At 46.7% G+C, this 288,015-nt stretch overlaps 1 protein-coding gene and 1 long non-coding RNA gene across 10 annotated transcripts; one reads left to right on the top strand and one right to left on the bottom strand.

Moving 5' to 3' along the window:
- Positions 1-50,418: 50,418 nt before the first annotated feature.
- Positions 50,419-271,285, bottom strand: Samd4a (sterile alpha motif domain containing 4A). Of its 8 annotated transcripts, none has more exons than XM_076544845.1 (13): positions 270,759-271,285; positions 268,807-269,420; positions 132,740-133,258; positions 99,324-99,587; positions 88,913-89,022; positions 86,700-86,786; positions 78,112-78,436; positions 74,761-74,846; positions 68,987-69,105; positions 64,568-64,769; positions 63,116-63,242; positions 55,730-55,813; positions 50,419-50,630 (listed from the first exon to the last, which is right to left on the bottom strand). In XM_076544845.1, the coding sequence occupies exons 2-13, from the start codon at positions 269,000-269,002 to the stop codon at positions 50,602-50,604; spliced, it is 2,148 nt and encodes a 715-aa protein (XP_076400960.1). In that variant the 5' UTR covers positions 269,003-269,420; positions 270,759-271,285; the 3' UTR covers positions 50,419-50,601. The 8 variants fall into 8 exon arrangements, with proteins under 8 accessions (XP_076400960.1, XP_076400958.1, XP_076400961.1 ...); XM_076544843.1 differs by having other exon boundaries at positions 268,807-269,423; positions 270,759-270,960; XM_076544846.1 differs by lacking the exon at positions 99,324-99,587 and having other exon boundaries at positions 268,807-269,423; positions 270,759-270,960.
- On the top strand, positions 193,922-204,231 carry LOC143267357 (uncharacterized). Of its 2 annotated transcripts, none has more exons than XR_013042355.1 (3): positions 193,922-194,068; positions 195,927-196,581; positions 196,890-204,231. It is a non-coding gene; the product is annotated as an uncharacterized LOC143267357 (long non-coding RNA). The 2 variants fall into 2 exon arrangements; XR_013042356.1 differs by having other exon boundaries at positions 195,927-197,036; positions 197,591-204,231.
- Positions 271,286-288,015: the final 16,730 nt, after the last annotated feature.

Below are 288,015 nucleotides of genomic sequence, written 5' to 3'. Positions count from 1 at the left end.
ATATGTGGATCGGGGGCCATTGTTGTAGAATATTATTTTAAGATGTGTTGCATTTGTTTATGCTGTGGAACATTTGTTTAATCATGCAAAGATGTGCTTCATTCTTTTATGTTGCATTTGTTTAACTCTGTAAAGCTGTGTTACTTTGCCTGTCTTAAAACACCTGATGGTCTAATAAAGAGCTGAATGACCGATAGCAAGGCAGGAGAAAAGATAGGCAGGGCTGGCAGGCAAAGAGGATGAATAGGAGGAGAAATCTGGGAGGAAAGAAGAGCAAGAGGGATCAAGGAGGACATCAAGGGCCAGCCACCCAGGAGAAGGACATCAGGGGCCAGCCACCCAGCTACACAGCAAGCCATATCATCAGTGAAAGTAAGATATACAGAAATAGAGAAAGGTAAAAGCCCAGAGGCAAAAGATAGATGAGATAATTTAAAGTTAAGGAAAGCTGGCTAGAAACAAGCCAAGCTAAGGTTGGGCATTTATAATTAAGAATAAGCATCTGTGTCATGATTTGGGAGCTGGGTGGTAGGCCCCCCAAAGAGCCAAAGAGTAAAAAACAGCCAACAACAGAGCATGGCCTTCTTGCTTTCCTGTTACTTTCAGAAACTGGAGCAGGGAGGTCAGGGGGTTCTGGACAAGGTGTTCTCCAAACAGATGATAAAGTGGTTTTGGCTGTTCATTTTCAGAAGGACATCTGGGCTGTATAATTTGCTTTGTAGATATGCAATTGCTTTAGTAATCTGCAGGGCACTATGATCAGGGAAGATAGTAGCTGGATATCTAGAACTTCTCACAGTTTTGTCTCATGGAGTTCCCCTACTAAAGCTTTCAAATGTGCAGCAAGGAACAACAGGAGGAGACAGGGAATTCTCTAGGGCTCCACCTACATACATAGTCACAGTGTGAACACCAGTTGCTGAGTTCACTGAAAACGGAGATATCCTTGATCTCGGGAGGAAGGATGGTGTGAGTTCCATTCTTGTCTGTCACAACACCATTTGGGTAGCATCTAAACTGATCAGCCTGGAAGAGCAACCCAAGGGTAATTTTTGTAACTAGTAGACGGGATAGCCAGAAAGTCTCATAGGTACCTTCCTTTTTCAGTAAGGGGATGGGGCCACGTGAGACAAAAGACCCCTTCAGTGAGACACTTTTTCTCTGTCACTATTTGACGATCAAAAGTTGGGTATCTATACTCCTAGCACTCAGGAGGCAAGAGGATTGAGTTTAAGGCTAGCCTGGGCTATATTATGAGTTTGAGGCCAGCTTAGGGGACATGGGGACCACTACCTCAAAAACATCACATGGGACTGGAGAGATGCCTCAGTAGTCAAAGAAGACATATTTCAGAGGACCTGAACCCACTTCAGGTGGCTCACAACCACCTGTAACTCCAGTTCCAGGGGACCCAATGCCTCATCTGGTCTCCAAGGGCACCTGAATTCATGTGTGCATACATGCTGCCCCCATATAAACCTGTGACTTGAAAAAAAAACTACAACAACAACAACAACAACAACGAATCAGGTATGTTTACTTTGCTGAAAATGAAACTCTTATCTGGCTTGAATTTTTGCATGTTCATTACTCTGTAACTCACAGGCTTTGAGTAGTCTAGGTCACAGACTAGCAACCTTTTCCTGGAAAGTGCCTGGGAGTAAACATTTTTGACTTTGTAGGCAGCATGTTTTTGGCCTACTCTGTCACCACAGTGTGAAATTCTCTATAGAAAATGTCTTGCTCACTGTTCTATTGCTGTGAAGAGACACCATGATCATAGCAACCCTTTTAAGACAAAATATTTAATTGGGGCTGGCTTACAGTTCCAGAGAGTTAGCTCATTATCATCACAGTGGGGAGCATGGCGGAGTTCTGGCTGGCACTGGAGCAGTCGCAGTGAACAGTGCATCCTGATCTGCAGGCAGAAAGAGAGACTGGGCCTGGCATGGGCTTTGGAAACCTCCAGTAGTACCACTTTCTCCCACAAGGCCACGATCCTTGTAATCCTTTCAAACATTCACTGGTGACCAAGCATTCACATACATGAGGCTATAGGGGGTCATTCTTATTCAAACCACCACAGAAAATATATAAGTGGATCAGTATGGTTTTTTTTTTTGAAGTAATTTTATTTATGATCACTGACATTTGGATTTCACATAATCATTTTTAAGATTTACTTCTTATATGTGTATTTGTGCATGTCTTTGTGTGTACCATGTATTTGCAGGTGCCCAAGGAGGCTGGTAGAGATCATAGTTCCCATGGTGCTGGAGTTAGAGGCGGTTGTGAGCCACCTGACATGGATGTTGGAGACTGAATTTGGGTCCTCTGGAAGAGCAGCAAGTGATATTAACCACTGAGCCATTTCTCCAGCCCCTTAGATAATTTTTATGTGTCATGGAATATTGTTTTTTCAATTATTAAAACATGGAAAAAAATTTCTTAACTCACGGCACATACACAGACAGATGGAGGATAGGAGTTGGCCGGCAGCCTGTCATTGGCAGACTCTTGCTCTGGATCCAACACGTTGGTGTGGCTCCCTCACAGGCAGAGCAAAGAGCTCCAGCCATCTGGGCTGCTGTGGGAGCTTTTGTGGAGCAGGCAAGCAATCACAGCAATGGGGTTTGTCTTAGAGGGCTTTGAGGCCCTATTGGACCCTAGAGAATAACCTTGTTTCTCCTCTCTCTTGACCTTGTTCTCAGTTGTGTGTGTGTGTGTGTGTGTGTGTGTGTGTGTGTGTGTGTGTGTGTGTGTGTTATTCATTTTTGTGTGTGTGCAGGTGTGTGTACATGTATGCTCACATCAGGCCAGATGTTGGGTGTCTTCCTCTTTTAATCTCAATCTTAGTTTTTGAGACAGGGTCTCTCACCGAACCTTGAACTCACTGATTCAGTGAGACTGACTGACCTGTGTCCATCCCAGCACTGGGGTCAGAGATGCATGCTTTCATCTCCGGCTTTTACACTGGTGCCAGGGATCCGAACTCAGATCCTGATGCTTGCATGCAAACACTTTATACACTGAGCCATCTCCCTCATCCTGCTAATGTATCTTTAACTGTCTAAGTTTAGAGACATCCCTGCAAATGAAGCCATAGTCTAGTGACTACTTAGTTTCGTTGGCGTAGGCAATGATATGCTCTGTCTTAGCTTGCTTCTCTGTTGCTGTGATAGACACTAGGACCAAGACAGCTTGGGGAGGAAAGGGTTTAGTTTGTCACAGTCCATCACTGAGGGAAGTCAGGGAAGGAGCTAAAGGGAGGAACCTGGAGGCAGGAACTGAAGGAGAAACCATAAAGAAATACTGCTTACTGGCTCACTTTCCATAGCTTGCTTCAGATTGCTTTTTTTATAGAACCCAGGACCACCTGCCCAGGGATGGCTCTGCTCATAATGGGCTGACTCCTCCCACATCAATCATTGATGGAGAAAATATCCCACAATCACACCTGTATCTTACAGAAGCAATTCCACATAGATAGAGAGTCCCTCTTCCCAGATATGTCTGAGCGTGTGTCAAGTTGACAAAAACTAGAGGTTGGAATTTGGGCTCTCTGGTGCAAGACGGTTGGATTGGGCACCTTGGCCCCAGAAACCTTTGATGGTATGGACTTAAAAGAGGCTTCTTGGGTGTCAGGCCCTCTTTCTTCCCACAGGTAGAAAAGCTAGATAAATACTGGAATTGAGGTCCTACCTGCCCAGAGAAATAACACCGAAGGCTCTCCTTCCTGTCGCCGCTGTTGTGAGGACACGGCTCTTTCCAGAAATGGCTGTGTAGACTTTGCTCTCTTAGGTTTAACTGTGCTGTATGTAGAAACACAAAGGTGAGGAAGACAGTCCTGCCTTTTCAGACTCAGGTGAGATGTGAGCAATGGGGACACATGTTTGGAACCCATTCAGGAGCTCTAGTGTGCATGGGTCCCACAGCAGGGGGGGGAGGTTCTAGAGATAGAGGGTTGGAGAGATACTCAGAGGGCCAGATCACAGAAGACCTCACAGGCCTTTCTCAAGAATGGATCCAGAAGCAGTGGGAAGCCGTGAAAAGCTAGTAGGAGGCTTTCAAGCAAGAAGATTTGGGGCTGTGATCTGAGTTGGAGGATGGACATCTCCGGCTACATTAACTTAGGGGAAAAAGCAGGTCAGTGCACCCGGGGCTGAGAAGAGTCAACAGAGAGATTTAAAAGCTAGGAGCTGAAGAGCGTGTCCACCACCAGGTGAGGGCTCATCCAGAGCAATCCTGCTTGGGAGGGTTGGAATCTGGGAATTATGGTAGCACTGGCCACAAAGGGAGTAGCAGAAGTGGGTGGAGTAGCCCCTGTTCTGTTAGGACCAAATAGTCGACAAGAAGCAGCTGACGGGAGAAGAGATTTATCGGAGCCCACTCAGCCTGGGAAGGCTCGTGAGGACCTGTGGTGGCGAGGTGGGAAACGCCTTGCTTTTATATCTCAGCAGGTTACAACTGGTCAGGTTGGAATCAGGGCAAGCTATAGCCTATAACGTCTGCCTCCAAGAGACCCACCTCCTAAACACAACAGTCAGCTCCACAGCAGTAGGAACATGAGGGTGAGACTTTGCAATTCATTACATCTTGGAGAAACAGGAGGCAGAGCTGGGACAGGAATGGAGGCTGGTCTGTAAATCTCAAAGCCCATCGACCCCAGGAAAAACCCATGTCCCCAAAGTTCCATGGCTTCCCAAACAGTGCCATTAGCTGGGACCAAGTATTCAAACCAGCCTGGTAGGGGCATTTCACATGCAGACTGTGAGTGAGTGTCGAGGAGGTGTTGGACAATGGTGAGCAGTGAGGCCGTCAGCTTCAGGCCTGCTCGCTGAGGTCTCTGAGGAAAATGTAAGTAGACAGAGGGCTGGGCTGCTTGTAGACCAACTCCAGTTGTGCCCAGAGCTGAAGTCAGCCAGGGAGAGGATGAGAAGGAAAATGGAGCAAAGGTAACTCCTCAAAGATCATACACAGTCAGGGCTCAGTAAACAGTGGCGGATGGACGCGTCCACACTCAGGAAGGGAGAATGTGAGAGACTAGAGGGGCAATGTGTGTGCACATGTGTTTCTATGAAGATGTTTATTTTGAAGCTTATAATACTAAGAACTTAAAATAACAGAAATAGTCAACAATGGAATTCTCATAGCATGTCTTATGATATAACATCACCAAGTCATCAAAATGGTTTTTTTTTAAATAAAGGAAAACACTCAGGATTTAGAAAATATTTACTAAGATATTACTTCTGTCAGATCCCATATTAATTGGCTTTCTGCAAAATATGCAAGTAATAGAAACTACTACCTTAATGTTCATTTATAATTTAGTAATTATTAGTCAGTTAAATTTTCTTATTTTCTGTCTTTCCTCAAAATCTGTACAATACTTTTGTATCACTGTGTTAGCTTTCTGTTACTGAGAAAAAAATAACAGAGAAAATCCACTTAAAGCGGGAGAGATTGATTTTATTTTGCAGTTTCAGTTCCTGGCTGGCTAGCTGGCTGGCTCCATCGTTTTGGGCCTGAGGCAAGGCAGGCAGTGGTGATGATGTATGGCAGGAGGAGGCTGCTTCTTCATGCAGCCAGCAAGAAAGAGGGTGAGAGAAAGGGAGAGAGATAGAGGGAGAGAAAGAGAGAAGCAGGAGTCAGAGAGAGGGAAGGGCCAGGGGGAAGGTTAGGTTAAGACATAGCTCCTAAGAGCCCACCCCACCCCACCCCACACATATGCTCCCTCAAACTAGGGCCCACCTCCTCAATCACCATCACCTCTGAACCTATCAATGGATCCATCCCTTGATGAACTCAGAGCACTCGTGGTTCATCACTCCCAATGTCCCCTCTCTAAACTGTATTAGGAAGCAGTTTTTAACAAGTGAGCCTGTGGGGGATAGCTCAGATCCAAACCATAACCACGACTGTGGTAAGTAAATCCACCTGAACAGGTAGGATGCCAGAGGTGGGCCAGCAGATTTAATAAGGCAGAAATCATTAGCCAGTTAGTCAGAACTATTTTGTTATTTTCAAGATGTTGAACCATCCTTACATCCCGGAGACAAACATCACCTGGTTGAGTTTGGTTTTTGATTGAGTAAAAAAAATTATCAGTAAAGCAGCAGAGAATTTAAAATTTTCATTGAGGGTTTTGTGTCTAGATTCATCAGAGATACAGGTCTGTGGATTTCTATCCTGAGGTATTTTTGTCTGGCTTTGATATCAGACTAATACTGACCTCTCAAGTCTTTATTCCTCTTGAAATTTTTGGAAGATGGATAGATGGATTGGCATTGATTTTAAATTTGTGAGACTTTATTAGTGAACTTTTTTGAGATCTTGGCTAATGAGTCGATTTCTGTACTTGTGATGGATGGCATACACTTTTCTGTTTCTTCATGTTTTAGGTACAGTATATTGTGTGTTTCTAGGAATTGATTTATTCATTTCTTCTAAGTTATCCAGCCTGTTAGTGTATAATTAATTCATCATCGTAGTTTTGAATGATCCTTTTAAAATTTCTTTGACATCAGCTATACCATTTTTCATTAATTTCTACTTTCATTGAGTATTCCTTCTTTTTCTTAGTCTAGCTAATAGTATTTCAATGTATTTATCTTTTCAGAATTTTAATGCTTTATTTCATTTTTTAAAAAACTGTCTTTTGGTTCCTTATTTTGTTTATTTCTGCTCCCATCTTTATTTCATTCTTTTTGCTAACTTTGGGCTTAGTTGGTGTCTTAGTTAGGTTTCTGTTGCTGTGATAAAATACCATGACCAAAAGCAACTTGGAAAGGAAAGGCTTATTTCATCTTATACTTCAAGATGCCCATTGCCAAGGGAAGTCAGGACAGGAGTTTAAGCAGGGCAGCCATGGAAGAATTCAGCTGACTGGCTTACTCCTCATGGCTTGCTTAGCCTGTTTTCTTATGGAACGCAGGACCACCTTCCCAGAGGTGATGTGGTCCACAGTGAGTTGGGCCCTCCACATCAATCATCAATCAAGAAAATTCATCACAGGCTTTCCCAATAGCTAGTCTGGTAGGGACATTTTCTTAATTAAGGTTTCCTCTTCCCCAATGACTCTAGCTTGTATTTAGATGATGTAAAACTAGTTGATGTATGACTTGTTCTTTTCTAATTCCTTGAGGTGTGAAGCCAATTGTTTATTTTGTATCTTTTGTGGTGCACACCTTTGATCCCAGCACTCAGGAGGCAGAGACAGGCAGATCTCTAGGAGTTTGAGGCCAGCCTGGTCTACAGAACTCTAAGAGTTCCAGGACAGCTAGGGCTACACAGAGAAACCCTGTCTTGAACAAACAAACAAACAGACAGACAGACAGACAGACAGACATTTACTACATTTATACAGTATAACTCCCCTACCTGACTACTCTGTGTGGGTAGAGGTGTGTGTGCACATTTGTAGCATGTGTGTGTGGGTCAGAGGGCAATTTCAGAACACAGCTGTCTCCTTCTACCACAGACCTCAGGTCATTAGGCTTCTTGGTGATTGTCTTGGCCTTAGACATTTTTCTGACCCTGTCTTTCTTTTCTTTAATACTTGCTGTGATAAACTGCCTTACTATTGCCTTTACTACATTTATGTGCCCTGAAATCTAAGGTGAGCTTCTTTTAGACAGTCTGTGATTGGACCTTGTTTTCATTCATTCAGCCCCATCATGTCTCTTTATTGTAGAGTTTAATCCGTTTACATGTAAGGTCATTATTGAAGAGGAAGGATTTACTATTGCTGTTCAGTTAACTGTCTTGCATTCATCTGATGGTCCTTTTCTCTGACTTCTTCCTTTGTGTGTGTTGTGTTTTATAGGCTTGAACACTCATGTGCACGGTGGTTAACTTTATGTGTCAATTTCAGTGGGTCATAGGATGCTCACGATAAACTTGGTTTTGGGGCACGTCTGTGAGAATGTTTGAGTTAGTGGACTAAATAAGTAGATTTTCTTCCTCTCTGTGGGTATCATCTAATTCACTGAGAGTTGGAATATAACAAAAGGTGGAAGAAGTGGGGGGATTTGCTTCTTTTGCTTGCTGTTGCCTAATTAAGCTGGGATGTGCCATTTGGTCTCCTACCCTGGCTCTCAACCCTTTCGAGTAAGTTAGATCATTGGGACATTACGGACAGCAGATTATAGACCTTCTCATGCTTCATAATTATGGGAAGAATTCCTCACAACCACACTCCAACCTCTCCTACAATTTAATATGGAATGTCCCCCCATAGGCTCATCTTCTGAGTACTTAGTCACCTGCCTGTGGTGATAATTTAAAGATGGTAGAGCCTTTGGAATGGGGTGTGGCTGGTCAGTTGGGTGACCAGGAGTGGGCCTTCGAATGTTGCACATGCTGTGACAATTATTTTCACCATCAATTTGACAAAATTTAGAATTTCCATGGAAACATACCTCTGGATGCTCCTATGGAGGTATTTCTAGAAAGGTTTAGCTGAACAGAGGAGTCTCATCCTGGATGTGGATGTCGGCAGCATCGTTCCGAGGGCTGGGATCCCAGACAGAATAAACATGGGAGAGTGAGCCAAGTCAGCGTCGATCTCCACTGCATCCTGACCGTGGATGCCCTGTGACCAGCTCCCTCACACTCTAGCCGCCATGCCCTCCCTGCCTGGATGAACTATGTCCCTTCATAAACTGTGAGCCCAAACAAGCCCTTCTTCCCTTCGGCGGCTTCTTGTCAGGCATTTGGTCATGGCAATGAGAGAAGTACCGAATACAGAAAACCAGTACCAGGGCCGGGTCACTGCTAGGATAAACTAGACCACGTGGTTCTTAGGCCTTCAGAACTAACGGTAGGAGGGAAGAGGAAGAGTTTGGAACTTTGGGCTCGCGAAGTCCTGGAACACTGAAGCAGAGATTAACGGGCCATGGTCACAGGGCGGGGAGGGGAGCGGGGAGTTAGAAGACCAGAGGTCGAGAGAAATGTGGACAGTAGAGGGCCAACTCATGAGATTACAGAGGGGAACAAGCATTCTACCAGGAACTGGGCTAGAGGCCATTTGTACTACATTCTGGCAGAGAATCTGACCACATCCTGCCAGCATCCTAAGAACCTGAGTAAGACTGAATTAAGAAGTAATGGATTAACATATTTGGCGGAGGAAATCTCATGATGGGGGACAATTCAAGCTGTGTCAGGATCTCTATTCAGTGCTGTTATCCAGGTCCACAGTGAGAAAGAACAGCACGTGGAGCTGAAAGACGTGGAAAATGTGCCGCTTGGCCGGGAGAGGAGAGAGTTGAAAGCTGCAGACAGGTAGGTACAAATGCAGCAGCAATTGTTAGAGGAATTTGCCCCATTAAAGAGAGACCTAGAGCTCTGTGGAACGTGCCCCTACCCATCACAGCCTTCAACATGTAAAAATGAAAATGCGTTTGAAAGGCGAGACCCTGACAGAGAACGCAGCTGAAATGTTCCCTGCCTGAAGGCAGCCATGTTGACACACAGAGGCCTCTTCCACCTTGGTCCAAGGGTGCCAAGTGGCGTTTGAAGCTGGCAACAGAATTTGTTGGCATTGTCCATATGGCCCTGGTTTTGAAAGCATGACAGATACACACTTGAGGTCATGGCGTCTTGTGCCATGTTTCCAGAGAGCCATTGAGAACAGGCAATGTGTGGCCGGTAGTGGTAGCCATTCTGTGAAGCCCAAGGTTCAATGGAAACCCCAGAACCATGGGAAGTCCACAAAAGAAAGCTGCAGGCACAGGGTGAAGCCAGCCCAAGAGAGAGGTTTTGCAAGTTACAGGCAGCAGAACTGGGTGGTCCAAGCTGCCCAAGCTGTGAAAGTCCAGACCACAGCTCCAGACACGGGACATGGAGTTGCAGAATTAGGTGTTTTCCCTGATGGATTTTTATGCCCTCAGGCATAAAATCTCTCTTCTTTGGAATGAAAATGTTTATTCTATGTCATTGTACATAGGAAGTATGTAATTTATGTTCTTTTTTTTAAGATTAAAAAAAAAGTACATGGGTATTTTGCCTGAATGTATGTCTGTATACCACATGCATTCAGTGCACATGGAGACTAGAAGAGATTGTCAGATCCCCTGGCACTGAAGTTACAGGTGGTTGTGAGCCACCATGTAGATATTGGGAACTGAAGCCAGGTCCTCTGGAAGAGCAGCCAGTACTCTTAACTGCTGAGCCAGCTCTCGAGCGCCATAATTTATTTTTTGTAATTGTTCACACTTAATAGATCACATTAAGCCTCAAAAGAGACTTTGGACTTTTGAGCAGTGTTGGGCTGTTAAAGACTATGAGGACTCTTACAGATGGACCAATTCTTTTTTTTTTTTTTTCAAGACAGGGTTTCTTTGTGTAGCTTTGCACCTTTCCTGGAACTCACTTGGTAGACCAGGCTGGCCTTGAACTCACAGAGATCTGCCTGCCTCTGCCTCCCGAGTGCTGGGATTAAAGGCATGTGCCACCACCGCCCGGCCAGATGGACCAATTATTACAGATGCATTATGAGATGCAAATGAGATGTTAGGGACCCAGGGTGGGATGCAGTGTTATGATTTGAAGTGATGTGTTGGAAGATCAAGCTGACAAAGGGTGGAGTCAAGGTTGTTAATCTTCGAAGGGATTTGGGTTGCCCCAGAAGCACACCTTTGAGTGTGTCTGTGAAGGTATTTCCAGAAAGGTTGAATATGACAGAGAAGACCCGGCTTGAATAGGGCAGCCCCAGCCCATGGGCTGGTGTCCTAGACTAACTAAAAAGGAGCGAATGAGCTGGGCGCCAGCATTCATTACTCTCTGTTCCCCGACTGTGGATGTAATGTGTCTCCCCCACACTCCTGCCAGCATGTCTTCCCTGCCATGACGCACTGGGCCTCTTCTTAAACTGTGAGCCTAGACAAACCTTGCTTCTTATCAGGTGTTTGGTCCATGTAATGAGAAAAGCAAGCGATCTATGTACTCTTCGTTTGAGCATGCTTTCACTCTTTTCCAATCATGTCATGTGAACAAGCCTCCACCACATCCTCTCACCACCTAGCGGCTCTGTCACACTCTGCCATGTCTTTTCCACTCTGAAGAACTGAAATCCCCCTGAAACTGTGAGCCAAATGAATGTTTCCTCTCTCGTTTTGTCATAGCAATGAAACTTACTGTTTTAGCTCATTTGAGCAGTGTTGGGCTGTTAAAGACTACGAGAACTTTTACAGATGGACTAAATGTATTTTGCATTATGAGATGCAAGTGAGACGTTAGGGACCAAGGGTGGGGTGCAGTGTTATGATTTGAAGCCATGTCTCTCTGAAGAGCTAAAACAATAAGGTTCACTTCTTTTCTCTTTTGTATAACTCTACAGGTATTTTCTTAATACACAAATAAAATATAACAGTATACTACTGTCAACTGGTGACAATGTAGCTACAACCACCTGCTAAATGATGTATTTTATTGATTTAACAATTTACATTTATCCATACCATGCATATATCTATTTTGTTGGTTTGTTTTTTTTTTTAGAGACAGGGTTTCTCTGTGTAGTTTTGGTGCCTGTCCTGGATCTCGCTCTATATAGACCAGGCTGGCCTCAAACTCACAGAGATCTGCCTGGCTCTGCCTCCTGAGTGCTGGGATTAAAGGCGTGTGCCACTGCCCGGCTTACTATGCATCTTTTAACATACTTTGGCTATAGCCATTTTTCATATTTTTGAATTTTTATTTTTATTGTGCAGCAAACAGTGATGCCCTCACTCCCATTACTGTGATACCATGTTTTATATGTGTCTACAAATTTTCCCATATGAATGTGTTCAGTGCTTTCTCATGCAACTGTGTTACTAACATCCTTTCATTTCAACGTGGACAATTCCTTTTAGACTCTAGACTCTAAAGCAAATCTGGTAGTGATGGACTCCTACAGTTTTGTTTGTCTAGGGAAGTCTCCATCGTGTGTGTGTGTGTGTGTGTGTGTGTGTGTGTGTGTGTGTGTGTATGTGTATTATATGTATGTATGTGTTCCCATGGGTCAGTGTGCATGTAGAGCCATGGGTTGACTTCAAGTCTTTTCATCGATTGCTTTTCACCTTGTTTTTTGAACAGGGCCTCTCACTGAACCCGGTATCTCCAGCCTGGCTAGGCTGGCTGGACCGTGAGCTCATGGGATCCACCTGTCTCCCTCATGCTGGGGTTACAGGTGTGTACCATTGTGCCCTGCTTTTACAAGGGTATTGAGGATCTGAACTGGGGTCCTCATGCCAGCATAGCAAGTTCTCTACCCACTGAGTCAGCTCCCCAGCCCCTTCTCATTTTTTGAAGAATATTTTTTGCTAAGCATAACATTCTTATGTTGACAGTTTTTTTTCCCTAGCACTTTGGAATTATTATTTTCACTCCCTTATATGTTTCTGATGAAAATTTGGTGTCTCAGAGAATACAATTTCTTGTCATGTGAACAAGGAAAGCACTTCAGGACAGAACCTAGGCTAGGTCACAACACAAGTCTTAAGTTTAAGGAGATTAAATGCCTTTTCTGATCACTAAGGGATGAAACTGGTGAATAGCATGGGAAAATAGGAAAATTTAAAAATCCATGAAAATGAACAAACATCAAACATCTGTTGGATCCAAGAGTGACCAAGACATTTGTAGATTGTTGCTTTCAAAATTCTTGTTTTCATAGTTTGATTACAATGTATTTCCACAGAGAAAAGTAGATTTCTTAGTATTCATCTGTTTTGGGAACCTGGTGTCTTCTTAGATATGGGCATTTCCTTCTCTCAAATGCAGGAAGGCGTCTACAAGTAAACCTTCAGGACTTTCCTCTTCTCCATCAAATGCTCTGATAACGAGTCCATCTAAGTACTGGTGTCTTCTAAGAACCTTCAGCTTCCTTCATTCTTTGCCGACTCTGTTTCTCCTTGTTCTCCTGATCAAATCATTCCTAGAGATGTATGTTTGCATTTATCAGTTCTTTTTTTTTTTTTTTTACCCCCTGCTTGATCTGGTGTGTTGAATCTCTCTAGTGAAAATTTTAATTCAAGTATCATATCCTGCTTCAGCTCCATTCTTTCTGTTTCATACTTTCTGATATTATCCATTTCTTTGTTGAAAATTTCACTTTGTTGCTGGGTGTGGTGACACACACCTTTTAGCTCAGCACTTGGGAGGCAGAGGCAGGTGGATCTCTGTGAATTCGAGGCCAGGACAGAGATCCTGTCTTAAAAATCAGCTCCTCCAGACCCCCACAAAAAAAAAAAAAAAAGAGAGAGAGAGAGAAAGAAAGAAAACACCAGCTGTTTATGCCATTTCCTTGCCTTGAGTCTTCACATTCTTTGACTTTTCATGCTGGTGTCTATACTTTAGATAGAGCAGGCACCTCTCCCGGCTTCCACTATGAGGAAGAAATGACATGACCAGACTGTTCATCGTACATCAGCCTGACCAGAGACTCTGGGGTCCTCTACGACACTTTCCCTTGCTAGGGCAGAGCAGGCAGCCATGACTCTGCTGTGTGCTTATGTGCTGAGTGAGCTTGGCAGAGGAGGCTATTACCACCACAGCCAAAACCACCATCCTTCTCATGGCTGGACCATGTCAGGCCTGCCAGAACTCAGCACTGGCAAGACAGGTCCCCGGACAAATGGCGGCACTGACTGCGTGGCATCATTATTTTCCTTCTTGGGGAGAAGCTGAAAACTGGGACATTTTTTGTTCACCCATTCCAGGCTGAACATGGAGTAAATCCATGGCATCTTGCATCAGGCTTTTTCTTTTGGGCTACCAACCAGCTCCCAAATTATGAATGTTCAACCTTATCTTACGCTTGTCCCACTAGCTCTTCATTTCTTCTTCTTCTTCTTCTTCTCCTCCTCCTCCTCCTCCTCCTCCTCCTCCTCCTCCTTCTTCTTTTGTTTTTTTTGAGACAGGGTTTCTCTGTGTAGCTTTGGAGCCTTTCCTGGAACTCACTCTGTAGACCAGGCTGGCCTTGAACTCAGAGATTCATCTGCCTCTGCCTCCCGAGTGCTGGGTTTAAAGACGTGCGCCACCACCGCCCAGCTGTCCCACTAGCTCTTAAACTTAACCTGTTTCTCTTCATTTACATTTTGCCTCAGGGCTCTTTACCTTTCCTTCCTTCTGTACATCTTACTTTCACTGCTTCTCCTGTCTGTCTGGCTGGTGGCTGCCTGGCTTCTCACCCCGGTGTGTCCCTGCCTTCTTCTCTCAAGCCTGGATTTCTCCTCCTACTTATTCTCTCTGCCCACCAGCCCCGCCTATCCCTCTCCTGCCTAGCTATTGGCTGTTCAGTTTTTTATTAGACCAATCAGATGTCTTAGGCAGGCAAGGTGAAACCAATGTGACACATCTTTACATATTAAACAAATGCAGCATAAACAAATGTGATATATCTTTACACAGTTAAAGTAATATTCCACAGCATACACAAATGTAACACACCTTTGCCTAGTTCAAATATCGCTCCACAGCAGCTTCCTCCAATCCAAATTGTTGCCTTTCTCTTCCCCTAGAATCTAGATCATTTTAAACCTGTCAGAACTGAAGCCCAGAGAGACGGAAACAGACTCTGGTCTCCTCAGAAAAACCAGAGCTCCAGGCACACCAGGAGATTGCTTTCTCCTCTTGGAGAAGCGGGGAGGTAGGGAGAATTCTTAACTGTGTCGCTCTGTGCAGGGGCAGAGCATGCCAACAGCTGAGTCTGATTTTGCATTCACCTGGTGCCCAGCCATCTCAGCTAGCTTCCGGATTTCTCGCCCCAGACATTTATCTGGGAATGGTAGCTGACTTGGTGTGTTTGTAAGTTAAGAAGAGGACCAGCGCTTCTTACTCTGCTCCCCTGCAGCTGTCACTCTGGCTTAGATGCCTTTAAGTCTGTGGCATGTATTCTGTCCCATAAATCACAAACAACGCCTTTGCCTTTCACTTCCAACATGTGTCCGCCTGCCCCTGAACATCCCTCTGTGGAATCCCAGCTCCCCTGAACACTCACCTTCCTCTGTCACCCTGCTTTCTCTCCTGCACTCCTCTGTCACATCCCTTGGTGTGTGTCTCTTCTGAAAAAAAAAAAAAAAAAAAAAAAAGCATCTTCCCTCTTAGGTTGGGGAACTAGATGGGTAGTTACTGTTGTGACAGGCTGGTAGTGGACACTCCCAGGACAGCCTTCTGCCACATCTTCAGAAGAGGGCTGGAAGGTGAGACGCAGCGGTGATGATCAGTGGTGAAAGCGTGACCAAATCAGCATCTCTGAAGGAACGTATGGACAATGAAAAGGTTCTGAGAGAGCCAGAGTCAAATGAAAGCACCCTCATCACACGCCGGGCCCCTTAGCCGATAACAAATGGCCCAGGTGTGTCACTCACCTGTCATTGAGGGATGGGCCACATCTCTGTCGGCCAACCTACCCTCTTCTCTCAGTGTTAGTGATGACATCTGGATGGAAGCTCTGTCTTCCTCCTTGCATGCATGTGTCTTCCTGGCTTTTTGGCTGGGCTCTTTTCCCGAGTAAGCTTCAGCACTGGGAAGGGCCACCCTGATACCTTCTTGGTCAAGCAGGATTTAATGGCCATAGAGTAACCATCTAGGATGTTACATACGGTTATCAAGGTAGGTCCTGCCCTACACAGAGGGGCATCTTGACTGTGTGGAGTTGACCATACCATGCTGCCTACAGGAAAACATGATATTCATGGAGGGAGATTAGGATAATTTGTCCCGTTAAAAATTTTTTCCTGAGCCAGGCGGTGGTGGCACATGCCTTTAATCCCTGCACTCGGGAGGCAGAATCAGGCAGATCTCTGTGAGTTCGAGGCCAGCCTGGTCTACAGAGTGAGATCCAGGACAGGCACCAAAGAAACCCTGTCTCGAAAAACAAACAAACAAATAGGTTTATGTGAAAGAAACACTAAGAGTTGAACTGCATCTATCTTCCTGGGATGCACGCATTAGTTACTTTTCTATTGTTGAATAAAACACCATGACCAAGAGCACTTGTATAAAAGAAAGTGTTAAATTGGGCTTTTGATTGTAGAGGGTCAGAGTCCATGATGACGGAGCAAAGGCATGGTAGCAGGACCAGTTGAGAACTCACATCTCAAACTACAATCAGAAATCAGAGAGCACATCGGGAATGGTGAGACTCTTGAAATCTCAAGGCCAGCCCTTAGGGACACACCTCCTCCAACAAGGCCACACCTCCTCCAACAAAGCCACACCACCTAATCCTTCCCAAACAGTTTCACCAACTGGGGACCAAGCATTCAAACATATGATTCTATGGGGGCCATTCCCATGCAAACCACCACAATATATGTGTTCAAAGAAGTAATAGTATAAAGATAAGGCCAATGAGTACACATGCAAATTCCATAGATACATGAGCAATGCTCTTTATCTAGTTGTACAATCAAGGATTAGAATGTTCTACCTTCACACAAAACCTCCATGTCTCATCAAGGCTAATTATGAAATTAATCAGCATCACGACTGAGCTGTTTCTGGGTTCATCCAGGGCAAGGCACACACAGATTACAAGTTACTGGGTGACTCAGAAGTTCCTTGTCCCTTTTCAGCCAGTGAGCAATCAGGCAACACACCGAGCTTATTTTGTTAAGTAGTGACTGTGGTGGAGGTGGCGGTGACAGTAGCCAGAGGATAGGCCCCCCACGTCTCTGGTGCACATGAGTGAAGAGGCCAAGAGGAGGCCAATGTGTATGCGGTACTCAGAGTGTTAACCACGCATCCTACGGGAACATCCACTCTCTCGTTTATTTAACAAATATCTAATGGACAGCATGTAGGCACCAGGTCTGCTTTTAGATACCAGGGACCCGATGAAGAAGAAATCAAACTCTCTACTTTTGTGCTCTACTTGGAGGGTAAATAACATGAACCAATAGAGAAGACGGTAATATGAACCAGTAGAGAAGGTGATAGATAATATGAACCAATAGAGAAGGCGATCGATAACATAAACCAAAAGAGAAGGCGGTAATATGAACCAATAGAGAAGGCGGGCAGGAGTGAGAAGTGATGAGGGTCAGGTGGGAGACTGCTATTTACTAAAGTTGTCCGGGAAACCATGTCTAACTTGTGGAGACTGAACAGACAGGGCGATGACGAGAGCCGAGAGGACACATAGATGAGAGTTTCTGGGGCCTAGTGAGTGTCTAGAGCCTGAGGCTGGCGCTCGCTGGGTGAGTGACAACAGTGAAGAGGAAGTAACATGTTGGGGTGCAGGAAAGATGGATCTCTGCCGGTGGGGTGGGGTCACCAGGGGCCTTGTGGCCATTTGGCAGGCCGACTTTCACTCAGCGGAATGGGAACCACTGAATCACACTGAGCAGAGAATCTGGACCAGGCCGGTTCAACAGGGACACTCGGGCTGTTCTTGTGAGACCAGAGTAGGGGAGACGGAGGGAACAGAGCTGGTGGCTGGAGGTGATGGTGGCTTGAACCAGGGTAGTCCCGATGGAGATGTGGGAAACAGGCTGATTGTGGCTATGTGGTAAAGGGAGAGCAGACGGGATCCCGTGAGAGCTTGAGCACAAGGTGTGAGCGGAGATGAGGGTGGCATTAAGAATCTTGGCCGTAGTGACTGGGAGGGTAGTGCCACATAGAAGGGAGGGATGTTCATAGGCCTGGGGCACCAGCCACTCACGGAAGTGGGTCTAAATTTGGAGTGGGTCTTTTGATGAGCATGCTTGCTTGTTCTAATGAGAAGGATTGTACGTAGGCAGCCAATCCCCCCCAGTGGTGGTGCTGAATCTGGCTGGCAGACATGTTAGTTGGGTTTGGTTCCCAAGGTGGTATTAAGTAACTGAATTAGCCAGCTCATATAATTTTGTATAAAACCTTGGGTTTCCTGCTCCTTGGAGAACAGTAAAAAGCATGGCTGTGCTGGTAGGTGCTGAGTGACAGCTGGGTCCTTTGGTAGCCATGTCTGTCCCTACCCTCTATTGTTTTACAGCTGATTGTCACCCTCTGAACCCTGTCTTCCTCCATGGAAAATCAGAGTCATAGTAATGCCTACTTTCTGGGGATGCCTAGAGGATAACAGAGATCATTTCCGTGAAGCATGACACCGTGTTTACCAGGTGCTTAAAATATCGCCGTCGCTGCTATTACAACTATTTTATCGTCCTGATTGTGGCTATTACCATTGCTGTTTCGTCTCACCAAGCTTTGAGCTTGCAGGCAGAGTCTGGGGAGCTGGAAGATCGTTGTCACAGGGCTCAAGAGGTGAGCGGAGCTCCCTTTAGTGAATGATGGCACCAACCCAGAAAGCAGGAGGGGAGGGCGGAGAGCAGGCTCCCAGACACCTGGAAAATTGCATCGGCCACAGCGGTATCAGCACCGGCAGATCAGAGCTCATCTCTCTTCTTCCGCAGAGCTGGGCACGGTGGCCTGGCTCACCCAGTGACTCATCTAATAGCCCTGCAAGTTTGCCCAGTTTGCAGCCTCACAAATTACATTTGCAGCCTCCTTATCAGGCAAGCTAGGAAATTAAACCTAAACGGCCATGGTGTTGCTAAGTAATACGGCAGCGTACACAGACACCCGAGGCTGAGACCATCACAGTCCCATTAAAGTGTCATTCCCCACTGTGGCTAATAAGGATTGAAATCTTCTAAGGAAACCCGCTGTTCTTTTTTAAGGTCAGGAAATGGGATAATTTGGTTATAAGCAAGTGATAGAGCTTCTTTTCCTAGACGTGTGCACGTGCGTGTGTTCGTACAGGGCATGGGTGGGACATCTCCATCTCCATTCTACCTCGAATAGAAACGGGAGAGGATGAGAAACAGTCATCCTGCCATTCCTGAACCCTGGACGCTGACCAGGGAGGGCCAGGGTCCCGTCTGACTCTGGGTGCCTCACCTGGCACGGAGGTGTTAGTTGAGTGACTTTGGCTCTCTGGACCCTGAGATTCTACTGAGGAAAAGATGGCTCTGGGCAATGAGGACAGTCTAGGCACTTTCTTCCCTGGGATTTTCTCCCCTCTTCAGGGGACCTGGACACTTGAGAGCTGAGCCGGATTTGAGAGTGGCTTTCTTTCCCCATTCTCACTGGCCAGACCCTCTGTGTCCATTTTAAGGCTCGACTCCTCGTGGGCACAGAGTTCCGAACTGAGGGGCACAGCTCCAGAGACTCAGGCAGTGGCTGACTGGCCACCTCACACACGGAGGCTGGGATTTAGTCTGTGTGTCATTCTCCCAGTGTGCTTCTTCAGTGGCCCTAGAAGTCATACGTTACAGGCATGTAGTCAGGGGCTCAGGATATTCGGAGTCCATGGGTCTTTCTAGCTCAATTCCCGGGGGGCGGGGGGGGGGGGGGGGAGGAGCGGAAGTTAATATATCTAACCTGGGCTCCTGGGATAGCCTGGGCTTCTGGGAAAACCTGCCTCTTTTAGGTTTTATTGTGTGCATATATTATTTGTTGGTGAGTAGATGTGTGGTTGTGTGTGTGGTCAAGGTCAGATGTCCTATTGTTCCTCAATCACTTTTCACCTTATTTTTCCAGATAGACTCTCTCCCTGAAGCTGGAGCCAGCTTGTCTAGCCAGTGAGCCCTGGGGAATCCTCCTGTCTCCGCCTCTCCTGGGTCACAGAGGCACACTGCGGCTGCAGGCTTTTTCTGTTTGCGCTGGGGATCTTAGTGTCTGGATGCTTCCAAGTCAGGCGCTTGGACTGACTGAGTCATTTCCCTAGTTCCTCGGTTTACTTTCTGAGAGAGTCTCACGTAGCTGAGGTTGGCCTGCAACTCTGTGAAGCCAAGGATGACCTTGTGTTGGGATGATACGTGTAAACCGCCGTACCGGTTTTAGTCAGGTTGAACCCAGGGCTTTGTACAGGCCAGGCAAGGATTTTACCAACTACCTGACATCCCAGGCCTGATCCCCTCCCCTTTAGAACAGCATCTCTAGTCTAATCTTGTCCTTAATACTGAGGATCATTTTTCAAAACTCACTCAGGCAGGTTGAGTGCCATAGGAACATACCCACAGAACAGTGGGTGTGTTTGTCCTGCCCAGATCTGGTCAGATCTGAGCTCCATCAGCTGGTAGCTCTCAGCCATCTGGCCCATAAGTCCCAATGTTTACAAAAAGTGGCAGAGAATTCTAGAGCTGTCTGTGGCCCTTGTGTGAAGGGAGACAAAGCAGTACCCAGAGATCACAAGGCCTTTCAGAGGGAGAATGTCTCCACATCAATCCCTTCCTTGTCAAAGGCAATCCATGCAATTTGTGGGTCTGAGGCATGCCTGGGCCCATGTCCTTAGGGAATATTGTGCTCTGCAGGAACTGAGCTGACCTGTGGGACCAGACAGGCTGGCTAGTGGGCTGAGTGATTCCCTCCATGACCCAGCACTTTTCTCACAAGGGGGACACATGTGACATGAAACACTGGGCCAGCAGAGATCAGACTTCAATGGTGCCTTTTGTCTTAGCAACTCATCCCATTTAAATGCTGAAACTCAGTTTCACACCACCAAGACATCACCCCATTTTGTAGAACTTTGCACATCTTGCATGGCTGTGAGCTATGATTTGGTTTGTGTACATGTGACCTGCCACTTGGGTCCTCAGTGGCCACTTTTCACATGGCTGCTTTTGACAAGAGTCTCACTCCTCAGGGAAGATTTGCCGGGTCCCACTTCTGTCCAGTATTATTGCCAGGCAAGGAATTTTGGCCATGTCAAAACATCACTCATTTTCTTTCTCTGGAAGGCCATCACTTGTTTGGTTGGATATATGCTTTCTCCTTGCATGATCTTACTGTTGAAAAGACTTTCAAAGGGCGAGTCAGCCTCAAACCCAGGGACTGAATGTCTGGCTGTGTTGTTAAGCACATATATTGCAGGCCGCTTCACTTGCCTGTTCCTGAGATGATCAGTTCCAGCTGCATTGCCTTGGATGATGAAGAAACAGCCATGCACCACTCTTTCAAAAGGGAGTGTAAACATGGCCATCACCGGCCAGGTCCCCTGGCAGATAAAAGTCAGGACTTTATGATTATTTGAGAGCCACAGAAGGTGCAGCTCCCAGGTTAGACTAGTGACATGTGATAGCCATCTGTTCTTGGGACGTTCCCACCCCACATTCCCACCCCGTTCAGACTTGTTTTCATCTCCACCAACTTGAAATGTTCTGGATATGTCTAAACGTACAACCCGCCTTCATTTCCTGCAAAACAAAGACTGGTGAGAACTCCAGATGTGCAGGCTTGACTGGGAAGGGCATTAGAAAACCAGAATGTAAGATTCTGATCAGAAATTATTGCACATTCAAGGTGGGAACGGTTGAAAATAAAGAAAAGACCCCACATAAAATAAATCAAATAAAGCTAGGTGTGGTGGTACACCTAGGTGGGAGGTAGAAGCCAAAGAATCAGGAGTTCAAAGTCAGCCTCAGCTGCAGAGTAAGTCTGAGGCCTAGATTACCTGAGATCATCTCTCTCTCTCTCTCTCTCTCTCTCTCTCTCTCTCTCTCTCTCTCTCTCTCTCTCTCTCTCTCACACACACACACACACACACACACACACACACACACACACACACACACAAAATACACTTCCATACCCACTATTAACTGGTTGATAGTCATTGCTTCCTGAAACATCCATTTCAAACGTACAGATTCTTTCTTATACACATGTGTGTACACATGCACATATCTTTTTAAAAGTGGGATGTTAACCTATTTTTTAAACTGGCATTTTCATTTAATGATTTAATGTTATAAGCAACATTTTCCACATCATTAAATAACATCATTTTGATTGCCTGTCAGTCATGATATGGAAGGTGCAAGTCTATTTAGCCAATCTCTGTTATGTGACACTGTTTTTGTTTCTGCTCTTTTTTTTGGGGGGGAGCCACCCAGCTCCCAGATAAATCACACATGGAGGCTTATTCTTAATTATAAATGTCCAGTCTTAGCTTGGCTTGTTTCTTGCCAGCTTTCCTTAACTTAACTTAATCCCATCTACCTTTTGCCGCTGGGCTTTTCACCTTTCACTATTCCTGTATACCTTTCTTTGTTTCTTACTCTGTGGTTTCCTATGTAGCTGGGTAGCCCGGATGTCCTCCTCCTTCTCTTGCTCTTTCCTCACCCCCCCCCCCCAGTTTTCTCCTATCAATTCTGCCTGCCAGCCCCGCCTATCCTTTCTCCTGCCTTGCCATTGGCTGTTCAGTTCTTTATTAGACCATCAGATGTTTTAGACAGGCAAAGTAACGCAGCTTCACAGAGTTAAACAAATGCAACATAAACAAAAGTAACACACCTTAAAATAATATTCCCCAACACGACACTCAGGGTGTCTTTTTTTTTTTTTTTTTGTCATTATAAGCATTGACATGATGAATATCCACGGGTTTTCTTTTTAATATTGAAGTTTAAGCACTTAAAATTTTAAACATTTATATTTATTTATTTAGTCTGTGTGGGTGGGTGGCAGATGTGCACCCTGGTGTGCATTTGGGGATCAGAGGGCAGTTTGTAGGGACTGGTTCTCTCCTTCTGTTACGTGGGACAAGACGCTCCAATTCAGGTGGTTAAGCTTGGCAGTAAGCAACTTTACCTGTTAAACCATTTTATTAACCCTGGAACTTTCTTTTGATTGTATGTTGTGTGTGCATGCATGCTCCCATGTGTGTGTATGAGTGTACACATATGTAGAAGTTAATCGATTTCCACCTTATATAGAGACATAGGGTCTCTCTCTTGAGCCCAGCCAGAGCATGCCAATTGGCTAGTCTAGCTGGCCATCTTGCTCTGGTGATCTTGCTGCTGTAAGGAACTGGGATTACACGTGGCCCACCATGTACACCTGGTATTTATGTGGGTTCTGGGGATCCAGTCTTCACACTTGCACAGAACCTCTTTTTCTGCTGAGATATCTCCCAGACCCCCGACCTTACAAACAAACAACCCTTTGTTTGGTGTGGATTTGCCTATACGCCTCCTGTTGTTTTGTGTTGTTTTCATATCTCCCCAGTGCAGCCCCAGCTAATCTCCAACACCCGGCCTCAGCCATCCTCCCATCTCAGTCTGCAAAGCATCAGGACGGGAGACACACACAGGCGCTTCTGGCTTGTGTGTATTACTAACCAGCTGTATGTGGTTTCCTTCAGTTATAAACAAAAATATATTTGTCATCTTGAAAGGTGGAATAGGCATTTCATTGTTGATACCCTGGATTATGTGCGGTTGAGCATCCTCCACGTGGGTAATTGGCTGGCGGGGCGATCTTGAGCTCCTGGGTTTCCAGACAGTGGAGTTTAAATGCTATTAGTTAGCACTTAGGAAGATGGAATTGGAGTGTGCTGCCAGGCAGCGGACGGCTGTTAGAGCGGTCACTGTTAGTCTTCAGAGCCTAAGATTCATCTTCCTAAGTATCTGTTTTCAATCATCCCTGAGTGGGGCTTTTAGTCCAAGGCGATCTTGCTGGGCTAGGCCTGTGGCTGGCAGGAGAAGCAGGACTCAACAGGCTTGGTGGTAGGGCAGCGCAGGGCTGGGTTTTCTGTACTTCTAGCCTTTCTTTTCTCCCCATGATGCATGCAGACAACCAGATAGCCACAGCCCTCGCTGGGGTTTGATGGGTCTATTCCCTTCAGTGTGATACTTTGGGTCTGAGGTTGGAGGCCAGTGTGCTGAGCAGGAGGCTTAGGAGTGTAAACACTACCCAGTGTCTAGCATTAGGTATGAGGCCATGCCGAGAAGGGAGGGGAATGACTGAAGAGGGAGCCAGAGTTTGGGATGAGCATTGTGGGCAAGATTGTGCCCTGAGTTAGACCAGAAGACACTTGCTCTTTGGGGAGAAGTTGTGCTTGCTTGCTTGCTTGCTTCCTTCCTTCCTTCCTTCCTCCCTTCTTCCTGCCTGGAGCGCAGCTGCAATGTCCAGAGCTGTGAGCAGGAGAGACCAGAGACAAGGATCAAGGAGGACAGCCCCCCCACCATCAGACTTACTGCCCTGTGAGAGAAATAATCCCTCTGTGGCAGCCGCTCCACTCAGCTTGCTGATTACTTGTAGCTGAATGCATTCCTGACTCAACCGCTGCCCCCCCCCCCCCCCCGCCACACACACACACACACACACACACACACACACACACACACACACTCAAGAAAAGTCTGGAAGCTGTCCTCAGAGCAATGGGGACAAGAACTCAGGAACTAGACAGACAAGAACATCTGTAAGGGCTGTGTGTGACGGAAGCGGAAGGAAGCAGGAGAGGAGAAGCCACTGAGGACAGCTGAGGCCATGACAAACAGGAATACATTCAAGAGAAACTAGGAAGAGCCATCCGCAAGGAAGGCTGGGGTCTGGATCCTTCAAAATCCTTTAAAGCTTTGATGTGTACTCACTCCTGGGACTGCGGATCCACACACAGGGGCAGAGGCAGGCGGTTGACTTGTAGCCAGGTTCTCTGCAGCCCGAAGGGGAACACCTTTTCCCATTCTACGAACAGACAACCACTGAAGGCAAAGCGTAGACAGAGTGGGTTGTTTCTGGGACAGTGGGAGTAGGGTGGGGGTAAACACACCATCACAGGACAAGTTCTGCTCTGAGAGTAATCTGCACCCCCTACCCCCATACTGTAGATTGTACGCTGTAAAATGGATCTGTCTTAGTTAGGGTTTCTATTGCTGTGAAGAGGCACCATGACCACAGCAAATCTTACCAAGGAAAACATTTCATTGGGGATGGCTTACAGTTCAGAGGTTTAGTCAATTATCGCCATGGTGGCGGCATGCAGGCAGACAGGATGGTGGAGAGGTGACTAAGAGCTCTACATCTTGATCCACAGGCAACAGGAAGTGGACTGTGTACCAGTAGCTTGAGTGTATAGGAGACCTCAAAGCCCGCCCCCACAGTGACGCACTTCCTCCAACAAGGCCACACCTCCTAACAGTGCCACTCCCTGTGGGCCAAGCATTCAAAGGTGAGTCTATGAGGGCCATTCCTATTCAAACCACCATAGAGGGGTCTAGCGGTCAGAACACTTACAATAGACTAATGGTGGACTTCTGTCGATCTTTCTGTCTGGGTTTGTTTGTTTGTTTTGGTTTTGTTTTTTGAGACACAGGTTCTCTGTGTAACATCCCTGGCTGTCCTTGAACTCAGAGATCCACCTGCCTTTGCCTCCCGAGTGCTAGGATGGGCTACCACCTCCCCACAATTATCAGCCTTTCTCAGGGGTCCCGGAAACTAGCTTGCTCAGTGCTCAGATACCATCTGACTTGTTGGGCTCTATAACCAGCACTCGCTTGTTTTCATTCAGCTTATAGGCAAGCAAGCTGAGGCTCCGAGCGGTTAAGGAACTGGTTACCAGGCAGCATCGTTTTACTCAGTGCTGGCTCCTTCCCCTCCTGGAGTCCTACACGAGAAGGAGTTGGTTGATGGAGAGGTTCGTGGATTTCTCCAGGCCCACGTTCCCACTTCGGCCTATTTCATGAAGCCACGGGCTGTGTTATTCTTCCCAAAGCAGCTTCTGGAAGCACAGTGATGTCATTCTGACGCTCAGTGCATGCTCCTGGCAGGGCAGAGAAGGAAAGGTGCAGCCACACCAGTCCAGGGGAAACTCATCGCCCGAGGCTGCTTCTCTTCTTCTGTCCGGAACTCTGAAGTTCACAGCTGCTGTCGGCATCATAATGATTAATATCCACGGAACGGCTTTATTAACGGACTCATGAATCCTCACACCGTTCTTGATATGGATGCTATTTTTGTTTGTTTGTTTTTGTTTTTCGAGACAGGGTTTCTCTGTGTAGCTTTGGTGCCTGTCCTGGATCTCACTCTGTAGCCCAGGCTGGCCTCGAACTCACAGAGATCCACCTGGTTCTGCCTCCAAGTGCTGGGATCAAAGGCGTGCGCCACCACCACCCAGCTGGATGATATTATTATCCATATGGCCTGCAGAGCTTAGCTGACCTGCTACAACCCATGCAGGGCTTGAGAAAGACAACAAAGCCTCTATGTTGCTGAGGTGGGATGGGAGACGAGCTTCTGCAGGGGTGCTCACTGTGGTCCGAGACTCTCTCTCTGCCACAGCCAGCCCATCGGTGACCCCACAGCCCCCCCGCCATGGGGACTAGGGTTCTACATCTCTTCACCTCTGTTTTCCTTAAACTAAACTCATCTTGCTTATTGTCATTAGTTGAGTTCACATATTCTGAAATCCCATAGGAATGGAATCACACAGCTGTGTTAGTTTTTCGCCCAATGTCTTTTGTTTACCTTAATCATTTTGAGATTCATCTTTGCTCTTATGGGTATCTGCAACTTGCTCTCTTTCCACCACCGGATAGTATTCCTTAGGCACACCACTGGATAGCATTCCACAGGCACACCACTGGATAGTATTCCACAGGCACACCACTGGATAGTATTCCACAGGCACACCACTGGATAGTATTCCACAGGCACACCGCTGGATAGTATTCCACAGGCACACCACTGGATAGTATTCCACAGGCACACCACTGGATAGTATTCAGAGGCACACCACTGGATAGTATTCCTTAGGCACACCACTGGATATTATTCCATAGGCACACCACTGGATAGTATTCCTTAGGCACACCATGGATAGTATTCCACAGGCACACCACTGGATAGCATTCCACAGGCACACCACTGGATAGTATTCCACAGGCACACCACTGGATAGTATTCAGAGGCACACCACTGGATAGTATTCCTTAGGCACACCACTGGATATTATTCCATAGGCACACCACTGGATAGTATTCTGTAGGCACACCACTGGATAGTATTCCATAGGAACACCACTGGATAGTATTCCATAGGCACACCATTGCTTGCCAGCTTGACCGTGAATTTGCCTGTGTCTAGTTTTCACTCTGGGGGTTTTTGAAAGAAGCTCTTAGGGTATGGACATTGGTGCACCATTCTTTCTGTGGATGTGTGAATTCATTTCTCCTGGACAGTGGAGATGCCTGGGAACGGAATGTAGGTGTAAGGCAGGTATGTACTTAAAGGTTTTAGAAACCTCCAACTGGTTACAATGGACTTATATCGTTTTACATTCCCACCAGCTCCGGTTACATAGCCTCCCTGCCTCCCTTTTCCATTCTTCCCCATATATTAAAATCAGTGCTTTTCAAATTTAAATGTTTCTTGTCTTTTCTTTTAGATGCAGGATCTCATGCAGCCCAGGCTAACCTTGAACTTGTTATATAGCCGAGAGTGACACTGAACTTTTTTAATTGAAAATAATTCTTTTCATACATTATTTTTTAACAAAATAAAATATAATAAAATAAAACAAAAACTTGTCACATTGACGTTGGACGAGGCATACTGCTGGAAGAAAAGGGCCCAAGAGGAGTCACAAGAATCTGAGACCCACTCATTCCCACACTCAGGAGTCCCATGAACACACTAAGCTGAAAGCTGTAATACACATGCAGGGGACCTGGTGCAGACCCCTGCAGGCCCTGTGCTTGCTGCTTCAGTCTCTGTGAGTTCACAGGAGCTTTGCTCAGCTGATTCAAAGGGCCTTGTTCCCCTGGGGTCCTCCATCACCTCTGGCCCTCACACTCCTCCTATCTCCTTTTCTGTGGGGTTCCTTGAGCTCTGAGGGGAGAGATCTGATGGAGACATCCTGTTTAGAGCTGTGTGTTCCAAGGTCTCTCTCTCTCTCTGCATAGTGTCTGGCTGTGGATTTCTCTACTTGTTCCCATCTGCTGCAGAAGGAAGTCTCTCTGACGATGGCTGGATAAAGCACTGATCTATAAGTATATCAGGATGTCATTAGGAATCATTTTATTGTTACTTTTTTTTTTTAAAAGACCAATAGTATTTGATTTTACCCTAGGTCTCTGGGCTATCTCGTCTCTGGTTCTTAGTCACCCAAGCAGTGTCAGGTATGGCCATCCTGTGGGGTGGGCCTTAAGTCAAATCAGACATTGATTGGTGACTCCCACAAGCTTTGTGCCACCATTGTCCTAGCATACTTTGCAGGCAGGACAGATTGCAGATCAAATATCTGTGGCTGGCTTGCTGTTTACACTTCTCTTTTGGTAGCCTGCAAAGTACCTTCTCATACCAAGGACACTAGGCCCCGAGGGTGAAGGTTCTGTGTAGACACCAACTTCACTTCTCTGTGTTCAATGAATTGTGTGGGTGTTGTCTTCAGCAGTGGGGTCTTGCTGTCAGTGTGTGAAGAACAACTTATTGTCTTGGCAATAGCCAAGGTTGTTTGAGAATTTCCATGGGACTCCTTTGGCCAACAACTCAATTGGATGTAAACCAGTCCCACTACTGGAAGTTTCATTTGGTGACAAGAGATGGCCAGTTGGGACTTCATCTCCCTCATTGTTTGGAGATTTCATTAGGATCATCTCCATATAGTTTAGGAAGTTTCCTCTGAACTAGGTTTCCACACCACTCCTTGAGTGTTCCTTAATTCTGTCTCTCCCCAAATTCCCTCCCTCAACCTTCTCTCTCCTTCTCCCCACATAATCCTCCTGTTCCTGTTCCCCAATCCCCAGTCTACCCATAAAATGAATTCTAATAATTCTATCCCAGGGAGATCTATCTGTCCCTCCTAGTCCCTTCCTCTATACCTAACCTCTCTGGGTCTACAGATTCATACACACTATATTCTTTTTTTGGGGGGGATTGATTTTTGTTTTTTTGAGGCAGAATTTCTCTGTGTAGTCCTGACTCTCCTGGGACTCACTTTGTAGACCAGGCTGCCCTTGACCTCACTCTATATGTAGACCAGGCTGGCCTTGAACTCATGTAGATTGGCCTGCCTCTGCCTCCCTGAGTGCTGCGATTAAAAGCATGTGCCACCATCACCTGGCAGAAAAGCATCCTTTTATTACACAATTGTACATGTTTCTTGTAAGAACTGAAATTATATATAAATGTATGTAAAAGCAGAAGCTCACATAGAACCCTTTTATCCCAACCTGCAGGTAAAACTGTTAACAGTTGTGTCTATTTGAACAGACTTGGTTTGGAGTTTCTTCTTTCTCTCCTCCAGTCCTCCCTTCCTTGGAGGCAGAGTCTCACGATGCAACTCTGGAAGGCCAAGAACTCACTCTGTAAATCAGACTGGCCTGGAACTCACAGACATCCTCCTGCCTCTGCCTCCCTGAGTGCTGGGATTAAAAGCATGCGCCACCACCATGCAGCAGGATTCATATAATATACTCTAATCATGGTTTCCCCTTCTCCATCTCTTCCTAGATCCACCCCACCTCTCCACCCATCTTACTCCATTCCTCCTTTCTCTCTCTGTAGAAAACAAACAGACAAATAAACAACAAACAAATAATTTAATAATAATAATGATGATGATGATGATGATGATGAACAAGAAACATATATACATTATATAATGGAGAGGCAACCGAACTGGACATCTCTTGCCACCTCCAGTACCGGGAATGGATTACATCTATTTGAGAAGTTGACCAAAGAGGTGCCATGGAAGCCCCCAAAATAGCTCTGGCTATTGCCAAGGCTATTGGTTTCTCCCCACAAATAGATAAGGCCCTATTGCTGAATACAACACTTACATATCTCATTGAACACAGAGAAACTGAGCTGGTCCCTAACTAGAGTCTTCCCCCATACTGACTAGTGTTCATGGTACTAGATGGGGAAAAGTAAACACCAAACAGCTAAAACTCTAATCTACAGTGGTGACCTGCCTGCATGACACATTTGTGTAATAGTGGCACGAACTCTGTGGGAGTAACCGAACACTATCTGATTAGATTTAAGGCCCGCCCACTCCGTGAGATGGGGCCCATGCCTGACAGTGCTCAGGTGGCCAAGAGCCTGATACACCATGGACCTAGGAGAACACCAAATACTACTGTTCTGCTAAGGGAACACAGCAATTAAATGACTCCTAATGATAATCTGCTATTCCCATAGACCAGTGTCTCATTCAGTATCATTAAAGAAACTTCTTCCTGCAGTAGATGGGAATCAATATAGAGATCCACAGTTGAACAATGTGCAGAGAGCAAGAAACTTTGGAACACTCAGTCCTTGGCGTGATGTCTTAATCAAACCATACCTCCTCAGGGCTCAGGGAACTATGTGGAAGAGGAAAGGCTGTAAGAGCCAGAGGGGATGGAAAACACCAAGGAAACAGTGTCTTCCAGACCATGAACTCTTGATCTTCCTGACTCTGCCTCCCGGGATTGCAGGCATACCCACCACGTTTAGCTTCAAAGAAAGTGTGTGTGTGTGTGTGTGTGTGTGTGTGTGTGTGTGTGTGTGTGTGACTGCACGCCTGTAATTCCAGCACTAGGGAGGCTGAGGCAGGAGGATTACTAGTTTCAGATCAGCTTGGGCTATACGTGAGATTCAATCTTATGAAACCAGACATAAAAACAAATAAAAAGCAGAAACAACTTTAAAATATAAACATGGCCATTCCCAGACTGCTCCCATAGATGAACGAGATGAGAAGGCACATGTTTGATTTGAAGGGTCGGGGGCGTTGCGGAACATAAATCCCTGGGTGCTTTGGCCAGGCAAAGGTCAGGAACAAAGGTGGAACCAGGCCAGAGGTGACAGATCTCTGTTGAGGTCCTGTTGTACCAGGCTAGTTCTAGTACTAGAGATGTTTGTGGCTTTCTCAGAGTTCTGTATCAACCACAGAATCTTCCAGATACCTGGAGAAGCCTCCACCCAAACCATCCAAACTGAAGAGGCCCTGAGGCAGAGCCTCCACAGTCCTGGGGGGCAGGGAGTCCTTGCTGCATGGAATTGATTTCTTAGGAAATGAATAGCACCTTGCTTCACCGTGGCCCACCCATCAAACTTGTTCAATCTTGGAGACAAATATCAGAAATAGCATGACTCCAGATATCAGGGACAAAGAAACAAATTGGGAACACGGTGTGAAAAAAAAAAGATTTTAATAAAGATTGAGCTGGCTTAGTGTGTCAGGCCTGACACTCTTTTTATTATGATCCTAACAATGATGTGGGACCAGAATGAACAAACTGACCTCCTCTGATGTAAATCACATTCCCCACACTGCCTGGCCCAGCCAGACTATAGTACTGACAAGAAAGGTAGTTCCTTTCCTGGGGGCTGCTCCAGGAGGGCTGGGGTGGAGTGGGGTGGGGGTGGGGGTGGGGGTGGGGGATCTTCTGTTCCGGACTCAGCTCTGTCAGCCCAGGATCCTGCCCATTCCTGGACCCTTACTTTGATCATTCTATGCACCTGGCGAGGCCCTTGCGAAGCCAAGCTTCTCTGCAGGCTTCTTTCTCTCTCTTCTTCTGCTCCTTTTTATTTCAAAAACTCAGAGGCACGCACGACAGTAAACCGAATGGTGTGATGGACCCCTGTGTACAGACCAGCTTTAATAGCTCAAGATGAAGCCAGATTTCTTCCATCACACCTCCACTCATGGCTTAGTTAGGGTTCCTATTGCTGTGATGAAACACCATGACCCCAAAACAAGTTGGGGAGGAAAGGTTTTACTTGGCTTACACTTCCACACATTCATTACGGAAGGAAGTCAGGGCGGGAACTCAAACAGGACAGAAACCTGGAGGTGGGAGCTGATGCAGAGGCCACGGAGGGTGCTGCTTACTGGCTTGCTCCCCATGGCTTGCTCAGCCTGCCTTCTAAAAGAATCCAGGATCGCCAGGGTAGGGATGGCACCACCCACCGTGGGCTGGGCCCTCCCTGCACCCATCAATCACTAGTTAAGAACATGCCTTACAGGCTTGCCTACAGTCCAGTCTTATGCAGGCATTTTCTTAATTGAGGCTCTCTCTTCTCAGATGACTTTAGCTTCTGTCAAGTCGACATGAAACTGTGGAGCGCCGCTCACACCACACCTGTAGCATTTTGAGCTGAATCTCAAATATACCATTACTCCATTCATAGACACGTCAGTAGGGACAGCCGACGGGGACTTAAGTGGGGTTTTGTTTGTTTTGCAGCATGGGAGATTGAACCTCCTGCTTCAGCCTCCCGAGTGCTGGGATTAGAGCTGTAGACCTCCACAATCCTGTTCAAGCTTATTTCCTTTTAAGGTGATTGTCTCAAGCGTTTTGTAGTTTCCCCACCTGTGTTACGAAGATAAGCGCGCTTCCCCGGGGAGGTCGCCGAGGTCTTCCCCTGAACCAAGGAGAAGGGATGACATGTCTGGCTGGATGCCCGGGCGGACACATCAGTGCTGCCCGCCAGCTTCCCCACCGTCCTGAGCTCACTGGGATGGCTGCAAGGCTCCACCTTGGCACCAGGATCCCGATTCCCCATCTCCCCCAGATGCCGACTGGGAGTTAGTGGGGTTCTCTGACCCCCAGAATCCAAGGCTGGTGGGGGAAGAGACTCATGGGCTCTGCTGGCTCCTTGTTCCCCCTGCCCTAGGGGAGGCCTCACATTCAGTCAGTGAAGTGCTCCTGGGCTATGTTCTGTCTCCTGTGAGGTGTGAGCTGTATGGAGGAGGCTGCAGGGAGGAGCAACTGAAGCCAGTGTCTCCTCCTGTGGTCTGTTCCAAAGTTCAGGTGTGCTGTTAAAGCTGTAAGCAGCCAGGAGGGTGGCTCGGCTCATCAGGCCACTAGCAACATCATCGGCGTCCTGGAATGGGACTTCTTCCCTCAGCAGGGGCCCCGGGTGGCCAAAGGAGGCATGACACGGATGGCCTGGATGTCAAAGGCTCCTTCTCTGCCTCCTTTAGAAGCCTGGGAAGGTTGAGATGCTCACTTGCTCCAGGGCCAGCCTGTCCAGGAGTGTCTGCTCACCGACCAGACACACCCTGTAGCCCCAGAGTCATGAAGGCACCCCCCCCCCTGCATCATGCCTGGCCTTCTGGAGATGATTTCCAAGAGGCACAGATGTGGGCAGCTGCAAAGACACTTAGCATTTGGCTGATGAAGTCCCAGTCATGAGTCTGAGGACTTGGTAAGGGGCATATACTGTGATGGAGACGTCCTTGGCTTCGGAGTCGGGAGTTTGCAGGTTTCCCTCTTGGTCCCCGGGAGGGTCAGTTGGTGCAATGATAGAAGAGATGTTTAATAACAACTGTCAAAGCCACAAACTACATATCCTTCAACTCAGCAGTTCTGCGATGTGGAAGGGTGTGTGTGCAAGGGGATGCATTCACTGCCATGTGTTTGTAATGGCAGACAACTCGCAATACCAGTAGTGGACGAAGCTCACATGTTAGTTCATACAATGGACTCTCCAAAAGAATGAGGTGGCTGTAGGCATCCATGGCTGTGACATGACCTTCCATGGTGTTAATGAGTAGGAAAGAAAGGTTTCCAATAGTGTGTAGTATCTACCTTTTGTGTTAAAAAAGAAAAAAAAAAAAAAAGGAAAACCAAATTGCTGTGTGTGTAAAATATGTATAGAGACGTTGATAAGAAACTAACAACAGGTCGCCCCTGAGGTGACTCGGGTGCTGGGGTTTCGAGGGTGGGAAGATGTGTTGTCAGGGTAGCCTCTGTGGTAAAATTTGAATTTGTGACATATGTATGTATTTAAAGTAAATTTAAGTCAAATCCCCCGCATTTATAAACGGTGTGATGGCGAATCACACGGTCTCCGAGCCTTAGCTGCAAAGTCAGGAAAGCTCCAGGTCAGCGTCGGGACGAGACTGTAAGGAGCAAGTAGGGAAGTGAGCAGCAGGTTGTGGACATCGTACAGGACATGGCGAGTCAGGTATCCAGGGTGGCTTGCTGGTCACATTTAAGTTACTATCCGGAGCACAAGCCAGTGTAGGCAGCACTGTGCTCTGAGGAGACCGTAGTGTCTCAAAGGCAAGGACATCTCTCTCATCGTGGTTCCCTGCAGAGTGGGTGGAATGGGGCCCAGCAAACTTGGTCAGCTTCCAGCTGGGCCCTTTGCAGCCCCCTCCTGGAGGAACTGGAGAGGAGCCAGGCCACACTGTCCACCAGAGGGCACCGGTTCCCCGGCTTCCCTTCTCTCTGGAACTCCTACGCTGCCCAACTGTGACATTCACCGCTAAATATTCTACTTAATTGGTCCCTGGAAGGCCTGGAGGGCCTTGCCACCACAAAGAGAGCTGCAGAACTGAAGGGCTGAGCTGTAGCTCAGTGGTAGAGAGAGTTCTCTTAGCGAGCACGAGACTTGGAGTTCCTTCTTCAGCCCTGTGGAGGTGGGAGTGGGAAATTTTACAAGTAGAACTATAGCAACCATGAGAATGGACCATCAGGGTGAGGGGCTGGATCACCTCTTGTTTATATGGTAAATCCTAGCACGCGTATGCACACACACACACACACACACACACACACACACACACACACACTCAGCACGCTGTTGCTATTACCCTCCTACCCTGGACTGCTGTCTCCAGCTGATGCTGTTTCTCCATCCCGCCACACATTCCTGATGCCATTTAAATATTTCTCCACGGGCAGGACAAGGAAGGACTCCCTGAGAGAATCCCGTGTTCAGGCTTACCTCTCTCCAATGCTCTTTCTATAGGACGGTGTCCCCCCAGTCCCCACCAGCCCTGGCATTCACAGCCTCGTAGGTTCTATCCTCTCCTAGCAGACACAGGGTGGTTGGTGGCGGGGCCTTCGGAACTCCCATTAGCAGCTCCAGTGTGACAGTATCAAGGGAGTTAGCACATGGCTCCTGGGTTTCAGATCTAACCTGCAAGTAGGAACAACAGCAATGGTTGTGAGTTCAGAGGGAAGACATAGTCTGTCCACAGGCTGCCTGGCCTCCGTGGGTGCTTCTCAGACGAGGAGGGTGCTGGGAATGACCCTGAGTTCTGAGTTTGTAGCTCATGTCTTTTGCCACTATCGATGTGTGGACTAGGTAGCTCTTGGTGTTTGCAACCATGGTGACTAACATGTGTCCCTTGCATTCAGAAACACATCCGGGCTCCTTGCTGTTCCAGGCACCCTGTATACACGAACCCTGAGCATCCACTCCGCTGTGCAGTGCTCCTGTTTCACACATGAAGAAGCTGGCGTGGAGAAAGGCTGAGTCATCCGTCTAAAGATACACAGCAGTAGGCAGCAGAGCTGGGGCCTGAACAAGGAAACTGAACACGGGGGGATTTAAAGCCAGTTCGCGCAGACTCGCAGCTCCCCTTCCAGGTACCCAGGTAGGGGAAGTCCCCGAGACACAGGAGGAAGCAGCCAGCTTTCAACGCAGACAGACAGCGTGCATCTGGTTTCCAGGGCTCTGCTGAAGCGGGCAAGGCAGGCCCAGGATTAATGTTTAACAGAAATGTGAAAAGCAAACCATTTTGATAGTGTCTGTGAGTCGGGGTGGGGTTGGGTGGCATCTGGGCAGGGTGGAGCCTCTCCTGCCAAGAATCTAAGGCCAAGTGTACTATCTCTTTCCCCCTGGGTGCCCATGAGTCACAGGAGCAGGACCAGGCTGGGAGGAGCCCAGCCTACCCAAACCGGAGCTGGAGGAGCTGTGTATATGTGCATATGGTGTGGTGTGTGGTGGTGGTGGTGGTGGTGGTGGTGGTGTGTGTGATGTCCTACAGTAGGTATGATGGTGTGTGAGTGCATGGTATGTTGTGATGCATATGTATTTGGGGTGGGGTGGGTATGTTGTGTGAGTTTGTAGTATGGTGAGGTATGATGTTGTGTATGTGTGGTGTAGTGGGATATGGTGTGACGTTGCAGGTCGTGTGAGTGGTGTGATGTGCTGTGGGGTGGTATGTATAGTGTAGTAGGATGTCGTGTGTGTGTGTGTGTGTGTGTGTGTGTGTGTGTGTGTGTGTGTGTGTGTGGTGTCTATGCTGAGGCTGGGTCATGCCCCACACAGCTGGTGGGAATGGTGAGAAGCAGCAGACCGCGCTTCTGCGAGGTCTCCCGTTTCTTTCAATGTAGTTTTGCAGAGAGTCCTCAAAGGCTCAGGCTTGCTGGCTTCCTGCAGACTCTCCAATGAACCGGCCTTTGAAGGGAAAACTGAGTCAGAGCAGCTCAAAGGGCCCCGACAGCAGGAGTAGCTTCTCAGGGCACACCTGCAGGCAGTGTGTGGCCCTTGTCGGGGTCTTTGAACACAGTAAGGTGCAGGTTGTAGGCCAGTTAGAGAGGCGCCATAAAGGAGATCGGTGCCCAGGGAGGGGCTGGTGAGAGCTTACGGAGGTGAGGATGGGGGTAGTCATGGTGGTATCCCTCCACGGTCCAGGTGAGTCAGGTTCCCAGCTAGCCAGGATACACCTCGTCCAGAGATGTCACAGCACACTCCTCCAGGCCCCGAGGGCATTCAGACTTGCAGAATGTCAGTTTGTTCTGTGATAGGACAACGTCCACAATATCAGGGATGGGCCTCGGTGAGACGGGAACCCTGGGCCCTCACCCCCTTTCAGCCATTCTGGGCCTCTCTTGAGAGGAAGGCATCAATGCTGCCCGGCAACCCTTCCTTCCCAGGATGGGGCTGTATTTCCCGAGTCCCCTAGTGCTTGTTATAGCCTCAGATAGACTTTGGAGGTTGAAGTGTGAACAGAAGAGACACATTTGACTTCTGCGGAAGCAAAACCTTCTTTCCCCTGCCACAGCAAATGGCAATGCTCTCACCGATGGCGGCTCTGACAGCTCGGCTCGCAGCTGGTGTGGGAAGGACAGGTTGCCCAAGGAGCCAGACAAATCTTTTATGGTTTTTAAGCCACTGGTGTTCCAGGATTATTCACTGATGGAGAGGAATCAGATGTATGGGCCTGGGCGAGGGCATTCCAGTTAAGGCATCACCCAGGTAGCGTGTGCCATGTGTCCCAGGCAACAGGGTCACCGAGCTAATTAAAGTCACAGACTATAAAACAGAGTCCTTGCAGTGGGAGCTGCAAGCTCCGTCGGAAGTCAGCGGGAAGAGAGACTTGGGAGGGGGACATACTGAAAGCCCACTGCTTATTCTGCCTGTCCTGGAGGATGGTGGAGGCGGGGTGCCTTGGAGCAGTGCGGGCCATGAGCTTGTTCTTCATTCTCAAACAGAACCCTTCCTCTTCCTCTGCGTCTGCCGAGGCCGCAGAGACACTGCATCCCAGGCCACTTCAGTAAAGAGAAGCGGCTTCCCCTAGACCAGCGCTTCTCAACCTTCCTAATGCCGAGACCTTTAAATGCAGTTCCCCTCCAGCTTCCCCCTCCAGTCATAAAATTATTTCCATTGCCACTTCACAACTGTAATTTTGCTACGGTCATAAATCATGATGTAAATATCTGATAGGCAACCCCTGTGAAAAGATCCTTCAACCTCCAAAGGGGTCACGACCCACAGGCTGAGAACTGCTGCCCTAAACGGGGCCTGGCTCTCTCACATTTGCTGCTTATTAGGGTCACCTGATGCCTGACCCCCTTGAGCCATGCTCCAGAACGATTAAACCAACATCCCTGGGTACAGAGCAATGGAAACATTGTTCAGCAAGTCCTAGGAGCGGCTGGGTGGAGCCCAAAGCTGTATGTCTTCCCTCCATCACCTTGGGTTGCATTTGACCAAATGCTTCCTCGATAGGTAGCTTGCAGAGTTCTGATGTCTTTGGCTGTAATGGCAGCTGAAAGGGGGGACCGGGAGACTCATTGTACCCAGTGCTCCTATGACGTTCCCAGAGCCTCAGACAGCCTGCCACAGTTGCTTCCTGCAGAATTTGGGACGGACATACCTGGATCTGGGGACCTGTGGCCTCTACAATGTTTAGCAAGTTGCTTAGTGGTTGTGAGATAGTTTTCCCATCCGCAAAGTGGAGGTCAATCTAATGTCCACCGATTTTTCTCTTGAGTTTTATTCCTGTTTTTCTAGTTCCTTGGGGTTGAGTGATGGATTACTCATTTGAAATCCGCTATATCTGATGTAGGCACTGTTGTTACAAATCTCCTTCTTTTTACTGTAATTTTTTTTAATAATCAGCATATAATATATTAGATACCGTAATGACATTTTTTAATAAAGCATGCTTTGTGGCTCCCCTTGTTTCCTACTCATTCCCCCCCATTCCTTTCCTCTTTTGTGTCTCTCGTGTCCCACACCTCCTCATCACCTAACGTCACCCTCATCCTTAAGCCTTCTTCTTAGAGCTGCCTTGACGGGATCCCATTCTGCGATGTATTTCTGTTTTCACGCAACATTTAAATTTCCTTTTTAATTTCTTCTTGATACATCGCATTGATGTGGCATAGTTTCAAGTTTTTTAAATTTGTCAAGGCTTGTTTTGAGGACTAACATATGACGTGTCCTAGAGCATGTTTTTTGTTCCATTATGTATTCGATAGCGATTGGATGGGATAGTCTGTGGATGTCCGAGCGGTCCATTTGGTCTAGGTTGTAGTTTAATTGTGCTGATCTTTTGTTGAGTTTTTGTCTGTATGGCTTGTACGATGCTGGAAGTATGATGCTGGGTCACTGGATATTACTTATTCCTTCATTCAGAGGTGTTAACATGTAGGTCTAACATTAGGTTATTAGGTACACATACATTTACAGTGCTATTTCTTCTTGCCAAATCTACTCATTTATTGCTAATTAATGGCCTACGCTGTGTCTTCTCATGCTTTTGACTTAATGTCTAATTTATCTGATACAATAGGGCTACTTGCACCATTTTAGTATTCTATTTATGTGGAATGTCTTCTCTCCCACTCCCCCTTCAGTGTGCGCAGTCGCCAGGGGGAAGTGAGTTCCTCATAGGCAGCATGCATTTTATTCATCTTGCTTCCTTTTACAAAAATATTTATTTTATTTTTATTTATGTGTCTGTGTCCACATGTTGTGTATGGGAGTTGTGTAAGTGCCCAGAAGACGGTGCCCGATCCCCCAGAGCGCTGGCCTTCTGCAAGAGCAGCGAGTCCTCTTAATGACGGAGCCACCTCTGCGGTACCTCCACTTTAGTCTTTCTCTTTTCCAGCGGTGGGTCTCGGAAAGGTTGTCTGTTCCTTCGTCGGTTCTCATTTGACTCATTCTGTTATTGTTGTCTTCTGTTGGGTTCTTATCCTGCTCAGGGATTGCCATGTAATTATTTTACAGTTATTTTCAAGTCTCTGGTTCCTCTGGTCAGAGGCACAAGTTGTTTCTCTGGGCTTTCTTGAAACTGTTAGTTTGGTCTCCTTAAGCGTTTGCATGGATTATTGCTTTATGGTTGGTTTCTGGAATCTTATTTTACCCACAGATCACATTTCCCTGCATATTTATATTAATTTATAATTGTGTGTGTGTGTGTGTGTGTGTGTGTGTGTGTGTGTGTGTGTGAGAGAGAGAGAGAGAGAGAGAGAGAGAGAGAGAGAGAGAGAGAGAGAGAGAGAGAGAGAAATCGAGAGAGCGTGCAGGTGCCCACAAAGGCCATCGATATTGGTCCCCTTGGAGCTGGGAATGGTTGTGAACACCTGATGTAAGTGCTGGGAACTGAACTTGGGTCTGAGCCATCTCTAGTGCTTCCCTGGACTTTTTTCTTTTATTTTTTTGGGGGTGGGTGGGAGGGTCGGGGTGGGGACAAGGTACCTGTATGAAGTCCCAGCTGTTCTGGAACTCGATATTTAGACCAGGCTGGCCATCAAACTCACAGAGCTCCTCGTGCCTCTGCCTCCAGAGTGCTGGGGTTAAAGGGTCCCCCCTTGATGTTCACTGGGGTGCGATGTTCTCTGCACACCAGACAGCTCTGTTTACTTCTGATTTCACGATCTGGTCTCGCCTGTGGCTTTCCTTCCAGGAGCTTTAATCAGGATGCTAGTTTTCTCCAGAGCCTGTGGTCGTTTCGGCTGTTTGATACCAGATGGACCCTTAAGTACAGGTTTGTCCCAAGTCTATGGCCAGTGGGTTCTCACTGTCTCAATAGTAGAGGGCACTCAAGACCAGATTTGTTACAAACCTGTTGGGTGTGCTTTTCAGTGAGTGCCTAAAAAGGACCCCTTCTGGCATGGGCCTGGGTGGCCCAGGTGCCTCGTCACAGTCTCTGGCCTGTGCTCAGGTGTGGAATTCTGCCTAGCTTTTCAAATCCTGGTGCGGGTTCTGCATGGTGCTGGGTTTCTGCACAGCGCACTGACACTGAGTTCCAGGGCAGAGTCCTATGTTTATTTCTCTGTTGTACCTGCTGGTGAACAGGTGGCGTCTGCCTCGGTCCCAACATTGACAGGCAGTGGTGGGGGCAGAGCTGGGGCTCCCTGGCTAACAACACAGGGTCTGGAGGGTTGGGCAGATTTTGGCTCTGCCTTTCAAGGGCAAGGCCTGGATTTTCCTCTTCTTGCCTTTCCAGGTGGGAGGAGTCTCCAAGTTCCATGGCCAGGAGTTTGAGGAGGAATGATTGGGACATCTCTTTCCTTCCTGCCTCTTCAAGGTGTTGTTCCTTCATTGTATGCAAAATCCAGACTTGGTACATTTTCATCTGGTTTCCTTCACTCTTCTAAGAGAGCTTGGGCCCGAATATCCATCCAAATAGGTGTTCCTGTGAGATGGTCATAGCTGGAGGGTCTAACTCAGTCACCATCCCTTAACCATGGTCCCTGCTCTTAGTATTTGGGGTGTTACTCACATCCAAGTGACAAGGAATGAAGGCTTCTCTCTGTGGTGAATGAGGCTTTTCTAGGGACCCCAAAGACCAGAGCAGAGCTCTGTCCATGGCTCCATCCTGACTGTAAGGGCCATCATGTCCTACTAGGGAGGAGTTGGGTGGCAGTCCCATTTCTTTGCCCTCTAATGGACACCTTCCTAGGCTCATACCATTCAAGCTGAGACTGAAGGAACGGGGCAGGGGTGGCGGTGGTGGCAGCGGCGGTGGCGGTGGCAGCGGTGGGTGTTCCGAGCAACTCAGATTTTGTCACGTGGGGTAATATGGCCACCTCACTGTAACTCTGAACTTCTCCTATGAGTCCAAGAGGACCTTGGTGCTGGCGTTCTCTCTTTCCAGGCATCTAGCTGGTTAGCGTCTCATTCTCAGGATGTTGTATGTACAGGGAAGACTTCAAAGCCCAGACCTAACACTATGCCTTGAAATCTTTGTGTTTTGAAGAGGAGGTGGAACATGGACTGCTTGGAAGCAGACCTGGAGAAACTGGACTGAACTGCAGGTGAATGAGAGCCTGGATTCTGGATCTTAGTAGAGCCTCGCAAGGTTGCTTAGGAGATGGGCTGGCCCAGCCTCAGAGTAGAGAGAGGAAGAAAGGCCGTTGGCTCTCGGGCCGCACCCTGGGGTTGGCGTGGTGCATTTAGCAATGGGTAGAGGGAAATTTTCTGTAAAATGTGTCTTTATTCTCTCATCCACATGTGTGTGCACACTCTGTCTTGCAAGTCAAGGACTCGGGCCAATGTTAGGAGAAGTTCAGGGAGATATAAAAAAAAAAATGAGTGTTAAACCTCTTTGGACTGATCAGATTGGGGGTAAACCCAACAGAAATGTCGTGGTAAGGTTCGACTGGACAGATCTGAGGTCAGGGTTTGTAGATTCATTCAACCTCACTTAACTGAGCCCGGCAAGAGTCTTATGGTACATGTGTAGTTGTACACACACACACACACACACACACACACACACACTGGAAATATCTCCTGAGGACATCAAAGTAAACAGAGTTCCACTCGGTCTGGCTGTGGTCCCCCAGGAGTGAGGCTGTTTGTTTGAAGACCCACCAGCCCTGGCGAGGGACCACGTCACTCACCAAAGTCTCTGATTTTGTTTGTCCTGCATTGGACTTAAAACAGTAAAATTTCAAAACAAAACAAAAAGCAAAAACAAAACAAACACAAAACCCAAATTAACAAACAAAAAACAAATGCAATGCAGTATTTAAAAAAAAAAATGTTCTCTGAGTCAAATATAAACTCAAAACAGTCTTTTTATTTTTATGTATAAAGTTCAACATTTATAAAGTAGCCAAGACACTTCCTGGCTGTTTTTTAAAAGGTTGAAGGAGAAGCCACTTCAGAGTTTAAAATATTCCACAGAGGAAATTCTTAGACATTGAATTCCCGAGTTGAAAACATAGAGTCAGTGTCTGTGGACAGAAGCCACATGGGCAAGGCTGGCCAGAAGGAGCGACTGGCCGGGCTGGAGCCTGGAGGACACCTTGAACAATCTATGCCTGTCTCCCAGTTTTCCTAGCCTACATTTCCAACTTCATAGACACACAAATACGCACTCGGCACGCTCATACACATACACACAATACACAAACAAATCACCCTCCATTCTTAATCCACCAGAGCCAGGAGCCAGGGATGGGAATGTGGAAAGAAGAGTTTGGAGGGTGACCTGGGAATGGAGCTGCAATGACGGGCTTGTTACCAAAGACTTTGGCTTCGGTAATGACACACCCACACACCCACTTCCTGTTTCCCCCCTATTTTGTCTTCTGCTTTAGAGTGACTAATGGCCCAGTTGGTCGTCATTCTTGGGCAAAGTTCTAGGTATCCCTGGGACCCGAGAGTGAGAGTGACTTCTGTCGGTACCAGAACTCACTCCACAATCCATCTCCATGTCCTCAGAGTCTAGCAAAGCAGAATACGGTGACCTTACTGGAGCTGGGTAGTGTAGCTCGAGTTTTCCTGCCTTGCCCACAGTCAGGACAAATCTCTGTCACCCACCAGTCCCACAGCCGCTCAGACCCAACCAAGCAAACACAGAGACTTATGTTGCTTACAAACTGTATGGCCGTGGCAGGCTTCTTGCTAACTGTGCTTATAGCTTAAATTAGTCCATTTCCATAAATCTATACCTTGCCACGTGACTGGTGGCCCACCGGCATCTTCACATGCTGCTGGTCATGGCGGCATCTGGCAGGCAGTCCTTCTGCCTTCCTGTTCTTTTATTTCTCCTCTCTGTTAGTCCCGCCTATCCTTCCTGCCTAGCCACAGCCGATCAGGTTTTATTTATTGATCAATCAGAACAACTTGACATACAGACCATCCCCCAGCACAGCCAAGTGCAGACCATCTCAGACACCTGCACTCAGGCCCATGGTCCTAATCATCCTCTATGCAGACCTGCTGGGTAACGCCACAAAGAACACAAGAAGGGCTCCCACAGGACATACAGAACATCCCACAGCAGGGTAGAATAATTTGTCTGCTCGATCTCATAAAATACAGCAGGGGGCCAGTGTGGGTTTAATATTTATTGTCCCTCACAAAAGAGTTGGATTGTGTTAAGTGGAAAAAGCCAGTAACCGTGTGTTGTTCACAGAAGCGCAGAGTGGTGTAGGGGATCCCAGAGCTACTGCTAAGGATTCAGAAGATGCAACACTCATGGAAGGTGGGGGGGCAGTTCTAGTGTCAAGATAAGAGACAGAAATAGAAAGCAGAGCTGCTTGTACATGTCTCATGCCTTAGTGAGCCTTCCCATTGCTGTGATAAAATACCCCGGGAAAAGCAACTCAAGGGAGAAAGGGTTAACTCAATGTGAGATTACAGTCCATCACGATGGAGGTTACAGAGCGGCAGCTCCAGGGAGCCGGTCACATCAGTTCTGCTTCCATAATCGCAACAGCCAGCAAAGAATGTATGTGTGTTGCTGCTCTGCTCTGTCCAAGATCCGAGTTAGGGAATGGTCTCACCCACAGAGGGCAGAACAGGCATGTCCGGAGGCGTCTATCAGGTGGTTTTGAAGTTGACAATAGCCTTACCATCTGTGAAACACTCTGCAGGTCTGTGGTGGGATGCCAACGTGCCGGAATGTCTGTGGGGAAGAGTGTTGTTCTTGTGGGTGATAGATGTGGTGATGGACAATAGGACAAGAGAGTGGACTACCCCAGCTCTGTCCACTGGGCTAGGAGTTAACTCACCTGTGGCCCTCCTCCCGACAGCTACGATTTAAACATACCAGTTGTTCTCCTTTTTTTGGTCTATTTAATCCTGGTTGGTCTCAAACTCACTATGTAGGCCAGGTTGACCTTGAACTCCAGAGAGCCATCTGCCTCTGCCTCCTGAATGCTGGGGTTAAAGGTGTGCTCTAGTGTGTGTGTGTGTGTGTGTGTGTGTGTGTGTGTGTGTGTGTGGTGTGTGTGTGTGTGTGTGTGTGTGTGTGTGTGTGTGTGTGTGTGTGTGTGGTTGGAGGACACTTTGCAGAACTGGTTCTCTCTTTCCACGGTATAGTTTCCCTGGGTCGACCTCAGGTTGTCGGATTTGGCAGCAAGTTCCTTTATACACTGAGCCATCTCCCTGGCCCAATTCCCTTTTGAAAGTCGAATGGCATCTCTTTGGTGCAAGGGCTGCGGGATGCCCTGGAAACTTTCTTCTATGCAGAAGCTTTCTCCAGGATTGAACGTTCCCTCACAGAGGCTGATGTAGAGGGCTGTAGCTTTGCTTGTCAGGACCAACTACCACAAGCCCATTCTAGGTGTGGTGCTAACTGCCCTGTTCCCCAATCCTGCCTTTCTCTTCATTCTGTACATTTAAAAGCGACAGCCAACATTCTCTTGTGTGTTTTATCTTATAGCTCATTTGGGTGATAAGGATTCAACTTCATGAGGGATTTCAGTTTGTCTCATAGTGTAGGGGGGCATTTCTTTATGTTTTCAAGCACCAATTTAGATTTTTCATGTCTCTTAAGCAGCTGAGCCTGGAGAAAGGGAGTATGGTCATTTGTGGGGGGTTTGAATGAAAATGGGCCCCATAGACTCTTAGGGAGTGGCATTATTGGAGGTGTGGCTTTGTTGGAGTGTTGTGGCCACGTCATGAGGACCCCCACCCCCAGCAAGACCACCACAGAGCTGATATCCGATGCAAAGCACACAGGGGTTTATTGATAGCAAGCAAGGCCGTGCTTGGTCCATGTCCAGCATCTGACACAGCGGGGGGAGGAGGACGGCCCTGAGCTCTCAGGGTGAGGGATACCATCCGCAAGCAGGGTGGTAGAAGCTTGGCATCATATGATTGGGTGAGGGTATGTAACCTTTGAACTTACTGGTTGGGGGTTACAGTTATCATTTTTGGGCAGGCCTGGACACGTCCCAGGCTTTGTCCTTGAGCTGCCATGGAGGCTGGCTGGCCTTGCATGTTTACATTGACCCATGCACGTAGCTCTAAGTTGGTGAGGGGTCCCAGACAGTAAACAACTGGCTGAACCTTGAGCAGTCAGAGTAGGTGCCGAAAGGGAGCTACTGCAAGGACTATGTCTTTTGTTTATGGCCCTCCAAGAAACTGCTTGCTTAAGTCTCAGGAAACTGAACTTAAGGCCTGATCTCTGAGAGAAGACTGATAGCCTGTTATGGTGTCTGCTTGGTCCTATCAGGAGGAAGTGTGTCACTGGGGGTGGGCCTTGAGGTTTCAGATGCTCTAGCCAGGCCCAGTGTCTCTCTTCCTGGTGCCTGCCGATCCAGATGTGGAACTCTCAGCTCCTTCTCCAGCACCATGTCTACCTGCATGCTGCCTTGCTTCCTGCCATGAAGATAACGGACTAAACCTCCGAAACTGTAAGCCAGCCTCATTTAAATGTTTTCCTTTATTAGAGTTGCCGTGGTCGTGCTGTCTTGTCACAGCAACAGAAACCCTAAGACACCACTGACCTAGTGTCAAGTGAGGCTGCCTCAGAGAACTTTGGGGTTACGGGGTCACAGGTGGGACTAACCTCCATCTCATATTTTGTTTTCACTTCTCTTTGGCAAGAAGAGATAAAGACATAAAGGTTGATTCATCATAGGCCCAAACAAAAACACCAACACAAGGCATAGAGAGGTTAAGAGCCTTGCCTTAGGTCATGGAACTAAGAGAAAGCTGAAGCCAGACCTCAACCCAAGCCTGTCACCCCATCACACACTTAACCATGGAACGCTGAGAACTTATATATATATCAGATGTCATCCTGCTGGCATTAGAAGTGTTAGAACGGGACTCGGACCACATGCAGGTGAAGTCCCAAGACTCCAAGGAGGCTGTTTCTTTGTGCTATGGTAAAGGTGTGGAATGTGTTAAGGCAGTCAAGAATGGGAGCAAAGCTATGAACCATAGCTGCAAAAGTAGTTTGCATTTACTCTGGGCAAAGCATTTATTGGCTATTCTGGGCACACAGAGATCAAATTGCATACATTTGCCAACTCTTTCCCTGACCATTTCCAAAAGGAGCATGTGGCTAATGGTGGACATCATGTGGCGCAATCAGCTGAGAATAGTTAACCAGTGAGTTTATCTGGTTCTTCATTGAGGGCTGATTCCAAAGACTTGAGGTTTTTTTTTTTTTTTTTTGGTTTGGTTTTTCGAGACAGGTTTTTCCATGTAGTTTTGGTGCTTATCCTGGCTCTCGCTCTGTAGACCAGGCTGGCCTCGAACTCACAGAGATCCACCTGCTTCTGCCTCCTGAGTGCTGGGATTAAAGGCATGCACCCAGCTGTTTTTTTTGTTTTGTTTTTTAATAATTGATCGTGTTTACAAAAAGAGGGGGGATTAAAAAGACACACACACACACACCAGTGTTACAAAACCTTGTATTAATCATTTCCCTTCACTCTCAATATAACCATATGAAATATAGCCATGATTCTTAATTCTGTAGGAGGAAATGAATAATAAATACATTGTAGCAAGTTTAGACCACAAGGGTGTTGTCACTGGTAACAACATTTGAAAACTGTACACTTGCAAAGAACAGCATCTTCAAACATTAGTATATCTGTATATCAGTAAAGCTTTTACATGTAACAAACATGCTCTTTCCATATATGACAAATTTAAAAAATATGCATTGCTTGGCAACATGAACTAGGCAAAAATATTTCTTTGTTCACTAACTTTATACAGGAGAACAGGACGAAAGGCATGCATGTACAATAGAGATGCCTGCACAAGGCATGCAACGAAGGGAGCCTTTTGAAGGTCAGCTTACGTTAGGCCTAAATACGTGAGGGTATATATTCATAAGGGAGGAAGTCTTCTGTTGGCCATTACTAACATTCCTGCTTTCTCCTTGCTCCTCCCAGAGGGATACACATTCACCTTTAAGTCAAGATAAAGGAATTTAAAAAAAAAAAAAGTCTTTTTGCAAACATCTCTGATGAGTCATAAAAAAGAAAAACAAACAGAAAAACAAGCCAACATTAGTGTTATCACAGCTCCGTGTACAATTTATCCTTCCGTAGGTTCTGTTTGTAATAGGCACACTTGAGCACCCTGGGCGGGGTGCTTCCCCCGACTCGGGCTCTAGTGGAAAGGTAACCCACTTTCCTCTCCTCCCTAGCTCAGCCCTCAGCCCAGGCTCTGGGCTGCACAGATCTACAAACCTTACATGAGCACTAGCTACGAGAGGCACAGAAGAACAAAAGACCCGGAGAAGACTCCCATTCTGTAAAAGGCAGGCAGCGACACCTCAAAAGGAAATCGAGTTTCCCTCAGTGTCGCCTTGGAAGAATGGGAGGGGGTGGGGCTCAGCTGCAGCCCCCATCCCGGGTAGCAGAAAAAGACCTTGAATCTTCACTCAGTCCAACCCAGGAGCTGAGGGCTTGGTGCAAACAGCAGCCCTTGGCAGGCAGACTCAGCAGCATCCACTCTGCTTGCTGGATTTGTGTGTCCAAAAGCGAAACTCAAAAGCACGTGGCGGGGAAGGAGAAAACCAAACCAAACCAAACCAAACACCATCAGCAGCAGCAGCAGCAGCAGCAGCAGCAGCAATGTTTTGTGTCTTGTACACAGTTCGTGTGTTTCTTCCTACTGTTTTCTGGTAAGAAAACACTATGAGTAAAAAGCACCAATAAAACATCACCCATGATGCTGGAGACCAGCACTGTGCCTCGGACAGTGCAGAGACATGCTGCTTAAATCAGAGCGAGGTGGGTGGGTGGGGGGAACCTATGCAGTGTAATAGATTTTACTCTGAAAGTTTCAGACTTTTACCGTTTGTATAAAACAGCTGCATGGTGGTAAGGGGCGGGGTAGAGGGTGTCAATGGGTAAATACAAAAAAGGCACTGCAGCTTATCCCTAAAGGTCTAACCTCAGCCTCAGGCATGCAACTGCTTGACTCTTTTTATAAATAAGATTCCTTTGCTTTAGGAGTTTTAAATTGAGCTGTATACCTGCAGTCAACACAGGACTCCAAACAAGGTGGGGAGAGGCTCTTAAAATCATCAGAAAACTTAAAAAAGAAAAGAAAACATTAACATAGCAAACCACAACTAAATAGATAAATCTATACAATCAATGAAAAATAAGCTTTCCTTTGTTTTTTTTTTTTAAAAAAAGAATTATGTTGTTACTAATAACAGACTTTATCATGGTTACCAGCCATAGCGAGTTAATAAGTAACATATCCAAAATAATATCTCTAATAATCAGATAGCCATTGTTTCTATATTCAATGAAGGAATAAATAGAATTCAGAATTGCAAATACTCTATGGTCTTCTTTTTCGAAGATTCGCGCTCATGTGATTGTGTTCACAATCTGGTTTCTGAGTAGCCTTGTCCTTATGAATTCGTGGCAGATCCAACACCCTTTCCTTCCTACAAGACGAGGAATCCTGTTGTTCCTCTCTGTTCGTCCTCAGCATCCTCCAAACACATCCTCAGACCCTCTGGCCTTACCTTTGGCCTTCGACATTTTGACTTATTATGACTTACATGTGATCCTCCATCCCAGCTCCTTCCCCAACATTGAACTTGTTTGGAAAAGGGACATGAGGGATGAGTGTTAATGGCACTTGGTTAAAAGCATTTATATATATAAATATATATAAACGAAACATGCTGCCTCCTTCTGCACATGAATTTGCATCTTCAAGACCTGGTCACCCGAGGAGTTGGCCTGGATCTTTCGTTACCGCTGTTGTGATGGGCTGCTCAGAGCGGTGCATCCAAGCCTTCTGTGCTCACTAAAAGCTCTGTCTGTCTGCTTACAGTGCCTTGGCCTTTTGGACTGTCAAAGGACTTCAAGATCTCTGTTGCAAGCATCCAAGGTTGGGCTGGGTTTACATTGATAATCTTGACAGGCAAACAAAGTCGTGTGGATTTTTATTAAGGCCTTTAAAATCTGGATACCCTTCATTAACTTGAAAAAATAACCATAGGCAAGATACCGCCATTTCATGGTCCGATCCCTTTAATTTTGACTTAGACATCATGTTTTCTTTTTTTTTCCTTTTTTCTTTCTTTCTTTTTTCTTTTTAGAGAGGCATCAGTCTTGCCCATTTAATAAACAGGTCATATATTATCTCCTAGATCACGCCTCTGGCTAAGCATTCACACCATCACATTTACACAACTAATTTCCCAGTGCAGTGCACAATTCCCTTGCGATTCTCTATAATATCCTCTACTGCATCAAATTCTGAAATACTGTCTTTGTTGCCCTTAAGAAATAGAGCTATTACCCCATGGTGCCACAGCTGATCTCTCACTGTGTACTGGGTACATGTGTGTTTCCCCTTTCCTATGGAAGGCTGGATAAACCATCCTACAATACAGCAAATCTCTGACTCATGTGCATGGATAGAGCCACTGTTTCTCTCACCAATTTAACCTTTCCTGCTTAGGCGTTCATTGCCCGCCTCGGATGATGGAGCCTCTGCCTCTCTGCACTGGTCTGTCTCTCTGTCACTATTGCTGGACCATTCTTCTTCAGCAGAGATCGAGTGAAAGGGATACCATTCCCAGGCTTAGGCTACTGCGAAGTCTCCATTGCAAATGCTCTGCGTGGGAGACCTCTAGAAGGACTTGTACCCCCTCCAAGGTCTGTGGAGTGAGACTGGGGGTGGTAGGATGGCGCCTGTGGGGAGGGTGGGAAGCAAGACAGGCCTCAGGGGGGATGCAAATCCAGCCCAGAAAGAGGTTGCAAAGTTCATCATCTCTGGGTGACCTATGAGCAAATTCGTAACTGATCACATGGTGCCACCATCTTTGTGTCCTTGCCTAGAGCTGCGTATCATGGCCACATCCTCACCCTCCAAGTCCATCCATACACTCCTCCCACCCTCCTTGACTGCATCCACCTTCCAGAGAAGCAGAGCTTGGCAGCCATTTTAAAAGACAACCCTGCTACTATTATAAAAATAGATGAAACAAAATGAATCCATAACAATAATCAGTCTTTTACAAAAAAACCATAGTATGAAGAGTTCTACCCAAACGCTACACGTTATGTACCCTTTAAAATTCTTATGTAAACAATACACAAATCAAAGTTTATCTGAAAGTTTGCTGGAGGGAATTTCGTCCTCTTGCCCCTGTTGCTGTGTGGCCCTCTCTCGCGGCTGTTTCACGCAGGGCCTCAGGGAAATCCAGTCAGGGGAGACACAAACAGGCCAGCCGCCATCTTGCTCTGGTTGCTTGCATCCTCTGTCTTCTGCGGCCTGACTATGAAGCCCGGCTTTCGAGAAGGTTCCCTAGGGCGGGGCTGCTACCTCCCTCCTGTGTGTCTCTTGTGTCTCTCACCCAGCCGTGCTCTTCCCCACCCCATTTCCATCCGGGAAGCCACAAGCATCCCTCTACCCCCTCCCAGCCCCACGTCTCCCGAGAGCCCCCTCCCCACCCTGCGTACTGTCCCCATCCCGTGACAGAAACAAATGACAACATAACCAACCCCAGGTCTACTGATATGTTTACAAGGATGACCTACGCTCTCACAAAATCAAAATGGGCGAGGGACCAGGGGGAAAAGGCTGCAAAGTGTCTTGGAAGATTCTATGCAACCCTGAAGATGGCTGACACTGGGCCCGCAGCAGTCGATTTCACGGCCAGCGCGGTCACACTCTCATCTTCAGTTTCTAGATTGTGGAGGTCCGGTCAACCCCATCTGCGGAAAGGAGCCACAAAGGACTACATCAGCAAAGCCGGTGCTGGGTTAGCCCACCGCCCCAGCAATGCCAGCCCCACTGAGCATCCTGGGCTCTGAGACGATGTCTTCATTCACTCACCCACCAACCTACCCACTCACTCACCTACTGACATAGACACCCACCCAACGACTGGAGAGTAGCTTTTTCTTTCTTTTTTTAAACACAGGAACCATATTGAGCCTGGGAGCCAAGATGCAACTGCCCTTACCTCCCAAGTATTCACAGTTTAGAATTTACATCAACAGTGATGCTCAGAGTGATGATCGCTCTAACCAGTGTGTTTCCAGAAAGACAGACGTGGAGGGAGGAATGTGTAGGTCAGCCTTGGAAGTCAAGGGCGGTTTCATAAAGAGAAAATGACTTCTGATGGTGCTGGTAGGAGTATGTTAAGCAGGGAAGGATGATGGGTGGAGGGTAGGGAACAAGAGAGGTGGAATGATGGGTTGTCAAATGGAGGGGTTGGTGGTGGACTCTAGGTGTAGGCTGAGGGCTTGGGGGCCAAGTGGTCGGAGCAGGCCTAGAAAGACAGGAAGGGCTTTAATAGAAACGCAAACACAACTGTGGCGCTCACACCCATCCCTTTGGAATTTCTTCCCCCTTACAGAAAGTCCTTGATGAAAGGCCACAGACAAAGAGACCTGTTCCTGCCCACAGCTGGGCAATCAGGGGGATGGATGGACACAGCTGATCCAAATTCTCGGCAGCAAGAACAGGAGCAAAGGCTGGAGAAGCAAAGGCAGCTGCCGTGTGCAGACAGAGTTGGGAGCTTGTGGTGGCGCGGGGGGGGGGGGGGGGGGGGGGGGATTCCCCAAGCCTCCTTGACATGTTGGAGAATCGGTGGTCATACTGCAAGGTGTGCGTCTGTGGGAGGGACACGCGCTTCAGAGACTAGAGGACCTGCGTGCACCGGACAGCGGGGGAACCGAAAACAGCAGAACAATGCAATCTCACTTTAGATTGGCTTCTCTGGCAAGTGGTCTGATGAAGGGCGACGGTGGTGGCAGAGAAGCAGCGAAGAAATACCCATGCTGGTGCATGTTGGAGCGGGGTGGGGCTACACACAGCAGGCAGAGAGAAGCATGGACTGGTCATCACAGAGTAGAAAAGATGGTGTCCAGTGGCTGCTGGATGAGGGCGACAGTGGGCCAGCTACAGAATACTTGCTTGGCTTTGCCGAGCTCTAGAGGCCAGCCAGGGTGGCTAGTCCAGTCCCCATCACAGCCAGCTAGGCCCAGTGCGGGGAACGTCTCTAGTCACTATGCAAGACTCAGAGGCAAGAGAGAAGAAGTGCCTGAGCATTCCAGGGGAAGTTAGGGGCCTGAAAGACACGAAAGGCAGTGAGTCCCCTGCTGGTAGTGTCATACTGGCAATTCTGCCAGCTGGAACTTGGAGATTTTTTTTTTAATTGAAATTTTATTGAGATAATTATAGGTTCACATGCATTTGTAAGAAATGATCTAGCAAGATCACATGGGTACCCCATCAGGTCCCATAATTCTGACAATCTGTAAAGGTGTGATGGGACATTATAGTGAAGACAATGACTTTGATATAATCCATTGATCTTATTTAGATTTTTTTCAGTTTTATTTGTATTCGAGTGTGTGCGTGTGCACGTGTAGAGGCAAGAATGGACACGCATATGCGTGTAAGTTATGCCAATTTAGGGAGAGATTTTTAAGAAGGGACAGTGGTCCTTGCCAGTTTGGGGTGTTGGAGCACCAGCTAGGCAATAGGTATGAACTTCTGATCAATAACTGACCTTCTGTGGTGTCAACCTGAGCCTGTGTATAGGGCTCAACAGTCTTAGGAGAACAGGAGTGTGTGTGCAGAGATCACTGTGTTGTGTGATGTCTGTAGACATCTCTAGAAGTATAGCACACTCTTGCTTGGCTCTCTGGCCCACACATTAATGCTAAATCCTCATAGTTGTGAAAGTGAGGAGCCGGGAGTGTGAAAATCTCAACTAGCTCAACTCCAAGGCACATTAACATTGCCTTTCAACAACACGATACAGCTTCCAAGGAAAGCCAGACTTACTATTTTCAGTTGTGAAAACTGCACACTGACAACTTCGGGGGGCGCCACACCCAAGCAAACACCATCGGTTTTATAGTTATCACTGCAAGAGATGCCATCCTAGCGCCTTGAGAAAGTCATTTGCATAGGATCTCTGCATCTGTGCCCGTGGGGCTGGTAAGGCTTAGGGAAGGGTGAGTTGAGAAGGGGAGAAAGAAGAGGGAGAGTGTGAACCTAAGAACCCCCGAGAAGGAGCTGTGCGCTCTTCTCTCAGTACGGGCCTCAGACTCTGACTGTGGAATGTCCCGTAGCTCCCGGAGCCCTTCCATGCGAGGCTGGGAGGAGGCTCATCTTTCCTGAACACCTCAGGTCACACACTGTAGGCAAAACAGAGAGCCTGATGAAAGACTCATAACTGCCCACCTGGCTGTCCTTTTGGGTTTTGTTGCAGGGGCCTCAGGGAAAGAAGAGATGGGGAAGGCAGGCCATGAGCAAAGGGCTTAGAGAAAAGCACCCAGAGGCTGCAGTTGCCAAGGAAACAGAAGCGCAGAGGCATCAGAGGCACCTGAAAGTTGGCACAATGGATGGTCATCTGGGATACAGATGTCCTCCTCCTGCATCCCTGAGTCACAGCACAGAAACTTCTTTTCTCTTTTCCTTCCTTCCTCTTTGTATGTCTCATCTCTGTACCCATGTGCACACATGTATAAGTGCAAGTGTCTGTGTGTGTGGAAGGTCAGAGGTCAACATCAGGGATCTTCATTATTCTCCATCTTATTTTTTGAGAGAGTCTCTCTTGAACCCAGTTTTTAGATAGACTGGCTACCTTGAAAACTACCTTGAAAAAATCTGCCTGTCTGCACTCCCCTAGTTCTGGAATTACAGGCACATTTTAAAGCTACTACCTGTAGCTTTTTGCGTGGATTCCCAGAATTTGAACTTAGGTCTTAGTGCTTTTATGACAAACGCTTTGCACACTGGGCCATTTCCCCAGCCCCAGAGGAACGTTAAGTGTGCTTTTGTCTTGCCATTTGTCTTCCTATAAAATGATTTAATTTGTTGGCATGATGTCTCCAGCAAGGTTATCATCCCTGGCACCTGGAAAGGCCTGGCCCAAAAAGACTCAGCCAGAGCTGGAGGCCATGGTGCTCCTGTACTGGGCCAAGCCACCCTCTACTTGATTTGCAGCCTCTGCCCCTGAAACTGCTTAGGAGGAGGCTACCCACAAGAGAGGATTATTGAGAGAAAAACAAAAACCAAAAAGCACAGCAATAAAAAGGCTTAGGAGATTAACAAGATGAAAACATTAGCGAAAACCCATCAGTTCCAAGAGGTATTCTGTGAAAATAGAAGACCCGACTTATCAAAAAAAAAAAAAAAAAAAAAAAAAAAAAAAAAAAAAAAAGTCTGTTCAATGAAAACTTCCCCCGAACAAAGAGTATTTGGCATTTTCACTGCTAAGGATAATAGCAGCACTTAACCGTTTGGTAAGAGCTTCCAAAATGCCAGTTATCCGAGGTCCACCAGGCCCTGTGGGGAAGGTCAGGGCTCCTTGCTGACTCTCAAGGCAGTGGAATGCTGCACCCGGCTCCCGAGGCAGCCAGGAGACGGAGGAGCAGCAGCACCCGGGCTGTAGCTTCCCGACCAGCGATGCTTTCACGTTGGTCCATGCCGTGTTTGCGGGCACTTCTTCCCTGGTAAGGCTGCGATTCATCCCACTGAATGGCTACCCCAGTTTGTCGGTCCTTAGTTGGGTGGTCTCCCACTATTTATTAAGGGGCTGCCAGCACAGGAGAGAAGAGCTGCTGCCCCCTCCTAGAGATGCTGTGAGGCATCCAGGATCAGTGTGACCAGAGAGATGGAGCAGCGGTTTGCAAATTGGGCTCCCCGGAATCTTTTCTGTTTGATCAGAAGTCCTGCAATGTCATGACAGCCCCAGGGCCCTTGAGTTCCCTCCTGGCATGAGTCTGCTGGGGGAATTCCAGTCCTTCACTCTGTTCCTTACAAACCATTTGATTCCTGTTTTGTTTCCAGGATAAGATTGTATTTTTCACACAATCCTTGGCCTACAGAGATGAAACATCTAAAAGCCAGGGGTGGAGGGACCTGGGGACAGAATTTTCAGGAGCAGTAGCTGACGGCAGCCTTCCTACACACTGATGCCAGAGGATGCTCAGCTGGGCCCTAGGTGTGGCAATGGCCCAGATCTCAGGTGGCCCATCACCCAGGCAGAGAGGTACATCCAGGGAGAAGAGGGCTGTTGAGGAGGAGGCTCACGATAACTTCTCTGTGAGGCAGAGGTTATCAGGAGGAAGAGGAGGACGGGAAGGGGTATCTGGAAGGGTAGACGGAGCTCATCTCTTTTGCTCCTACCAATTCTCCACAGATGCCCTGAGCTTGGGCCCAGGAGGGCACTGAAGCCCCCAGGACAGGCGTAATAGGGCGGCAGGCCAGACTGATGAGAGTGGGGGGGGCATCTGACGTGGGGAGCATGTTCCTGGCTCTAGTTAAGACGTGTGAGTGTAGCCAACCCATGCCTGCCATGTGGCAAAGGGCACCTCAGCTAGCTTGGGGCTCCAGCGTCACGCAAGCCATTTGCAACAGGGAGGTATAAAAACAAGCAGGGATCTTTGTTTCAAAAATTCTATTTTTAGAGCATGTTGGGATATGCTTGGCCCAGACCGGTGGATCCAGTGCCGAGAGGGAACATATCCAACGCTGTGGGAGACGCTCCCATTAGAAGCCGTGTCTTCTGTGTGTCTGACGCCTCCAGCTCCTGCATTTGGCTGGGACCACGGCTGTGGGGTTCCAGTGTGTGCTTAGGGGAAGAGCTTCCAGGGCTAGGGGGGAATGGCGTGGGTCTCTCTGGCCTTCCCTGACTCATCTCCCACAAAAAGAACAGAGCATAAAGACTGTGCAGGGGAGGGACTCCACAGCGCGCCCCAAGGCTGCTCTCTTCCCTATCCCGTGAGATCTCATTTTCTTCCCGTCCCCCCTCCCCCACAAGCTGCCCCGGGTGTGTGGGGAGGACACTGACCTCCCAGGGCATGCTCCGTCATACTGAGGCACAGGGACTCCAGCCTGTTGTTGATGTCAGGTTCAGTCACAGGAAGCTGGAATTCTGCAGGAAGGAAGGGGTACATTGATTACTGGGACTCGTGGGACAAGGAGAAAGTACCCATGATGCCACCTGGTTCCAGGATAAGCGTCGAGTGTCCTCCCCTAGGAGGACTCAAGGGGACCTTCAGGGCCGGCATGAAGAGTGACCACCTCTAAGGTCTGTTAGATTCAGAGCCCATGGTAGACATAGGTAGCTGGAAGCAAACTGATGACCAAAAAAATAGCCAGTCACAGTTACAGGCCATCACTCTTACTTGGATCATGTGATGGCTTTCCCACAAAAATAAGGCCAACCCCAGCAATGGTCTGCAAGGCCTCCTTGCATCCCTCTCCTCATAAGATTCCCTCTTCCTCTGGTCTATCTCAAGCGCTCTTCTACCCTAGGCCTCTCTCTTCACTGCTGTTTTTTTCTGCCTCAGTGTTAGCCCACAAATGTTCTCCCGGCTCCCTCTTTCCCTGCCTCCATAGCTCAGGATCTACTGTCTTCTTGAAAGTACCTTCCCCTAACACTTTTTCTTCTTTTCTTTCTTTGTATCATTAACATCGGACCTTTCACATATCTGCCCCTCCTCGTTTAGGGCTGGAGTCATTGGAGCAGGGCTTAGCAACAGTCACCGAGTCTGAAACCCAGCCTATGACATTCTGCTTCACGGTTCCTGGTGAGGAGCAGGTACCATACCCCCAGCCCAGCACATCCCCCTTCTCGGTGAAGGACTACGTTGATGCTTCTGCTGTGCTGGCTCCTTTATCGCCCAACAAACTCAGTCCCCAATGGGGCTCAGGAAGACTGGTCGTCCATCCAGACTAGGCAGGAAGCCTAGGGCCAGGAGAAGAGCCACGTCTTCCTGCCTGCCATGGAGACTGCCATGACTGTTCACCACTCTTCGTCTCTAAGCACATTGACTGGAGGAACTGAGAGCCTTATTCCATGGCAAGGAGACAATCCATGACCCTCTACCGTTGGGGTGTTCTCCATCTTTCAGGCACTACGGTCCCCTCTCCTCCCTGGAAGGCAGCTCCAGGGGCCTTCTTCTCCTTCTGGCTGGGACTCAGTGTCGGCCTCCCTTCCTCCCTCCTTCTGTGGGACCTTGGCATGCCTTTAAGTACCTAGAAGAATCTTGCAGATGGCGACAGCGCTTTGACTGTCTATATCTGACTCTCCTAAAACATCTAGTGCTCTCCTCTGCCACCAGCCGCTAAAAACTATGACATCCTATGGACAGGAGCAGAAAAGAAGTCCTGGAGCACATGCTGACAGCGGGGGATGTCCCGGGTGTCTGGGATGTCCCAACGCTCCTACTACTTTTCTACGTGACCTCGGGAGGCTGTTCTTTTCCTTGGGATTTACTTCCACCTGGCACGTGGGGAAAGGATGGGGTGGGCCAAAGTTCAGGCCATTGGTTTGCCCTTTCACTGCTCTACTGAGAGTCTATGGTTTGAGGAGACAGATGGTGATGGTTTGGCGAGACAGCAAGTTGAAACCACTGGCTAGACCAAAATGTTGGTCTTTATCTCATCTTTCTCCGGTAGATGAGATGGCTCTGTGCGGTGCAAAACTGACACCCTGAGTTTCAGTCTCTGGAATTCTCTAACCTCCACACTCATTCTCCGCCATGTGAACACACACACACACACACACACACACACACACACACACACACACACAACAATAAATTAAAAAGAATAATTTTAAAGCTCTTCTTTTGCCATCTGCATTCCCTTCCATCAGCTAATTCCAAGGCAGGTGCCATTTCCATCATTTCAAATTCTTAGAGAAGGCTGGCAAAACTGGTCAATATGAAAGCACCGAGCAGCAGGAAGGGACCTCTCTGTGGCAAGTTGCAGCATCCATGAGGTTTGGGAGACAACTAGGCCCACTCCTTGGTGGATAGAGACCCATGAGGTTTCTAGGGAAGGTGGGAGCCAGAAAAAGGATGGGAAGAGTTTCTCCTGAGCCTAGGAACTGCTTGCTGCTAAGAGCAGGGTTGGGGCAAGTAGACCATCCCAGGGGGAAGAGTATTTTCATCCATTCATGTGAAAATCATATGCACGCAAAAATTAGCAGCCTTTGGGGTGTGAAACCTATAAAATAGAAACAGAATTTTATATATAGCTAGTTAGCAAATACGGAAGAAAAAAAAACAAACTTCAGCAATTATAGCCATCCATATGCTCACTGGAAGAGTGCGTTTACTCTCTAGCGCTCCCCTTTAAACAAACACTGTGCAGAGATTTGGATAAATAAAGACGCTCGACATTTGGAGAGAAGAGTCTCAGCTGCAGGATTTCTTGCCAACACGCAGCAAAATGCCATTTTCCAAGCCCGGGATTGCGTGTTTCCAGGAAGGAGGCTGAGAAACACAGGGCTCTCAGCTCCAGGATCTCCAAGCCGTCATCGTGGCTGCTCTTTTTGGTGGGAAGTTGGTTTGCTTGCATTTTTTGTCTCTGCTCTTCATGCTGACACTCTGGGGAGCTGCGATCCTCACCCCGCTCAGAGCGGTACTGAAATATTCCAAGTCTTGGAGAAGCCCATATGTTCATGCTTCAGAGATTGTTAACAATGTGACTTTGTGATTGTGTATTTGATAAAAACAGACCAATGGCATTTTGCCACACACATCAGAGAGAATGATCAGGTAGATCAAAGCTTCTGCGTGGCTAGCACCCTTCAGGAGTGCCTCCTCTGCCCCTCATGGGTAGAGCCCTCCTTACATTTAGCTCTAATGGACAGACAATCAGGTAGTGCTGCTGGCCATTAATATGTGGGTGTCATGTCACTCATAAGAAGGCAGGGGCAAGTGCTCAGTGAGACCAGAGCAAGGACTTTCTGAAACCTTCTTGCTGTTATCCTCAGGAGGTCCATTCTGTCATCTGGGACCACAGCTATGAGCTGCTGTAACATGAAAAGCCAAAATCCGAATCCTTTACATGTGGATATGATACTACCAATACTTTGGGTTTGGGTGCATTTCAGATGTTCAGAATAGGGTAAAGTTTATACAAATAATCTAGAATTTGAAAAATTAGACATTTGAATACATCTGATCCTAAACACCCTGGATAAGGAATAATCAACCCATACCAGGAATTCTTCTTTCCCTCATCATTGGGCTATTCTAGGGTTTGGTGAGGATTCTGAAAGTTAAAGGTTCAGGGTTAAGGTAGACTCAAAACTGAAAAAGATTTATTATTTTAAAAAATTTATGTGACTGTGTATACGTCTGTGTGAGTATATGCCACATGTCTGCAAATGCCCAGGGAGGCCAGAAGGGGGCGCCAGATGCCCTGGTGCTAAAGTTACAGGAGGTTGTGAGCCACCTGATGAGTGATGGGAAGGGCAGCAAGAAGAGCTCTTAACCAGTAAGCTGTCTCTCTAGCCACAACTTGCAATTTAAATTGTGTCTTTTCAGAAGTCCTGCAAGCCCAGAGCACTACAATCTCAGCCCAGAGTCAAGAGATTCTGAAAGAAGCTGCTGCCCATCTTTTCTAGGGGACCACTGTGGAGTCCACTTCAAAAGCCCAGGTGGCTTGTCCCAGGTAGAAATGGCTGCGGGGTTGAGTGCTGCATGCAATTTTATAGCACTGTTGGTGAGGTACAATCACATCGGGACTTAGAATATGCAAAGGGCTGGGTATTCCAAGAAACCTGCACTATCCACCTTGCTGCCGCCCACCAAGTCTGGTTTACCCCACAGCTCAAAGGGCTTTCCATTCACTTGTGTGGGTAGCAAGGCCCTGAAGGGGATGGAGTACTCGGACTGCTGCAATGAGATAAACAAGGAAGAAAGGGGAGGGGGGCAACAAGGCAAAGACAGCCCAGGTAGGGTATAGAGAGCTAGTGGGGGTGGGAAGGCTGACCACACAGAAATGTTGGTGGCCAGTGGAAGAGACTGAGTGACAAGTGGCATCTGACATCGCTGAGGGTGGGGTGGGGTAGGTGTGTGTGTGTGTGTGTGTGTGTGTGTGTGTGTGTGTGCGCGCGCGCGCGCGCGCTGAGGCCATTCTTTGGGACCCACACATCTATGAAAAGTTACAGAATCAGATGATCTAGTATAGGACCATCTTGCTGGGGTGGCCTCTCAGAGGTAGGAAGGGGGATTTGCCCGGCTGCATTCTTGGCTGGGATTACAGTTGAGTCACTGACCAATTCCCCTACCCCCTGTCTCTAAACCCCAGCCAAGCTGTTTGTTAAGTTTATTAGAAGGTGGGGAACAACTGTTTACCGCATCCTTTAAGTGGTCCCCATGCTGGCCTGTGTCTGCACGGTAGCCCCTTTGACCTCTCTAGCGGACTTGGGGCACTGGTGACATCCTTCCTGTCCTCATTCTTCCTTTAAAGATTTATTTGTTTATTACATCTACAGTGCTCTAACTGCATGTGCACCTGCAGACCAGAAGAGGGCACCAGATCTCATTACAGATGGTTGTGAGCCACCGTGTGGGTGCTGGGAATTGAACTCAGGACCTCTGGAAGAGCAAGCAGTGCTCTTAACCGCTGAGCCATCCCTCCAGCCCATCCTCATTCTTTCTAAAGGCATCACACACTGAGGAGGAAATGAAGAACAACAGCCCAGAGGGCTGCGCATCCAAGTGTGCAGCCTTCTGAGGCTGGAGGACACCAGTCATGAGCCAGGACATCGGGGAGGTTTGATGCACAGGGCAGAGGTCACACTGAAATGCTGATGCTGAAGGGTACAGTCTCACCCATCTTACACACAGGTAGTCTGGCCCAAGAATGCTTTGCACGTGGTTTTGTGCAAGTGAAGAGTGCCATTTCCAGAATGCAGGCTTGTGAAGTATACCTTGCCTGTGATTCTTCTTGTGGACCCTGCTCTGGGCTTCTCTGCCCCTTCTTTTTGGTCCTCCTGGGGGATAAGGAAACTTCATGGCCTCTGAGTACGCCCTAAGATCTTCTCTGACTGAAGCCCAGGGGTGACAGAGCCTGGTTCAACAGAGGCGGAACCACTTCCCAAAGGAAGGGTCATTCTCTCAGCAATTTCCGAGTTTGATTTCCAGGTAGGAAAGTACCCCACCTCTGCGCAGCATGGTATTCTTGCTGGGTGCCACAAGGTATGTTGAGCCCCCCAGTCCCCTTGGGTGTCTCAGTCTCTGTCATGCTTACTCCAGGAGGCCCTGCTAAGTGTTCCCTCTCATTTCAGTGGCTTGCCAGAATCAGCGGTGACTTGCTGGTCTTCCTGATGGAACCAAGACACACTGACACACGGGTCTGGGTGGAAATAAAGCAGAACGCCCACGGGTAGTCCCCAAGAGGTCCTACTGTGCAGTCCAGGGAAGCACTTGGTAGAACTGAACAAGGTGACTGATCATTGATACACACATGGAGGCTGCTCCAGAATCTCCAGAAACAGTCTTCCATTGTAAGGCAATTATTTTGAAGTTCACAGAGTCAACACTTGTTTAGACTCTGTTGTAGCCTTCAGGATTTGAGACATGATTTGAAGTGGATGCTTTGAAGACATTTAGAAGCTGGGAGAAAAACATACCTTGTACCCAAGAAAAGTATTTGATATAGGGGTTCACTATCCCCAATTCATGTTCACATTTATTCCTGGCTGTGGAAAGATGAAATCTACATTCTGCTTTGCTGATTCTTGTAGTCCAGTCTCAGCATCTGCCCATAATCCCTGAGATGTCTCCATGGCTGGCCAGCTTGGGTTCTTCTGAAAGGCCTACTTCTAGGTCCCACTGATAAGTAAAATATGCCCCAGTAGTGGGTAACTCCATGGAGGATATAAGCCATATCAAGCTGAATTAAAGTCCGGGTTTTAATCTGAGCAAAGCATTCCCGGGTGGTCCCAGGGGAAGAGGAGAAACCTCGAGGCAAGTCTATGGGCCAGACCTTAAATGCCCTGGAGGGGCTGTCCTGAGGAGCTCTGAGGGAAGAGCGCCGCTTGGTCAGCTTTGGGTAGGGTTTGGAATGGGGCCTGAGCTGGAGATTGCCATCACCCACCTCTCAGGTTAAGTCTGGTCTGGCCTGGAGGTGAGAGGTGAGAGGAATCCAGACAGGTTCTCACAGCCACTATTGGATTGGCAGGGAGTGCTCTTGGAAGCCTGGCAAAGGCCGAGGTGTGCCCTTAGCAGAGACTCTCCACAGCTTCCTTTCTCCTTAGTGAGGGGGCCTGGGTCTTGGCTGTGGCTGCCTCACCCTTCATAGCCACGTCCGTCCTAGAGGAGCCACCCAGAATCTGGTGCTGAATGTGTGTGGGCAGAACCTGGAGGGGCCCCTTGGCTGACTCTAACTCATCGGCAATCAGGATATCTGAAGTAGCATTGTTGCTATGCTTTGGCCATTATGAGCGGTTTAAGAAGGGGTTTGCAATATTAGAGGAAAAATCTTAAAAAAAAAAAAAATCCCAAGGAGTCCTAGAGTTCTAATACTCAAAATAAATTTAACCAAAGATTTGTGGGAACACTGAAATCAAAGTCTTCTAAGCAATGGTGCTCCGGGCTGTGAGGTGGGGGTGAGGCTGCGGAAACGCAAGGTGCATCTCTTGTTTGTGTTTGGCGGCGGGGCGGGGGCGGCGGGGCATCTAGACAGGTGTAGCCGTGGTGGTTTTGTGCAACTCTGGAGTCTAGAGATCACTGCCTGCACAGAGAAGGGTTCACCGATCTGCTTGCCATAGGGGATCCAGCCAGCTTGTTTTAGGAAGCATGGTGACTGAGACTATGTCTCCCCACCTGGCCTGGAATCCACTTTATCAAGTTGTTCTTGAATCAGTAAACGATGGCTCTGTTTTCCAAGGCAGTTCCACAGTGACATCAACATTCACATTTTCTCTTTCATTGTCTTATTCTCTCTCTGCACACATTCTCCACATCTCCTCTCGCAATCCCGCATCCTCTCTCCTCTCTCTCTCTCTCTCTCTCTCTCTCTCTCTCTCTCTCTCTCTCTCTCTCTCTCTCTCTCTCTCTCTCTCTCTCTCTCTCTCTTTCTCCCTCCCCCCACACACACATGGAACTCTTCCGGGGATATCTATCTCCGGTTTAATCAATCTAGGAATCTACATATCTGACAATCTAGATATCTGACAAGTATCAAAAATATCCCTGTCAGATTGCCACCGGTGCCGGGACTCCAGGCGCTGGCTCCCAGCCAGGCAGCCTCTGCTCTCTCTGGCAAGGCTCGGTTTTAAAAAAAGACTCCCAGCAGCTCCAAAGAATGTGTGGTGACAGTTGGGGCTCAGCACTTTCCGGCTGGGTCACCGGGGCGTCCTGGCCTCCCTCCTGGGTCGGGGAGGAAGAGGAAAGGATCGTGTGCTAGCCATGTGCTAGCCAGGCCCTACCTGGTTGCTGGAACATCAACATGTTTTGTGGGGAAGTATGCACGGGCAGCGAGCGGGTCTTCTGGACGGAGCTGTGGGTACGGCTGGGCATGCTGTTACTGCCCCCGGGGTTGGCAAACCAGAGGTTCTAGGGAGGGACATACAAGAGGGGGGCATTAGTCTAGACCCCCCCAGGGAGAGGCGGGGAAGCAGAGCTGTAGGAGGCAGGAGACAGCTACCCTAGGAGAGTTTTAGAAAGGGCCAGTGTCACCCATCCATGGATCTACAGAGAGATGGTTTAGACTTGTCTGATGGTCATTCCCAGGCCTAGCTTTTTTTTTTTTTTTGGTTTTTCGAGACAGGGTTTCTCTGTGTAGCTTTGCACCTTTCCTGGAACTCACTCGGTAGCCCAGGCTGGCCTCGAACTCACAGAGATCCGCCTGCCTCTGCCTCCCGAGTGCTGGGATTGAAGGCGTGCGACACCACCGCCCGGCCCCAGGCCTAGCTTTTAAGCTTGAGCTTATCCTGGCCACCTTTTCTATCTCCAAAAGTCTTTTTACTCCATCTGTTGCTTTTTCGTAAAAAAAAAAAAAAAAAAAAAAAGGGGGGGGGGGCGGGGAGCAGTCTTAGAAATGCTTATAACAAATAGTACAATGAGTTTAGGACTCTTGTTTGGTTTTTCTTTTTGAGAGTCCCCAAATTTACTCCTCCATGAGGAGAAAAGAAGACTCAATACTGATGTGGGGCCAGCTCCTTGCAGCTCATGCGTCCTGTGGTGATCTCTCCTAGAAGTGATATGGTGGGCTTCTCAGACATGCTCTTCCCTTTGGGAGGGAGTGCCACCAGCCTCGCCTGGGGTAGCCTTTCTATTCTGAAGTCACGCCGTCATGAGGACCTGAGACTCAGACCTGCTTGCCTGTCCCCAAGTCCCAAGATCAACCTCTTTAGCCTCATGGGGCTGAGGGAACATTAGGGAAAGGCAGTGTTGGGCTCATGGGACAGAGAGGTCACAGTCAATCTCACAGCAAGGGGCAGCTTCTCCGAGTTAATTCTGTGGACTCTCCATTGCCGCTGGGACTGTGACAAAATAGCCATTTGTCACATTAAAAATAAAAAAAAAAGTTAAAGAAAGCTTATTAAACGCCATGGTCTTCTGGAACCTGGAAGGTGACGAGGTATGTTGGAGTGGGTCAAAGGTGAAGCGGACACAGCCCTTGCATGACTGTCTATGAGGGTCCCTGAGATTAATGTGGTACTAGGCTTCCCAAGCAGCAGCCGTGGGTTGTTCAGTCCCCAGGGAACCAACACAAACAGTGCTGGTTACCTGGGAGGCGTGGGCTCCCCTCTCTCCCCTTGGCTTAGTTCTCCTGGGGGCATCAGCTTTCACTTTGGAGATTGTCTGGGTTGGGGGTCATCCTAAAGCCTCAGACCCTGAGCTTGTTCCACCTCCCCGCTCCCCAGCACAGAACCCACCTGTCTTCCTTGTTTCATGATGGTGGGGTTGGCAGCGGTGTGGCGCTGGTTAGAGCTGACGAATCCGCTGGTGCCCAAGAGACCAAGGCGAGCAGAAGGGACATTCCGAGAGGCAATCTGGTACTGTCGTGGGTTCCGTCTGCCCATGCCGCCGCCCACTGAGCTGGCTGTCGGGAGGGAGTTGGACTGCCCAAAGCCACGACTATGAGAGCGGAGAGAAAGGACCCAGAGCCTCAGGTGCGCTCCACCCCTCCACAGCCCAGGCTGCCGGGGAGGCTTCCTTGGGACTGACAGTTAGGAGGTCTTGGGGGGGGGGATGGCAATAATGGGCTAAGACTAAACCTGCATCTAGTATCTAAAAGCAACAGCGCATGCTGAATATTGGAGCTCACACATTACTCTTAACCCATGGGACCACCTTATGAAGTAGGCTCCCTAACCCTTACAGCTAGGAAAAAAACAAAAACCAGAAAGCTTGAGAATTTTTGTGATTGCCACACAGCCAGAAGGGGGCAGCACCCAAATATGAGCCCAGAAGGGAAACCCATCTATTCATTCTCCTGCTTTCTCTCATTCTTGTCTTGTCCAACCTGTGGGTCTGTGCATGAGGGCATGGTGCCTTTCGGGAAGCCACAAAGCAAGATAGCAGAATCCTCATCAGAACTGATCTGACTCCGTTCTGGTGTTCCTTCATTATGCCATGGTTCATTTCTGATCAGGTTGTCTGTAGGCAGCCTTGGATGGAGGACGCCATTGAAATATAAGAAAGGACGGCATGTGTCTTCTTCAGCCTCGTATGTCCCAAGCCCGAGTCAGGAGTAAGCCTTTTCCAATGCTGGGTTGAAAGTGGGCATAAGTGAATGAATGAGTCGTCATGTTTCTCCAAAGGAGAGGCCAGTCTGGTGTGTGGGGTTGACTCCAGCCCCGAGAGCAGGGGCATGAGATGGCTGACTGTAATTTGCAAGTGTCCTGAACCTAGGACAGTCCTGTCTTTTCATTCCCCAGGCCCTTCCTGCAGGACGAGCCTCAAGCTGGAAAGGCTCTGCTCTTCGGATCCATGCAGGAGACTGCTTCTCAGTGGGTCGGATGAGCTCAGCAGAAAAGCACTCATCTCCTCCACCAGCCCCGGGTTCTGGGAGGCTTCAGGAATCACATTCTTTCCAAGGGAGTCAGTCAGCTTTATTCAGGAGGGTGGAGTGGACGTGCGCGGCAGACAATGGCCACTAGGTGGAGCAGAGTCGCTTGGTTGCTAAACTGAGGAGGTCTCGCCAAGCTTGTGAGGAGACTGCTGATGCTGAGTTGAGCCAGTGGAGGTCCAGCGGGGTGGGGGTGCTTCACAACACTCAGTTCCTAATTCAGAAGATGGTTGTGCGTGAATGTGGGGGAGGTGGTGTCTGAGAGGGCCGTGCAAGCTCTCCGACTTCCTAAATTTCCTAGGCAGAGAAGGGACAGGAAAGAAATCCAGGCAGTCTGTCTTCTTCCAGGCTTTTGTGGCCAAGGAAAGTGTTCTAGATTCCATTCAGAAAAGAAAGTCACTCTTGGGGTCTTGGTCTCTTTATCTTATCATTTCTTCCCTCATCCCACCTCAAAAGTGTAAGGTTTTTAAATTGAAAACTAGGATGAGGAGAGCTAAGTGATTTTATCCAATATGAGCCCCCCCTTTTGTAGGGGAGACAGTGAGGTATCACTTGAAAATGTAGAAGTGGGGATTTTTGTTCTCAGCTCTAAGAACTGGTCCTTCGGCTTCTGAAGTTGGGATTGGGGCCACCTGGTAGAGAGATGATCAGTATTCTGCTAAGATTCCCCGCACCCCTTATTTAGTGTGAATAGATTTTTCTCACTTCCCTTTTTGGCTGGATTTTTAAAAAGTTATTTCATATGCAAAAGAGTAGTAGACGGGGTGTTGCTAAAATGACTCGTTCTTCCATGAAAGCAACATTGTAGCTTTTATAAAAACATTTTTTTTTTTTTTTGAGACAGGATCTCACTACGTAGGGCAACCTGGCAGCGGCTGGGGCTACCTGAGAAAATCAGGCCCAGCCCGAGACTCTTTTCTAGCAGCATCATGGGCAGAAGGCTCTGGTAGGGGCAGCCATTGGAGAAATGGAGAACCTTGAGACTCCTAAGAGTTAGATCTCAGCTGTTTGGGGGAGGGGAGGGAAAGTCCAGAATATTCCTAGATTGGGGGGTGGTGTTACCGCACAGTGGGGTGTGTTCTCAAAAGGTTATTTTTACAAAGCCAGGTTCGCTCAGAGTTACCGCCTGCTGACAGCCGGAGGAGTGAACTCTTAGGTCGCTTAGGACCACTCAGCTTAAGGAGAGAATTCTGCTTTCTGAGAAAGGACAGAGAACAAATCAAGCTCTCCGTTCTGCTCCTGCTCTGAGCGTCTGTGCCTCCTCTCCTTCTCTGCTTTTCTGAGGGTAACTGATCTCCTTTCCTTGCAATGCATGAAAGGACTTTGATAAAAAATAACATTAATAAGAAGCAATTAATTTGGGATCTGTGAGATAATTTAAGCAGGGGCTTGCCTGCAGTTGCGTGTGTATGGGAGAAACAGTTTTTCAAAACAAATTAACAGTGTAAAAATATCCCAGAGGTAAAATGCGTGCAGCAGGCTGTGTTTCATGGATTTGGCACCGTCCTTTGGAACATCCATAACTGGTGAATGAATTTATCCTTATCTAGTCCATAAAAAAGGCCCACGAGGACCTGGACCGGGCAGACCTCAGGCCGGCCCTGACCAAGGGGGCCCGGTGACAGTGTGGAGAAGCTGACAGTGTGGAGAAGCTGAGTTCTGTCTATGCTTCTCTCTCCCTCTGTGCAGCTCTCCGATGTGGATACACAAGGCAGACGGCGGTGAGGACAGCAATGAACTTCTAAGCCATCTCTTCCACTTCTACTTCAGAATGACTTCCTCTAGGAACGGGGCTCCACGGGGTACTGCAACAGGACCTGGTGTCCTCCTCATCTAGGAAATGCAGCGTTGTTTGTAGAAGCAAGTGCTTGGCAGCAGAGGCAGGTGAGCAGCAGGCCTGACCCCTTATCCAGGCCAGCGAGCAGCCTCAGAGCAGGACTGATCCGCAGCCCGTTAGGGTTGGCGACCCCCAAGGGCTGGGCTGGGGTGGGGGTGCGGGTGCTGGTGAGCTGGCAGTAGTATGAATTTGCAGGCACATCCTTTCTGTGCATAAGCCTGAGACCAGGACAGCCACCTGAGTCTGCATTGGTGGGGAGCACTGATCGGGTGCCCAACACTGGCCAGCTTGGTCCAAATCCTGGGTGCTTTTGCCTATCAATTCTTCTGCAAACTGAGGTTAATAATAGCAGTTACACTTCATAGGGTCGTTGTGAGGATGGAATGAATTCCTATTTTGTCAGTGCTCAGATACCACTAGGCACGTGCTAAATAGACCTTTGCTTGATAAATAACAATGCTGTGTGGTGGAAGGTGAGAACATCTGAATTTTTACGTAAATCTGTCATGAGGACATCTCACAAACTCCAGCCGGCCCTATTTCCCTTAAGTGATAAGATATACTTATGCAAATGAGTGCCCCCCACCCCACTCCCCAATTTAACAACACAACTTCTGGACGTGCACTGAGAAATGAATTCAGAACCTGTTAGGGGCAAGTGAAGACATGGACATTTGCCTGTCGGTGTTTGAAAACACAACACAAAATGGTGATTCTCGTCAACCCAAGGGTGTTGGCATGGCCACGCTCTCATCTCCAAATCCTCCCCATCATTGTCCACGCTGAAGTCAACCCTCCTCCGTCCTCCATTTCTTCTGGCAAACTTTTCCTTCCCGTCACAACTCCCATGCACCTGGTTTCTCAATCTACAGTCATATTAAGGTAACATGTTGGGAAGTGTGGCCAGGCTTATTTTTAACTGCATCCAAGAAGCTGAGCTACGATGAAAAATCAAGAATGGTACTGCCCTCACTATTAGACTGCAGCTCCGACCAAAATAGCTGAGCACTGGGCTCTTCACCCCGCCACCAACTATAATTAGCTTGTCTGCAGTTAGGAGGGGGAGAAAGGCATTACACTTCCACTTAAGGTGCTGACAGAAGACTCCACTCAGGTCCTTTCTGAGCCCCACTTTGTGGTTCAACCACCCATGTTTGGCCGGCACTCATTACAACATGAGTCCACGCGTCTAGGCGAATATCAGCATTCTGGCCATGTCAACTGAGTTACACACACACACGCCCAAATCCAGCTCTTCCTCCGGGAATGTTCCTCCTCACAGCCTCTCTCCCACCACAGCCTGTTTAGGCAATGTGATTTGGAACTCTCCACGGGTGTCCTCATCAACAAGGAGTGATGCCCTGCCGTATTCCTGCCTGGCACCCAGGCAGGCCGCGAGGCGCCAGGGAACCACCATGCCTTACAAAGAACAAAATCCCAACATACTTTCTTTGCTGTCGATATCCTGATATGTCTAGAAGGGTTTTCCGAGGGAAAGACCGAAAGAGCTTCTGCACCTGCTGTTTCCATGACAACAGTCTTTTTTTCTGTGTCTCTGTAAATGCCTGCAAAAACAAACAGGACTTTTAAATGGGTGACGCAGCCTGGCATTAGAGGGGAAAAACATACAATTAATAAAGGAAAACGCCGGTGTCTCCACAGCAGCATTTTTCCCCCCACCTGTTTCCAACCTGGCCCAAACTGCAGTCAGTTTAAATTGGAGCCATCTGTGCTGAAGATGCCAGTTATCTGGCATTGGGAGCACCTGGTTCAGGCATTAAGCTCTTGACAACCTTGTTTTTCGGCTGCATATCTGGAAGACCCCCCCCCCCCCCCCCCCCCCCCGTCTTCCCGTCCTATGACTCCTTCCTGGAGTTAACCAGGGATGAGCTGCAAAATTGATTGTTAGGTATTCTAGCTTTGCAGACTCCCTGCATTTTCATAATCAATGGAAATCCTAAGCCACTCCAAAAATCAATTAGTTTGATGGTGTATGGTCACTCTGGAGTGGTCTGCAGAGCTTCAGTAGGTGGCCACATTCTGTGTCTTGGGCTTTTTTCCCTGAGAGATTTCTAATTAAACAACCTTGTGCCCTGTGGGAAACCCCAGTGCACCAGCACTGACCTTAACCTTGCCTATAGTTGAGGGAAGGCCTGATGCCTTCTCGAGTCTTCTAGTAAAATTTGGAGTGCAGGGAGACATGTTGCCTAGTGTCCATAATACATGTCTACCTCATCTTTACCACACAGCACACATCTATCCGGTCTATAGCACACAGCATAAATCTATATCATGTTCCCTGTGATACATAGCCTTTGCATTCACCATAGTCCAGGGTCCCAAGTCCCCAATGGAGGGACTCTCAAGTTCAAGTACATTAAAATCATCCAAGGAGACTGTTGTATGTAAGTGATAGCCTCCCCACCAACCAACACCCCAAAGCAAGGCTGAATGAGTAATCTAGTTTTCCGATAAACAGTTTATAGAAAGTCCCCTGGTAATTGTGCAGGAAGAGCATTGTGGATTTATGGTGTCCCAGAAAGTGAGGATTCCATGTCATAGATGAACTCCCCACTAAGTCCCAGAACTTGGACTTGGAACACACAGTGTGGGAAAACCATCTGGTTGGATTGGTTAGCATTAGGAGTGACAGAGAACATTCCCAAGAGGTTTTGTCAATAAGGCATAGAATCCTTTAAGTAGTAATAAAATATTAGAGTAACAGACTAAATGCTTGCTTTCTATAAAGGAAACAGGTTTCTTGAAAATTGGAAAAAAAGAATGACAGCTTAATTTTCCCCCGAGGATGCTTATCTTTTAGGGATGTAAACCCCAGAGAACTTTGTGGATAAAAGCAAAAGGATACCACCCAGCCGTGGAAATGCTATCCTCAGCATACAGACCCTTTCTTCCTGGGTAACCTCAGCCAGATGCCACCGAGGGTGTTCAAGGAGGGTTGCCCGACTAAAGGTCACAGCAAGGTCCCTATGGTTGTGTGGCAGAGACTCTAATGGCTGGCAGGCAAGCATGTGGCTCTCCTCCATGGTTCTCATTTGTTGGTGATGACCATTGAATGCCCATTGATGTGCCGATGCTTAAAGCTGGACTCAAGGCTGACATTGCTGCTTCATTAATAAAGGCAGGAAATGGGCTCTCTGATTTTGATTAGTTTATCCAGCCAAATGCTGAGGACACAAGATTCAGCTCTGCTGGCCAAGATGACTTGGGGAGGATGGTTCAGCCCAGGGGGTCTTAGGAAGGCAGATGGGTAGGGTTCAAATCCATGAATACATTCATCCAGGTCCTCTTACCGAAGACTTGGTGCTTTCTGGAAATCGAGGGTGACACTCAAAAGGCTCTATGGGAATGAAATGCATTGGGAGTAGGTCCTGAAGATGTGCTTAAACAGTTCCACACATGCTGTGCCCTGATGCCCTAACCAGGTGGCTTTGGTTACACAGATGCCCCCTGCAGGGTGGTCTATGTAAGTTCCTCAGGGATGACTTTAGCCTTAATAGCAGCACAAATCAAATGGCTTCATCGTCTTAGAACCACAAAACCCAGTTTCCCTCGGGGTTTGAAGAACTGAGTGTCTAAGTCACAAAGGGGTAAGAGTCTAGACGCCCTCCCAAGGATGTCATTATGCGGATGTCATCTCTCATGGTGGTGCACAGCATCTAAGTAGACAGTGTGGACGCCCTGCCCTCATCCCCAGGACATCACCACACTTTGACGGGTGCCGGGTGAGCAGCTCTTCCCAGCTGCGAGGCATCTGGCAAGTGAGCGGAAGGCAGGTCACACCTGGTTTCAGGTTCTTCTGAAAACGGAGTTCTGTCTCTACAAGGTAGCTTCCCTCTGCAGGGAACCAGCTAATGGCGCCTCCCCTGGCAGCCCAATACCGGAGGCTCAGGCAGGGAAGGAAGATTCCGGGCCTGCAGACTTCCAGGACATGACCAGTCATCCTGCTCAAGTCGTCTGCCCCTGTCCGGCCCTGACCAGTCTGTCTGGAAAGAGACAGCCATCCTCAGCCTTATAGTTTACCCAGTGGGCGAGAAGTCTCATCAAGGAAGAGCCCATTACTCCAGAACGACTCCAAGACTTTGGAGTGGGGAAGCCGACTCCGATGTCTCAGACAGCACAGCGAATGCGCATCAGAGGTAAAACTCAGAACTTCCCTGTTCTTCGCTTGACTACCTCAGGGTGTTGGGACCTTCCTCCTTAGGAAGGAGGTGTCTCCATTTTGGAGACATCTTCCTGATTCAAGCCTGCTAAAGAAGAGTCGGCCCTGGCTGTGAGAAGGAGCCCTGTCTGAGGCTCAGGTCTAACCCTGCCACTCCTGCCCCACCCACTAGCCTCCAAGGACCTGTGTGTGCTGCTGACATGGACTAACCCCGGGCTGTCAAAAATTATCCAGTCAGTAATCAAAGATGTGTACGCTTCCCCTTCCAGAGCAGAGTGCAGACCCCTCTATCCTGACACACGTTCATGCAGAGAGACCCGCCATGACACCCGTGTGGCCCGTGGAGGAGGTCCTCTCTGGTACACAGAACGTGGGAACCACAGCATGTCCTCTTCACACCCAGCACTCGGGATGCCAGCGAAAGAAAAAGACAAGGCAGGGTTCCCCGGGAGGGCACAAGGGTTGGAGAAGGGTCAGGGTGACACTCGGGAGCCAGGTTAGACCAATCCGGAGGCTTGTGCACAGTTCCATGGAGGCAGCTAGACTCAGTATTTGGTCTCATGGGTCCAAATAACTTGGGCTGAGGTGAAAAGCACCCTTTCCTCTCAACTCTAGAAGCCTCGATGCTAAGAGTGGCCATTGGCAAGTCCCCGATTTGCTTTTACACAGCCTAGCTCTTCTTCTGCCCCACCTGCCCCAACCCATCCACAAATGTCCTCCTCCAGGGCAGACCACTCGATTCTACCTGAATACTTACGTGTGTCCTTAAAAGTTGTCTTTTTTTTCCTCCTTAAAGATTTTTATTTTAATTTATGTGTAAATGTGTGTGTGTGTGTGTGTGTGTGTGTGTGTGAATCTGTATGTTAGCATGCACACACTGGTGTAGGTGCCTATGGAGGTCAGGAGAGGGTGTGTGGGTCTCTGGAATTGGAATTACAGGTAGGTGTGAGCTACTTAGTGTAAGTACTGGGAACCCAGCCCAGGTCCTCTGCTCTTTTTTTTTTTTTCTTTCAAGACAGGGTTTTTCTGTGTAGATTTGCACCTTTCCTGGAACTCACTTGGTAGCCCAGGCTGGCCTCGAACTCACAGAGATCCGCCTGGCTCTGCCTCCCGAGTGCTGGGACTAAAGGCGTGCACCACCACCGCCCGGCTTAGCCCTCTGCTCTTAAGCACTGAGCCGTCTCTCCAGCTTCAGAAGTCTCTGCCACAGGGCTGGGGCTGAACTTCCGGTACCCTGGGTTCCAGCTCCAGGTTAGGTGCCCACTATTCCCCACCTTTGAGTTCTAAGGCACCATGGTCGGGAACCTCACCAGAGGTCTTATCATCATGTAAAATGTCCACCATAGACTCATGTGTTTGAACTCTTGGTCCCAGCTGCGGTGCTGGTTTGGAAGGTTGTAGAACCTTTAGAAAGCGTGGCCTCATTGGTTGGTGGGTACTGGGAGCAGGTTTTATGGGTCATAGACCCATGCCAGTTCTCACTCAGCTTCTCTCTGCTTCCTGAGAATAGTGCTGAGATAGAACGGGACATCTCAGTCTCCTCACCTCCACCAACAGAAGCTGCTCTTGCCTCACATACTTTTCCCACATGAGAAGTCTGGAAGTTGTTTCTATTCAGGAATTTGATCACAGGAAGAGAAAAGTAACTTGTACACCTATTTTCCGGTTTATTTTCTCCAGTGCCTTCATGTCCTAAGCCTCTTAGGCCAGGGACCGTGCTTAGCTGCTTCCTAAAACTGTACTTGCCTTCCCTGTTTTCTGTCTTTTTTTTTTCCCCTGGACAAAAACAAGTGTAACATCAGGATTGCAATGCAAAGTGTTTCTCGGGGCTCACAGGACGTAGTCTTGTCCCTTTTGAAACAACCACATGAGGAAGGTCTTCAGTAAGGGCGTCAGCCATTGTTAGGCAGGGTCTGCTTGCTCTGGAGTTATTAGAGAAATTGTTGTTTTTTGTTCAGCCGAACATCTAGGACTTTGGGATAACTATTTCAGAGACTGGCAGGCCTGAGTTCCCAACCTAGACAGTTGATTACTGTGCTCACAGCGGCAGAGGGCTCTGGCTGGGTCAAGGGGCTGCCCAGAAAAGCCACTACTGAGATGACTCGAGTCTGGGGGAACAGACTGGGAAGGAACCCCAGGAGAACGGGAGGTGGATCTGATGAGTTGGCACCATCAGACCACAAGCAGGGCTCCAAGAATGGCAAGAGGCACTTGTGCCACTGGGAGCCTGAGTGCGGAGGCAGAGCGAAGCCAGGTCTCAGTGCTGGCTAGTGCTGTGTCCGCAGCCCACTGAACTCCTGGGTTCCCACTACCAACAAGTAATTGGGAGAGAGACTCTAGCCATCTCATCCTCACATCAAAATCCAACGGAAGACTTCACTATCCTATTTATCTGGCCCTCCTGTTTTCCCTAACCTAGATCTCATACCTATGGCTCTCAGAGGCAGGGCTCCCACAGAGCCACTGATTGCCTGGCTCTGAGCCCCACCCACCTTTCCCTGTGTATTGCTGAGGAAATGCTACTCTCCTGGTCATGCCCAGGATTCTTCCAGGCTTTTACATGAGGGCTGTACTCAGAGTCTACACCCTATCTGTCTCCATCTCCCTCCAAAGGTCGGACAGCAAACACAGGTCCTATAGCAACCATAGATCCAGACAGTCCCAGCAGCCATGGGTACCCGCCCTGGTCACTTTCTTTTGTGGGCTCTCTCTCTTCCTCTCTCCCCCAGTTCCCCTCATTAAAGGACACAGTGCTGGGAGTTAGTTGCCCCAGGCACATCACTTATTATTCCTCTGGAGTTCGAAGCCCCTCACAGGCATCCCCAGACATCAGTGCTCCCTATCTGGTGAGTTCTGATGTCAAGGGGTCACCCACGCAGAGTTTTAGAGGCGGCCGCAGTCTAGTTCTGTCCAAGCTGTTATTCACGGTCATGCGCTTCTCAAAAACAAGTTGCTGGGGACCAAAACGATCACATCACAGAAACCCTGAGAAGCATTTCTAAGCAACGAGAGAAACAGGTTTAAACCAGTTGCCACTCACCTCATGAACGAGGCACTTGTCTAAGAGCTGGAGATAGGAACTTATATTTTCCTCGTCAGGTCTGGAGACCAAGAGCTGTGTGCACACTGTGAATTAAGAAAAGATGAATCAGAACACTGCACACTGTTCCAGTCTGGGCTGCGCCCCTTTCAAGACCAGGCCCTCCTGAGGAACGTCTGCCTGTGGCGTAACATAAGGCTCACAGAAAACACAGGGGGCCTCACCATTCCACGGAAGCCAAATGCTCAGTTGCCACGGGAGCCCTCACCCCAGAAACCGCTTGGGTTTGTTCCTGTCATACTATTCTATATTAAGCCCTCAGACAGAGGCCTGAAGACAGACACTCTGAGAGAAGAAACAGAGGTCTCCGGCTCTGCTTTGGCAGGTGGTTGGTTCCGGGGGAAGGAGCTTCCAGAGCCTTCTGAGCCTCTGCCACAGTGGCAGAGCCATCCCGTTTTATGAATGAACCACACCCCCCTCACCAGGTGGGAAGGCAGTGGTGTTTGTGTGTAGAAGAACGAGGCTGTGCCACATTTTGGCTGTGAAGCATGTAGGCGTGCATGGAGCAGAAGAAACCTGCCATTCCGTCATTTGCAGGGTTATTTCCTCAATGTGATACACACGTTTATCCACATACGCCTTCACCCACACACTCAAGCATGTGCCAGAAAAGACAGGGCAGTGCTCGTCTGTCGGTAGAGGACATGCATGTACCAGGTTCCTTTTCTTTCTCTCTCTCTCTCTCTCTCTCTCTCTCTCTCTTTCTTTTTTTTTTTTTTTTTTTTTTTTTTTTTTTTTTTTTTGACAGGGTTTCTCTCTGTATCCCTGGCTGTCCTGGAACTCACTCTGTAGGCAAGGGAGGCCTCGAACTCACAGAGATCCTCCTGCTTCTGCCTCCGAGTGCTGGAATTAAAGGCATGCGCCACCACCACCTGGCAATGTACTAGGTTTCTTATGACCATGTTCACAGCCCACTCTCTGCCCTTACCGTAAAGGCCACCAGCAAAAGGAGTCAGAGTTGGGTATATGTCAATCAAAGCACACCAAGCTTGAAAGCCAGGGATCAGATTTCACCCCTTTCCCCTTCCAACCATCCTGACACAGATCTCCACCAATTCTGTGTCACTACACACGGGCTTTCAGAATAACAGTGTTTGCAACAAGAACATGGGAATGGCCTCAGGATCTACCCAAGGGTGACCTTGTTAAATAACTTGTGATTCACATACATGGCAGAAGAGCGTGCAACCTTAAAAAAAAAAAAAAAAAAGAATGGTGCTTTTCCTATCGACAGAAATAGGCAAATATGCCACGTTTATGGAAATACCACCAAGCTTAGGAGAGAATCTTAAAACCCACGTCAGAGTGGATGATGCTGAAGGTTCTGAAAGGCCAACCCCACATCCAACAGTAGCCACCCCTTGAGAGGAGATGACAGGACTAGGCAGGAGCAGGATGGAGGCAGCTGGTTTTCACTTCCCACGGTTTAATTTATAGGGGGATGCTGAGTGTCAATTGGGTTGTGGCGTCTCACACAGTAGTTACCATGTCAACAGAGGTTGTGTTGAGGGGTACCATCTCCCCGGGCTGATCCCCACCATGATCCCCTGTACACAGGGATGGCGCATGTTCAAGTAGATTTGCTGGGCTGGGTCTTTTCCAGGATCCAACAGTGCTGAGGGGTGATCGGGAGTTGAAAAGGCCCGCTCTGGCTACCAGCTCATCCCCAACCCTGCCTGGGGAAGCTGTGAGTCACCACCTTCTATGTCAGAGTTTAAAGGATTTAGGTCTCCCTAGAACAGCTGTATCAGAGGCGGGACACAGGGGTCCACTTCTGCGAGTGAAAATTTGGTTCTTTAAAAGGAAAAAAAAATGGCTCCCTCCTTTTAAAAGGAAAAGTACTAGCATTCATCACATATTTTTTTCTCAATAATCAGAATGTCTTGTGAAGGAACTCATAAGCACAAACTATTCAAAGGTGGTGCATTTTCAAAGATGTAGCCGTAAAGACCTCACTGCAAGGGATGCAGAGGGTAGTGCAGGCTGGAAGGTGTGACCCACAGCATCCTCTTGGCTCCGTCCTGCCCCGATGACAGGCACAGTTTGGCCATGGCTGCTGTGGGCCCGGTCCAGCTCCAGGCTCTGTGTAGCAGCCCCACCCTTCATCTGGTGCACCGCGGTGTTTATCAGGCACCTACCTACCATCAGTCAGGCCCTGCGGACCCTGCGGCTATTAAAAGTGGCCCGATGGCACTCGGTTAAGGGGGTTTACAGTCAAGCACACACGGCTGCAGTGAAGTGTGAACTGAGTCAAGATGAGGAGACTAAGGGGCTGTGCAACGCTTGAGCAAAGTGAGGGGAGAGACACAGTCCCGCGTGCACTCAGAACGGGTTCTTATTTTCTAAGTCCCGGGCTCTTTCAGGCTAGGAGGGCCCTGGCTCCAGATACAGGGAGCCTTTGTGTAATCACTGGGAAGCAAGAGATCACACCAGCTTCTGGGAACCGAGACGCGGAGTCTGTCTGAAATGTAGAATGGAGGTGGTGAGGGCAGGCGCCAAGTGAGTCTTTGGGCTTAGGTGCTATCTATGCGGCAAAGGGAGCATCGTATGGAATTCAACGGTGCTCTGCCTTGAGCTACGAAGGTCTCCTGGTAACCCTGGGGGTGGGAGGCAGAGAAGCTGTGGGATTTCAAATCCCTATCTTACTCATCTTGGATTCCTCTTCTGTGCAATGGGGTGTTTGGGGTTCACCTAAGTCACCTAGGAGAACCACAGGTATACCAGCTTCTGCTAGAACAGGAATTATTAAGCAACCACAAGCCGACAGCCCGAGACCACCAAAGCATCCTGTGAGGTGGATGAAAGGGGAAGGGAAGATGTAAACCCGGGACGCTGAATAGAAAGAACAGCTTTGTACTAAGCGTTGTCCAGGGCACGCCCACTCTCTGAATTACCAGGTGACTGGGAAGCCCCAGGGCCTGGGGACTCAGTAGGTGGTACTTTCTGGGCTCTGGACCCAAGCTTTGGGGCTTCACTAGTTCCCAGACCCTGTTGCGTTGGGAAGGGGCCGGTAGCTGAGTGAGGTTTTTGTACTCTAAAGCATCTTTTTCATTCACTGTCGGTCCCACGGTCTTCCTTGAAGGTTCAAGGCCCAATCCGGCAGCGCCGTACTGGAAGGGCTAGAGGGGTCCACAGGCTGGAGTTGAGACCTCCCATGGGACAACCCCTTATTTCTCTAGGGGTGCTAATGCCACTTACTGGGGACGGGGAGCTCATTTAGCCCACCCCCACCCGACCCCACGCCCCCCAGGACTCTTGGCTCTGGCTAGGGCTCCCAGAGAGAACAAGTACCTTTCCCCATGACGCGTGTGAACTGCCCGGGGAGGTCCCCCTCGGGCAGAGGGGCAACAGCCAGTTCCCCATCGCAGGGGCTCAGCTGGGGTGGTTGCAGGCCACCGCTGGCGCCGGCGGTGGCGGAGGCACTGGCTGTGACGCTGTTGGCCACCGTGGCACTCTCTTTGCGGTCGGTGCCAGGGTTCTCCGGGCCCATCAGGGAAGGCTCATGGCGGCGCGCCTCCGGAGTGGTACTGGGAGAGCTGTAGGCCTTGATGGGCGTCAGGATCATCTGATGCAGCTCCTGGAGGGGGATGCGCAGGCTGCCCCCTTCGATGATGTCCTGGGTGAGAGAGAGGGGGGGACTTGAGTGAGTTCAGGCCTGCTGTCCGCCTCCAGGCCCTTCTCTCTGGCCCCTGTTTCCAGAGATGTCCCCATACAGGACGGTGCGGGGCGGCTGGAATTTATCATACATGAGAGGCTCAAGGAACTTTTTAGTGGGGGAGAGATGGTTTTAGAACGAGTCTGAAGAAAACCATGTTTAATGTATAACAGAACCGACGGATAGATAGTTTGTAAAGTACCCACGGTGCACTTTAAAACCGCACGGGGATCTCAAGTCAGATCCCAGTACCCATGTGGAAACTGGGCCCAGCAGGGCACACCTGCAGTCCCAGTGCTGGTGAGAGACAGGCTCCCCAAACGGCTGGCCTAGCAGAATCAGTTAGCTCCAGGCTCAGTGAAAGACCCCTCCCCCCATTTCAAAAGAAAAAAGAGTAACAGAGAATGAGGAAGATGTCCGATGTCAACTGCTGCTCTCTGGTCACCCCGCACTCCCCCCCCCACACACACACACTCTACTTGAGTGCATACCCATTTACATACTTGCAAACATAGGTTAATTTATGTAAACATTTGGGTATTCTGGGCATTACTTATTAGAAAAAGAAAGTGGGTTCTGGTGGGGATGGTGCGTTTTGGATAAGCCCAGGTGGCGTGGGTCCTGGCTGGGGCCATACTGGTGTGAGGGGTAGGATGGCCCCTCGTCACCATGTAGCTCCCAGGGCTTATGCGGTTCTGATTGATTCTCTCTGGGACCTAGGAGAGACACTGCCTACCAGGGCCCTGATTACACACTTAGCATTTAATATCCCGAGAGCCCAGATTAGCAAGACCGTGATTTAAAAAGCTTGACACACAAAGGCCCGGACCATTTCTAAGATCCTCTTGTGCCAAGAAAATGGCTTGGTGGCATTAAAGAATGCAGACTTGAGAAACATGAGCGCTTCTGACCCAAACCCTCCCAATCAGCGGACCAGACAAAGGAAAGCTGGCAGGGACAGGCATGGGGTGTGCCCCAGCTCTCAAAGGCAGCGGACGCTGGTAAGCCAAACTCTTCCACGGTGGAAGGCTGCTCTTTGGGTGGGCTGTGTGTGTGTGGAAATGAAGAAATGAACTAGGTCATTTGGCCTAGTTGCCACAAGTTTTATTTACGGAGGAAGAAAAATTCTAGTTAGCCACCAGAAATATCCTAACCCTGCTCAGAGCCATATATAGTTTAAGTTGAAGAGAAAGTCCACCTCCCTCTGCTCCCTAACCTTAGCTTTTGGATGCCAGTTATCCCTTTATATACAGCAGGTTAGCCCGGAAGTCAAAATCTTCCAGCCTCAGCCTGAATCACAGTCATATACCAGGACGCCTAGAGCAAGACATCCATTTGCCTCTGAGGGCCGCAGAGGAGAGTCTGCCTCCTTGATTGTGAACACAGTGGCGTGAGGAATCAGGGTCGCCTCAGCCAGTGCCACCCTCTCCATGTGCTCGTCACTGTTCCCAGCCTCCCCGGAGCCTGGGTATCAGCATGGAACTGGCCTCCCTGACTTGGGCCTTGATTTGAGCTGAGCAAGGGGGCGGGGCAGGTGAAGGCAAGCTGGTTGGATGAGCCATGCTCAAGGAATAACCTACTGCCTCTCCACTCAACCACCCAGGAAGTGCTTGCCCTGCATGGACTTCCTGTCCAGCACACTGCTGAAGAAGAGGAGAGAAGAGAAAGTCAAGAAACGTGGCTCTGTAGAGGGGGAGCAGGTGGGAAAGGCCAGGGGTCACATATGGTCTTGCCATGCCGTCCCAGTGGCCAGTGTCACCCAGGGGAGCAAATGACAGTTTGGGACGCTGTCAACTGCCACAGAGCCCTTTCTGGCTTGTGGCACATGGCTCTGTACTTCATGGTATGTGTGGGAGATTTTGGTTGTACTAAGAGCGACACTGTTCAACAGAAAACAGAAACCCCCTAACTTTAGCGCTTATGTTCACGTTCTGTAGGGGTGGGGAGGCAGCCGCATCACGAAAAGAAACCCCGAGAAACCGAGAAGGTGGCTCATTTGGTAATGTGCTGGTTTTGTAAGCTGAAGGACCTGTGTGCAATCCCCAGAACTTACATCAAAAAAAATTAAAAAGCCGTTGCTTGCAATCCCAGAGCTGAGGGGACAGACAGGTAGATCCTTGCAGCTAGCCTAGACTATTTGGTGAGTTGCAGGCTAGTGGAAGACCCTGTCTCAATAAACTGTGACCATCAGCTTACATTCCTGATCTTCGCTGAGTGCCCACATTGAGAAGTAAGGCAGGAGACAGTCTGAATGGAACTCGATCTAGTGTTCTCCTTGAGCTGTGGGAATTAATTTTCCACATTGACAAGTCACTATTGATCCTTCATGCCTCAAATATAATCCTACATTATAATTACAAAGGCAAAATGAAGTTGTCCAGTGACCCTGGCTCAAAGCTGCCAAGCAAGGACTTGTCTAAAGCAGGTGACAAGAAGTCAGGCCCATTGGGCGGCACCCCAGAGACATCTCGGGGGACACGTGGGAATGAAATTATACTACCATTGGCCTAGCACTGGCCTGAAGGCCTTGGAAGGAGGCTGGTTTGGTACCTTTCCTGAGCATATGATAATAACAAGGTATAAGTCATCTGAAAGAGAGCTTGGGGTAGCCATAGTGCTCCCAGAACACTCCCAGACATGTCCCTGGCTCCCTCCTTCCCTCCAGGTGGGGATCATTGGAAGCTTTCATAATCTGTAGGGTTCCTGTTTCTACCCAAATTTGTTCCCTCTCTTCATTCATCCACCAGTCAGCAGCTGAGCTCACAGCAGCTGGGCACTGTGCTATGTTGGGAATAGAAAAACAAATCCTCATCCCTACCCTGAGAGACTCAACGTTCCTAAGACTCATACGGCAAGAGAGTATGAGGACAGGGGCTCAGGGAACAGAGTGGGCCTGTTGGCTTCCGAAGTCACGATCTCTCTCCCCTCTCTCTCCCCTCCCCCCCCCCCCCCCCCCCCCGCGCCCCCACGCCATGTGTGTGTTTTGCATTTCTGGACCAGACCAGCAAACAGCACGAGGGACAATGGGATGGAAGGAAGGGTACCAAGAGATGAAGGGGAGGTGATTTTCCAGGGCTGACCATAAAGCGACTTGCTAAGGAGGTTGAGCTCCTGGGAGTTCCATTTTCTCAAAAGAGGCCGCTGTCCTGATTGCCTTGCAAGGAGGTTGCTGTAGGGCCGGATGCAACGGTGTGCACAAAACCTCTCTTGGCCGTTTTCACCAAATGTGCCTCGCTAGTATAAGGCATCATTACCTGGGAATATTTATTACTGAATACTACCAAGTTGAAATACTATTTCTCTGCAGCAGTTGCTAAAAACAGGTCACCGATGTGACCTCAAAAGGCCAAGGTCTGGGATGTCTAAAGAAAAGGCGTAGACACCTAGAGAAGCAGTTGTCTCTCTCCAAGCAGGAATAAACAGAACTTGTGTGTGTGCACATACACACACACACACACACACACACACACACACACACACACACACACACACACACGCGTCTCCTAGCTCCTTGTTCAACATCAAGGTTGTAGGCCCAGAAAAAGGTTCTGTTTCACAGTCTGGGAGTGGGTTGAAAAGGAAGATGAGGTATAAAAGCACATGGGGCCATTTTCCCTGTTAAATATTAATATTAAAATCTCTTCTATTCTGAATGGCCTTTTCCTCCTTTTCTCTCCCACAGCTCACGAAGCCCACAACTCAGTGCTTCTGCCTCCCCACACAGCCATACTCCTGATGCCAGGCTTCTTTCTGCTTCAGATCTCCCCCATTCTCCTGAACCCCTTTTCTTGCCCTGGCTGCAGTGCCCAGATGATTGATCGCCAGTGCCGAGGCGACGTCAGTGTTCACAGTATACGACACACTCATGGAACTTGTTGGGTATTGAGGACTATGGGGGGGTCCAGCCCCTCGATAATCCCCTCCCAGGGTCTGGGAAGAATCTACAACCAGCTGATAATTAATCTTTGATGAAAAGAAATGAATCTATGTACACGAAACTCCTTAGTCCATATACTTTATTATTCTGTGACAGTTATAAGCTTATATTCTGCTCTCATATTTAGGTCATCTTTAGCCTGATTTCTCTCTACACTTGTCTGCGATCCCCTCTAAGTTCTATCTTAATTCCTTCATCTAGTTCTGCCCTTCTAGGTTCTCATCCATCTTGTTCCTTCCCATATCATTTCCTCTCCCATCTCCTTCTCTCTCATCTGGCTCTTCCTCATCTTCCATCTCGTTCCTCTAGTACTCTCCTGTAGCCCTTCAATCTACTTCTTCCCCATCTCAGTTTGTTCCTCTCAAGTTCTTACCCATCTAGTTCTTCCATTCTCTTCTCTCTTCTCTGTCCTGTCGTGCCCTGGAAGTTCTGGTATATATACACTTACAAGCAGTATTCCCTTAGCAGTGCAAAGCCAGGCTTCCAGGGTCAAATGGAGGGGTGATAAGAATCACACAGGGAGGCAATAACCGTTAATTATCACTTGCAACTCCAAAGGGAAGTGACCAATGGGGAAATGAATTAACTAAAGGCTAAATTCAGGTAATATCTAAGAAGAGGGCTCTTATGTGCTCAACTATAATCTTAAACGTGGTTGGTAGAAAGTGTTAAGAATCTATAAGTTGCTAGGTCAATGGGAGAAAATAAAACTGTCTTCTTTTTTCCTGTAGCTCCTATCTGTCCAAGCTATCTGCCGTTTTTCTGCAGGGTGGGGGAAAGTGTGCTCAGTCGTTAGGCAACCTGTGTACAGCTAGCTGCCTCTGGTGATAGTTAAAGGGAGATCTGGAACTGGAGGTAAGGTTTGGGAAATGAGGAAGTAAAGCTTAATTGGCACATCCGCCAGGCCTTCTCAAACAGGTAGCCTGGATGCTTAAGTCTGTTCTTAGCGAGTACAGAGGTATCTCTGATAAGGTACTTTCCTCCATCCGTTGATGGACCTGGCCGGATGCTACTAATGATAATTACAGGGAGGCTTGAACTGGAGTTCTGGCTGAGCATAGCTGTCAGTGAAGAAGGTTATCTAAATATTCCTAGAAGTGGTTAGGTAAGAAGTTAGCGGTCTATAAAGTTGGTAAGGCTGTAAGAAAGGAGGGTCCGAGCTGAATTGTGTAAAGCTATTACTTAACGTCCACCTGACCTAGGTGGTGTCTCCTTGTGGAATTTACCTTAAGTCAGGAGACTCACCTGTGGGTTGTTATCACTGTTAATCCTTGGAAATTGGGTGACCACCTGGGTGATGTCTCCTTTAGTCCTTGAAAGTGGCTAGGGGAGATATCTGATTCTAGAGAAAGCCTTTCCTCAGGCTGTTCTCCAAATGCCTGGAATGTGTATGTCTAGAGAGTGATCAGTCCACATTGTTAGCCCTTCTTAGGGAAAAATCAATTGGGAAAACTATGAAGGCACACATGATTTTCATAACAGAATACAGCTGATATATAACAAGCCAAGTAACATCAAAAACTCCTTGGGATTTGGCTTCCTCTGGAGGAATTCCCTGATCCCTCCAGGTAGTGACTTTGCCATAACCAGCTGAGTTCTTATGATATTCCTGCAGCCCGCAGCAGTTGGGAATCTCTGTCTCCCTCTCTGGTCCCTTGAGGCAGGGCTCCCAGCTCAGCCTCTGTTACCACAAGGTCCTCTCTGATGGCACTCCTTCTCCAGCTCTTGGGGACAGCCACTTGCAGTTCCACATAGTTCACTAACATCTGGGTTGTGTCTAGGATGCCAAATTTGCTTTCTGGCTACCAATTTGCCATTTCCACCTTGGTGTCCCACAGGTGCCATGGCAAACTCAACTTCCTTTCTCCCCAGCCCCCCAGGAAGTCCTATGATTCTGCCCCCAAATGCCACTTCATCCTGCCCAAACCTTCTAACTACTTCTGGCTCCCTCTACGTGAGATCTCCATTTACACCTTCTTTGTCTGTACTTGGGGAGGGGGGTCACAAGCCCCCAGCAGCATCTGCCTCTACTAAGGTGTCTAGGGAAGTTCTCTTTCTGCCCTCAATGATGACACCAATCACCCTGGGTTGTGAGCTCAGCAGCTACCATATCTTTCTGTCCCAGAGCACATTCCAAGATCCCCGGGGCCAGGAACCACGTACCACTCACGGTTATCCTGCCAGGATGAGCAAAGTGTGTCCAAACATGTGCTTAGCAAGCATCCAGGAACTGAATGGAAGCGCTTGGAACATGCAGCCAGCAGCTTCTACTGATTATGAACTAGCTGCGGGCGGGGTCCCAGCTATCTCCTTAGAAATGTGGGTTCTATGTGAGGTAAGAATGCCAGAGGCAGCCAGGAGCATGGTGATGACATTTCTAGCAGTGTCACCAGCCAGGGTTGTGAGAATGCCTTAGTTGAGTCTGGGGGGCCACCAGCAGTAGCAGGTGTGACTAACAGTTCCCTTCCTAAAACAGCAGGAAAGTTTTCTGGGGATCAAAGGAGAGAGTCAGGGGCTCGGTCCTCAAGGATGTGTACTCCTGGAGGGACAGCCCGGCACTCAGGATAGCAAAACACTCTGTGTTAGCATAATGTGGTCCTCTGACAGGCACGGCTTCCCTTTCCCCAGGACGTCAAAGGGAATGAACTTGCTCTCTTCTTGCTCAGTTGTAGACACTGTACATTTGGTGTCTTTTTATCTTTTTCATTTCAGGAGGCCATGGAGGAAGCATTTCGTATAGTCAGTGTAACTCTAGGTGTAACTCCAGGACGCAGAATATCACTGACTTAACAGTAGACACACAGTAGACCCCTGATGTTGATTTCCGGAAGTCTACACACACACACACACACACACACACACACACACACACACACACACACACACACAGACACGATACATGGATGTCAGCTCAAGGGTGAAGGGAAGAGGGAGCTGCGCTTCCTCATTCACAGAAGCTATTAATGAATTCCTAAAGGATGTTCCAGAAACGAGAGGGAACAGGCTTACAATATAATCTTCATTCAAAACACTTTGTGTAGTTTCCAATGGACAATGAGTAAATTGGCTTTTTGAATGTTCTCCAAAAAGAGAACAGTGTCTTAGATTAAAAATAGCCATAATCACTCCGTAAGACAAGCTGCTTGGCAGAGGACTTAGCATAAAATTAAGAACAACACCCAAAGCTCAGGTTTAGGTGGAGAGCTGCATGTAATGTGTAATTCCTTTTGGATAAGAACACTTTAATCAGGGGTGTGCATGTGAGTAGTTCCTACCTATCTGCCCATTAAAAGATTTTAGAAATAAAATTTCCTGATGCATTTTTATGTCTATTCTCCAAATATAAATGATATGTCTCATGGTACATAGTAAATGCAACTCAACGTGGTATATAACATTAAGCACCCACATACCTTTATGAAGAGCTTTTAAAAAAATCCCACCCCATTAAAACACTTGCTTTAGGAACCTGCTGGAGCCCCACCTTGCTTAGTACTTTGTCCGTTTTCAAAGGCTCCCTGCGTTTGCCAAGAGAGTCACACTCACAGTCTACACTTGTGTTGGCAGCTGGTGAGACTCCAGGCATCCGGAAACCACTCGACACCAGAGTAAGCAGGGAGCGCCCCAAACAAGGAACGTTTGCTAGTCTCCAGGTGTCTTTTGTTTCCATGAGAAAAATCAGCCCAGAAGGGAACTTAGAACCCACGATTCACTCATCACTCCTGCTTGGTGTCGGGAGTCACAACTGCAGATTATTTTTCGTGTTGCTCGTTTTTTTTGTGGTGGCTTCTGCCTAAGTCGTGGAGAGGCAGCCTGAGGTTAAATCCAAGTCTGAAGCAAATGCTACCTCTGCCAGTACTTTCGAGCCCCCTCTGGAACCTGAAGTCTCCCTGCTGATGTTTGCCAACCCTGGATGGTTCTCTCTAAACCAGATGCCCAGGGTAGACAGCAAGAATAGACACATTAGCATTTCCTGTACGGCTCCGTCAGGCCAGCCTTTATTGTCCTCACCGGTCTCTATGGTTACCTACAAGGCAGAGGTGATGGACACACGGAGGGAGCATTTGTGTCACGTCACTTGAGATAGGGAAGGCATGGGAGGTCACGGGCAGCTTGGACCCAGAGGAATTAGTTCATCACAACATCAGGATCCAAGGAAGATGAAGAACCAGGAAGGCACATGGCACTCTGAGGTCTATCTAATAAGTGCCACTCTGAACTGAGTTTCTTTAGTCTCTGTTTCCATGAAGAAGGTGGAAATGTCCCCTGGGCCAATTGCTCACTTACCCTTTCCAAAGACTTCAGGAGATTTTGTCTTTCTTTGAGCTTCTGAATACTGATGACAATTTTGTGTCTTGCACCTTTGGTAACATTCTGTAATTAAATGTAAGAAAATATATTAGAACATCCCGTTTTTCAAGAATCAGCTTAGAGACTCTCAGAGGCTATGGATTACTTTGTCTTTTTTGGTTCCTACACACTCACAGGCTGGCTGACCTGCACTTCCCTCTTGTTGATACCACTATCCTAAAGCTCTCCCCAGTAGACAGACAGACTCCATCTGGCTACAGGCTTGCCCATGACCTTTAGGACAGAGAGATATAAAGCAGCCAATTATGCCACCCAACAGGAGATTTCTTCACCATCTTAAGTTATATATATATGAAGTCATATATATATATATAATGAATATATATATATATATATATATATATTATAATATTAGTTCAGACACCCCTGTCCTCAGGTTGTATTACATTCAGTCCCTCTGCTTTCCCTGGGACCCTGTCCTTATTTGTTCTTTGGTTTTTCAATGCCTTCCTGCACCTGTGCATCTGCAGAAGCCGTGATGAAGGCCAGTGCCGCCCACATGCACCACCGTGACACAGGGCATTTCTGGGAAGTTTACAACCTTCCTTTTTCTTTCCATTATGAAAAGTGGGATTCCCTGCACTCCAGGTAAATGTGCAGAGTTGTGGATTTTATTTTAAACTGGCTGCAGCAGTAAGTGAGAGGATTTCATTAGAGCCTCATTGATGCTAGATACTGCACATTTCACAGGAAAGGGCCCTTCTTCCAATCAGGTCTCTAAGGCAAATTTCTGGGGATCTCTGTTCTGGTGCCACCATCCCCAAATTCCTCCTAGCCCCTGAAGGGGCAAGAGGGACAGCGGATCTCCTCTGGAAACACTGGGGACGCATTTCCGCTGAGCTGTCCTTCCCAGATCAAATGAATTCAATTATTTCGAAAAGTCTGTGTCAGGCTCTAGCACTGTCCTCTGTGTCAATTCTTTCTTTCTTTCTCTTTATTTGAGCAACCGATGACTTGGATTCTCTCTCAACTTTGACCTAAACACAAATTGCTCTTTGAAATAGTTCCCACCAACCCCTGGGATCTCAAGCAACAGCCGAGATCCAAGAAGTGGTGGGAGAAATGTTAGGAAGTTGAAATTAGTGCTTTTCACTCTCTGAGAATGGTCAGTGACTCCAGGCTTTGTCTTGCTCTCAATACCGGTATTTAGCCGGGCCTGCAGAGGGGGAGCATTGGGTACTGAATAAGCAGGCAAGGGGAAAGCCGAGGTCGGCAGGGAGGCATGCCACCAGCCCCGCCGTGCCCCACGGGCTACAATCTCTCCTTTCTGCAGGAGAAATATTAACTCATTTAGACCACCAATTTCTTCAAATCGTTGCTCAAAGGAAACTGGGGTCAATCTCAAACATGCAAACAGCATTCTAAACAAGAGAAACAAAGGCATCCATTAGATCTGTTGGCTAGAGCCTGGCACGGTAGAGACATTCTTAGTTTCAGGGGCGCTATTGCCTGGTCTCTGGCATCCTCACTTGGGGGGAGAGGCCTAAGAAGGAAAGAGGAATTCTGCCCTTTCATGACCTCAGAAGGGAAATAAATTCTGAGACCTGGATAGCTCACTCTCAATCACTGCCCCATGCTATTTGAGGTGGTTAGAAGAAAATATTTGAACAATTTACTCCAAACTCAACTAAGACCAGCATGAGTTATGTTGGAGAAGTGTCATGGAGTGTCTGGGGCTTCTGCTGACTGGTCCAGTTAGAAGGCAGTGGCGATGTGACCAGATGGGATAGACAAGGACTCTGTCCCCACCCAGACCAGTCCTGGCTTGGCAGAGGGAAGAAAAGAGCCAGGGGCAAAGCTCTTTGAAACATTGATGGATGTCATTTCTTGGCAGTACAACCGGCTCTTCCTTAGCACCCAGGACTTTGGAGGTGTACCTGGATCTGTCTTTTCCTAACTGCCTCTCCCTTCCACTGCCTTGTGAGTGCCTGCTGATCTTTGTCTTCCACTGAACTGTCAAGGCAAGAACTTAGGCTTACTCACCATGGGGTAGCAGCCAGCACCAGGCAGTTCCTAGACCCAGGCAAACTACTGGGTGGGTAGGTAAGTTATGGGTCCAAACAAAGTCTGTTTGGGACGGAACTTCAAGACCTTGTCTTGGGGAAGGGTTCCCTCAAGCACTCACATACCTGAGCCTCCAGTTGACACTCGGTGAGGGCCATCATCTCCTCGTAGGTCATCTGTGAGAACAGCGCAGCGTATTTGTGCAGGCGGAGGCTTTTTAACCAAGCTGGAACATCTGTGGTGCCAGATGTGCAAGAGATGGGGATAGAAATGAAAGGAACAAGAAGAGGTGACAAAAGATGGGGGGACACAAAGGGGGGAAAGGTGATGGTCAGAGGAAAAAAAAGAAAAAAAATGTTATTACTTAATTTGGGCAGCAAATGATGCCTCAGAAAGCTTAGGGCTGGCCCTGACAACCCCACTGGGTCCTTTAGTCTACCTCAGACCAGGCATTGATAACTTGGGGTTTAAGCATTTCAGGGCAAACAGGAATTCTACATATATGGACAGTTTTCTAGGTAGTCTCCCATAGAGTCTTTCAAGGTATCAAAGGAGTTTATCATAATAAAAAAATAAAATGCAAAGGGCCACTGCCTTAGCTGGGCTGTTTCACTGGCAGGACTGGCACAGAACAGACACAATAGTCTACACCCTCAAGACACTTCTTTTTGAGGCTCAATGCAAATCTCCACAAGCTATGTCAGCCATTTCTAGAAGAAGCAGGAAACAAATGTAATAGTTGACCCCCCATAAATGCCCTGCCTGACGCTTCCTCTGCTTCCCTAGTTCCCTGTGGGATAAAGGGCATCCCGGACTACCAGTATTGGCACTGCTGTGGGATGGCTGCTAGCCACCTTCCCAAGCTTTGGGATGCATCTGAATGTGTCGTTGACTTCTTCTTTGCGTGCCAACCCAAGAGATATCACAACACCCAAGGATCCAAACACGGTCTAGACCACAGGATAATGGACACTCCAAGGCACAACTGAGGCAAATCCCAAGTCCGGTGTTTTAGAGTTAAGAAAATTACTGGAGTGAAAAGCCCCCTGAACCACTGCTTTACTAATCACAACCAAAATAAATCATTTGCCCAAAGTCTTTCACGTCAGAATTTTTGAGCTGAGAAGATCTTTGAAATGTTTCTGGAATTGTCTTCCCCTAACCCTGTTCACCGTACAGATGGCAACATTGCGCCATTAAGTCTAAATCACAGAGTAAGAATGTGGTCAAGGGGGTCTAGAACCCAGGTCTTCTGAGTCTCAGCTCTTTCCTACATTGTACCAAATTCTCACAAGAACTACAGGAATCACCAGCCATAGAGCTAAGTAAACAGAGATTGCAAGTATTTTGAGATGCTAAGGCATTGGGTAAGCATCATTTGTGCCTCCCATGAGGTGTCTTCCCATCACTAATCATATTGGTCACAAGATCCTGTACTATTGATTACGAAGAGTTTCACTGGGAGGCACTGATGGGCCAGCCAATCACGTTCAAAGACAGGTGGGAACTTGCAGTTTTTCAAGGTTTAGAAAAGATAACCAGGGCTGATGGAAGACAGTCAACTCTGACATCAGGCTTTGCCTCCTGGGAAAACCAAACCAAAGGCTCTGGGGGTGTAGACAGGGGGTGATGTCCTTAAAGACAGGCACAGCAGGTCATCACTAGCCTGCTGAAGGGACTTTGTACTCTGCAGTGGTGTGAGAACCACAGATAGGGATTTCTGAGAATTAGAATTGAACATCCAATTCAGAACAGACTTTGTTATTTCAGACTACTTGATTCTGTGCTTGGAAGGCCTTCAATCTACTGTGACAAGAGAGAGTCCCTCTGGGACCATCATTAACTATGCTCAGACAAGGCTTCTCCAGGTGCACAGTGCTAACTCCTAACACACTCCTCAGTGCCAAGCATCCCTGGGTCATGATTTCAGGCCACACCAGGCCAGGAGTCTGGTACTTTTCCTGATATAACGCCCTAGAGCTCTTTGAACAGACTTCAATCTCCACCACACACTTGCTTTTGTTGGAATGACACTAACACTTCTGCAGACATGGCTTGACATGGGTAACCATTAACCACAGTGCTAGTGTTCTGATGGGCTAACATGCCATCACTTGGCCACCAGGCTTCGTGTGTGCCATTCTTTGAAAAGTCCCAAATCATTGCTCAGAAAACACAATAGTCATGATTCAGAGAAGTCTGCGTAATCCAGTGTTACACTTGGGACACAATTCATTATAGAAGAGGATGGAGCAACACCATGGACCATATATATTTTTTTAACCAAGGGCCCCAAAGCTTAGTCATGGCAAATCCACTGATGGTAAATGAACAAACTCCTCAGCTTTAAAGATGTGTTGCGAACTGGGGGTTTTATAAGCTGAAGTGATAACAGGGTATCTTGAGTCAGGAAGCACCAGGGGAAACCCCCAGTTCACCAAGCTCTAGTTCTTTTCTAGAAAGCAATCTGGACAGCTTGAATCCCCTGGGACAGGCAGGACCGGGCCAGCTTGCCTCACTCATTTCTTCAAAATGCAGGTCACTGGGTGTAGTTGTCCTGGAAAAGGTGCCTATACAACTTCACAACAGGATGAGCTAGGCCTTCCTAATGACTTATTCCCAGGCATATTCCTGGTAAATGTAGGCTCCTCCGACCTTCCATTCCTTAAGGCAGTCAGCCTGCTAGTTCAGTCCTAGCTCAGTGCCATGTGCCTAAGGAGTTCTCCCTCCTTCCTGAGGATGGGTGAACAAAGAGCAGGAAATCTCAGTCCTGAAGAACACAGCCTTCCAGCTAGACAGTAAGAGCCCATCTCAACAACGACAATGGATCCCACAAGAACAACAGAAAAGAACATAACCTACCAACCGTTCTCTCTCTGAGAGCAACTTCCTCTTGCCAGAGATAAAAACAGAACTCCATTAAAAGGGAAACAAGCAAGAGAACTGAGGGCCTGGACTGTTTCACTCCTATCAGCAAGAATTCCAATGACTGCGCTGCTGAATTCTCTAAGAAGTGAGCCAGGCATGAGCTCCAACCAAAGTTTAGATGCTATCCTGTTGATACAATGTTGGGAACCATTTTTAACTTCTTAGCTTGGATCCCATGTCTACGTGTGAAGCTGTGGCTATGTGTGAAGCTGTGGCTACCGTTGGAGGATTCAGGCACACAGGAGACACAGAGGGTGTATTGCAGATGTAAATCTGGCATATATGTCTTCAGGGTATAGCTGTCAGCTTCATCTAGGTTGCTTTGGTGGTTGGACATAGCAATGTAGGGTCCAAGCTAGAAAGACATCTTCACATGCGGTGCAAGAAAGAGTCAGATGTTTTCGCTACCCGTGAGGCAGATTTCCTTGCCAACTGATGGAATTCTATTTGTTCAACATTTACTAGGTACCATCAGTAGAGGTCAGACTCTGTAAAGACATGCCATTGCCATCATGGAACTTGTGATCTACAGAGCATGACTGAGTCCCATGAAAAAATTATAACCGCTTCAGTATAAGCACTGAGAATACCTGAATCCTGGGGTAGCACAGAGCGATGGACACTTGGGTTTGCTGAGGCAGTGAGAGGAAGCTCCTCTCATGCTGCTGCTTGGAGAAGCAGCAGCTTGGAGTCCATTGGGCAAACCACATTGGAGAGGCCATTTCCCATGGTAGGAACATCAGAAGCGAAAGTCAGAGCCACAGCAGATTTAGGGTAGAGAAAATGCTTGGTGAATGGTGGAACCAGCTAGAGAGAAGTGAGGACACACAGGCAGAGGAGTCAGGTGCCTGAGATATGAAATGTCCAAACAAGGAAAGTAGATGTTTGTCTTGCGGATGAAGAAAAGCCATTGAAATCTGCACCTTGGAAGCCCAGGTTGCCTCAGAAAGATGATTGTGGTCATGGCGAGGTGGCTGGAGGATGGTGAGAAAAGGCCAGGACCTGAGTTTAAGAAGACCCAGAGGAGTGCTTTAGAAGGACGAGAGGGGAATGGAAGGGTGGAAACCGATGGTATTTGGACATCAGGAAGAGTAGGGAAGGAGGAAAACAACCAATGAACTGAAGATGGCTCCTTTGGTTCAAGTTTGGTGAGGGAAAAAAAGGGGGAAAGCCAGTACACCAAGACCTTGGCAGGAGGGTGAGCCAGAAAGCAGCTTGCCTTGTTAATATACATGCTTGCTCGTTCTGCAAGCTACATAGACACGGAACATTGGATGAGACCAGGATAGAGCCACGGTGAAGCTGTAGGGTGGCAGGCATTGTGGGTCTGGCATCCCTATCCTTCCTGAGGCTTCTTCCAGCTCCTGTTGCAGGCCACGCTGGTTTAATCTTCTCCTGGCTATTTTGGATAACAACAGGGCTACACACCCATCTTGCGCATGTTCTATGCCCACCCGCGGGTCTTTAGCAATGGGATCAAATTTTAAACTGTGATCATTTCTATATCCTTTTAGGGTTTGGACGCCTTGACCACAGAGAGGCTTTGTGTCATGTCCGCAGCTCCCATGGAAGCTGGGCTTCATTGAGAATGTAGGCTGCTTTTCTCTTAAGCCTGCTGCAGTAGCCAGCCAGGTCAACAAACCATGCAGCGCCCAACCTCAAATGAGGACAAGCTGATAAGGAGGGGGAGAAATTAAGGCAGCTCTTTATCCAGAAGAGAGAAACATGAATGAGCAGTTTCCCACAAGAGAGCTTATTTGTGGTACTCTAGGTACCTGATGATGGAAATCAACTCTTAATTCCTCAGAGAGCCAGACTGATCTCACACAGCCTTCTCTCTAAGACGCAGGTGGCATCCTTGCTCCCTGAGGGAGAGAAGAAACACAAAGACTGCGTGTGAAGGGACTAACACTTCACCGTTGAAGTTGGAGAAGAAGCAAATCCTTCCAGAACAGAGAGCTGCAGTTTAGTGACACCATAAAGCCAGTCTTTATTTTCGGCCAGAGCAGAGTGAAGAGCCTCATTCTGTTCCAGGCGCCAAGCAAGAGGAGGAGGTGTGCTTGTTGGGTCCTCGGGAGCTGGATCCTCTTGAGGGGAACTCCTTGGTCCTGAAGAGTATCTAGGGTGTTTCAGGGGAGCTCCCCTCTCGTGGGGACATACCATGAATCTTTGAACAAATAAATTTGGGGTAAAATACTTCAAAGAATTCAATGCAAACATTGAACTAAACTTCCTCCGGGTGCTTCCATTTACCACAGTGTTCCTCAGTGCTGTGCTTTAAGTGGCCTGTTGTGTTTTGTTAAAGGGGAACTGAGGATCTTAAATCCCTCCAGCTGAAGATGACACTCACTCTAGTATCTTCCACTCAGGAGTGGAGGTTAAAAGTCCTGAGACGTTTAAGAACTAGGAGGAGTCCTGGAATTTGCTTTTCAAAGACAAATACACACACACACACACACACACACACACACACACACACACACACACAAACAAAAAAACATACAAAACCTCAGTGAATTTATTCCAGTTAAATACATCTGGAAAGACAACACTCTGAATCTAAGCCAGTTTCCATGACAGCTGAGCTGAAAAGTGTCCCAGCCACACATGGTGCCACATCATGTCCCACTCATCACTCAGACTGTGAAGACCCTCAGAGGCGCTGCATTCAAAAATCCTACAAAGTTTCTCACAGTTTCTTTTCTTTCTTTCTTTCTTTTTTTGAGATCTCACCTCTAAATAATTTCTCTCGTTTCCATTCTGAGAGAGGCCAAGGATCAAAGGCCCACATTTCAAAAACAGCTCCAAATCCTAAGCCAGCTATTTGCTAGGAGACAATATGTTTTATTTGCAACAGGGAGAAAAAGTTTACTCAAGTTTCAGTTGAGAGAGACTCCCTCAAAAAGACAAACATTTTTTTCACAGTCAATGGCTTTCTCTATTCTTAGCTACTCCGTGTCTGTCAAGGTTACTCCAGCCAGGAGTTCCCTCTTTCGTCCCTATTATGTACGTACACACATAATAATCAAGTCCCATTACCTCTGTATTTTTGTGCTAATGGGAAGCAGCCTGCCACAAGCATACCCAGTTAATGTTGTCCTGTGATAATGAGACTGCGGCTCCCACCAAGAACATACAGTACCAATGTCTACTCCCTCATTCAGGCGACCATTCTTCCTACAGCCAAATCCACAGGCTTTTCCACTCCTGGAATGCAGTCCTCCAGAGAAATGGCCAACACCCTTTCATGCACACACAACACAAACTGCTCAGCTGGGCCACGGGGGAGCGTGGAGCCCCTGTGGGGTCCACCAAGCAAACTTCCACCAGACGGTTGCAAGTTCCCACATTCACCATGGCGAACTGCCCCTCATTGATCCCCATAGGCCCTGCACTATAGAGGACTTCTCTAGCTATCCCAGGCAGAAACCGGGGTGTCATCCTCAACACCGCCTGTGCATCCCTGTCCACACGCACTTGTCACCAGGTCCTCACCGTTCTGTTTCTCATGGAGATACTGGGACTCACTCCATGGTCTCCACTCACATTGCCGCTTGGCTTGACTCAACGTCACTGTCCTCTATGGCTGAAAAAATCCTCCACCTCTCCATTGGTTTTCAAATCCAGAATCCCCTCTCCTTTCCTTTCCGCACTGGTGCGCAGGTTCCAGTTTCTAATATGCAAATCTAGGCAGGTGGTTCTAGTGTAGAAATTCCTTCGACAGTTTCAGAATAAAAGACACCATCCTTTTCAAGGTCAGGGATCTGGCTCCTCCTCTGCAGATCGGGTTCCCAGCTGCCTTTAACACCCTAGTCGTAGATTGTGCCCCTATCTCACACAAGTTCTCAATGCTGTTCCCTCAGCACAGGCTACCTTCCCTCCATCCATATTGGCTGACCTGTAACCATGCTTTGAGGCTTAACTCCAAGCCTCACCTCCTCTAGAGACTTCTGCCCTGTTTGAATTAGGGACAGTCTTGGTGCTTGCCTCAAGTTGGGACTAATGTCCCAACAAGGGTCCCCACATCAGGTATCTGGTGTTAATGTGAGTCTCTTGAGGCTAGAGGATCCCTCACCTCTGTCTCCCCAGAGCTTAGTAGGTACAGAGAAGTCCAATGGCTGAAATGAAGACAAAAGCGAATCAGGAATTTTCCCCTATACCAAAGCCACACCAGGAGCTCTGACCCTCTGATAAATCTCTGGGTGTTGGGCTCATCCTCTCAGAGTTCATGCTACTCTGAGGGGCAGACACATTCCCTTCCACCACCAGGCTGCCTTCTTTCTAGGAAAGAAATCACTTAGTAATAGGAGACTTTCTTTTCTTTCCCACCTGAGATAAGAGCTAAGAGAGTACATTCCATTCACCTGCTACCTGGAAATGAGGGATATTATGACTGAGTACCGACTCAGAATCAAGAGTCTTTCTCTTGGGATAAGTCACAGTGAAGCTTTTGAAAAGAACACAGAGACCTGAATTTAGAACATAGCCAGCATGGTTAGTCCAAACATTTCTAAGTAGCCGCCTCCTGAGGGATTGGTAACAGGAAAATTTCACATTCTGGCTCAGGTTGCTGCTTGAGGTTTCAAGTGGAGTACTCAATCCCATGCATGGTTTCTCTTTAGCCTGAGGCCCTACGTATTCCATACAGCCAACCTAAACCACTAGGACAAGTGTTTACCAGAAGCAGCAAAGCACAGAGATGCAGGAGGAAGCAATTAATCCACCGAGGGCTTATTCCGCGTGCTTGACCCCGTGGTACATTCCCAAGGGAGGATGATAGTCAAGCTATTCTGTCCAGATGAGAAGGTGGGCAAGAACAAACCCTGGATTTCAGCCATGCACACCCGTTGGCCAGAAAGATGAATGCAATTATGGTGGCTTTTATTGTTTTCCCAAGCTGTGTGGTGAGAGTGATATGTATTCCCAGGGGACATAGGAACTCTTCCAAATTCTACTCCAGCCTCCTTGTTCTCTCAGACCAGACATTTGAAAATTAGAAAGCAGTTGCTTGGTCATGGCCTGGGTGTCTCTGCCCCTGCCAAGGGACCCAAGGTACAGGAAAGCAAGCATGGGGTTCCACAGGAAGAGCTGGCTTCTTCTCAGATGGACATCACTTAACTACATAGCGCACTTCTCAGAAAGTGAGAATTAATTTGGAAATTTACGTGATCATCTGCTCTTAGGCCTGGAGATCAAACCCTTGGGATGGGTATATTAAGGGTTGCTTCCTAGATGCAACTTTCAGAAGGCATGCTGAGGAATCTTGATGTGGAGAAGTTCTTGGGGGGTCACCTCACAAGAGGGCTGAATAAGGAACATTTGTGCTCAATACGTACTGGCCCCATGCCACATCAGAATGTGTTTGGGGGTTTGGACATTTCTACTATCTGATATCGTCAGCTGAAAATATTTTTCCCTACAAATAGAATTTTTATTTTCCCTATAAATAGAATTCATCATCTATTATGTTTCATCTCTTGATTTTTTCCCTGTTACTTGCTAGTGTCCTTATACATTGATTTCTCCATCCAATTTTTTAAGAAAAGTAAGTCCAATAGATCAAAGCAGGCAGAAACACATGGAGAGGGTCTTTTGTTCCAACGAGCCACCAAATAGCTTCTTTTTTATTGATACCTAAGAGTTTATGATAAAAATCTTGGATGTGACATTTTGGCTGTGTGATTCTGTGACTGATTGAGTTCTTGAGAAGACAATTCTCACCAATCCTAGAGAAAGGAATCAAGAGAGCTTATCCACAGGTGTCCCTTGAGTTCTGGAAAGTGTCTGACTTTTATCCAGAAGACAACAACAACAACAACAAAACTCAAAACCCCAAAAACAAAAACAAAAATCAAGCCAATGGGATATTCATTCAATTTTCCCTTTTGCTCATGTTTCTTTAAAAACAAACACATTATCTCTATTCACTTCTTACCTTAGAAGCCTGCAAGCACACATCTGCCCACCTTGGGAGAATGCGTAAGTGTGCATAAGCCCTCCAAACAAGTGGAGAAATAACAAGAAAGAAAGGAAACAAAGTGAAAGGAATGAAGTAGGCATGTTCAGACATCAGACAGGGACGCTGGTGTTCTCTGGGCCAACGGCCTGTTCCTCAGTTCTCCATGTTGGTCAACACAGAGACAATGCTCCTCTGACTTACCAGTGTCCCAGCTGTCCAGGCACTGAACTTCACCTGGATGTAGCGTCATTTGGGAATGGGTTTTGCCCATCCCCCAGTGATAGGATGCAGTCCCCTGAGCCCTGTGGAAGAGGGTTATACACCCCGGATGCCAAAAATGACTCATCGCACTAGCTGTTCTTAAAGACTCATTTGTATGCTCAGAGGAAACCTCGGAGACACACCCTACTTCTACGGGTCTCTCATTGCAAGACCATCATGGGAAGGGGCCAGGATAGGGGGACATCTCCAGGAGCCGCTGAGAGGAAGACTGGAGGTCAGCCTCACTGCCTATGTTGATGGGCTCCACTCCAGCCTAGCGCTCTCTTAAACTGGCACCTGAGAAGTTGAGGGTATACTCTCTGTGCTAGGTTCCCATGTTGGGAGGGGGGAGGTCAAGAGCCTCCTCTTTGATAAGGGGAGGATTAGTAACAACAAACATCAGGAGTGTGGATTAACAGCAGCATGGAGGCCCCTCTGAGAGCCTGTCCTCAGCATTTGTCCCAGAAGCCTGCCTGGTTATTGTCTCACTAGCTAACATTGTTATCAGCATGTCTCTGATGAGTATCTTTCCCTAAGGACTTCTATCCCCCCCAACAACTGGTGTCTAAAAATACAGAACACATGCATCCTCTGTGAACCCATCATGGGTAATTTGGAAATCTCTGTCTCCTGAGGAGGATCTGTAGGAGAGGGTACATTGACAGACGATGTAGGAACATTTATTTAGGTTGCACAATAAGTCTTTACCATCAGTATGCAAATCTATTATCAGGCTTAAAACACTGAAGGTTTTCACGTCCTTGAAGCCGATGCAGAGAAAGGGGTTGGAAGGTTTCTTTGACCACCAAACAAAAAGGGGGTGATAAAAAGAAACATTACTACACTTCATTGAGAGCAAATAAAGTAATAAAAGATCACTACTTTGTTTCTCTGAATTAGTGACAGGTCCCTAGGCACAGCAAGGAAGAGGGTGGAATAGCTTGGCATCTTCTCAGATGACCCTATCCAGGCTAGCAGGAGTCTTCAGTGTCCAAGAGTCAGGGCACAGAAAATGGAAAAAAGAATGTTGACCTTTCTCGCTCTGGCTTCTGGGTCGGGGCAAATGATCATTGATCACTGATCAAAGATCAGAAACAGCAAACCTCAGTACTGTCTATTAATGGCAGCTCCAGGGCACTTTCAGAGCCTGCCCTTGGCATTGTCCCAAAAGCCTGCCTGGCTATTGTCTCACCAGCTGACATCATTATCAGCTGGAAAGAGGCTTCAAGACCTTCCTCCAGGGCCAGCTCTGGAGTTCTGGAGGGTGTGGCTCGAATGCACAAGCTTAATGGGAGGAGCTGGGCTCCATCTCTCTTATGGACCACCTCTCTTTCCCCTTGGACTCCAAATCAAGGGAGGGCCTCTTGGTTCCTCTCGTGGTCACTCACCTTTCATACCACTACCTTCTTCTTGGAATGTGTTACGAGCAGTGGTCTGATCTTCTAAGTGTTCACTCCCACCACTTCCTGAAGAGGCTACACTGCTTTGTGGAGACAGGGGGGCATGATCGGATGGGAGGCACTGGGGTCCTCTAGCTCGTAAGTCCTCATGAGACATCCATCCATGTCCTAGAGGCTGGTTTGGCACATTCATGGGTGGGGTAAGGGATACAGATCGTTTCAAAGGGCTGTGGTGTGCCTGGCCTGAGAGAACTGGAAAAAAAAATAAAATGAAATAGGTTATTCTCCCCATGTTAGCCTGGGACGCAGAATAACCCACAATACCTTTGCACCCTCAGAGATACCGTAGCTAACTCTTACACTCCACTGGTGGTCATAGTGGGTTAAATCAGGTCTGGGACTGTCCTTCCCTCTCCTGGCTAAAGAGGGGGCTGCCTGGACCTGCTTGTGGGCTAGGTTGCACCCTGGAGCCCAAACTTATGGTGCTCACACACCCGGTCTTCACGTTTGTGAGTTTGGATCTGGTTTTATTTTAAACTTACAAATCAGACTTTGGAGCAGCTGGGCAAAGCTGACAGCTTGGAAGAGGTCATCTGACCAAAATGAACAAAGCGTGTGTTGGACAATATTTTTTTAAAGAGCAAGAATGATATTACCTACATCGGGATGGAGGACCTGAAGGGCAGGCAGGCTGGTCCCCATCTGGGATCTGGGCAGGGCTGATCTAGACACTGAGGTAGTTATTGTAAACAGGAGTTAGGGGACTGTCACCTCTGAATGGTGGTAGGAGCTCAGGGAGGGAGCCTGGCACTGACATGACCTCAGGGTATGGGGCACTGGCAGTCGTGCTAAAAAGGCCAATTCTTTCCCTTGCCCTCAGGGTTCATGTCAAACTTTATCTGGCAAACACCTTCAGGTAACAAGGCTTTCATTCAGCAGTCAGCAAGGCACTCCCACTGAGCATGCTCAGTCCTTCCACACAGTGGGCAACATCTGCAGAGCTCCTTTTTTATTTTCCAGAAAACTAGGAAAAAGCAACAAAATGAGCGTAACTGGCCAAATTAAATTGAAGGCACTCAAAGGAGGGATTTAAGCAATATCAATGCTGAGGGAGCCGATGTTACCCTTGGTTGGTTTTGCTGGGTGTGTAAAGTGACTTTACAAAATAAGTCTATTCATAACTTTTCTCTCAGTCTATTTTGATTGCTGCTGTATTAATGTGGAGCTGAGCCACATGCATTTTTAAACATTTTTCCAGGGAAGCCATTGAATTCCATCTCCAGCTCTAACCCCTCCAATGGGGTACTTGCTGTTCCTAGTTTCAGCCATATATTTCTTTGCTGGCAAGAACTTTCTGTGTGTTTCAACAAAACTTTAGGTAGATCAGATGGCCCAAATAGCGGTACTGCCTTTAGATTATAGATGGATATTAGCTACATAAAGACCAGAGCAGGTGATTACCATGACTCCACCTTCAAAATAAAGACCAGAGCCAAAAGGCAGGCTGCTGCCAAAAAGCATGTCCTGGCACCATTCCAAGCCGTAGCGTCTAAGAGCAACAAAGCTCAATACTTTTGGGGTCATTGTTTCCACTTGGCCTTGTGTATGAAGCGGGACAATCAAAAGGACTTAACAACTTTTTTTATTAACAAAAAAGTGTGGGTGGGGGTGCTTCTGAGTATAACATTTGTAATCTACTTAGGAAATTTCTAGTTTGAATAGATTCTGTTGAAGGCATCAGATTTGTATCTACCTTAAATATTTGTGAATGTGACTTTTAAAAAAAGACCCTATCAGGTGTATTTTCACTAGATTAAAGAACAAACTATTTGAAAAGGCTTTCTGGGAAATGCATTGCTCCCAAATGGGGTAAAATTAGAAAAAAAAAGTTAAAACAAATAGGAAACAGCAACAAAAATTAAGAGAGAAATGAATGGAAAGAAAAGCTAGACATCCAGAAAATTCATTTCATGCCTATCTAAGCATTTATATAAAATTGGGCAGACTTGTCTGGAACCTCCCTGAATGCTGGAACTTTCTGGAACTTAGCTCTACATTTTTGTAGCTCTGGTGGGGACTTCAAATGGTGCTAGGCAGGTATGACTACATTTCTATCTGGGGTCTCCTCCGCACAGCCATGATTCAAGGGAGTCTGAAACTACAAAACAGGACTTGCCCCAAAGGGATCAGGCAGAGCAGGTGGGATCTGTGGTAGCTAGAATGTTTAGATGTAATAGCAAAATTGAGAAATAATCAATATCCATGTCTCATGGTTCATGGCTGCTGTTAGTATAGTATTTCGTGTGTGTGTGTATGTGTGTGTGTGTGTGTGTGTGTGTGTGTGTGTGTGTGTGTGTAGGTAGGTAGGTAGGAGGACAACCTGTGGGAGTTGGCTCTCTCCTACCTTGTGGGTCCAGGGACTGAACTCAGGTTGTGAGTTTGCCAGAATGCGCCTTTACCCTCTGGGCCATCTCGTCAACCCCTCATTTTGATTTGGATGCTTAGAGTAATAAAATACATATGTAGTAGCTGAATTACATCATTGAATGGAGCCAAGTTGTTTTCTTGTACCTAAACATTTCTCAAAATCCATGTTACCTCTCGCTTCGGGTGGAATAGTAAAAGCAGACACCTGAGAAGTTTTGCAGCCTGGTTGGTGGTAGCCGCCCTATAAGGACCTCAGCAGAGGCTCTTGAATGCCCTTGCTATTGACTGCTGTGCGGTAGCCAGTGGCCAAGGATTGCTTGGGAGGGCTGTCCGGGAGTCGGATTCAAATGCTGCAGAATGAAGTGCACCTTGACAAAACCTCCACAGGGATCAATTGGCAAGTTCTGCTTGAGTAGAGACCCTAAATTTATACTGCATTTGTTACCTTTACAATATTGTGGGGGGGGGGAAGAGGGTAGTGTGCTGTGGGATGGTTTCGTTATGTGAAAACTCACACTAAAATTTGCCCAGGGGAGCACAGTTGTGACTCTTTGGCATCACTGAAATGAAACCTCAGGACTGTAATATAGTATGTATTCAATTCTGCTTATAGTTTTAGAAATCTCGACGAGAAATTTCAGGTCTCTGCTTGTCTGTATCAGTAGCTTCACATACACATGCCATTGGGATGTCATAACCTGCAGAGTATTTATAAATTCAAGTGACTCGAGTGTAAATGGTAAGTATTGAGTATGTCTATTTGAAATATGGGGGGAAAAGCAAATAAAAATAATCTTGCTATATAGCAGCCAAGTAGCATGGCAGAACTGAGAGCATCCTGACCACATGATAAACTCCATTATGCCACTTGGGGACAGCTAGCTTCTCCGACCTCACGATTTCTTTCTCATCACCTAGCATCTTTGATGTGATCCCTTTCAACACCTTGGAAAGGAAATCTACGACAGCTGTCCATGGAGTCTGTTCTGAGCATTTTCCTGAAAGCCTGGGATTCAGATTTATTTCTCATTTTCTTTAGCCAACTTAGACTTTGCCTTCACTTTTAATTAGTGAGATAAAATTCAGGCTGAAGAAAATTTCAGATTATTTAGGACACTGGAGAATATTAAGTGAAACTACTAAGAAATAAGGAGGCTTGTGGGGGAAAGGAAGGTGTAGGACACTGGGCCTACTGTCTCTTTGGTTCACGTCGGATGGAATCTTCTATAATGGGACAGAAGCTAACAGTGCGACTCTAACAATAACACTCTTGCCGGACGGTGGTGGCACATGCCTTTAATCCCAGAACTCGGGAGGCAGAGCTAGGTGGATCTCTGTGAGTTCAAGGCCAGCCTGGTCTACAGAGCGAGATTCAGGACAAGCACCAAAACTACACAGAGAAACCCTGTCTCGAAAAAACTCTTCTAGTGTTTACACAGACCTTTCGTTATGCATCACATGTATCAGCTCTTTCTCATTTTGTGATTTGTAATTAAAAAAAAAACAAAAGATTTTTTTATGAGGACAGACTCCTAATGCTTGAGAAGTAGAGGCCTCCGAGAGGACAGCATCACTTAATAATTTCTAACTGAGAGCCACGAGGCCCTGAAAATCCCTATGCACACCAGGCTCTGCCAGGGGGTGAAATACTGCGCTGTGAATTTTAAGAGCATGGAGACAATTTGGGAATTAATTTGGAATAAATATAAGTGAAAATGATCAATGCTGAGTTCACAGCCATTTTTGCTTTTGTTTTTGTTTGGCTCAGCAGATCTGAAGTGCCAGTACTGTTTTCACAGGGGACTTCAACCTTTTCGTCTTCGTTATTAACTCACCGCTCCCTTTGTGTATTAATCCGGGACACTGTCAGGTGACAGAGACGACTCTTCTGTCTTGACTGACAGGTGCTTCCCAGTGTGATCCAGGGGGTTTTAGGAACTATCAGAGTACTTTCTGTGGTCGTGACTTCCTCGTGTTCAAAGCAGCCATGGCTTCTCTTTGCTAGTTTCTACCCATCTCCGGTTTAACATTTAGAATTTAGACTGTTGAAGATGTTGGATACTGATGCTCCAATAAAGGCAGTCAGGATCCCCACCTAACTAACATGGCCCTCTCCCATCGGACCAAGTAGCCTATGTCTCACCTCAAGGTTAGGTTCTGTGAACACAGTGACGAATACATACATTTTAAGTTCAAGAAGTTGCCTGTTTCTCACAGAAATTTGGTAACTTGAAACTTTTCCCCTTTATTTTTACTTAGGCGTATGGGTGTTTTGCCTGCAAGTCTGTTGCAGTGCCCAACGAGGCCAGCAGAGGGCATTGGATCCTGTGGGACTGGAGTTATTTACAGGCAGCTATAAAGTGCCATGTATGTGAGTGCTGGGAATACAATCTGGGTCCTCGGGAAGAGCAGCCAGCTGGTGCTTCTAACTGCTAAGCCACCTCAAATTTCTAGATGTTCATGTGATAGAATTTAATCCAATAGCACAATTAAAGTTTATAAAAATAAGTTATTTTTATAAATGGGGGAATATATATATCGTATATATGTATATGAAAAGTTACTGAAACACATATTATGTATAATTAACATATGCTAATAAAAACTTAAAATGTAAGTCATTCTAATTCAGGGATTGGAAAGGTAAGGTAAGGAGCATATTGTTTAAAAATATTAACTTATTTCACAAATGAAAAGGTCCTGAGGGATTCCTTAGGACTCAGGCGACATATGGCGTGTACACTTACGTATGATAAAGCACCACAGAAGAGCACCCACAGTGTTGCTGATGCTTCCCTGCCACCCCTGTTGAGAGCATCAGTGGAACCTTTGCTGACAACGTCTCAGGGCTCACAACACACAATTTCTAAGTCTTACTGAAGGAGGCTGGTCAACACTTGTCAAGTCTCAGAAGGTTATTCTTCGAGAGGAACTGAAGTGGGTGGAGTTCCTCTTCCCCCTTTTATCAAGGGTTCTATCCTGTGGATTTGTCTTGATGATATGTTTTCAGTGTATCTACGAATTGCTACTAGAAGCTTTCAATTCAAAGAATGGAGTTCTACTATCATTACTTTGGATGTATAATTCTAGGCACTTGCTTTTCTTTTTCTTTCTCCTCCTCCTTCTTCTTCTTCTTGTTTTGTTTTTTTTTTTTTTTTTAAACTGGGACAGGTTCTCACTATGTAGCCTATGCTCCAGGCTGCCCTCAAACTCATAGACAGTCACCAGTCTCAGCCTCCCAAATGCTGGGATTAAAGGCTCATACCTCCAAGGCAGGCTAAGCACCTTGACCAAGACTCAAGGGTAACACGATAAGTGACATTAGGCCCTGAATTATTCTTCTTTGTTTGGACTTGTGGTCTGAGGCCCTGTGGTGGGAAACTTCAGGGAAGAAAAGATTCATAGTACTTCAAAAATACATTTCGAAAAATACAATGGCAGAGAACTTGATCAATGACATCATGCAAAAAGCCCCCCCCCCCCCCCCCCCGTAGGAGTCACATTTATGGTCACGAGCAGAGTTAAGTAGGGGGAGAGGAGAAGAAAAGGGAGGATAATTAAATATTAGGTCAAACTTCACATGCGTTGCTATCACTGCTTTAGAAAACAGATTACAAGCACATCCGGACATCAAAAGCCTCAACTCTGCATGCTTACCCTTCGCTTCTTGCCCACACATTTAGAAAACCGGGGTGTAGAATGTGGGAACCCCTGAGGAAATTTCCCCATCAGGCTTCAGACTCCACTTCCTTTTTGGGGAAGACAAGAGAGCATGCCACAAAACAGAGGTGTGGGTGGGAGATGGGATGTTCCCAGCAAGCCAAGGGTGGAAGCTGCATGCTTTCTGTGAAGAGAAAGTGCCTGTGGAGACCAGACCAGACCAATTCAAACCAAACCAAACCAACCAAACCAACCAGACCAGACCAGACTAATCCAAACCAAACCAAACCAGACCACACCTGACCACACCAGACCAGACCAGACTAATCCACACCAAACCAGACCAGACCAGACCAGACCAGACTAATCCACACCAAACCAGACCAGACCAGACTAATCCAGACCAGACCAGACCAGACCAGACTAGACGGAGGCTCTAGAAGGAAAGAATGCTGCAGAGAACATTACAACCCGGTTGGCAAGCTCCTATGTCTTCATCTTTTCGCTCATTAAATCTCTTTTTCATACACGATTGAAATGAAAGCGTCCCGTGCAAGGACGGCTTCTGGAGAAGTCTTTCCAATATCACGAGTCCTTGTCACCGTGTCGGCTCTTATTACCTCCAGATGGTTTAGCCCTTGGGCAGAGTAGAGATGTTCGTCTCGGCCTTCATGCTATCACTTAAATATTTGGTTTTTAAGAACTAAATTAGAATGTTTCTGGCAGGTTTTTATTACAGCATTCATCTTGGGGACATCTCATTTGGGCCCTTGTCTGTTTCCGTAATGGCGAAACTGGGTGTCATCCAGTAGAAAAATCTACTTTAGATAACCGCTGCTTGACACCACAGTGTCATTATTTGTGGAATAAATTAGACCCCAAACTAACACAGACATTTTATAAAAATCATTAGATTCACATTTACAATTTCTGTTTCAAATCAAGTGGACCTGAAAGGAATTATCCCAGAGCCGCTCACACAGTGCCATCCAAACCAAAGACAGTGACTGTGTCAGTAACACGACATCACTTAGGCAGGTGTCCTAGCACACTCAAGAGACCATGGCATTGGTCCAGCCTTTTTCAAGTCTGCAGACTGGGTTCACTTTACTTTTCTGTGTTTTCTTTTTCATTTCTACACCTCTAACTAGGCATGCCCTCCCCAGGTTTGTCCAAGAATTTCTATTCATAGAAAGTAATATCCAGAAATGAGTTCAGACAGAATGACAGACTTGGACTCGTTTTGTTCATGACGCCAGGTAAAGAAAGCAAGGACAGCAAACAGGTGCCAGGAGTAGATTTAACCAGACATTTCCCTTAACGTTTCCCCCACATATGCATTTTTTTTAAAAAAAATGTGTTTCGAGAAAAGCGAGACTCGGAGAGATCCTTTTGTGGCGATATTTTCCTTTAAACCCTTTCCCTCACATTGTATCTGCCGTCCCGCCCACTTGCACACCTCTCCAGGGAGAGCTTCATTGATTCATATCACACAGCGTGCATCTTGTGCTTAACAACATCTCCTCGACCACCACTGAGTGTGCGACCAGCCAGGTAATCCCTGTTTGTCACTGCAAATAGCCAGGACTTCACAGTTGAGCATCTGTCCCAAGGCCATGCATGGCCAGAATTACTGAACAAATCATCGGGGTCTCTTTTAACACCTTGTGACCACCACCAACACTTGTTCAGAGAAGCCCGCTAACTGCTCGAAAGGAACTAACAATATCTTCAAGCCCTGTCTACCAGCTCTTATCTTGATCTGAACCGTAAGCAAGGTCTTCACTACGCAAAAGTCCCACAGCTCACAGGTAATAGGAACACGGGGTTCTTGCGTGGGAGGTCAGGCAAGGTCAGACATTCTTAGAGCATGCCTATACCCTACTGCAGACAAGGCCGCCAAGCACAGCGTGTGCTCCAGGATTGAGTCTGAAACACTCCAGTTGGCCTTGACCAAACTGCCCTAGCTCTTTCTTCTTTCTAGTGGTAGAAGACGGGTTACAAATGATTAGAAATGCATTATGTACTCCTAATTCTTAACTTAGCTTCTCAATAAGAAAATGAGAACGAGAGTCCCAGCAAGGCACTGGCAGGGCAATTTACCGATTAGGCAATTGGCTCTTGTTTTCATTAAAGCATTCCATCTAAATGTCAAATGCAACAATAACACATAAATGACCATTCAAAAGGACCACAATTGGAGCTTACACTGATAATTAGATGATTTTTTTTTTGTTAATTAAGAAGAATTGGATGCTTTAGCCTCTCCTGGCTTCTTGATTATACTTGATTGAATCACCACGTGATTCCAGACAAGTTATCAAGCTTTCCATGCCAGTGCCATTTTCCTCACCTCCGTCCTTTTCCTGAACACTAACCACCGCAACCTGCCTCTCTGAGTGTGGGAACATGACGGGAGTGTACTGAGTTTGGGCAATTGATTTACTGTGGTCTGTAATTACACATAATGATTGGGACTTTTGACTTGGCACCACATTTATCATTTAAACTGTTCTGTTCTTCCCCTACCCTTGAAAAAACGGGGTTTTCATAATTGCTCTCAACACATCTACTTGAATATTGTCAATCTGTCCTCCAATAAGACACTCCCAGATTCTGGGTTCCCGTCATCTCTCAGTTCCCCAGGGCAGAGGCAGGATTTGAAGATCCTCACTTCTTGCTGGATATAAAGATAGAGAAGGCCAGAGGCTTCAGATCCTGACAGCAAAGAGAATAGGCCTTGCAGGCCACTGGGGCTGGCCTGAGTCCAGATGCCAATCCTGATCTTGGGGTTGATGGCTCCCTCTCTTCCCTGTTTATTGCTGCTGTCCCCTTTACCTGTCCTACAAATCACGGAGGTGTGTGTTCATTTATTTACTTAACACAGTTTCTTAAACACGACCACCCCAGATGAGGTCCTGTAACTGAATGTGGGGGGTGCCAAAAGGTTTGGTAGCAATAAAAGTTTTCTCAACATACAACGACCAAAACGTAATTCAAAATCAAGCAGGTAACACATCTGAAGTGTTTCTGGAAACACTCAGCCATGTTGCATCAAATGACTTCACTGTGGTCTTGGATCTGAGCATACAACATAAGCAATTAGCATCGCACATACCACCACACCACACTACGACAAACACTGCCCAAAACACCTGGCTCAGATTCGAAACTACTGCAGGTTTTGAATTGTAGCATTTTCACTCTTCATATGGGGTCTTCTGCTCTTACAGAGTGGAATGGTTTACAGAAAATAGACTTCTAAAATTTTTCTTTTCTCTTTTCTTTTCTTTTTTTTTTTTTCTTTCTTTTTTTTTTTTTTTTTTTTTTTTTGAGACAGAGTTTCACTGTGTAACTCTGACTGTCCTGGAACTCACTCTGGAGACCAAGCTGGCCTCCAACTCACTTGCAGAGATCTGCCTGCCTCTGCCTCCTGAGTGCTGGGATTAAAAGTGTGCACCACCACTGCCCATTTTTTGGGGTGGGGGGAGGGTTTAGATAACCATCCTCAGACAACTCTGCTTTCCCCTGGAGACATTTCACTCTTCTGAAGAAAGGGGGGTGGGGAGCACAGCCCAGGGCCTTCTCGGAACATAAATCACACACTGGAACTTCACACCATACTTTTCCTTGGTCTAGAAACACAGCTGTTGAAGGCTCAAGTGATTCTCAATCAGAAACCAAAAGTTTTCTAGACCCAGGGGTCAGTAGTGCTGGCAGCTGCTGGCACCTTGATAGAGAGGCTGATTCTCAGATCTCTCCCAAGGCTACTGAATCAAGATCTGTATTTTCACAAGGCTCCCGGAGACGTGCGCGCACATTCGAGGCTAAGACACATTGATTGCACACCCAGCTGTGCCTCGCTATCTTGGTTCTTGTTCTGTGGATGCTGGGGTTAAGACATCCACCAGAGCCAACGCACTCTGCTGAAGGGTAAAGAACTTGGGGATTCAGTCGGAATTCCTGTGATCCTTTCGTGGCCCAGGCCTCCACATCAATAGCTATCAAGAGCAACACCACGGGATTGTTAGGGCATGGGGGGGAGACTATTTAATATATATTAATGTGTTTGGGAATTTTAAAGTGCCATGGAAACTGTTAGACTAGATGTCAGAGTGAGATTAACCTGGGTGTGGGAGAATAAACTCCAAGTACTCGCTAGTCTAAGGGCATTCATTCATACTTATGCAGCATAGGACATTGGCATGAACAATATCTCTGATAGTGTGTTTCATGGACCATAAGAGCGGCAGTTTCCACATTTGGTCTGTATACTGGCTAACTACCTGTTCTGCTCTGTCTTCTTAGGTCGTGTTTCAACTTGGCCTTTACTTACCTCCAATGTGTTTTAGAGGGCTATGATACTGGGAATTGAATAGTCTCCTGCATCCCAAATAAAAGTGCTGCCACTGAGTGATATCCCCAAGCCAATCTTCCATGTATTTTTTAAGTGTTCAGGTTTCATATTTATTTGGGAGGGGGTGTATTACAGTATATGACTCACTTCCTTTCCCATTAGTGACCAGGACTTACAAAACCTTGTCTATCCTAACATTTATAAGCAATACTGACAGACTAAAATTCTTATTGGAAATTCTAAATGCTTTCATTATATTCAGAAATTCAGGTTGAGAACCTGTTACAAGTCTGGGTGACATCTGGTTACTCATATGCAGAACAAAGGGTTAGAGAAGATGAATTCACCAGACATTTATTGAATGTCCATGATGTATCAGGCTCTAAAAGATGAAGACACAATGTTGAAGAGGCCATGAAGACCAGTAGATGATCTCTCAGCCCCTCCCAGAGGTGATCTTCCAGGATGCTATTAGCCCATTGACACAAGGAAGGTTCTTCCAAATGAGTCTAACTTATTTGGACATGCTATTATTTGCCTGGCCATTTTTATTCCTTTGTATCATTGAAAGTTGGCCTTGTAACATGCATAGAATGGCTAATTGGAAGGAGGAGAAGAGAGCAACTGCCAAGTCTCCGCAGATGGATGCTGGAGAAGATAAAGCACCAAACCACACCTTCCTCCTGTTCCCTCTGGTCCCAGCGCTCTCATTTCTCCTATACATCTAGGCTCTTGTGATGTCATGAATAAAGACTCTCTGCTCTGTTGCCTCTACCTGCCCTAGGCTGGGGACGCTGTATTGTCATTGTACCAAACGCACAACCTTTCACATCTTTTCCTGGTCCTTTATCTTCTGAAGGATAAAGGCAGTCACATGGCAGGGAATACCACATCATCAGCTATCATTCGCTCTGCTGATTTCAGGTCAGGTTCTTAATATGTCTGCAAGTGTTCCATTTAATCTCCATGCAATATCTGACGAGGTAGGTTATATTCATCTTTCCCTGTATCCCCACTTCACAGACAGGAAGTTGAGGTGCAGAGAGGATAAGGAACAAAGACACGGCAGTGAGGAAGTGTTAAGAGTCAGGGTTTAAAGTCTAAGGTTCTGTGATTTTCTGGCCTGTGTTCTTAAGCCCAATGCAAACTGTTTCTCATGACACACGGAACTTTAGGGTTAGTTCATCCATTCATCCATCTGTCTAATCATCCATCCATCCATCCATCCATCCATCCATCCATCCATCCATCCACCCATTCACCCATCTATCTTCCTATCTATCCATCCATCCATCTACCTGTCCATCCATCCACCCATTCACCCATCTATCTTCCTATCTATCCATCCATCCATCTACCTGTCCATCCATCCATCCACCCATCCATCCATCCACCCATCCATTCACCCATCTATCTTCCTATCTATCCATCCATCCATCTACCTGTCCATCCATCCACCCATCCATCCACCCATCCATCCATCTGTCCATCCATCCACCCACCCACCTACCCACCCACCCATCTATCTATTTATCCATCCGTATTGGTTGAGCATCAACCTTCTGCTAGTTGGATGTTAAAAGGGATGTTGGTAAAGGCCCACTAAAATAATACATAAGACAATGCTTTTTCAAATGGATGAGTATTAAGTGTTAGTTTCCTGTAAAAAGAGTTTAAGCTTAATTTATTCACTCATTCAACAAACAGTATTTTTAAAATTTTTAAGAGTGTGTCTATGCATGTGTGCATGTGTGTGTGTGAGTGAGTGGATGTTTCTTGGGAGGCTAGAAGAAGGCATCAGATCCTCTGGAGCTGGGTTTACAGGCAGTTGAGAGCCACCTGTCTGTAACATCAACAAGGACTCAAACTACTGAGCCACGTCTTCAGCTCCATAAACAGCATTTCTATGTACTACTGACTAGGGTTACAGATGCCAAAAGACAAATCCATAAAACACAGGGCTGCGTAGATGCAAACAGCATTTCTTATCCTTTATTAAGCCATCCCCTCCGTCATTTGGGAGCCCACAGCAGCTAGGAGCCTTAAGGCAGCATTAATATTCTAAGTAACACTTTGTATGGAGGTTGCTGAAGAAGGTAAGGAAATTTAGGTGATTTCAATTTCCATTAATTTGTCACAGCTTCTCAAGAACTAATAAGAATTTCTGAGGAGACAGAAATGCACTCTGAATCGTGGCCCGCCCTTTTAAGGATGACGGTATCAGGGAAGCACACGAAAGTCAAGAAGACCTGTCTCCTTTGCCTCTGTGGCAATGTTCATTTTCATTTCCTTGGCTGCAAGTGGCATTTCCATGCAATTGTTTCAAATCTATGGCTCTGAGTAGCACAGACTCCCTTAATTTGAATTAGCCGTTGCCTACCCAACGACAAAGAAAGTGTCTCATTGCACTTGAGTTTTCTCCAAATGGCTTGCAAACTTCATAGGTCTGCTCATGTGGGCGTTGAGGGCTGAGCTAGGCAAGCAGCTACATAAAAGAAGCCAAACCAGGATCCTTTTATTTTTAAATTAAATTCTGGAGGAACATCAGAATTAAAAAAAAAAAAACAACCTAAAAATGTTACGATAACCATTATGTTTCCCTGAAGTAAGAGCCGTGCCTCGGGATGGTTTCCCTCAAAGTGAACGTTCTGACTCACCAGGTAGCAGATGGGGTCGGAGTAGAGATTTACATTCCTTAGGCAAGCCCTCAAGAAAATCAGTAGAGAGCAACGCCAAGATTTGACTGAAAAGTAGATGTTAATGTTGTTTATATGCCCAATGGAACTGGGCCTTAGGGAATTTTAATGATGGTGCTATATTTTATTTAAACGCTTCGGCCAAAACCATTCTTTTCAGAAGACGAGAGGGTGTCAGCAACGGTGTAATTTGCTCCCCTCATTTATTTATTTATTCTTGAATTGTCACAAATGCTGACCCGTAGGCTGGGAATGTAGCTCAGCCGTAGAGCACTTACCTTGCAAGGTTCTGAGTGTGAGCCCCCAACATTCAACAAATATATATGATTACGTCCATATCATCTAATCTACCCCTCCTAGCCATTTTTGTCAGTTAAGGCATCAAAGACCTCAGATATTACAGTTGTCCAAGGTCACTCGGAAAACTGGACCCTGAAGCCAGGCCTGGGACACCTGTGTTTGGGGCCTTCAGGGTCACCATGTAACTTTAGTCGTACTTTTATTTTTTATTTTTTAAGAGCAGAGCATAGGCTTCTGATCAAAAGTGGGTAATTGCTGCCTTGGTGCGGCTGTATCTTGCAGGACCCACATGCGCTGGTGCACACTTTCACGCCACACATGAAGCAGAGCAGACCTGGCTAAGGCTGCTTGTCCGTTCCTGGCTTTTCCAGAACCAGATTCACCTGGTCTTCGGTGCCTGGGATTTCACAGGTGCAGGCTCTTTGTATCTGTACTTCTCATGTTCGCTGCCCACCACTACTCGGTACTTAACAGATCACAGGACTCTCCCACTTTGGACCCACATGCCACACTGAACCACTGCTGTGAAGTCAGTCGGCACTGTCTATGCATTTACAAGGGCAATACCTTCAATCAAAGTCCTCTCCCACAGAAGACTTCCTTATTGCAGTCAATCTATTACTCAGTCTGGATAATATTTATTTAATTCAGATATTTTATATGAAAGTACACTCATGTGGCAGTGTATGCTTAGGGTTTGTGTATGCAGACTAGGACCGGCCATCATTTATCTTCTGTAGCTTATGTAGAGTGAACGATACCTCACAGTCAGTGTGTTCAGAAGTAAGCAATGGTTTAGTGGAGGTGGAGGACAGCCTTCAGGCCAAAGTAGTCTCCCATGTCTGGACTTTCAGTAGCAACTCTGCCTGATGTAACAGCAGTTTGAGAGGACGATTCCCAGAAAGCATTCAGCTTCTTGCACTTAAGCCACATGGGGGCAGCCAGAAATACAGAGCCTCAGTTAAGGAGAGAGAAATATAGCTCTTTTCTTGGCCACTTTGGGGCTCCTTTTCTAGAGTGAAAACCCAAGTTATAAACATGAAATACCCTATGTGCTTTATTCTTTCTTTAATGAAAAAAGATAAAAATTCTTTGTATTGACTATTTTAAACATTTGCTCAGGAAACTTCAAATGCAGAAAAGAGGCTTGCATGTGGCCAGGGAGCCGCGAGGGAGAACTTGGGCACCAAGAGGACCCCAGAACTGGGTGCTTCCAGGTGAGTGCTTAGGGAGCATTTTCAGAGGGTAACTGCCTCTCCAACAGCCGGCCATCAGCCTGTTCTCTCAGCTGCAGAGTGAGGTGTGGGGACAAAGGAACAACAGAATCACTCCAGAAGCCAAAAGTGTGCAGCTGTCTCTAGGGACAGCGAGGTCATCAACAGAAAACAGGGCAGGATCAGGACTACACAAATCTTTACCTTTCTGTTCCCAGATACACCTAGACAGAAAGAAAGCCGTTAAGGAACACATCATTTGCTTGCAAGATGTGCACTTTCTCTGAGTGTGGGCAGTGCTCACTCCTGGAGAACAGCTCAGCCAAGCAACCCTCGCTGACCTTAACCTTGGAATGTACAGCTCAGATCCACATTCTGGGACTGACTGGCCCGAATCACAGTCCATACTGTCCCCAAAGGGAGGACACTCTCAAGAAGCAAGGACTCTTTGACTTTGAAGTTTGGCCAGTAATGCTTTGAGATTTTTGAATTTGGAGCTACGTTCCTATAAGTAAACAACTGTCCAGATGTGGCTTTTTTTTTTTTTTTTTTTTTTTTTTTTTTTTTTTTTGTCCACTGTGCTTTGCTGTCCTTGCAGTGAGCTCTGACTTTCAGGTTAATATCTGTATTTAACATTCAGATGAAGCGCTAAAAACGATGCCACTAAACCTAGCAGAGTCAACGAGAGTGTCACAAGTGCAAAATAACATCTTGAATTACGATACGCACGTGTGAGCGGTTTCCTCACAGCCTAGCTCCCAAAGGCCCAGCGACTACAAGACAATCCCTCCAACTGCCCAAGCACTCTGTGATCTTGAGTAGTCTCCCAGCACAGCCAGTCGAGGCAGATCCATCCAGACCAGGGTGTACTGGTGGCCTCACGTCGGCACGTTCTCTCTCTCCCGCTCCTGGCCATACTTGGGAAGCCCGTATTCTATGCATTTACAAGAACAGCTGAGGAGAGGCCAGACCAAACCATCACACAACGGAACTTGCTTACAGCAGAAAACAAAACCCCCTTCAATCATCCCAACATATGGAGATCTGCTACACACACTAGAAAAAACAATCACCGCCAGGAATGCTTTCCATAAATTCTCTCCAACATGTTTCAGCTTATGAATGGAGAGAGAATCTCAGGAGATGGGGACTGGAATCTCAGATTTTAAGAGTTCCTGCTGGTAAAGATTAACGAGCTAAATCCAGACAATCTATACTACAAATCACAAGTTTAGTCAATGGGGAATGATTTGACTAAAACAGATGGTTTCAGGCTGCTTCTTAGGAATGCAAGCACGGAGTGAGATGCCCCATCTCTGTGGCGTGTTTTCTGTCAGCCTGGATGCTGACAACAGACAAGGAAGATGTACTGTTTCCTCCTCACTTCCGCTCTTTCCTCAGAAGGAGGCCGACGTTCCAGCCGTGACAGCGTTGGTGAGCCTCTGACACCCGTGGAGGCTAATCGAACCCAGACCTGAGGGGTCGCTTTGACTTTGGCATTGGATGTTGCTTTGTTGTGTTGCTTTGAATCCAGAGTGGAAAATAGTCCCACAGTCGCATGGCCCTGCTTCCATTGTGGAAACATGGCTCGGACCAGCAATGTGGGCCAAATAGCCACCAAATCCCTTACAACTAAGAACCTCCCAAGAGTTCACTTTGCTTCCCCAAAAATCCCACCATGTGTGATGAAACCACACATGCAGTAAGGATGGTCTTAAATGGCCTGGAATCCAGGTAACAGACAACAGAGCCTGGTGGGTCTCAGAGAGCGAGGGGTGAGCTCATGCACTTGACGGTGGGTGTGTGTGCGTGTGCGTGTGTGTGTGCGTGTGCGTGTGTGTGTGTGTGTGTGTGTATCTGTCTGTCTCTGTGTGTATCTGTGTCTATGTGTGTGTGTCTGTGTGTGCCTATCTGTGTGTGTGTATCTATCTGTGTGTGTATCTGTCTATGAGTGTGTCTCTGTGTGTGCACACACATGCATCTGCTTGTCTATGTGTGTCTGTCTTTGTGTGTGTATCTGTCTGTCTCTTTGTGTGTATCTGTCTGTCTATGTGTGTGTGTGTGTGTGTGTGTGTGTGTGTGTGTTGCGTCTGCCTGTCTACATGTGTGTTTAAAGGAAAGAGAATGTTATGAGACGGCACAAGTCTGTAACTCTAGTAGTTGGGAGGTTGAGATAGACCATAGGAGTTCTAGGCCAGCTTGGGCTACGTTAGACTTTGTCTCACCCCTTGCCCCATGCACATCTCTTGTAGCATATTCTAGAATCCAACCCCACCACCACCAGGAATTCCACCCTCACTAAGACCTGGACCAGCATTTCTTGCCCATGTCCTTTTCTTTCTAAATGGCAGAAACTGAGCAACGCACAGAAATCCTTCTCCTAATAAGAAGCTCCAACAGTTTCTAAATTATCCCTGTGCTTTTTGCTTAGCAGAACTACTCCAGGCTAACTCATCCATCTTTCCTGTTAGAGAGCCTTCCTTCTGTCCTCTCTCCTCCAGAGTGCCTGCATGCCTTCTGCTTTCTACACCCTTGAAAGTAGGGGACAGAAATGCCTCACCAGACTCATGGAGTGGTAGAAGGGAAAGCGTTTCCCTCCCCCAAGCCCAGCCCCCACATCCTGCTTCCATGTTCCAGGTAGCATCGACTGGTTTTCAGATCCTTTTTAAAAATATGAATGAGGCCAAAGTCCTACTAGAGCTTTCAACCGAATGTGCAAAAAGTGCAGATTCTGGCAAGGGGATTCCTCACAACTTTGACTCATCCACTTAGTCTTTTTATTCTCCTTGACACCCTCAGGATCAAAGTACTGAGTGCTGAGCACTGAGTGCTGATCCTCAGTGCTCTCTGGGCTGGAGACTTGCCTATCCTAAAAACACAGAATGCAAGAACAGAGAAGGAGCCTGGGAGTAATCAGACCCCAGGCCTTTGTAAAGGCTTGGGAGTCCCTGGGAGTCTACTCAGAGCTACAGAGTGGATTTACTAACCCACACTGGCCTTTTCAATATGACACATTATTTTTCCTGGGAACGCTCTGTATTCTTGGGACTGGTCACACTTCTGTGCGCTGTATCTGTATGCTAGTGAGTGACATCCTGCTACTTAAGGGCTATTTTGTTAAATTTAAATGATACTCTTACACTTACCACTCATTAGATTTTATTCCTATTTAGTAATGGGCCTCAAAGGCAGGACATTAACAGTTACCTTTACTTACTATTTATTCTTCCTTTAAAAATCAGATCAAGATTTAACAGTTACTGGAACAATCCTTGAGGGGATCTGGTGTTTACTGGGTCTTTATTTTTTCTTTTTCTTCTTATTACTATTATCATTATTATTAATTTATGTGCGTGCGTACGTGCGTGCGTGCGTGCGTGCGTGCGTGTGTGTGTGTGTGTGTGTGTGTGTGTATGCATGCATGTGTGTGTGTGTGCCCGCCCAAGGAGGCCAGAGAGGTGTTGGTCCCCTGATGTTGGAGTTCCAGGCAGTTGTAAGCTGCCTGATGTGGGGGCTGGGAATTGAACTCAGGCTCTGCAAGAGCAACATTTATTCTTAATCACTAAGCCATTTTCCCAGTCAAATACTGGGTCTTTCAAGGTCTTATAAGGGGCTACTAATTCTTTATTGAGAATTTTATACATGCATATGTGTTTTGATCAAACCTATTTCCCCTCCCAACTTCACATGCTCTTAAAAAACGAAAGAAAAAACAAAACAAAAAAGGCCACGACACTCTAGACAAAGAACTACAGGCAGCCAAGGAAGGCTGAGAGCAGGAGAAATAGTCTTCCCCAGGGAGCAGCACACCAGTTGGGGTCAGCCCTTGAAACACATACATACAAGCAACATTACACAGATTGAGAAGGTTGTATTTGGGTGTTTAGCTGTGTGTGTGTGTGTGTGTGTGTGTGTGTGTGTGTGTGTGTTTTGCGCGCGCACAAAGAAAATGAGGCCATGAATTGTAAAGAGAGCAGGGAGGAGTATATGGAGGGTTTGGAGGGAGGAAAGTGAAGGAGAAAATGATGTAATTGTATTATAATCTCAAAAATAAAAGAAAGAAGAAAAGAATGTAAATGATACTGAGATAGGAGAAAATTTGGAATCATTATAAGTGTTCCATCTAATTAGGAGACCGAAGTTACCGGATCTGCAGTTACTGTAGTTGTAATCATTATAATGACTCCATGTTTCAGATATTCACACTCAAAAGAAACTTCTTATGCACACACACACACACAGAGAGAGAGAGAGAGAGAGAGAGAGAGGGAGAGGGAGAGGGAGAGAGAGAGAGAGAGAGAGAGAGAGAGAGAGAGAGAGAGAGAGAGAGAGAGAGAGAGCAAAGACCAATTGCAAGCCTTAATGTCCCAGGTCTAAGCATGAGGGTAGACCAGATTCGGGGGCATGAGATTGGGACTCGTGCCTTCTCTATACCGCTCATTAGACCACTCAATAAAAGGAGCCTCGCAGCTGTCGTGGCCAGACTCACTGCAGGAGAGGGTGGAGGACTGACTCCTTCACCGGCTCACGGGCTGAACGGTGCTCGCTCTCCAGCTTGTGGGGCCGTCTTGAGGGGTGTGATGGCTTTACACAGTGGGGCCCAAGGCTGAAGGAGGCCATCAAGGACTGTGAGACTGTGGAGGTCACAGCCAGGCTTGGCTATCTGACCCGTTCCTCTTGCTCCTCTTGTCCTCTTGATGTCAGCAAGACTCCATCACACACTCCCATCATGCCCTGCATGCCCCCATGATGGACTACACATTCTGAAACCAGGAGGTCCCCCGGTTTCTTTCCCCCTCAAGTTTCTTCTGTCAGGGACTTTGTCACACAGATGAGAAAAAGCAATATAATCCTCTATGGAAGGATCACGGGGGCTGGAGCATTGGCTCAGTGGTTAAGAGCATTAACTGCTCTTCCAAAGGACTGGGGTTCAATTATCAGCACCATCTGTAACATCAGTCCTAGGGGATCTAACAACCTCTTCTGGCCTCTGTGGGCACCAATCATGCACATGATACATTGACATACATGCAGGCAAAACACCCATACATACAAAATAAAGTAATGTAAAAGGGTTTAATGACTATGGATGGATGTACATATTCAAGTTTTAAGATAATGTGCTTTAAGGTCTCATTCCTATAAGTCAATGCTTTAAATGGCTGTTACAGTGAGCACATTCCCATCCTGAGCAGGTCGACTGAGAGAACTTTGGATAAAACTTATTCCCATTTTATCTATGAATAAAGGTGATTTAGTAGTCAAAAACAACTTAACTATAAACATGACTATACCCCTAGTTATTGATCAAGAACACCTTATTGGGGGCCAGAGAGATGGCTCAGCTATTAAGAACACTGGCTGCTCTTCCAGAGGACAGAGGTGCAAATCGCAGCATTCACATGGCCACTAATTACCTTCTGTGACTCTAGTTCCAAGGGATCCAATGCCCTCTCCTGGCCTCTGGAGGCACTGCACACATGTGGTGTACAAACACACACACAGGCAGACCATCCACACACATAAAATAAATCAATCTAAAAACAACAACCAAACAAAAACCACTTCGTTTAGATCCCAAAGTTGAATAGCTCAGATGCCACGCATATCCTTGTAGTTCCCTTTATATGACACTGCGTGTGGATTGTCTCTCAACATCTTCTGTGACAAGTGTGACCCCAAAGTGTAGCATGGGAGATGTGTGGGGCCTCTAATAGATAGGGCTATGTAAGGGGTCTATAAGTCACTTGAGAGTGCTCTTCTTGGGAGTGATTAGGGTGGTTTTCACGGAGTCCTGAGTAGTTCCCATTGAGGCTTGTCACAGAAGCCTGAGCCTGGCCATGCCCAGTTCCTCTCTTCCTGTGCGTCGTGTGGCCACTTTGATCCCACACAGTTCTGAGATTGCCATCTGCCATGATGTGGCACAGCCAAGTGGATCCTTCCCGTATTTGGTCCCATGCAGGTGCCAAGCCCTTGAGCTCCTCAAACTGGGGGTTGAGTGAACCTCCTTTTTTTAAAAAAATAAATAAATATATAAATAAACTTAGCCTGTCTCACATATTTCCATTGGTAATGAAAAGCTGGCCAGTATCAAGCTAAGCGAATCAGATCAATGCACAGAACAGTCTGTGATACATCTTTTAGCTGTGGGAAGCCCAGCTGGCTCAGTAGGTAGACGATTTGCACACAGACCCAATGTCCTGAGTTTGATCCCCGAATCCTCCAAGTTGCCAGGAAAGAACTGTCTCCAGAGAACAGTCCCTTGACCTACACCTGTGTACGTCACAAATAAAATGTTTAGTTCCACATAGGTCTCACTGTGAAGCATCTCAGCAACATTGACTGAAAACTTTCAAGCAAACCCTGTGTTCTCATTGGTTCTGCTCCCTAACTACAGTGATGCAATCTGTTTATGATAACGGACCGAACACCTGGACCACAGGGACCTGCTTGGGTCCTCCCGCTCTCTTATTCCTTCTTCCTTAAACACTAATTCTTCTTCTTCTTCATCTTCTCAGAGTCTCCCTGTATCCGCGGCTGGGCTTGAACTCAGCATTCTCCACCTCGGCTTTCCAGGCTTCCTCATGCCATAGCCTTCTTTTTATTGGCTTAAATGTCATTGTACCTAACAGAGAATAGCAGGGGCTAATGGGAGAAAGTGGCAGAGGCAGGCTGATCTCTGTGAGTTCAAGACCAGCCTGGTCTACAGAGTGAGTTCCAGGATGGCCAGAACTACAGAGTGAGATTCTATCTCAAAAAAAAAACAAAAAACAAAAAACAAAAAAAAACCCCCACAAACAAACAAAACACCAAACTAAACCAAAACAAAATGCACAAAACAATAACCCCAAACAACAACCTGGACGTGGAAACATGAGCTTATAATCTCAGGAATGGGAAGAGAGAGACACTCCAGTTCCTGGGGCTCCTGGTCAGTCAGCCTAGCTTACTTGAGTTCCAGGCCAGGGGTATGCCTTCTCAAATCACAAGGTGGATGGCACCTGAGGAATGATAACTAAGATGTCCTCTGTCCTCCACAGGCACATGCACACCCACCAGATACACAAGAACACGAACATGTGTGTGGTTTCCTCTCCGCCGCTATCTGTCTCTGCCTAGCTCGGTCTCTCTCAGATTTACATTCATCTGGCACCTGAAACTTTATAAGTTTTATCTAGTTATCAGAGCTATGGATCAGCTACACTTACGATACTTCTTCTTTTTTTTCAGCATAACCTGATATTTCCCCCCTCCCCCCTCCACAACCCCGAGATCTAACAAAAAAGCAAATGCAAAATGAAATGTTTTTCATTTGTTTGTATAGCAGCTCACACTGGAATAAGACTCTAAATCTGGTGAAATAAAAGGACTTATAAGACTGTATGGCTCAAAATGAATCTTAAGATGCCCCTTGCTTTCTCTTCCGCCCTGCCGGGCTAGTCCAACATAAGCCATTTATTGCAGCCAGAACACAACCTATTTTTAAAGTATGGTAGGGGACAGGGACATGACTATCTTTCTTGGTAGCTCATCTAGCGTTTAATAATCCTTGCTGTCATTAAAGTCTAAAAAAATCCTCCCAGATGAGAAGGGATGGCTCACCCTCGTGACCTAAGGTGTGTGGTGCCCACAGAGGTTTTGGCCTTATCCAGGGCAGCCGGGGCTCCGAGGCAGCCATTAGCAGCCTTCTTGCTCACTGTGGTGGTTTCTTATTGTTCTTCCCCAAGCCCTAGAAAACAAACACTAAATGCTGTGAGGAGAACAGGGCCGGGTAAAACCTCTGGACTCTGGCAAAGGAGAGAGAGATTTGTCAGTGGCAATACTGGTCCTCTGAGATATCTCCGAGCATCTTTACAATGCAGTGTGCGTTGGGAAGGCCAATGCCATACTAAAAAAAAGTTCCCCCAAAGGGGAAGGAGGCTATGGCTAAAAATACATCATGGCAGCTGTTACAAATGCCTCTCACAGGAAGCACACCAACTTTTTCACTCGCTACCTCTTTGAAGAGCAAATGGGGGGGAGAGTAAGGAAATCGGGGGATTTTGCAGTTACTCTAGGCTGGTTAGATTTAGGGGAAGGACTTTTCCATGGACAAAAACTAACTGTTGGTAAAAGACAGGTTCTCCAAATTTTCTAGTGGCCCGCAAGACTTAGGGTGGGGACACCCACAGCCCACAAGGTCTCCAGCTCACCAGGCCTGTTTCTGCGGAGAGATCTCTCCGCCTTGCTTCTGCTGGGCTCTCACAGGCTCAGTGGAATAAGCCCTAAGTGCCTTGCAGCTTCGTAGGAAAATGTGGATGGCAGGGTTTGGAAAAGAATGGCTTTGTGAGCTAAGAAGCAGTTCGGAGAGAGCCAGTCCTGCCCTGCCGCCTAAGGGCAGATGCTAAGGGAGGGGATTTTCCCCTTATGCTTTCTGGGCTCCCAAAGGAGCCATCTACCTTAGGCCTTCCTCCCTGCCCCTACCTCATCTACTACCAGTGTTTTCTTTGAGACAGTGACTGGGACAGAGCCTATCAGCCCTTCCATAGGCGGAAGGACTCCTTCCATCACCCAGGAAAACAAAAACCAACAAAAAAAACAAGTACCGCACTATGGCACCCGCCCACCCGCCTGAAAACACAGGTACTCTCTCTCCCAAGCTAGCTTCCTTCTTCCTTTTTTTTTTCCTTTTGTTTTTTTTGAAACAAAGTTTCACTATGTCGTTCAGGCTGGCCTTGGGTTCATTACGTAGCTGAGGCCCCCTTCAAACTCATTTTCCTGCTTCTACATCCAAAGCACAGGAATTACGTGTATGCTGTCGTGTTTGGCTTCTGCCTTCAGAACGTCAAGGTTGAAATAATTATAGATTTCTAAGAAACTGCGAAAATATTACAGCCAGTTCTCATGAGCCAATTTACCCAGCTTCCCCTAAGTGACGTATCAGAACCCCACTATATTATCAAAGGCAGGAAACTGTCCCTAACAGAGGCTAACTAAACCAGATAGTGTGCCTTACTCAGAGCCTGGCCATTTTTACATATACTCTTTTTTGGGGGTGGGTGGGTGGGTATGAATTTGTGTATACTCCATGGCTTTTGATTACATGTGTCAATTCATATCACTACCTCCCTCTACGGTCAAGATCCCACTTTATTCCTTAAAGTCTTTGATATTAAACCAATTTGTTAACAGAAGTCATAAAAAAGCTGTAAAAATAAACATCACTGAGAGGACTAACAGAAGGCTGAGTGATCAGTCTCACGGCTAAATATTTAGTGTGTTCCGAGGGACGTTTCCTTGTTTAGTTTGGAAATTCATTACTTTTCGTGAACATCTGCCAGTGTGTGTAAGCCTAGGAATGGAAGTCCCTACCGCTCCGCAAACATCTCTGCCGAGATGGGCGCACAGCCTTCAGCTCTAAGGGCATCTCTTATTGAATTATAGTGGCTGCCTAGTGGAGGGGGCGAAAATTGGAGGAGGATTCAGAGGCCACATCTGGGCTTGTGAGAGGCAGCCATTATCTAACTGAGATGCTCTGCCATGGGAGAGTGGCTCCAGATGCAGGCCAGGAACTTTCCATCTCCAAAATCTCTGTGACTTTTTGAGCCACAGTGTTCTGGATGCTGGGAAAACGGGATGAAGAAATGCTAGTCCTTGTGGCTAAAGAGTCCCAGGAGTTAACGATCAGGAAGGTCAGGGGTGAGAACGTTAACTGAAGACTGAGCCAGGATGCTAAGAGCTCACAGCAAGGTGCTCTGTGAACAGCCAAGGAGCAGCCCCTCAGCTTTGGGGAGTCCAAGAAAACCAGCAGTTTTGATGGAGTCTTATACCTGTGGAGACTGTCAAGGCCATACAGTGCCTGGTCCCGGATGCGGGACAATCCGATGCCACTGTTACTGGCTACTCAGTGGACTGCTGAAGAGAGCGTCAGAAGGGAAGGGCGTGTGAGAGTCTCTGGGACCTCCCCATCCCAGTTGAAATCCTCGCTGACTCAGTCCCTGTTGTCCATTAAGTTACTTAACCTCTTAGTGGCCGTTCCCTTCGCTGTCAAGTGAACAGAACAAACGTGCCCACATCATGGAGTTCGGAGGGTCGGGTGAATTGACATTTGTGTAAAAAGTTCTAAATAGTAAATGCTATGTTGTTGAGTGTTAGCATCAAGTTACTTGTGTGTGTGAGGGGGTGCTGATTTACTTCCAATGTATTCGTTCTACCGACTAGAAAAACATGAATTAAGATCAATAAAACAAATCCTAACAATTGAAACCAGACTATGAATCTGAAGGGGGGGGGCACCAAATAGGCCTGTTGGTGTCATTTGTTTGGTGTGTAAATTTCTCGGCTCATCCTGGGCTAGCAAGACCAGTATGCTCCTAAATTCAAATGTAGAGAATGCCAAATAATAATAATAATAATAATAATAATAATAATAATAATAATAAAATAAAATAAAGAGTGGTGTCGCATGTCTTTGATCCCAGCACTAGGCAGGCAGACCCAGGCAGATTTCTGTGAGTTCTGGGTCAGCCTGGTCTACAAAATAAATTCCAAGCCCGTCAGAGTTACATGGTGAGACCCTGTCTCAAAACAAACGAGCAAACAAAAACACCATAATGTCCCAACAAGCAAGTATGAGGTGGGACTGGTGATCAATGCTTGTAATCCCAGGCTGAGGCAGGAGCATCACAAGTTCAAGTGCAGCCTGGGCAACCTAGGAGACCCCTGTCTCAGAAGTAGAAAAGAGCCAGGTGTGAAGTGAAGAGGCACACTGCGGGCATGAGGCCTTGTGTCCGACACCCAGCCTTCCTCTCCCACAAACAGGAATCAAGCACCACTGTGATGTGAGTAGAATGACGATTTCCTGCCACTCACAGTTTTTTGTTTTATTTAAAATCAGGTCTAAGTTGACCAGCGAAGAGTAGAAAAGCGTCAGACAAACAGTCTGGATCAGGCGCACTCACCTCCACTGGAGGAGGGTTAGAAGCATGTAAGCCAGGACATGCTCATCCTTTCCTGGGGTGGCTTCCCTATCCTACCTCAGACTACAGATAGGAAGCAACAGGTTCGCTGCTCCCTCCACCATCCCTTGGTGGATGAAAGGAAGTTGACTAAACCTTGTGCAAGATTGTGACGACCAATACTTTGTACCTTTCCGGTCCCATCAGCTCCCAGTAAAATAACCTGTACATTCTTTTTGTTTGTTTTTTTTGTTTGTTTTGACAGGGTTTCTCTGTGTAGCCCTGACTGTCCTGGAACTCGCTCTGTAGGCCAGGCTGGCCTCCAGCTCAGCGATCCACCTGCCTCTGCCTCCTGAGTGCTGGGATTAAAGGAGTGTGCCACCACCGCCTGGCTAACATTCTTAGTTATCGGACTAAACAGACTGACAGAAGGGAACACGTGGCTTGTCTTAGGCTATGACACATCACGTAAGGCCTAGGTGACGTCTTGGGAATCTCATTTGATTCAGCATCTGCCACTGAAGAGTGGAAATAGGTGGAATGGGACTTAGTTGGGGGCCACTGCTTTGGGCCTTATCCTATTCTTTTCCTTCAGACACTTTGAGTGGCTCTTTGATTTGTTTTTAAGTCTCCAATAGATAACATTTTTCTCCATCTTTATGTTACAACATCTTCTACAAGTCAGCATCCATCCAAAGTCAAGCTTGGGTCTAGCCCATCATCTACCTCTTCGAAATCACTGGCTCAACCTTCAATATTCACCAAATGGCAGGAGCTCTCTTATTTATCTATTATCCTTCCTTGATCAATATGATGGCTAATTCTTGGTCCTATCAATACACTTTACTCAGCCCGTTACTCTTGTCTTTCTGAAGAGTTTTTTGTTTTTTTCCATTTGCCTTGAAAGGCTTTGGTGTTCCCTAACTGGGTGGCTCCTCTTAGAGTCACTTGTTACTTTGTCTTTGCTCCGCTGGACTCCAGGTTGAGCAGCCAGACTGTGAGTCTTTGGTTGTCTCCACCTTATACCATCATTTAGTCTTATTGCTTTAAATGCGACCCAGCCACTAAGTCTCTTTCCCCAAACACATACCCTACCACCTCCTCAGCATCTCTGATTCTCCATCACCCGGGCCAAGCACATCGGTGATGACACTGAGTTCTCCCCAAACGCCTCTGCCTGGCCCATTCAGACTATCCTACCACCTCCTCAGCATCTCTGATTCTCCATCACCCAGGCCAAGCACACCAGTGATGACACAGTTCTCCCCAGACTCTTCTGCCTGGCCCATTCAGACTTACCCATCTCAACTGGAAGTGACGTCATCCTTCCAGGAGTGGCACAGGCAAAACCCAGTGGAGTTACATTGCTGTCCTCTCTCTCACTCCCTTTACTAATTGCAAAACTGAATGAGAGAGACATAGTGAGAAAAGAATTGACTTTTAAAGTAGGCGAACTGGTTGATGCATTGGCTGCTCTTCACCCGTCTACTGTGACTACCCTGGTTCCAGCCATCATGGTCTCTTGCCTGGATGATGATGATATCAGCCTCCAAAATGTGCTTTCTGAGTCTGTCTTTGCCCTAGTACAGTCTGTTCACAGACACGGCAGCCAATGAATCCCTTTAGAATGTGAGCGGGGCCACGCCCCTCATCTGCCAACCCCCCAGCAGTTTCCTGGCTTGCTGAGAACTGAACTCAAAGTCTTTGCCACAGTAGACTGTGACCTCATGTGAGGGTGCCCCTGCCCAGTAATCTCGCCACTATCTACCACATGCCCCTTCAGGCAACAGCCTTCTTGCTTTTTTCTGACTAAGTTGGGCGTTAAGTCTAGGAATCTGTGCCCTAGCTTTTGGGGCTGTAATGCTCCTTCTCCCGGATGTGTCACTAATTCCTGCACCTGCATCACGTCCCAGTGAGGCCTGCCCAACTCACTTCATCCCCAGCCACCTCACCACTTGGGCCTAGTTCTCCCGCGTGATCCTCCATGTGACTTACCAAGTTCTAATGGACCGTGTGGCTTCCTTTCCTACTCTAATTTATATACACTAGACTGCTCCTCAAGTGATTGGCAAGTGGGTCTTATCCACTGACATGTCCAAGCTGCCTCGAGCGGCCTAGGCCTACGGAAGTTTCAATAAACATTTTCCACATGGATGAAAAAAAAATTAGTTGATCAATAATGTTTGTCCAAGCTAACACTGAATCCTAATCTAATAATTTCACCTGGGAACAATTGTTTTCTTTGATTTTTTAAATATTTTTTGAACACACTTCCCCTTATGCCTTTCTATTCCCCTCTTTCCTCACCTTCCTTCCCTCCTGTTAGTCCCCCCCCCACATTTCCTTCTACTTACAAGTTTTATATATAACTATGATGTGTGTGTGTGTGTGTGTGTGTGTGTGTGTGTGTGTGTGTGTATGAATAACTGAGGAAAGTTCCCCTGTGCACATTTATATATTTTCCTTATCCATTCTTTTGCTGCTGGACACCTGTTAGTTCTATAATTTAGCTTCTGTAAGTAGTGCTGGAACATTCAGGAGTGGTTTAGCTGTGTTATATGGAATATCAATTGCTGGGTTTGCTTAATTAAAAATTTGAAATTAGGTATCTCTGTATATCTGTGTGGAGGCATGTGTGTATGGATGCAATTCCCACAAAGGTCAGAAGAGGGCGTTGCATTCCCTGAAGTTGGAGTTACTGTAGGTTGTGAGCAGCTCAATGCGGGTTCTGGGAACCAAACTCTGGCCTCTACCAGAGCAGGAAGTTCGTGGCTGCTGAGGCATCTCTGCCGTCGCCAATCGCTGGTTTCTGAGAAACCTCCACCCTGGTTTCCACAATGGCTGAGCGAGTTTACGCTCTTTTCAGCCAAGGATAACCACCCAGAATCTTCCTGCTACTTTGTTCCTGCACTCATCCTAATGATGCTTGTAGGATTTCACAGCACAGGCTGTGAAATTCACTGACTTTGCACCCATGGATTGTTGCCCATCTGGTTTGCCTAGGGGTGACAGATCCCTGTGTAGTAGGGCTCACAGAGACCTCCCTTCTGTCTGCCTTCACTCCTGTCTCCACTCTCTTCCAACCTGCTCGCACACCCTCAACTCCATCCCTCTGCTCAGAATGGACATTCCCTTCTGAGCCCTCCTCCAGTTTTCCTCCCCACTTCCCATTTCCTCTGCTAAAGCTTGACCCCCACCTCCATGCCCCCAGATCACAAGAATCTTTCCAAACATTCATAATGCTTACAGTAGACAGCCTACTGTCGTTTAAATGTGTTTCCCCAAAGTTCATGAACTGGAAACCCGATCCCAAGGCAACAGGCTTGAGAAGTGGGACCTTGAAGAATTAATAAGGTCACGGGGCTTTGCCATTATGAACGACTTAATGCTGTTAATGCTGTTTTGTTACAAAAATGAATTCAGTCCTCCTTTGCACCCACTCACAGCCATTCTTCTGTCCATGTGATGCCATCCACCATGGTATGATGCGGTAGAAGACCCTCACCAGAAGTGGCTCCTCTCTCTTAGTCTTCTCATCCTCCAGAACCATAAGCCCAACAAGCTTCTCTGGTGTGTAAATGACCCAGGCCAGGAGATTCTGTGATAGCTACACAAGATAGGCTGAGACAGCCAACCAGCCAATCAACACTGAACCTACAGGATCCTGTAGCAGTCTATCGATCGATCATGTTACACTTTGCTTCTACATAAGCCAGGAACGTGGCATCCTTTGAGGAATAAGTCAGAAAGAAATATTTAATCATGACACTGACTGACACAGCCTCTCTCTCCCTGCAAGCTGAGCAATGCCTTCTGCTTATGTTTCCCATGGATTCCAGCAGTCTCGGGACAGGACAGACGGGAAGTGTCTGCAGGGAGGATTGGGAACCTCTACAGGGAAGAAGCTACAGAGCCACTTTTTGGAAGGTATAATGATCTAAGAGGCTATACAATCAGTCACTGGACTAAAACCAGGTTAAAAATTAAAATAAGAGAGCTGGAGAGATGGCTCATCGGAAAGAGCACTTGAGCTCTTCCATAGGATCCGGGTTCAATTCCCAGGACCCACACAGTCGTTCATAACCATCTGTAACTGCAGATCCACAACATCTGATGCCATCTTCTGGCCTCCCTGGGTTCCAGGCATGTCATAGTACACAGATATACATGCAGGCAAACACCCATACATGTAAAATAAAAGAATAAATCTTTTCAAGAAATTAACAAAACTGTAAGGGTGTGGCTTTGCATGGGTTCCTCTGCACTGACGGCCACTGACGTGGCTGTGCAGTGAGTTCCTCTGCACTGATGACCACTGACGTGGCTGTGCAGTGAGTTCCTCTGCACTGACGGCCACTGACGTGGCTGTACATGAGTTCCTCTGCACTGACGTGGCTGTGCAGTGAGTTCCTCTGCACTGACGACCACTGATGTGGCTGTGCAGTGAGTTCCTCTGCACTGACGGCCACTGACGTGGCTGTACATGAGTTCCTCTGCACTGACGTGGCTGTGCAGTGAGTTCCTCTGCACTGACGGCCACTGACGTGGCTGTGCATGGGTTCCTCTGCACTGATGACCACTGACGTGGCTGTGCAGTGAGTTCCTCTGCACTGATGACCACTGACGTGGCTGTGCAGTGAGTTCCTCTGCACTGACGTGGCTGTGCAGTGAGTTCCTCTGCACTGACGACCACTGATGTGGCTGTGCAGTGAGTTCCTCTGCACTGACGGCCACTGACGTGGCTGTACATGAGTTCCTCTGCACTGACGTGGCTGTGCAGTGAGTTCCTCTGCACTGACGACCACTGATGTGGCTGTGCAGTGAGTTCCTCTGCACTGACGACCACTGACGTGGCTGTACATGGGTTCCTCTGCACTATCACTAACGTGGTTGATAATTTGAAAATGGGAAGCAGTTACTAATTTAAACTCTTAAATTCCTAATATTTTGAGCTGCTGCTTTTTCCCACTTTGAAAGAAGAAGAAAGGCAACCCTCTAGTAGAGTGGGAGAAATTGTACCCACTTTCTCCTGCAGTGGGGTAGCCCAAGTCACAGTACGTTCGTAGTCCCCTGGACTACATTTAGTCCCCAGCTTGAAATGGTTGGACTTGATGATGTCCTAACTTTGAGATTGTGTAAAAGCGCACATACACAAACATTCCATTTTTCACTTTTTGATACTCAAGAAAAATAAATCACCTTGTATCAGATGATTTTGCCCACTGTAGACTAATGTAAGTGTTCCGAACCTATCTGAGGCAGGATCGGCTAAGTTACAGTGCTGGACAAGCTAGGTTTATCAAACAAGTCTTGGCTTATGAACATTTTTAGCCTTATTGGATATGGATTTATCCAACTTATCCAATAGTGGGTTTATTGGAACAAAGACCACTTGAGTCAATGAGCACCTGTACTCTGTGCGACCCTAGACTTAGGGAAAGATATTCTGTCCAGGGCACTCAGAACTGAAAGCGAGGGTACAGACTCCAGACATCCCCGTTAGCACGTTCCTTTCCGTGTTCGCCAGTTTTTCCCATGTGTCCATCTAGTGCACACCTACTGTGTGCTCCCTGCCGCTCTGGCCAGGACATCATCTTCCCACAGACCGAGAAGGGAAGCATCAGGAATGTTCTCTTTTTACAAGTGGGAACTATGTTCAAAGGAGTTAATAACCCGACCAAGTTTCAGCTAGCAAACTGCAGATTTAGTTTAGACCTTGGAGGGTGTTGGTTGACACTCAAGTCCACGAGTTTTCTACTTCCTCAGGCTGCCTCTCAGAACGTGGAGTGTATTTTATAGACTCATGACTTAACTGATGACCTAAAGGCTTACAATTTTGAAAAACACAACCGAGCTACCATGGCCATGCAGGGGAGTAAACACTGAAACTCAAAGTTGATGTGGCCTAAATGCTGGAAGGGAATGTTCTAGAAGGGAGATCTGAGATCTTTCATAGTTTCTGCTGATGCTCTAAGACTTCTTTTGTCTTCTAGATATATGTCACATCGTCATCTGGTTAAACCTCTAGCCCTTCGAAACTCAAGTACACAAGGGTAAGACAGCCATGGGAGTCATCTACAACCTTCTCCACAGGGCTGGGCAGTCACTGTTCAAGGGAGTGGTTGCTGACGCAATCTGATAAGCATGTTCAAAGTGCCAATACTGTCAAAACCTGACGCTGAGTAGGTCAATCTGCAAAATGAGTATACAAACACAAAGAAGATGGCGGACTGCTCAGAACCTGCATCTCTCCAGTTACCAAGGCCTTTTGTGATCACAACTGGATCCCGTCACTCACTTAGGAAACTCAGGCTAAGAGGCTTCATATCCGATGTGGTATCAGCCATCATTCTGTTACACAGAGGCTGATCAAAGTTGTTCTTGATAGATTATGATTCCGTAAAGGACACTGATTGCCACAAGACTTTCTTATATCATAAATCGCCATGGCAATACCTACCCCTAACTCACAACTGTTCAAGTCACTCAAAGATAAATGCAAAAAAAAAAAAAAAAGGGAAAAACAACAAAAACCTTACATTGTGCCCAAGGCCGAGTATCATCTTCAATGTTGATTATTCTAGTAATGTGCTGTTTGGACTCATGTAGCTATGATTTGCCATTCCTAATTATTCGAGAAAACTATTGAAAGAGGTCTAACAGCCAAAGGATTCTCATAGAGGCCAAGGTGTCCCTGCTCATTTTAAAGCTTCCCTTATCTTCTTCCATCCAAGTTTGTGGTGCCAGGGATTGAGTCCATGCCTCCTTCACACATGCTAGGAGAGCACTATCACCCAGCTACATTCTCAGCTCCTCCTCTCAGTTCTTTTAACAAAGGGTTTTCCTGCATGTCGACAGGCACGTTGGCTCCAATTGCAAAACCTTTCCCCCAAGATGGTTTAGAGTTATCTCCGGAGCGCCACAACAGTCACAGACATGTGCAAATCAACACCAAGGGGCACTGTGGGATGGCAGTGGCCCTCCTCCTACAGCACCGCTATAGACAGGCGCGAGTGGAGGTTGGCCACCTTGCTTGGCCTAAGTAGGACACCGTAGAAAGGACTCCTAGGCCGCATGCCCACTAGGGAGTGGTCAAGAGAGACGAGGCTGTCATTTGCTCCGTCATCCCACAAAGCATTTCCTGACCCTCCTTGTCTAACATGTTAGACTGAGTGAGAGGAAGCCCACAGTGTTCACATCAGCCCACAGCACAGAGTAGCATTCTCAGTCTGCAAACCTAATCGGGGACACCCAACATCTGGGGGTTCAGCCAGAAAATACAAGGAGAAGAGACCTTTCAGGTAACTTTTTAAAAAAAGAAAAACATATTAAAAAAAAAAAAAAGAAGAGGAGGAGAGGGGAGGAGAAGGAGGAGGAGGAGGAGGAGGAGACAATGCACAAAGCCATGAGGCTGGCTGGTCAACCATGGGTTAATGTCAGTTGCAGAGAAGCACACAGTAACTCAATGTCTCTGCAAATCCCTGAGCCCCAGGGTGAAAGGCATTTTTATTTGTGGAAACAGAATGGTTCCTTCTTTCACCATTGACTCTCTCTTCTCTCATTTCTTTATTTTTGGTCTGTCTAAACCCCAATCTTGGACCATCCATCATTTTAACCTGCCCAGAATTTTCATCTTTCCAGAGCCAAAGAGCAACAAATACCGGGTCCAAAGAGCCCTCTCCCACAGCCGACTGCCACCAGCCCTCTTCTCCCAGGGTTACAGGGTGCTCAGAGCAGACGATGTCAGCAGGACGTGCTACACACAGCAAATCACCAAACCAGAATGCATTAAAGGGGTTCCAGGGGGACTTACTCGTACTTGTGCTGGTTCCAATCGTGTTGATTGTGGTGGGGACAGATGAGGAAGAGTAGAGGGGCACGTGGCCATTCTCACACCCCAGGCTTTTGTCCTGCCAGCTGGAGGCGTTGATGCAAATCCCAGAATCCCGAGAGTTCTGCCATCCATTGAGCTTGTCGTCCGAGTTCTGTCTTTGGTGATAGTAGTGCGTCTGTCCATAATCCACAGAGTCCGAGCGGCCTCGGTTCTGGCTGCCAAAGCTGGTCGATGTACGGTCCTCCAAATGATTCAGCCACATGGCTAGAGCACTTCGGTCTTCTAGGGAAGTGGCCGGGTGGATCAAAGCGTAGGACAGCAGCTGCCTGCTCTCCTCGATGTGCTGGTTGTGTTCGATAGAGTGCGCCAGGATCTTGGGCAGCAGTTTCATATACTCTGCTTTTGCGTCGAGGTTTCCTGGCTTCAGCAAAGGCAGGTGAGTTAACAGAAGGGAAATCACTTTATCCTTGGATTCCTGTTGCCATTGGTTAATGATTCCTGGAAGGAAAAGTACACAGGACACATGAGCAAATACACCCACGATCCCACTAAACACTGCACTCTGAATTTCTGTGACTTAAGAGTCCCAGCTTAGACACCCTGCCTATGTTCTCAAGACTCCCTCTATATGAGATTGGTTAGCTGGCCTAAGGTTTTCAGGGGCCAGGGACTTCAGTGAGAGATAGTTCAAAAATTCTTAAGAGTGTGCAGGAAGTAGAATGCGGCCCTAGCATTCACAAGCCTTAGGCTTGATCCTTTGCACTGGGTATAGTGGTGGACACCTGTAGTCCTAGTACTTTGATGGTGGAGACAGGAGGATCAGAAGTTCAAGGTCACCCACTATTCCTTAGGAAGTTAGGGGCAGCATGAACTATATGAGACCTTGTCTCAGAAAACTATATTATTGGGGCTGGAGAGGTGGCTCAGTGGTTGAGAGCACTTGGCTTCTTTTCAAGAGGACCTAGGATCAGTTTCCAGCACCCACAAAGTGGCTCACAGCTGTCCCTTACTCCAGCCCCAGGGCATCTGACGTCCTCTTCTGGCTTCCTCGGGCACTTCGCACATACACGGTACACAGACATACATACAGGCAAACACATATACATAAAATAAAAATAAACACAATCTCCATTTTAAAAAAAGGTTTAAAAATTCAACAAACAAATGCTTAGATGTTTAGAGTCTCTAATTCTCATTCATGTCTCCAAAGACCAACTAAAGAGAATTGGAAGCTGTGTCTTCCTTCTTTGATAAGACTAAGCACAACCTTAGACAGACAAGGGCCAGGGCTAAACACATTTCCATCAGCTGGGGGTCCACAAGGAGGAATTCATGGAGTGAAGCTGCCTTCCCAGTCCCGACATCTGTTGAAACTGTCTTAAGTGCTTGAGAAAGGATGTGTGCGAAGCTGATTCAACTTCCTACACAGAAGAACATGTCAGGGCAAAAGGACCTGACACTTGTCTCCAAATCTCAGTTCTACCAGCTGGGACTTTCTTATAAGAAAATAACTCAAGCAGGGTGGTGGTGGCGCACGCCTTTAATCCCAGCACTCTGGAGTCAGAGGCAGGAGGATCTTTGTGAGCTCGAGGCCAACCTGGGTTACAGAGTGAGTTCCAGGAAAGGCACAAAGGTATACAGAGAAACCCTGTCTCAAAAAAACAAAAAAAAAAAAAAAAAAAAAAAAAAAGGAAAAGAAAAAGAAAAAAGAAAAGAAAAGAACACAGAGCAAAGAAACCCAGTTCAGCTCCAGGGACACCTTGGATCACACTAGTAGGTTATTTATCTTTATATGAAGATGTTTGTAGGTTTTTTTTTTAAATACTTTATTTTTAATTTAAACATTTTACTGGTATGGGTGCTTGAGTACAGCACATGTATGCATGTGTATGCTCATGTTCGTAGAGGACCTTGGACAACATCGGATGCTATCCTAAGGCCCACCATCTACATCCTTTGAGACAAGTTCTCCCCAGAATTCAACAACTAGGCTAGGCTGGCTGGCCAGTGAACCCTAGGGATCCTCCTATCTCTGCCTCCCCAGGGCCAGCATGACAACCATGCACCTCTATGCCTGGCATTTTTACATGGGTTCCTGGGATTGAACTCAGGTCCTCATACTTACAAGCAAACTTTACCACCTGGGCCATCTTGCCAGACACAAGACCTCTTTGTTCTTTTCCTTTCTTTCTCTTTCTCTTTCTCTTTCTCTTTCTCTTTCTCTTTCTCTTCCTTTCTTCCTTTTTTTTTTTTTTTGTTTGTTTTTTTGTTTTTTTTGAGACAGGGTTTCTCTGTATAGCTTTGTGCCTTTCCTAGAACTCACTTGGTAGCCCAGGCTGGCCTCGAACTCACAGCCTTTCTGGTCTTACTGTGACAAAATACGCATCATGGTAAGCCTTTTCAACCTGCAGTTCAGTGTCATTAAGGGCACTCACAATAACATGCAACCTACCTGTCCACCTTTGTGACCTTCCAGATAGAAAGTCCTTCCTTATCCGAACAAAAACCTCCCACTCCATTTCCCATCCTTTGGCAAGTCACCATTCCGTTTCCTGTCCCCAAGAACCCGGTTATTCTAGGTACCTCAGACAAGTGGGACCTCAGTGTCTGCCTTTTTGTTTTCTGAGACAGGGCCTCTCTCACTCTGAAGCCCTGGCTTGCCTCAAACTCATGGGTGACCCTCGGTCTCAGCCTCCTCAGTGCTGGAACAGCAGACGTGAACCACTCTGCCCAGTCATCGTCCCGAATGCCTCACTTCATGGACTGCTTTCCTCGAGGGTCATGCACGCAAACAACAGATTTTTAACACCTCCTTCGCTGTCTCCCTCCAACGGCAAAGGATGCACTCGGCCTGCTTGTTTTGGAGGTGGACAGTTAGCCACAGAGCTGAGTATCCCCACTGTCTTTCACACAGTGCCTTCAGGTTGGAAGGAGTTATTATAGGCTACAAACTCATTGGCATGTACCAAGGCCTCTTCACACTAATTAAAAAACAAAAACCTCAGTGTTGTGGCTTCATCTAAGTTCCCTGAAGGTCCTATGTTAAAGACTTGCTCCCCACTTTGGAGATATTTAAAATGGAGTTTACTAGCAGGTTTTTGGGGTCACTTTGAGATATGCTTCTGAAATGGATAATAGAACCCTACCTCATCTTTCTCTCTTTTTGCTTCCTGGCTGTCGTGAGGGACGGGAGAGTCTCCTTCACCACCCATTATGGATTGGAATCTTCCAAACTGAGAATCAAAATAAACCTTTCGCCTTTTCAAGTGGATTTTCTCTTGGGTATTGTGTTACAGTAACAAAGTTAACCAACCAATCCACACGGCAGGCATGTCTAACGAAGGAGCATGGTCTTGGGAGTCGGGCATGGGAGTTAACCCTAGACCTCCCACTTAACTTGTAGTGGAATTTTGTTACATTGCTTAACCTTTCTGGGCCTCCGCTGCCTAATCAGTCATGGGTGGAACCAACAGTTTCTGCCTTCCTTGGATTAAAAGGAATAAAGCATCCCAAAGACCAGCTGAGTGCGTAATGGAGAGAGACAATCCCTTCTTTTTTCTCTGCATCTGTCAGACCCATCATCAGTGATGAGGTAAGTGCCTTTGGACATTTAGTTTTTCAAATAAGTAGAGAAACCAGGGAGGGCCCAAGGGAAGGCATTAAAAATGTCACCATGTTGGAAAAAAGACAAAGTGAAAGGGGGTGGGGGGTGGGGAATGGAGTTACGGCCCTTACAGTAAGAAGTGATATTGGACTCTCTCCATTGTGAGGGTGGGGGGGGGTGGGGGGGTAGGGGGGGTGGTCCCTAGGATGCTGAAGAGTGTGAAGCAGAAGCCGCAAACCTGAAGGAAGACCAGGTGAGACTACAGAGAAGAAATGGGTAGCCAGAATCATGAAAGGCACAGAGGGGTCCTGGTAGAAGGTTCTAGAATCCCTGCTGGGGGGCGGGGGGAGGCGCATCTGAATACTATCAGGGCTGGGTGAGCCAACAGCATAGTTTCAAAGTAAGACAACAGCCACGTATAGAGCCTGAAACGTCGCAGTCGTCAAATTTCAGAAGAGCAACAAGCTATTTAACCCAACTCTGAAATACCATTTCAACACGTGATCCACACAGATCTTTAGGGAGACATTCACCCTCTTTCGACTCGAGTTCCGTCTTTGAAATCCAGGATGTATGTTATCGCCGACAACATCCCCCCTTGAATGGACCATGTTGCCATGCTCAGGACCCGGTGTGGCTGGTGAGTAGGCCAGCACAGGCCAGAGATGCTTGGATGGGGAAAGGCACGGGGTAGATGACCTCAGGAGGTCCTTCCTAACTCTCTAGCTAATCGCCACCAATCTAAGAACTCCATGTGCCCCACTAGGTGAGACCTCTCTTTTAAAGGGGGTCTGGGGGATAAGTAAAACTCATCTTAATACCTCCATTCTACCTATACTTTGTCAGCAAAGACCAGGCACCATTTTCTGGTTTTTGTTGAAGTTTGAGGTAATTTTTGTCTATTTGTGTTGAGAGCAAAGTCTCATTGTGTGGGTCAATCTGGCTTCCAACTCACAGGCATCCTTCCGCTCCAGCCTCTCTGGTGCTGGGATGACAGGCCTGAGCCAGGAGTCTGTCACGCTTCACGTGACGACGACATTTAGGAGGAAAAGAAATCTAGTCGGTCTCTCCAAGGGTCTCGGGAGTCACAGGAAGGAAACAAAAGGCCCCAGAGGAAGAACAGAAGTGTCATAAGCCAACCGAGCAGGGGCAGGCAGGGTGCACACGTACGCTTAAAATTACATTTTTGGGAACAACTTTTAATAAAAATGCATGAGGCTGAAAAACTTCCTAGCTTCCTGCTAGGCCACTTCCCTGTTTAAATATTCTGCCCTCCCACACAAAAGGTTGATCCAAAAAAAAAAAAAAAAAAAGTCAGGAACAAAAATAAAACATAAACAGAACTCAGAGTACAGGTGAAAACATGTTATCTCCAGCAACCGCTTTCTGCCAGGGATCAACCCAGGACTCGGAGGGAGGAGGCGCAGCAGAGAAGGGAAATGGGGTCTCCGGCCCCAGTCCCTTCTAGGGCTGAAATTGCCCTCCGATGGTTTGAGGTTGTGGTGTTGGCCAGGAAGACAATCGTGGCTTTTGCTCCCCCACCCCCTCCCGCCCCCACCAGGGACTCCGCTATAAGGCAGCTCAGCTCTCTGAGGCTAACCACACCTCCTGGCTCGAACTTCTGTTGCTGTAGCTGTCCTTGCTGACAGCTGACAGTATTGAGTGGTTTCTGCGGGCCAGAATCTCGTGTAAGCCCTGGGCATTTAATTACGCATTGAATCCTCTCAAGAAGCTTAGCCAGCGGGGGTGGGGTGGCAGGTCTTATAACTAACCTTTTCTTACGGATGAAGACAGGCGCGTGGGCGGAGCAACTAAGTTGTCATCGATCCCCCTGACTAGTGAAGAGGCAGAAGGGAGGTAGACAAATTAGCTCAAGATACAGGCAGCTATCACACGAGAATGGCCGTACGCTAGTTACGTTAGTATTGGGGGTCTAGTCATTATATCGACTGTGTATAAATATGTACCTATAGTTACGAAGCTGTGCAAATGTAAGAGAAGGAGCTGCAGAGACCATGGAGAGGATGCTGTGTGTGTGTGTGTGCGCGCGTGTGTGTGTGTGTGGGGGGGGGTGGTTAGGATGCTCCTAATTTCTTTGGACACTTGTCTTTGGAAGGGAGCCTCATCCTCTTGAGGGCTGGGGGTGGGGTGTGGTTTAGTGAGTTGCAAGGCAGCAGATGGAGTGTGGTTGGAGATGGCATTGTGTAGCTTCAGAGTTCCCCCCAAGGATGTCTTAGTTAGGGTGACTATTGCTGAGATGAGACACCATGACCAGAAGCAACTGGAGGAGGAAAGGGTTTATTTGGCTAACACTGCCACTCACTTCATTGTTATCACTGAAGGAAGTCAGGACAGGAACTCCCACAAGGCAGGAACCTGGAGGCAGGAGCTGATGCAGAGGCCTTGGAGGGGTGCTGCTCACCGACTTGCTCTTTTTTTGTTTGTTTGTTTTTGAGACAGGGTTTCTCTATGTAGCCTTGGCTGTCCCTGAAACTCACTCTGTAGATCAGGGTGGCCTCGAACTCAGAGATAGGCTGGGCTCTGCCTCCCAAATGCTGGGATTAAAGTCTGGGCCCTCCCCCATTAATCACTAATTAAGAAAAATGCGCTACAGTCTTGAGCACAGTCGGATCTTATGGAGGCATTTTCTCCTGGGTTTTTTGTTTTGTTTTGTTTTGGTTTGATTTTTCAAGACAGGGTTTCTCTATGCAGTCCTGGCCATCCTGGAACTTGCTCTGTCTAACAGGCTAACCTCAAATTCAGTGATTTGCCTGCCTCTGCCTCCTGAGTGCTGGGATTGAAGGTACATGCCACCACCTCCCTGTGGAGGCACTTTCTCCACTGAGGCTCCCTCCTCTCTAGCTGGATGACTCTAGCTTGTGTCAAATTGACATAAGATTAGATAGCACAGAGACCTTCTGGCAATGTCCACCGCCCCAGGCTCTAGCCATGTAAGGGTGCCTCCTTGCAAAGGAGATCTCAGTCCTGTTAGTTTTCATATGAATAGAGCTCCAGACAGCATTCTGAGGGACCCTGAGCCACAGCCACAGATTTCTAGAGCCACAAAAACAGTGTGTGATTACATATGTATAAGTGGCCAGCTTTGAGTAGCTTGTTTCATGGCCAAAGATAACCAATGTATACCCACCCAAGTGTCTCCCTGACTCCCCACAACATCAGCACAGACAGGCAGCAACATGGGAAACTAAAGTCCAAGAAAAAAGGGAGCTTTAGCCATGTTGCTCTGAATGTTAGGTCCCTGTGATAGTTCTGTCCCTGTTCTGAGACAGACCTAGGACACTAATTTGCTGCTACTAAATGCCTCCCTCACCTTGATTTTCCGCTCAACGACAATGGTAGACTGTGGGTTAGCTCCCTAGATGCCTTCAGGGAAAGAATGAACTGATTACTCGGATTTGAGCTACGTCCACATTAGGGGGCGGAGATTTTTAAGGGCAGCTTAGAAAATGGTTTCTGATTATAATTTGGCTTCCTGTGGTGGTCTGCCTGTAGGAAAATGTGTGCTGATTATCTGGATTTTCAGTACATCTTGTCAACAATGGTTCCCCAAGTCAAAGACCAAGCCAGCATTCAGGGTCTACCTCCCTGCTTTCTCGACAGCAACCGTCGGCCTCGCAGCATGAGCATCAAGGATAATACTACAATAGGGAACATCTCTACCATCAAACAGAAGCCAGATCCTACATGGGGAGGCTTGGGACATGTTGGCTAAATCTCGCTAGATGCCCACTAATGTTCTTTGCTGTGTCTATGTCCCTTCCAGAGAGTAAGGGAATCTGTGTTGAGGTTTGTATTAGGCAGATTATCCCTTCTTGGGGACAAGCCAGGAACCCTCACCATTGTCCAGTGGTTGATCACCTCTGAGACTCAGTTTCTCCCTGACTCCCCACAACATCAGCACGTACAGGCAGGGAACATGGGAAACTAAAGTCCAAAATTTTGAGTTTTGAGGATGCCAGCTGGTCTTTCCGTCCTCTGGGTACTTTCTCTGAGTAAGAAGCCCATGTGATGGGTATTTAATGTGGGGCAAAGTTAATGGCTTCTAATTTTTAGTCCAGTGACATAGGAGTAAAAAGTACGAGTAAAAGAAAAATTGAAAGAGTTATAGTTAAAGACCATGAGGATTGGGAAGCTGTCCCGTAATTCTTGGAGTGACAAGTTCGATGTTATCGCCATACAATCGTATGTCAGTGTTTAAAAGGCTGCAATTGTTAGTAAATTACCCTTAAATTGCTATTTTATTATACCCCTGTTTTCAGTTTAATAACATTCACCATAAAAAGGCTTTCTCACAAGTGCATTTAGACGATCTGTTCATGCGAGAAATGGCTGGGAATTAAGTGCACATGCGCGTGAGGAATGGCTAAATAAATGTGCTATAAAGCAATGGCACCAGTGGGTTTTCACGGTTAAATCCTCCTGGTTGGAAGTTACATCACAAACTTGACCCTGGACACCCCAGGAACAAGAGGCTTCTAAGGTTAGTACAACTCGGAATGACTCAAAACGCAAATGGTGACATCATTTAATAGGGATGAAAGCTGACATAGGGCACCCCCAAAACCAGGATAAACATGGCAAATGCAGAATGCCAGTGGTGAGACTCCCGTGTTGGCCCCTACTACTTGTCTCTCAAAGTATCCCCTGGAGCTGGGAGAATAATCTGGGTAACCTGGTGGGGGTCTTCAAACTGTGCTGATACATCAGCTATCATGAGGGGTCTAAATAGCTAGAGGTACCAAGGCCCTATCGTAACAGCGGTGCCTTCTAGAAAGGAGTCAGGTGACAGGAAGCATCTCTCTCATTTGTCAAATTTGTCGCCACTGGCCCTCTAGTCCTGGCATTCACACCCTGTGCACTCTCCGACACTGGCATACACCTGTGTGACTAATAATGTGGCGGCAGCGGCGGCGGCGGCGTCTTGATGAGAAGTGTTGCAGCTTCCACCTTGCTCTCTCTTCCCTTTTGCTGTGGGGGAAGCCACTGACACCAACTATGAAGATGCTTAGGCATCTCCAGGGGAGGAGAACTCGGGCCTCCCGTTAAGTCAGGACAGGCTGGGCAGTCATATCAACGAGCCATCTTGAAAGGACTTTAGTAGCTCCAGTAAGTGTCACGACAGTGACGTGGCCAGAGACTTTGGACCTGAGCGACCCAACGAGGCTATTATTAGGTTAGGCCATTAAGTTTGGGGGGTAATTTTAAAAAAAAGATTATTTATTTTACATGTATGTTTCACTCACATGTATGTCTGTGCACCGCTTGTGTCTGGTACCCTCAGAGGTCGGAAGAGGGTGTCTGATTCCCTGAAACTGGGATTATGGTTGGTTGTGAGACACCATGTGGGTGCTGGGAGTTGAACCTCAGTCCTTTGGAAAGTCAGCAAATGCTCTTGGCTACTGAGTCATCTCCCCAGCCCCCAGGAGTAACTTCCTACACAGCAATGGCTAACTAATACAAAGGGCTTCATGATTGTTCTGTAAAAACAAACAATGCCTGCTGAGGCTCAGGGAAGTTCTCAGAAGAGGAAGTGAAAGAAGGTGAGAGCTGAGGGATGTGGGGGAGTGCTGTCGAGTGTTGCCTCTGGACAGGATACTGCTATTGGCAGCTATGGTTACCTGCATAAGATCAAGACAGCCAAAATTCCGGCATCGATGTGGGTGGAGCTCATGAGACTCCACCCCCAAAATGAGGAATTATCAGCAATTAATAATTGCCAGGAACGGGAGAACCAATTCATCTTTGGAGGTGTGGTTACTGGCAGGCTGCCAGATGTATGTAGCTCAAGGAGACAACCCCATACATATGCACAGACGGGCAGCACCAACTGGACTTAGTGGATTTCTTTTTTTAATAGGACATGAAGTGGGGCAGGAGAACTCTGAAGTGAGTTGGAGTGGGGACATGGCAGGCGGATGTGGCCATATTTCATTGTATACACACAGGAAAGACTCAGAGAATTTCACTTAAGCGTCTTCTGCTCCTTGAACTCACGAGAGAAGGCAGGGATCTCTATGGTAGAGCCATGAAGTATGACAGCCTTCTCTGCAAGCAGGAGGCTTACAGATGCTGGTCATTCGTGGGCACCTGGTCATGTTCAAGGAGCAGCAATCAGGACCCTCTGACCTCAGGAAACACCCGAAATGGCTCAGTGACCACTAAAAAGTGGTCGGGGTGTGGGGAGGAGGGCCGTCTCTTCAACAAGGACCTTCCATCTGCAAGATTTTGCACCAGGCCCCGGCACAGCAGGATGCTCCAGGAAGGTTCCTTTGCTCCCAACAGACTCAGGCCAGCTGGGAACTCATCCTGAGGTCTCTCAGCCAAGGGCTCAAGTAAGGGTTGTGATTCTCTTTCGCTTTCTGACCCCTGCTGGCTATTTTTGACTTTCGGAGGTGGGGCACCCATTTCCAGAGAGTGTATACAGCAAGCCAACTTCCCCATCCACCTGCCTGGGTTCTCACCTCTGGCCTGGGACTGTGTGGAAAGCTCCCACATTTGTGTTTGAAGTCCGGATGTCTCCCTTGACCTCTAGACATATAGATTCAACTGCACCCTCCAAAGCTACATTCACAGAGTCTCAAAGCTACATGTCCAAAGATAGTTCGTCTCTCTCTTTCTTTCTCCAGATGTCTAATCTGTTAGCATGTTTACAATATATCCAGAATCTGAACATACTTTGGCATTCCACTCAATCATCAGCAAAGTCTATTAGGAATCATAACCATCATTTTGCAAGAAAGATCTTTTAAGACTAGTTGATAGGTCACTCTCCAGATTAAAGATTCCAGTGCTACCCATCTGCTATGATTTGGGTATGGTTTGAGGATGGCCCAGAGGTTCACATGCTGGAAGACCGGGTCCAGTGCGGTAGAACAGAAGTGTTGTGACTTCTAAAAGCGATAGGGCCCTGTCAGAAGTTAATTCTGTCTCCAGATGATAGATAACTGTCTCCAGAAGGACCTGACATAGTTCTTGTAGGGACCTTGTTAGGGCCCATGACAGACTTCATCCCTTGACTTTCTAGCTTTTTGTCTCACCATCAAGGGTTCTCTGCCACACAACTCTCCCCATTGTGATACCATTCACCACAAGTTCTCACCAGAGGCTCAACCCACTGGGCTGGACTTGGTCTACTCTTAGACTTTGAGTCTCCAAATCTGTGAGTTAAAGAAATCTCCTTTCCTTGTAATACGGTACCAAGTCTCTGGCACTTTGCTAGGGCAGTAGGAAATGGACCAACACGCTGCTTCTGCCCCTCATGCTTTTTGTTCCGCCCAGCTCCCTTAACACGTCAGAGACACACGCACCCCTCGGAACCCTTTAACATGTCAGGCTCACACCCCTCGGAACCTTGGTACTTGGTGTTTTCTCTTTCCTGAGCACTTTCCCCCTGACCCACATGAGGCACCTATCAGCTCACTTTTGTGTGCAAACATCACGTTTCTAACGAAACCTTGTTCACACTGACTTTGCCCGCCTCACCATCTCACCCTCCCCTCCCTCATCCCTGGCTCGGCTTTACTTCCCACAGTGTTAGCCCTGTGTGGCCTGCTGGATGTTTTTTATCTGACTTCTGCCCCTATCCGTTGGAATGCTAGCTCTGTGGAGGCTGTGATGGGCTCCCCGTTTCCCCATGTCTTAACATTTCCTCTGGAACCACTTTTTAATGGCTGTAGATTATTTCTGGCATTATTTGTCTGATGATATTTTAGTACCAAGCCCTCTCTCCAACCTGACTTTGGGGGTTTTTTACTCAAAATGTTATTTTCTGGAAAATTCTTTCAAATAGCAGACACTGTTACACTGCGGTATTCTGATTGGTTTTAGCTTTCAAGTCAAATAAGAATGACATATAAGAGAAAACAAAACAGTTCAATTTCCAGGTCTTTACCGCACCCCTTCCTTAGCATTCTGTTTGGGGTGGAAAAGTCGGCCACAGAACAGAGATCCTGGGTGCTCCCCTGACTGTCACCAACACTGATTAAAATCATCCTCACAAAAAAAGATTTGAGAGGCCGACATAGCAGAATTAAACTTATTTAATAATACAACTCTTTTGCAAATGCCTGTTGAACAAAAGAAAAGCAATCCCAAATGGCATTGCATCAAGATTGTTTTACGTCTGAATGGTGACAGTTTTAATAAAACTTGCTAGGAACGGGTCTCCTAAACTCTTGGAGACCATTCCCTTGCTCATGACAACCACATGATGCAATTTTGTCAGCGCCACTCACAGGGCTGCTAGCCTAGGAAGCCTCTGTGAAGGGAGACTGCAAATTCTAGAAAGGCTTGAGTTTCTGCCCTCACCCATCTTCACCTCACCCCAGACCAAACCCCCTACAGGATGAAGGGATGCTCTGAGTCTTTGAAATAATGAATCCTTGTGCTGAAGGCATGCTTAGCCATACTGCACGAGCATTGGGCATGGTCTCACGGAAAGTACAAGAAAAAAGAATTCTGACAGAAGTCCATAGTATCCAGGCTCTACAATGTCCGCTGCAATGTAAGATAGCTTTAGACAAGGTAAGGCCTAAGTGCCTGGGACTGTCCAGGAGGAGCAGTTGCAGGGTGGGTAATCTTGGAAGACTGAGCAGTCCTCAAAAGAACTTTGACAGTTCAGGCTTGATCATGTGGGCCAACCTGGATAGTTAGCATCCACACAGTAGGAGTTAGCCCTAGGAAATATGGGGAAAATTACAGCCAATGTGTTCCACCCTGACACCAGGAACCTGCTTTTTAAAATGAATCTAGACTGTCATTTCAATGGGTCCCACACTTTCTAATCGAAACGAAGTTGCTGGCCAACCGATAGACACAATGTTCCATCTGAAGAGTTGGGACTCCAGTGTGTAAGTGTGAATGTGTGAGCCTATGTTATGGTGTGTAACTACATACATACTGTCACTAAGGAACAACACTTTGATATCCCTACAATATGCATGTTGGAGGTGTTGATAGTGAAGTTTATATATTATGCATTTAGGCATTAAATCTGAAGTACTTTACACATATAAGTCATTCCATGGAGAAGGAACAATTTTATTTAGGTAGGATATTTGAATCTGTCACAAACTGACTATGCATTGCATGATGAAGGTCCTGGTTAACCACAAGAACAGAGTTAGGTGATCCTGGAACACACCCATTTGTGCTCCACAGACAGTCCTGTAGAGGGAGTGAGAGGCACACCTCCCTTCCTGGTCCATTCCCAAGTGGTCATTCTGAGAATGTATGCAAAGGTAAGCAGAAAAGGGCCGATCACTTGTGCTGCAGACTCATTCAGGTTACTAGGTGTGGGGATGCATTCAAGTTTCAGATCTTTTTTTTTAAGAAGGGGAACTACCTCTAAAAGTTGAAGTCCTGGGGGCAGAGAGCAGCAAGGACACTAGGAAAGGGGACAGTGAAGGATGAAAAGGCTGTGGGCATTTCCCCTCTTTGGGGCACGAAACTAAGCAAAACTATAGGTCAGTGGCTGGAGCAGAGCTCAGAGGCGGACCTCTCACTTCAGTTAGCTTGGGGAGAAACTGCAGAAGATGAAACGGAGGCCGCAGGTAGAATGTCTGTGACTCATGCATCCTGAAGGATGCTGTCTAGAAGTCTGCAAGAAAGGAAGACACAAAAATAGGGGCAGGGTGGGGGAGTCACGGGAAGGGAGAAAGAACAGAGTGTGGAAAAGCGGGCCCAGGCAGCAGCGTCCAGACAGGAACAAGCTCTGTCTTCTCAATAGCCCAGGGCCAGCAGACCAATGTGACGAGCTGCCCTATCTCACCGCTGAAAAGATAGAGAGGGTAGATCTGGCTGGGAGGGGCCCCTTCCAGGAGATAAACCTGAATGTTATGGCAGAAGGTAGGAGAAACAACGCTTCTATGTCCAGGGGTTTTAGAAACTTGCCTACTGGCCTCATCCTTACCTCCAGATCTTGAGGACATGGCCCAGTGAGGAGAAAGATAATGCAAAACTCAAGCCTCACTGGTCCTGAGCCGAAGATGACAGCAGTAGTGTGTCACTTTGTTTTAATGTACCTTTTACACCACCATCTGTAGAGATGGGTGCACTTATTAACCTGATACTTATCTTCCATCTCAGTCACCAGAACCTGCCCTTTTCAAATGAAATCGGTGGAGAGCTGGGAGAATGTGCTAAAACCACAGAAAGGACTTCAATGAAGATAATTTGAAGAGAATCAGATAACAGGAGTAGGGAACCACCCCAAAGGAGGCTTCCATATTGGGAACCAAAGGCAATGCTGTAAAAGGCAGTTGTTTTCTGATGGAGAAAGATTTTTAGCTCCCTAGAAGATCCAACACATTCCTTGGCAAGAAGCACAACCCACCAGGACCCGGATCTATTGTCCCTGTGCTAGCAGAGATGGCCTTCAGCTGTTTAAATCCTATTTCTGACATTAGCTACTCCCTGCTGGACACGTACCTTGTACATACCCAAATTTCCTCCCTCCCTCCTTCTGCCCCTCCCGCTGATCCCTCGTATCGGTGGAAGATTCTACCTCCCACCCCCAATCTCATTTTCCCACGTTAGCCATCACATATTTGAGCTCAATGACGGACCTGGCCATATGATTCTCTCTAGTCATGCTCCTGTTTCCTGAGAGTAAGGATATTACTTCCTGTTACTGTATCCGCTGCTCTTTCCTCTACATTGAGGCCCACCATACAGTCTTGTTGGACTGGACGGATTGAAAAAGATGCATACATTTTTCTAGGATAGCTGACGGCAACAATCTGTCCCTTCTCCTCAGATACCGCCTTACGACAATGCTAAGTATCAACAGTTGAAACCAAGGCAGAACTGGCAATGGCATGTGGGGCCCCAGAAGACAGGACCAGCCTTTCCCTACAAACACGCCCTCAGCAGCTTCCCACCAAGCACCTCTAAGTCACATGCTCAACAGAACTCCAAACCATGGATCACTCCTGCCTCTGCTCACATGGAAATGCAGGTGAGGTGGGCGAGTCACCTGGGGACTGTATCCAGGACCCTAGTTTTATGCACCCAAGCTACACTCTAGGAGCACCTTTTGGAGGCCTTCATTTCCAAGAACTACAGAAGATGACTGGGTATTCTAAGTTACTTGATTGGAGGTGGGGTGGGCCATAAAAAGATGGACCCTAAATCATAGTATTATCTGGGCTTGAATTTCTATTGAGCTGTATGAACTTGGTCGATTCAGTTAGTCATGATGTACTTCAGTTTTCTCCTCTTCGGAAATACTAAATCTCCCCCTTCCTATTTGCAGTGTTGGATGTCAAATCCAGGGTTTTTACAGATGCTAAGTAAGTCCTCTCCCAGTGACTTAATGCCTGATCACAAGTTATTTTTGTAACTTTTGTGAACAGTCAATTGAGATAACTTGCTCCATTTGGACTAGCTATTATCTATTTGTTTGTTTGCTTGTTTATTTATTTATTTGTTGCTGCAAAATAAGCCTATAACTTAGTCCTGGCCCGCCCTGAGTACCATGTAACCATGAGCTATTACCACTGTCCCCACAGGATCAGGATGACCTCCCCTCCTACTGGTTCTTTCCTGGGGAAGGGGAGTGGTCCAAAGGCTTAAGTCCCACTTCAGGGTAGGGGACTGCACATCTGGAAACTTGTTAGAGATGCAGAGTCCACCTCTAGGTCCCAGCCCAGCTCCTGAAGGAGCACCCTGTTTGACTATCCTTCCAGATGACTGAGATCAAGGCTCATGTTTGAGAGCTGCTAACAGGAGGAAGCCTCTGCATTCTAGCATTACAGTAATCCCCAAGTAAGGCAATGTGAAGCCAGGTGAGAAAAGGGGATTCATCTTATTTGTTATTTTATTTTATTTTATTTTATTTTATTTTTGCCAGGAGAAGGGATGGGAAGAAGGGCTTCAAGAGCGACATGGATTTTCTCTTTTCTTTCTCTTTTTTTTCCCCAAGAAGTCATGGAGTTTAAAACAATAATAAACAAGTCATCAAAATGTCATAATATTTCTAAGACAGGGCTGACCTCCCCATTTTTCTACCATCACAATATGTCCGGTGAAAAGGGGTACAAAGTCCTTCTCAGGATGGCCAGGGAAGCCAGGACCACACCTATTTGGATTTTAGGGTGCTGTCCAGTAAAGTGTGACCCAGCCTGGGGGTGGCCACAAAGACAGTGAGGCAAAAATGTCGGTGCTGCCGTAGTTTTTAACCACAGACTCCCACCCTCACGGCCTCTACACAGTTCACAGAGCACAGCACCGCCTTCGGGGCGCGGGGGGGGGGGGGGGGGGGATCGGGATGGCTCTGTTCGGAGCCATGGCAGCCAGAACATTACCTCTAAACAGCTGCTCCGGAGAGCCGTCTGGTGAAGAAGTATTAACTCACTGGTCTGCTGATGAACCACCAGACACTCAGCGAGAGGAGCGCAGTTCTCTTGATTAGAGGACCATAATACGGTGCTGCGTTTGAGGGGGAGGGCACAGACGCTGTGCAGGTTGTATGGAGCTGGAAACATTACACTTGAACCAGATGTTAGGTGAAAACTGTGTGCGTGGATGGAATGATAGGTCACATAAGGGATCGCTCCATCTCCTCCCTCTCCACTTCGTCCTCCTCCTCTTCTCCCCTCCTCTGGTGTCTGCTGGGCGCAGCTCATCATTATTGGGTGGTCACCTGGGTATTGTGATGTCAGAGGCTTCAGGCGCAGAGGGCCATGCTGGGAAGAGCCATCTAGGCTTGCTCACGCACTTGTGGCTGTGGTGTGAACTCTCACAGCCACGTCTACACTCCCTCTCTTTACCTGGTGACATCCCACTCTTCAAACATCTCCTGAACTTAGCCTCCCTATTCTAAATCCATGTGGGAAACCGAGGCACAGTGCAAGCTGCCTCGGGTCACACACCAATAATGCCCTGGTACCGCGGCAAACAGTGCCAGTGTCCCTGATCACTTGTCTGTGCCGGTCTGGATGGCCAGGCTGCTATTATAGAAAGTTTCCACACACCTTCTATTCCTAACGTTGATCACAAGCATTGCTGGCCCACATGCTGCAGAGGCACCAGCAGACTGTCACACACTTAGTAAGGCGCTCCATTTAGGACCATGATCACAACCCGTGTGCGCTGGCTATCACTTCCCTGGTTCCAGATAGTCTTGAGCTTTTGAACATCTTATCTCACAGGCAGCTAACTAGGCCTAGCATTTTAGCTCACACAACTGAATCAGGTGGAAATGGGAAGAGACTGCTCATAACTGGCCACCGTGGGGGCGGGATCTATCTTTTTTTTTTTTTTTAAATTTAAACTGGCATTTGCAGTATCAGTGTTGAAGAAAAGAAAATGAAGCTGAAAGGTCGTGTGTGTGTGTGTGTGTGTGTGTGTGTGTGTGTGTGTGTCTGTCTGTCTGTCTGTCTCTCTGTCTCTCTGACTTTCTCTCTCTCTCTCTCTCTCTCTCTCTCTCTCTCTCTCTCTCTCTCTCTCTCTCTCTCTGTATGTGTGCCTGTGTGTGATTATCCAGGTTATCTTGATCCTGATGTGTAAAAGGCTTGGAAACCAGAGAAGAAGGCAGGAAGCCGCTTGGAATAAGCCATGAGTGTGGAGAGCAGACATGTAACCTTTAGCACACGGCCTGCTCCACTCATCAAGGAATGGATTCCAGGTCCTAAATAAAGACCCAGAAGGCACACACATTGGAAGTTCTAGCGTGTGCGTAAAACAGCGAATGGGCCGGGACCTAGAGCAATCAGCAACCACGAAGGTGACGTGGGTTCTGAATCTGCCCTAAGTTCCTTTCAACCGTGTAGTAAATAAAATAAAACTTCATTGTAAAGGCGCCTCGGCTGCCTCCCCATGTGACTGCTCTCCCTGCCTCCTCATGTGACTGGCCTCCCAATTTAGCTCGTACCCAGCTCCCAATGACCTGTAATAACACTATTCCCAAATTAGAGCTCTCGATTTGACTTGGCTTCGGTTCCTCCCTCAAAGCAAAATAAAGCATCCGTTTTCTTATTTTCACATTCATAATACTCAGCCTCGGAGTCGCCAACTCAAACCCTGCTCCAGGCAGATGGAGCCCTCCCTGCCCACCCCCCACCTTCTTCTTCTGGTTAAGCCAAGAGCCCGGTGGAAAAACACCAAGAGACAAAAACAAAAACAAAATCAGACGAAAATTCCAAGTAAGTGACATTCAGCTGGAAAAGCTATGATTCACATGCAAATAAAACCCTCCCTGAATTCACTGGTCTATGATGCAAGCCCCTGGCTTCAACATAAAAAGGACAGCATGAAATCACCCACAATTAAACTTACTCTGGAATACTGGAATTCTCTGGCAGGACCTTCTCAACTAATGATAAGAAAGCCCCAACAGTAGCAGAATGAATCTAATTGAGTGGGAGCCGAGGGCATCCCCACCTAAGCTGACAAATCGTGCTGAAACCCCCAGGGGGAGTTCTGTGTTCACGTGTCCGCATCCATCCCTGGACCTCCCATAGCTTGTAAGGAAGTAGGGCTAGGGCTGGGCCTCCCCAGAAAGTGCTCTCTCCCCAGTAGACATGAAAGACCATGCTAAGGAAGGTGGACTCACCATCCTGCCCAGAATGCTATATCCAAGGAAACAGTCTGTTGTGCTCTAGACAGAGTTCCTGAACCCTGCACCGAATCTCCATCTAACCTTCGCAGTATATCAGCCCCTGACTTCAGGCTCAGGCTAGAGACAGCAGTATATTCTGCTCCTCATCCTGGCACACAAGTGTCCTCTGACCTCCTTCCCCTCCCTCAGATGAGGGTTCATCTGACATGGCTATCACTTCCTCCACATGTGCCCTTTAGAGAGCAGAAACTCCCTACACTGAATCACAGCTTACAGAGGTGGAAGGGGTCGCCTTTACTTGCAGTGAATGCCCCCACAGAGGATTCTTGCCTAATAATCACCTGGACCTGATGCTCCAGGCCATGGGGATCTCTTCCACTGTCAGAGAGCTGGGACTCCAAGGTCATAACTGGCCTCTTCAACCTTTGTCTAGTTAACGGGGGTCCGTTTCTCTAAAACTGCGAAGGACAAATCTACGATACTTAGATGCCAATGTTCACAGTAGTCATAGAATATCCAAGGAAGGACTCGAATGTCTATCAGCTGATAAAATGTGCAACAAACAATGGAATATTATTATTCACCCTTCATAGGGAAGGAAGTTCTGACACCAGCTGCAATATGGATGAGCTTCAAAGACATGAAGTATACCCCGTGGATGAAGACAGATTAAAAGGTGTAAATAATGTACACTTCCACTGACACGAATCAGTTTCCTGGCGATAGAACGGAGAATGGATGTTTCTGGGGGCTGGGGTAAGAAGAAGGAAGACTCACTATTTAATGGGTACAGAGTTCTTGTTTAGGATGGCAAAAGAATTCTAGAAAAGAATAGTACTAATGGCCTCTCAACTTTGTCAGGGTATTAATACCGGAACTGTACTTAAAATGGTTAAAATGGTGGATTTTATGTTATACATATTTTATGACATCATTAAATGTAGAAAAATAAATCTCTCCTTTTCACAAAAACAGCTATTCTACCAAATCTGTCTTAGTGGTCTAAAACTCACCAGCCTTTAACAGTCATTTTCAGAGATGTAATTTGTAGGTACCCCCTCCTCTTAGTACATTCAATGTCTCTGAGAAGCAAGAGTCCGGAGCTGAGCCTTACCCTGGGCTCAGCTGGCTTCGTCCCACCAGACTGTTGTTCTGAGGCACCTCCTTTAGCCCTCAGGTCAAGGACTTTGCAGAGTGGGTGTCCTGGCTGCCTGCTTTGGCTACTGGGACAAAGGTGTGCAAATTAAAAGAAGAAACAACCTTAGCACGCTGGGCCACTGTCTTAGACCTGGCTCTGTTCCCCACATGGCTGTGGCAGCTGCAGCTGAGGAGGGCTGGGATGGGAGAGGGGACTCAGCTCAGCACACACTGGCCTTTCAAGAGATTTTCCTACTGCTTCTGGGTCTTGGGCAAATGGAAACGGCCAGGTCTCCAGAGTTGCTCCTCTGTACTCTACCACAGCATGGGGCCTGGTCAGGGTGTTCAGGGAAGTCTGTTAAGTAGGTGGAGCCCCAAGGGCTGAGGAAAGTGCATCCCACAGGATACCAAGATACACTCGGACCCCTCGGCCCATCTGGAAAAGGTTATAAAATTTCAGGCAGGAAAGCTCCTTCTTGCATTTTGAAATCTGTTGAGAAGAGCAGCCTGGGTGTTGGTCTCGTTCCACAGGAGTCAGCGGTTTCTGGAAAGTGAACTGCTCACCCTCCGGAAGTGGACCAGTGATTTGGGGGTACCATCTGAAGTGCTGTATACTTGGTAAATATTGGCTGGCACAGTGTGCAGCTTTTCTAGGAACACTATTTATTTGTCAAATGAATGGCCCTTCATGTGGTAACCTTTAAAAAGCTAATTTCTCTCTTAACAGATGATTGATACCTGAGAAAGGGCACTGTGTGTGTGTGTGTGTGTGTGTGTGTGTGTGTGTGTGTGTGTGTGTGTGCATGTATATGTATTTCACTTCCTCCTTGGACAAAGCACATGTCAACAGGGCTGACTAATTTCTCTACCTTCATCGTCTTAACTTCTGATTTTCTATTAATATCAGACTTCGGAAAATAATTTCCAACGCCCATTTCTATTTTGCCTGGAGTTTGAAAAGGCGGGATTGAAACCACTTTTTTGCTGGGAGTCTTTTGGTTTGAGGACTTGCTAGGGAGGTTCCTAAGAACCTGTCCTCTCCTGGAGTCTGTGCCCACCAAGATGAGCCAGGGCTGGGCCTCTCTCCCTGCTGGGTTGGCCACCTGAGGCTGCACACTTAGATAAGCAGGAAACTCACTCTCTTGTGTGAGACGGTTTAGAAAGACTTCAATCACCTGGCTTCGAACAGAGCCCTCTGCTCTGAAGAATAGAAACTCGACTTCTTCATGGCTCAAATGATCACTTTTCCCTTAAAAGAGACTCCTGTACCCCCCCCCCCCCACTTTTCCTCTGTGAAATACGCGAGCTCCAGGAATCTACATTTTCTTACCAAGACCAGATAGATGAAAGTTTGGAGAGCTCTATGGTGGAAGAGGTCAGGTGTGTGTCTGGTGGGCTCTTGGGCAAGAATAGATTAAACCGAGAAGTGTTCTTGGTGAAGAATCACAAAAAATTTGCAAAAGGCCATTCATGATCCCAGCGCCTTCATCATCACAGGCCTTTCACCTTTGTTAGAAGTAGCCCTGTCAGTGAAGAGCACAGGAGTCACAAGTGGTAGCCCTGGGCTCTCCCTGTCATCCACCTGCATCTCCTGAAAACGGAAGTGAGAGTTACATGACTCTCCCTGACCCTGACTTATTTATACCTGTGTTTTCAGCCTTCCTCACAAGGACTACCCCAGGGAAGGTTCCATCTGCCTTCCGCTCCAACCCCTGTGGAGATGTCCTGGAGTGGTGACTCCGTGACTCTGGGAGGTGGCTCTGGGACTCTGGGAGGTGGCTCTGGGAATCTGGGAGGTGGCTCTGGGAATCTGGGAGGTGGCTGGCCTTCCTCCTGCTCTGCAGGTAGTCTTGTAGTAACAGAGCCTATACCCTAGAGGACCAGAGCACAGGGGCCAGAACATGGCTTCCCCGGGAAGGGTCCAATTCAGGGATGGCGTGTGGCTTCCGACAGTGGAAGAAGACAGCACTCAGGCTACAGAGAAAACTTGCTTGGTTATCCAGGTACCAGCAATCTTTTTTTTTTTTTTAAGATTCATTTTTATTTTATATGTAAGGGTGTTCTGCCTGCATATAAGTCTGTGCTCCATGTTTGTTCAGATCCCACAGAGGTCAGGAGATGGCCTTAGATCGATCCCCTGTGACTAGAGTTACAGATTGTTGTAAATCACCATGTGGGTGCTGGGAATAAAACCTGGGTCCTCTGGAAGAGCAGTCAGTGCTCTTTACCTCTATCTTAGTCAGGGTTTCTATTGCTATGAAGAGACACCATGGCCACGCCAGCTCTTCTAAAGGAAAACATTTAATTGAGATGGTGGCTTACAGTTCAGAGGTTCAGTCCATTATCATCATGATGGGGAGCATGGCAGCATGCAGGCAGATGTGGTGCGGGCTGCATTTTGATCAGAAAGCAACAGGAAGTGGATTGTGACACTGAGCAAAGCTTAAGCAAAAGAGACCTCAAAGCCCGCCCCCACAGTGACATACTTCCTCCAACAAGGCCACACCTCCCAAGAGTGCCACCCCCTAGGAGCTTATGGGGGCCAATAACATTCAACCCGCCACAACCACTGAGCCATCACTCCAGCCCTAGGTACCAGCAATCTTGGAAACAGTGGGAATCGGTCATTTTTCTTTATGTCCAGCAGGCCTTTCCCACGCAAGGCAGCAGCCCTGGTCAAACATAAGCCACAGAACGATGCCAAGCCTGGCTGAGCTGTGCTGCAGGACGGTGGGACTTTAGTCTCAGTGTATCTCCTCTTATGCTTTAACGTAGTGCGTGCGTGCGTATCCTCCAGTGCGTCATTTTTAAAAATTTATTATTTTACAGAATGGAGCCAGAGAGTAGACCTATGACCCTAGATCTAGAGGAGACATGGTGGAGACATGGTGGAGACCTGACCCTGCAGAAGCACCAGGGTCTGCAGAAGCAGATGCTGAAAACACAGCCAATGAGAGGTTGGGGATTTAGCTCAGTGGTAGAGTGCTTGCCTAGCAAGTGCAAGGCCCTGGGTTCGGTCCTCAGCTCTGGAAAAAAAAAAAAAGAAGACGAAGAAGACAAAATAACAAAATACAGCCAATGAGCAGCAGGCGCTATCAGTAAGGGTACTGGGACCTGGGACATATCTGAGAGTCACAAAAGGAGCCTCCAGTGGCCATGTGCAAACTGAGGCGCATTCAGAATCCAAGGCCCAGACAAGTTTTGTGATTGTTACATGGCTACCATCAGTCTAAGAGAAGACTGCGTTTTTCTGCAGCTCTCTTGGATGCAGGCATGACCTGGGAAGACACAAAGGCTGTGCAGAGAGAAGAATGGAACGGAATGCAATGGAATAGCGGGAGCAAGAAGATGATGCGGAACTGAGCGAGGTCCGGCTTCTTCTGTTGCCTCCTGAGCCATGGGTACCGGCACAGCTTGGACCTTTCCCCCTGTTGATCCATTCACCAGATTCCTTCCTGTGCTCAGCAGAAGCCCACACCCCTAAGCACTAAAGGTGATACTGTGGTATGTAACAGGGATCCTTCTTTCATGAGAGATTTGTGAAACCACACACCCCTTCCATCTCTGTGCATGTTTGAGCTGTTCACCTCAGCAGTCCCCATCAGGCCAGTCCTGTAACCATAGATTGCATGTTATGACAACATAACTATTTTGTGGTCTCTCTTCAATAGCTATACACTTCCTACTGAAGTGGGATATTGCATCTGTCATAAATCCTTCCACCCTCCAGAGCAGGGTTTGTGTTATAGCTCATTCCTACAGCTTTTCTTCTGGGAGATTTCCAGCTCTCTCTCTCTCTCTCTCTCTCTCTCTCTCTCTCTCTCTCTCTCTCTCTCTCTCCTCAGAGAAGCTCTGATAAACTGGCTTCTTGTACATTTTTTATTTGGCACTCCATTCATACTGCATGAAGTCAAACTTTTCTAAAATTACAGGCATCCCCCAAATCAAATGATGGGTACACACAGCCGTTGTTTACCTACACAATCCCCGCTTTAACCTTTGAGGTACGAATAACATCTCTAAGTGTGCAGCAGTGTTTTTGAAAGGTTGAAAAATCTCTTTCCAAGCACAATTACTTCTCATTTTCAAGATGAGTGTACCTGGTAACTGGTGGGGAAAGTGAGGCTCACTCTTATTCCTTAAGAGCACTGGTGTCCACTGCCTTTCCCTAAGAAGGCCAAGTTGTCAGTGGCTGAAGGGGTGGCCTCAGAGCTTCTTTTATGCTTCCTGGGTTTTTCCAACTAAGGAAGCTAGACCTTGACAGACATTAGAAATGTAATCACAGGTGAAAAGCGCATCCCAGCATGTCTCCACAGCGATACAGAATCAAATTCTGAGGGCAAACAAGTCCTTGCTTTATTCCACCCCCCCCCTCCCTGGCTTTGCTGGCGGACTGTGGGGGAACTGGGTGTGTCAGATGAGAAGGACTCTAGAACATACCATTATGATTATCTAATAATAATAACAGTCTTTCTGGCAATGTCCTTTGAGAAGATTAAAATCATAAGATTTCCTTTACATCTCAGCAAGCTCCTGAGCTAAAATAATAAAGTTAAAATATAAATGACTTCATTATCTATCAGTGACACTGGTTCCTTTAAGTTCTCTTAAAACCTTAACACTGGAAGCCAGAGAAACTGCTGAGATGGAGATTTCAGGGTTTCGTCTCAACTGCCATGTTTCATTTTTCTGGAGAAGGATGTTTAACAAATTTGGATAAATTTAAGTTAGTACGTTAATTTCCCCCTTAAAATAACTATATCAAAGAGTAGCCACACAGAAAAAAAAAAAGCTCCAATACAAATTACAAGCATAAACATTATCTTAGCAAACAGTCCAATAATACACACAATGCCAAGCTCCAGAGGTGTGCCTGGGCATCACAGAGCATCAGCGGGAGGCCGCTTTGCCCTGCAGCCAGTGCTTAGAATGCAAGCGCTTGCTAGTGAAGCCCAACGCACTGGGCACTCACAATCATATTGATTTTTCTCTTTTGAGAAGTTGCTTTTGTTCCAAACAGAAAAATCTGCTTGTTTTTATTAAAATCAACACTACCTCTTTCTTGTAGAGTTCTTTGTCTACAAATGTAGAAAGCCTAAGGAAAAACCAGAGTGACTTTAGACAAGCCCGGGAGATTCTCTAGCAGATATAGTGTGGGAAAGCATGGGGGATGGGAGAGATGAGCACACATGACGTATGAACTGAAGAGATGGGATGTGGCTCTGGAACTGGAAACCTCTTGTTCTTTCTTGTTTGGACATACCTATTTGTCCCACAATTGTTTCGCTTCCAAATCCTCCAGGTCACTTCAGGTCTTGTCTGAGACATCCTTGGCAAACCTTGAAGACTGTCAAGTGGAGGGAAATACTGCCCTTCAAATATCCCGAGGCTTTGACTAGATATGCTCTCTCTCTCTCTGTCTCCTCATTCAACACAGGACCTCAGGGATATAGCACAAGGTTCTAGGTCGGTCTCTCTCTCTCTCTCTCTCTCTCTCTCTCTCTCTCTCTCTCTCTCTCTCTCTCTCTTTCTCTCTCTGTCTGTCTCCTCATTCAACACAGGACCTTAGGGATATAGCGCAAGGTTCTAGGTCTCTCTCTCTCTCTCTCTCTCTCTCTCTCTCTCTCTCTCTCTCTCTCTCTCTCTCTCTCTCACACACACACACACACACACACACACACACACACACACACACACTATATAAGCATGTTTGTGTACATTTCTGTGTGTATGAGTGTCCAGAAGTTTTTCCCTCAATCACTCTCCACATTATTTTTTGAGACAAGCTCTTTCACTGAAGCTGGAGTTCACTGATCTGGCAAGACTAGCTAGCCAGGGAGCTCTAGGTATCCTCCTGTCTCCATCTCCTCAGTGCTAGGATAACAGGCACATGTCACTGTGTCCAGATACATGCCACTACCAGCACCAATACATGGGTGTTGGGGATCTGAAAGCAGGTATAAGGACCTTGGTGTATGAGCCATTTCACTAGTCTCTGGAAATGTAATGTCTTATGCCTGAGTTTCCTTGGGAAGAGACTTTTCTCCACAAGCCTCCTCCAATAAATGTTGTGGAAAAGAATGGTTTGTGTACCCAGTGACTCAGTCCTGGTGCAATGATTGACATTCACTCTGAACATCCTTATCTAGGGTTCTTCATTTTCTATGGGGCTAAACCTCCACTCCTGCCCAGGCCTCATGATGTCCATTGATATGTGGCTTTGCCTGACATCTGGAATTGGGAGAGCATGCTTAAACATTCTTGGTGGCAGATGGGTATTTTTAGCACTTTTAGAAAAGACTAGGCTGTTTCTCATACAATTCATTCCTCATAATATTAGCACTTGTGTCTTAAGAGCACGCAGCAGGGAGCTATTGTTAGAGAAGACAGGAACAGAATAAAGTGGCTGAGTTACAAGGGATATGTGCATTCTCTTCTGCTGAAAATATCTTCCACACATCACCCTTCCAATGAGCTACTCCAAAATATCCCTGCTCTGATGGGCTGTAAATTCACGAGGATCATAAAAATCCAACTTTAAATACTTGACCTTCTGTCTCAAAGGCTAACGGGGAAGTCTTATCTGGGAGTTTTGTTTGAGTCCTGTTGGTCCTGTTGGCCTGTTGGGTACAAGTTCAAACGCAACTTAACAAAAGACATGCGTCAGAAGGATCCGTCCTTATTACCCTCATTTCTTCCTGCTGCCTGTCTTTTGGCTATTTACCACCCTTCCATCTCACACAGCACAAAAAGGGATGACCTTTGAAGTGATTCTGTGGTCAAAGTCAGGCAAAGAAGGAAGTGGTGTGAAGGATTACTACTGTCCAGGATTTCACCTTTTCCATAGGATCCCCATAGACCTCCCGGGAACACGGGCTGATGGCACTCGAGCCAACAGCTGAAGCAGGAAGGTCACTCTCACCCAACCTTGTCCTCCCCTGAACTGGGTCTTCATTCCAAAGGGAGTGCTCCACACCCAGAGCAAAGGAACACAATCGTCCTCGAAGACACAGACATGCCCGGAGAAACTGGACAGACAGGCTTTGGGAAGACCCCATCCCAGATATTATCGCTAAGCCACACCTGTTTCCTCCCAGCTTCACTTTGCATACTGTCCTCTCTTCCACTCTACTCATCAATCCTGAAGGTTCCCGTGTCATCTAAAATTACATTTACATCAATTTCTATACTTTCCTCTTATTAAATTATTTTTTTTAAAGATTTTATTTGTATGACTGTTTTGACTGCATGTATACCATGTGCATGCCTGATGCCCTGGAAGGTCAGAAACATTGGACTCATTGGAACAGGGGGTTATGGATGGTTGTGAGATATCATGTAGGTTCTGGGAATTGAACCTGGGTCTGTCTGTAAGAGTAGTAAGTGCTCTTAACCCTTGAACCATCTGTCCAGCCTTGAGTCTGTCTTTTGTTATTGGAGCTTCAACCATGAGCCCAGTGATGGGGAAGAAGATGCTTCTTTGTCCCTATAGTAGACAGATATGTGTAGGTAATAGGTAAAGATGGATGGATGGATGGATGGATGGATGGATGGATGGATGGATGGACGGACAGACGGACGATGGATGGATGGATGGATGGATAGATAGATAGATAGATAGATAGATAGATAGATAGATAGATAGACAGGTGATAGGTAGGTAGGTAGATAGATAGATGATAAATAGGTAGATAGATAAACAGACAGACAGAAAGATAGGTGATGATAAAGTGATAGAATGTGAATTGGCTGCAGTACATTAGAGACCACTTTAAAAGCATCTGACACTAGAGTAAACCCCAGCAGACTAATTCAATAGACACGAATACTCTTTCAACAAAACATTCCAATCTATGAGAGAATTTCCTCCTTCTACCAAGGACAAATATTTTACTGTGCTTATAAAACCTAATTAAAACAACATTGTGGTGTTCAAGCATGTGTGGGTTACAGAAAGGAACAACCCACAGCACAAAAGTCTTCCTTCCATCATGCAGACATGGACTCTGGGGTGAGAATTATGCAGGAACCTCAGAGACCTCTGCTTTGTTTCATTAATATTCACGTATCCACTTGGTAAGAACTGGAGCTCGGCACCACGATTTCCATTACAAAGCCTCCAAAATGCCAGGAATGAGTCATGGCATTGTGCAGTCTGGGCAGTGTACTGATTTTCTCCATTAACCAGGCATACATCCTGACAGCTTCCAGGAGAAAAGCTGAATGAGTCAGTGTCAGGGATAAACCCCATCAGAGTACTATGAGTCTGGAGGAGCTAGGGTAACAGAGATTGGGCTTTTGTTCATGTTTTGCTGTCTTTAAATAGAAACACTCAAAAAATCCATCTCATCCCTTATAGCAAAAGAAAATTTCAACTAAATTACTACTAACTTCTTTATTTACTTGTGGGCCTGGGGACGGAACCTGGGATCAGGTGCATACTAGGTAAGCACTCTGCTGAACTACAGTTTCTGCCCCCCCCCCCACTAACTTTTTATCTTGAAATAGGGTTCCACAAATTTGCCCAGGTTAACCTTGACTTTATTCTGTAGGGAAGGTGGGACCTGAACATGGGGTCCTCCTGCCTCAGCCTCCCGAATGGGATGACAGGATTCTCATGTTCTCTCATCATTGCTTAGTAGGCACAGAAGCACAGCTAAGAAAAACATTGAAAGTTGCAGGTGTGAAACGAGGTTCTGGACCATGGAGAGCTCTCCACATCCGGTCAAGCTCCTTTTCATTCTTATTCTGGGAAATTGGAGCCATAGCTCTTTAGCCCAACGCTGTCTTAAGAATTTGCTCAACTATGCATAAATATGAAGGCTCGGAGCATTATAATCCTGGGCCACAGATGGAAGAATTTATCATATTTCATAGGCCTAGAAATTTCCTGGCAAAGTGGAAATATCAAAAGGGTTGCCAGGTGTGATGGTTTATACCTTTAATGCCAGCACTTTCGAGGCAAAGGCAGGCAGATCTCTGGACTTCGAGGCCTGTCTGATCTGCATAGAAAGTTCTAGGACATCCAGAGCTACAAAATGAGATCCTGTCTCAGAAGAAACAAAAACAACAACAACAGAAACCCCAGCAACAACAATAAAAGTGTTAACACTTCTTCAGAACTTGTGAGCGCATCTGCATCTGAAACTAGCATGTTACAATGATTCTGAAGTTAAGCAAATGAAGAGGTTTTTAAAGCCATCAGGAGTGGATAATTAATGAGGGTGACTACCAGGAGTCTGCACAGCTCTCTTCCAACACCGGCCTACTGTGGCAGGCAGCAGCATCTTCATCTCTGGGTATGCTGGGCTGTCTTCTGTCTTTTCCTAGTGTTGAGCCACAGGCTTGCTCTCTCTCTCTCTCTCTCTCTCTCTCTCTCTCTCTCTCTCTCTCTCTCTCTGTCTCCCCATGGCTTTCAATGCTTAGGTATAATTCAGCATACACAGATGATTAGATCACATGATCTAATTTAAGGGACTCTCTCCCAATTCTTTTCTAGTCTTCTACATTGAGATGAAGGTCTATGCCTGTTCAGGACACTTAGTGAAAAACTGAGTTTTTCTAAACCTTGCAAGCAAAGACTCTATCTTGAGTGTTCTGAACATATGTTCATTGGACTCTGATGTCCCCCAAGCCCCAGAGTATCAAAACAGGTCCATTAAGATGGCCTCACTTGCACCAAAGCACCAAAGCGTGGCTCTAGCCTCACTTTCCAAAGCACAGCGAGTACAGACTGTGACGGTAGCCTGACTCTGAATATCTCTAGCTATTGAAACTTGATAAAACTTAATTCGACATGACACCTCTACTAAATTGCTACCAGAAGCAATCATTTTGATTAAATCACAGCACTTCTAGAACTCGCATTTAGTAGCGACCACACTAAAGGACCCGGAGCTCTCCACTGCCAAGCCACGGATCCCCATGTTCTCACGTCATTGTACAATCAGGAAAGCATGGCAAATGAATAGATTTCAAAGGTTGCCCTCCAGCAAAGGTTCACAAAAATTCTATGACTTTGGCGCTCATAGAATACATTGCTGTCCATGGTAGTGGGGTGTCTTCCTTCCAAAGTCTCTCTGTGTCATGCATTGAGAACCAGCTGGAGCACAGCTACGTAGATGCTACTAGATTCATTCTGCACTCCCAGGAAGGGGTCACCTGAGTTTCTTCCTATTTTCTTGACATCTGAAGATATCTGCAGAAGATCAGACTCTGTGCATTCTCTTGACAGAGACCTTGTCCCTGTGTCAGAACCCAGGCTCTAGGTCAATGTGATGGTCAAGAGGAAGGTTATGCTAACTCGGCATCTAAGGTGCTTTAAGGAGAAGAACCTATGGCCTTCTCTTTTGTTTCACAAACTTCTGGGCACATGATGAGGTCAGGTTTTAACCAAGCTGCATTTGTAGTGTGACTTTTAAAGTGAAACCCATGCAGGCCTGGAGACATGGCTCAGTGGTTAAGAGCACTGGCTACTGTTCCAGAGGACACAGGTTTGATTCTCAGCACCCACATAGTGGTTCATAGTTATCTGCAATTCTTGTTCTAGGAGATCCAATGCCCTCTCTGGCCTCCAAAGGCACCAGGTATGCATGCATACTGGCAAAACACCCATACACGTAAAATAAATATACCTAAAATATCTAAAAATAAATATATGTAAAAAAATAAAAATAAATACATCTAAAATCTAAGAGGGAGGAAGGAAGGAAGGAAGGAAGGAAGGAAGGAAGGAAGGAAGGAAGGAAGGAAGGAAGGAAGGAAGGAAGGAAGGAAGGAACCTATGCAGAAAATCCACAGCAGAAAAGAAACGCAAAGGAGCAGCGGAGGTCCCATCCTTCTCTGCCTAAACATGGAATGAACTTCCTTGGCTGTGTGCTTGCTGCCACTGAACCTATTTACTCCTCAGAGGAGATAAGCCTCTTGCCAGGCTTCCTGCGGAGGCTGCAGAGAGATCCAGCCTTCCTCTGCAGAAACCCTTCCCAAGGAAGGGGATGCCAGTGCCACAGTTTCGTATCTTGGCATTTCTTGCGGGGTTTAAGTAGGATGTTAAAATGGATTTAGGTCGCAGTGGGGAGAAGCGAATAAGTCTCCCGCACTCCTCTCCCTTAATTGTATGTCCCCAAGCCGGGCTTTTTTATGACTCAGACAGAAGCTCTGTGTTCAGAAGCATCAGATGCTTCAAGTAGGAGAGTGGCCTTCCGAGCTCAGGTCCCCAAAAGAATCCAATCCAGACCCGTGAGCTAAGAATTGATGTCTGTTAATATCTACTCAGGCTGAAGACAGACGTCTACCTGAGGTCAGCCAATGTGATGGTCAAGAGGAAGGCTATGCTAGCTCTCCTTAGACTCAGCTGTCCAAGGGCCCTTTGAAGTGGCAGTGCTGGCAGGAAAAAGGTTCCCTCTGAAGGGCTGCAGAGCCCTTCACCCCAGATCCCAGGCCCTTGACAGAGAGCCCCACCCCTGGGATGCCCGGGCATCCTGGTCGTGGTGAAGACGGGCTGTATTCCCAGCGTTCTTTTTAGCAGCTGAGAGGTTAATGAAATGAGTGCAAGTGTTACAAGTGCTAAGCAGCAGGCAGTCTACTTTGCTGACACTGTCTTCAAAGCCATGGTCGAGTACAAGGTGGCCATTCTTTCTTCACTGGCCCTGAGAATGTTTCTAATGCCTGTATTGTTTTCTAACTTTGGAAGAAGCACCAAATAAGGATGACTTTTGGTTCAAGGTAGGAGCCACGACTATTTATATGACCTCACTCTTTCTTACATAATATAACAAACAGACCTCTTAGGCCTGAAACAGAAAGAGCCAAATTCTGCCTTTAGGCAAACATGTGCTGATTCCATTGAAGTCAGGGCGACTTGGCCCTCCAAGAGCTGAGGGCAAACGTCCCCCTTGAGCAAGGATGCAATGGACAAGTCAAGATTTCCCAGCCCTGAATGCAGAACTCTGAAACTGAGCCACTGGAGGAGTGTGAAGAAAATGTCTTGAAAACTCGACCCAGTAAATACTTTCCATCATGGGAGAACTAGCCTGTCTCCATTCCAAGGTGACAAGATAACCCTTGAGAAAGCACGCCAGCTTCCTCTCTAGGGATCGTCCTCTCTCTGTAAGCCTCTGATGCAGGTGAAATGCAGTCTGGGCCAGGAGTCCACTCCCCATGAACACTGCTGTTTTACCCCCATTCACTTCCTGGAAAGATTCATAGCTGGTGTGAGAACAACACATGACTTTAAACTCATACCGCGGTCTCGTTGCTCCCACACTACATACAGACCATTTTATAGTAATTGGTCCTGATCTGGTTCATAGGTAAATTTACTTATGTACTTTCTTGTCCCCAAAATAATGTTAAATGACATACATAAGGTCTGAGTTACTTCCCGCATTGCCTCAACATTAAAAAAAAAGATGTTACTTTTATATAGTAACTTGGATAATTTTTTTAAATGGATGGTAGATTTATATAACTGGAGTTGAAAATGATCAAGTCTATTGCTCAAACCATCCAATTTTAAAATTTCAAATAAATCTCAAGATTGACAGGGAACCTTTATGGGGACACTGTGAGCCCGGTCAGCCCTTTATGATATCCTCCTGAATCTCACCTACAGATGTGCGGGAGGGTGTGTAGATGATGATGAAGTCTCCTATGGTGGAACTCCCTCACCTCTGTCTACTGCAGTGCATCCTCCAACTAGTCTTAATAAAGGGGACTGCACTTAAGTGAGAGTTACGCACTCCAAGACTCGGAAAACAAAACAGAAAGGCAGCAAAGCTGAGTGTGAGCTGGAGAAAGGAAGCAGTAGCTGCTTGCCATGGGGTAACGTTTCCTGCTCCCCACAGCCCTCCTCCTGCCCATCTTCCCACCCTGCCCCTGACTCCTAATACATACGTTTTGCCCTGCAGTCTAATTTCCGACTTGGACTTAGCTGGACCCTTCTTTGAGTATCCACTCAAGCCTGAGTTCTGAGCCCTGATAGTCCAAGCTTCAGTCTTGGCACTAAGACATAGAGACTTGCCCTGAGATGGGTTTGGAGTCTAGCTGCATTCACAGTGACTGCCGAATTCTAGAGAACTGAGCTCATTCCACACGTTCAGTAAAGTCCAAGACTCCAGTATTGACACTCAAGACCCCACAATCTTCCCAGCTTCCTCCCCAACCCTATCCTTCAGTGTAGGCTCTGCCTTGGCTCATGCTGCCCTGCAATCCAGAAGGACACTGTCCATCTCTGCTGCAAGAGCAACCCTGCACCTGGCATTTGACAAATTTAATGAACACTAAAAGGAGACTAACAATATGCCTGGTCTGCTCCAAGAACTCCTCATATCTCACTGAATCCTTATGACTCTGGATACCGCTATTAGCCCCATTTTGTTTTTATTTATTTAAATTTATTCATTGTGTTGTGTGTTGGTGTGTGTCTCTGCACTTGAGTGCACTTATGTGCCACAGCACATGTAGACGTCAGGACAACTTGCAGGAGTCAGTTCTCTCCTACCTTGTGGGTCTTGGGGATCAAACTCAGGTCATCAGGCTTGGTGGCAAGTGCCTGTACATGCTGAGCAGTCTTGCCAGCCCTGAGCCCAGCCTGAAAGATGAGGAAGGAGAAGCAGAGAGCCACGCCCTAGCCTGCTTATCCATTCCTCATTCTCCATGAGTTCCATGCCCTTAGCTGTATCTCTTCTATGTCCTCTATGTATTTTGATCTTTGTGGGCTTTTCATCTTTCCTGATAGGTGGGAAGCTCCTAAGAAAGGGAATCCACACCAGATTCTACTTTGGCCCTTGTGGCTCACCCTTCCCCAGCTCACTCTGGGTGCATGCCTGTCAATACTCGTGGGTGGAAAGACGGAAACAAGGAAGAGAGTCAGAGTCCATTCAACTAAGGGACCTCGGCTGAAGCGAGGAGACACTTGGTCCTTCGTTTTTGCCTCCACGTGGTTACTCTGTTTGCATTCACACGTGCATGTAGTCTTGACACACAAAGCTATGTCTTCTGAGATGAGCAGGACTGTGCTAAGTCTCCCCTTTGTTCTTTCCACATATAGAAAGTAGTGGGAATGACAGAACGCCAGGGCTGAAAACCACAGCAGCGACCGCTGTAATTACACAGCACGGACTTGTCACTTTTATCCTATACTGAAATCCTGCACACTGGACCTCAGCACTCTTTACAGACGGGAACTAGATTCAGCAAGACTCAGTCATTTGGCCAAGGTTAAAAGCTGTTAGAACACAGTGAGCAGGCTTGAACTGAGCTCAGCCACGCCAGGATCAGTCTGGCTGCATCCACTACACAGCAGCATCTCTTTGGGCTCCTGTGGGGCCAAAGAAAAATCTAGTCAGCTGAAACCATTCATTCCGCACTTCCTGGATGCTCTTTGTGGTTTGGCCTTTTAAGAGAAAAGACACACACACACACACACACACACACACACACTCAAGAAGCCAGCTGAATGGCAACCTATTTTCCCATAATTCAAGGAGTCTAAGAACACATTGGATGGAGAGCATAGAAAAGAACCGAGCCAAGGGCAGGGGAGGTGGCTTGGTTGGTAGTGTTTGCATCAGGAGGATAAGGATCTGGATACGGATCCCTAATACACCTAGGAAAAGCTGGGGGCAGCAGCATGAGCCTGCCTGGAATCTCAGTGCTGGGTGTGAGCAGAGACGAGAGAACCCTGGGAGCTTGCTGGCCAGCTAGTCTAGCTGAATCCATACGTCCTAGGTTCCGTGAGAGACCTGGTCTCTAAAACAAGACAGAGAGTGATGAGGGAAGGCATCAGACAGCCTCCACGTGTATGCACTCCCAGATGCACGTGCACCCCCACACACATGCAGACACGCCCAGACAGTCGTGAGATGACAGAGCACGCGAGGGTGGGAGACCCTCAGAGAGACTTGCTTGGAGTCAAACACGCAGGGAGAAACAGATGTTTCGTTTAAAAGAAAAGAGCTTATTCCGCTGCTTCAGGAGCCTGCAAAGCGGCTCAGTTGGGCCACAGCACTCAAGGCGTGCTCAACATGGCCACAAAACCAGGTCTGTGGTCTGGGTGCAAGCTGCATACTTTCTTTGTACAGGGAAAGTGATTCCCTTACACCTAGGGGGAGGGAACAGGCGGGAACTCCCTCAAGATGCAGCACACTTCCTCATGATCCAGCTCTGACTCATCCAGCCTGGAGTGTAATTCTGCTCACTCTGGGATTCTTGGTGCAGCATTCTGTACGCACTAGCAAAATCATCTTTCATGCTACTAAGTGACAGAGCTGGTCTCTGCCTCTTTCCCGTGGCTATCCTCAGCACCTCCAGAGGCCTAACGTTGACAAAGAACTAAATGCAGACCCGAGGCCCCATTGGCTGCTCTTTGTCAGCTGGTTTCAGCCCAGCCTGACACTGGGTACCCAGTTCTGGTCAGAGTGACCATGAATGTGTGTGTGTCATCTTTCCTTGAGAGCCCGATGTTCTGGATGACTCTCAGGGAACGGCAACACAGTGACTTCTCTGAGGGACTCTGATCTGGGGACACGCTGACTATTTAACAGTCCTTTTGCTGAGGCTCCTGTAATGAATGGAATGCGCAGGGGGAAAAATGTGGGTGAAGGGTTCAGGGAGCGCCCCATTTGCTCCGTTCTAACAGAAAGCCAGGTAGCTGCCACAGGCTTTGCGGTCCTGCCAGCTCCCACACAGATTGATAACTACATTATCTTCAAATTAACAGACATCAAAACATGATGACCCAGTCGGAACCTATGCTCAAAGCCCGAGGAGATAGCTCAATTAGTAAAGGGTGAGCCGTGCTAGCGTGCATAGCTGAGGTCCAGCCCCAGAACCCACATTAAGAAGCCCAGCTTGGCTTAGCATGTCTGTAATCTCTGTGCTGGAGAGGAAGAGACACCTAGATCCAGGGGTTCACTGGCCAGCCAGCCTTGCTGAGCAGACTACCTCCCAAAGATGTTAGCGGGCATGAATGAAGAAGGCTGGTTCGGAGAATAAACCAAGCGCCCTAGAAATGCCATCCAGTCTTATCCATTTTCCTTCTTTCTTTCAACAAACCTTTATTCAATATTACAAGACACAGTTCGGTTACAGAAAAGATGTAAATATTACAGAAGGAAAACAGTTACTGGTCTGGAATTTCGGGGGGAATTTAGACTCTGGTCCAATGCCTTTCTTAAACACAGTGACCAGGATGGGCAGTAGATGTGCCCAGCTACCGAGGGCATCTGATGGAGGAAGAAGGAAAGGCTCTTTCTGTCATCCCCCTGCCTCCGAAGACTGATGGTTCAGGGAATGGTTCCTTGGTATTCCTCTCTCTTGCTGTCGCTTGCTGTTAAGGGGTGTCACCAGCCTCTTTAGGAATTTGGGACAGCTCAGAAGGCATCATAGCCTCGTGCCTGAAGACTGAGGGAGTGAGGGAGGTGGTAGATGGAGAAAGGGTCACATCCAAAGGTACACGGAACATGTGGGAATTGGCAAACAGAACATCTTAGTTGTACCCGAGAGAAGGATTTAGGAGAGTAGCGGGGGGGGGGGGGGGGGGGGGGGATGGACACTCGGGTCAGCTTGCAGTGGACTGCTGTGTGGTGAAATGGGGGGCGGCGGTTCCTGAATTCAGAGTTGTATCAGATGGCATCCTGGGGAGAGGAATCTGGTGGTGGTTGTCAGAGTGGCTGGGTATCAGGAAGGATGGGAGAACACAGCTACTCTCTAAGGGATGGGGAGCAGAGGATGAGAGGCAGGGACCAAGTAGGCCGTGTTGGAACTCCCAGAACCTCTCTTATCTGGTGTAGCTGTCTCTATTTCCAAAGAGGAGCCCCAAAGCTGTGCAGAGCACAGTGCCCAACGTGCTGAGGCGCCTGCCAGCGTGACCTCGAAGGCAAAGTGGCTGTCACGGAACAACTGTGACACAAGACCCCCTATCCACCTGAAAGTCAGTTACTGATGAACCGCAGGTAACAGCAAGAGATGGGGTACAACTGAACCTTCGAAGTCTTAGGGGACAGGGGACAGAGAAAGTCTCTCCGTGCTCCTCAATCAGATGTCCATCCTGGTCACTGTGTTTAAGGAAGACATGGGTAGCAGAGAACGTGAAGCCAACGGTCTCTTTGTATCTGGCACTTTGACCTACAGACTTTGACCTGAGTTCCCAGAGGAAGCAAGGCCTGGCCTCTAAGCTCTGGCCTAAAGCCAGACAGTGACCCCACCTACCTCTGCTATCAGAGCCTGGGTTTGTCACAGCAGCCTGCATGCACCATCATATTCATTTGCAAGATAAGGAAACTCAGTCAAGGTCATCTGGTGAGTCAGCAACAGATGAGCTCAGAGTTAAGGACCTCTTGGATCTGAAAACTTGTCTCTCATCTTAAATGTTGCCTGGGCTGTTTTGCCTCAACTGGCTTTAATAGATCGTTTTAAAATTTCATTTCAAAATAAAGCGCATAAAACTAGAAATAAAATAGGTGCCTTCATATCTGTTTAAATCTCATTGTTATTTATCATCATCATCATTACTATTACTATTATTATTATTATTAGTTGTATGTGCAAGCGGCACCCATGCATGTAAAGGTCAGAGATCAATGTTAGGTTTCATCTCTATCACTTCCAACTTTGTTGAGATAAGGTCCCTTACTGCATCTGAAGCTTGCTAATGAGGTAGACTGGCCAGCAAGCCCTGAACATCTGCCTGTCTCCACATCTCAGCACTGGAATTATAGGAACACATCTCCACACTCCCCCTCCCCCCCCCCCCCCCCCCCGCCCGGGTCCTGGAGCTCTGAAACCAGGTCCTCATGCTTACAACGGCAAGCCCTTCCGTGAAAGGCGAGAAGTTGGCTTAAGTCTTGATTTATTTCTTAGTTGACTTGTAAAATGTCATTCTGCACAAGCAAAGAATAGGACCACTGAAAAATGTCACAACTGCCAGGCAGTGTTGTTGGTAAATGCCTTTAATCCCAGCACTCTGGAGGCAGAGGCAGGTCAGTCTCTGAGTTTGAGGCCAGCCTGATCTACAGAGTAAGTTCCAGGACAGCCAGGGCTACACAGAAACTTTGTCTTGGCTGGGGGTGGGGGTGGGGGAGAAAGAAAGGAAGAAAGAAAGAAAGAAAGAAAGAAAGAAAGAGAGAGAGAGAGAGAGAGAGGGAGGGAGGGAGGGAGGGAGGGAGGGAGGGAGGGAGGGAAGGAAGGAAGGAAGGAAGGAAGGAAGGAAGGAAGGAAGGAAGAAAGAAAGAAAGAAAGAAAGGAAGGAAGGAAGGAAGGAAGGAAGGAAGGAAGGAAGGAAGGAAGGAAGAAAGAAAGGAAGGAAGAAAGAAAGGAAGGAAGAAAAGTAAGATGTCACACTTACTTAATTTTCCTTAAACTAAGACTCTACCTCTTGGGTACCTTCTCCTAGTTTCTAGTCTTGGGACTTGTCCCGTTCCTCTAATGTAGGGTATCCACACACTTGTAGAACAATAGCAGCTAAAAGGGTTAATGCTCCAGTGTCAATCACACATTGTCTTCTCGGTGAAGTACCCCTGACAATGCGTACTATTTATATGCTGGCAGCATCTGGCTCAGAATGGAGGCTAATACAATGATAACGGATACAATCGTCCTGCAATGGTTAGCAGGGGCGTCTCTGAGACAGCAGGAACAAGCCGCTGCCAGGGCTGCCCTAACATGGAGGCAGATGAGGAGATGCCGCCAGGGATCCAGAGGCTCACACAGTGAGCACTGCCACAGAGCGCCACTGCACGCAGCACTTCCTGCAGATCTCTCATTGACCTGCCTGACCCCCCATTTGTATCCAGAATGCTTGTGGGGTTCCCATAAAATCAATTGCTATTTGATACCACATTCGATAATGAGCAGAGACCATTCGGTGGCTGAGTCTCCACCAGACAGCCTCAAAGCAAAGTCTTTTACTAAATTTAACTGAAGAAAACTCGAAGCCATTTGTCTCTCAGGGAACGCCCTGCGTTTGGGGGTTCATACTCGGACCACTGTTTCCTTATTACCAGAATAGAGACACAACTGCTACTAAGAGCAAGGAAAATAAGATTTCAGGTTTAGATAGACTCTTCTGTCACCCTGGAACACCACTCAACTAGTTCTCTTGACCGGTTGTGACGTTAGTCACCAGGCCTTCATCATTTCAGCGCTAGAAGACCCTCAGAGATCAAGGTTCACTGGGAAGGTCAAAGGAGACCCAGATGGATGATGTCAGCCAAGAATCAGTGAGGATCAAGGAAATGTAATCAGTGTCACCCGCAATCTCTGTGGTCAACCATCTTTTCTGTCATCTGCTCCAAACCGAGACCAAGCCCTGGGGTAGAAGACACAAACATTAATCCCGAAAGCCCGGTCAGATAAAATGCCGCTGAATTGTGGTGTTGTACAGAAATTCAGGGAGGAATCTTTTCTAGTTAGTCTGGCAGCCGTCAGCTGTTCCTCCATTAATTGGAAAAAAAGCATCTGTTAAGCTGGAGAATCACACACCTCAGAAAATCCAAATTAAAGCCGTAAGGGGTGGGCTGGAGGTAGTCGGCCCGCGCTTTCCCACGAAGCTCATGTTCTGACATATTTATCTTGGGGATCGGCATTCCCTGAGTACACAGGGATCCAACAATCATACCTGCTTTATGATTCCAAGCATGCCACGTTAGCATAAGTTACAGCATTTTCATATGGCTTTGATTGTGAAAGATATCAACCAACACACTGTGAAATCGTATTCTGCCGGAAAGTTCTCAAGTACTTCTGTTAACATGTTCCAGGAGCTACAGGCATATCCACACATTTCCCCCTGCAGATGCAGAGTTTAGACCCAGAACTGAAATTATGAGCTTTCCTAAGTGTTTTTAAACCAGAGAGAAGAAACCACCCTAAAACACAGTGGACTTGATGATACTTCCCATAAGATTATCCCCCCCCCCCCCCCCCCCCCCCCCCCCCCCCCCCCCCCGCTACATTCTAATCTCACTGCAGGAGAAACAGATGTATGGATAAAAGCTTTGCTGGGGGTGTGGCTCAGCAGTAGAAGAACACTTGCCAGGCACAGGTTCAGTCCCCGACACTGCAGATACTAAAGTGAAGCCTGTTCCTTCTGAGGCATGGCTTGGTTTCCCTTCGTTTTGTCCAGCCAGAGATCACATCTCTAGAACAGGGACCATGAAATGCACTCTGTGGTTCTCCTCCCGATGGTTCGCCCTTGTTTATTTCAGAGCTGGCTCGGGGGAGGGGGGGGTGGTGGTGGTGGTGTTACTTCAGTTCTTTGAACTCAGTTTCCTTGCCTGAGGAAAGAGGAAGAGAGAGGGAGCAAAGGAGAGGACCAGGGGCAGGAGAGAGGAAGTGTGTGTGTTTGTGAGAGCCTGTGAAAACGGTCCTGCCCAGCTTCCCTCAAGAAGCATGGGTCCCAGCGAGCACGGCCAGGAGGCTATGGGTCTGCTCTTTCCTCTGGCTCAGTCCTCGTGACACTCTCATGATGAAAGTGTCTTGATGTGGTTGGCAGTCCAGCGTGTACAACAGAGCTGGCTGTTACCACTCTACCACTCTAAAGCAATCCTTCAGCTTTCGCATAGTCAAGATGGGTTCAGTGTCGATTTACAACAAGGTCTGAAGTAGATACTCGTAAAAAGTTTGTATTCCTGCTTTACTTATACACCTATGTACAAATATATGAATTTTTGCTCATGAACAACCTGGTATAGTGACAAAACCTTGTCTTAGGAAAATGGCTCACTGTCCAGGACTCTGTATCATCATTCTGAAATAAACTCAGGAACCGTGCAAAATCTACCTAGATTTTTATGGCTTTTTGCTCAATCTGTAGGCTTGTTCGTATTTAATCTGCGCTCCTGTTTTCAAGCAAACTCACCATTGATTAACAAGTCTTTCAGAGGCAACCATGTAGTTTTCACATAGATGGCTCTTCATTCCACACTCACACTTCATTTGTTCAAACATTCTTCGGTTGCACGTGTTAAACAGAGCAAGGATAAGTGGTGTAAACGGCTTTGGGAGCACACAACTGGCCACAGTCTTCCAGTGGGGCTGGTGGGATAGTCCAAGGGCCCCTAGGGAGCAATGAAGTCAGTGGACCACAGAGAGAGATTGGCGCGTTCATCCCGTAGAGAAGAGAGAGCAGAGGCTGGTCGGGAAATGGATTACATAATTTAGTGTACCTTATCTGAGACTCAAAAAATAGCTAATGATCTATTCCAACACTGGGGAGGGAGAGAGGGAGGGAGGGAGGGAGGGAGGGAGGGAGGGAGGGAGGGAGGGAGGGAGGGAGGGAGGGAAAGAGAATGATGAAAGGTGTATTATAGTCTGGTCTCTAGCCTGATGGCTTTCTATAAACTTGAAGGGTGATTTTTGTCCATTCAATTTCTATCTTACAGACTACTGACCTTCAAAGATGGGAACACTGCTTTTGACTGAGCAGAAGCTGAAAGGCAGAATACAGACTTTTCTTTTTGCTCTCGTGTTTCTAGTGTTCTCTGCGGTGTGGAGGTTCATGCTGTATTTTGAGATTCTGTGACTAAAAACTTTAATCTCTGAAAGTCTGGCTGAGTTGAAAAATGAGTGTTAGCTGCCTTAGTTCAGTAGGTCCGACCTCAGTCCCCCGGATTACCTATTGTTGCTATGACATAGAGCTCAGGGGAAAATATTTGGATAAAACCTATTGAGGCTGGATCCTGTGTCAACGCCGAGTACATACTGGCCAATTCTACCTCAAAACCCTTGTAGCTCTGAGGGGCGGCATATTTAAAGAACCTTCATTTAGCTCTTGAGTTTTATTTATTTATGACTTATTATTTACATCCTGTCTACTTCCATGAAAGATTTGAGGCAGCTCTGCTCTTCAGTCAAAGTCACCCCTCATCATCTCAGTCATCTCTCTCATCCTGCTCCGTCCAACTTCAATTGAGAAGTCTTCCCAGTGTGATCAATTAACTTGGACTCCTGTGGTCCAGACCTTCCGCTGACAATAAAGGCTGCACAAAGGCAGAGTCTGTGACCTTTGGTTGGCTTCCTGGTGCACGGAGAAGCCCTGGAAGAACAGGAAACCCTGTCGGAGCTTCACAGGGCATCCTCTTTGGTGTGCAAGGCCTCTGAAGGACGGCGTAGAGTGTGAAGATTACCCATGAATCGGAGAGTCGTTAGCAGCATCGTCCCTGTGCAGAGGGAGCCAAGGCCATGAGGACCCTCCCCTTTTATATATATATTCATTCCCAGCAAGTCCAACTCAGGGGTGCAAAAACCCCACAGGAATCATCTAAATCTACTCTTGATCCTTCTGGGTTTCCTCAGTACCCAACTTAACTGTGCCACAACTTATCACCTGCCAGAAGTATGTTCAAAGAACCTCCAGTGGCAGCTGCCACTAAAAGCCAGGAGTGAGTGTCCTAGCGCCTGGGAATCACTTTTGTCTGCCTTCTCTGGCTCCCCAAGCCCTTGTTCTTGGTTTTTTCATGTGAACTGTCCCTGCCAATCTCAATTCTTACTTAATGTATCTTTTCTCCCCAATAAAGCACTGCGTACAAGCATGTAATATGCTTGTGTAACATGAGCATGCCTGTGGATCTTCTCTTTGAGAGAAAAAGCGTTTGGTACCTGGTTAATGGTTGCTAAGGTAAAAGGCTGTCCTCAGCAGAGATGCTTCAGGCCAGCTGGAGATGTTTTGCTATTAGCAGCGACATATTTGATATATGCCATCCACACTCTCCCACGAATCCTTCTGCCACCAAGAACAGACATCTGGGAATAGCGGGCTGAGTCTTTGTGTGGGATACACAGTCGTGGAATAGTACGAAGCCAACTTGCATATACAAAGAATGAATTCATGACTCACACAGTGCAATAAAGACTCAGGTCAGTGCCCAGAGAAGGCCCAGATACTGCCACTGCCCAGGGTGGGGGAGATCCTCAAAAGATCACTCAGGTCAGTGCCCAGGCAAGGCCCAGGTGCTGCCACTGCCCAGAGTGGGAGTGATCTTCAGAAGATCACCCAGGGACTGTTTTTCTCTGCTAATTAGCACTCTGTTTTAGCCACCTCGCTAACCAATCACAGACTCTTAAACACAACAAACGCACAGAGGCACAGATTTGAATTCCACAGAAATAAAAAGGCAACAGAAGAAACTCTGATGATCTGAAATATAAGTATGAAAAAGACAGTTTTCTAATAGGAAAATGCAAGTACATTTATATCTTTCTTCTCAGTATAAAATTGTATGTAGACCAAAAGATGTGATTTGAATTGACATTGCTTATTTACGAAGCACTTTCCAGAACTGGAGATGTAGCTTAGACAGCCTGCTCATCATGCTCAAGGCCCTGGGTTTGACTCCAAGCATAAATAAATAAATAAATAAATAAATAAATAAATAAATAAATAAATAAATAAATACACTTCCAAAATTTTAGAGCTGTCATTATTATTATTACAGTCTGCCTTGATGGACTTCGAAAGACTTGGGGGGCGGGTGCTTTTTCTGGGGCCGAAGTCTCAGATGTTTGGGCGAAGAGTCCATGGTGGTGAGTGAGACGGAAGGACTGATTCAATTTACGGAGAAAGAGCTTCCTTTCTGACAAGAGATCTGAACAGCATACAAATGGTGGTTTACACGTCCTCTCCAGGTCTGTATACAGAAATTCAGATTTTTTAACAGGCAAATGATTTTGAAACTAACAGGACTGGAGACATATGCCTGGCTATCAAGTCTATGGTAAGTCGTTCCAGGCTGCAGGTGGAGGAGCACTTTATAAAATGGCTGTATGAATGTTGTCCGTGGGACAGCTGTCAGGCATGAGAGTCTAAACAAGAAAACTGGAACTCGTACGTGAGTATTTTCTCCAGGCTTTCCACGAAAAGCACCTAAGTAGGTAAGCCAGCCAAGCAGAAAAATGGGTTGTGATGACTGGATTTTCCACAGGCAGATCAAGGTAGTCTGTCTCCTGCGGTGACTCCTGCACTGCCATCCTGAAGAAACAGACAATTTCCCGGGCTTGTGTCCCTGACCCTTCACTTCCTGGAACAAGTGACCCAGTTTCTCAGGAGTCTGACTTCCACAATTAAAACATCAGGAAAGTAAAAAGAATGTCTACATCCCATGATCCTCCAAGGATGGGAGGAAAGAGGTGCTGGTCTATGAGTTTAGGTATTAGTGAAGTCTCAGAAGTTAGACTTGCCAAGACCCTGGGGAAGCGGGAGGTAAAACAAGGATGCTTTGGAGTTCTCAGTGGTCCGTATTCGTCATAAAGGAACTGGAACATCTGAGCTGTGTCAGGGTGTCCAGTGAGAAAGCGCTTCAAGAAAAACTAGGCCATGATGCAGCATGAGTACTTTGCAAGCTAAATTTCCGGAGTTTGGTGTCTCTCACACCTAACTCTGGGGCTCTTGACTTTGTTGGAAGAACCAAGTGCAATATCCCAACAAATGTTTGTGGAGAATGAGGTAAGTCATTAGTTGTTGATTCATGATCCAGGTAATGAAGGATTCTGAAAGAAGAAATCACAAAACACACAACTCCCTCAGATTTAACAAGAGGGCCTTGATAAGAATGAATGGAAACATCCAGAATGGAAGATGCTAACTTCTAGAACCCATTAGAATGAGTCATGAGGCTTTGAGTGGCATTTTTGGCTCTGACTTATTTTGAACATACTCCATGCTAGTGGTCCTATTAGCTCTCAAGCAGCCAATGAAGGCCAAGCATGGCGGAATCACTCCAATATATGGGACAAATGTTAGCACGTACCTGGGTAACAAAAAGGCTGGGAAAACCTCTGTAAGAGCCCAAGAAATGGCCATGAAGAATTACAGCCATAAGAGTCTCCTTTTTGCATTACAGTCAGGACAGGTTGTAGTCTCAGATCCCAGGTGCCAACAGTCTTGCCTGATTTCTTGCACCTGATGTCAAAGTCTCACAAATGCTTCATGAGACAGGCATCCCCATTTTATAGGTACACAAACTAAACCTCAGAGAAGGCAAACTCCTTGGCCAAAGTAACCCCAGTCTGTGCACAGGTGCCCAGCCTGTTGACACCTAGGTGACACCAAGTTTCAATTGTCAACTTGAGATAATCTAGAATCATTTGGGAAGAGAATCTCAAAGAAGGGTTGTCTACACTGGGTTAGCCCATTGGTATGTCTGTTAGGGATTGTTGTGATTATGTTAATTGATGTGGAAAGGCACAGCCCGATGTGGGTGGCATCATTCCCTAGGTTTAAGAGCAGAGAAATGAGATGAGCCCAAGCAAACAAGGGAGCATGCAAGCATTTAGTTCTCTCTGCTCGTGACTGTGGCCGTGAGCCGCTCCTCAAAGTTTCCGAGTTGACTTCCCTCAATGATGGTCCATGACCTAGGCTTGTAGGACGAATAAACCCGTTCTCCTCAAAGCTGCTCTCTATCAGGGCACTATATCACAATAACACAAACGAAATTAGGTCAAGGAGAAGGTGAAAACAGCTGAGGGTGATATAATAGGAAAATAGGAGAAAGGCAGGCAGGAGCACAGGGAAGGCCAGATGACCCTCAGCTGGAGACTCTGTGGACAGAATGATAGGGGAGGTACCAAGGTGTTGACCCGGCGACTGTGGAAGATCATGAATGGCAGAGGAAAGTCCAGTTGACAACAAGTGCTGGGTAGGGAGCTTGGCTCAGACAACCTTTGCACAGGTTGGCTGCCCCTGGGTCGGGTGGCTACTGCAGAGTGTCTGACCAGCTGTGAGTATACGAATCTTGGGTTGAGCGTGGGGTCAGTTGGAGGTAAGGCCAACAGCTGTCATTTGTTCAGAGAAGAGTGAAACTTGGAAGCTATCTAAGGCCTTGTCACAGTACAGACAGGGTGACTGTGGCACAAGCTTGCTGGGCCCTTGTAAGGAGGAGTCTAATGTGTAATAAGAAAGCCAACTAGCTACTTTCTCCTTAAGCTCCGCTCAGAACGATTTCATGAATTTCAATTAAAGAATATTCTTGATTACAGGGTTCTAGAAGCTAAAACTGTCCTACTCTCTTACTGTTAAAGTTATCTTCACATTTGCAAGGCTTTGGCTCTTAGAATGACTGGAACTTCACCACCAAGAAACCTTTAGACTCTCCAAGCCAGTGACTGCAAAGTATACCCCAAAGAGGAGATTCTTGTCTCCAAGGGATGGGGGTGGGGTGTTGACAGGATTTTCACTGGCTGATGTGAGGTGTGTGACACCCCCACTCCCCACTCCTGTCAGGGTCTCCCTGGCTGTCCTGGAACTTACTAGGTAGGCCAGGATAACCTGAAACTCACATAGATCCTCCTGCCTCTGCCTCCTGAGTGCTCGGATTAAAGGCGTGAGCCGCCCGCCGCCACCACCAACGCCACCACCACCCAGCTCTCAGATTCGAATCTTATGATGGTCACTTGCTTGGCATGGCTGACCTGTCTCACTAGGACAGTTCCCTGTTAGGACAGAGCCTGAAGGTCATTGTGTGTGGGCTTCACCATTGCGGAGAACCACCCAGGTGTCTAGGTCCTAGCAGGAAGCAAGCCTACCTGGTGATGGACCGTACTCAGCAGCAAACACCAACTTCCAAGTTAGACAAGTTGGTTCTTCCAGCCACCTGGCTGCTTCTCCTTAGAAACCACGGGTCTCTCTGCTGCTTCTACCGGACATGAGCAAAGGAGACAAGCACACAGCCAATCACATTGCTCCCTCTAGCTGCCCAGGAAAGTGGAAGAGCCTCACGGAGGAAGACTGTGTTTAAATGGATGGGCAGGCAGCAGGGTAGTGAGCAAAAAGCCCGTAAGGCATGACCGGCCGAGCGAGAGAAGGAAAGTGTTGGTAGGTGAGCAAGGGTGATTTCTCATTATATTGTAGATAGATGGTGGACGGCAAGACTGCAGGGCCCAAAGGTGCCGGGACTATTGTAATGGTCTACATTAAATGCTGTTTGTCGCTGTTAAGACTAGGGAGGAAACTGAAAAGTGATCCCAGAGCAGGTATCAGAAGCATCTAAAGATGGGATGTACCCAGTCTGCCAGAGGGCATCCTGAATACCAGTCGAGTTGCCATTGACTTTCCACTGTAAAATCATTGGTTGTTCTGGGGGAGGAGAAACCAGGGGAAATCTGGGTACTTGTTGCTTTCCCCTTTGGGCTGGGAAAGGCACTCGGGAAGCTCGATTTAGTTTCCCTCTTCTTGCCTATTTTAGAGATCAGCCGTGTGTGTGTGTGTGTGTGTGTGTGTGTGTGTGTGTGTGTGTGTGTGTGTGGTGTCTCATCAGCACCCAGTGCACAGTGTCGTAGGAGTGACAGGGTTTCTGTACCCACCACGTAAACCAAAGTCCAAACTCAAGGAGCAAAGGCCAGGGAGTGGTGACCTCTCGAAGAGAAGCCTGGCCAGGAGCACCTGCCACAGATGGACCCTCTCCGAAGGTGTGACCCGGAAAGAGAAGCTTTGAGAGGGCTTCAGATCAAAGTGTCCCTCCATATGGAACCAGGGAATGTGCAACCGGCTGAAAACGCTCCAGGAAGGGCGGTGTGGTCGATTGAAAAGATGAAGGGGAACAAAGAGGAACCAAAGATGAGTGGAGAGCTCAATTCAAAGATAAGCAACGTGAAAGAGAAGACTCTAAGCCAGGCTTGCTGGCTCAGACCTATTGTCTCAGCACTGAGGAGGTAGAGGCAAGATTAGGAATTTAAGGCTGGTCTTGAATACACACTAAGTTCTAGGGCAGCCTGGGACCAAGAGAACCTGCTTCTAAAAACAAACACACCAAGCCAAACAAACAACAGACGAATATGGCCCATTCTGCCTGTCTTATTCTTATTCATGCTTCCAGTTCCACCACAAGCCATATTGTCGTAATATTCAGTGCTGATCACTCAATGCCAAACACTCCTTTAAAGGTGCTTTTCTTGTGCTGACTCCTTTCCTCGTCAGAACAAACCTATGTAGACATGACCAGGGTTGGGGGCAAAGCCCTGGGCTTGATTGGCAGCACCAGAAAAGACAGAAAGGAACGATGAAACCGAGGAAGAGGGTGAAGGAGTAAGCCGCTCAGTACCACGCAGCTATAGAGGTGCCAAGGCTGGATTTACACCCAGGCATTCTGGCTCTGTGATGACCCAAGAGACAATAACAGTGAACATCACCTGCTGAGCACAGAATGAGCATGTGCCAGATGCGGAAGCGCCGCTACACACACACATCACCTCCGTCATTCACCCTTCCACGCTCTCCCTGGAAGTCGATGTGGCAGGGACGTAAGGTGGAATCCTCTTCCTACTGATATTGAACAATTTTTTTCTGTGCGAAAAGTTTGTGGTATCACCATATAGCATTGCTGTCTTTAATATCCTTACTTCAAGATAAAAAGCTAACATCGAGCTGAGCCTATTCGATTAAAAAAATGATTATTTATTTTTACATTTATTTCTTTGTTTAGGAATGTTTTGCTTACATGTGTCTATGTGCACCACATGTGTGTCTGGTCTGAGGTCAGAAGATGGTGTCAGATCCCCTGGAACTGGAGTTACAGACAGTTGTGAGCCACCATGTCGGTGCTGGGAAGCAAAGGCAGGTTCTCTACGAGATCAATCAGCACTCTAAACTTCTGAGCCATCTCTCCAGAGCCCCCAAACTCTCAGGTTTTGCTTGTTTGTTTGTTTGTTTGTTTCTTAGCGGGGTTTAGTGGTGTTGGCCTTTAATCTCAGTACTTGAAGCAGAGGCAAGCTTCTGTGAGCTGGATGCTAACCTGGTCTATAACAATGAGTTCTGGATCAGCCAGGGACAGATAGTAAGATCCTGTCTCAAAAATTAAAAAACGTGAAAAATGAAAACATTAACAAAACCTCCAACAAGCATGGTTTTGGTTTTGTTAGATCATAAAACCCCACAGTGTAAAAATACTGGCCCAAGGGAATCCATGCCTTGGGTTTTGTCTGTCTTCAACTAGGAAGGACTCAGAAAACTGAAGGCAGTCCCCAAAGGGCTCAAACGTGTCCTTGTGAAGATGGATCTGACCTCAAGTTACTCCCCAACTCCCCAGGGGCTACTACCAGAAGGAATTCCCTGTCCTTCCTGGCCAAGTGGACATGCTGGGCAGGGTTCAGGACGCAGCTTTGAATGTGGCTTCCTGATTAAAAGGGAGACTCCAGGCAGGCAGGAAGGAACTCTAGCTTGAATAGTCTATGTCCTCGTCATCTACCGCTTCTTAGGAATGAAAACATCAACAGAAATGACCTGGAGCAAAATACCATTCCTGGGAAAATCCCCAACCACCCAGCGAGGGACTCTGCACAGTAAAATGACACATGGAGTTCCATCATGTCACAGCACTATTTTTGTTTTGTATGGAAACAGGGTCTCACTGTGTAGCTCTGGCTGTCCTGGAACTCACTCTGTAGACCAGGCTGGCCTCCATCTCCCAGAGATCCACCTGCCTCTGCTTCCTGGGGGCTGGGATTAAATGGGTTCACATCACACCCACCATTTAAATAAAACACTTTCAATCTCGTATTTGATACAGCTAATGGTGACCAAAAGAAGGGAACCCTACAAGAAGCCAGACACAGCACCCACAGTAATTCCTAGCTAAGGAGAGTGGTGAGATGTGGACCCCAAGAGGTATCAAAAGCAATGAGATGGGGAACTTGATTTTGCTGCTAATGCATCTTCGAGTCTTATTGGGAAATGAGTTTCAGTCCACCAAACAAGATGTGGCCCATGCAGAACCCTAAACTTGTCTGACTCAATCACTGCCTGACAAGGGAAGCATGAGCCACCTTCCTGAATCAAGGACGGTTGTGCCAGGCTTTTTCTTTTGGGCTCCCAGATCGTGACACGGAGATTTCTTATTAGTTATGAATGCTCAGCCTCGCTATACATGTTTCTGGCTAGCTCTTCTAACTTAAATTAACCTGTTTCTCTTTATGTCCCTTTTGCCTCGGGGCTTTTTACTTTTCTTCCTTCTGTCTATCTTACTGTCACTGCTTCTGGGGTCTGGCTGGCAGGCTGGCAGCTGGCAGGCTGGCAGCTGGCAGGCTGGCAGCTGGCTGGCTTCTTACCCTAGGTGTGCTCCCTTCTTTCTCCTCATTCTCTCCCGAGCCCGGATTTCTCCTATTTATTCTCTCTGCCCGCCAGCCCTGCCTATCCTTTCTCTGCCTAGCTATTGGCTGTTCAGCTCTTTATTAGACCAATCAGGTGCCTTAGGCAGGCACGGCGAAACAGATGCAACACATCTTCACACAATTAAGCACACAGCCTGACATCGTTAAACAAATGCAGCATCAACAAAAGCAACACGCCTTTACACAGTTAAAGTAGCGTTCTGCGGCATACGCAATGAAACACATCTTTGCCTGGTAAAAATGATATTCCACAACGGACAGGAAGAAACAGTATTAAGAGAAGGCCTTGGGACCAGACCAGTGAGGTGGCTTGAAGGGTAAGCATTTCCCTCAAGTCGGACAGCCCGAGTTCAATCCCCAGGGTCCCCATGGTGGAAGAAGAGAACTCACTCCCGCAACTTGTCCTCTGACCTCCAGTGTGTGCCATGGAGAACGCTGTCCAACCCCAGATAAAAATAAATACCGGGGGCAAAAAAAGCCTTAAAGAAAAGGTAGAACACGAGAGTGTGTCAGACCCTGCCTGAATATGAGTGAGTGGCAGCTGACAGAGCAGAGCCCCAGGGGCATTTCTAGAGGGCTAGAGAAAGAGAAAGGAGGAGGAAGGCAGGGAGGGGTGTGGCAAAGGCCTGAAATACATGGGATCGTCCAAGAGTCAACAGTGATGTGAGAGTCAGCCTGAGTGAAGATCCAGTCAACAGTGATGTGCGAGTCAGCCTGAGTGAAGACCCAGTCAACAGTGATGTGAGAGTCAGCCTGAGTGAAGATCCAGTCAACAGTGACGTGGAGAGTCAGCCTGAGTGAAGATCCAGTCAACAGTGATGTGAGAGTCAGCCTGAGTGAAGACCCAGTCAACAGTGATGTGAGAGTCAGCCTGAGTGAAGATCCAGTCAACAGTGACGTGGAGAGTCAGCCTGAGTGAAGATCCAGTCAACAGTGATGTGAGAGTCAGCCTGAGTGAAGACCCAGTCAACAGTGACGTGGACAGTCAGCCTGAGTGAAGACCCAGTCAACAGTGATGTGAGAGTCAACCTGAGTGAAGACCCAGTCAACAGTGATGTGAGAGTCAGCCTGAGTGAAGATCCAGTCAACAGTGATGTGAGAGTCAGCCTGAGTGAAGATCCAGTCAACAGTGATGTGAGAGTCAGCCTGAGTGAAGACCCAGTCAACAGTGACGTGGACAGTCAGCCTGAGTGAAGACCCAGTCAACAGTGACGTGGACAGTCAGCCTGAGTGAAGACCCAGTCAACAGTGACGTGGACAGTCAGCCTGAGTGAAGACCCAGTCAACAGTGACGTGGAGAGTCAGCCTGAGTGAAGTATCTGTGAGGTTCACAGCAGAGGAGGGGAGAGAGACAGCCCAGGAGAGAAGTGGGGTGCGAGAGAAAGCAGAGAGTAGAGTCAGGTGCTCCAGGCCAAGTTTTTTTTTTTTAATAGAAATAGGATTTAACCCTCACTGACCAGTATCCAAGTAAAGGGAACAGAAGTGAGGTACCATGGCTAACCCTGTCCCTGTGAATTTTAAAAGATGAAGCCAAGAAACCCCACTCTCTCAAAGCAAACAATATCATACTATTTTCTACTACGTGAATTCAGATGTAGTTCATCTGTGCAGAGATATGGGGGGAGGAAAAAAACTGAACAAAGAGTTCATAACCTTTCAAAGACCAAAAAAACAAAAGATTCCAGGCTGAGCTATCTAGAAATAGAACATTTTGATTACCAAATAAAAACTAGGTCAATAAGATAATGGATGTGATTTAAATGAAAATCACAGTATTTGTAGTGGGCTAAAAATGGTATCAATGTTACAGCAGAAAAAGAATATAATTAAATGTATTTTTAAACAGCAGTTCCCACCCCAGGCTGACAAATCCCAGCCTGGCCACCAGGATTCCTCCACCTCATTCGAGAGGAATGTGCTAGCAAGCCACAAGTTGGTCGGAAGAATGCGGAGTTTCCGTACTACTCCAGAAAATCCCAGAGGACTCTGGTTAGTTCCATTCTTCCCTCCGTAGGTCACTGTTACTCATTTAGAAAGGAAGGAACGGGAAGGTTCACATCTGAACGTGTCTGTCATTCCTTTACCGTTTTTTTTATGCTCTGGCTGGAAACCTGTAAAAGCAAACATTAGCTGCCAGAAGTCTCCAGAATCTTTGAAACGAGGGCCTTCGGGAGAATTCCAGATGGTTTGAGGAGGTGGAAATACTTTGTAAGAGGTTTAACCACAGAGCAGGAATTAAGATAAAGGGTGAGGGGCCCACTTCTGGTTTTTTTGTTTTTTTTTTTTTTTTTTCCTCTGCAACTGTGGTATGGTGCTGTGGAAACAGACTGACTTCTTTCTGACAGGGGCAAGGAGGAGCAGTGTGAACGACACAGGGGTACTGTTGACGGCAGTCACCCAAGCGGCAGCTGCCGTGTGTCCTCCTGTCCTCAGAAGTTTGTGCAACAGGCGTGGCCGAGGAATTGATTTAATGTGAAACTTGACTGATTCTTCCAAATGTAAGAGCCGCCTTCCAGGAACAAACAAAATCAAGCCAGATCCTGCTCTCTGATAAAATATTTTAGGTGAGAGGACACGAGAGTGTGTGTATAACTCTTTTATAAGGAAATTGCCACCCACCCCAGAAATCTCTGAATAAGATACCAGTGTGACGACACATACACAATAATTATTCAGAATAGCTCGTTTTCTAAATCTTTTGTGGGTAGTAGACATTTGCTAGCAAATTCATTAAAACCACCGATTCTTCAATGTGTTTAAATTCTAACATTCTGTCCCTTCAGTCCCGCACTCGTTTATCCTTGGAAAGCTCGAGTGTACCTCCCATCAAGAAAATCTGTTCAATGATGACAACTGAACCTGTCAAGTGAGCAAGAAGCTGAGACCTTACTTCACAAGGAGGAATGCAGCATGGACCTCTGGGCCCGTCTCTGTGTCCACACAGCATCATTAAGGTAGCGCCTGTCAACTCCTTTTTACTTGGAGCTTTACAATCAAGAGTAAGATGATAGATTCCCTAATCAGGAGTGCCCCTCTGTGAGTGGCCAGAGGAGCTTCAAACCCCAATTATCCTGAGGCAAGTGAGATACCTCACTGCAGTAGCCCTGAGGAATTCCAAATGAGGAGAAGGGCCAAAAAGGTTAGGACAATCTGAGCTCGTCCCTGCTCCCTCACGTTATTCTTATTTATAGTGTCATCCCCCCCCCTCCCCGCCCCCCATCAACAGGATTTCTTAAACCTCAAAGTGAAAATAATGACAAAGAAACTCTGTGGCGAGGGTCGTCGGAAGCTAGGGAACCTCCGTGAAGACCCAGAAATCAAGGTGTCAGCTTTCTGAAAAGAAGCACTCAGTCAGTGTGCGGTGTTAGGGACTCTTAAAGGGGCAAGGGGAGAACTCTTTTGGAGACATGCTCAGTGCCAGCCTGTGAGCCAGGGCACTTGGCTCCGTGGACCTGGTGGGGGAACTGGATTATTTCCCCGAGAGGGGAAGCAAGAGGATCGAATAAGCACTTCGTGGGGAAGATCAGAGCTTGGGCTAGAGAAGAAACCACTCCGGAGCCGATTGTGCTGTCACAGGAGAGACCTGCTCCTGAGGTGCCTGTGGCGTCCTTTGGCTTCTCAGATGGAAGAAGCAGTTGGGAGCTGGGGTGAGGGGTGTTTGGGGTGAAGAAGCAGCTGCGTGAGCACAAGTGTCAGAAGGGAAAGTCTCCTCCTTGACCCTCGAGCGGAAACTGTGGTGTGCTCTGACACGGACTACTAATGCCTGATCTGACACGACTATTTATGCCTGGAGACCTTCAACAATGGGGCCACTGTGACCAATGCAGCGAGAGAGGAGAAGTCACCAGCCAATGACATAGGAATTCTTGTCCACCAACAGTGGGACTCACGGAAGGAAATCTAATTGTACCTCTTTAGGCAACTATTATCGACAGTTCGGGAACAGGCCTAAGTGAGGGTGCACTTAATACTTTCAATTCATGAATGAATGTGTTTGTGGCCAATGGTTGAGATATTGGAGTTGAAATGTGGTGAGGGATTATTGCTTTTTTACAAACGATTTAAAGGTTCATTTATTTTTAAAAGGAGTTAACACTTCTGTATTAGTTAGTTTTCTATTGTTGTGTTAAAAAAACATGACCAAAGCAACTTATAGAAAAAAGTGTTTATTCAAGCTTATGATTCCAGAGGGATGAGTCCATCATGGTGGGCAGGCATGGTGGCTGGATCTGCCTGGTGGGCAGGCATGGTGGCTGGATCTGCCTGGTGGGCAGGCATGGTGGCTGGATCAGGAGGCTGAGCGCTCACATCCCCAACCACAGCATGAAGCAGAAAGAGCAAACCAGAAGCAGGCGAGGCTTTAAGCTCTCAAAGCCCACCCCCAATGACATACTTCTCCAGCCAGGTCACACCTCCCAAGCCTCAACAAACAGTGTTACCAACCGGGGACCAAGTGTTCGAATGTCCAAGACCATAGGGGACATTTCTCACTCCAACCACTGTACCATCTATGTGGAGGCCAGAGTTTCTTGGTGCGTATGTGAGTGAGTGCAGGTATGTCTGTGTGCTGTGTGAGGGTATATATGCAACTGTGTACACACGTAGGTAGAGGTCAAAGGACAATTTGTAGTCATCTGTCAGCATTGTCCAACTTTTTTTGAGGCAGGATCTCTTGGTCTGGAGCTTGCCAAGGAGGCTCGGCTGGCAGATCAGCAAACTCAAGGATCTGTCTGTTGCCATCTCCCCATGCTGGGAGTATAAGCACATGCCACCATGCGTTGCTTTATTTTATTTTAAGATTTACTTTTCTTCTTCTTATTATTATTATTTGTGTGTGTGTGTGTGTGTGTGTGTGTGTGTGTGTGTGTATGCCATGTGTGTTTAGGTGCCCACTGAAGTCAGAAGCAGGCATAGGGTCCCCTGGGGCTGGAGTTGCAGGTGTCTGTGAGCCGCCTGATGTGGGCACTGGAGACAGAACTCAGATCCTTGGCAGCAAGTGCCCTGAACTGCTCAGTCATCTTTCTAGAACCCTGACATCTTTTTTTCTTTTAATTTGGGTTCTGGGTATTGAACTCAGGGCCTCCTGCTTGCAGAGTGAGTACTTTACCTGCCTAACTATTCCCCTAGGACCCCTGCCCCACCAGATCAGGGTTTCTAACACGTTGTGAGTCTGATGGATTTAAGTTCGTTGTCCTTTCGACTTTATCAGGTGAGAATTAGTGAATGAGGAAAGGGAAGCCAGGAGGGGGAATTATCTCTGGAATAATCGTTCAAGTAAGGGTTCTCCCGAGCTCCTTATATCTCCCTATTGGCACATTATAAGTCAGTAACAGTAGTAGAAAAAAAAGTCTTGATTTTTAAAGTAAACATTTGAATGGTCAAAAACTTAAATGGACTAGAAATAAATATCAAACAGATCATCCCTGGCTTTTTTTTTTTTTTTTTTTTTTTTTTTTTTTTTTTTTTTTGGTTTTTCGAGACAGGGTTTCTCTGTGTAGCTTTGCGCCTTTCCTGGAACTCACTTGGTAGCCCAGGCTGGCCTCGAACTCACAGAGATCCACCTGGCTCTGCCTCCCGAGTGCTGGGATTAAAGGCGTGCGCCACCACCGCCCGGCTTCTCCCTGGCTATTTTAATATTTAAAAAAAAATGGAATGTGACCTGTTGGTAGAAATCTTACATTTATACAAATGCAGACAAGATGATTATGTATGACAAATACTCACAGGCAAATGAGAAAAAGTAGAAAAAAAAAGTTCCCCTCTCTAAAATAAACTGATTTTTTTTTCAGCATACATTTCTCCTAAATTCTGACATTTATGCTGGCTTGAAAAAACATTTTAAGTCAACACTTCCCACTCCGTTATTCAACCCCGAGGCATGAAGCTTGATTAAATGGCCCCCAAATACCTTCACGGAGCGGGCACCAACTGCCTTACCCTGTGACAAAGTCATCCCGCTGTGTGACTTTCCCTGTGGCCCTGTCTGTACTTCACTAAGTCCGGAGTTCTCCTTTGCCAGCCCTCCCTCAGAACCACACTGAAGCCATCGAATGTCCTGTTGCCTCCAGGCTCTCCCACTCTATGCTGGTCTCAGCTTTCAGGTTTAATAACACCATGTCCAGGACGGCTTGCTCCTCCCAGAGACGGACTCCCTTCCTCCAAAGGGAGCCTCTGATTCTTACTTCCTAGGACCTCTGTCCCCGGCTCAATTCTCTTGTGATCCAGCTTCTTCTTCTCCTCTGGCTCCTCCCTTCCCTTCAAGATCTAAACCATGGCTCCCCACAGCATGAGACAACACCAGGGTCCCATCTTCAGTTGCCTACTTGGGAGCCCCACCCCGAACCCCACATGTCCAATAGGAAACTGATTTAATGGGCTCAGAACATGACCTAGGATACTCATTCAGTGTTTCTAGCTCAATCAAAAATATCAGTCCATTCAGAAAAAAATAGAGTCACCCCAACTTCCTTTTTCCACACCATATAGCTCATCCAACCACACATCCTATTCACTGCCTTCAAAACAGCTCTCCGGACACTATCCACTAGTCCCCATACCCAGCACTGTTCTTCCGGTCTGAGCCATCCCTCTCTGCACCTGGCAACAGGAACAACTTGAACTTACAGGTCCTCTAACTCCTTCACTGGTCTCCTCTGGAATGTATTCAAGTGGTCATTTACACAGTCCAATCACATTCTCCATTTTCCTTCTAGCACCTTCTAAAGGCTTGTCATCACCTTCACAATCCCAAGTCTCACCCGACTTGCACAGCTCCTAGTACCCCTGTAGTCAATAAATCCTCCTGCTTAACTGTGTTACTTCTCACTCTTTGCCTTGCCCACTCTAGTCCAGTCTTACCATGGATTAAATACTAACTGCTTACAAATGTTGCATTGATCCATCTACCAATCCGTTTCTCTGATACAGCCATGAGGCCAATCCTCTTCCAGCTGCCCCCTAGCTTCCTCCTGTCTCCGTAAATGTCCCATGAGTTCTGATGAAGGATTCCTTCTATGCTTAGGTCAGGACCATGGCTGGCAGCAGCCTGCTGCCTCTAATGACCCAACTCTCCCGTTTCCTTCTGTGCCTTGTACTGTTTAATATGGGTGTCCACTAGCCACGTGTGGCTCTTTAAATGCCAGCTACTTAAAGTTAAAAGGCTCCATTCCTCAGCTATACTAACCATGGTCGCGTGTGGCTGGTGGCTAAGGAGCCACAGTGCTATGCCTGTCCTATCAGCACAGAAAGTAACCCTGGAAGGGCTACGACTTACTACACTCCCTCCACAGAACCTCGTAATAGAGTAAACCACACACCCAAGTCCTTTCAACCAAGTTGCTTTCCTAAGGCCTTGGGTTTTAATTTCAAAGGGCTCCTGAGATCCTCTCCCAGTTTTCAGGGGAAAATAGATTATATGCCCTATACTCTATAGTACATAATGTAATTTTTATTTCAGTAGCCTTATTTGCTATGTAAATATTTACACACTAATAATATTCAGTTTATACCTCTTCAATGCTGGCTTGGCTGTTATGTCTTTTCTGTGCCAAACATAGAAAACTCTTTAAAGAACACATTTTAATAAAGAGGATAATGCACTAGGAAGCGTTCAGGCTTTGGAATTCTCCAGGCCTAAATCTATGCTGACAGTTATTAGCCTGGGGATTATGCAATCTTTCAGAATCCTCAGTAGAAGCATCTATTTTTTTTTTAAAGATAAGTTTTTCTTATATTGGTAATTAAGTGAGCTTATACCTGTAAAATTATTTAGCAATGGGTTATTCTTGGCTCCTGCCATTGCTGATACTGTGGACAGTACATCAATTACGCTGAAGAGTCATAAACAAGATAAATTTAAATAATACATGAGGAGGCTGAAAGCGTGCTGGAAAGAAAGTCCAAATGTAATTTCTTGTCAGACAGGGTCAAATGAATGTCTCCAGCTGCAATGTAATATCTATTCCTTCAATATCAAACCTTGGAAAGTATGTATGAGAGTACCATAAATTGTGTAGAATTTCCAGTCCTTTGGAAAATTTGTCTCAGGGATGGTGAACCCATGCTTGGCAAGTTGAACAAGTTTCCATTCCTTAAATGCAAGAAGAGTGATTTTATTTAAAAGTGAAATGCATGTGGGATGTGGTTACATGAGGAGGGAACAGCTAACCATATCACTCTTTTAAAAAAATTCTAAGGAACTACAACAATAACAGGGAGGGGTAAAGTCTGTAATCCAAAGCACACAAGAACATTACTCTCACTGAATGTGTCTAAGCTCATCATCTCAATGGGGAAATAAAATAGGCACATGCCTTCCACACATTTGGAGAATATATTTCCTTGCTTTGAATAGCTAGAATACAGAGTCGGATATATTTGTATATGACAACCTAAAACCAGTACAACTTTGTCATCTAGTCTTCTTTTGTTATGGCTTCTACACGTCCTGGACCAGAGTTCTCCATGTGTGCAGCCTAGACCAATAGCATCAGCAGCTGTGACCTACAGCATCAGAACATCATCCTCTTCCCCAGGCTCTAACATATGTGCAGTCCCCCCCACAACCCAGAGGATTCCTGGTGCCCCAGGGTGAAAGTACAGTCCTGCCCTCTTTTTGAGGTACATGTGCTCTATGTTTGGGGCAACTCCAATTGTGACATCCTTAGGCCTCCTTGTGGACAGACAGGTGGGTATTGAAAATATCTTTAACTGATTCTCACCTGTATGACACATAATGGGTTCAGCCTATTTGACAAAGATCTGATTTCCTGTTATAAAAATGAATGACACCATTTATAGTGTAAGCAAAGCCTAGGCAATGGGAACTTTGTAACCTTGGGTACCCAAAGGTGGGCTGCATGGAGAACACTAACCTCACAATTACTTATTTTGTCTGTCATACAGAATGGAGCCAAGGAAAACTTGGCTGAAAATTACATGGCTTAATTTACTTGGTTTTTATAATAAGAATTGTTGATCTATGGTGATAGATGGGAATGTGGTTCAGTGGGGGAGGGAACAGCTAACCATAAAGGGCAGAGTAACTCTGTTAACTTAGGACAGCTCCATTTTAGAAAGTAAAAGAATTATAGAATTATGTAACGAAATCCTACCAGCTATACGACAAAGAAAAAAGAAAAGACACAGGGACCCTTCTTCAGGTGTCTTGTAAAACAGAACATTTCTATGGTTTTTAATATTTTTCATTTTATATGTATGGATGTTTTGCATATGTATATATATATCTATATATGTCTATGCACCAGCCCAGAAGAGGGCATGAGATCTCATGACACCAGAATTACAGACCATTGTGAGCCATCATAAGAATGCTGGTAATCAAACTTGTATCCTCTGGAAGAACAGCCAGTGCTTTAACCATTGAGATATCTCTCCAGCCCCAAGATGGAATATTTCTAACAGTCAAAACTCAAGAAATAACCTCTTTCTTTGGAATGCCAAACTGAAATAGGACTTAAAAGGACTTAGGAGCAAGAATGCCTTTGATGACTTTTTTTTTTTTTTTTTTGGCATTTTGCTGAAAGATCCAAAACAAAATGAAAGCTCTTTTTAATACTTCATTGCATCTCTAATGTTGACAGTTATATTTTTGAAATTCAAATGTATTCCCCAGCAGAGTGCCGTATTTATTTTTAGTGGAAGAAATAAAATTCAATATGCATATATTTCATGTCTTGTGCTTCCTTAAAAACAAGGTTTAAGGTTTTTTTCCAAAGAAGATTGTTATGCTCTTTTTAATTAAGATAACATAAGAAGTCATTCATAAATCTGTGTAAAATATATATTGCAAAAGTTGAATGCCGGGCAGTTTCTGGAAGGAGAAAATGTAACTCTCATGTCTGTGCAGCTAGGGTGGGGCAGCACAAGTTTGCACTTTTTCTCCTTAGACCCTCAGGTCTTATAGTTTATATAACTTTGTATACATTTTATACAATTTTAATAGCTGTAGCAGAAATAACTTCAAAGCAATAAATCTGCACCGTGGGGTCATTAACCTTGGTGTCCATTACATGGAATGTCACATAAAAAGCTCAGGCAGGCTTAAGAAAAAAGCAATCAGTAATGTGCACAAGGACCCAAGTTTGATCCCCAGAAACCCAGGCATGGTGGTGTGCTTCTAATCCCAGCTCTGGGGAGGAGGAGACAGGAAGATCTCTGCAGACTACTGGTCAACCAGCCTAGTTGACTAAAACTTCATCTCAGACACCAAGGTGGACAGCACTGGACGAACAACTCCTGAAGTTGATTTCTAGCCTTCCTGCACATGTGTGCCTGCACACACACGTACACATGCATACATGTACTCACACACAGATCCTTAGGTATCAGTTGGAGTGAACATTTCATCAACTGTGGTACACACTTACCGAGTGTCACCATACTCTCATGTGGAAAGATTCGTTGACATTACCATAGAAACCATGGCCATGCTCAACTCTTTGCCATGTCGGCCCATACCATGCTAAAAGTCATATCATCTTGCCTATCATAATTCCTGCAACAACATTCCCATATTCAATTCAAGATCCAAACTGCACTCATGGGTATGCTACAGTTTTACAAACTTAAGAGTCCACCAGAACCAAAGTTGGATGCTATCACCCAGTGCCATTAACAAGTAGTCTGTGTGGTGGCCAACAGACAGAAGGGATAAGATCACAGACTTGAATTCTGTCTCCCCACATCTGATTCCTCGAATTATCAGTTGTGGGCTAATCCTGTCTTCTTCCCAGCAGATGTGACAATTAATGACAATACCTAGCTGTTCAATAAAGTTGTGACAATCAAATGAAATAATTGATGCAGAGTATGTAGTCAAGTGCCTGGTGCTCAGTAGGCGCCCAATAAAAGTTACCTATTACCAATCAGCATTTAAGTGAAGACACTAGGTACAATTATGGCATCCTTTGCAACATTTGGTGAGATGTTCTTTTCTTTGAAGAGCTGTGTTTACAAGTCTGTGACAAAATAAACACCTTGGTCTCTTTCTCCCTCGCAGAATAACCAAGTTCCCTCACACAAAAGTTGTACTTTGCCTTAGTTTATGGCTGGGAGTCAAATACACTTCCCAGTAGTTAGCTCTCAAGTTTCCAGGTCACACAAATGACCTTGCACTGCTTCCCCACAGCTGCTACCAGGAACATTTGTCCTGATGGTACTTCCTGACCCCGCCATGTGGCCAGCTCAATGTAAAGCAGCCTCTAAGTCCTCATTAAGACCATCTTTTCTTCTATCCTTTGGTACAAAGGCCCCTGTTCTCTAGGCTGAAAGTGAAAAGAGAGAGAAATAAACAAAACCCTGTGATTAATTCTCTTTCAAATCTAAAGGAAGTAGTTTTCCACTCTTGTCTTGGCAGCCGAGAAGAAATCAAATCCTTCTGACCTCCTTAACAAAACATTCTTTGATGGCACACGCAGACTCGGTAGGAACTGAAGGTTTAAGCATACCTGGGATATTTGACCACATGTACTTCTCCAGTGTCTTTTAACACTACAAAACTCCCAAGAGTATACTAATTCCTGACGGCCAGCCTAACTGAAAATTAAAGTGATTAAGCACATGGTCAAAACATTTCCAGAATATTTTGAATAGGTCACTGGGGCTGGTAACAACATCCGGAGAACTCACCGGCATATATTTGAGCCTAGAAGACTCCCTAGCTCAAATCTGGTATTTCCATAGAGGACGATCACGTGCCAGCATCTGGCTCAGTGACTCGGTGACAGTTAAAAGCACAGCTCTGGAGCTCGCAGCCAATCAAGGGTGTGAGACTTACACTTGTTGTCAACTGTGCTGACAAGGGAAGTTCACTGTTGGCGTTGACTTCCGCCAAGCACAAGTCTACGGCAGGAGTTCCCCAATTAGGGTAAGGATTTCTGGAGCCCCCCTTCCTGTAACTTCCCTTTCCTGCAGTTCTTTCTCAAGCTCAGGGATGTTGAGAAGGAGAAATGAAGTGAGCCAAGGAAAGCAAGGGTTTTTTTGCTTTGTTTGTTTGTTGTTTGTTTTTGGCGGTGGGGGGGTAGGGGAGGCATGTCACAGGGTAAGGGCTTGTCTGGGGACCTGAGGACAAGGTCAGGCCTCTGATGTTACAAGGCCTTATGGATAGGAAAGGAGTCTCTCTGGAGAGGCACTGCCCTTTGCCAAGGTGACTGGAGAGGGAGGGCAGCAACACCCGCCCCTTCCCACCTTTAATCCCAGAGGACATGCCCTCTCTAGACAGGGTGCCCTTGTATTGTACTTCCTCCTGCAGGATGACTACCCGCCTCAGTCAAGCTTCATCTGCATTAACGTGACCTCTGGCTCTACCCATAGTGAGATGTCTGGGAGGAAGTTCAAGGCCTCACCTGGGGGAGACTAGACATACACACTTAGAGACTCAGAACTAATATCTACCATGTGGGGAGCTTAGAACTTGTTGGCTTCTTGGTAAAAATCTCAGGCAATTAAAGGCTATTGTACACACACACACACACACACACACACACACACACACACACACACACACGGCCCCACATAGAAAGCCCAAACAAAGCTCTACTGGACTTGGAGTCAGAAGACTTGGGTTTGAGAACTGGGCTAGCCTCTTGTTGGTTGGTTGTGTTAAACCCAACACACAGTCTTTCTGACCTGGAAGGAGAAGGAAGTGCTGGTGCCTCGTAGGGCTGTTCCATGCACTATATGCAAGAACCTCTGTAACACTGCTTTCAAAGGGTCATACAGCAAATGGATGGGTGTAGGGAAAGAAAAGAAAGCCAGAAAAGAAAGCACAAACAGACCGTTCTACAAAAAGACTAGTCTATAGAAGGGGACCCGAGCCTGGTGGTATAGCTACCATGGAGGCTGAGGCAGGGGGATTCCAAGTTCAAGGCTAGCCTAAGCTAGAGTGAGCTCAAGTCTAGCCTGAGTAACTTAGAGAGGCCCTATCCCTAAAGAGGGAAGGGATTTTGGGGTGCAGCTTAGTGGTAGTGTTTGCCTAACACACACAAAGTCTCTGGATTTGATCCCAAGTTCTGAAAGGGAAAAACAAAACACAGAAATTGGTATCTCATCAGATGTGTTTCAAAGGAGATATGGGTCCTGATCTGTAGGCTCTAAGAAATGATAAGACCAAACACACAGGAAGATCTTGCTTATAGACCCAGTGTCTTCCTGGGGGTGTTGGTGACGAAAGAGATACTGATGATGGGGCGTTTACTGGGTGATTGTGGCACATCTGGCATTATATTGAGTGCTTGACATACATTATTTCTTGTGTGTACATAAGAGAGAATCATAGATGGGGAGACAGGGACAGGGAGAACTGTCACGTGGGTGAAGGTCCAAAGACAACCTCAGGTCCTCCCCTCCCACCTTGTTTGAGACACGATCTCTCTTTTATTCATCCCTGTGTCTGCCAGGCTGGCTGGACCTGGAGGCTCCAGGGATTCTCCTGCCTCCATCTTCCACCTTGACACATGCACATGGGGAGTACAGATACACTCTACTGCACTCAGCCTTCCGTGGGCCCCAGGGATTCAAAGTCGGGTTCCCACGCCTGCACGGCCTTCGCTCTGCCCACTGAGCCATCAGCCAAGCCCTATACACAGTCTTGTTGACCCTAAAGACAACTTTGTGAGGGGAATAATACCACAGGTCCCATTTCACAGGCGAGAAAGCAACGAGGGGCTGGGAGTTCAAGCCCCCGTCAAGGGGGATTCCCTCAGCATGCATTTTCTTTTGAACAGATGGTTGTCTGAGAAGATGAAAGTCTCCGGAAATGAAAAACGGAGCCTTTATTCGCCAAGACTGAAAGAGTGCAGAGGGGTGAAGAGAGAGAGCAGGGGTGGAAGGAAGTTCCAGACGTGGAGAAGAAACCTGCAAGAATCCTATTGTGAAGAGGGAATTCTTTGTAACGGCAACAAAAAGTCGCCTGTGTGGAAGGGGTCAGTGGGCAGCCAAAAATGTAATTGTTGAGAAATTGATGCGGACACACCATGGCATTTTCCCCCACAGCCTGCCCAATGCACCAGGGACACTAATCAGTGATATTCGCATTCTTAGAGGCCTGACCTGCTGCTGTGACAATTGAGGGCTGGAGTTGAGGGCCCGCTGGTGAAGCCCCCACCATCCCTGAAGCCTCATGCTACCCTGGAGCACTCAGCACCATTCCTGTGAGCAGTGACAGGAGGAGACAGCTAGTGCTCGCTGTCACCACCAGACTGTTAATGGAAAACAGAAAGTCTGCAAACAAAACTACCATCTCCTCCACAGTCCAGCCCAGGCCCTGTGCATGTGGGAGGGGGCTCTTTTCACTGGGGACAGTCATCCCCAGCAGAAGGTCCCAGACAGGACTTTCTGAGAAACCATCAATGTCTACAAGGACCCCCTTCCATCCCAAACGTAAGTAAGATACTCCACAGGTTGCAAAACGAAGGCACACGACCACAGTAGAGCATAGAATCCCTGGGACAGATGCAAAGCTGTCAAGTGCTGGGGGAAGGTGGGGAAGTAAGGTGTAGATATCCAAGGAAAGAAAAAGGTGGTGGTGAAAAGTTTGGCTTTATTCCCCTGGGGGCACCATAGCAGGAGTGACCCTTGCCCGGCTTGCCTGGATGGTGATCTGAAGACAGACTGCACACACAATCCTAAAGGTATACGTATGTTCAATCAAGTACAAATATTTTACTTCAATTTGTCAATTCGTGTAGACTTCCTGGCCAGACACAGTCGCTTGAAAATAAGCAGAATCCCAAGGATCTAGTATTTGAAGGGAAAGTCGATAGCAGAATGTCGGGTCTCTCAATATCCTTGTCAAGAAGCCGGGCACAGAGGGATCAGGAACCAGCAGCAAGAGTGTGAGTGCATGTGGGCTTCAGTTAATGTTGACTTGACCTCCCCCGCCCAGGACATCTCACTGAGATAGGCAAGTAGCTGGCAGAGTGACCTGCGTGTTCCAGTCTAAAATCCCTGAGCAAAGGATAGTCACTCAATCAAAGAACTGACTGACAGCCACTTGAGGGCAGGAGGGGCCCTCCTGGAGGGAGGTGAAGGGCTGTGCTGGGTCTGCCCAAGGGGCCACTTGGCCACTTCTGCTCTATGTGGCCCAATCGATGACGGCCATGAAGAGTGTCCCTACACATGCAGCTGACCACCTTTCTACTCCTCATCTGGCCCTTTCAGCCCTGACCCGAAGCCTCAGTAGGGTCAGAGGAGGGCAGGATGCTTTAGGGAAGGGTAGAAGATGTAGGTGGGAAGCACAGGCTGAGATACCCTGCTAAGGCACCTCATCACATTCCCCCAACAACAGTATCAGGACAATGACTACCACAGGCACTCCCGAGAACTCTACATAGAATATCTGATTGAATTTGTATATAGCTTTATAATAAAGGCCGTTCTTCAATAACAGGGAAGAAGCAGAAAGTAAGAGGACTAACGTGCTGGGGTCCATAAGCACCGAGAGGCAAAAGCCACAGAGCCGATTGGCTACGTCCTCAGCACTTAGGGAGCCGAGTGTTGAGACAAGACGACTTCCGTGCCCTAAGGTGAAGAAACACGAACATGGTCAGATTTTTAAAAAGCAGTAAGTTTCCCAAAGCCAAAATAACCTGATCAGTACAGGGAGGGATTTTTCTTCAACAACATTTAAAAATTGAGCTGCCAAGTGTCTGCTCTCCCAGAACGGCCGTCAGCAGTAGATTCAAACAACAAAATGAACTTTTCAATTTCGAGCCTGGCTGGAAATTATTGTAACTAGTTCCTCTGATGATATAAATTAGTTTGAGGATTGTGTTATAACTCATGGTGTACTCTATCCTGAGACAGTATAGAACACTATAATAAATGACTGACAGTTGCCCACCCAAGTTTGCTTGTTGCTCAAAGAATAATCATGTTTTGCTTATAGATGAATCTGCTTTTAAACCAGAAGCTGATAGTCCATCACAACGTCTCCTTCTCTTTTATGTTGCTTTGAAAAGAGAGAATATATTTAAAGCTAAAAGTCTACAATAGCCCTAATTTGCATATTCTGAACACCGATCTTCTAGAATTCTATTGCCTTTGTTCAAGGCAAAAAATATGAATGTACCCAGGGATTTGTGGGATTGACAGAACCAACTCTGCTTGACAAATGGAGAAAATTCCATGCTCAACATGAATGGGAAACACCAGGTCAGTGTGACCAGCTGCTGTGTGCACTGTGGCTCTCTGGTACAGGCCCACAAATCATGAGGAGTCACAGTTGCCCAAAGCCTGTGGCATTCACCAAGTGGCTGAAGACAAGACGAGACTTTGTTGTGCTCTGGGAGAGCAGAGTGAGGCCTCCATATGTTATCATAGTCTCAGTGCTACAAAAATAGCTTTGGGGACGGATAGCACTTCCGGGAAGGAAGGAGGGATGGAGGGTGACCATTTGGCGAGTGATTAACGAGGTGGAGGCTCTGTGCAAAACCTAGACCATCCCAGTGCCTGAGACCGTCCTTAAATAACAGTGCAATCCGTTACCAGAGAGGCTACAGGGTCTGCGTATTGTTTATTGGTGGATAAGGAATTCTTAATAAAAACGGCAGGAATTCAAGAGGTCCTGAGTGGCACATGAAACAAAGGAGGAAGAAATCTTATCTGCTTGGGATCCCAAAGGGCTATTTAGGACTGGTTTAATTTAACTAGTGTCACAGAAGGGTCAGAGGAACATGGCTATGTGGCTCAAAATGCTACTTCCACCCTGCTCATTTCTCTGTGCCTTGGGAAGCCAGGCAGCTAGAGGAAGATGCTCCCTTCTCCAGGGCAGGAGGCTGATGGTGTGATCTCTGGGGCCATGAGGCAGCTCTCCCTCTCTGCATTTCCACCCAGTGCTGACTCCTCTGGGTGACAGAGGAAGCCTGTCCTCTCCTCACTTCACAGGATAAACAGTTCCTCCTTGACATTCTTCTTGGCTTCTGGTGGCCTATGCGTCCTGGCTTTGTGCCAGCCTGACTGGTGATTCCTGATCGTTCCTACACCTCTTCCTGCTTCTTAGTCCGTTACTCGGTTCTTCATCTTTATCTCTGCTCTGTCTACGTAGCCTCAATCCTTTCTGGGCTCCTGTAGTCTCTTGTTGTATAGATGGTTATAGATAAATAATCCCCAAATTTAGTTATCTACCATGTTCACTCTCCCTCGGACTCCAGGCTTACATCTCCAACTGCCTATTCAATATTAGGGCTTGGTGGTGTACCTGCCATCCATCTCAACACGTCCCAGGACTGCTTTTCAGAGCTTCACCCCAGGCCCTTTGCCCTCTCAGTCTGTTGATGGAGTCTCCACCCTTCCAGGTGTTCAGGCTAAAGACCTGAGGATAATTCTTCCCTATTTCTCTCACATCCTCTACTCAATCTGTCAGGAAAGTTTGGTGGCTCTGCCTTCAAGATTCAATATCTAACCAGAACACAACCATTTCCCAGCAAAAGTGACAGCTAAGGGTGACCCACTACTGTCTCTCTTACTTCTCCAACCTCTTAATAGGTCTGCCTGCTACTCGAAAGAGTTGATTCTCATTCGAAAAGCCAAACTCTACTTTTAATCTATAAGGGATGGGGAGATGGCTTCATTCGCAGAGTGCTTGCTCTACAGCTTGAGGGCCTCGGGTCACCCACATCCCCATAAAAAGCTGGGCACAGCAGCAGCTTGCACCTGAAATCCCAGCGCCGAGACACAGGAGCGGATCCCTAAGGCTCACTGGCCAGTCAGTGTAGCCAACCAGTGAGCTACAGGTTCAGTGAGAGACCCTGTCATTAAAATAAGGCAGAGACGGGATTGAGGAAGTTGAAACAGCTGTTCCCAGGACACAAGCAACCTTCTCTCAAATGCAAACTAATCTTCTTGGCACCTGGATTCTTAAGACCCTTTCTGCCCCGAGGCTCAGACCAGGAGATTGCAAACTTTCCAACTGCAACTTCCTGCCTGCCTTTATTTCTACACAACACTTGTCAGCTCTCACAGACCCCTGAGGTGCACTTCTCTCAGGCTGGACATCACCTGCCATTGTCTGTCTCCCTCCTTGCCTCCAAGAAGACTAGATCTTTTTCTTTTTCTTTTCTTTCCCCACCCCCCACCCCCTTACTTGAGGTGTTCCAAGTGCCTGGTCCTGTGCCTGCGACACAGAGGTTGTTTGATTATTCTTTCTGGAATAAATGAATGAACACTTGGCTGTCACTGTTAGAATAAGATTGATTAAACTTGAGGCCAAATAAACTGGCATTTTATTTTTGTGCTGCTGAAGCGTTTCTGTTTTATTTTTCCTCATTTGAATTATTTAATTCCTAAGATTGTTTTATGTCTTGTTCGCTCTACGTTTAATTATAAAGACATTTATGAGCTATTAAGAAATGAGATTCATTTCTCTCTACAAATATTCTTGAATAACAAGTTCCAGGGTCCAAACAACATCACAGAGTTGCCCAGAGAGCAAACCTTGGTTCTTAGTTCTGGGAACCAGAAGCCCAGAGAAAAATTTGACCCAAAAGTTCTGCTGACACCACTTCTGGAACTGTGCCAGTATCTTTTCAAATTCTTTTAAAGTTCTATTCTTCATTATATAAATAATACAAGTGCTTCCATGCTATCAATACGGGCGAATATTACAGTATAATGTCTGTCTTGACATTTGCTCAATCCCATTCTGCTTCTCAGAGGTCTTGTTTCTGTTGATTCAGTCATTTCATTCAAGAGTATTTAATGGCTGTCTACTATATGCAAACACTACTCCATCCACTAAGGACATGGTAATAAAACAGAAGAGAATGGCCTCACCCTGTATCTCCAGCCTGCCCCAGCTCGATGTGTGACATCAGCTGACTCGATTTAGCACACACACACACACACACACACACACACACACACACACACACACCACCTTTTACTCATACCACCACAGGGGAATGAGTCTTTTCATTTTACAAGAGAACATTAAAGCACTGATAAGAGAGATTACTATCCAAGGTCACACCTTTAGTAAGGTAGAGCCAAGAGAGAGCATCATAGTCCTTAAATTCTCTCTTTTGTGTCTGTCTCCCTGCCCTTCCCCCAGCCCTTTGTACCCAAGCTGTCAGCCAAGTCAGCAGGTAGAACCCCTCCATGGCCACCCTAGACTTCCTTCCTTCCTTTCCCAACATGACCTCTTTATGTAGCCCAGGCTGGCCTCAAACTTCAGTGACTTTCCTGCCTCAGTTCCTCAATGCTGGGTTTACAGGTGTGTATCCCAACATTAACTCCTGGTATACTTTCTAATCCTTGAGTGCATAAGGGTCATTCCTACCTTAGAGGTCCTCCTCAGCTCTTGTGTGTCCAGAGCTCATGTAGTTAGCGCTGTTTCATCATCTAGGATTTAATGTCAATGTTACATCCACAGAATGGCCTTCCTTGGCCACCCACGCTAAAGTATGCCTATACCTTCAGCCACCTACCCAGCATTATACACTATGGCTAGGACTATGGATTGGCACAACTTCTTTGAACACTCAGCTGGCAATACCCATCTAAACACAAATGAAAATATTCTCATTTAAGCCAGAATTTCTTCCTCAAAAATTTAATTCTAAATATAAACATGTACATGTGGGAAATTATACATCAGCATTATTTTTTGCTGAGTTGCTTTTAATAGCAAAATGTTGGCACTGACCTAAATGTCCATTAACAGGGCCTCCTTAAATAGGATTCAAAATGCATTAGGCACTTTCTATGTGCCAAGCAACAACTTCTGGAGCTAAGTACCATCACATACCCTATTTTATACAAAGAAGCACTAAGGCATAAAGAGATTCAGGTATTTACCCTAGATGCATAGCTGAGAAGTGGTCAATTGGAAGATCAGATCCCATGCTCTTGATCTCTGTGTAAAACCATCTTCCAATACACACTTCTTCGTGGAATCCTATGCCACTATTAAAAAGACCCCAACAGCATATGGGTTAATCTCCAAGACGAGCAGTGAAGGGGAAAAGGGCAATGTCAAGTTGGAGCTTGAGAACCTCTTGGAGCTTTTCTTTTCTTTCTTAGAGAACACACATACGTATGTTATGTACAACTAAACAAAGACGTAGAAGAAACAGTGGGGAGGTAAGAAAAAACAGCTACCCTGGCAAGACACACTCTGGGTGAAGGGCAAGAGTGGGAGAAGACCCGCAGTTTGCTGCGTATTTGTGCCTTCTGATCTTTGTTGCATGAGCATAAACATACACACACTGCCTGCTCAAACAAGGAAGAGTAAACAGATGGGCAAGTTGAGGATTTTCCAAAAGCAAAAGAAATATCCGCGAGTCACTAGCATATTGCCTATGGCATTTCTTTCTATGTCTAGCAGTAAATCACTTGCTTATTAGTGGCTACTGATTTAATTCTCCACTAGAGTCATGATCTAGAATGACTTGTGTTTTCTCTGCAGTGCTGAGGAGGCAGGGCATCTTCATCGCACTAGGGACTTAGACTCACTAGATCCTCTCACAGATTAAGCTGAAAAGGACAGAGTGTGTTTGCTATGCACTTCAGCAGCTCAGTTCCGACATGTATCTACCCACTGGGGTACTGCAGCCCCAAATAAAAGATAACACGTGCTTGTACTAAGAGCTGACAGATGCTAAAATAGTTAACAGCACAAGAATCTCTTGCAGGCCACAAGAATATATTCTAGAGATTCAGCTGGATATTACAGCTATACCTAGAAATTTCAAGGCACTTTTCTAGAGGAAGCCATCTATCACAGAATATTTGGTGTTATTCAGTTTTAATATTTCAGCTGTCTTCTGCTATGAAATTCTTGTGGGCCCCTATACTACGAGACCATTTGGCAAACAGTTCAGCTTCTCAGACCTGCTGATCCTCTAGGTAACTAACTCCACCACTCAGCCTAAGAGACAAGCAGGCTGTAGATGCATAGCTTTGCTTCTTGTGCAAATGAAGCTCAGACCATCCCTTGCCTAGTGGCATTCCAGAGCAGTTGACTAAGGACAATAGGACTTTTTGCATAACCAGGTGCAGTAAGGACTGGAACAGAATTCCAAAGGCAGCCAGAGAGAATTGTGTGGCCAGGAGAGAAAGAACAAGGCAGTTTTTCTGTAGAGGGTGGACACAGCCACATGGCTGGAGAGAAGAGAGAAAGGCAGAGTTTCTGTAGATGATCTCTTGGAGAGTTTTCTGAGAGCCAGGAGTAAGGAGCCAGGAAGGAGAGATGGAGGACAAAGGAACAGAGGACGAAGATGAGGTCAAAAGCATGAGGGCTTAGTTATTACTGGGGCTACTCAGGACAGAAAACGTAGGTACAGAGAGGAACTGAGACTCAGGACAGAACTGAAGCTGTATAGACAGAATTTTGTCATAGAGGATTAAAGTAAATGGACAAGGAGCATGGTGTATCTAGATTCATTCCCTCGCTGCTCGTAGCACCTCTTCTGGGCCCCTGGGAAGGGATATAAGAAGCTGGACCTCAAAATTCTGAGAAGGATCTTTTGAATTTAAAGTGTGCAAGTACCATTAATGTGAGATCTAGTCTGTTTCTTGGTATGAAAATTTCAAGTTAAAATCTTAGGCCAAAAACTATGAGAGACAGCTCTACTCAAAAGTCAAGAAGCTGATGAAATACTATTCAGGATGAGAAGGGTATGAAACAAAAAGAAGTTAACGCAAGCCTTTAAAGGTGGAGAAATTTAGAAATGCTGTTTGGGCATATATACAATATCAGTTGTATTTAAGCAATTTGCAATTTTGAAAATGATCAATTGACTCTGTAATGGGAAAACTCCTTCCTGTTTGAAGCCAGCCATATGATCCACCATCCCACCTATCAGTAGATAACAAATAGACTTGGGAACAGGACCTCAGGGAGACAGTTGTACACCCATGTACATAGCAGCCTTATTCACAACGGATGCAACCTGAGGGTCCACAAGTGGGTAATGGGCAAAGAAAATGTAGTGTATACCTGTAATGGAATATTACTGTCTTAGTTAGGGTTGCTGTTGCTGTGAAGAGACACCATGACAACACCAACTTTCATAGAGGAAAACATTTAATTGTGGTGGTAGCTTACAGTTCAGAGGTTCAGTCCATTATTGTCATGGTGGGGTGTAGCTGGAGATTTCTCCAGTCCTGCTGGGGCCTGCAGCCACTCAGACCCAAGTAAACACACAGAGACTTATATTACTTATAAACTGTATGGCTGTGGCAGGCTTCTTGCTATCTGGTCCTTATATCTTAAATTAACCCATTCCTATTCATCTATAAGTTGCCACATGGCTTGTGGCTTACCGGTACTTTACATCTTGCTTCTCTTGTGGCAGCGGCTGGCAGCGTCTCCTGACTCAGCCTTCCACCTCCCAGAATTCTCCTCTCTCTTGTTCCGCCTATACTATACTTCCTGCCTGGCTACTGGCTGATCAGCGTTTTATTTATCAACCAATCAATGCAACACATTCACAGCATACAGGAAATCCCCAGCAGTGGGGAGCATGGCAGCATGCAAGCAGATATGGTGCTGACATCTTGATCAGAAAGTAACAACAGGAAGTGGACTGTGACACTAAGCAAAGCATAAGTAAAAGAGACCTCAAAGCCCACCCCCACAGTGACATACTTCCGTCAACAAGGCCACACCTACTCCAAACAAGGCCACACCTCACAATAGTGTCACTCCCTATGAGTGTGGGGCGGGGAGGGGGGGCATTACATTCAAACTACCACAGTTACTTGGCCTTAAAAGGGAAAAATATCCTAACACATGCTAGCTGCAACGTGGATGAAGTGTATTGTGTGAAATGGAATAAGACACAAAGGAACATATGACTCTACTTGTAGGGTACCAAGAACAGTCAGATTCGTGGAGGCAGAAAGCAAATGGGATTGCCGTGTTGCATTCATGTTTTGTGTGTGAGTACAGGCATGTGGAAACCAGAGGACAGCTTCAGGAGTCAGCCCTTGCCTTCTGCTTTGTTAGAGGAAAGGTCTCTTTCTGCTGTGTGCATCTCCCATCTCCCATCTTCCTGTAGGGGTGCTGCAGTTACAGCTGCAAGACCTGCCGTGGCTTCACCCAGGCTCTGGGGAGCTGAACTGAGGTCCTTTCACTTGCCCAGCAGGCACATTATCTACTGAGCCATCTACCCAGCCCCTGGAGTTAATTTTTAATGTGTGTCTACAGAGTTTCAATTCTGCAGAATGGAAAGAGTTCCACGGGGGATGATGGTGGCGGGTAAACAGCAAACTGAGTGTTCTTGTGTTGCTGAACTGTACAGAGGAATAAAAATCAAGCTGGTGGATTTTATGTGTGTTTTGTCACAAGTTTTTTAAATCTAAAAACTTAGCTCCAAGATAGGCCAATAAACTTCAAAGAACAGAAGCTGCCAGAAGATGCTTAGGATCCCATCAGATAAAAACAAAGCTCTGCCTATACATAGGAAGGAGATCAAGTGTGCCTAGCAATTACTACTAAGAAGGGATGGAGAGAGAAAGCTCATGCTCAGGGGGACTCAGTCTTGAGAAAACACGGGTCAACAGGGACATGTGTGTTCTTATTAGCTTCTTAGGGTAGCTGTAACCAACTACCACAAAGGTGGGCAGCGGTGGCTCAGGCCTTTAATCCCAGCACTCAGGAGGCAGAGCCAGGCGGATCTCTGTGAGTTCAAGGCCAGCCTGGTCTACAGAGTGAGTTCCAGGACAGCCAGGGCTACACAGAGGAACTCCATATCAAAAAACAAAAAAATGACATGGGGCTGGGGAGATGGCTCAGTTGGTCAAGTGTTCCTTGTGTGATCATGAGGACCTGCGTTCCGATCCTTAACGTATTTGTAACCCTAGTGTTGGGCTGGGGTGGGGGAGGGGAGGGAGAGACAGGCAAATGCTGGCGCTTGCTGGCCAGCCATTCAGGCCAAACCAGGGAGCTCAGGTTCAGTGAGAGGCCCTGCCTCCTCATAAACTCAAATGGAAAGCAACTGAGAAAGGCACCCAGTATCAACCTCTGGCCTCTGTTTTCACACATCTGCACCTGCATGTGCACATACATACACATATTAACATGTACGTAGTCACAGACCACCCACAATTTTTTTTTTTAATTACTGAAGTCGGGGAGATAGTCAAGTATTGGCCATGCAGGCATAACAATACGGGTCCAAATCCCAGAATCCACATAGAAAAGAGCTGGGCATGATAGGACATGCTTGTTATCCAAGCACAGGCAAGGAGGAGACAGGAGGACCCCTGTGGCTTGCTGGCTAGCCAGTCTAGTCTGAATTGGACAGCTGTGGGCCAGTGACTTACAAAAAAAATGGTGGTGGACAGTACCTGGAGAGCAACACAAATACATGCATTCATACATATATACATAACACATACATATATACATACATGCATAAGTACATACTACAGGGCTAGGGACATAGTTCAGTGGTAGACTGATTCCTAAGTACAAATGAGGCCCTGTGTTCAGTCTCCACCCAAGAGAAAGAAAACTAAACCGTCCAGTACAGGTTCCCTGTGTAATCCAGTAGAGGATCAGCTCTCAAGAGCACACGCCTAGAAGTTATGAGCAGGGTTGTGAAAATTAAGAGCCTGGTTCAGGAGACACTGCAACAGTTCAAATCCCAGCGCTGTCACCTCCCCATGTCACTGCATGACCTCAAGGAAACTCAGTAACTTCTCCGTGCCTCGGTTTCCACATCTGTAAGACCACACTCCGTGACTCAAAGGATTACGAGAATTAAACGAACCACCAAGTGCTCCGCCCCCTGTGTGAGGCATGGTAAGCCCTCCGTCAGTGGGAACAGCTGCTGTTACAACTACCCCGGCGCCGCTCACTCAAGACAGCCTTGGGAAGCGTCCATGACAAGGCATCTTTATCTCTGTCCCACCCACCCAGTGACAGCTCTGCGAAGGCCTGCCCAGCATTCTACTTCACAGTCAGAAGATCGGCAGTTTCCCTGACGCGGGGTTAAACATTCTCCCACACAGGTCTCCTGCTCCCCTCCTCGTCCAGCCCATCTGCAGTGTGTCTCTCAAGCAGGGCCACCTAAGCCATCCGGGCCAAAGGCTTGGCGCTACACACGCAGCCCAAAAGGAGGTGTCCGCAGGCCTCAGCCGCCGGCCTCCCACTTTCTGCGATCAGGGTCCTATATTTGGATTTTGATCTCGGCCTGACTTGCTGCTAAATCTGTATCCAGTTAATCTTACAGGGTTGTGGGGGAGGAGTCACGTTGCTACGGCAACCCAACAACTCTGGGCAGAGAGAGAGGAAATAGAATTTCAGGACCGGAGACCACCAAAGGACTCCGAAATGCCTATTTCTGCCTTTGTGTCACACACACACACACACACACACACACACACACACACACACACACACACAATGAATCTTGGTTTGCTAAAATAAACAGACTTCTCTTTTCTTTTTGCACAGATTTCCAACCATTGACAAAAAGAAAAAGCCTGCTTATACAAGTACTGTATTCACATGCCGTTTCCTAAGAGGACAGAAACTAAAATTCACACTTCATTCAGCTAGTCAGGAAGTCAGCTGGTTCCCTAATACCCCTCTGGGCATGAAATGAGCAATTGTCTGGTCTGGGTTTTGTACATAATATTACTTTTTGAATGGCAGTTTACAAATAAGCTAGCTGCCAGACGCAAGTTGAACAACTTGGACCTTCTTGTCGTTGACTGGCTTGAGGAGCAGGAGGGAAGCAAAGACTGGGGAAGGAAACCGCCTGGAAACCAACCCGGCCAAGCCATGTTCCAGGAGAGGCTCCACCCACCCACGCAGGGACAGCGCCACCCACACAAAGCCCATCTGGCTCCTTAAGGTCCCTGGGACTCTGGACATTCTGGGGCAACTCTAAGTCCAGTGATTGAAAGCCAACGTTTAAGACTGTGTCCAGACATTTGCGAGGTACAGAATCTGACCAATGGGATGGAGAGCTCTGGGGCGCCTCCGGGATCAGCTATGGTGCTGTGGATGTTAACAGACAGTCTGTGCCTTTGAAAGCTGCTCTGACTTAACCTTCGATCTCACACCAGAGAGTAGCACTTGAGACAGATTTTCCTTGCTCTTTTCACTTCTTTTCTCTGTCAGACAGTGGGGCATGACTCGCTGGCGGAACACAAGCGTCGCGTGCCCAGGATCTAGGTTCTATCCTTAGCAATCGAAAAACTAAAGAAGTCACCGGGTATAGTGGCGCACGCCTTTAGTCCCAGCACTCCAGAGGCAGAGGCAGGTGGAATCTCTGTGAGTTCCAGGCCAGCCTGGTCTACAAAGAGAGTTCCAGGACAGCCAGAGCTACACAGAGAAACCCTGTCTCAAAACAAACAAGAAGAAAAAGAAAAACCGAAAAGGGTCAGACATTCCTTGGTCTGATTCTCTACTTTCTGTCCCTTTCAATCTCTTTTCCTATGACATTTCTTCAAAGATTGAGCTAGAAAAATTCCAATGGAGTATAAAACATAACCCAAGGGTGCGGGGATAGGGAATTGTAGAGGGTGTTGATTTGCTAAAATGGTGACATTTTCCTGGTTTTTGAAGAGAAAAACAAATTGCTTAGAATTCTACAGCACTATTGCTGTGGTCTGAGCTGAAGTGTCCCCACAGCCTGTTCCCCAGCCCCTGGTGCTATTTGGGTTAGGCCAGTGGAGGCAGATGATCAGGAGCAGCCTGTCAAAGTCTAGCCCTAGCTCCTGCACTGACTCAGCTCCCTCCCCACCATGTGGTAAGAGCCTGGACACACACTTCCCCTGACAACACCACTGTGTCGTGCTCATTCTGGTGGGCTGAAACCCTCTGAGGCCGTGAGGCTAAGAACACCTTTTCTCACTCCAATTGTTTTCTTCAGGTGTGACAGTCAAAACAATGCAGACCTGGGGGCTGGAGAGATGGCTCTGTGGTTTAAGAGCACTGGTTGTTCTTCCAGTGGTCCAGAGTTCCCACCATCTGTATCAGAGGGCTCACAATGGTCTGTAGTTCCAGCCACAGAGAATCTGAAGCTAACACCGGCCACCCACATGCACAAACTCACATGCACGTGTGCATACACACACACACACATCTACACAAAATTAAAATAATAACCATAAATTTTAGAAAAATGATGCCAAAGTAAATGATAAATTATATGGACAAACAGGAGAAATAAGATGCAGTCAGAGGGAACAGTCAAGGAGCAGAAGATTCAAGTCCCTCCTCACTTGGCTCAGCCACTTAATCAGCCGAGTAATCCAGGCTGTTTCAGTTTAAAGGGCACAGGTAAGCCCCATGGTCCTGCTGAGTTATTAAGAGGACAGGATGAAGTCACACCCATCAAAGTTTTCTATAAACTATGAAGCCCTGGACAGTGATGCTTCTCCTAGGATCCCAACTTGACCGTAAAGAATGGATCTCTCCTGCTGTGTATACACCCATTGGCCTCCCCTAGAGGTCCTTCTATCTGGCACCAAAAACCAGGAGTAACTGAAAATCAAAATGTGCTAAGCAATTATGCACATAGATTTCTGACCAAATTTCCAAAAGCAGGTTTTAGAGAGAGCTGGTCAGTTTGGGTAATCAATGCAATCAGCTATCAGCAAATCATCTGATAGCCTTCCAAAGGTACCGCACCCTGCAGGTGATGTAACTCTTATTCATCAATGGCACCATCCCCAGGTGTTCATTCACTGTTGTGAATGAGATAGTACTGTGCCTCGCAGAACAGAGACTTCGAGTCTGCAGATGGCAATCAGACTCTCACCCCACCCACCACCCACCTCTCCACCCCCATTCACAGTGTTGGAACTAAATTAGAATGACTTACTCTCTCAACTGACAATGTAGAGGTCATTAAAATATAGGCCAGCCTGAAAGAAATACAGAATTCCCTAAAGAGGAGATTCTGACAGGCCGGAGCTAACTGTGTGTTAATGACCCTGTAACCAGTGCATCTAGGATGCTGAAGCAGAGTCATTGCTTTTTCTGAACTCCTGGAAACTAGAGTCTAAGGTCAAGACAGTTCAGGTATACGCACACAAGCATACAAGCAGCAGCAGTGTGATGATGGTCCAGGAAGGAAGGTCCACCGTACACCCACAGACGGTGAGGTGATAATGTTGACTTTGTTTAGTGTGGCTTATAAACAGGTAGAAGTTTTTAACTAGAAGTCGAGAGATATCTCACTGTAGTGGGTACCATTAAGCAGTGGTTCTCAACCTTCCTAACGCTGCTACCCTTTAATACAGTTTCTCATGTTATGGTGACCCTCAACCATAAGTTATTTTCATTGCTACTTCATGACTGTGATTTTGCTACTGTTATGAATTGTAATGTAAATATCTGTGGTTTCCAACGGTCTTAGGTGACCCCTGTTAAAGAGTCGAGTGACCCCTCCCCCACACAGGGTTCACAACCTTAGAGGCTAGAAATGGAAAAACCTTCAGAAAGAATGAATGAGCAGTAGTCACAAGCTGAACATCCCAGGAACAGGGACGAGGCTGCATGTTGGAGTTCAGAGATCTGGCTTCCCAGCTCTAGTTTTTGGGCACTTTCTATGTATTTCTACATTTCACACTGGCATCTACTTGACTATGGGTCTCTTTCTCTAAGAACACTCTCAAGTATGGAACATTTTTTTTTGTTTGTTTGTTTGTTTTAAAGATGTGTGAAAAGATTTACCATTTTATTCTGTAAACATCACCTGCTGATCAGAGTCACTGTTTGTCAATAAACAAGGTCTGGGGGACTCAGACAAAGCAAAAAAATGGTTTCCTCTGAAAGGAAACATTGCTTTCTATGCTCACTGTTGAACTGTGGGGCAGCTAATTACAGTATGGCAACATTTACATTCGTCCCCCACAACCTCACATCTAGTAGAGACGACTAGTAACTGGAGTGTTGTGAGGCATGAACCGGGTAGGGGAGGTAATTGCTCAACAAGCCACAGAGTGTCTGTCCATCTATCCATCTACCACCTAAGCAACAGCAGGAAAGCCCGGGACTCGGCTCGTTGAGATTATGCCTCACTTGAGTTAAGTTTGGGGAAACAGCTATAAAACTAGCAATGCATTATTACTGGCACTTGGAGGCAGAGCTGCTTAACCTTTTGAAACCCCTTTGGGGGGGGGGGGCTGCAGTGATTGGAGGACTCGGAAACGGAAGGAATGAAGAAAGTCGGGCACCAAAGGACTCTAAATGCTACCAAAGCAAGAATGTGCCATTTTCTCCTAGTGGTTGTGTAGAGGACGCATGGGAGACTGGCCTGTGCTGTCTCACACACAGAGCAAGCAGACAGCTGCTGTCAGCTCCACATGTCTGTCTCGGAGACTCTATTAGTTGACAAGATCCTCACACTTGTAAAACACTCTGAAATGCTGTATTTTATCTGCTGCCTTTAGACACTTTTTTGCCTGCATCTCTTAGCTGTTCCCTCCCTGCTTTAGTCATTTAGGGTCAATTTTACACACACACACACACACACACACACACACACACACACACACACACACACACACACAGAGTCTCTTTTCTCGGGTTCCCCTGTACATTGCAAAGTAGTTATGAGAATTGGTAATTGAACTTAGTCATTAAGAAACTTCATAGTTGCATTATCATACAAGTAAAACTTGTGCTTTTCTTGCCTGTTTGATCTGTTCTCAGAGTCTGTTTACAGTCCCAAGTGACTGAGGAGGAAGGCTGAAGTGACTTTCTGGGTCTCCACTGTACATAGGTAGGGAGGAAGAGAGAGAGAGAGAGAGAGAGAGAGAGAGAGAGAGAGAGAGAGAGAGAGAGAGAGAGAGAGAGATGGGTGGGTAGGTAGGTAGGTGGATGGATGGATGGATGGATGGATGGATGGATGGATGGATGGATGGATGGATGGATAGATAGGTAGCTAGGCAGGTAGATGATACATACATACATACATACATACATACATACTTATATAGCTAGATACAAAAATAGACAGGTTGATTGATTAATCATTTGTATGTGCAGTATATTCACGATATTCATGTGTCTGCTTGCTCAAAATAACAGAGGCTGGTCTCAGGATATCATCCTCCATCACTCCTCCACCTTATTTTTTGAGATGGGACTTGTCACTGAACCTGGAGCTCACCCTTTTTACTAGACTGGCTGGCCAGTGGGTCCCCGAGATCTGCCTGTCTCCAGCTCCTTGTGCTGGTATTCTGGACGTTGCAGAGAAGCCATGCCTGACTTCCTTTACGTGAGTGCTTATGATCTGAACTCATGTTCTCATGCTTCATAACTGAGCCCTTTCCCTGGGCCCTTGTCCTGACATAACAGCCTGATTGACCCAAGGTGGAATCACTGCAGAGGAGGGAGCCCCAATAGAGAGAATGCCCCCACAAGGCTGGGCTGTAGGCTAGCCTCTGGTGCGTTGCCTTAATTAGTGATTGATGGGGGAGAGCCAGGCCCATTGTGGGTGGGGCCACCCCTGGGCAGGTGGTCCTAGGTTCTATAAGAAAGCCAGCTGAGTAAGCCAGGAAGCAGTACTCCTCCAGGGCCTCTGCATCAGCTCCTGCCTTCAGGTTCCTGCCCTGTTTGAGTGCCTGTCCTGACTTCCTTCAGTGATGAACAGTGTTGAGGAATTGTAAGTCTAATAAACCCTTTCCTCCCCAGCTTGCTTTGGTCATGGTGTCCCACTGCGGCAGTAGTAAGCCTAATTAAGGTAGCCCTTAACTGTAGGCTTTTATTTAAACCTCAGTAAACACAATATTTGTGCTCAGAGTCATTGTTGAAATTTCCTGCTCCTCTTGAAACAGATGTCAAAGCAAACTACATCCCCCAAATCTCCAAGTAGTGATGCTTGGGGCCCTCAGTACAACCAGGGTGTGTGTAATAAAGTCAGTGGAGTAGTTCCAGAGGGGAGGTGGAGAGTCACGCAGAGATGTTGTGTCCTCCCCACATTACACACTGACATGTAAAGTATTACATGATTGGAGAGGATATGATAGAATCATAATAGGATATACAGGAATGTGTGACACTTAAACCAGTCCCTTTGTGGCGACCGAAATGGATGGTCTCCTCGTGCTAAATTCTTGACAAAGCAGAAGCACCACCTCTCACTTTTCTTCCTGGTTAAGGTGGAGGAGTAGAGGTCCTGGGTATCCCTCATCCTTGTCTTCCTAAAACTTCAGAGAATGGAAAGAAGGAGAACATTGCAGGTCAAGAGACTCTGAGAGAAGAGGTATAGTAATGACCACCCCACCCCCACCCCCTGCAACTTGTGATCCCCAACTGTGCTCAGCACATTTCTGATCGGTACCCATACTGACCTCAAAGCCAGTTCACCCGAACCAAGGCCATCCTGTTCACCACAACCAATCCTAACCGTTTTTCTTTCTTCCAGTAGAACCTGCCCTCGGTTTCCCAGGATCTGAGAAGAACTTTGGAACCGTCTTTTATGTTTTTTCATGTATTTCTGAATCACTTCTTAACAGAGTTGCCGTCAGCTGTGGGTGTGTTGGCTGCTTGGGGCCTCCTCCTCGCACCCCAATATCCTCTGGTCTGACTCACGAAAGTTCTCCCACCTGCTCATCGTCTTTTAAAAATGGAAGTGACTTTGAGACAGTAAAAACTGCTTTGGGAAACCCATAAGGGTTCCTCTGAACTTCCATCAAGGAGTTCCATCTGGAAATGGGGGAAAGATGCTCAGCTCCCGGGTGGTACGGACTATATTCCGAAATACCCCCTTTCTGGTTGTGACCCGTGGGACAGTGATGTTCATTTCCAAAACAATAAAGGCCTTTCGGGGACACTATCCGATGGGTTCAACCTCCGGACCAATTAACTCCACAGCTAGACAATTAAGCCACTTCCATTTTGCAGGCAGCGTTTACACCTGTCCAAAGGGTCGGGATAAGTCTTCTCGGGCTTCAATGTGCAGACCCAGGGCTCTTGTTGAAATGTAGGTTCTGATTCACAGTTCCTGGGCAGGACACGGCATTTGTAACGCCCCCTGGGAGAAGCAGGTGTTGCTAATACACAGAACACGCTCTGCAAAGCAAAATCCCCAATGCCCAGGCTGCACTATAGTTAAACAAGAACTGGGCCCAAGGCCAGAAATCAAGCGTCACATCCGGGACAGCTGAGGTAGAGATGATAGTCACTCTGCTTTTCCAGGGGCAGAGGTCTTCTCCCAGCCTGAACTCCTTGACTCATTCTCAGGAACAAGCCCTCCAAGCTCTGTCTGCGCTCCCTCAGATCTTCAGTGTCAACTCGGGGTTTCCCAAGCTGCCATGGAGTTTATCAAGCCAGGGCCTTTAACACCAACTACAGCTCATTTGAAGATAGCGTCAGAAGCCCACTTCTGAAGACCACTACAGTCCTGTCTCCTGCCCATGCGACAGGCCATGAACAGCCCCTCCTCCCGTGAACTTTCAGTCACTGAAGAAAAAGTTCATCTAAGAATTCTAAGTGCCAGGCGGCGGTGGCGCACGACTTTAATCTCAGCACTCAGGAGGCAAAGGCAGTCGGAGTTCAAGGCCAGCCTGGTCTACAGAGTGAGCTCCAGGACAGCCGGAGCTACACACACACACACACACACACACACACACATACACATACACACACACACACACAAACTTGTCTCAGAAACCCCCAACCCAAAACACACACACACACACACACACACACACACACACACACACACACACACACACACACCAGAATTCAAAGTGAGAAGCAGGCCATAACCACTGCTTTCTTGGGGAAACATGAAAAATAATGCAAATAAAAAAAAAAACCCGAAACGATTATTTTCTAATTTAAAAAAACAGTACCATAGTCACATAAACAAAGAGCTTTTCACTATATTCACAAACCTTACCCTGTCACTGCCACAGAAGGGCTCCGGCTTGGAAAAAATTAGCATTTTTTCCACTCAATAAGAGATGGTGAATAAGTAGCACCTTTTAATACTTAAACAATCAACAAATACTTCCTTTCCCCTAGAGAAAAAAAAATCTTCTGAAAGAAAAATGCTTTGTCCTCTTTCTAAATTTCATGAATAACACAAGAATCGCACAGCGAACAAAATTATTAAGTGTGTGTGTGTGTGTGTGTGTGTGTGTGTGTGTGTGTGTGTGTGTGGTATGTAGGTGTGGGTGTATATGTGGGTGGAGGCCAGAGGTCAATGTTGGCTGGTTTTTTTTGGGAGGGTTGTTTTTGGTAATCTGCTACCTTATTTTTTTGGAATAGAATCTCTCAGGGAAGCTGGGTCTCAGGGACTTGTCGAGGCCGGGGATTGCAGACAGAGGCCCTCCCTCATGTTCATGCAGAAACACTGTACTTGCTGAGCCATCTCCCCAGCTGTGAATTATTTTTACAAGATGAACTGCTTCCTTCCCTCGCCCCTGCTCTGTCGGCCTATCTGAAAGGAGTCGAGCTGTGCTTGGACACACTATTAAAGTTAGATGGCTGTCCCCCTTTCTCCCAGGCAAGGCATCAGATGGTACCATTGTGCTGCAAGGGTTAGGGGCCAGATCTATTTCTTTAGATGGAAAAGACCAAGAAGTAGGCAATACTTTCTGCCTTTATATGAATTTTATATAGATTAAATCATACTATATGTGCTCTAATGTGTCATTATTATTATTATCATTGCTTAACAAGGTTTATAAGATGTACCCATGTTATTAGGTCATTTTATTCCATAATCATTTTACTGAAATCATTTCTAATTTTCCTTATGACGTCTACTTTTTCTCCTATGTTTTTAGTATTGTTGACTGTATATTTGAAGAGATCCTAGATCCTGCCTTTTCTCCCCAGCTTCCTTACAGTACGATGGGTAAATAATGTCTATATTCTCAATAACATTCTGTTGCACGGATTCCATGTGAAATGGTTGCATCAAGCTAGTAATGATCGACTCGCGTGCCTAGTCATTTGTTTTGGGATACGAACATTTAAAATCTGTTCTCTCACCAACAAGTGATGTGTTTCCTTGAACCTCACCTGATTTCTTTCGGAGTCAAAGAATGTATTCTATGTAACTGCAGTCTTTGGAAATCAACGGTGCTTTTATGGCTCTTGACAAGAACAACAGCCACAGGAGATCAGGTCTAGGAGCTAGGAGTGCAGGCGGGTGTCCTTCTGCAGGACGCTTGCCTCCCAGTGGCCTGGGATGATGATGCTTCCAGTGCTGGCAAAGGAGGAGCCTGTTCGGCACCTGGGCTCTTTCAGATGGTTCAAGAGTTACTATTTTAAAAATCCCACAGGAAATCTAGGCGTTGAGACCTGCCAGACTATTGCCTAGAGGTCAGAGCTTGCAAAACAGGCCTCTATGTCAATGTTGTCCCCTCCTGCCACCTGTCCTGAAACTAAAACCTCCGTGACTCACACGAGGAAAAAAGAAAAAAGAAAAAGAAAGGATCATTTCTCTTCCTTAGGTTTAACTTTCTCTTTATCTGGTCTGGGAAGGGCTCAGTGTCTCATGGAGCCCAACCTGGTCTCCAGTTAATATATAGTTAAGAACAGTCTTGAATCTGTGATCCATCGGCCTCTATCTCCCTTGGCTGGGATGATAGCCATGTGCCCCATTGCCTGGTTTATTCGGCCTTGGGGATGGGACCCAGGGACTCCAAACGCTCTACCAACTGAGCTATATCTCCAAACCCCTAGGTTCAGTTTTAAAGTTATAATTAAATTTCCTCAGGAACACCACAGCTCTAGCACGTGTGCCTCGAGACTTCCTTCCTACCTGGTTTAATTCCAGTTTAAAGAAGTTCAGGCCTAAAAATAGTGCACAGCATTCTGCCTGGAGAAGCTGGCAAGGTGGGGCTGGTGCTGTCTAAAATCTGTGCCATTCATCACCATTCGGCACATTTGGGGATCACCACAGGCATGTGAAGGAGGAGGGCTGTTACTGCTGTTCTGATGACTGGGAATCTGAGGACCAAGCCGACTTGATTTCCACAATGATGATGGCCAGGACTTGCGTTTATTTTATTTTTATTCTATGTGTTGTTCTGAACAGTTCCATTTGCTTTATCTATTTTTTTAAACTTTTCAGAACAGTCAGAAGGTGGGGTCTGATATGAGGCCTCTTTGCAGATCAGTTCTGGTTTTAGGGCTGCTGTGAGACCCAGGACGAGTTAAACTCCAGGCCCTCCACTCCACATCTGAAAGACAAAGACTGCAATAAGGGGACTCCTAAGACAGTGTAATGCATGGCCAAGGGTAACTGTCTCTATTAGCTGGATTCCTGGTAGAAGAAATGGAAGTTTTAAGGTCAGTTAGATGCTAGATGTTCTTCTGGTATTAATAAAAAAGAAGGAACTCTTGCAAGTGCAGAGAATTAGTATTTTAAAAAAATAAGATTTGTCTACTTCTGGTTTTGACTCAGGGGTTCACAGGAAACAGGCTTGCCCCAGACAGAGCATGGTCACACCCAGATTGTGCAACAGGCTGAATGTGAAAGCTCCATCATTCCCACCAGTCACACGGAAGGAGCATCTGCTCTCCCACCCGCGTGCTAAGGTACATCTCACAGAACTGGGAACCACCGGCAAGAAACAAGAGCCAGAGATTACCCTTCCCAGCCCAGAGGGTTGGAGAATTCCAAGTATGCTTTAGGAGGGGGAGGAGAGGAAGTCTTCAGAACAACTCTATCTGAATATCAGAACCTAACTTTGGCTAAGTCTCACGTTGACTTAAAAGAATTGCCAAATAGTTAAATCAATAAGTAGATTATCATTCTTAGCAATCTCCCCATTTATAAACCATTCTATAAGTCACTGTTAACAGCAGATTTGATGACAATGATATTCCCATAGAAATAATTCTATAAATCAACTCTCAAAACACATTGATGTGATATTTTCACAGCCACAGGACTCTTTCTTATCTTTCTATGTGAAAAGACATTATATTTTGTTCTATTTTATTTAAACATGATTTATTTCTTAAAAAAGAAACAGAATGTTAGCCCTATTAAACAGTTAGCCTTAGGAGAAATTACAGTGCTTTACTCAATAAACAGTGAAGTAAAACATTTTTTCTTTCCTGCCTGAGCCATCTTTAAGCAATTTTTCCAAAGGACAAGTGTTAGCTTAAAAATAAAACAAACAAGGAAGGGGCGGGGCAAACATCTTGTCAGCCATGGGTCAGCCTCTCCGAGTACCAGGCATGATGCAGCCTGAGGAAACAACCTTGGTTACTGTGCCGGGCTCTCAGACTGCAGACAAACCTGTCTCCAGAAGGAGCCATTAAATCAAACAAACGTTTTGAAACATGCTCAAAGACATATTTATTCTAACTCAGACTAAAATCCTTCTCCTCCTCAGAGTGAGGGAAGGCAAGTTTGATAAATGCTTGGGCAAAGGGAGTCTGGTTTAGAACTGTGATTTCTCAAAAAGTCCAAGGCATCGATTCCTTTTGTGACGGCACCTCGGTAGATCGCCTTTAAGATCTTGAAGTCACAAATTTATCACCTTATGCTTTTAAAGCACTAGTGGGTTGGTAAATGTTTTAAAGAGCACAGTGGTTCCCTGGGCGCACGGAGGAGGATTTAGAGTCTGTGCCGATTGCCGTGGTGTAAATACCCCTAACACAGCTTGAGTTCGGGCTACCAAGGTGGTGGATTGCAAATGCGGCTGCAAAAAGCTCTGCCCACTCAGCCTACAGGAGCCCCCAGGAGTTGATGTAGCATGGCACCATGGCACCCTTCAGAAGCCATCTTTTTTGTAAAGTTGAGACATTTAGTTTCTCATTCTTACGATGTTTGCCACCAAAAGATTAACAATGTTGGAAACAATCAATTTCAAAGCCCTTGGGAGGAGGGCTGTTGATAAACAGAATGACTCCTTAATCTTAGCTTATACTAATCCTCTCCAACAGCTCAGAGCCAAGCCTGGAAGGAATCACCTGTCTTGATGTCTTCTCTCAGGAAGGCTTTTGAGCCTTTCCCACACAGTGCAATCATCAGTAAGCTTGTGAAAACGTGTTGGATCAGAGAAGTGGCGGAAAAGCAACCAGTGACCTCCTTTCTGTTTCCTTCCTCCATCCAAAAAAAACCTACATTTTCCTAAGCCCCTCCCTACAACTTCCATGTCTCTCTGTATGTCCTTGGTCCTCCAAAACCTCTATGGCTAACTTTGGTCAACTAGTAGCTAGCTCCGCCCTCTGATTCAAGGTAAACTTTATTGGCACTTCGGAGCAGCATTATGAACAATTCTCCTGCAATGTTGTTATGCTTTGGGTCTTGCATGGGCTCTGGGCATCTGAACTTAGGTCCTCATGATTGGACAGTAAGTACTTTTCTCACTGAGCCACCTCTCCATCAGGCCCGACTATCAAGCCTGTAGATGACGTGCAAGTGTCAATCATAGCTCCAATAACTAAAGAGGTTGCATGACTTCTTAAAATTACTCACAAAAACTAACAGTTGCCGGGGCTTGGTGCATTGTGAGGCCCCACCCCTCTCTGAGGATCTAGGATCTGCCTCTGAGGATAGGCAGTTAATGGTGGCTGGGGGAAAGAGAGAGATTTCCTTCAGTGGGGGTAGTTTATATGCTTGAGAGTAACTCTACTTGAATCCATTTGTTCACACAGAGAGAGGGGGGGAATGAAAAAGACACGAAACTAGAAGAGGAGAATGCTTGGGAAGAGGAAAGAGAGAAGAGAGGACAGAGGGGGAAGAATACGATCAAAATACATTACATGCATGAAAAAGTCATAATGAAAAGCATCAGTATGTGTCATTACTATATTAAATAATTAAAATATTTTTTAGACATTAATCATTAAATCAAATGTCTCTTCAGAATGACTGTATGCACCAGTAGCGCCTGGAAGACCAGAGACATTTGTTCTGTTTCTCAACTTCAAATACAAAAAATGTGAAGCCACAAGGGAACTGGCCAGGCCTAAGACATCCCCCTGTTTTCCTCTGAAGACCGAGGAAGGAACCCCTCTCCCTTTCGGGTTCTCCTCACATCATCCTAGGAAACCAAGCTTGACCGTCTGTCACCGAGTGAAGAACACCATCCCCCCCCCCCCCCCGACTTTTCAGTTGAGTTGTTCTTCCAGTGAAGAGCATTGTGTGCTCCAACACTCGCTTCGGTTGGTTATTCGTGTAGGTTGATGCATAGCTGTAGTGATTTTTGTTGAATGGGCCCAGGACAATTGTGAAGTCACAGCCCTCTCATGTGCCTTTGAGAAAGAAACAGAATCCTCCATCTTTCCCTCTGTCCTCAGAGTACTGCAGAGAGCATACCATATGTAAACATCGTCACACTAATTAAATATTTAATTTCAAAGCCTTTAAAACTCCCGTGATTTATAAATATATTTTTGCTGTTCATCAGGGTCTTGAATAAACTGTTTGACACGTTAGAGAAACCAAGGACACGTTTTGCCCTCAAAGGCATATTGGTTGGGAACAAATTTCGATCCTGGCTTCCTCGTCTTTTGTGAACTCACATTCAAATACCCTCAAAATTAAAGGTCACTGTTCCTCCGTTTCTACCTCCTAAAAGGGAAACTTTCCTTTTAGGAAAATGCTAGGGCCTACACGATGGTCAGTGTGTAAAGACGCTTGCTGGGCGAGCCTGATAATCTCAAGTCTGTACCAATTCCACAAAGTTATCCTCTGACTTCTGTCTGCATATGCTATGCTAAACACACATGTGCACATGCACACATACAATAACAGTAATCATTTTTAAAATTCAGAATCATCGCGTTGTATACTATCACTTCAGAGAGTTGGAGTAAAAATAATTATTTGACAGGCACTACACTGAGTTGTCAAAACAAAATATCTCACACGGGCCTATAATCTAAGATCTTGGGAAAGAGGAGGAGGGTCAGGAATTCAAGGACATTGCTGGCTATGTAGTAGCCTCAAGGCCAACCTGGGCTAATTGACACTTTGTCCAAAAACAAACAAATAAAACAAAAGAATAAGCAAAGAAAGTCATAGCAGTTTAATTTCCACTCTCACAAGTGAAGAAATGAGCCCATGGGGAGAGTATATTGACCACAGGCCAAAAGAGAACAATTTATTGTGGGTGCCTGGGACATCACCTTGCCAGCCTTGGTGCTTAATCAGGAGCAAGGCTTCCCATACTGGCAGCCTCTGCCTGGCAGAGTAGCGCCACAAACTCTAGAGCACATGTAATTTCAGACAAGGATGCAAAGCACCAATTAGTAGAACAGACTTCCACCGTGGCAAGGTGAGCACATTGGGGTGGTTCGTGGTATGTGGTCTTTCCTGTGGACACGCCCGTTCATCAAAGCCTTGAGTTCTAAAGATCAAAAACAGAAGAAACCGGGCTGGGGCTTTGGGCGAATCCCTAGAGTGCTGCTAGCCTAGCATACAGGCAGCCCTTGGTTCAAACCCTAGCAATGCATAAAGCAGGTGTGGTGGCACGCTTCAATCCCAGCACTCAGGAGCTAGAGCAGGAAGACCAAGAGTTCAAGGCCATCCCCCAGACACAGACTGAGTCCGAGGCCAGCCTGAGCCCCAGGAGACCGTGTCTCAATGAAACTAAACAAAAATAAGAACTAGGCATTGTGATATTACTCAAAAGCTACAGGCCCCCATGACCACCCCAGATTTAAGGAAGTACAGTAATACCGGAAGGTCTGAAGGAGAATGAAGATAGATATAAAATAAAATGTGGGCGGATAAAGGGAGCAAGGTCATTTATAATCTTCCTTTTGGGGTACTTAGCATCTGATTCTCCAGATGGTGGACAGTAGGTAGAGGTAGCTGCCTGCCCACAGTCCTCTTTCCCATAAACAGTGTGAGATTTGGTAGTCACATAAGGTATAGCATGACTTGTAATAAATAAATAAAAAGGATATTTCACTTAAAATTTGAGTACAAAAAGATTTTATTTTTATACAGAAATCCCTAACAAGAGAAAAATGTCCCCATTAATCTGCCTTTAGTAAGGGTAAGGGAGATTCCCTATATGTAATGAAAATACCCCCCAAAAAAAGGCAGTTTAAAATATAGGTTTAGAATATAGTTTTGTCTTTTGTTGTTGGTTGGGTGGGTGGGTTTTGGTTTTGAGACAGGGTCTCATTACATAGCCCAACTTGACCTCAAATTTCTAGAGATCTGCCTGAGCCTGTCTCCCAAGTACCAGGAATAAAAGCATGAGCCACCATACCAAGCTCAAGTGTGTTTTTAAAGCTCTCCTGTCAGGTAATATTTGAACACTGCAGATACTAGTAACACCATCTATTTCAAGGAAGTAACAACAACAAAAATGCATGAACTAAAATAGAACATAGATGGTACCCAATTACAGAAGGCTTCATGTTCTAAAAGTTCATCTATAAATAGGGTATGTGGGACCTGGAAAACGGTTTTCAAGAAATAATGCTATAAGGGAAATCAAGGACATAGGATGGCCCATAAATATATACCAGCCCACAGTGATCAGGAAACACACTGTGCCCAGAACGTTCCAAGAAATCATTCAGCGATCCAACCCTAGGAGTGAGCTATGTCTCCTGGGGATGAAGCTTTGAACTTGGGCCAGAGACCACATCCCAGGCACACATCCGCAGAGGCTTTGTACTGCTAAGAAATGGAATCAAATGAGGTATCAACACTCCCTATCACACTATCTCAGGTGTCCCTGACATCTCTACCCCACAGTCCATTTTTGAATAGAATGAAACAGTACACGAAAGTTACATTGTAAACTACAAGCGCCCCCCCCCAACGGCCCCCACTGCCCCAGGTGAGGAAGACTCAGAAGCACCAGTAAGTTTGGTTGATAAATCCAGGGTTTAAGGAGAGAAAGAAAGGGGGGAGGGGATAAAGAGGGAGGAAGCGAGGGAGGAATGGAAGGAACCAGGACTCTGGACTTCCGGTCCACATCCCTCTACACTAGATCCACATCTCAAACGCCTTTCTCTCTACAAGGCAGCACACCTGTCGTAGCTCCAGACAGAAATACATTCTGTAATGACTGGGCTGGAGCCAGATTACCAGGCCCCACCGCGAGCCGTACCTCTGCCCTGAGGGCTCCATCATACAAGTGCACAGCCAGCCAGTTTCTGTGGCACTGGGTCTCCAACTCGGGAAACCACACCACATCTCCCGGCTCCTCTCAGGAGCCAGGACCAGAAAGCTTTCATTTTAAGGCACAAACAATGGACTCAACGCAGCGAGGTTTGTAAAGCTTTGCGCTCATTAGGCCAAAGGGCAGCACTGCTGGCCTTTCTTGAGTATTATTGGCAACCTGAGACATTTTATGAAAAGAAAATAAATAGTAACTGAAAGTCTCCCACGTGTTTATAGAAGGCTTACATTAGACATTCGAGTTAGGGAAATTCAGTTAGTGTGTGTGTGTGAAGAGAAGTGGGCGAGACCTCTTCTTCTTTCTCCTCTCCTCTCCTTTCTCCTCTTCATTCTGTGTGTGTGTGTGTCTGTGTGTGTGTGTGTGTGTGTCTGTGTGTCTGTCTGTGTGTGTGTGTCTGTGTGTGTGTGTCTGTGTGTGTGCGTCTGTATGTGTGTCTGTGTGTATGTCTGTGTGTGTGTCTGTGTGTGTATTTGTCTCTGTGTGTGTCTGTGTGTGTGTGTCTGTGTGTATGTCTGTGTGTGTGTCTGTGTGTGTGTATGTTTGTGTGTGTCTGTATGTATGTCTGTGTGTGTGTTTGTGTGTGTGTATGTCTGTGTGTGTATCTGTGTGTGTGTCTGTGTGTGTGTCTGTCTGTGTGTATCTGTGTGTGTGTCTGTGTGTGTCTGTGTGTGTGTGTGTCTGTGTGTCTGTGTCTGTGTGTGTGTCTATGTGTGTGTGTGTCTGTGTGTGTGTGTCTGTGTGTGTGTGTCTGTGTGTGTGTGTCTGTGTGTGTGTCTGTGTGTGTGTGTCTGTGTGTGTGTCTGTGTGTGTGTGTCTGTGTGTATGTCTGTGTGTGTGTCTGTGTGTGTGTATGTTTGTGTGTGTCTGTATGTATGTCTGTGTGTGTGTCTGTGTGTGTGTATGTCTGTGTGTGTATCTGTGTGTGTGTCTGTGTGTGTGTCTGTCTGTGTGTGTCTGTGTGTGTGTCAGTGTGTGTCTGTGTGTGTGTGTCTGTGTCTGTGTGTGTGTCTATGTGTGTGTGTGTGTGTCTGTGTCTGTGTGTCTGTGTCTGTGTGTGTGTCTGTGTGTGTGTGTCTGTGTGTGTGTGTCTGTGTGTGTGTCTTTGTGTATGTGTGTATCTGTGTGTGTGTCTGTGTGTGTGTGTCTTTGTGTATGTGTGTATCTGTGTGTGTGTGTCTGTGTGTGTGTGTCTGTGTGTGTGTCTGTGTGTGTGTGTGTGTGTGTGTGTGTGTGTGTGTGTGTGTAGACATCAGAAGTCAATGTCAGTGGTCTACTGCTCTCCACCTGCTTTTGTAAGACAGAATCTCTAAGTGAACCATAAGCTCACCAGTTAAGCCACATTAGCCCGCCACTGTGTCCCGGGAGCCTCCTGTCCCCATGTCCCCTGAGCTGGAGTAACAAAAGCAAAGCTTCTGAGCCCTGCTTTGCACACGGGTGCACGGGATGAGACTCAAGTTCTCACGCTTGCATGGCAAACACTTTCCACCTGAGCTGTGTCCCCAGCCCACGAAGACTTCTTAAAAGTTACTTTTTGTGATCCATGTCTAATTTTATGGAATACACCATTTATTAAAACAGGTGGAAGTTTTGCATTAGCTTAGGGGGGGTGCGTATGGGGTGGGGTGGGAACGCTGTTGTTTCCGGTAGCCGTGGAATTTATATGTAGACAAGGGTGGTTTCACATCTGCCTCTGCCTAAGGCCCTCCTGAGCCCTGGGATCACAGACCAGTGTCCAAACAAATTCTTACCTTAAAGTCAAGGTTCCTGTCTAGGTGTGGTCTTGAAATCCTTTAATCCCAGCACTTAGAAGTCAGAGGCAGGAAGATCTCTACCAGTTCAAGACCAGCCTGAAACTTTCCCTTTCCTTCTCCTTTCTGTATTTCATCCTAGGTATTGACCTGGGGCTTCCCACATGCTAGGCAAATGCTCCACAGCTGAGCTACCCATTGGCCTGCATCCCCTTACAATCTTAAAAATTAATGGCAACTCGAAGATTTTTTTATGTAGATTGTATCTACCCAGTTACATATTACAAGGAACTTCAGAAGCATTTATTCATTTATTTTTAGAGAGCAATATGCATATTACATTAACATAAATGACATGTTATGTTATTTATGGAGCAATGGGAAAGGCCAGCACTTTTACATTTTTGCAGACCTTTGTCATGCCTGTCTTAATGAAAATCACTAGAGTGCTATACTTCTTGCATTCCATCTGTTGTGCTGTGTCCTCTAGTTATATTATATAAAGAAAATGCAGACTCCCAGAACTGGACTCGGAAAAGGGAAGAGCTCAGTAGTTTCTTTGGGTAACTATTGATGTTCTTGATTGGTAGACACTAAAACTGGACAATGTGTTTCTTAAAGGCGGCATCAAAATTCACCCCGGTAAAGCTTTCTCCTGAACATTCAAGAGATAATCAGAGAAGCAAATGAATGTCTTCATGTTGCAAAAATAGATTTGACTTTTCAGATCCTCTGCAAGGGCCTTGGAGCCCTGGGCTCTCACAGGTTCAGACCTGTACAGACTGCCTTGTGGTGTGTAACTGGCAGAGGAAGGAAGATGGTCTAGTTTCCTTCTAGGTTGCTGTGGCACACACCATGACCCAAGGCAACTTAGGGAAGGGTTTATTTGACTTACAATTCCAGGCCACACATCATCACTGAGGGAAGTCAGGGCAGGATCTCGAGGCAGGAACCATGGATGGATGAACGTTGCCTGCTGGCTCACTCTGTGATTTGCTTATGTAGCCCAGGACCACCTGCCTAGGGATGGAGCCGCTCACAGTGGGCAGGGCCCTCCTGCATCAATCAGTAATCAAGACAGTCCCCAACAGACATACCCACAGGCCAATCTGATCTAGTAAATTCTTCCTCTCAGATGACTCTAGGCTGTGTCAAGTTGACAATTAAAGTCAACTAGGACAGGTGGCATTATGTGAAAGTTAAGTACAAAATAACCTCAAGACACATGAGCCTACCTCAACTTCTTGGGATCTAGGAAATGAGTATGACAAGGAGGAGCTCAGAACGGCACCAGCCAGTCTAGGAATTTGGTTGCACCTCAATAGTCTACACCTTTCCAGGAGGGCGGCTTTTATAAACAATATGTGAGACCCCTTAAGAACACTGTTAAGACACTTCTCTGGTACCATGACTGTCCGCAAGTGGCCCGAAGCCAGCCTGGTAGGCCACACACAAGGAACTCATTACAGCTAGGCTTTGCAGATGAAGTGTTCCCTCTAAGCTCATGCCTCTGGACACTTTCTCCAGTGATGCTGCTCATGGAACCTTTAGGCTGGAGGACTGACTGCTGGGTTGCACTCCTGGAGGGCTATAGCCTGGGAGCTTCTGGCCTAACTTCTCCATTTCCTGCCATCCACCATGTAACAAGACGTCCCAGAGGCAGGATTCTACAGGCATGAACTCTACCATGCCTTCCCTGCCATGACGGACTAACTATACCCCACACACCGTGAGCAAAGAAAATCCTCCTTGTGGTTGTTTCTGTCAGATATCTGGAGGAAAATAACCAACATAAAGGGATCAGGGACATTAGGCCATGACAAAGCTACCGCCTGCTTTGTTCCATTTGAACCTGGTCCCCACTCCCTCTGGGTGCCGCCCAGTTCTTGGTGCAGGCCTCTGGCCATATGGAGGTCTGTTCCTGTTAGAAATGGAGTGTGCGTTTGCTTGCCTTGGCTCTGGCTTCCCATGAGGACTGTGGCTCTTTCTGCTGTTGAGTGCCTTAGGCAACCTCTGCTTGGTCCTGTGTCCAGCTTTAGCCCCTCACCTTGAAGTCCGGTACCTAGGCATGAGGTTGGCATGAATCACCCTTGACTGGGTAATTCAAGAAAATCAATGTTTTTCGGTCTTCTTGCGTGGCTCCCACACCCCCTTCTTATTTCATGACAGAACATGGAAATAAGTCATCTTCGTGCTATTAGTGCATTTAGGAAAGAGGCTGCTGGGGTAATTAAACTAATGAAGATGACCCTGGATTGAAGAAACAGCAATTAGAGTTGACAGAATAGGCATTAGGGGAAATGAACACATTCACATTCAAAGAAAGAAGAGGTTTTTAAATAAGAGATAAAATTAATAACTGTCCAAATTGTATCAAGCCGGAAAAAGCTCCTGCAGACTCAAAAAGAATGAGGTGACATATGGAAACCAGTCCATCACCTTCTAGTGAAAACGAATGCGATGGTGGCCTGATAGGGAGGTGAAGAAAAAAAAAAAAAAAAAGGTCATTTCAGAGCAGGCTGAAGAAAAGTAAAAATATTGTAAGAACCTGGCCGATCCTTGAAAACGTGAATTTTCCACTTGTATGTTTAATTATTAGCTTTTTTTCCCCCTTCCTGCTTCTTAAAGTGCTGTTTCAAATCCTGTGAAACCACACTCCTGTGGTCCACACTCTGCTCTCCCAGCTCATCTCAGTCAAGGCATTGTGAGGCTCTGGGCCTGCAGAGGGGGAGGCAGGACCACAGGGTGTGCGTCCTCCAATGGACATGTGAACACGCAGGTGGAGGCCGGTGGTTAACACCGGGCATCTTCCTCCATCCATCTCCACCCTATGTACCGAGGTAAGACCTCTCCCTGAACCCACAGCTCACCAATGGGGGGTGGGGGCTCTCGCTAACTCTCTTGCCCCCAAGGCTTTGTCTGCCTGCCGAGAGCTGGCACTTCCACGCCACCCGGCCAGCTTTCCCAAGGGTGCTGGAGATCTGAACGCTGGCTCTGATGCTTGTGTGGGAAAGAGTTTCATCCACTGAGCCATCTCCCCCACACCAGGTTCTTCCCTAAGTCTCACAAGCCAGAGAGAGAGAGACAAAGGGATAAAGGTAGACAGAAGGGGATGTCACCCCAAAGGCTGTGGTTTAGGTTCAGGCGAGGTGAATGGTTTCCTAACTGGGGCTGCCCACTTTCAAAGGCCACTGATGTCCGGAGTGAGGCTCACTCACCTGAATAAGGGCCGAGTGAAGGGTCAAAGACCCCTGCGGGGTAGCGCAGGAGTGTGCGAACAGCCTTGTTCTGATGGGGCTGATGAGTAAACAAGGGACTTTTTATTAACACGCACCTTTATTAATCCAGCTTTGAGCATTTTGGGGCTTTTTTTCTTTAAGATTTCTATGTTCAGCTACAGTCCAAGGCTTCCTTTTACAAAGCACATTTCTATGCCATCGCTCTGCACTATACAGCCTTGAGCCGTCATGATTAGCATGGTTTCTAATGCAGAAATTAAGTATGCTGTAAACTCTAATTATCATCATGCTGGGCTCAGAGCTCGTTTCTAGGTGAGGCGTTAGAAAGATGTACAGCTATGTGGCTCCTAACAGCTTTTTGTTTTACTCCAGTTCCACAGGTTTAGGGGAAAGGAGGGGGGGTGGGGAGAGAGACAGAGACAGAGAGAGAGACAGAGACAGAGACAGACAGAAACCAAACTTGCTTTTTCCATCTGAGCACAAGTGCTTTTTATAGCTTTTCTTTTATTTTCTACACTCAACCCAAAGAAGGTACTAGAGCTAAACAAATCCAAAGACATGTCAGCTACAAGCTGTGTAGCCATTAGCTGTCTGCAGCTTCCCGTGGGATGGAGCTGTCTGCAGATGCACAGAATCAGAATGGGCTTTCACGGTGTGAGGCCTTATCAATAGTGACTTAGCTCAACTTGGCTTAAAAAAAAAAAAAAAAAAAAGACTGCTTCAGAAATTAATTTTATCGCAAAGAACATCGGGCTGTGAGAACAATCTAGCTATATGAGCACAGAACCAGAGTTCAAAGATCCATGCTCCAAAATAAGTACTTCTCAGAGCTGGGGCGGACAGAGAAGAGTGAGCTGGTGTCAGCCACAGTGGTGCCAGGCCCGGCTGGCTGGGACATCCTCTGGAAGACCTAAGGGCTCTCTGGGGCTATAATGGGCACTGTGTGAGCTCGGGCGGGAGTGCCTTCCCACTCCCGCGGCTGTGGTGGCTCTCATCTCCTCAAGTGGACACGCCGAATGGGCAGCGCTTCAGTTTTCCCCCACTCGGAGAAGCGGACGGGCCTTGGGTTTGTTTGGAAAAGAAAATTGCTACAAACACCCGTATTTGTTTTGGAAACCTTTAAGAAATATTCAAAACAGGACGGAAGTGATCTAGTTCTGGAAGAGAGGTGTCGTGTTGTAGCTAGATGCGCACCCGGCTGGGGAGAGATGAAAAGATAGAGAAACGCATCTACTGGCGGGGGATGAAAAACACAGCACGCATCACCTACCCACCCCAGATGCCCCACTTCACATCTGTAGCACCAGGTCGGAGGACTGGAATCAGGTCTGGTTAGGGGTTGGTGGGGGCAGGGGTGCCTCTGTAATCTCAGCATTCACCAGACTGAGACACAAGGTGGCAAGTACAAGGCCAGCCTGGCCACATAGTGAGTTCAAGGCCAGCCTGGGCTACATAGAAAGACCTAGTCTTAAAAGAAGGCTCAGTGGTTACTATAGGTTCCCATCTCTTGGAGAGCAAATACATGCCTCATAGCCAAAGAAAACCATGAGGACAGGGTGACTATTTCAAAGACTCACAGCTTCAGCCCTGCAAATAAGTTTAACCTCTCCAAGATATTCTAAATGATTCTGCAAATTTTGTTATCAGTCTGGCTAACTGCAGATGGATTTCTTAACAGTTAAGAAGGGTCTGCTCAGAATAAACATGGGACAGAGAAGAGAGTGTAGTGTGACCCAGAAGAGCCTGTGATAATATGCTGGCCAATCACACAGCTGCTTCTTTTACGTTCGTGTCCTGGGCATCACATCTTCCTCTCCAGATGCCGTAAGTTAGCCCTACTTGAAAGCACCTGAGTGCATGTGGACAGGTCCTCACTAGTGACCAAAAGAGACACCGTCTCCCTCTGTGGTGATCCTGAAGCTGTCTTCATTTCCTGCCCACATCCAACATGAACAGCCACGGTGTCAGAGGCTCCAGACCCCGACAGCTGTCCCCCTAGGGCTCTGGATGTCAGAGGTCTGAAGTGAGTTCCACTGGACTAAAATCAAAGTGTTGGCCAAGCTGGGCTCCTTCTGGAAGCTCTGAGGGAGAGTTCCTTGCCTTGCCTTCCCCAGAGTCTAGAAGCTACTCATCACATTCCTTGGCTTGTGGCCTCCTCCTTCATCTTCAAAGCCAGCAATGGTGGCTGAATCTTCTTCACGTAGTATCTCCCTGACACAAATTCTTCTCCCACCTCCCTCATCCACTTATAAGGACATTGTGAGTATATGAAGTCTACTCCAATAATCCAGGACAATCACCCTATTTTAAAGTCACCTAAGAATGTTTATCCCCTCTATAGACATAATCCTTTCCATTAACATCTCCCAGCTCTGAAGAGCAGTACGTAGACACGGGTCAGAAGCCACTGTTTTACCAACCACAGGTACCAAGGACACAGCAAGCATTTTTTTTTCCTTCTTTAATTCTTTTACAAAGGCATTCTGAGTCATGTAAGGGACCTTTTATCAATGATTTTAACATTATCCCAAAGCGGCCGGTTCAGGCCTTTCTTTGGCAGTGACTGGCCAGGTTTTGTCACTCCACCCACACCTGTGCAGGGTGAGATTAAGGGACCCAGGAAGACCCCTCTTAGCCTTCTGCATTGGCCCTCCGTCCTCTACTCTATGATTTGGGGTTTTGTTTTCACCTAAGAAAGCCACAGCCTTCACCTAGCACTAAACACACCAAGGTGGATTGCTCGCGGCTTACCTGTCTGCCCCCGCTAGCATAGTCCATGGCAGGAGAACTTTGGCATGACATTCATGCAGCAGATTCAATGGCATCACCTACTCGGTGCTGACCTGGCACATTCAGCTCTGAACAAAGGGAGCAGCTCCCAGCATGTTCCCATATTTCCTGGGTAACTACAGAAGCCAACTATTTCCTATATTATTGGCTTCCCTTTTTGGGTAATGCCTAGTTAAGTGCGTCTTCTAGAACAGACATGCTACACGAACCTTTAAAAATCTGGAGGCATGTAGCAAAAAGGGACACTTATTGTGACCGGTGAGCACCTGGATGAAGACACAACTAAGTTTTGTCCTGGATATCCGTAGTCTGAGTGCTTCCCAGTGCATTTTCTCAGATCCACACTGCAGCTGGGGCATGCCTGCCAGGCATCAGATCTCCCAAGCTGCAGGTGAGCAATTGGGCTCCCCAAACTTCATTCTGTTGGCTGGGGTCCCACAGCAAGTGGTAAGGTCTGGGACTTTTCTCTCTTTGAGTCTGCCTTCCAGATGTAACCGAGTGCGGCTCCTTTCCCCATGGCCGGCTTCCAGGATCGCATGCTATGGCTAACTTCTTCTACCTCTTCTCTCTCTCTTACACATCTTAATTCTCTTGGTCATCAACCCAACTCTCTCTTCTCATAACCTTAAACAGTGGCTCTTCTCAAACGAGAATGAGTTTGGCCAGTGTGAGCACATATGAGGGACTTCTTCAGATAGTACCCCTCCATCTCATTCCAGCTGCCCATCAGGAATGTCTAACTGGGGGGTGGGGGTCTTAGCCACTGTTCTACAGCTGTAGACACCATGACCAAAATAACTCTTATAAGAGAAACCATTTGATGTGGGCTTGCTTGCAGTTTAGGGACACAGGGGACATGGTGCTGGCCCAAAAGCTGAGAGCTCTGTGTTCTGATCTACAAGACAAGCTGCAGGCAGAGAGAGAGAGAGAGAGAGAGAGAGAGAGAGAGAGAGAGAGAGAGAGAGAGAGAGAGAGAGAGAGCCTGGCATGAGCTTTTGAAACCTTAAAGCTCACACCCAGTGACACACTGCCCTCAACAAGGCCACACCCCCAATCTTTCCAAACAGTTCATCAGCATCGGACCAAGCATTCAAACCTAGGCGCCTATGGGAGTCATTGTCATTCACACCACCGCACTAGGTGATGTCTTCCGCACTCTGTCAGCCATGCTCTGGCCTTAGCTCTGTCGCCTCTTGCCTTCCTTCCCTGGCACCACTTCCCGACCCCCTGACCTTGAACTCAGCACTCCACCCTCTCCTTTGTGCTGGGCTCTGTCAAGGCTGCATTATCCTGGTACTAATCCACTCCCCTGGGCCCTGCAGGCTCCCCTCTGGCCAGCTACTCCCTGCTCTCCTCACCCTGCCTCTACCTCCCCGTCATCCAGCCTCTGAAGCAAGCCTGAGGCTTCTCTTTTCCTGGGGACCCCTGAACACTGTGATGCGTGATGGTGTGGTGAAGTCAGAATGCCTTCATCTGCAACATTTCTCAATGAAGAGAAGAACCAACCCTCAGGCTCTCTCCAGCCACACACTCGAGGGAGCGAGCGAGCGAGCGAGCGAGCGAGGGAGGGACAAGCCCTTTCAAGGGCTAAGTGCTATATATACAGCCTGCCAACTTCCGATTTTCCCAAGTCATTAAATCTCTGCATTTTTTGAAAATGAAAATTTCCTAGAAAAGCCTGAAGAAAGGTGCTAAGTGAATGCCAGGCCACAAGCCTGGTGCCGATTCCACGACAGGGAAGGCAACGAGCCTGGGCCCTTCATCTTTGTGGGGTTACTGCACCTGCCTCAGGGAAGGGCCCAGCAGCCTCACCCCCGCAGCCTGACAATGCAGGGCAAACTCCCTGCCCAGCTCTGCCAGCCTCCCACAAAAGCACATGGTGGGAGCGGGCACATGCCACGGATTCAGCAGCACCCAGCAACACGCACAAACAGCTTGTAAACATCAAGGCTGCAGCAAACCTATGCCACTCATTGGCAGAGCAGGCACCCCGCAGGCTGGACCTCTGGCTACTGAGGGTGGGACCAGGGTACGGGAGCACCATGGCAAAAGTGAAGAACATGGACAAACTGATGGATGGACACACACCACCTCCACCACCACATCACCGGAATTAAGGCACAGCTGTCTATTCTGTTCCTCAGAGCAGAGAGAACGTGTCTTGTGCTTCCTAAAAGGCAGGGCTGCTCCTTAAATTGCTTTCAAAATTAATAACTTCTTCATCTTCCTGGGTCTTAGAAGATGGGGAGGTGAAGAGGGATGCCTAATAGGCACTTGTCAAAATAGATTCATAGGTGTTTTATTTTAATTGTGCTCTGGTCTGTCTCTACCAAAGCAATCAGAAGAAAGAGGGCACCTGCTCCTAAATACCCACCAGCGATGGGATAAGCATCTGGGCTCCTTAAAAAGTCTGTAGGGCAGGAACAGAGCAAAGGCTCAGAGGGGACATGCTTCCCATACAAGTTTGACGTCATGAGTTCAGTCCTTGGAAACCACCTCAAAGGCCAGATTTGGTGAGCACATCTGCAAGCCCAGCCCTCCTCCAGTGAGGTGGGAGACAAGACAGGAGACTCACCTGGGAGCTTGCAGACTAGCTAACCTGGAGTCTGCAGCCGAGCAGAAGCAAGGAGAGAGACCCTGCCTCAGAAGAAGGCGTAAGAAGAGGAGTGATTCCCCAAAGCGTCCTCTGTCTTTCACACGTGGGCCTCAACACATGCATGCGTGGAATTAAACACACACACACACACACACACACACACACACACACACACATACACATGTACACACACACACATGTACACGTACATGTGCACTCACACACACACAGTCAGTAGAGGAAAGTCATCATTTTGCTAGACAGTTTTTGAAAGTTACGTATACATCAATACCATTATTTGAATAAAATACAGTAGTACTCTCAAGTATCTATGACACTAATCACAATAGTCAAAACCGAACAACTGAACAATATGGAAATTATTATAGACAGTAAAGCTCCAGGCCTTTGGCTATAAAGCCGTGCCCCGTTCGGGTAAGCTTTCAAGGAAACACTCCTGTCAGTCTTCAGGATCTCCATGAGCTTCCCTGCCTCTTTTCTTTTCCTTTGCTTTTACTGTTTCATTTTGTTTTGAGACAGGGTCTGTGTATATAGCTCTGGCTGTCCTGGAACCCACCAATGTAGACTAGGCTGGCCTTGAACTCACAGAGAACTACCTGCCTCCTAAGTACTGGAATTAACGTCCTGTGCTAGCTCGCCCGGCTTCCATGCCTCTTTTTAAACACCACCGTTTAATAGCTGCTGAACATCCCCACTCTGTTGCTTTCAAAACTCAGATGTGCACCTAGTTCTTCTTGGAATGTTAGACGGTAACAGATAACCCACATCAGAAATAAAAGAGTAAATAAAGCTTCAGTGATCCACAGACCCTCCCAGAAACGCCACCCCTGTCTCCAGAGTTCATGGTGATGATTCAAGACAGTCGCCCTGGTTTTGGTCTCCTGCTTTTCAGTTTCTCCAGGGCTGGGCTGGTTTTCAGCTCATCTCTACAGCAGAAGCGTCATTCATGTCTCTACATCCTGTGCTCCAAGAACCATTGTGAGGGAAACAAGAAAACTAAGCTTACAAAGAGTACCGGGTTTATGAGCAGAATATCGGATTGCATTGATGATCAACATTATAAGGGATAAAATCAAACTGTTTTCAAGTTCAGATGAGAAAAAAAGGAGAAGGAGAAGAAGAAGGAGAAGGAGGAGGAGGAGGAGGAGGAGGAGGAGGAGGAGGAGGAGGAGGAGGAGGAGAAGAAGAAGAAGAAGAAGAAGAAGAAGAAGAAGAAGAAGAAGAAGAAGAAGAAGAAGAAGAAGTCTGAGAGTGTGGGAATGAACAGTGGCTCAGCCACTATCACTTGGTGGTGTCCACAACCAAAACATGAAAACATGGCAGGGCATACTCCAACGCGTTACCCTAGCCCAGAATGAGATTCTACAAAGGCGCGTCAGACACTGGTATTATTGATTTCTTGTGCTGCTCTAAACACATGGCATACATCCTGCTGACATTCACAACACAAAGTTGCTGTTTATTCTTGTATTGTGACAGGTCTCATCATTTCATAAAGATTACACGTCCAGGAGAAACTCGAAATGTACGTGTTATGCAGAACATAAATTTAAGGCAAAGATTCCTTTCCCTCCTCATTTTAGATTTATAAATGTTTACAAGGGTTGGTAAGTTAGACTAATCTAATCGAATGCCTTCTAGTGATGATCCATGAATAAAATTCTGTCTTGCATATAGCTCATGAACTTATTTGGAGCTGTGAGTTCTCATTTTAAGCAATAGGTGCTCATTTCCTATGTCAGAACAGCAACCCTAAGCCCCTCCTCCTGATGCCATACCTGGTTCTTTGCTTCTTGACTAGGGAGCTGCCTTCCAATTACCTCAAGCTCTTCAGTAGAGATACAGATCTAATTTGTGTTTTAACAGTAAATCCAGAGAGAAAGTGATTGTGTGTTTAAATGGCCTGGTTTAAAAGCAATGTGGAAATCTAGTGTTCTTGCTGGACCAGGACCTCAAAATCCCCCAAAGGGCATCACTAATTACACCATCCACAATCAGCAAGGGTGTGTGGCAGGAAGGGAGCGTCAGAAGGAAACAGTGGAAGCAGAAAGGGTCTTCTCTTTTCTCAAGCCTTCCAAAACGCTGACTATGTAAAATACAGAGGAACCCTAAGTGTCCTAGGAACGAACTCTCCATGTACACCAGTTCCTAATGGTCCCACTACTAACTCAGAGGGCTGGACTAAAAACAGGGGGCTCACTTCACTCCATCATTCCATGGCTACGGGCCAAATGCCTGTTCAAACATTTTTTTAAAAAAAGTTTCATGGGCTAATGGGCATAGCGAAGGCAAAGCTCTACACACAGGACTCCAGATGCTGCTTGGCATCCCGAGCTGCAGAATGCCAACACTGGTCAGCTTCCGCTAGCTCCAAGCACAAGGGAGCTGTTCCTAAATTGCCAGCAAGCTCATTTAGGTCAGAGTTAAAAATCTATACTCATAAAAATGCCTCCACTATACATATTCTATCTCATTTTCAAGTTTAATTATATTTGAGCTAATGAAAAGTAAGATTTAAATGAAAAGAGATATTTTAAAAAGAGTAGTGGTGATACAGTTAGCTTTGTTTATTATTAAATAGAACAGCTTTGTCTTGGGAGGTGGGGTGGTCCAAGATAGAGATACTGTATATTAAAGGAAAAGCCAACAGTCTTGGGTACTGTGTAAGATGTGCCTGTAATGGTCTCTTTCTCTCCTCCAGCCTCAACTGTGGTCATGCTGGTTCATCATGGCCCTGGCCAGCCCCCTTAACCCAGGATGACTATAGGGGTGGACACCTGAGTGAGGCAGCAGAGACCCACTAGTGATCCTCAAACTCCAGTGGGCAAATAGATCGACTGTATCCACAAAGAGATCCCGGTTATACCCACACCGCTGGCTCCCAGTCTGCCCTTCAAGGACCCAGACATTTAGTCTGACAGACATGATAAACAGCTCAAGAGGAAATAAGAAGGGTTTGTGTCTCAGAAGTTTCCCAAGTCTAGTGTTCCTGAGACTGGAGAGGATTCTGTCTGTGGGAGTCTCCTGTCAATCCCACGGCACTCTGGCATCTTACAGTCAATCACTCACTGGTTCAGCTAGTGTCTGCTGATTTCTGTCCCTTTCAACACCACCCAGGACTAGAAAAGACACAAAGCAAGGTGCGTTCACTCCAGAAAGGCACCGCCAGGCTCTTCCGGCTTGGTGTTATCCTGTCGTCGTCTTGTTTTTCAGATGGTCCTCTAGCAACAAGCACATTATTCTAGATTTCAAATCAGCAGCATATCAACTGATTTCCGATTGGGTTTGAGCCTGCTCCACAGGAGGGAATTCCCATCTGGCACTGTAAACCTGGCCCAAAGCCTGCAGCCAAAGAGGCCATACTGCCTTAGAGGGGAAGCTACTGCTCTTGTTTGCTAAATGGACATGTGGTTTCTGGCTTCTTTTCCTGCCCCATTCTTTTTTTTTTTTTTATATCAATTTTCGCTCCGCCATGATTACCAGCTATTTATGGAGTTTTCTTCTTTCTCCAGTGACCGAGGGCTCTCATCTTATTCTGAAGCCTTTAAGGCGTGTTAGCCAGATGTTATATAATTCTCCAGCCCAGTGCAAATAGCATTTCTTACCGATAATGACCTGAGATTGGTGGGAAGGGTGGAGGAGGGGAGTCAGAATCTTCACTCCAAGCTGAGATCCTTGATTTCTACCTTAACCCCCCAACCCCCCCTTTCACCCAGACATGAGTGTCAACGGCAAAGCCTAACACTGGCAGCTCCAGGGAGCTCTTGGCCAGTCAGCCCACTCTTTCAACCTCAATATAGTCCACTCTAGCCTTACCCAGGTGGAAGATAACCCGTCGATTTACATAAAATTGAAAACATTTGTACAGTAAGCGTTGAAAGCTAAATGTTTTGAGGTGCTGCCGGGGTTCTTAGAGGCGACCTTCCTCCTCGTTTGCTCACAGTCTCATGGCCTCTGCATCCGAGCCCGAAGGAATCAAAAGGACAAAGTTCAGAGGGAAGCAGGAGACGGACGGCAAAGCCAAATCCATGTGACCAGGATAGTAAGACCGGTGGTGGTGCCATTTTATTTAGACTCTGGACTCTACCTACTTCCATAACGGATTTAAGAGGTCTTAAAATAAACACACGCACAGGATGGCTGAAATAAAGAAAAGACGAGCTAATCCACATGGAAGAAGGAAGGATAACCACCAGGAAACAGACAGGAGCGCTATTGTAACGAAGACTAATTCTGGCGGAGGCTGTAGGAAACCCAAGCTGGAAAGGAAATGCAATAGCAAATGGAATCTTGGTTTCGTCAGGAAGCACGTGGACTCGTCAGCAAAGAGCAGCATTTCTCACTGCTTACCTCAAAGAGGAACAACTCCTGGGACAGTCTCCCCACCAGACACTAAGAAACCAGAAAGGACAATTTCAGCAGAATTGAGGAGTCAGTTTGCTCCTTCGACTCCAAGTCCGGATTCTGAAATGCAGTCAGGAAGACTGTATGTCTCCAGAGCTCCCCAACCAGCTAGCGTGTCTTAGGGGGCCTTCTTCGGGTGCTAAAAGGATGCGGCCATGGCTCCCGGAGCAGCTGAGGCCTCACCTGCCCTGTAGATCTCCTTCCTCGAGGGAGAAACACTGAACAATGGCTGCTGCTGGCGAGTGTCAGGCACAGCCTGGCTCAGCTGCTGACCAGCGTGCTCGGGGAGACATAGAAAGTGGGGGAGTGGACTTCTGCCCTCGGCCGCCACCGGCGAGGCACATACTACCTTTTTATTGCTTTTATTAACATGCCTGTTATTCCAAACCGTTACGTGTAAGATGCCAATGCAATGTTTCCGACACCAGAGGAAAACCATTTTAGTCTAGAAAATTGAGGGCAAAGGTTATCTGGTGGCTGGCTCCGTCTCGGAGATACTGCAGTGCGGCTCCAGGAGAACAAATCCTGAGAGAAATGATATTCTGTGGCAGACCTCGTGCAGTACTCCCAGCAGCTGGATCAGTAAGTGTTTTAGCTGGACTTAGCAAACATCTTTCAGGAACAAACAAACAAATAAAAAATAAATAAAAAGGAAGGAAAATAATCAATAAGGTCGGTAACAACAGAGTCTTTGAAAATAACCTGGGGGGAGGGGCCTAATTATTGGTATGGGGCCAGTAATGTCTTCTTCATCTCTCTTTCTTTTCTTTCTTTCTTTCTTTCTTTCTTTCTTTCTTTCTTTCTTTCTTTCTTTCTTTCTTTCTTTCTTTCTTTCTTTCTTTCTTTCTTTCTTTCTTTCTTTCTTTCTTTGAGATAGAGTCTCATGTGGTCCAGGCTGGCCTCGAACCTGAACTCCCTATGCAGCTGAGGATGACCTTGAACCCCTGGTCCCCCAGCCCCACTGATCCATGGGGATGGCAGGCCAGCACCACTCACCTTGTTTATGTGATGCTGAGGCTCACACTCAGGGCTCTGTGCATGTTAGGCAAGCACTCCCCAAACTGAGCTCTATCCCCAGTCCGAAGCTGTAATATTTCCTAAGAATCTGTGTCACCAGGTTGCCTGGGTTTGCGCCAAGACATGCTCAGGAGGAGGGGCCGTGTTTCCCTTTGCTCTGCAGAAATCTGGTGTCTAACTTTCCCTAAACCAGAAAACAAATGTTTTGTTGTAATTTAAAAAAAGAAAAAGAAAAAACCAGGACACGGCCTTGCTTCCTGGATTCTAAAAGTGAAATTCTAATCAGCCTCCGAGCTGTGGTTCTTCACTCCGGTCGGGCTGTAGAAAATGATGTGGGACAGGGACTAGAGCAGAATGAGACGCCAGAGTAATGACCCAGGATGTACAGTGTGACACGTGACTCTTCTCCCCGCCACCCAGGACTACAAGTTCAGAGTCTCCCCCAGTCTTTATCTCAGAGGAGAGAGGCACAGGGTTTGAAGTTCCTGACTACACAAGTTCCTGCCCTGGAATGTGAAGCGTGATCGGGGAAAGAGAATGCCCTGGAGAGGCCCCAGGCTCACAACGCTCTCACTCCTGACGCCCTCGGCATACCTGTCTACTACTCTGCGGCTCCTAATGGGCTGTTCGTCGTCATCTCTGATACGATCTCATCTAATCCTTAGCAGTATTTCCCCCCACTAACTAGACAGAAGACTAAGGGGCAAAGTGGACCTTCCCCAGCACACAGCCGGAGAAACAGCAGTGTCCAAACACGTCCTCATCACAGACATGAGAAACAGTTCCTCTGAATGGAATCCGAGCAGCACCATGCTTTTGGGACAGGGTCTCACTGAGCTCAGACATTGGAGAACTCCCTAACTAGCCAGTAGAGACCCTGGACTGTCCACCCTTCTACCTCTACCTCCTGAGAGCTGAGACCACAGGTGTGTGCCAACGTGTATATGCAATGCTGGGGCTTGAACCCAGGGCTTCAGTGCATGCTAGGCAAGCACTCTACCAACCGAGCCACACCCCCGGCCCAATGCAGTATTTTTTTTCTTTTATTTTACAATACAAATAAAAAAAATGCGGGGGAAGAAATAGTAGGCCTCAGCTATTACATGTATGAGGAAAAAACAAAACCCAGAAATTCAAGGTACTGAGATGGTGATGATGATGACGACAACGACAACAATGATGATTTTGTTTCGTTTTCTTTCTTTCTTTCTTTTTTTTTTTTTTTTCAAAACAGGGTTTCTCTGTATAACAGCCCTGGCCATCCTGGAACTCCCTCTGTAGACCAGGCTAGGCGTGAACTCTGCCTCCGGAGTGCTGGGATGAAAGGTGTGCACCACCAGGCCCGGCACTGAAATCATTTATAAAGGAGGGTGCCGGTACATCAAGCTGCAGTGATTGTGATGACCAACCACAGGTGAGATGTTATAGATGATCTGAGCAGCACTTCTTCCAATTGTGCCTGTCACTGCATATATGAATGGCAATTTGACAAAGGAACTAAATGTCTTGAAAATAAGACATTATTTGGGATGTCTATTAAACATTTAAATGTGTACTCCCCCCCCTCCGTTTTTTACTTTTTTGAATTTATGCTAAAAGAATAAAGGTAATTCCACACAAATGTACACAACAGGAAGTTCCTGCTGGTGCTGTTCGCACTCACACATTACAGACCATCTCCTCTCCCATCTTATCTTCACCTGTGGCTTGTTTTGCTTCACTTTGCCATGAGTCTGTTTGCTTCAAAATCAGGAAAATAAATATTTTTTAAGGGCAGTGAAAAAGAGGAAGATAACTTTTGACATAGCAAATCTGTTTTTTCCTAGAGTTAAATGAGTATTTCAAAATATGTGTCCAAAGGGCTGACAAGATGACTGGTGAGGTTAAAAGCCCTTGTCACACAGGCCTGATGACCTGGGCTCAGTGTCCCATACTGGCATAAAGGTGGAAGGAGCATAGAATGCACAGAACTGTCTTCTGACCATCATATGCATGTGCAGGTGTGCGCGCGCGCGCGCGCGCGCGCGCGCACACACACACACACACACACACGGCTAATAATAATAACAATAAATGAAGTGTAAAGCATTTAAATGTATGTAAAGAGGTATGTTGTCATATTTTAGAATGATGAAAAAGCAAGACCAACTTCTCTACCATAATCTCTAATATTTACAATATCTCCACAAGACTGGTCGTCTCATACTTACAAAAATGTTCCTGCTTGCTTTTTCGTTCACATAAAACAAGTTGAAAAGCAGGATATAAACACTGTTGCTTCCTTGTGTGTGTACATTTGCAGAGGATAAAGACTGAGGTGGCTATGGCAACATAGGACTAACCTTAGTGGACGATACACCATAGCCATGTTAGGCCAGGACTCTAGAACCAGACTGAATCCAAATTTCTCCCTCCTTCTCTGCACTGCTCCACCGAGGCCAGAGACCACGAGCTTGAATAACAGAGACAAAGTGGGTTCAAGACTCCAAAAGGGAGTGGAGGTATGGAGGTAAAGGGAGGCGTGCCCAGCTCTGTAAGGGGCAGCTCCTACTAAGCACAGCAAATTGTCCCACGTGGGAACAACCAGGACAGAGTTACTTTTCAAGGAAGGCCTGAAAGTCGATTTCAATGTGAACCACCCCAAAGTCAACATAAGTAGATAGTTTGGGAACTGGTTTTGATTTGTGTTAGTCTGTTTGTTTGTTTGTTTTCCTTTTGGAGGAAATGTGTGAGCCGCTCCCAATGCCCTTTTGTGACATCTGAAGTGTAGCAGTCATCTCTGAGTGGGAAGGGCCCTCTTCAGACTCCATGGCCTTCTCTTCTAGCTGTACCTTCTCTCTCTCCTCCAGTTCTCCCTCTACCTTTCTCTTCCTCTGGGAGGCCATTCAGCTCCTGTGCCCTGGGTCTTTGGGGGGTCATACAATGGGGTGCCAGTTGGTAACTGAAGGGAAGGCAGGGAGGGAGGTCGGAGTATTTGCTAAAGCTGCAGGTGCCTGTTAGTGCCTTCTCCTGGAAAGGCACTCCTTCCTAACCGTCAGGCCTTTCACCAGACCTCACCAGGCCCCCTTTCCTGTTGTTGTGAATGGGATCTTCTGCCTTCTTGTTGATTTCCCTGAACTCAGCCTACCACGGTGACAGCTATTCCCTGAAGTCTACTCATTTACCTTTTTGAAAATACCACATCTTCTCTGTAAGATACCTCCCTGATATGGGAAAGCCACACCCCATGGTCTAGTTACCATGACAAGCAGCACAACCAAGATCCTTTGGTTTCAGACCCATGAGACCAATTCCACAGAAGAAAAAAAGCCAGGAATGCAGCTACCTTGATTGATTTTTCCCCCTGTTGAAAAGACACTACTTCTTGAACATTCCATGGATTCTAAATTCTCAATTACATTTCTGAATTATTAAGGACCTAAAACTAGCAACCTCTCTCTGGAGCGGTTAACATGAAAGACTAGAAACGGTGTCCTCCTGATGAAAATACAATGTGGGAGTCAAGTGTAGCCCATGGGAAAGAGGCCCTTGTTTTCCTAAAATATCCAATAGAGGTTGATAATTTTCTATAGTTTTGAATGAGCTTTGCCACTCAAGAAATGCTAGGTTGTGCTCATTCTTCAAGTTAACTTCACTAAATGCTTTCAGCACTCATTTTAATCCAAGTACTTACAGACCCAAATACCATACATTAAAAACCTGTTTTGAGAGACACTGTAGCCAGGCAGTGGTGGCCCATGCCTTTAATCCCAGCACTCAGAGGCAGAGGCAGGAGAATCTCAGATTGCCAGAGCTACACAGAGAAATCTTTTTTCAAAAAAAAACCAGAGAGATAAGCTGGGGAGATGGCTCAAGTGGTTAAGAGCGCTGACTACTCTTGCAGAGGACCCAGGTTCAATTCCCAGCACCTACATGGCAGCTCACAACCATCTGTAACTCCAAACCCAAGGACTCTGACACCCTCTTCTGGCCTCTGTGGGCACTAACATACATTCAGGTAAACATATAAATAATAAATAAATAAATAAGCCTTTAAAAAAAACAGAGAGAGAGAGAGATCCTCTTATGACCATGTGGACATTAACATACATTCAGGCAAACATAAATAAATAAATAAATAAATAAATAAATAAATAAATAAATAAATAAATAAATAAATAAATAAAATAGGCCTTAAGAAACAGAGAGGGAGGGATGGAGACCCTCAGATCCTCTTATGACCACCCCTCAGTTCTTCGCATTGTGATGATGGAGGTGACAATATTAATTAACTTCAGTAGAGTCATTGGATGCCCTAGAACTGGAGTTACGATGGTTGTGAGCCACCATGTGGATGCTGGAAACCAAACCCAGGTCCTCTGCAAGAGCAACAAGTGCTCTTAACTGCTGAGCCGTCACTTCAGCCCCAACAGCTAAATTTTTGCATGGGAAATCCTACTTCCTTCCTTCATTTGTTGATGAATATTTATTATGTGCCATAAACTAGACTCAGTCACAGAGCTATAAAATTGTAGGACTTGATTTTGCACATGCTACTCCATCTATCTGGAGTATGACAAGACTCTCTTCTGGTCACTTTCAAAGCCCAACATCAAGGTCACCTCTAATGATCATGGTCTCATCTTCTAAGCTGGGTTTCTTGAGACTGGAATCCTCTGGTCTTTATAGATCTGCTTTCAAGTTGGGGGCCGCGATGGTGTTCCATATTGTGTTAAAGAAATAATTAAATGAGTCGTATGACCACTGTGCATAGCCTGTTACTTAAATTCCGATGCGAAAAGTGAACTCAGAGTTACTGTTATGTTGGTGCACCAAGACTAGTTCAATATCTTTTTTTTTTGTTTGTTTGTTTTTGGTTTTTCGAGACAGGGTTTCTCTGTGGAGCTTTGCGCCTTTCCTGGGACTCACTTGGTAGCCCAGGCTGGCCTCGAACTCACAGAGATCCTCCTGGCTCTGCCTCCCGAGTGCTGGGATTAAAGGCGTGTGCCGCCGCCGCCCGGCTTAGTTCAATATCTTAAACTCATTCTTGAATTAGTTCTTGTGTCCTAGTGCCTGTCTTAATATGTTCCCCAAAAGTCCAACCATAGACTGAATCTGATTCACCAGTACAGTTTCACCTCTGAATAATAACAAAAGCCTGGGGTTGGAGCCCCTTTATGCTTTTCCGCTGTCACAGTTTTCCACACCTGATGAGTCCTATCCGGTAATTAGTACTAATCAAAAGAGCCATCTGTTTTCTTAGACGTCAGAAGTCCAACACTCACTGGTTATCTAATTAACACTATTGAGTTCAAAAGTAGCCTTTTTTTGTTTCTTGCCTTATGCAGATAATATGCTACTATAAAGATTTCGACAATCAAGCTGCATCTACCTGGAACTGTGAACAGGCTTATCCGGTAGGGAATGCCTCAGTCGGGGAGACTCATTTTCTGTGTTCATGTCTCTAGCAGACATTCCTGGAAATCCACTTTTTTAAAATAGCAATCTTATGTTATCTGCATAATAGAGGAAACACAGATGTTTCCTTAGAGTGGGTGGGCACATAAGTCATCTTCCTAGGGGTCGGCAATCCTCAGTTGTTGCTGGAGAAATCCCACCAGAATTTGGGCAATGGTCATCCTTCCCGCATTCCCACCAGGGACTAGTGAACTCACCAGGCTCTGCCTTCACCCCATGGTTCATCCTCCCATGGCTCACACCAGAACAGATAAAAGGACACCATCTCCCCAATCTGGGAAGGAACCCCTTCCAAAGAGAACTGCACACAGGGCTTCTCCACTTAAATGCCAGGTGCTCTAAATCCTAAGCATCCTTGTTAAAATAAGGGTGTAAACTGGCTCCAGGAGAACATTTGTTCACACTGCTTTCAAACGCCTTTAGCTTGGATGATACTCTTCCAGGCTTTAAAGGGAAACCATATTTCAGTCAAAATTAAATATTTGTAATTTTCACAGGGCAAAGGTTACTGTCTATGAGATGTCGTTCCTCCTTAGAGCATTCCTCACTCCTTTTCATGCTCCCATTAGCTTTGGAGAAGCTGGTAAAAGCCACCTTCTTACATCATCAGTCTTCAATGTTAATTTTCCCTTCCCTTTTTAAAAGCATAGAAAAGGGGCAGGAGAGATGCCCCAGCGGTTAAGAGCACTGACTGTTCTTCCAGAGGACCCGGGTTCAATTCCCAGCGCCCACATGGCAGCTTACAACTGTCTATAACTCCAGGGTACACCCTCACACAGAGATACATTCAGGCAAAATGTGAATGCACACAAAATTAAAAAAAAAAATTTAAAAAGCATAGAAAAGAAAAATTCATTATTACAACCCATCCCGAGATTCATTCTGACACGAAATCCTTGATCAATAGAGAAAAAAAAAAGACAACAAAAACAGGCATAGATACAAAGTACAGTAAAAAGAAACCCACTAAATATGAAATTAACGATAATCAAGAGTTAATTATAGAGAAATTAATTAGGTTTCTAAGAAACAAGTATAATAACGATGAAGTATAATAACTATGTCCAGAAAGACTAAAACATTATAATTAGAGAAAACTAGAAACCATCCAAATTTTCGATAACAGATGCATGGCTGAGGAAGTTAGGTACCATCTAAGCACAGGATCAGCCACACATCCCTTACGCTGATTGTGTTGAAGCTCAGCGGTGGTATTTAGGGGGTTACCATGGTATTGTACTTTTTGCACGTTTTATAAACATATGTTTCTAACACCAGCGTTCTAGAAAGATGCTCACAATAGAGCGTTAAGTGAAATGTGTAAGAGAAAAAAAAAAGCAAAACACAAACTCCACAAAGTACATAAATCTTGTTTTTCTCAAATGTGAACACAGAGCAGACGGTGAGAAGTGCATGCCATCTCGTGTTAGGCCTGAGTGGCTCTGGGAGGCAGGGTCAATGAGAACAGTCTTCTTTGTCTACTTTGATGGTCTTAAAGATGATCTTAACTGTGAACATGTTCATTTTAGCAACTAGCAGAATGAAAGGTAAGAGAAGATACATACAGACTGAGGGCAAGACAGGGGCCCCCAGGCCATGGGCATGAACTTGCTCTGTCCAGAGTTTGTAGATACCACATAGGATGAGAAGACTGATGGTGTGAACTGCCCATTTGGAAGCAGCTTACAGGCTATCTGGGGAGAAAATTTCACTGCAGGAAAGTATCAAATGCTTCCAGGCTGTAGGTGGGTGCAGAAGGAGTTCCTACAGATGCTGGGTAGCTCTGAAGGAACAGAGAGCCCCAGCACTGGGACAGACCTGGAGAGAATGTCACCTGGCTGTCCGGAGAATTGGCTTTGATGGACAGGTGGGACTCAGAGAGGAAGATGGAGGAACCTAGAGGAGGAAGGGCAGCTTGAGTTTAAGATACATATGGAGAGGAAAGAAAATGGGGACCCAGGAAGAAAGCCACCTTGGGAAGGCAGGATTCATGGAGAAGAGTGGCCCATGATTCATGACTGTAAATTTAGGTAAGGAGAAGATTTCAGTCACCCATGTGACCACGCCCCCTTGACTACACTGAAATGAAAATCAGAGACAAAATAACCTAATCAGCATATAATTTTAACCAATCATTGACCTCACTGAAAGGGGGAAATAAAAGAGAAATCATTCATAAGACTGTAAGATGCATTACAGAAGTAAAAATTCAGACAGGACCTTGAAGAGACCCAGTGCAGTGGCTGGATCCATGCCCCTAGGCTACGTCACTGAGCTGACTTGTACATGCAGATTGGTGCATCAATTTCAACATCACAAATAGGGGTCACGACGTGAGCAGCGGCTCCTGAAAAAGTCTCAAGCAAGACAAAAAGCAATCTTGCCTTCATTTTAATTGTGCAAAAACTACTTTTGCCTAAAGAACAGGTTCTACACACACACTGGTGATGTTGCTCCTAGCTCTCCATTTCACGGTAGTCACTTGGCAGACATTCAAAACTGGACCATGATTTGAGGAGCAACAGCCTTGAGTTTCTCAGAGCATCTACATCCTTGGCCTCACCAAGACTGATAACTTATCCCTTAACGTTGTGAAAAACAAAAAACACCACCACAAATCTGTGCAGTTCCCCTAGACACAGCCTTACTACAAACCACGGGATAGAGCTTGAATCATCACCAGTGGCTTTCCGGCAGGAGAATTTCTCTTTTGCATGATCGTCTCGCACATTGCAGGGTACTGAGACTCTCCATCACTGTGTGCTGAGAATCATTCATTGTGATACAGCTCTCCACGCGTCCCCTTTGGGTACCACCTTTGAGAGGCACTGAATGAGGACCTAGAAGGTACTGCAGCGACTGAGAGACACAAGGCCTGAGATCAGCTCTAACCTTTGAGTCCTCGGTGATGCAGCTCTCAGGAATCCGAGGCTCAGAGTCCTGTGGGTATCAAAGCAGCCAAGGAAAGCTGCTCTGGAAATGCCCCTGTGTGTTGCTGACATCTGCCTGCCTTTCAGAGCCTGAGACTGCCTTTGCCACATCTGGGAAGAGCTACCTACTGGACATCACACTACCCCATGGACTGGGGAAAAAAAAAAAAAAAACGTGGCTCACAAGTTGTCCACATTTATGTTTTTATGTCACTCATGGGAAGGTCATGAAAATAACATGATGTCACTTCTAGGAAGGAGCCGGTGCAACCGACCAGGTGCATGACCAGCGTGGAGGGAGAGAAGAAGAGAAAAGGCAGTGACATGAAGAGACAGAGAAGGGAGGAAAGCTAGACTAATCAGTGCCTCCTAGCCTTTGGCAGTCCAGCACCTCTGAGACAGGTGTATTTCAGGGTTTCTTGTCCCTTTACCTACCTCATTTCTCACGGACTTATCACCACAGACAGTGTCAGGTACACGACAAGCATGCACACACTCGGGACATTAATTCAGTCCACACACTACTCCTCAGGCTGGGGGAAAAGGGTGGACAGGCCCCAGCACCCTCTTTGCATGGGCCTTTCATTCTAGATGGATGTTCTGATAATAGACATATGAGTAAGTAATTCCACAGGTCGCATGGCAAAGAACACTGAGAATTAAGTAATGGAGATGAGCAACACATTGAAATTGGTATAAATCAGACCAGACTCCAAAAGGGGGTTTAGGGAGGCTGTAGGGGTGCCTGTAGGAGGTATAATGGCAGAAACTGGAGGGACTCAAAAAAGTGAGCCACACAGGCTTCAAAGACAGCCAATCAGAGGGAACATCTGCCTCAGATGAAAATCAAGCTGCTATCATGATTCACAAATCATGCAGAACAAATCAAAGCCACGGGCTTTGCTTTCCAATTATGGAAGCGGCTATGTCCTAGATCTGGGGGGATCACTTTTTGCATAGCATTTGTTCTTTCTTACAGAAACTAGAGCTCTAAATGTGCACAAGACAAGAGGGATAAGTGAGTATGTGAATAAACGAAGATGAATGAGTGGGGAAAGGAATGAACACCAGCCATCTTACCCTTCTCCTAGAGAATCACTGGCTGATGTTGACATCATTTGACTTATTAAATAATTCTGCATACTTGTGAAGTCTTGATACTTACATTAATAACATAAATTAGACGCAGAAACTAGTTTAAAGTACACTACTCATGTATATCACCCATATGGAATCATTGGTCCATTTGGACTCTTGTCTTATTACTAATGTATCTTCAATTGGTATTAAATGGACCATAACTCAGATAAAAACACTCATTTGAATGCTGGTGCCAAGCACTCGGGAGGCAGAGGCAGGCAGATTTTGAAGCCAGCCTGGTCTAGAGTTCCAGGACGCCAGGGTGGTTTATACAGAGAAACCTTGTCTCAGAAACAAAACAACAAAACACTCATTTGAGTTCTTTGATATAGCCTTCAAACACTTACATGAATACAGAAACTTTATAATTCTTAAAGGATCAGAAAACCAACCACAGGCCACGGGGAAAACATAAACTTTGGTTTGGTTTGGTTGCTTTATGTTGGTTTGGTTTATTTTGTTTGGGTTAGTTTTGTTTGCTTTGGCTTTCTAAGTCTTTCTGTGTACTCTAGGCTGGCCTCAAACTCATGGTGATCCTCCTGCTTCAGCTTCCCATGTACTTGGGTTACGGGTGTGCGTCACTTAAGCCCAGCTGAAAACAAAGGTTTAATTGAAGCATCCCTTGCTCCGAAAAATACATTTCCTGCCAATAGAACAGCATACAAGTTTTAAATTTCCAGACACCATATATATATACATACATACATACATATCCCCTTGATGAGAGGAAAAAATATATATGACAAAGAACTAATACGTTAACAAAAGTGCTGTAATGGAAAAAGAAGCAGGAGAATGAACATGAATTGCAACTGGACCCTAAAACATGAGAAATGCCACCGAGACATGCAGGAAGGACACTGGCTTCAGCAAGGCCTTCCTGGCCTCCACGGCACACCGTAGGAAAAGTGCTGAAGGAGCGAGCCACCTAAGTGTTCACAGGAGGAAGCCCTGGCTAGCAAACCCACATCCAAAAAAGTTAGGATGCGTGACCCAGAAATGACACCTTCAGCCATCTGTATTCTGAAGTAATAACTGTGCTTCAAAGGATTTTTTACTATAGCATTCTTTTAAAAAAATAAAATAAATAAATAAATAAACCAGAAATAACTGAAAGTCCAAGCCTAGGGGTTTGATTTAGGAAACGTGGCACAGCCATAAGACAGACTGTCACATGGTCATTTAAAATGTTGTAAAGGAGTTTACAACAGCCGTTAAAGTACTGGAGCCATAGTGAGAGTAGAGGGTGGCTTAGACACGGTTTTCACTGAATGACACACACATATTCCGTGCAATATGTTCACATGATTAGAACATTGAGGGCCTGTGTAAAAAATACATGTGTTTATGGCAGGAAAGAAAAAGAATATGTTTAACAAACTGAAAGCTATGCTATTTTGTGGTTTTATCTCCTTTTGTTGGTTTTCTGCCGTGGCATACAGTCCTTCCTATAAGGATGTGGTCTTTAAAAACAGAACAACCTTTCCAGATCCTTTTCCAGGGTCTGATTTGCACACATTGATAGATTGTTTTCAGTGCAGGAGACAGTGGTAGCTAGCAAGTGTCTTCTCAGAAACAGCTCACTGTGCATATGTGCATACAATAACAATTAATGAAAGAAAGAGGTCATGGATTTGAAGGAGAGTGAGGAAGGGTATATTTGTGTGTTTAGAGGGAAGAAAGGGAAGGGAGAAATGTAATTATAATCTCAATTTTTTTTTAGTCTGGAAAAAAAAGAAATAGCTCACATGCCAAAACCCACTTGATCCATTTAACACTTCAATTTCTTTATGCTATAACCTTATCTTGCGTAAACTTGAGCAAGAATGTTTACTTTAATCAGAAAATATGGTAATTGTGTTGCCAAGCAATTGGGCACAGGATAGTAAAGGAAAGATCTTTTATTTCAAGTCATTAAATCATACCCGAAGTTAAACAATAGCCGTAACATGGTTACTCAGTTCGTTCTATCAAACTAGATCCGTTCTGAATGCCCACTATATATAAAGTATTCTAAAAAGATAGTTAACTTGACAGTGCCCTCTCTAAGACTTCAGGCCTGAGATCAAAGAACATTTCAATCCTAAGGGTTAATCAGAACAGTTGTCCTAACCCTACAGCTTGGAAGAGAGTCGGCCCCTCTGTCAGGTCCTGAAGACCCTGGTGTTTTCCCCTCAGCTGCCACGCTTGGTCAGAAAGCTTTGTCTCCCACGGCCACACACGTATGATGTCTCATCGTGGACCCAGAACTCAACACTGGAACACAATTGCCAAAAAGGGTGTCGATCTCACACGTACTCACAGTTCCGTGGTAAAGCAAGGCGGCGTTTCATCTGAATCAAACTGCAGCGGAAGCAGGCTGACTGGGGCCACCTGTTCCATGTCTAGAACCAAGCCTCTTTCGGCAGCTCAACAACGAAATGCTATAAATATTCATTCCTAATGAAATTGCTCTAAGGTCACTCTTAAAAGGGGGGTTATCAGTGGGACAGCTGATAACAGGGTGGCTATTTTTAAAGACTGTCCACTTGCATTCTAGAAGGCACCGGTTGTTGAGCACAGCATAATACACTATCACTAGACTGGGGGGTGGAAATTAATCAAAGGCATTACTAGCTGCGAGATCCTTGGAGCCTTTACATTTGATGCAATGTGTAATGTACCTGTAAAAGCCAAAGCCATTTAACTCTACAAAATGCTTACTTGAACAGGGGCACACCTTTTCCAAGGGTTTCTTGAATAGTGAATGTTACAAATAACCTCCTTAACCTCCTGTAAAAACAGCCTCACTTTTTAAGAGCTGTCAAAATAGATTCCAGTATCCATTTTACTCCACAGTGTGGGGAGAAGATCTCAAAATTGCCGAGGAGTGTCAGGATGTGGGTGACTTCGTTTAAAATGTTCCTCCAGCAACAGAGAAATGGAGAAAGCTCAGAAACATGATCCACCAAAGGGAAGACGAAGGGACCATGCCCCCGCTACACGCAAAGGCTGGCCCCAGTTTCATACCTGATCAGGTATGTCCTTCATTGCAGACAGGTACCTCTGTGCCCCCTACTCTAAGGGAATGGGGACACCCCTACTATTGGGTGGGATTGCTAGATCCAGGAAGGGAAATTACAGGCACTCCAGTTAACTTCTCTTCATCATGAGTAACGTGTTTTGCTTTGGGTAGAATTGTACCCTGATATTCATGGGGTATCTGCACTTCAGTCAGGGTCCTGCCGTTTCTCTGGCTTCCACACAGAACAGTAAGGCATACAAGCCCTGCCCTCTCAGATCCAGTGTTCCAGCAGAAGGAGCTCAGAGGCTAGCTAAATGGTTAAAATAACGACAGCTTAACTTTCTCCTTTAAAAATTCTTTCAAACTATACAAAAGTTAAGTCTGTAATAAAATTGACTTTAGCTTTCAGTGAAATTATCAATCCTTAATCTTTGTCACTTTTCATGGAAGACAGAGTAAGTCTGAAGACATCACATCCCCTTCCAAATAAAGACTTCACTCTGCATCTGCCAATAGTGACATTTCCTAACATGACAGAGGTACTACAACACAAGGAAGCTGGTAGCTGACATAAGGACATGTCCTGGCTGACATACAGTTCACATTCAAATGCAACACCTTGTTCCAGTTCTGTTCCTTATGGCCATGCCTTTCCCACCCAGGATCCAATCTAGAACCCAAGGCTGCTCCTATTTGTCACCTCTTAGTGGCTTCCTTCATTCCGGCAGCACAGCCCCCCCACAACCCCAATGCACCTCAGCCAACATACCACGTGCACAGCCATATGGACAGAGGTGGTATGGGAAGGTCGGGGTCGGACCGGTGCCTCTTTCTTTGTCTTAGGCAAACAATTCTGCTTCTCCAAGGCTGAACTGCTAAGGAATACCACACTCTGTTCTAACCCACAGAGCTCAATAAAATAACATAATATTAAACTCAGGGGGCGGGTTTCTTTTTCCTTTGGTGGGAAAATAAGAGAGAAGGTTGAAAACACCAAAGTAGCAGATAGTCTCATTCAACCCTTCCTGATGAAAGTATTGAGCTAAGTGTGTACACATTCTACTGCCTATCACCTCAGCCGCCAGCAGCTTAGTATCTGAACCACGTGAGACTCAAGTTCGACCTTACTATTGGAGTTTCAGTATTTTCACTGAGTTCAGATCATCTGCGAATGCCATGATAATCTGGGAAATGTGCTAATGTTGCCCATTTTCCCCCAAAAGGAATGTGAAGATACAGAGGTTTTGTGTAAACAACAAAGAATGCTGGAAAGGAAACTTACACTCTCACAACCTTCAAAGGAAGGTGCAGGTAGGAAGAATATGGAAGAGTTAACAAGCAAGGCACCATTATTTTCTCATTTAGCTGCAGTATGCAAAAATACTTAAAGGTCTTCCCTGAATAGTTTCAGGTTAAAGAGAAGCTTCTGCTGAGCGTTGTCGTTTTCCAAGCAATTCTTTTAAACAATAATAAAAAAATTAAAGAATGCAGACCACTAGCATATATATATATATATATATATATATATATATATATATATATCCCTCCAAGGGAGATATATATATATATATCTTGGAGCTGAGGACCGAACCCAGGGCCTTGCGCTTGCTAGGCAAGCACTCTACCACTGAGCTAAATCCCCAACCCGAATATATCTTTTTAAAATGGCTCCATGTATACCCATATTAGAGTATTTACAGGCAGGGACACTGATCATAACATATGATTTTGTGTAGCTTTCCTCTAAAGAATTCCCTTTTTAATTTTCTGAGAATTATTTTTGTGTGTATGAATATTTTGCCTGCATAAACATGGGTGCCTGTTGGATCTCCTGGAACCGAAGTCAGGCATAGTTGTGAGCCACCATGTGGGATCTGGGACTCAAACCCAGGCCCTCTGTAAGAGTACCAAGTTCTCTTGACCGATGAACCATCTCTCTGGCTCCATCTCTTTTGAAAATAATTCTTTAGCAATGGTCTGAGTCCTTTGTACAGGAAGAGAGTGTGCAATTATGTAATTAATGAAAAGCAAAAAAGCTGACACAAAGTTAACTTTGACTGGACACAGGCATGCTAGGTTGTGGGAGTCCTAGCCCACAGTTTACAATTCCAGCTGAGCAGCAGACCCAGACCCAAGGTAATCACTGTTAATCAAGAGAACCATGCCTCGATTTCTGTTCTTGCTAACTGGGGGGAGGAAGAACCAAACACAGTATCTTCCTTGGTCCTTTCGCATATTTGCATTTGCTGTCAGCCTCCTTTAAATAATAATAATAATAATAATAATAATAATAATAATAATAATAATGACATTGATGCAGTTTATAAAAAAAAAAACTGGATGCACAGATAGTCCTACTAGTAGGCCCGTGTCTTCCACAGTAAAAGCTCCCTCTCACAGATGAAGCGACTGAGGCCCAGAAAATGTAGATAAAAATCTAAAAGGTAACATGTTTATAAGCCAAGACCCCAAATCTCTATTTTCATCTTGTCTTTATTACAAACTTCTTGATAATAACCTCGTCTTGTATATATTTTTACATCTTTAAGCTTCTCAACTATCCTCGCAATCTAGAAGGCTAGTCTCTTCAGAAATGGAGCTACTCGTGACATTGCTTTGCATCATTTTTCCCCTTCTTTCAACCAAAACATACTGAGATTGGTTGTGGTAGTACATGCCTTTAATACCAGCACTTAGGAGACAAAGGCAAGCAGATCTCTATGAGCTCAAGGCCAGCCTGGTCTACATAGTGAGTTCCAGGCCAGCCAAAGATACATAGTGAGACCCTGTCTCAAAACAACGTACTGAGATCCTCTGCGTGCCAGATATGGTTTTAGGGATAGAGGATAAACAAAGACCCTGTAAAGTCAAGCTGTAGTGGACAGAATCAGTCTTCTCCTGTGAGTGCTGCACAGAGGTAACACCAGGTGCTGGCCAGCCCCTGGGAGGTGAGGCACACTGAGATGGAGCCAGGGTAAAAAAGGAACCCCTGGTTGACCACATCCCCACACAAATAAACACCTATTCAGGATGTGCTTATGCAGTAGATGAATGAAATCCCCTCCCACAGGCAGCAGGCAGTCATGAATGACACCCAGTTCCTGCTGGGATCTAGGCTAACTTCAGAATGGCTGAGTCAGACTCTGCATAAACCCAGAGGACATTACTGGAACTGTGGATAAAACATGCTAAAATCCAGCCAAGCCTTCCTACACACCACTCTGCAAATTCAAAATATGACTGCTAGTTGTCGTCCAATAAAAACGAAACCTGCGGGAGCTGGGGAGCTGGCACAGTGGGTGAAGAGCTTGCTTGGAAAACCTGGAGGCCTGAGTTCAGATTGCAGCACCCACATTAAACTCCGAGTCTGTCATCTTCATGCTGGGGGGCAGAAACAGATGAATCCCTGGAGCTCATTGGCTAGGCAGTCTAGCTCAATCTGTGTGCGAGCTCTGGGATCATAGAGACACCTTGTCTCATAAACAAAACAAAAAAAAGGTGGGAGAGATGAAAACACTTGTCTGTATGGATGAGAACACATATATACACCGCAAAACTCATGCAGGAGCACACACACACACACACACACACACACACACACACACACACACACAAATAAATCTTTAATTTATTATGAACAGAGAAACAAAAGAAGTTCCTGAAAGTATCTTAAGATCAGTTTAATGAAGGTCATCTTTGAAATGTGGGCAAACAGACCCACATACAGAAAATTATTCAATGTGGAAAGCATCTACCATGAGGACACTGTCGGATATCAAAATCTAGGTCACAAATGGTTAAGAAGCAACTGGAAATAACAGCAGCCCTTTTTGTACAAACAGGTGCCCGTAGCTGACCTTGGTCGGTCTTCCCAAATCTTCAACAAAAGGCTATAGCAGAAAAAGTCCTTGACCAACTGGTTTTGTAACATGTCTTGTAAATTAATATTCAGAAATATCGCACCATGTAGAGGCAAGAGGAGAGCCCGTTTTGATTTATAGTTCTCAAGCTAATGCTTTGCCCCATCCCGGGCCCTAACGAGATCTGAATCTAATCCAGCCACTCCTACTCTGTCAATGTCAAGGACTCCTGAGCTACTGAGGAACAGCTTCCTTAGTCTTTCCTCGGACTTGCAAAGCCTGTTGCCCTCCCAAAATCCTGCCACCCAAGCAGAGGTAGCAGCGATATCTATTCCCCTTAAAGAAAGGAGACAGCTAATGCCCTTTACATTGAAACAGAAGGAGGAAGAGGAGGAGGAAGAGGCTGTTTAAAAAGAGGCCAAGCTACATGGGATAAAAACGGAACACACGGAGAGACACTGCAATGGGCAAATCCAAAAGAATCCACCCGAGATTAAATATCTAAAATATTACAGCACACCATTAAAGGCTAATGTTACAAATTCTGAAGTAGTTTCCTTACTTATTTATGCTGAGCATTGAACCGAGGGCCTCGCTTATACAAGCTGAGCTGTATCCCCAGTCCCCTGGTTTTTGGAGACAGGGTTTCTCGGTGTAGCTTTGTGCCTTTCCGGGAACTCATTCTGTAGTCCATGCTGGCCTCGAACTCTCAGAGATCCGCCTGGCTCTGCCTCCCGAGTACTGGGATCAAAGGCGTGCGCCGCCGCCGCCGCCGCCGCCGCCGCCGCCACCACCACCCGGCAGGACAGCACCTTTAACATGGGGTCAGAAGCATCCTGGTGACCTCTGACCCCTTGAACCCTAAGTTTCCATGCCGATAGGATGGAAATGTTAGCAGTTAGGCACTTCCTGTGTGCGAGAGCCCTGTCTGGGAGCTGAGTGCATTATCTGCTGTAATAGATTGCTTTAATTTCCCACCACTGGTTCTGCTCCCTGCGCCATTCATCCTTTCCATAATTGGAGAGCGTTTGTATCCACTCGGTGCTCAGCACACACAAAGTGCTAAGGAAAATGAAAAAGAGCGTGGAAAGGAGGGGTGATGGGAAGGGGAAAGGAAAGAGAAAGACGCTAGTTTGGGCTGAGCATCGCTCATCCCGAAACCAAACTCGGGCACACTGCGGACGCTGCAAAGTGATGAGCTCCAGCAGACACTCAAAGCAGAAGCAACAATATTCATTAATCTCGTTGCATCCTTCCTTAAATGTGGCAGGCCTACTCATCGCGCTGACCCAGCTTACCTCGCTGCCTACCTCCAAAGAGGACAAAAATTGCTCTATAGGTATAATCCACAGACAACAAGCCGCACACCTGCCATACAAACCACCCGGAAGTACAGCAGGAAGTCATTTCACGATGCTCGTATTTTCTTTGCTCCTGCCCCTCCCCTATGTCCTCTTCCCTTCAATGGTTTTTGTTCCTCTGTCTTCTTTCCTGATGACCCACAGAAGTTACAGAGTCTTAAACTCAGAAAGGACTTTAGAAGTCACCCAAAAGGTCGCAGCTTCTTTTTGAACTAAATAAGCCCTGATTCCTGTAGTGGAGAGACACAGGGAACCTCTGAAGTTGGGTTGCCTGTCTCTGGAGTAACGGCAGCTTCCACCCCATCTCATGAGAATGACTGAGGTAGGGGTGAGTAACTCAGGAAGGTGCCTCACACGGAGCAGGTACTTAAGTGAGAGCCCATTTTGGTGAGAAGTACGTTTCTCTGTCCAGCCCACGTCTCCTCTTCCTTGGTTGAAACCCTTCCTCTTTGGTGTGTCCAGTGTCTGGGCAGCTCAGATTGGGATCGTTGTCTACCATACAAATAGAGAATTCAGATCCTCTGCTCCAAACCGATTCCCAAATAATCAGCCACGACCAGTTCCCTGCTCACCTTCTTCTCGGCTTACTTGGCTTTTCAAGTAGGTTTTCTCACCACCCTCTCTCTCTCCCCTGGCCACATCCTGATTCATGCAGTTTTTCCAAAGTACGCATCCAGAACTTCACTCCAGTCTCCAGGGATAGTCTGGCCAACAGGGCATAACTGTTCTGAATACAGCCGCTGTATTAAAGGGTTCCATGGGAGGCAAGCACACTGTGGCACTACTCATGCGTGGTTCCAAGTCTACAAGAGGCTAGGAGTTCCTTCACGGCTGCTACTCATGAACGATGCCTCCCCTAAGGCTTAAGGGGTGCCCATGCAGGGCTGCGTTGGTTATACTCAACTCTTTGGGGTCACACTTCTGCTGTCCAGTCCTCGGCTGCTCCTCAAAGTTTGTCATCCTTCTAACCAACACACCGTCTCAGTAGTGCATTTAAAAAAAAATGTAAAATTCTGCTGTAGAGTTTCTTTCATGTCCTGGCGTGAGACACCTGCAGACATGGTTGAGACGTGTGTGCAAATCCGGAGCTGCAGAGACTTAACATTCTGGGATTGCCCTAGACCCAGAGAAAAGGGGGGGCAGTATACCAGCCCCAGCCCCTGTTCCTTGGCCAATTCTAAAGCACATCCCACGCGGCTCCTGGGAGCCTACCTGGGAAATGAAGCCCCCACTGCCCTGGGCAATGAGCAGCTCCATCACAGGCCGCACAGGTTGTCTGTCCTTTGTGTCTCTCTTCCTAACTCCCTTTCCTGTTGTCTGGGATCAGTGCCCAAAATAAAACATCTGCATGGCCAGCCCTTGCCTTGGGCTCTGCCCTCCTGGAGCCCTGGGCTAAGTCAGACTCCACTGGCAGAAGAACGATGCCGAGCATGTGTACCCTGAGGCACTGCAGGATGCCTCCCTTCAGGCTGACAGCCGCCAGAGCCAAGCCTGTCAATTGCTGAAGCCATCCTAAGGCCACACACTAGACTCACCCATCCCCAACTCCTCATTTGACTCATCAGGAAATGGGGGCTTTGTCAAAGCTATGTTAAAACTTAAATGAGAGACGCCCACCCGAATTCCTGTGACTGCCCAGAACACAGCAGCCTCTCAGTGAATGCTCTCTCCTTCCCTCTCTCCCACCACCCTGTCAAAAGAGAAATGGCATTAACCCTGCATGGTACAGCCTTCCCATTCTCAGAAAAACCAGGCTGTTCCCATTTCTTCACCCAGTGCTTGCAAGTCATAGTGTGTGTGTGTGTGTGTGTGTGTGTGTGTGTGTGTGTGTGTGTGTGTGTTGTACACATAAGTGCACATGCAGAGGCCAAAGGTCAACATTAGGTGTCTTCCTCTCTCTATCATTCTCTACCTTTTACCTTTTTTTTTGAGATAGGTTGTCTCTCTAGCCCTGGAGCTTGCCCTTTCGACTGCACTGGCTAGTCAGGGATCCCCCAGTACCCACCTATTTCCTCCTTCGAGTCTGGGATTCCAGGCACGTGTCTCACTTTTGTGTAGGTGCTGGGGATCGAACCCAGGTCCTCATGCTTGTACAAAAAGCACTTTATGCACTGGGCCATCTCTCCAACTGCACGAATCATAGTTTCTATGCCCTTCCGGAATACCGCACAAGAAAACGTGCACCCTAACAATCCCAATGATGCACAGAACCCACCTCCTCCTCTTCTTCCTCCTCCTCCTGTTCTTTTGGAGACAGTGGATGACCAGGTAGCCCAGGCTAGCCTTAAATACTCAGTCTTCCTGTTTCAGCCTCTGGGGTACTAGGGTTACAGGTATGCAACACCAAGCCCAACTTCCCCTTCCTTTTCCATTTTCACACTGGACCTATGACTTAGCCGTGGGCTTTGGTACTGCCTCTATCCTATCATCTCTTCAAAAATGCAAGAGTACTTCAGCAGCAGCATTGTGGTCATGCTCTTGACTGCAGACATCACACATCGGTGCCCATGCACAGACAGAAATGGATGCAGTGCCTGGCAATGCTACCTATGTATTTATGCTGCACACAGACAACAGATTCTACTGACGGATCAGGATATGCCATTTCAGAAATTCCAATGACTGGTGTATGAGAAAACTGAGGCAGTGGGAAGAGATTCCCCTCCCCCCCACACACACACCCCTGCGCCACTCCGGCCTCTGGAATTCACATTCTTGTTCTCTCCAGCTCACCCCTGCAGACCCCAGCATCAGCAATATTTAAAATGTAAAAAGCAGTGTCTTTCCCAGAGCATCATTTTCTATGTCCGTGATGATATTAACAGATCGTGTGTTTTGTTTTCCTACATGTAAATATCTTTGAAATCATGACTACTTGGATTGACCCAAAAACCCTCCCTGATAATGTCTCATCAGCATCACGAAAATGAGGCTCCTATAAAGGATCATCAGAATGCTTGGAAATTTCGGTGGAGTTAATCCATAAGGCTCAGGGAAGTGCCATGACAGGGCCCAGGTCTGCCTTGCTCAAATGCAGGCTCACTTCAGGCTTCGGGAGACAAGTCCAAGAATCAGAAAAAGAATGATGACTGAAAGCCATATATAAAAAGTCGGGTGGTGTAATGGGTGATCACACCCGGCTCAGTGCCTGTGTGTTTGAATAACACTTGAAAAGGATGGTAGGCCAGCGATTCCCTTGTATGAGACACATTAACATCACGGGTATACTGTATACTCTTGGAGCAAAACAACCCATGAGGATTATCCAAAGCCTGCCTGGGGAGCTAGCTGGGTATGAATTTCTAGTTAGGAGTGACCACAGGGAGTCCCCAGAAACATCTTGTCCTATCCTTTCCTCCCCTGCCTTCCAAAGATGACTGTCACCAGAGGAAAAGATTTGCTTCATTCTGTCGGTAAAGCTACCATGGAACTATAGAGAAAGACTAGGTACATCACCTTTCCCATACACAGCAAGTTCAAGTTGTCAGAAGAAAAGTGACCAGTTTAGAACACACCCTTGGATGAAGACGCTAGTGGCTGAATGACCCTGGGTGGAATCGGACAAAGCAGAATAAGAAGTGGGCTTAGAAGAGTCTGATCCTAATCCCAGATCAGCTGCTCATGACTGTCCACCAATGTCCCACCTAGGAGCCTGGGGAAATCAGTGTGTGGCCACAGACTTTCAAACATCCAGTAGAGGGTTGGGGCATCCATGTCTCATAAACTTCCATGTAAGTTTACATGTGCAAATGAAAATCTTCGGAGACACACCTGGAGCTTGAGTGTCGCTGCCTCAAAGCACCTCTCCGCTTCCTGACCTCTGTCATACTGTGTTCTTTCTGCTCAGTCAGACCCACAGACCTCCAGCGCCAGCACCGCCAGGCGGAGCTCAGCTCAAAGAAGAATCCAGCCTCACTGTGGACGTCCTGAAGCCGAGTTTCTGGATCAAGCCCGCAGGATGAATTTGTTTGTCTATGAAACTTGGAGAAAGATGAGCCTAAGCTGCTTCCTCTTTCAAGATCAATGCTTGAGAAGCTGTTGCTTAACGTGAGATCCTAAACAAAGCTCCCTGCAAACGCATTACACTGTGAGGAACCAAGAGAACCATTAACATCTCAGACTTTCATGGACCTTCAGAGAGATTTTTTTTTTTTAAACTAAAGAATCAGATGTTTTGTTTTCCAACATGTAAATGTCTTCGAAACTATGACTGCCTGGATTGACCCCAATATGTCTCATGCTTCCCTCTCTAACATGTTCATCTACTAACGGCCGTGATGCCTGCCCCTAATGTGGCACATACATGGAGTCTCCTTTGTATGTGTGACTTCCCTAGTGAAATTGGCATCAGCCACACTAAAGAGACAGATGTCTTATGAGCACTGAAGCACACCTTCCAAACGTTATACATCCATTCAGCTTCTTGCACTACCCAAATCACCCATTCATATACGCCCATTCAGTGAGTCCAGTTAGGTCCTATCGATAGAATCATAACACAGAGCGACTGTTTATGGTGGAATTATTACGTCTGTGTTTGTTTTGTTTCCAGTTGAGTGGAAGCTCCTTGAGATGAACTACCACCAGGGCTCCACTCCTTGGCAAAGTACCCAGAGCTTAGGGAGTTGGGGAGTGTGTGTCCTAAGAACCTGGCTCTACACTTTCTTATTGTGCATTCATCTCTTGGTACCACCCAAATGGTCATATCTAGAGTGTAGAAGAAGGCCCGGGCCCATGTGGGTTTTATCCAGTAAACTAAGACCGTAAGACTGTACTACATGTTGATATTTGGAGTGGAAACAAAATCCACAGTCTGGCTTCTGAGACCCAAGGAGTCCCAGGCTCCTACAGAAGAGAAAGCCAGTTCTTGGGCATTCCACACTGGCTCTGGGGTTTCAGCCTTCAGGATAGAGCCTAAATCTTGACTGGCATACTAAGAGAGAACACTTGCTCTAGTTCTGAAAGTCCTGCTTTCTTTGGGAGAATCCTGCCTCGGGCAGCTTCCACAGAAGCAAAAAATAGCTCCGATGAGACGCCTGATTCGGCGTCTTAATCTGTGACTGTGGAGAGAGTTCTGTCAGGCCTCAGGAGAAGCCATTAGGGGGACGAAAGGGCAGGGCCAGGCAACCAACTCAAGTAGTGATTATATTAAGAAAACCACAAAGTTCTGAGCTCCCCATTTTGCCTGGCAAATAATAAGGTGATACGGGCACTCTGCGGATGACTGACGACCTTCCAAATCCTCTTCTCCGTCCGTCCCGCCCCTTCCCTTCAGAATCACACCTCTGCAGGACTCTGGGAGCATAGGTTACTTCTCAGCCTGCCTAGCCTTCAGTTCCCCCTGGCTTGTTTACGAAGACATAAACAAGCCAACTGGACTGCTGTGAAGTCTATCTCGTGTTTGCTCTGATGAGCTGGATTATAACATAACCTAGTTGCTGAAGCTGGTGGTCACCCACAGTAAATAACCAAACCTAAGTCATTCACAGCACAGGGCGTGACCCAGAGCACTGGCTACAATTCGCAGCTGTAACTTGCTGGACTATTCCAGACTGTCCCAAGGATAAATGGCAATACCCTACCTGAACCGCATATCATACAGAAGCCCTGTCTGTGTAGTCACTTAACCTAATGACTTCTTCTCACATTCACCAACTTAGGGGGAAAAAAAGGTCATTGGGAACATTAAGTCAGGGCTACAATTTTTAGAATAACCAAGCTAAAACGCAGAAGCTGATGCATGCTAGTCATGTCTTTCCAGTAGGCCCCAACCTCTTCTTGATAATTTTTAAATGCAAAGATCTCCATTGAGGAAAATAATGCTACGCCAGTTCCATATAATGAGAGGCAAGTTCAAACCTGAAGGATAAAACAGAGTCTTGTTGGATCAGTAACTGGGAACTTCCAGACAATGAACAATGAAGTTTATCACCATTAGCACGAGAAAATTGAAGCTCAGAAATTAACTTGGTAGTCTTGTTCGATGGATCTCAGATTTGCACTCCAAGAATCCTCTATAACTTCTGCCTGCCCGCAGGTAGAGATGAATGAGCTTGGGGACAATACCTTCCTTTTCTCTCTAGCTCAGTCCTTCTTTCTTCCCTTAACAGTGATGCCGACACCACCCACACCACCCTGAGACAAATGTGCCAATGGAAACTGCCAGAATCAAGTTGCCTCTCTTTCCCACTGCTGTATACTGGGGGATGGGCATGTATTCCAGGTCAGCTTTTCCCCACAAGTCCAGCACTCAACACACACGTGCCCACACGTCACACTACTCATACCCACACATCATACACATCATACTACCTATGTTGTTCAGTGCACCCACAAAGCATAATACCGACACACATGCCATACATAATCCTATATACACCTCACATACCATACTACCCGTACTAAACATACCCACAGACTCACACCCATAGTATATGCAGCATATACATCTGCACATACAACATACCCACATTCCTACATGGCAATCACACAACCCACACATCATACTACCCACACACATACAACATACATCCACCAGACACATTACACTACCCATACCACACATACAAACCCAAATGCCAAATCATTTACACTCCACACCGTACATACACACACACACATCCATGCACAGGTCACACACATCATATGCCTACCACACCCACCCACCACAGACCAGTCATATACATCACATATGCACCATACTATCAATATGCCATAACTCATACACCAGCTACACTACTGTGATACACCACATATATAATATCCACAAACGCCATACATCCATATACGACGTGCCACATGTACATACCACACACACTACACTGTCTATACCACATACAAATCTACATACCACAGTACTCATGCCCACACACCACGCATACACGTTGCACACACCACACAACCCACATAACAAACAGACACACCAAACACATTATACAAATCTACAATACAATATCCCACACATCCCTCCCCACCAGTGAGCCCCTTCTCTCTCCCTTCCCAGCATGCCCCCTGCATATGAGTCCACCAGGGCTTTCAGTCGCTTCTGCAGAGTGAACTCCAAATTCCTTGGCTGGCCACACCATGCACACACACCACTTCTGTTTTTAGCTTCTGCATCTTAGAGCTCAGCGACTCCACCGCACGGTTCCCCGCCTGACCGGCACGGTTGTACCAACGCCGTGCTCTGTGCTTCGGAAGTGCCACTTTGCCTCCTCACGTAATCTTCTGGTTACAGAACCAGTCCACAGTCACCGTTCAAGATTCAACTGGAACACATATTCATATTCAGCTCAACGAAGTCTTCTCCGCCTCGGCCTGAGCAACTTGCTGCTCTGTTCACACTGCCCTTCAATATGCCTCCTTCCATATGTTTTATGACCATACCCATGTTTCAGCACCTTCAGAGAATTAGTCATTCACTCAACCCTGAAAATATCTATCAAGTGCCGGGCACTGGAATACAGTGGGTTATCTCTGTATCCTCACTATATAACACTGGGCCAGAGAAAAAGCAGGCAATCAGAAAGTGTTTGTTGAGTGAATGAATGAACGAAGAAACTACAAATAATATCTTATCACAGCATCACGAAAACCTCCTCTGCTGTTCTCTTTTTACTCCATCTGTGATCTAAAAAGTCAACTGAGGATAGAAAACAGCACACTGGTACTATGTGAACTCAAAGCCATGCATCGTACAGAACCAGCATCTCCACCAACTAATGACAGCAGATGCACCTCACCAGGGCCCTCCAACTTCCAGCTATCCTTGTCTGAAGCGTCCCCACTTCAGATAGTCCAGTCCCTGCTATTTAATTATAGGTAAGCAACAATCTTTCTTTTTGACATTAACTTACTATGAACACGCACACAATTCCCCTCTAAATACATGCTATTTGTGAGTTAAAAGTCCTTATGGATTAGCTTGTAGACCGTGATTTATCATACACTTTCCACTGACAAAATGTACAAATGACAAACGGTCGTGAACAATGCCACATACTCTGTTACTCTTTGCTAAACTTTGAGTGGAGTTGTAGACTTTCTCTGCTGCCATTCTGCTGGAATCAAAGCACCTGCTAGTCCCAGAAACTGTTGCTATAAACGGAGACCAGCAAAGTCACAATGTGAACCTGGACTGGCTCACACTGAGCCCTTTTTTAAGGTCACGGGGGTTCTGGAAACAAGCTGTTACTTAGAGGGAACATGACCGCCATCCTTGACGAAGTCAGGAGTGCAGAGGCAGAAGACTTTCACTAACACAGGGGGACTGCGTTAGTCAGTTTCTGTGGCTGCAGCCAGTGCCCGTGCGATCAACTTAGGAAGAGAAAAGGTTGGGGCTTTTGGAGGTTTCAGTCCATGAACAGTTGGCCTTGCTGCCTTGGGACCATGGTATTACATCACGGCAAAGCGAAAACATCCACCTCCTCAAGGTGAGAGAGCCAAAGGGAAGAGGAAGGGGTAACCCACTATTCTCTCCCAGGGGACGCCCTCCATCATTCGGAGGCTCTCACCAGACCCTTCTTAGAGGTACCACCACAGTGTAGGATTTCGAAGCTGGAAATCAAGGCTTTAACACATAGACCTTTAGGGACATTCCACATCAAAGCCACAGTAGGAACTGAGTCAACTACCTCCTTTGAATCTCTGATGGTTATAAACCCGAGGCAAAGAATAAATCGGCGAATCACTAGATTTTTTTCTTTTTCCTTGTTTTGTTAAAGACAGGGTTTCTTTGTGTAGCCTTGGCATCGTGGGACTTGTTCTGTAGACCCTTGAACTTACAGAGATCCGCCTGCCTCTGCTTCCCAAGTGCTGGGACTAAAGGTTTGCGCCACCACCACCCAGCCACTAGATTCTCAGTAAGGTTAAGGAAATGAAAAATGAGTGTCGAAGCACATCCCACAGATCTTCAGTGAACCGTGCTCAATGTGCAGCCTACTGAAGGTCAATTCATAGTAATGCTTTTCTTCATGTGAATAAAATACAGCCTCAGATGCAAATTTGATCCTCATCTACCGGGTTTTTAAATCTCCAAGCATGAAAAGAAATAAATGTGCATATATTTTAATTGTTGATTACAAAAATAAACGACACAGGGTGACTAGGGTGAGGGAAATCTCAGCCACTCAATGAATGAGTCACTCTGCACAGCCTAGCTCCCTGAATTGCTGAAGCTCACCAGAGCAGTTTGGAGGTTAATTACCTTGGGTGTAAATATTCCCCGTGTATACTGAGCGTTTTCTTGTCTTCTTAAAGAATGTGTTTTAAAGGTACCTTTTGATGCTTTGCTGCTGTCACCAGGAGACAGCAATCATTCATTGATATTATTATATAGAGAAGACCATAGAGCCAGTTACGAGTGCCTATCTTAGTAGTCCCAAGACTGCAAGGTTTTTTCATCCAATTCTTGAGTCTAGAGTTATACTTTTCCTGTCTTTCCTAGACGTCATGTTACTCGGAGTCACTCTTCCCTGCTGGTTACAGAAGCTTCTCACCCTCTTCCAAATATATAACTATGTGGACTATTTTTTAAAATGTTTTAAGGGTTGTATGCACCAGGGGATGTAACCCAGTGTGATAGAGTGCTTGCCTCACACACACACACACACACACACAAGGCCCTGAGTCCATTGCCCAGCACCTCATGAACCAGTGTGATGGCACACACCTCTGACCTTAGCCCTTGGAAAGATCAGGAGTTCGAGGTGCGAACACAGCAGCTCTGAGGCCAGGCTAGACTACAAAAGGTCCTGCATCAGAAGAAAAAGGACGGTATCTAGGAAAACAGTGTGTTCCAAGACAGTCAGGTTTTCTATGTATTTTATATCATCTTCTTTGGTTGCTAAGCAGATTCTTTTGCCCATTTCCTGGTCCTTGGCTAAGTTCCAGATAAGCAGAAAAGTGCAACAGGTTTGCTAGGACACATGTGGATGCTCTTCATGTCCTCCACCCCCAGATGGAGAACCATTGTAAACCGTCACATCGCCTCCCCCAACAACGTGGCCACACAAAGGAACAAGAGCAAAATGTTTCCATGAAGGAAAAATATTTAGGTTGAAAGATTAAGCCATAAGCAGGAAAATTATTCCTATCATATGTACTGGTTTCATGTTTTCTATTTCTACATCCTTTAGAAGCACAAATTGGTCAGTATTTTATGTAAGTTTTTTTTTTAAGTTTAAGAGAGAAAAATTATCAAATGTGCCTCAAAAACAGAATTTCAATTATTTTTGTGTATTACATTATAAGATTTTTTAAATGAAGCCATTTATTTTTAGTATCATACATTTAATTGCTTTACTTACTGGCTTGATAGCTATGATATGGGGGGGGGGAATCCTCACCATTACTCAAAGGGAAAAAATGTTGCATCAACATCTGAATAGCATAAAGACAAATTATTGTTAGTTTAACCAGCCTCTGGGCTTCCTGAAGTCAACATTGGATACAAATGACTGTACTTAGATACTCTGCATTCTACAAAAGGAAAAGTTTACATAATCTTGTTTGTCAAACCCAAGGAAGCAAGCTGAAGCAGGTGAAAAGCTATGCTTTGACATTAAGGACAGAAGCGAGGTGGACAGATCATCAGTTACCCTAGTCATGCGTCTACACCCAGAGGAACGAGGCTGGCCTTCGGCTATTTATAAATGTAGCATTCAAGCTTCAGCAAGGGGGCCCGGCCGCTGTGCCCTTCCGAGCAGCTGATCTGGGCTGCCAGGCTGGGGCTGAGTGGAGTCTCAGGATGACCCTTCATACTTGGCAGTTCAGGACCCTGTGGATGCGGTCAGGAAAAGGCCCGCAGGATCTCTCGCTCCACTTCCACCCTATGATTCTATATAAGGAAACATCCCATTCTAGTGTTTTCAGCATCGTAAGCGCTGTATCAGGCAGGAGGAATGAGGAAGCCACAAGCCCTCGTCTGCCGGTCCTAAAGGCTCACTCACTTCAGCAGCCTCCAACCCCCCGCTGCCCTGGGCTGGACCTTGTCAACAAATGGCAACCCAGCCCCCGGGAGTCTTGCAGACTCATAGCTAACATGGAACAGCTGGAAGAGGACCCTGCGTTCTTTACTCTGCATAAACACTGGGGGCTCTGTTCACCCTCCTGCAGCAGAAAGAACCAAAGAATTTCCCTGCCCCCCAAAAATATCACAATCGCCAGGCTCTCCTACACCTTCTCCCATCCCCAGCCTCCCCTTACTCGAGATATAATTTGAGTCTATCACCACCCATTAATGGCAGATGGCAAACCGCTGGACGTTCCGGCTATATTTACTTTCTGTAGTAGTTGCTGTGTCTGTAAATACTAAAAGGTTACTAAGAAACAATTCTGTTCTGTTCCTTAAAGTTTCCTCATAAAAGCCACACACTGTGCGGCCCAAGCCATGCCTGCTCTTCCCACAAGATCCCTTATCAATGCGCATAACGTCATGACCAATAAGTGTAGCCACATCACAGCCATGCTGCAAATGTCATTTTGACAGCCTATAGCGTCACCTACATATTATTTGGAAGACAAACCTCTAAAACCGTGCTATCCGTAGGGGATGGAGGAGAAGGAATAATAAAATTTAATTTTTAGGTATTCTTACAGCCTGTCTGAGCTCGGCGACTGGAGGGGCAGTCCCGAGCTTCCTGGTGTATTGCTGAAAGCCAGCGAGCCACGTTACCCGAAAGGAGCGCGGGGGGGGGGGGGGGGCAGAAAATCCAGACTCTACGTGACCTGACTTACTTATTTCCAAGGAAAGCGCAGGAGAGAAAAATCAATCATTCATGCTACCGTAGCTACCACACGGAATGGACTAAGGAGTTCACAATGGGCAAAGCCCCAAAGCGGACAGAGGAGGTGAAGAGGGACCGGGTCCAGGCAGATGCCCAGAGCCCCGGGGGCCAGTGAGGATGAGGTCCCCGCGGAGTGGAGGCTGGGGGGCGGGGCCCGGGCCGGAGGCGGGGAGTCTGGATTCCCGGGGAGCCGCGGGAGCCGCGGCCGCGCACTTACCCGGGCTGTTGGCCTCTCCTTCCAGGACGTGCAGCTCGGCGCAGTCGGCCAGCGAGTGCTCCAGGCAGAGCTGGAGGAAGCGGGCCTGGGTCTGGCTCACGCGCTTGAGCAGCGACAGCAGCGCAACAGTCTGCTCGCACTCGTTCCAGCCCTTAAACCAGCCCGCCAGCACCCCGACCTGGTCGCGAAACATCATGGTTAGGGGGCCGCCCTCCGTCTACGAAGCCTCTCGGCGCCCCTGCCCGCCCCAAAGTTTGGCGGAGCCGCAGCCCCGCGGCCTCCCGAGACGCGTTCCGGTTCCAAGGTCTCCGGTGCCCGGGCGCTGCAGGTACTGACTCGGCTCCTGCCTCTCTCTCTCTCTTTCTTGGTTCAGTTACGTTCCGGTGGTTCTGGCTGATTCCCCAGAGACGGTGACAGACGGTAGCACAGAAATGTTTCTTTTGTAAAAAATAGCGATTAAAAATATAAATCCCTCACAAGGCACAAAACTGAATGAAGAATGCTCTTTCCCCTTTTCTCGTAGCTTCAGGATGGTGATTTCCGGCGTCCCGGGGTCTCCTCCCCGCTGGGCGGCAGCTCGGACCCTTCACACCCGCATTCCCAAGCGGCAATCACTACTGAAAGGACAGAAAGAGCTGCAGTGAGACCTCTGCCCCCCGGAGGAGAGCGTCCAGGGGGACCCGAGCATCAGAGGGAGGCCGGTGGGGCGGGGGGATGTGGAAGGCAAGGTTGGGGGTGTCCCGCGGAGGCAAGTCCCCCAAATTCCAGCCGGCCCCTCCACACTCGGATGCGCAAGCTGAGCTATTGCACAGCTTCCTTCCCAGGTGCGGGAGGAGACCCCGCGGCTTCCTGTTGCTGCGGCTGTGACCCGCTAGTGCTCCCTTGCACGCCCCACCCGGGGTGGCCTCCAGGGCTGTGTCTGCGAACGCCAGCACCAGCAACAGATCCTCCCCGCGCTGAAAACTTGCAATGCGGCTGCGAAGGGGCGCGGGGGTGGGGTGGGGGCTAATGCAAAGCAGAGGCGGTGACAGAGGCAGCCAGGGTTCCAGCCTCCTCCTCCTCCTCGCCTCCTCCTCGCCTCCTCCTCTTCCTCCTCCTCCTCCTCTTCCTCCTCCCTCTCTCCTCCTCCCTCCTCCAATTCCTCCCCTCCCTCCCTCCCTCCTCCTCCTCCTCCGGGAGAAGCAGCCGTACGGCTGCAGCTCCATCTACAGCAACAGCCAGCATCTCCACCGCCAGGCTCCCCTCTGGATTTAGGCCGTGAGCAGCCGCTGCGACAGCTCGAGACAAAAATAAACTCTCCCTACCCAAAGCTCGGCAAGGCTCAGTCGGAGCTCTCACTCCCTAGCGCTGCTCCAGCCCACCGGGGAGGTTCCCCCCTCCGGCCTGCTTGGCCCGCAGCAATCAGATGTGTGTGTGTGTGTGTGTGTGTGTGTGTGTGTGTGTGTGTGTGTGTGTGTGTGTACGCGCGCGCGCGTGTGATTTGGGCATCCTGCCCCCCGTCCCCGCTGCAGCCCGCCGGCTGGAGTGTCCTCGCCCGTGGGGTCCCAGGCCCAAGGCGATGCAGTTGTGAGAGCACGCCTTGCTCGGGGACCGTGGTAGCCTACTGTAGTACGGCTTTCCCGAGCGGCAGGGCGGTCCCCGTGGGGAATGCAGATTCCTCCCTCTGGCACACGCCCCCCCTCCCTCCCCCCCCCCCCCCGGCGCGCGCAAGGACCTCAAAGAAGAAAGTTAGGTTTGGGGGCTCTACTGTCCCATCCCAGCTCTGGTGGCGCAGCCAGGAGGAAAGACTAACCGCCCGGCCCTCTGTGGGGCCGCTCGCTTTCCAACATCTGCCTCCTAGAAGTTCTGGGTGGGAGCGCGAAGCCCCCCCCCCCGCCCCCCGGTTAGGGTCGAAGGGACCGCGGAGTGCCTAGCCGGGGGCGGGCGGGGGGTGCAGCAGAAGGGACGCTCACCTCTATGCGGCTCATCCCTGCGGCTTGGGGCCCTGCGCGCGGGTCCGGAGCCGTGGCAGCAATCAGCGGGGTTGGGGGCGCTCGGAGCGCGGGCTGCGAGCCATGCCGTCGGGGCTGGCGGCGCGCGGAGAGTGCAGCGCTGCGGGTTCGGGGCGCTATCGCCGCCGCCGCTGCTGCCTCCAGTGTCGGCTCGCGAAGGACTGAGCCGCCCGGAGCTCCCCACATGCTACTGATTAACATACACCATTACATCATGGGCTTGGCAGGGAGCGCCCGAGCGGGGGGAGAGGAACCCGGGCGGCGGCGGCTGCACGCGGGGGAGTCGGGGGAGGATCCCCGGGCCCGGCGGGCGGCGGGCTGGGGGGGTGGGGGAGGGACGGATTCCTAAGCCGGGACCATTGAGGAGAGGGGAGCCAAGTGGGAGGAGCGGAAGAGCCCAGATTGGAGGATCTGAGAAGCGAAGCACAGAAGTTTGGAGAAGGGGAGGGGTCCGGGCGAATTCCTCCCGGCTGCCACCCGCGTGTTCTACAGCGGCCGGCCGGGGCACCGGAGACGCCAGAGCTGGAGCACCAGGGGGGACCCGGACGGAGCTGGAGCTGGGACGGTGCTGCCACCCGCTGCTCGCCCTTGGGAATGTAGCTCGCCAGATCCGGTGACCCTTTAGCCCTGCTGGGACCCGTGGGTGGCTGACCGGTGTGGACCATGGACAGCCGGAGTCACTGCCGCAGGGGGCTTGGACCGGTTCCTGGGGTCTGGAATGCGTAAAGTGGCAGAGGGCGGCGAAGGGCACAGCGCAGGGCTGGACGTGCCTAGCCACAGGGCTCCACGCGGCCCTCGTCCCGGAGAAGCGAGCTGTGCCTGGTCAACTACCCTCGGCCGAAGTCGGGCGCTGGATGCCCTTTGCTTTGCGGTCTCCGGGCCTCGCCCTCGGGGAGAAGGCCGACTTCAGGAGCCCTATCTTAAGCTATGCCTGGCGTGCGACTGTGGCTCAAGGCCTGGAGCTGTGGCCCTAGACGCCCTGGGCGACAGAGAGGCGGGGCAAGACCACCTGTCAGAGCCGCCGGGTTGGGGGTGGGGTGCCGCCTTCACCTGCGCCTGCAGCGGGCGGGGCCCTAGGCTGGGCCGGCATTGATCGCTGGAAGTTCTGGGATGCTGCACAGAGTCACCTACTGCAAAGTGCCTGGGTCAGTCTCCCACATGCAGGGTTAGCTTAAAACACCCTAAAAGCTAAACATCTCCGCACCTTCTAATGTGAGTGTTCACAAAGAGGACTCGGCCCAAATCCAGCCTGTTTTTAGAGTAAATGCCGATCCCTAGAACTTGTTTTCCAGAGACTTGGGGCGCATTTTTAAAGGAGGGCTGGGAAAACAAACGTGGGCCCCATATCCCGCCTGCCCTGCTCTGGCTAGCACAGTTTCTGAAGGGGTATCCGAGAGCTCATTCCTCCATCCTTCAGCTCCCGCGCTTGCACCCTGGTTTCCAATCCTTTATTAGTCCCCTCCTCGGCTTTCGTTTCTGTCGTGAGGAGGTCCTGTCAGAGTGACAGCACCTACCATCTGTTATGGTATTGAAAGGGCTCGTGGGGCGGCATAATGTTTGCCAATGTTTCCATCACAACTGAGTGAGTGAATTTTTAGAAGTTCATTGTTAACCACCCAGGGGAGGTATCTGCATAATTTGATGAGTAGTTTGCTCTATTTAGGAAACATTCATCCCGGAGTCAGTGTTTGGCTTCTGATTTGTTTTATTATCATCATAGAAGCAGAAAAACTTTATAAAACTTGTTATCCGGCATGCCAACTTAACTACTCCTTGGTAGTATTTCTGGTAGGAAATGGGGAAAACGATGAGAGATGGGACCACGTGGGACTAACTCAGCCAAGGCAAAGACGGTCCTCATCTGGGGCTTTCAGACGTCCCCGCAGTGAATTTTTTTTTTTTTTAAGGAAACCAAAGATACACCAATAACGTAATTACTGTCAGCTGCCACTTAAACAAGGAGAGGAAGGCAGGGGGCGGGGCGGGCGGGGGTGGCGTGGCAAACACTGGAAAAAAGAAAATGGTGCCATCTACCGGACAAGCCTAGTTCTTTTTTTTTTTTTTTTTTTTTTTGGTTTTTCGAGACAGGGTTTCTCTGCATAGCTTTGCGCCTTTCCTGGAGCTCACTTGGTAGCCCAGGCTGGCCTCGAACTCACAGAGATTCGCCTGGCTCTGCCTCCCGAGTGCTGGGATTAAAGGCGTGCGCCACCACCGCCCGGCAAGCCTAGTTCTTACAGCAGCCTTTGACCTAGGAACCCATGTCTTCCCTAGTCTTTGAAGTCTTACTGTTCAACATTGTTTTGAATTTTTCCTCCTCCTGGGGAGAACTTGGGGAGGGAAGAAACTGGTGTTTGCTTAGCAAATAATATTCCTGGTCAACAACTCATGTTTTCAAGTGTTTGAAAGATTACTGATTCCAGAAAGGTCAGTTCCACATTTACAATTGCTGAAGAGGATTTCTAAGTATTGTTTTATTACAGGTATCCTTGAGGAGCCCGTGTTTATGTATTTTCAATTCAAACTTCTTCTAGAAGAAATACAATAAAATGGTTGGGTGAGTTGGTTCAGTGGGTAAGCGTGAGGCCCTGAGTTTGAATCCCCAGTGCCCACCGAGGAGCCCCGAGAGCCCTTGGAGACAAGGGGGTCTTGGAGGCCTGCTGGGAAGCCAGTCCAGCCAATACAGTGCGCTCCAGACTCTGAGAAAGGCCCTGACTTTCCAAATAAGGTGGGGAGCAAGTTTCGAGGTTTCCTATGCTCAGGATACCTCCCAGAGTCCCAGTTAAATTCCTGTTTCATGCAAGATGTAGTACTCCCAGCTACTATTCCAACACATCTACCTGCACATCACCATGCTCCCCACCATGGTAAAAGTGGACTGAACCTCTGAAACTGAAGCAAGACACCCCAATTAAATGTTTTCCTTATAAGAGTTGCCATGGTCATGGTGTTTCTTCACAGAAGTAGAAACCCTAACTAAGACAATTGCCAAATATTAAGTATAGAAATGGGTGGTGAGTACCATTTAATTCTTACAACTTTTCTGTGTTTAGAAATGTTTATAGTAAGGGATTAAAAAGAGATGAGTCAGATGGGCGGTGGTGGCGCACGCCTTTAATCCCAGCACTCGGGAGGCAGAGCCAGGCGGATCTCTGTGGGTTCCAGGCCAGCCTGGGCTACCAAGTGAGTTCCAGGAAAGGTGCAAAGCTACACGGAGAAACCCTGTCTCAAAAAAACAAACAAAAAGAGAGAGAGAGAGAGAGAGAGAGAGAGAGAGAGAGAGAGAGAGAGAGAGAGAGAGAGAGATATGAGTCAATAGGATACAAATAGCCTAGAAAAATCATGTTCCAAAATCTATCCTATAATTCTAGTTTTGTGATTAGGAAAGTCATCTTACAATTTCAGAGGTTCAGTCCATTTTCACCATGGTGGGAAGTATGGTGATGTGCAGGTAGATGTGATATTGGAAGAGTGGCTGAGAGTACTACATCTCAAGGGTCTGGAGAAATGGCTCAGCAGTTAAGAACAACAGGCTGCTCTCCCAGAGGACCCGGGTTCAATTCCCAGCACCTACATGGCAGGTCACAATTGTCTACAATTCCAGGATCCAACACCTTCACACAGACATACATTCAGGCAAAACACCAATGCACATAAAATAAAAATAAATTAATTTTAAAAAGTCATCTCAGCTGGGTGGTGGTGGTGCATGCACCAAAAACTACATGGAGAAACCCTGTCTTGAGAAAAAAAAAAAAAGTCATCTCAAATGGATAAAGGATGTTGAACTTTTGGGAGGGGGTTCAAGATAGGGTTTCTCTGTGTAGCCCTGGCTGTCCAGGAACTCACTCTGTAGACCAGGTGGGCCTCAAACTTACAGAAATCCTCCTGCCTCTGCCTCTCAAGGGCTGAGACTAAAGGTGAGCACCACTACTGTCCGGTGTAGTTGCAGATTTTTAAAGAAAATGTTCTGCCATTTGTGTCAGGAAAATTCAAAACCACTTTGAGAGTCTATGTCACCCCAAGCTGTGATCAAGAAAACTGACAAGTACTGCCCGGAGAGGCATTGGAGTAAGACGAACTTTTAGGCAGTGTTGGTAGGGTATGAACTATTAACCACTATGGAAATTGAACTGGAAGTCTTTCAAAGTAGAAAAAATGACTACCATCTGACCCCGCTACACCACTCCTGAGCCTGTCCCTAAAGACTGCATCCTACCACTGAGATGCCCACACAAACACGTCTGCTGCTGTCCTGTTGATAATAGCAGGGGAGGAGCCAGCCTAGCTGTCACTCCGCTGATGGCTAGATAAGCGAAGCAGGGCATATATGCACAAGGGAATTTTACTTCGTGATTAAGAAAAATGAAGGCATGAGATCTACAGACATAATTGCTGGAACTGGAAAGGATCATAGTAAGTCGGGTGAACTAGTCTCAGAAAAACACAAACTGTCACTTGTACCACAAAAGTGGAAAAGAACTGGGATGGAGGGGGAAGAAGAGGGAAAAAAGAAACAACAAAAACAAATTCTTGGAAAGTGCTGTCTTATACGGATTTCTATTGCTGTGAAGAGACACCATGACCACAGCAACTCTTATAAAGAAAAACATTTAATTGGGGTGGCTCGCTTACAATTTCAGTGGTTCAGTCCATGGTCATCATGGTGGAGAGCGTGGTGGTGTGCAGGCAGACGTGGTGCTGGCACATCTTGATAAGAAGGCAATAGGAAGCGGTGTTAGTGCCACACTGAGTGAAGTTTGAGCAAAAGAGACCTTAAAGCCCGACCCAACAATGACACACTTCCTTCAACGAGACCACACCTACTCCCCAAGGCCACACCTCCTAATAGTGCCACTCCCTTGGGGGGCCATTTTCTTTCAAACCACCACAAATACTATAATGAGAATTAAATTTCTGTAAGATAATAAAAAAAAAATAGGAAGCTAGAACATCAGCTCTAGACTGGGAATCCTACCTTGGATCCCAGCCCCATCATTTACTAGCCTGGTGGCTTCATAGGAGTCACTTCCTAACCTGAGCCTCGTTTTTATTGGTAATAACCAGTCTCGTTGTCATTATGACTAATAAATACCTCATTGTATCTACATTTCTTAAAATGGTGCCTAGAAAATGCTATCATTAATTATCATTGCTTGAAATAGGGTGAATGGATTGAGAGGAGCAAGCAAATGTGTGTGTCTCTCCATCAGAAATATGTGTGCAATTATATGTGTGTGGACTGGAGGGAGAAGTGTGATACAGAGTACTGTATTTTTGTGTGTTTGTTTTCATGCTGGATGCAACTGTATGAAGAAAAAACAGAGAAATCCATAAACAGGGACAGGCTCTAAGATAGTTGACCTGCAGGAATAATAAATTAAAAGAGACAAAAGGCTCATAGCAACCATGGGCACCGTGTGCTCTTTTGTTGCATTCAGATTTGCAAAAATAGCTACAAAAGACATTTTGGGGGCAAGTGGGAAGTTCTGAGCATAGGCTGAGAACTAGCTCCGTTAAGACACTGTTCTTGGTTTCATTGACTGTGGCCATGGCACTGTGGCTATAGAGAACATCTCTGCATCTGTTAAGGAATGGCATGCTGAGGGGAGGGGGAGGGGCATGATGTTTGTCTCAAGAAGTAAAGATGGAAGTGATGGAGAAAAGATACCTTATATCACCCTCCGGTCTACACATAGAGGCACACCCACATGCACAAATGCACACACCCACACATTAATAAGTACCCACACCAGTATTGTTAAAGGTCCAGGGAGGTGGCTCAGCAGATAAAGCAAGACCTGACTTCAGATCTCTAGCACCATGTTGAGGAGCTGGGTGCAACGATGTGTGTTTGTAATCTCAGCTCTGAGGATTCTGAAGGCAGAAACAGGAGGATCCCAGTGGGTTTTCCTGGGCAGCCAGCCTTGCCCGTTGTGAGCTTTGGGTTCAATAAGAGATGCTGGGTTAAAAACAAAATAAAACAAAACAAAACAAAACAAAAAAAACTAAGGTGGAAATGAACAGAAGAAGATACTCAACATTGACCTATGACCTCCACTCAGATGTGCATACACAGGCATATACCATATACACAGAGGAAAAAATGTGTGTGTGGCTGGGCATGTCAGCACATTCCTTTTATCTCTGTGCTCTGGAGGCAGAGGCAGGCAGATCTCTGCAAGTCTGAGGTCAGCCTGGTCAACAGAACAAGTTCCAAGCCAGTCAGACCTGCATAGTGAAACTCTATCTCAAAATAGAAAAAAAAAAAAGTATGATACATGTGTATAATTAGAAATAATTGTGAGCTGGGGATATAGCTCAGTTGGAAGAGTGCTTCCCTAGTGTGCACAAAGCTCTGGGTTCAATTCTCAGCACTATGTAAGCCAGGAAGGGTGGTACGTGACTTTAATTCCAGCACTTGTGAAGTAAAGGCCCCAAATCAGGAGTTCGATGTCACCTTCAGATATATAGCAAATTTTGGAGTTCTTGAGTTTGTGACCAGCCTGCGCTATAAGAACCTCTGTTAATAATAGCAGCAGCAGCAGCAGTAATAATGCTTGTTCTCCTAAGCTTGTTAAGAGGTCTGAGAATGACTGGTGCAGTACTTGGGACTTAATGGATACTTGATAAATAGTAAATTTCCTTATTCCTCGTACTTTATAGAGTGCGTGATTTGGCTGGTATCCAATTTAGGTCAATTTCACAGGCTTCCCACCCTTGGATCAGGGTGCCAGGGCCTGCCAAAGGACTTAGGAAACTGCTGATAGACAGATGTAGGCAGGCCAAATGGAATCCAGCTCTGCTAAGACAGAAACAATGAAAGGAGGGTAGGTAAGTCCAGGGGCTTGGGCAAACCTGAGCTCAGAACATCTCAGTATTAGTCAAGGTAGGCATTCCACTGAAAAGCCAGGGTTCTGTTAGGCCAGAGCAATACAGTGAGTGCCTGAAGCCATTTCCTGAATCACTTGCACATTCTTACACCAATGGGATCATGGCCTTTTGATTCTATCCCAAATCAGTCCTTGGGGACATTGGCTGGGGAGTCTCTAGGAATCTGTTTACATTCTTTTTTTTTTTTTTTTTTTTTTTTTTTTCCCAAGACAGGATCTCACTCTGTAGTCCTGCAGGGCTGGCCTGGAACTTGCTATATAGACTAGGCTGGCTTCAAACACCCAGAGATCTATTTTCTTCTGTCTTCCCAGTGCCAGGATTAAAGACAAATACCACACCCAGCCCCTGCTTATGTTGTTTATGAAAGTTCTTAGCACAGAGTAGTTTCCAATCTTCTTCAGTTTCTCAGCTTGAGATTCCCTCCAGATGAAAGACTCCTTGAAGCCAGTGTGAGCAGCTATGATGATGCCTGGGGTTTCCAAGTAGGATGTGGGTTGGGTGAACATCAACTCAATACAGAGGAAAAAAAAAATCTCAACCTTTTTATTATGCTAAAATATGTGTCCTCCTTTAACATTTGGGTTTTTGTTTTGTTTTGTTTTGTTTTGTTTGTGAAGACAGGATGTTGTGGAATATTAGCTGAGGATGTGTTACATTCATTTATGCTGTGGATTTGTTTAATGACACAAAGATGTGTTGCATTCTTTTATGTTGCATTTGTTTAACTCGGTGAAGCTGTGTTACTTTGCCTGCTTAAAATACCTGATTGGTCTAATAGAGAGCTGAACGGCCAATAGCAAGGCAGGAGAAAGGATAGGTGTGGCTGGCGTGCAGAGAGAATAAATAGGAGGCGAAAAGGAAGGAGATCAAGAAAAGGAGAAGGAGAGAGGATGCCAGCGGCCAGCCATACAGTCACACAGCCAGCTATGGAGTAGGAAGGAAAGAAAGGTATATAGAACAGAGAAAGGTAAAAGCCCAGAGACAAAAGGTAGATGGGAAAATTTAAGAAAAGCTGGCTAGAAATAAGCCAAGCTAAGGCCAAGCATTCATAGGAAAGAATAAGTCTCTGTGTATTTATTTGGGAACTGGGTGGCAGGCCCCCAAAGAACAAAAAATTAAAAAAAAAAAACTACAACAGGGTTTCTCTGTATAGTTCTGACTGTCCTGGATCTCGCCCTGTAGACCAGGCTGGCCAAGACAGAAATCCACCTGCCTCTGCCTCCCAAGTGCTTGGATTAAAGGCGTGCGCCACCACTGTCTGGCCCTTTTTGCTGCTGTTGTTGTTTTGTTTGTTTCGTTTTGTTTTAACATGTCCTGAGTATGAATCGGAAGGCATGAAGCCCACTTACAGTACTGTGCAGCTTTTCCTCATCCGAAGTGGAAGCTCTACACCCACTCTGTACCACTCCCCTCCTCCAATCCTGGCAGCCACCATTCTGCTTTCCACCCATAGGAACTTGAACACTCATACAAGTGAATGGTACAATATTTGTCGTTTATGGCTGGTTTAGCACAAAGTCTTCCATGTTTTAGCATGTGTCAGCACCTCATTCCTTCCTTGCTACCATCTCCCAACCTCTGCCTCAGAGAGAGGAGCAGACAGCAGGCACTCAATATGCAAGGCTGGTCTATCTATCCCATGAAGAAGAATTTTGAACAACTTTCCCTAGAATAGTCTGATAAGAAGGCCTACCTAACTATTTTTTTCAAACACTTAGATACACTGTCTTCTTGACAGATTTGTAAACAATATAACTCAAACCAATTAACTGATAAAGTTAACCAAATTTGGGAAAAATATAAGCAAATGAGGCACAATCTCCAACACAAATGCAGATGGATTCACACCTCTTAAAAATAAACAAATGTGTGAAGCATTAATTATAATTTTTACAGCAGAACATCTCATAATGTGTCATAAACTATCAAATGCAGTCAGAAGGTTAACTGTAAGCACTGCAAATCCTATTTACAGGATCTATGTGGGTCAGGATCTAAGGGGTGGGAAAGAGAGCTTGCTCTCAGATTGACAGAAGAAAGAAGTAGAAATTGCTCCTACTGGAAGTCTTTAGTTCCCTCTTCTGACCACAAGCCACGACTTACCTGTATGTGACCAAGCATGATGGGACATACCTGTAATTCCAGCCCTCAAGAGACTGAGGTGTGAGGGTTCAAATAACATGCCCTTTGGGGATTTGCTCTACGGCAATATAATTTTCTCTATGGCAAGACCAAGAGAAAGAATTTACTGAATCTTTTTCTCTTGAAAGCATAATTGAAATGTGCCCATAGTTTCAGGTAGTTGACATGCAAAGAAGAAGAAACTTAAAGCTATAATTGGAGACCCCAAGGGTCAGAGTCAATGGCAACCTCTGGATGACAGGAACAGTTGCTGACAGGCACAGCTTTCCCTTAAGCAGACACTACTGTTATCCAGGATTCCTTTGATCAAATGATGATCAATCCTTCTTATAGGTTTCTATTATAAAAATAATGTGACAAAATGAACTTACAAAGAGCAAAAGTTAGCCTTGGCTCACAGTTTTAGAGGGCTCTGTTCACGAGTGATTGGCCCCGCCCGCCACTTTCAGATTATGGTGAGCCCCTCACAGGGAAGCACAAAACAGAACAAAGCCGGTCATCTCTTGGCCAGGAAGGAAAAGGAAGAGGCTGGAGTTCTACTGTCCCCTCAAGTGCACCTCAACTCAAAGGACCTGAAGACTTCTTTTTGTTTGCTTTAAAGAAAAAAAAAAATTTAAATCTGCTCTTTTCCAGTTCATGTTTATATGTGATATGTATGCATGTGTACATGAATGTTTATATGTGTGTCTGTGTGCACAGGTCCATGTGGAAGCCTGAGGCTGATAGCAGTTTTCCTCCATTGATCTCCAATGTGTCTCCCCAGAGCTTCCAGGATAGCTAGTCTGGCTAGTTGAATACTCCTTCAACCGTCTTTGCCTTCCAAGACAGGCTGCCTGCCACACCCATCAGGCAATAAGAGTGCCGCTGGGGATTTGAACTCAGGCCCTCATGCTTAGAAGTCAACTGCTTTAACCACTGAGCCATCCCTCCCACCTGTAGGTCCCACCTTTTAAAGGTTTCATAACTCTAGTGGTGCTGCGTTGGGGAACAAGCTTTCACCAATGGAACTTTGGATATTCAACATCCAAACTATGGCAGACCGTTCTTGAGGTGTTCCCCCATCAGAAAGTTTATGAGAGACTTCCCCTGCCATATTAGATTTTATTACAAGGTTTTCCAAGCTTTTGTTTGATTAATGCTCACTGTGACTCTTCTCCTAAGTAGAGTATATGGTAATTCCTAAACTTACCTCAGTCCAGAACCCATAGCTCACAGGTCTTGTTGTGGTAGTGCAGTGTGGCATGTATTTTGAGATAATAGATTAAGCAATAAAAATGAAAGAATTTGGAAATTGCATATACAGTTCCATGTTGAAGCACTGCATATATTTAGTTCAGGCATTGTAGAAAGGCAACTGGAGTTTAGATGCTGTGGTAGTTTGAATGTAATTGGCCCCCATCATCCCATAGGGAGTGGCACTACTAGGAGGTGTGGCTTTGTTTGAGTGGGTGTGGCCTTGTTGAAGGAAGTGTGTCACTGTGGGAGCGGGCTTTGAGGTTTCATACAGTCGGGATACACCCAGGGAGTCAGTCGACTTCCTGTTGCCTGCAAGATGTAGGACACTTGGCTATTTCTCTAGCACCATGCCTGCCTGTATGCCGCCATGCTCCCCGCCATGATGGAATAAACCTCTGAAATTGTAAGCAAGTCACCACAATTAAATGATTCCTTTATAAGAGTTGCCGTGGCCATGGTGTCTTCACAGCAACAGTAAACCTTAACTAAGACAGGTGCACAGGTGTGTTTAGCCTGCCATCCACAGGCCACATGTACCCCCAGACAGCTTTGAATGCTGCTCAGCACAGAATCATATAGGGGTGTGTGTGTGTGTGTGTGTGCTGGCTTTTGTTTATAACTTGATTATGTGGCTCTTGAGCGTGAGTTTTGAAGGAGGCAAGGTGGACCCACTAAAAAGCTGGCCATACCTCGGGGCTACACTTCTGATAAAGTGAACTGGGTTCAGTCTTCTTTTTCCCACCAAATAGCTGTGTGTTTGGGGCTGATTATTTAATTCGTTTCATCTCGGTTTTCTGTCTACCTTAGTAAATTGTGCCAGGATTGTATGAGATTATATCAAACTATATCGCTTGAAATCTAGCCAGGGGGCAGAATCTTTGATGAATTTCTGAGATTGCGAGTGTGGAATTGTTAACTGGAAAACACAGTGTGAGACTTGCAGTTGCAACTGCCGGAAGCTGAAGCGGACAGCAAAGTTGACCTTATAAAAACGTAGCGGTTTGAAGGAAGGGCTCTGCAGAGCTAAACTGCTCAGACCTCTCACTGGAAGGAGGTTTGTTGCTGGATTGGGTGACGGAGGAGGTTCTGAGGGGGTGGGACAAACTGTCATCTGGCCCCAGCTGCTGCTTCTAGAAGTGACCATGACAGAGACTGGGATGATGCTCAAAGGAACAGGAAACAAACAAGAAACGTGTGGCTGTTGGTTTTAACTGTCGACTTGACATAATCTAGGAAAACAGCGGTTCTCAACCCATGGGTCATGACCCCTGCAGGGGTCACATATCAGATATTTACATTACGATTCATAAGAGTAGCAAAATTACAGTCGTGAAGTAGAAACTAAAATAATTTAATGGTTGGGGTGACCACAGCATGAGGAACTGTATTAAAGGGTCACAGCGTTAGGAAGGGTGAGAACCACTGGTCCAGATACACCTGAAGAAAGTCTCAGTGGGGTGTTCTCTAGCTCGGGTAGGCCTGTGGGCGTGTCTGGGGAGTGGGTATCTGGACTGGTTAAATGAGATGGACAGTAGCATTGCACGGTCTGGACTCTGGACTGAGGGAAAGCAAGAGCAGCAGCGGACGCTGGGAGGCAGGTGTGTATTCATTCTCCACACTCTGAACTGTGACTAAGGGGCCTCATGTTACTGCTGCCTTGACTTCCCTGCTCTAGCAAACTTGAAATTGCGAGCTAAACAAACCCCTTCTCCGTTAGGTTGCTTTTGTCCGGATACTTCATCACCACAGGAAACGGAAGACAGAGGGAAATCTCTTCCTTCCCGTCTCCTGCAACCGCTGTTTTTGGAAAGCATTGCAGAAGCAGCTGGCAGTACATACGTGTTGCTGCCTGAGTCCCAGCATCAGGATCATAAAGCACAGGAAAGACAGCTGGATGAGGATGCTGGGGAGACGGCGTGGGAGACGGCGGCGTGGTTAAAGCACAAGTCCATCCCGGGAAGGCCGAAGCTGCAAGCTGGTGAGGGAGAGCAGTAGCCTGGCCGGCCATGTGGGTGAGCTCTGGGTTGACTGAGAGACCCTGCTTCACCAAATAAGGTGGAAAAGTGAGCAAGGATGAGTCTCACCTCCTGCCTCCATATGTTTTGATTCCCACACATGTGCCTGAACACATGCAAACATAGCCCACTTTTAGACGATTAACTCCTTTACGTCCTGTCCACGCAAGTGGGTGCCAGAAAGGCAAAGACCTCTGCTGTCTTGTCCTCTTCCAGAACAGCAGATAGGTCAAAGCACATCATCTAATGATTTGCTGAATGAATGAATGAATGAATGAATGAAGAGATGGATTATTGGATAACTGAGTAACATTCTGTAAAATATAGACACAAGTAAGGTAGAAGCTAATCCACAGGGCCAACAATCAATTGGGAAAAGTAGATGCAGCAATCCATTTTTTAAATTGATGTTGTTACTATAATGAAATATCCAAGGTTAGGTAACCTTTAAAAAAGAGATATTTTAGCACAAAAATTCTAAAGTTCTGAGTGCTCACATTTGATGATAGCTTTGCTGAAAGAGTCTCCAGGTATCACAGACATCATATGGGCAAACCTGGGTCTGTGTGTGTGTGTGTGTGTGTGTGTGTGTGTGTGTGTGTGTGTGTGTGTGTCTGTGTGTCCATTCTCTGATCTTTTTTCCCTAACTTTTCTTAGAAGACTACCACAATTCAATCACAAGGGATTTATCTTGATTACTTCCTCTAGTCACATTCAAAGGTTCCATCTGTAAATACCACATTTGGATTAAGTTTCTGCCCATTTAAAGCCTTCCTTTGAGGACTTAAATTTGAACCCATGAAACACTGGGAACGACTCAAGCCATACCATGCCAACGCAGTGGATCTCTGCTCCCAACACAGTCACTCCCTCTGCCAAGCCAGATGCACACACTGTCTTTAAACTAATTATCCTTAAATGAGGCAACTCATAAATTAGACCTCATCACTGGGGCAACAATGAAATGTTTAGGCCCTCAATCTTCTCATCTGGGTTACTGCAATATTGTCTTGATCTTGGTTTTCCTGCCTCCAACTCCCACTTCAAATGCTAAACTCTTCTGCCAATTTGTACATTCATTTATAAGTGATGGTCCATGGCCAGCTTGGAATTAGTAAAATTCAGTGTCCTGTGTAGATAAAAATAACCATGAACTCTAATTCTCTCCTAATGCCAACACCCTGAGCCACCTCTAATAAGAGGTGCGAATAAAGTCATATTACTCAATTAAAAATTAGTGCAGAAATTCCTAAGTTTCCTTCTTAAGATTCACTTCATCATTCAGCAGATATTCATTAAACAGTAAGCTCTGTGCAAAGCAGTGAGAACACAGATCACCAAGCCAGATCCTGTCCTAAGCAGTTCTAGTATGTTAGGGCACAGAGACAGGAACAAGCCAACAAGACATAAAATGCTAAGTGCAAGGATGAGCGTAAGCAGGGCATCTTACGTGAGAAGGAAGAGGGACCTACTCTGGGCAGGAGGCAAAGCATTCCAGAAGTGACAGGAGCCAGACATGAGTGACGATGAAAGTGATGGCCGGGGAGAAGGAACAATATGCATGGGTCATTCTAAGTTCTGGGACATGGAAATAGTTTGGACTAGCTGGGGTGCATTGTGAGAAGGAGTAAACACAGGGAAGAAGCCTGCAGGGAGGGATCAACTAAGGCAAAAATCAAGAAAAGGACACTTTGGAAGGTTTCCCTCGTGGTAAAAAGAGGCCACTGAAAGATTTTAATCGGGCTGGAGAGATGGCTCAGAGGTTAAGAGCACTGGTTGCTCTTCTAGAGGTCCTGAGTTCAATTCCCAGCAACCACATGGTGGCTCACAGCCATCTGTAATGAGATCTGGTGCCCTCTTCTGGCCTGCAGGGACATATGCAGGCAGAACATTGTATGCATAATAAATAAATCTTAAAAAAAAAAAAAAAGATTTTAATCAAAAGTAGTTTTAAAGCCAGGTATGGTGGCCCACGCCTTTAATACCAGCATGGAGGCAGAGGCAGGAGGATCTCTCTAAGTTTGAGGCCAGCCTGGTCTACAAAGCGAGATCCAGGACAGCTACACAGAGAGACCTTGTCTCGAAAAACGAAATAAAATAAAACAAAAAGTAGCTTTAAAAAATAAAAATGGGCCGGGCGGTGGTGGCGCACGTCTTTAATCCCAGCACTTGGGAGGCAGAGGCAGACAGATCTCTGTGAGTTCGAGGCCAGCATGGTCTACAGAGCGAGATCCAGGAAAGGTGCAAAGCTACACAGAGAAACCCTGTCTTGAAAAACCAATACATAAATAAATGGATGAATAAATGAATAAGTAAATAAAGAAAATGGGCTGCAGAGATGGCTCAGCAGTTTAGAAAGTGTACTATTCCTATACAAGCCCCGAGTCTGGTTCTTTCTCAGCACCCATGCCCAGTGGCCCACAACTGCCTGTGATCCAGCTCCAGGGCATATGATACCTCTGCTCCCCCACACACATTGGTACACATAAAAAAAAAAAACAAAAAATTTAATTAAATAAGGGCATTGCTGGTTGAGTGTGGGAAATGAAGTTATGTTGGGACAAGAGAGAGGCCACAGACTACCAAAAAGTCATTTAGCTGTCAGGGTGCTAGCCTGCAGGGGTGTTAGGAGTATACAGAAGAGGGAGTGTGAAATGGTGGCATACTTCTGGCTCAGGGATGAGGTTGCAGATGCTATCATTCACTAAAATGAGTGACCCTGGAAGAAAAACAGGGTACATGGAAGGGAACTTAGCTCTGGACATGTTGAGGTTGAGGAGCCAGTGAGACAGAGCACAGAGATCTAATTGTAGGGATCAGGAGAAAGTTCTGCTCCGAAGATACATGGAGATCATTAGCACAGTGGCGACAGGAGCCAGCTGCAGGAGGGAAGGGGTTCCTGAGGCTCTGGGGGGGACTTAAAAGAGCAGCGTGGTTGAGAAAGGTGTGGTAGACAACAAGGTACAGATTGTACAGGAAGGAGACAGACACTAGAATTGGTAAAACGATGTAGAATCAGGATTTATGAATGTATCAGATGTCATGGAAGCAATGAGCGGGCAGGAGTGGAATTGGGGGATTTTAGATGGTTGGGAAAATAATGTGTCACAGGCTGAGGAAGGTGGATGGGAGGCAGAGTTTTACAGGAAGCTGTTACACTGTGCACAGTGCACTCTGAGAAGAGCAGTCTGCTCTTGCAGGCTCCCCTTTCCATGGCAATGGCGTTCAACCAGGAGACACTGACTGGTGAGGTACCACGGGAACAACGCTATGTGACATTTAAGCTAGGCTATAAAATACCAAGCACCCCAAGGCCAGGCACTGGAAGAGGAGGTCTACTCCTATCCACTTCCATTGAGCAGGACGCCTGAGCAGAGAACTAGTTAACAAAGCATCCCATGGCTATGGTACTAGAGCCACCTAAGTCTCTTAAGCTAGCATAAAGAGGATTGGTTACGATTCTGGAGCTAGTGAGTTGGAATTTTAAGAAGGATGGCCATGAAGATCTACATTGTTATCGCTTCCTCAGAAGTAGTTCTTCAGCGACACTAAAAGTCAACGGATGGTGATGACTCAAACCAAAGGATGTGAGTCTCTGGGAGGAGAAAATAGGTGCGTACAACACCCTTCAGAGGGGCCATAGGGCACGAGGGAAGGAAAAGACCACAGGATGGGCTAACTGGGAGCTCTCTGCACACACACTACCCCCACCCGGTGTACAGAGATGATCAAACAGTGAATGGAAGACAAGAATGACTGTGATTTTAGACTTGGGAGGCAGTAATGACTGCCGAGGGAACTTGTGAGTCAGTATGTCCAGGGTCTGTTTTGTGATTTAGATAAGTCTCAACGTTGAAATCATTGGTGTCAAATGCCTTCTCCTAATGTTTAACACTAAGGAAAACAGAAAAATGGACAGAAGTTAAAAAGGAGTTGGAGGACTGACTGAATGAGAAATAGGTTGGGGGTGGTGTGTCTCTTTAGAACTGGTAACAATTAAAGCTAAATAAGGTTGGAGGAAATAAGGCAGGTTGGAGATGCCAGAGAAGAGGCACACATACGTATTTGCTTTTCCAGGGCTGCCTGCCAGCAATTGTTGCTAACAGCCCCGCGGCACACATGCTCTCCTCTGCTGGGCCATCACACCAGCGTTCGGCTGGGATGCTGTTTGCTCACATCGTGAATTAAACGCCAGTAATCCCACCTTCTCCCTACTTTTACCATGACAAAATCCTCTAAAGGATTGGTTATATTTGCTGTCTCCATTTTATTCCTCTCATATTCCAGCCTTCATCCTGAACAGGTTTTCATCACACCTCAAGAACAGACCACAAATGCTAAACAGACCTCCACACTGCTAAATCCAAAGGCCAGATCTCATGAAAAATAGCAGCAACATTTGATTGACATCTATCACTCTTTCCTCGCTGATTTTGTTCTTAGTAACTAGGAAGCTAATTGGTGATGGCTTTAAAAATTGTAATTGGAAATTATTTAAATGGTTTTATATTCTTTTCCATGAAGAGGAATCTTTTCTTTTGAACCTGGGTGGGCTTTGACTAGAAGGGTGCGTTACCATGTGACATCCAAGCTGGGTTATAAAACACTGGGCACAAGGGAAACTGTCCACTCTGCTCACTTTTACCGGACATTGTTTTGGGAACTCTAGCTAGAGAAATTGGGAAGAAGGAAAGGGAAGGAGGGAGCAGGGGAGGAAGGGAGGGAAGAAAACTCATCCGTATTGTAAAGGAAGTGACAGACATTATCTCTGCTTTCACGTGAGACGAGCTTGTATCCAGACAGGAGTAAGCATCCTCCAGGCAGCTATTAGAACCATGAAACCGTTCAGCAGTCCAGAAGGGCATGCGATCAGCACAAAATGAATGGCATTTCCACTCACCAGCAATGAACAATCGGAAAATGACATAAAGAAA

Source organism: Peromyscus maniculatus, chromosome 9 (genome assembly GCF_049852395.1).
Source record: "Peromyscus maniculatus bairdii isolate BWxNUB_F1_BW_parent chromosome 9, HU_Pman_BW_mat_3.1, whole genome shotgun sequence".
Classification (NCBI taxonomy): domain Eukaryota; kingdom Metazoa; phylum Chordata; class Mammalia; order Rodentia; family Cricetidae; genus Peromyscus; species Peromyscus maniculatus.
This window is presented reverse-complemented; position numbering and strand designations above follow the sequence as displayed.

Bases quoted from the DNA above. Each gene is read 5' to 3' on its own strand.
- Samd4a (XM_076544845.1), bottom strand. From the start codon at position 269,002: ATGATGTTTCGCGACCAGGTCGGGGTGCTGGCGGGCTGGTTTAAGGGC. The intron at 133,259-268,806 runs GTAAGTGCGCGG...TTTTCCTTCCAG, and splicing joins AGGAGAGGCCAACAGCCCGG to GAATCATTAACCAATGGCAA. The intron at 50,631-55,729 runs GTCAGTGTCCTC...TCCTTTCCGCAG, and splicing joins GACGGAGCATGCCCTGGGAG to ATGGGGTTGACCGGACCTCC.